The sequence below is a fragment of the Hippocampus guttulatus genome, chromosome 18, assembly GCF_054856545.1.
Source record: "Hippocampus guttulatus isolate MCC_2025c chromosome 18, RoL_Hgut_1.0, whole genome shotgun sequence".
NCBI lineage: Eukaryota > Metazoa > Chordata > Actinopteri > Syngnathiformes > Syngnathidae > Hippocampus > Hippocampus guttulatus.
The window spans coordinates 5,888,934-6,107,713 of NC_141278.1; the positions used below are offsets into that span (position 1 = coordinate 5,888,934).

Sequence of the window (218,780 nt, forward strand, 5' to 3'; positions counted from 1 at the left end):
GATCGTGCACATTTACAAGTCACGCCATCTGTAGAAATTGGCTCTCAATTTAAAAATTATGTTTGAGTTTTTAAGGCATATTCATTATTCTTGAGAAGGGGGGGGGGGCCGTCGTCCATTTTTAGTAGTTCACTGTTATTTTATATTGTTTCACATCTCAATTGATTGAATCTGTTGAATAACATTTTGAAAATGAATGAAGAAACTATGTGAATAAAATGATGAATTACTTCATAATTATCTTTGTTTCGATCTTGTTTTTATCTTTGTCAGTACCAATGCTTTAAACTGGCAATTTAAAACCAATGAAAGAAAAAAAATTATAGCTGCCCACTCCCACCCGCTCAGTGACTCAAAAGAAATTTGGGGACCACCACTCTTGTCTCGATGAAGTACTTCCGCGTTCCACAACTACATTTTAAAATGTATTTTTGTATAGTAATGTTTTCTACGTTAATGACGTCACAGTGACGTTTTTAAAAGTGAGATTAATCCGGGTTAATCCCCATTGAAGGCGCAACAGGTGCAACATGGCACATCACTTGTTTCTGAGCAAGTAAAACTTCCCCCATGCAAGGCTCGTTTGTTTCGGCATTCCTGCAGCAATACGTCCCTCTTGTGGAAAGTGAAATGATTGATTTATTTGTGAGCGGACAGTTCAAGTACTCCCCAGTAGAGGGCGGTCAATGCACGTCAAAAAGATCATGGGGGGGGGGGGTTGCTGTGCTGTAAATTGTTTTTGGGGTCCTTTTTGATTCTATATAACCTGCATCAGAAACATTTTGCATTTTTAAGATGCATGAAACATGACTGGTGTGGCCTGTATGCTATTTTCAGTTGACCGAATTGGCTTTTTTTCCCCCTCCATAGGCACTACTGTCACAGTTCATATCCAGATGAGGTGCCGACATGACATTCTAAAAATGCATCGATGCTCAATGACATCGTAAGTCTCTCTTTCGTTTACACCACAAAACTGATGAGACAAAATCATTGTCGCACTTGAATGTTGGTATGTTCTAAGCTATAAACACATTTCGATTATTCCTCCAGTAATATTTCTACATTTAGTACAAAGGTACATATCATGTTATTGACAGTGATAATGTGATGATCAATGCAGAGTTCTAATACACTCCAATTTTTACAGTGAGTGAGATTGTCAACATGCACAAAAATCTCAACAGATCAGTTAGTGACATCCTATAAAACAGCTGCTCTTGACATGGACGACGATTTTGCGTTTTGATCGTCAGTATCAATTTAACAATATGTTGATTGTTGTCTTTTGGTAGCTGGAAAATGCAAACTATTAGAAACCCAGATGCCGCGTTCCATATTGAAAATCGTTGTCCCTCTTGAATCTCATTACATTGTCCAGATGTACCTAATGTAGTGTCAGCCCCACCGTTCCGTCTTTGACTTGAGGGTGGGGATGGAGGAGGGGGTGGGTGCAGGTCAGGGTCAAACCTGTTAACCCCTCCATTGAGGAACATATCATCAGGGGGCTGGGGGCGGGGTGGGGTTCTCTACACCTTTAGTCACACAAACACGCATCCTGATCCCACAGGCAGAATGGAGCTGTCAACACATAGCAAACATTTGATCCGGCAAGGGGATCAGCCCGCTGATCCTCACCCCCATTAGCTCAATGTGTTTCAGCCCCTCGCTTGCATTTTCCTGTCTGGTACTCGGAATAGACACAAGGCGCCCGGTGGCAATTTGGAGACGTGATTTATACCCATTAAAGATGCCATACAAACAACTTCTGCTTCCACAAACGGATGCTAGTACGAAAGCACAACATTCGTAGTTTATAGGGTGTGATAGGATTTATAGGCCTGGAGAGAGAAGCCTTTCAGCTTCTGCTTGTCGACTGGGGGCCAACTTATTTGTTGTTAAAACGCCGCCCATGGTGTTAACCCATGACCCCGCTGCTTCCTAACCCTTCGGGAGGACAGCTCCGTCCACGCGTCAGGGAGAAGGCCTGTCACAGAGGAAACATCCAAGACACTGGCAGGGCTGCTGGGACCGGGCGGGGTGGCGGGGCAGACAATTAGTGGCCTAATGATCAAACAGACGGGCTGAGTCAAGAATGTCAGCCCACCGGATGCATCAAGTGTTTGGAGGAAAAGTGTGAATGGAGCCACAGACTAAAGAGACAAGGGCAGATGTCTGTGTGTGTGTGTGTGTGTGTGTGTGTGTGTGTTTGTGTTTGTGTGTGTGTGCGCGCGCAGCGAGGATGTTTCTGTTTCATCTATCGTAATTATAGCCGCAGAAAATGTGTTTCTGCGGTTCAGAGGATAGAAAGAAAACCCTTTGCTGAGTCAACAGTTTTCAACAAGCAACTGAGAAGTGATGAACCAAAATGACACAACATGATACCAGATGCAATATTTTATGCAGTTTGGATACCAGGCACTCTGGATTTTTTTTTCTTTTTTGCAATCAATGCTAATACCCTAGCAAGAAGATTCCAAATGAAATATAAAGCCGCGAAACATCAATGCTAGCTGTAAAAATACGTATGACAGATGGAAACCGTTTGCAGAGAAGCGAAACTTTGTTGCTGCTTTGGACTGAAATTCATTTTGCTGAATGCTTTATTTGTCTTTTTTATCATCTTATTTGGCCACAGTGAGGTTGTTGAGGTGCCAATGTGCTGTTCACCCGAAGTTCCAAAGTCCTTCAAGGCTGGGCCACGCTTTATTCTTAAAACGGGCAGCTGAGCCGTGTCGTTCATCGATGAGGGACACAACTACATCTATGTTATTTAAATTCTGATCAATTCACAAATGTTTCAGGATCGGAGAATGGGGAGTGAACCCCCGTATAGTGGCAGTTTGTCATTACTGAAGTCACCTGTGTGAGGTTCCCCCCCCCCCCCCCCCCCCTCAATTCCCAACTGGCCTCCTTGCTGTAAAACTCACCTATTTGCTGTTTTGTGCATCGTCTTGGTACTAAGGAACTGTTGAAGTGAGTTGAGGAGCTTTATTTAAACCAAAGAAGCCCTTTGTTGCCATCTTGTGGCCTCTGTAGGCAATTACAGTCCAGCATAATCCTCTTTTTGAGGGTGTCAATGACTATACAATAAATCGTAACCAATTTTAGACTATTACAACAAATATTAGAGGACTTTTGCCGATGTAAGTAATGCGAACATGACCTCATGCTGGTGTCTGTGGACAAAATGTGCTGATGAGTGTTCTTTTTTTTTCCCCCCATTTTTGGCATTTTCATGCCGTCAGGGGGGAATGTGGAAGTGGGGTGAGCACAAACAGCCGTCGCAAGCATAGCATCGAACAGGGGCACATTATCTTCAAAGCCAGTCGCTTCCAGCATGATATGACTCAGGCCATAGACGGGGAGGTTAAAAAAAAAAAAAAGACGTCGAGCATTCCTGAGCCCATTCCACAAAGTACAATAACTTCCTAGAATTCTTCGACCCTCGACAGCGGAGCCAGGGCACATCCTGTTGTCCACGCAGCACTTCCTGCGAATGCGGCTTGCTCAGTCTTCCTGGTCGCCATGGTCACCTGAACGCACCGCAACGTGCCGTGCGCCCAAACCGGTAATGCTGGCATGAGCGCCGAGACTTGGCAGGAGACCCAAAGAGAGATTATGGGGACACAAATTAGCTCATGTTTGTGTTTTTAGTGCAAAAACATCCCGCGCTAGCTGGAACGTACTGCTTTGCAGTCTAACGTCTTGTCACGCGTTTAGTCACATCCTGTTGTCTTCGAAAAGGAGAGAACTTTGGTCATTTTTTTTGTTTTTTTAACGTGCAAAGTGTGCTTCCTGACTTGGGTTTTAGTTGTTTGTCGCCAGCTTCCGTGGAATAATCCGGGCTTCCACTCTGCATTGTGAAAGCAGGTCGTCTTTTGTGCCAAATCTGAAGCGGAGCACTGGAGGCTACAAAGCGGGACAAATACAGAACTGAAGGAAAATCTGTTTCATGAAGTGTTGAGCAGGTTGTAGCATGTGCCCAAAGTGATGGAGGATTTGATTCATTTGCCAAGTTGTATGTTTTTGTTTGGTTGCTAGTAAGCAGAATGATGCAAAGATATTGAATATGATTTCCAGGAGAGATTGTTGAGCACAAAGTATAAGGGCCAGCCGAAAAAGAAAAACAAAATGCAATAAAATAATGAGATATACATTTGGGGTTTCACTCATTCCCGCACTACCCCAATACATTTTTCCCCCCTCAGAAGTCACATGGTCAAACAATTTGCATCATGGAGATCCTCTGCAGGCCAAGAGAAGAACAAAAATTATTTGGCAGGAAATCATGTTCCCCCGCAACTCCGATGAGGGCATGCGCTCCAGAAAATGGATGAACGGATGCACACCGAGGAGGGATGTTACAAAAGCTAATGGGACACGGATCAGCAACCCCTTAGAATTGACCAAGATGGACAAAAGAGAGAGTGCCTGGTGACATCACGCATCAGAAAGGTGATACTGCCTCACCCCCCCGTTGTGGTTCTCTCATTTGCCAAAAGTCGGAAACATGAAGGCTGGCAGGAATGTTCAGACCCTTATTTGGGGATGTGGCACCGTTCACCCAGGTGGGACATGAAAAGAATGAATAATTGACTCAATGCCGTTGCATCTCTGACCAAACATTCCTCGGAGGTGACTCAGCATTCCAAGATGTGCGGGTGTTTGTGACTGTCGGGTTTCTATATGACGAATCCCCTATTTGTGTCATTCCTGTTAGATTTCACAGCCGTCGGATATCAGATGGCACACCGGATGCCGATTACGATCCGTGTAGCCCCTATGCGACCGACCCCCAAACAAATGACAACAGCTTTTGACAGAGCTGCAACAGAAATGTCCTTCCATCCGTTTCCCAGACTGATTTTTTTCTCAGCCGGGTCGCGCGGGAGCCGAAGCTTCACTTCAATGCAAAAAGCAAAATGACGCGATTGAGAATAAACTGCTCGGGAATCAAATTTCATGGTACAGTGAAACTCCTACATGGGCGAAAATACCCCCTAGTGTGAAAAAATCTTCATGCATTAACACCATTCCCACTTTCTTGACCCCATACAACGAAAACCCCCCTGTTGTATTATACGAAATCTTTTTCTCTGCTCTTGCCTCACAATTCACTGCAACGAAGTCTAATCCAACAGCGACCTCTACTGCATGTACACATACGTTTGTGTGTTTGTGTTACATCTGAGATCAAATTTGCTGCAGTGAAAACCCCCCTGTTGTGAAAAATTTCTTGCTGCAAACATGATTTCGTTGTAGAGGAGTTTCACTGTACCAATATTTAGAACTTAGGTTATCAATGTGGGTCAGTACTTTGATCGTGTTCAGGCCAGCTGTGAAGGCCTTGCAAGCTCAGGCCGCCCTCCCACTGAGCTCTCAGATGTGTCGCGGCATGTTGGAACTGATGCCGCGTGTTTTTGTATTTTATTTATTTTTCTCTCTCAAATATCGTACGCCGCGCTATCGCGATCAACAGAACTCTCCTAAGGTTGTCTCGCTTCTCTCTTCGAGACTCTTCAAACGTCACTTAAATATGCTGTGATCTCTCAAGTTGCCTTCCGCTGCGGGGCACCTCGTACGGGAACGCCGCTTCATGTCAGCCGGCCGTCAGTGCGCCTTCAATCGCTCGGTTAGCCGTGCGAACGCATAAGATGTCACGGTGGCGGGAGCTGTCCCGTCGAAACATCTGCCGCTCGATGTAATTATTCCGTATTACTGAGTGCGCGCGACGCGGGGAACGCAGCCGTCCAATCAGATTCCCCACCCCACGCCCCCAGAGGTGTTTAATGAGGAATGCACATGTATTAATCCGGGCTTCTTATCCGTGTTGTTTATAACGTCACCCTCGCATGCTTGCAGGTGCACGTCTTGAGGTGAGACTTGCGGTCAGGCAAAACATTTTGCAACAAGCAGACGGGCCGGGAGAGCCTACAAGGTTGATTTATCCGAATTTCGACTTGAATATAATTCACACTGTGAATTTATTTCTCTGCAGGGCCTCGAGGTGCGTTTCGCAGACCGAGATGCTGAATGGCAAAAGCTCGGCATGACAGCGTCACATCCCAAACTGCGTGTCATGTCGTCCGACAAAGAAGGGAAAAAAACAGAGTGGAGCTGGTCGGAAGATGCAGATGCTGCAAAGGAGCAGGTAAGGCACGTTGCCTTGGTTGCCTGCCATGTTTACACAGACAAAATATAGATATTTTTTCCCAAATGACTTCTGAAATTGCCCTTCTTTTGAGAAGGGAACTTATCCAAAACAACTCAGCTACACCTGTACACTATTACGAGAACAATCACACTATTTTCAACTCGATACGCAAACTGAGTTCTTGTGTTGGCGATAATGCAGTGAATTTCCAACCGCCGCGTCGTGCGAGGTCATCAGAAGTGCCGCGCGAAACGATCCAATTTCGCGTCATTGTGCTCTTGGTCTTCAACAAAACGGTCCCGGAGTTCACTCGAAAGAAGTACAGGTGTGAGGAGGGAGTTGTACGCTTTCCATTGAACCCGACGGAGGAAGTGAGAAGAGTAGGAACAGGAAGTGAACTTCTGCTGTTTAACAACACCTTGGCGAGCGTGTTTTGGTTGTCCGTGGCAACTGTTTTTCAGCGCGCCTCTGCCGAGTCGCTTCACCACAAGCGTCAAACCCGACAAATATCTGTCCTCCGGTCGTAAGAATCTGTTGCTCTTCCGAAACGCTTTGATTGGAGACTCCTCCATAAAAGGAGACGGCGTGGCTGCTTGAAATTCAACCCTACCAACGGGAAAATACTTAAGATGGGGTTGTTTGCTTTGGAAGGATTTTCTGAGTCAGCGTGCTGCTTATACAGCGTTTGCATTTTTTCTTTTTCTTTTTCTTTTACATTCCGTGTTATTTTCGATCCGGAGACAGTTATACTTCCACGGAACAGGTTTGTTGTTGTGATTGCAGGGGAACTCCTTACAAGTCCTCGGGGCAACAAAGTTCAAATGACACGGCGGAGTGATTTTGATGAGGCTTAAGCATTTAAAAAGCTGTTTGCGCCGTGGGCTCGGGGTTGTCATGTGAGCGTTCTTTACAATACGGACTACCGCGCCTGTACTGAAGTCATTTCTTGATTTTAAAACGACAACACGGTCGCCGAATGCCATTTTGTTGGGATAAAGCATTTGGAATCTCCTTTTTTTTTTTTTTTGGAATGAGATGCGTTCAACATTAATGATTTGGTCTTAAAGGTTTGGCTTGCGCTGAAATAAAGGCAAATAAAGCACGAAGGAATATGGAAGACGTTGATTCATCCACCTTAGTTACAGTACGTAACTTCCGCTACTGTACGCTTTGACTTGCGATCTTTTAACTCATTCAGTGCCAACCAATTCTGGACCAAGTCTGAAAAGACGTTTAAAAACGTCTTTGGGAGTGAATGAGTTAAGCGCGCGCGATGGCACCTTCACAAAATTCGAGCCGGGCATCAGTCCGTCGTGAATCCGATCACAACGGTAACGCAAAGTCATCTGCGGCTTTCTCACTTCAACTTTGCACGGCGCACCGAAATAATATGGACGTCATGAATAAAAATATCGAAAACATCAACCAATATTCTGTCTTCCCCTTGCAACGATTCGAAAGAAGCAGTTAGCGAAACAATCCGTGTAAAGATTCATTTTGCTTTTTCCACAATCGCGCGGAGGCGCGCGGCGCCGTTAGACTGCGCCGGCACATACCAGCGTGCCTGATATATTGATATTACATGTGGGACAAGAGTTGTGTGTGGGGGGGGGGGAATTGAAGACTGTATTGAAGACTGAATTTTCCTTTACCTTCATGGGGCCTTTTCTCACGTGTGCGTGCGTGTGAGAGGGCGTTCACGGCAATAAAGGATTTAAACATGAGACGGCATTCCAAGAGCTGTTGTCATATGTTTTTTTCCGTGACATCAAAGCCGTGCGAAGCTTTTGGATGAAATATCACTGTCAGTTAGTGAGAGCGATGGGCGTGTTGTGGAGCTAAAGAGGTGAGCGTCTTCGGCCGGGCGGGCTCACCGACCTGACTTGAGTGATTTCATGTGAAGGGCCACCATTTTGACACACACTTCCGAAATAAGTTTGCTGTTAATCGTGTCATGACATGACGGTTTTATGGCATGCGCAAGACGTGTGGGCGCAAAAGGCGACATAACAAAATGCTACTTCCATGGCAATTACAGTACATGAAATATGATCCTGATTGGCAGTCCTGGAACAGAATGTTGTTGAGGTTAGAGGCTCGTTTGGATATTATTAGGTTTATTCATTCCCACTCCTTTTTTTATGAGGTGACTTGCGACCTTTTGCTTCCACATTGAGACGAGTTCTTATCTGCTTTGCTGCAGGGGCCGCTACGCGGTTCCTGTTTTTGCGGTCCCTCTGTGCTCGGGCTCATATGTGCGCCCGCGCCGGCTGCCACCTCACTCCAGTTCGGATTGTATAAGCGCCGATGGCAAAAAAAAAAGAAAAAAAAAAAGCTTGTTTGTTATTACAATGCCTTTACACGGCGGCTTGAGCGTGTGTTGTTTTGACTCGGAGAACAATCAGCTGTTGCAATAATGCAGTCTGCCTCCCTCCCGCTTGGCTCAACTGCCCCCCCACAGTTTATTTATCGCTAAGATTCCTGAAAAAATGGCAGGTTCACATTCTGGTTGGCATTCTTCGATTCACGGAGGACGCAATACCTTCCACAACGCCAATCTTGTATTGACATCATGGTGGTGGAAGCAAATCATCAATGTATACCTTTTTTTTTTTTTTTGCAATTATATTTAAAGTTATTGAGCGGCAAAAATGTCATTCTCAAACAAAAGGCGTCATCAAGGAAAATCTATATCTATATATATATATATCACGGCTATTTATTTTCGAGTCCAAGTTTTGGTTTTGCTGTACCAAAGGACCAAATTGGAGTTTTACGACAAAGATGAAAACAGGAGCGCACACCAGTTTTCGAATATATGAAAGAGTTGGACTATCATCCAGTACTTTTTTTATTTTATTTTTTTAATGCTGTGCTTTTTAAAGGACGAACGCTTCCATTCCCTTTTCAGCACCACTCGCTGTTTGGAAAGTTTTGGAGTGAACAACAGGAAAGCAATGCTTGCATGTTATTGGAATTTGGCGAAGTTGCTCATGAAAACAAGATAAGACACAAAAGCTGTGAGCATCTAATCTAAAATGGAAAGCGACTTCATGATTACCCGGGAATTCTCGGCTCCTTTCGACTTTCCGTTCGTCTTACCGAAAGAACGAGGGAAGGAGTTTGGTGGGGGGGGGGGGGGGAGAGGGGAGTCTCTTGTTTCAAAAATGGGCAAAACAGGAAAGCATCCCGGTGTTTTGGTTCGCGGGCGCTACAAGTGTTTGGAATTTTGAGGGGATGAATTCACGTGTTGATGCTCACGTCTGCGCTCAGGTCGGAGCATGCAGCGCACAAACGTTTCCTCGCGCGTCGCGTTCAATCGCACCCAAACGCGCGTGGAGAGAATGTCTGGCATGCCTTGATAAGCGGAGACGCGAAGCCCGAGAGCCCCCCCGTGGATGTTATGAGGAGCCGAGGCGGAATAGACTAAATAGCTGGCCACGCTTGCTTCACTGACCTTGTTTCAATCTGGACTCGCGTTCTGAAAGAACATGTTGATGCCTGGCTCTTCTTGAGTTTGCCTTCGAGGGTCGAAAAAGCATCATGACCTCCTTTCAAGTTGAAAGACTTGGCACGTCGGCGAGTGTATCACTTATGTTTGGGGAATTAAGTGAGATTTTTGGAATTCGCAAAGAGGCACTTCTTGGAAATACCTGGATGCCTACAAACAGATATTTTAAAAGATGGACAAAGTCTGGGAATGTGTACTGATGTCGTTTGTTTCTCTTGAGGAATACAGCTTCCCCGTGCCGATATGGGATTTGATTAATTTCCATACATTTGTGGTATAATATATATTAGTGCTGTCATGCAATTGAAATATCATCTTTCTATGAAGCTTGTAACAGATTTTTACTTATTATATAAGATCAACAAATACAAAGTGTGTGTGTGTGTAGCTACCTAGCTAGCTAGGTAGAGATATAGCTAGCTAGCCATCCAGCTAGCTAGCTATATCTCAGTTTTTCAGTGGCCTCAGAGGCACAAAAGTAAAAGGGAAGTCAATGGCAAAACATGAAGAATAATGACATGACAGGGCAAGGCAGTGTTATGTTTTCCTTTTGTTCCTTTTGAACCCAAACTTTTCTCTGATTACACTTTGTTGGCATACAGACGTTGTCAGTCGGGTCCAAAGGCGCTGACCTTTAACCTGTGGAGAAGTACTTCCAGGTGATGCCTCTCTGGTCTCGCCCGGAGACCAAGACGGGACGTCCTGCGGTATTGATCCTAAACAAGCGATGACCCGGCGGCTCAGAAATGTCTCACGCATGAGCTCCCTCAACATGGCCGCTCAGTCACCCGGGGGCTAACCCGTTGCCCGTGTGTGTTTTTTCACGCCAGGTTGACGAAAGCACGTTTGAAATAATTGCGTACTTCACATCTTGTGTTGCCATGCTGAAAAGTATGTTTATTTTTATCCTGCAATCTTGCTGCTTTCGGTGTGAGTGTCTTTTTGATATGAGGCGGGTTTCACAGCTAAACCACAGAATTCCACGAAATTACTTCACCTTGTTGTTATATATTTCCTCTGGGATTTATCAAGGTTTCACTTTTCCGTGTGCAGCAATCTCTCATGCTCTTCTTTCATTTTTATTTTTTTTTCACCATAACACGAAATCCTGCAATGGACAGACTGCAGTGTCAGTTTCTGAAGTTAATCGGCGCACCCATCGCAGTGCAGCTCTGTTTACCTTTTGGATATGCTGTCACTTAGGTGTCTCTGGAATTTTGCCCAGCATAGCTGCCAAAAAAGAAAAAAGTATGCAAATTAACTTTCACAGACTTCGACACCTTGAGAAATGGTTGCTTAGGTTCACATTTGATGGGTGAGCAAGCACTTAGGAGACCTGACTTTTTATATACAAGTCATTAAAAATGTCATTTTCCCAGCGGGCAACCAGTTCTGGGTGTGCCCCGCCTACTGCCCGAAGACCACTGGGATAGGCTCCAACATGCCCGCGACCCTCGTGAGGATAAAGCGGTTCAAATAATGGATGGATAATATGACTTCTTTTAATCCCCACGTGGCTGCCCCAAAGCTTTCAGCCACCACCATCAAAAAGATGCCACTGTGTCGCATCAGCGAAACTGCACAGAAACCATTGGACCGTAGTCCAGTCCTTAGGAATGTTGGCGTGTGAGCACAGCAAACATTAATCCGAGAAGTTGACTGTTTTACAATTCTTCGCAGGTGCCCTACGAGCATACTTACCGCACGAATAATCTTCCCAAAGGAGACTATGGCGGCCCAGATAGCACGCAAGTCTTCGTTATGTCATTTCTCGTCCGCGAAAACTTGCAGTCGGCAACGCGGTAACTTGTGCCAGCTGAACTATCCAATTGACGGAGATGGGCGCACAGTTCCACCCCGACCCGGAATAGTGGGAGGTCTGTCCCCTGCGCAGACGAGTGAACTGGAATACGACAGTATGAGGAGGGGAATTCTGTTGACTTGTTTGCTGCTGAATGAATGATGCCAGGTGTGCCTCCTTGCGCTGGACAGACCCCACAAGCTGCACGGGGCGTCCACTTCCATCCTGTTTACTCCTTCAGTTCTGTCCTCACATTCAACCTGTTTCTGTGACAGAAAAGGCATTACCGGGCAACATTCCTGCGCTCTATTGTGCGCTTTTTTTTTTTGTATGTGTGAGAAAAGCAAAACACAGAGCAGACATTGACAATTTTTTTTTTTCCGGGTTCCTTAAAAAAGTGATACTGATCTTCCCTGTGTACAGAACCAGTTGCAACATGATTTCGCTTCGCCTCTGCTTGGTGTTTCATGTTGATATTTGTCATTTTACGTAAGCCCGGCGAGAAAATGCAAATCCCACACAGGAGGGCCCGCAGCCGAAATCCACACTCTTCACTGCGAGGCAGAGCTGGCAAACTGTTTTTTTTTTCTTTTCCTTCCCTTGTGCAGCCACCTTATCTTCAAGGATCCTGAAATACCCGTATCCCAGTCCACATAGTTCACATCTACTGTATTGTAGTTTAAAAAAAAAAAAGTTAGATATCCACACATATAGACAAACAACTACTCCGACTTGGAGACAATTTAGAGTCTTCTTTAATGTGCATATTTTTGGACTGTGAGAAGAAGCATTGGTAGGACATGCAAACGCCACACAGGAAGGCCAGAATTCATATTCAAATGCAGAACCTCAGAAGCCATTTCTCTACACACGCGCTTATCCAGCCACGAAAACGATTAAACACGTCGCAACACAATTTTCGGCGCCGCCTCTGAGCGCGTCATAAAGTAGTCGCCCCGCAGACGATCAATCAAGACAGACAGCAGAGGAGACGGGCGTAGAATACGCCGTTGCGCAAACAAGCCTGCGAGAGGCAAAAAAATCACACACATGCACATATGCTCGCAATGTTCGTCGAGTACCAGGTGTCAAAGAAACGTCAACGTTATGTTGTGATTATCAACCGCGGCCCTTTGGATCAAAAGTTATGAGCCTTTTGATACACTGACATAAGACCAAAAAAAAAACAAAAAAAAAAACGTAATTATGACGCTGATGTGACTGCGGTTGTCTGCTTGCGGGAAAACAACGGTACCCCCGACTAGATGAAAACAGTATTTAAAAAAAAAAAGCAAAAAATACAAACAAAAAATAGCAACAACAACAAAAAAAAATGCTAGAAACAAATCCATTCCTTATTTTCTGTTCTTAATTTGTCTTTTATCTTAATTATTTTTCTTTTAACCTTCCTACGACAAAAAAAGAGAGCTTTGCGCATTGCCAGTTTGTTCGCTTTGATGGAGACAGCATTCATATGATATATTTTTCAAAATAGTTTGAAACAATTTCAGTTCCTTTCCATTTTGCGCGCAATAAAACGCATGCGCACATCTTCTCGGCTCATTTCGCGTCATCTGACTGTACCCGCACTGAGCTTCAGGATTACCACAGTAAAAAGTTGTCTGTCGACGCTTGCGGCACCGCACTAATGGAGCAGTTCAAGAGTGTTTTGAGGTGTGTGTGTGTGCGTGTGTTTGTTTGTATGTGCGCAGTCCCCATGGCTTTGGGATTAGTTGTTTCCTCATATTTGAGCTGAATGGATGACCTCATTGTCAGAGACGATGCAGTGCACAGCATTGCCCCCCCCCCCCCCCCCCCCCTGAAATTACCCGACATAAGGAGGTATTTCATAGTCCGTCTTAGAACGCGTATGAGTACTTCACGTGTTGCTTCGGAAGCGTCTTTGATGGAATTAATCAGACTACCGGTGGGGGGGGGGGGTGGGGGGGGGGCTGAACCCTATGACCTTTGTGTGAGTCTTTGATGTAAGAACGTGTTGCCCCTGGGGCGGGATTTGCGATGGACAATTAAGAGCGGTCGGGCACCTTCTGCCAACTGAAGTTTGACACCGACATGTCGATGTCAAACGAGAGCGGGAGACACCGGGGCGCTAACGCAGACATCAGGCCCAGATGAAGAATGTGGATTAGAGCGTTAGAAAACGCAAGATAGCAGATGCCCAGATCAAAATCGTAAATTCCGAGTCTTCCAGCACGTGCTCGCCGGGGGGAACCGCGTGTGATACGCAACATGGTGGCACTCTCACTGTTCTGGAGAAACATGAGAATAACACTTAGCCATTGTGTTTTTGTCAGACCAAAGTTCGATGAGCTGTATCACAAAACGAAAAATGCAGACAGGTGAGCATTTGTGTGCCTAAATGCCCATTCTCCTCGTTTATACGCTCCCCCTAACTTGGGATACCAGGGGCCCCCTATGCCGCCCCCCCCCCCCCATCCCTCATGCTGCACGGCACTGGATCTGAGCCCGCATACCGGTAAAAAGCGTTACAGGGAGACACTCTTCTTCTTGTTTCAGTGACCAACAAAAATCTGGTGAAAAGAAATTCCATCAATTCTCTTCTGATGTTCACAATCACCTCAGTCACATGAAGACGACGGCATTCCAGCAACTCTTTTAGTTCTGAAAATAAGTTTCCCTCACACAGTGTACGGTCACCTCATGTCTTGTTAAGAATAACAAACAAGCTGCCAAGATAAATCACACCGCGTTTTTTTCTTTTTTTTTTTTTTAAACCCGCTCCAGTTTTAAAGGCTGCCATTCAGTCAGGTCGCCGTCCGCCTCACGGCACAAGTTCCTCAGGAAGATAAAAGGGTCAACGAGACGAGGGACGCGCGGAAAGTGATGTGTCCTTTGACCCTCGCGCGCATGCACACACACACGTAGCCCCCCCCCCACACCCCCCACCCCAAAATCAGTGGCTGTGGCAAATGAGCACAAGGCGGATATTTACATTGATTTGCTGGGATGTCTGCAAGACAGCAAAGTGCACGTTGGTGTTTTTCTAAGCAGATAAAAGACCCTGACGTGATCCCCCGGAAAAATGTAAGGACATAACACCAGCAATCAGGAGCAATGGGCAGGATGCGCTGAGCTAAATAAATAGGAGCGACACTTTGATAAATGTGTCACGGGGCCAGGCACCCCCCTTTATTTTCTTGCAACCCTTTTCCATGCTTAAAGAACGTCGAAAGTAAACCTAACAAACTAAAGTCCACGTTGGATCGTAATACACTTGGGATATGTCACACAATGACTTTGATGGCCTTTGCTTGAAACGCTACAAATTCAACATTATCAGATCTCAAATATATGAAACGGAATCTGCAAAAGTCAGTCAAGTAAATGCAAGCTGAAAGCGTACTCTGAGCAGCGAGCATAGCAGTCAAACAAGTTACCTTCCATGAATGCGAATGACGGGCTGTGGATGTTAGGCGGAGGCAAAAATTGCATAAGCGCTCTTTGGAAATGCATACGATAATGGCCGTGAGTCTGCAGTGGTTTCAAGTAACTGCAACAACAACAACATAACATGACTGTTTTTTTTTAAATTCCTCAATGTAAGGTAGTATGTTCAAATATAGCTGGTAAATTCAACAGAGACAACCTCATCCTGACCAGATTTTTACCTTTACATGAAATTTGGAGGAGACTCATAACATAAACAGTCATTGGAATTTTGGGTTTTATTTGTCAAGGATAGTTAGTCCAAGTTCATGATTCTTTACTTTACATTATATATATATATATATTTTTTTTTACTGGGGGTTTATGTATGTGTTTGGGCTCACACATGGGCATGAACGATAAGGTTAGAATGCAATTTCGGCAAACGGAGATCTTCTTGCAGTTCTTTCTAAACGTAATTTGCACATATCGATTTCCCGCATGGGCTCCAGCGATGTAAACCATTGCGCCTCTCCTGTGTTGAGTTTAAAGGAAATGGGAGAAATCGCTTTCATTAGTCGGGAGGCAAGTTGGTTGTGTTCACGCCCACAGCGGCGCAAACGCCTGTTTCTACTCACACGTGTCTGCTAAAATACACAAATTCCCCCCATGCGTAGACTGAAACTGCGCTTAGTGCTCGACTTAACACGCCACTTTAGGAAGTCAGTTATTTTAGAAGCAAATTGAGATCATGTAGAAAATACCGTTGAATAAATCCACATGCTTTGTTAACTCACTGACGAAGTCCAGTTGGTTATAAAGGAAAAAAAAAACATTCGTGCGCAACCTCGAGAGCTCACTGTTAGACTGCTTAACTTCTTATAATATTCTCTTTTCAGCCAGCAGGATTTATCAATGGTGAAATGTTTACTATGAAAATGCGAAGTTTTTTTTCTCTCCGCAGATTACAGTATGTGATGATTTGTGTTTCCTAGAACCATAGAAACATTTTACTATTATGGAACATGCTGCTCAGTGTTTACAAACTGACGAGTAACAACAGTCTCATTTCATATCTCCGCCAAAGGGAATGATGTCGTTAAGAGCTAGTGCACGTAAAATATTTAATTTTCAAAATTACACCCAAACAAGCATGATGCTTATGTTTTTTTTTTTTTTGTAAATTCGAGACGACAACATAATGATAGCTTCTTCCAACTCCAATGTCAGCAGCCAGCTTTATGTCAAAGAGTTTGGCGTACTGGAGTGTTGGGGTCACACCTGCGAAGCGCTACTGTAACATCTGTGAGCTTGCAGGTGGTACAGTAGAAGCTTCTGCGTGATGCAGCTGTCAGATGCTGAGCTCAGCGTGCGTAGAGGATTGATGCCCACGTCACAGACTATGACAGATAACACCCGCAAAGGCCACCCTGCGACTTTTGGCATTTTCACTTGTTTAAAAAAAACCCCCCGCATCTGCTGACCTCGTGTGAACTTTCCCACTGGTTTGCTGCCATAATTTTCAGCGGTGTGCAAACTTTGGATAAATGGAGGTGTTTCAATTTGGTCTAAAGATAGGATAAGCAGTTTAGATAATGGATTGGATGAACTGAAAGTCATCAGTGGCTAAATGGCGTCCTGTGTAGCGCTTATGCTATAGCCTGATTGTTTTCTGTAAAACTGACATGTGAAAGAAAATGGAATGAAACTTATTTATTGGTTGAAACACCAAAATGTGCAACCAAACCACATAATCTGGCCTACAAAGGTTTGCTTACGTAAGATCTGAAACTCCCTAAATGGACAAACCTAGCATAAAAAAATAAATAGCATAGCATGTGCATGAGCTCCAACGTGAACTAATTTGTGCAACTCCAAGTTGCCATGTTTGTCAATATGAGCACTTTTTTAGATCAATAAGAGGGTTTTTGAAACTCGCGTGACGTAGTCAGATAATTGTAAAACATTTACATACTTAAATTACATATTTGTTGTCCAAACGATTTAGTGATGTAGCATCTCTCCTGATTGTGAGACCTTATATATAAAACCATTAAAAACAACAAATCAAAACCGTCGGCGACACCGCGGGAAATAAAAGATGTTATTACGAAGCAAAAATTCCCCCCGAAAAACAATTATAAGAATGTAAAAATAACTCCAATTTATTTTAATTGCACACAGCACGAAACCAATGTTGCATAACCGCCCAACTGTTATACTGTAAGAAATTGTCTTGCCACTTACTGTAAAACTAGTCGTCCATAGTTCACTATGGGCGACTCCTGTTTGGGTTAGACGTGTGTGACAGTGTGCTTATTGTCAGCTGAATCACTGGCTGTTGACAGAGTTGGACTTTTGTTTAGGGAAAGAAAAAAAAAAAAGAGTATGCTGCAGGTGCTCACAATCTTGTTTTGTTTGCCGGAGATAGCGGGCAAGCAGCGAGCGAGAGGCTACAGGGCGAAGCGACATTAGTTAGCGCGGTGGCAGAGATGCAACAATCACCGTCTCCAGCACAGCAAAATAGCTGAGTGATCGGATAAGATGGACTGATAACATAATGTGTAAACTTCTGTGTTCCGTGTGTGTGTGTGTGTGTCGAGGTGTGTGTGTGTCTGTGTTTCTGGTGATCTGGAAGTCGGTAGCCATTGCTTGTTGTGACACGCCACCTTGCAAGGTTTCTTGTGGGGTAACTTTCACCCTTGAGACACGCAAGTAAACGCTTTGAAACAAGTATGCGTTCACCGACTGCTCCAAATTTGCGTTTCAAAGTCAGAATGTAAAAATCTCCGTTTGAATTGAAGAGGCGTGGCCACTTTAGAGTGCCTTGTTGTTCGCCGCGAGTGTCAGCATGTCACAGAAAGGAAGGCGCTAAAGTGAGTTGGCAACATGGTTAAAAAAGGTGTATTATGGCTTGGGGCGGGTAACACAAGGACAAGGTTTTAAAGTCGGGGCAAGTGGTAATGTTCACCTTCGCTAAGACACACATGTGCCTGGTACCTTGATCTGGATTTTAAAAAGAAATTGCGTGGCTGGAGAAACTGTGCCGGATATAGCATGCGAGGGCCTTGTGTCACTTCTTCCATTAGTTATACCAAAGATTTGAATTGTAATTGACTTGCATTAAAGCCACTGAACTGAAAATTATTTAAAAGGACTTATTTGTAACGAATGAGTGTCACGTTTGTTCCGTGAAAGATATTCTGTCGATTCGTCTTCCATTGTAATTGTAACTCCAGAAAATGTGACAGTCCTCTTTTTTTTTTTTGTCTTCTCACCACACATAGAGGTGAATACTTAATGAGGCGACGGGACCACAGACGACAGTCGTCACTGTTCACATTTTCCACACGCTAATCAGCCTTGCGTGGGGGCGTGCGGGGGCCTCTGTGGCGACAGACGCCGGTCGATGGGAAATGGCACTGAATGGAAATATGTGTGGAATGTGTTGCAAAAAGACCACAAAAAATATAAATAAAAGAGCTAACGTTCCATCAACAGACCAAATGACAAATGACTATTGCCGCAATCTTATCAAGCGATGCAACTGGAAGCAGCGCTTTTGATGTGTCATTTACAATCTCATTTGTCAAGGTCCACGTTGACTTTTGACATCCGTTCGGATTATCCAGGAAGTGAAAGAAACACTTTTGCGTCTGGAGCCTTTTATTAGTGAAGAAAACCATATTCCGTAACTTGTCCCTGCATGCTGTGGCGTAGTGTCGGCTGGTGACGCCTGGATCAAATATTTCTGCCCTCCACCCAGCGGGCCTCAAGTGCTCCCTTGGTATTAAAGATCCTTGCCTGCATCCATGTGGTACCAGTCCGCACTTAACTTAATTTCCTCTCTCTTCTTTATGGGTGCTGAAGGGCTCTCTTCCCATTGTTATAAGAAATTATATCAATCCAAATGGTGAGAATAGCAAAGCATGCCAAGTTCCAGACCAAATCATCAACAATTGTGGTGGCATTTCGTAAACAATGACAGACTTGAGCCACAGAGGACCACGATTGCGTAGGAAAAGATTCGACACAATGAGTCCAACTCAAGTTTATCATTTGGCAGCCTTCCCATCAAAACAACACTTAGCCTACACACACACACACACACACCCACGATGCCTGGCTGCAGTGTGAGGATGAGTTGGCATCAGATGCGTTGCGGTGAACCATTACTGTGTGAGCCCATATGATTTATATCAGTGGTTTTTCAACCAGTTCAACCTAAAAAAAAAAAAAAAAAAAGTATAAACATCATGGCCAATAATAAAATAAAGTAGCATAGTAGACCCAAGTGTTCATCAAAAAATTAGGTCATGCTTTTACTCCTAAAATGTACATTTAACTTTATTGCAAGCCATTGTAACATTATGCAGCGTTTAGGCATCAAATAAAGGTTCACCTGAAATTTGGGTACTAATTGAATAATGATTCAATAAAAATGTATTGCTCATTAAATTCAAATAATAACTGCACCTGGATAAATGTTTCAAAAAAAAATGGTTCCTAAAAATGTAAGGCAAATGTATTCTTCATCTTTTTTTCGCGACATTTTCTGTGATTAGGAAATCCATTTAGTAATGCTTGTTATACAGTATGTGGCTCACTAATGCCTCTTGTGGAGAGCATTAGAATGACAAGCAAGTGTCACTTATCCAGGTGCTTCGGAAACATCGTCCCTTTTAACGCCATGCTGGTATGAAATATCATTTTCCATGGTGCTTTACATACACACACACACACACACACACACGCACACGCACACACACACCTGTGGTGTCCGTCAACATTTACCTTGTGCGTCCTTCACGAGGGATTTGCATCGTGTCTCGAACGAGGCCGTGTACATAAAAGAGAAGGACAGGAAAAAACGTCTCATTCTTGCAACGTAAACAAACGTCGTTGACAAAAGAGAGCCGAGCAAAAAGCATTTGAAAAGGCTCCCTGATACATAACGGTGCGTGCCACTCGAAAACAGCGCCGCCATTCATTTCGTCCCGACAACCCAAAAGCTTTGGACGCTTGTCTTAATATTTAGTCTGATAGTGTGAGAATACGCTCGATTTATGAGGTGCGAAAGCCCAAGCGGCTATTTCCCGTCACACGACTTTATTTTTGCAATGACATATTCCCAAACAATGTTCACATTTTTTAAATAACCCGACGGCAAAGGCAATAGCTGGAATACCAGGACGCTGCATAACGTACGTTTCTGATCCCCTTGAACTGAATTCAGAAATATTTGGCTCAACCAATCAGCCTATTAAGACACATATTATTATCGGCATCAGTGAATGGACGAACGTAAATGTAATTAAGTACTTTGTGCAACAGACAGTGGTTTTGAAAAGTCTACACACCCCAGTTCAAAAGGCATGATAGATAATTTCTCAATTTATTCCACCACTACTCTGACCTGTAATCCTTTACAACTCATTTATTTAAAAAAATAAAAATCTTACCCCCCATGTGTTCAAAATTCACGATTCATCGCATTGGAAACTCGTGTGAACAAAGTTCAGATGTTCTAGTGGGCTTTTCCTGACATCAGGATTTTTAGCAGAACAAATAACACAGTAACGCTAACTCTTTGACAAACAGTAGGTCACTTTCAGAGTGTATTGCATTGGTCACATACTAATGAATCCATAAAGCGCACAAAAAAAAAAAGCTGCCAACTCTACTGTCTAACTCCATTTGGAACAATTGGCACTGAATAACCGTCCTTGTAAACGCTGTCAGTGTACAACAAGGATGCATTCCGTTACGGAAGCTCTCTTGCAAATTTCACTAAAAATCAAACTATTCCTAAAGATGATGATTGAATGCAAATCGTTCCGAGGACAATGACACGGCTACAAAGCTGAGGAGTTTTGGGTTCCATAAAACTAAAAAGAAAGTTCACATTTCTCGATTAAGGGGGAGGGGGATGGAACAGCTTCATGTCCTCGCCAAATGTATAAACATGTTATGTAATGCCCCTCGAATGTTCACATGTAGGCCCTGTGGAGAATGTTTGTTGATCATTTCTGGCATCTGAACTCAATTTGGAGGGGAAAAAAAAAACTTGAACGCTGAACCACTTTTGTGAAATGAAGTGTACAATTCCAAGCATTCCCTACATTCCCTCGCCGTTCAGATGAGCAACAGGTGAAAGCCCCCCTCGCTCTTTTAAATAAAGCCGAGCTGCGCAAAGATGTGAAGCGTCGCATGTTCACGTCCGTCAGCGCGTCAAGTGTGCGAGGGGATATTCCTGTCATGTTTAGAATGCTGTCACGCACGATAGGTAGGGAGACACTTGGTTGGCACGCAGAATTACGAGCAGGCGCGGGTCCTGAGAGGTACCCATGCGCACATTCCCATCATTGGTTTGGAGAAGTGTGTCATTGGTCATAGCTCAACCTCAAGTCCACCGCAGTGCCTTTTAGGGTCAACCTGAAATTGACCCCAAAAGCTCAATATCGCTCCCTTTTTGCGAGCGGGCCGGCATGCGAGCGTGTCGAATGGAAAATTGGGTGTGTTGAGGTAGCCCAGGCCCCACGCGTCAGACATCGAGGCCCATCAGCCCCGCCCCGACGTTCCCTTTCTATTGTTGGTGACTGAGCTGCAGAATTCCTGCCGAGCGGTAGAGATTCCTCGCTGCGGAATGGGCTATTATGCTAGCTCGCACGCTATTCAATAGACTAATGACTTGTGTCAAAAGCTAGCGTCCCAGGGGAGTTACTTGCATTGAAGGGAATAGTTCAGAGGGAGACTGCCATTGTGTTGTGTCGCCGGGCCGGGCGTGCGTGTTAACCTCTTCGGAGTGCAAGTATATTATGCGAGGAGGGATGGCGGCGCCGCAAGCGCTCTCGTAGAACTGAAAGCTTTATTAGGACGAAACTGACTCATGAAGTAAAGGCCCTTTCATTGTGTTTAAAATGGAATGATGAAAATGTCAACCTGATAACCTTGGAAGTCACTTACTTTATTTGATTCCCGCAAAGTCAAATTGCACAGACCGTATTGCAGTTTCATGGTATAACAACTCAAGTGATTTTTTTTTTCCTTATATAACTTCTTGTCCGGATTGCCTCACTGTCAGACATGTCTACTGCTGTTTTGCAAACAAGAACTGGGTTGATCTGGATACTTTGGCATTTGTGAAGTGAATGTTTTTGGCCTCTCCACACAGGAGCATTTACCGCATTTATCGCTAGCCGCCTCAGGCAAACCAAGTCTAATTAGAATACATCTGCCACGAGGGCCTGAAAAGTTGAAAAGTTTTCCACCAATTTGCACCGGGGTTGCTGTCGGCTGCCAATTCAAACAATTTAGCAATGAGTGATGGGAGGGATTGGAGTCGCACCGCCCTTTGAAGTGAACCCAAGAACAACTTGTATGACATCCACCGCGCTGCACGTAAATACGAGCGAATCTGGAGGACGGACGCAACACCTGGTGTAGTCACGACTGCCAAAATATTTACAGCGGTAGAAAATAATTCAGGTCCATTTTTTTTGGACATCTTTTGCTACATTTTATCAGTGGTGGCAGATGACGACAATTAAAAAAAAAAAGACGTAAACAGAGAGTGGTTGTAAATTTTTGACACGGAGCAACTTGAACCAGGGCATTCATGATGCAACAGATTAAGAGAAGCAAGATATTCCCCATACATGGCCCGATGAAATAATTTTTTGACGTTGTCGACACAAAGGATGAATTGCGGTGACGGCATTGTGTCTTGTGCTATCCTACAAATCACAAACTTGCGGCGCTGAAAAAAAAAAAAAATCGTAATCTGAACCAACACGAGGTAAATGTCAAATTCCCAGGCTGAATTTGGGGCGTTTGTTCATAGCTTTACATTGTTTTGTGTTTTTTGTTATTGTAAAGTGTCCTTGGGTGTCTTGAAAGGCGCTTATAAATAAAATCTATTATTATTATTTAATGGCATTTGGTTAAATGTTATTCTAATACATAACATGAATACAATACCAAAAAAAAAAAAAGTGGCCTTTTCGAGTGCCACTACAAATACATACATATATATTATTATATTAAATTTAATACAAAATTGAACGTGTTGCACAGGAGCATTCTTTTGAGCTGTGGGACTGTATTGATAAAACAAACACCAGTTGACTCCATTTTAAATAAACATGTTCAGATTTATTCAAATATTTTGCCAGAAATTTGGCATGCTGATGTTGAAACATTTCATAGAAATGACACACCTATCGTATCACCAATGTGGTTGTCGAATAAAGTCAAAATATGCAAATAAATATGACAATATATAAGACCGAACACATTAAGGAACAAAATACTTTTTTTCAGGGAGAACCATTATATGATAATTCCCATGAGCTGGAGAACTGCATAACCGGACACACTGAATTTTTTTGTTTTTTTGTTGAATTTATTTACTTTTATTTTGGCAAGTGGCTACACAAATAAATTCATCTGGGTATGGAAACATTTTTTTCAGTAGATGTATAGTCTACATAATTTTTTTTTTATCTGGATCCGGATGATTTTTTTTCATGCAGCCACAAAATAAAATTCAGGAAATTCAACAAAAACTTTTTTTTTTTGTCTCAGTGTAGAGTCTTGACATAAACAGGAAGTGGTTCAGCTAAACTGGCTTGTTCATGACTTGGCATCCAAGTTTTTGGGAATTATAATAATCCATAGATGGCAGTGTGTGTTTGATGTTTAAAAAAAATATTTATATATATATTGAAATGATTCTTAAAGTTCTATTTGGAGTGCATACAGGTGATGATGTAGTTTGACTTAAAAAAAAAGTTCTTGTCTTCAGCTTATCTTTTGCGATCTCGGCTCCTTGTCTCTATGTCCCCGCTCTGCTTGGGATGCAATCAAGATGTAGGCGCTCACGTCGCCAACGTTAAGGTGGTCGTCGGCCTTGAAAGGGCTCCACATCGCGTCCCTGAGGTACTCCGCGCTATGGTGAAGGTTACGAAAGCTTTTCGGCTTCCTCTTGTGGCTTGAAAGTAGAACGGGTCATCTTTAGGCGGTCGTTCGCTCAGCCTGCCGCGTTCTCGCCCGGTGGCTCCTCGTCCACGTCTTCAGAAGCTGCTGCGTTTTGTTCGCGGCTCTGAGCCAAGGAGGCGTCACCCTTCTTTGAATGTTCATCCTGCAAACAAAGACGGAGACAGCAATTAGGCATTTGAGACATGAAGTCTTCTTTCAAGTTCTGGGAATTGTTATGTATACGGGAGGAGAGCTGAGCTGGTTAGTCACGCACTTCCTAAAGTACCAAATGTCAAAAATACAACGGGTAAATGGAAGAATCATTATTGGCCCATTGTGAGCAGACGGTTGAAAGCAAGAAGTGACAAATCGGACACAAACAGTCATCATGTTTATGAAACCTAAAAGCATAATTGCCACAGTCGTTTTGAATGCGCTGTCACAAAATAAGTAACAAACAACAATCCGCTCACTGAAAATTATATTTGTGTGTGGGGGGGGTGGGGGTGGGCTCTTAAGTTTTGCTGGGGAAATGATCACAGTTGACTTAATTGATCAGAAAATGATTCACCTCTGACAAATAATGCGTCTTTGTTCCTCGATATCTATGCCAGCAACTTATACTGACCGAACAAATAAATGATTTTCTGTTCGATGGCGGAACGTGTGCAATCGACATCGGTGTCCACTTTGCGGGACAATTTTGTTTGGCTGTGTGCTGTGAGATTTTCCAAATTTCAATCAAGTTGCATTTGGCTCGCTCATGAAAGGTTGGGAATGGCCGGCAATGACATTTTCTTGTTTGCCACAAACATTCAAAACAGACTTCGGAAATTATGCTAATAGGCTAATCCTGATGTGAATCTCTCTTATAAGTAACGGTGGGATGTAATAAAGGATGAATTTAGTGACTGAACTCGATTTTTCAGCCATGCGTACTTTGTATTTCATATTTGTGAAAATAGGCTTGATGACGAGGCAATTTTAAAAAAGTGCGATTGGCAGTAGAAATGTTTACATCAGTACATTAAGTAATGGGGTCCCCGTTTTTTATTTTTTTCTTGTGCTTACCTCTTCATCATGCTGCTGTCAGTCGCCAGTTCAGGGCTCTCAGCAGAGTGGATCTCAGTCTTTGCTGATGTCTCATCCCTGCAAGACATAATGACTTAAAATTATATCCCCTATATAAGAGCATTTAAGCAACCATGCACTCAAACACGCCGCGACATGAACAAAAGGGATTTTTTTTTTCCCCATGAATTTACTCCATGCTTACAGTAAATAAGACATTCTTGACAGGGTTCTGAATATACGTTAATGATCCTGGATCTGGGAACGTGTGATGCTCAAAAGCTGTGATATCGGACCCACGTAACCCACCTGAGGTTGGTGTTGTCCAGCCTCTGGCAGAAGTGAGCGCAGGTGAGGTCTCCCCGATGCAGGCACTGGCACCTGGAGCCACTGCTCTCGGTTGCCGGGGCGACCTGGACCGAACGTCTCTTCCTGGGGGCATTGCCCAAGCCATAAGAGACTATGCGCCTGGAAGGACAATGGAAAGTTTTGATCAAACTATAAACACAGGACAGTCATCACCTTGACTCCCTGTATCCGTATTGTAAAGAAATTTGGATAATGTTATAAACAGCTGCTTGCATGGTAATACGCAAAAATTTAATCGAGGCAACTGGATGGGCGTTTTGTGGAAGACATTTCACTTTTAATCCAAAAGTTTTCTTTCGGATTTAGAACTGAAGAAGTCATGAGGATTAAAGAGGCGAAATGTATTCAACAAGCAAAAGTCCAGTTGTCTTCATTAAACGTTTGTATAACCATGACCTGGATGACTGAGAATCTACATTGACATATATGACTTTTCTCAGCATTTTGCAACTGAATGCTCTAAATGGCAATACTTGTGCAGGTTGGAATTTGGAAATGAAACTAAAAATGTTCATTTTTACTCAGTTTATATTCCAATACCAATGGCAAAATCTGAGAAACTAAACTCAGACCCCCCCCCCCCCCAATCTACTATATTATTATCGTCGATACAAAACATTTTAATTGGGTCTTTTAGCCTCAGAGGAGACACTTACTCAGGAGTGTTGACCCATATGATGTCCAAATGGCAGAAATAGACGCACTCCTTGTCCATGAAAGTCGCGCACGAGCAGCGCTTCTTGCGCACATGGCGCGTTTGGCTGACGGTGGGTGACGCTTCAGCGGGCGCAGAGAACGCTGAAATGACAAATAAACACAACATTGAAACACGTATTTTTTTTTTACACCACTCTATCGCAATCTAGCCGGAATTTCAAAATAAACGTGACTTCGGGGTGTTTTCCTTACCTGTGCTTAAAATCCAGGAGTGCAAAACAGACAACACGGAAAGTAAAATGTAAATATCCATTCCACCGGTTGAAAGACGTTTAAAAAATAGGAATAATCCAAGAGTAAGAAAAGTTAGGAAACAAATATTAACGAGTGCCCGTCCTCTGCATCTAAGTGTCAGCGAGCGCCCTGAGAGGTGAGCAGTTTGTGTTGTTGCTCGTGAATGTGGCCTCACATGTTCACTCTCGGCTTTATACAAGCACTTCGGCTCCCTCCTCTTCTTCTTCTTCCTCCTCCTCCTCCTTCCTCCGTACAGTTGTGTCCTTTGGCTTCCACCCAGACAAATGTTGTCTGTGAGCTGATAAAGAAGGTTGGGGGGGGGGGGGGGGGGGGGGGGGACGACTGCGACTTGACATTCCTGCGAGACACCTCCACGCGTCGCTTACACTCATTTGCCACAAGGTGGCAGTAAAACGCCTCCACTCACTCGCTCACGAACTGGACCCCTTGACGAAATTGAGTCAATTCAACCAAATACCTTTTACGGCGTATATGTACTGCAGGTACCTCATGGGTCTTTTAAGTGTATCCCCCCCACGACGACCCCCCCCCCCCCCCAAGAAAGAATGTTGTGTGAGTGTCTTGCGTGCTGTAAATATAGTTGTGGTAATCACATCTGTGACGAGCTATTGACTCATCAGAGTAGCAGCAAATCTAACAAATGACCTCACTGGCGATTGTGCAACAAGAAGGCAGAAATAGAAGAGAGGGGTCATGAAATTTCCCAACCCTCACATGGAGAAAATATTTAAATGTAGGCGGTTTGAGTGGAAAATTGACCTTGCTGTGTACTATTCATCTGCATACGCTCAAAGTGGGAAAGTATCTTGACAGGGTGAAGATTTGGGAGCCCTAATCAGAGGTCGCCGCTCACTTTCCACTGGGTGGTGGAACAGTTTATGGCACATGGCAGAAGGCGCTGCTCTGTCATACAAAAGTATTGGAACCGTGAGGCCTATTCTATTATTTTTAGATTCATCTGACACGGTAGCACATAGACGCCAAAACGTGAGTGGACATAAAATCTAACGTACTCGTACTGGAACCAGCGCAGCCAAAAGACAGGCTAAGACTGTTTGGAATAAATTGAGACAATGTTACGGAATAAATCAGAGACTTTGGGTTGGAAATAGAGGTGAGTGTTTCTGACGGTAGTTGAGGTAGTTGGACATCACCTTCTCAATATGCAATTTGAAGCTTGAGCACAACCAGGTATTGACCTCTAGATGTCTCTGTTCGCTTTCCCTGCGCTTTTTCACTGTACTGAAAACAACTGGAGGTGGTGGTGGTGTAAAGAGAGGCTCTGCTGGAGTAGATGGATGAGTCACCTTGTGAATGAGCCGCAACACGTGCTATCCACTGCAAAGATGCTTGACACAAGCAATCCCGATTGCGATGTCTGCTCTCGGTCCTCAGAAAGTCCTCGACCATGACTCCAGCCCCGGTTAGTCAAATAAAACCAATTTAATATTCCACCGAGTGCCATTCATGGGATTAACAAATGGAGAGTCTAAATGAAGTGTGTTTTAATGGGAGGCTGAGAGGACCAGGAGGTTGTACAGTATTGTATAAATAGCGATGAATATAGCGATGAATATTACAGGAGTGGCAAATTAGGGAAATGCAGTTTGGTATAGTATAACATGGTGGTCATTGTGTTTCCTGGGCCAATTTTGCTGCTTGTCATAATAATTGCTTGAGTAGAATAACTTTATTCCTACCTTTATTGTGGGTAATTTATGACCTCATTTTCCGAAAGGGAGAATTATCCTGCAGAACAGAGCGTGCATGAGAACTACACACGAGTTACTGCAGTCGCTTGTTAAATTGGAACTCGAGGGACAATTCCACAAGCTTAAACAACATTTTTTTCCAGGAATAACAATATTCATTTCTCGTGCACGCCCGTCTCCAATTCACCTGCTGGCCTGACGTCACATCCGCCAACTCAAACCAATTTTTTTTGTTCACGATGACACATTTAACGTGGAAATTGTCCGCTCAATTCAAATGCCACAAAAATGAAAGTGAATCACATGCAGTAAAATACGCCGCCGATCATTACGCAACACTACATCGTCTTCAGGCGCCATTTTGTCGCCATCTCCTGGTCAGTATGAGAAATGCTTTCGGTGACCATGCATAGTCAGGTGTTATTTTTAATGACCATGTATAGTAAGGAGGTTTATCTCTTAATTTTGGATTTAAACGACAATGATTAGGACCACCAGTGAATAGGCGCCAGGATACCACTTGTGTTTATAAACAAATTTTTACTCGTACTGTTCAGAAGATTGATACATCAAAGTAAAGCTACCGTAATGCACATACCAATGGACCAAAAGTCAGAATGGGCACTAGATGGATTATAATAAATAGTTGAACACAACATTTGTACAGATAAACATTGCCCATAATCCATAGAAATGTACACATATCGGTATGACAATCATAATTCAATAAATTTACAAATGAAAGATGGTAAAAAAAAAAAGTGATATCCTCCATTGCTATACCACTTCTAACTTGGTGTGAGCGTGCGTGTGTGCGTGGGTGTCCGTGTGCGCCTGCGTGTGTGTGTGTGTGTGTGTGTGTGTTCATTAACACAAGCAACTACTTAATTTAGATGAAATTATGTACAGGTTCCTCAACAAGAAACTCCATAAAGGCACAATTATCTATACAACATGTACAAAAACATTGTCTGGAGCTGACAAAAATAGAAAATAAAATGATTGGTCGTCATTACAATTGCCATATGATTGCACGTACAATGTGAGTGTCAGCATCTGTGCTTTGAAAGGCGATTTGTACAGAAACAAACCCCTGAAGAAGTGTTCTCAGTCTTAAAGTGACTACAATTACGTACAAAATCAACAACGGGAAAGCCTTTCAGGTGGCGATGACCAGTCTGTCTTCATCATCACTGGAAACCTCGTTGTAGTCATCAATGACCTTCTGCCAGCTGGCCACCGGTGGCGCTCTCTTAGGCGCATCATCATCACCTTGCTTAGGGGAGGCCACACTATGTGCTGGACTTTGTGGGGCTGCATGCTGCCGTGAGGATTTCTCCCTTTGCGCCTTCTCCAAAGTCTGTGTCAGCTCCGCAACGGTGCCCGGTCCGCTGCCTGAATTCAGTTCTGGAGAAGTGCTGATTGGCAAGGACGCCGGCCGGGGAGTGGCCACGCGAGCTGAGGGACTTTCCGTTTGAGATGATTGTGCCCCCAGAGTGTCGGGGCTCCCTTGCCTGTCGGACGACCACGGTAGGGGACTACGGCATGGTAGCGGGCTGAGAGAGGGAATGATGGCAGGCAGGGCAATGTTCACGATCTGGAGCCCCGGCATGTGTGTCTGGGTGGTGGTGCTGGTTTGGGAGGTGGGGCTCGCAGCCAAAACCTGCAGGGCGACCCCTTGCTGAGGAAGCATTTGGCTGGATGCTAGCCCCGTGTTGGTCAGGCCCATTAGGCTGAGCGTCGGCTGCAAGGTCTGACCCTGAGATACTTGACGTATCGGGAAGCAGGGCACCACGTTGCTGATGGGTTCCTGGATCACAAGCGGCTGGGTCTGCACGCTATCCGGCCGGGGCGAAGAGTTGGGCGCCGTCGACGGGCTCGTGTTTCTGTGGATAACGCTCACGGCCGGGATGGTGAGCTGAACGGGGTGGTGAGCTTGAATTGGCACAAAGGTGGAATAAGCTGCCAGTCCGGCAGGCACCAGTTGGATGCCGCCAACGGGAACCATACTATAAGGCGAGCGGAAAGGTTGCTGGGAGTGCAGAGGCAGGTGACTGAACAAGTGGGTCTGTGTCTCCATTATTGGGGCTTGAGAGAGACCTTGCAGGGGCGCGCGCGTCGGACTTTGTGACGTTGATGTCTGTGTACTTCGATCAACTGGTATGCCAGACTCGTTTTTTACCCAAGGATGAGTGGCAGATGACGGTTCCTGTTGGAAAACCAAAAAAAAAAAAAAAAAAAAAAAAGAACATGAGTCCATTACAGTAAAAACCTGCTACAGCGGGGCGCATCCTTCTGGTCCCTGCTATAATTGCAATCTTTTTCATTTTTGAACCAATTTTTATAGTTTAATAGCCACGGTTCCCTCAAAAAGAGAAGATATGCCTATGAGCCTTGCTATTTGCTGCTTGAATGTGTCTGTGTGTGTTAAACAAGCAGCTGTTGAAAGGTTTACAATTACCATCACATCTATGCTAATTTAGTTAGGCCTGTTTGTGACCTTTTTGTAACCTTTTGCATTAAGCTCGTTAACTTGCATGAGAGGAACTTTGATGGTTTGGTTGAACATTTTGATGTTGTAATAGCCATCATTTAACCCACTTTAGTTGAATGTGTCATTATTACAGAAAACTTCAACCGGGAGTAGCAAATTGTTTGAAGCAAGCATACTTGGTATCTTTTTTGGAGAACTGTGGAAGCGAGACCCTTTATTAATTAATTTGAATCAATTAATTTTAATCGTCCCCCCCACCCCCCAAATGAAGTTATACAATCAACCTTGTTTTTTGACAGGAAGCAAATGATATTTTTTAAAAGTGTGTTTTAAAATGTTTAAGTGTGGTAATCAATGTAAATGTATATAAAGCATGTGGAGGGGGGGTATTGAAAAATATGTTTTTCCTCTGGTCTCTATTCCGAGATTTGTCCTATCGCAGTAGAGTCTGGAACGGACCGCTCCCAAAAAAACAGCATCATTTAAGGCCACCGTAGTTCCCTTGAAGGGATAGGCAGTGTGGAAAATGGAGGGATTATGATGGAAAGAAATGACTCAAAGCTGTTTGGGTTCGTGTCTGTTGACATGGCTGAGATTTCTATTGGCATTCCGCCTACACACCTTGTGGCAGAAACTGAAGTGTGATTCGGGTTTACCATTTCCAAACCACACAATGGAAAAATAAACCAAACTTGGAACTGCTCGGTGGAAATGAGGTGAAAGTATATTGGATTCAGAGTCAGCGCAGAACATTTTTCCGAAACTGAACGAAACTAAACGCTTTCTGCCACTTCTGAGTGGCAGAAAGCGAACGAATACTCGAGTGTCATAAATAGTTGTACAGACAACATGACAAGACTGACGAGTTACTAGTGTGGAGCTAACGTCACCCAGAAGGATGACATCATTGTGGGCCTCACCTTGCATGGTCTGAAGCCTGTCCCGGTCACCGGGGGACTCGGTGGAACCTCACAGTCAGGGTAGTCAATAGACATCTGCCTGCATGGCGATACCGGGCTCATCATGTGCACCGACTCCGTATCGGAGAAATTGGACTCGGTGGCGGCGGCGACAGGGGGCAGAGAGCTACAAAGGGGCGCCAAGCTCGGGCAGTAGCCGGAGATTGAGTACTGCTTACTCAGCGACAAAGGGTTCATGATGAGGACAGAGTCTGATGCGTGGGGTTCGGGAGCTTGCGGCTGCGCCAGGGAGCTGATCGACATCTGGGCCAGGAGGGCACTCGGAGGGACCTCGTTGTCTTTCGACGGAATATGCTGCGGGCTGGCGGACACGGAAGGGTTTGTGGACAGGCCAGACTCCACTTGGCTGTCCTCCTCTTCCTCATCGTTGTCCTCGTTCTCTTCCTCGTCAGGGCCGTCGGAGTCGTCGCCGTCTGAGTCTGGCCGGTCGGCGCTACTCACTTGACTGCGGTCTCCTGAAGATACAAAAGTACGTTTCTTGTATCGAATCGGGTACTAGAACAATGTTAGTCATTCGAAATAATTCCCTCGTCGATTTATTTGAGTGAAATGCACTCGTAAGGGAATAAGTCGGCGATGTCTTGCGCCTGCAGCGGTAGGGGAGTTTTCCCTTCAGACCGTCGTGCACCTCTCAGCTCCAGCACTTGCAGAGGTGGAAAAACAAATATGCTCTTAGAGACTGGGACCATAGAATGCTTTCAGGCAGCTTGGCTCCCTTTTTTTTTTCTTCTAAAATTAGATGCAGCAATTTCCTCTTTGTAAATGTTGTGCTTGCCGCCCACATGCACTTGGAGTTAACAGAGGATGAAGCTGCATTTAGAATGTCTAATTAGACCACAGCAAAGCCCCCTGACATAGCAACAGAGCACCAGTCCTGACGTTGGGGTTTTTTTTTTTTTTTTTTTTTTTTTTTTTTTTACATCTTATTCAATGAGGGACATGTTTATGACGTGAAATATTAAAAAAACTGTGAAATACGCAAAACGTTGAAATGCGCGTTTTAAGGTTCAGAATCGGACCTGAATCCTCCGCATCTTGATCGTCAGTGAGTCCAATGGACACCCCCATCTCCATGCATTTCTTACTGTGCGCTTTGGACTTCATGTGCTTGGTGAGATTTCCTGCAGGGAGCAGAAAAGGTGTCATGGGTGGGTAGCGGTCGAACTGTATCGCAGGATACACTTACGTAAGGCAAGAGTCCCCGGGCGAGCCGCACGTAAAGGGTGAGTAACAGATAAAGACATTTTTAAATGGACGTGGGTTGTTCTGACAAAGTGCTGTTCCGCAGCGTTGCGTGGGAAGTCGGCAAGTTTGATAACGAACGGAGAATCGCGCTTGATTCATTAAAGCGATGCTGAAACCTCATTTTTTTAATACCAATCAGAGGACTGGAACAACAGCAAAGTCAACTTTCAATTGCATTTATGCTCATGTAGATTCTTTGTATATGCCAAGTCGTTTCAAGGTCATACTTTTTGTGGCTTTGTGCCTAGAAATACAGTACCGGACAACACTGAAAGCTCTCACCTTTGGTCTTGAAGGAGAAGTTGCAGTGGGTGCAGTGGTACGGCCGAACGTCAGAGTGGGTACGAATATGTTTGCGTAACATGCTGGGCTTCTTACAGCGGATCCCGCATTCCTCACAGATGTATTTACCTCGCCCTCGCCCACGTACATAAACATAGTCTTCATTAGATTTGTATCTGTGGGGTTGCAACACATCGGGGAACATGAGATAAGAGACAAAGAACCATGTCGGACTTCAATAACACTCGAAAACCGTACCCGCCATCAAAGATTTTGATTCGTCTTGGCTCTGTTTTTGATGTCAGCTCCTTGTCTGACTCATTGCTGGAATGAGTTTCTGTTTGCGCTTTCGTTTTGGCTTCCGCTGATCTGGTCTTCTGGGTCACCGGCACCTATAACGGCATGCCTTTGTTTTACTCGTTTTATATATTCATGTGTTCCAACAAAACAATGCATTAAGAAACTACACAACAAAAAGAGGTTTGTTTGAAAAACGCGTTCTTACCTGTGGCATGACATCTTTCAGCTTGCCGGAGTAAGACAAGATATCCGATTTTCCAGACGTTTTTATCGCAGAGGTGTAGCGGATTTTCTTCGAGCTCTGTTTGGAGTCGAGGAGAGACATGACCACCTTGGTGGGCAAGCCCAGCGGGTTTGGATTGTTTGGGTTGACGGTCCAAGCTGCATATGCCGACGTTTTCAGGTCCGTTTGGAGAGTGTGAAGTTGTTTTCTCCTCATCAGGAAGCACCACGTGAAGGTGGTGGTCGTCTTCAGGCTGGGAAAAGACAGGCGATGACTGTCTTTTGTGTTAACCACAGAAACAGACGTGGGCAGTTTCACTTGACCGCCATGGAAACTCGATGGTCTTATGGGTGATTTTATGGGATTCCACCGATGTTCTTCCACTTTCTCTTGAGGCTTGAGGGAGTGACTGGCTGGCATAGAGGCACCCTGGCGATCAGGTGCAGCAGTATTTAGGACAGGGTGAGGATTTTCAGGAATAACTGTGCTTGCCCCTTTGTCCAGGCCGGTACTGTCAGGTGACATTGGCTTCACATCATCAAGATCCTTCTCTGAATCGGTTTTAACATGTGGCAAAGGAGGGGCCTCTGTCTCAATTGGACTGTCAACGGGTTCCGTTGTGCACACCTGCCTAACCAGCGTTAGCTTCCGCTGTCTGGTCACTTCCGACAAAGTGGAGTTCAAATAATTGACCGACCTGCCGTCGGTCAGGCAGGCCACACCGTTTTCATCCTTAGCCCGTTTCTGATGCTTTTCCATGTAGATATCCAAACTGTTGGCGGGTGACAGCATTCTTTTACTCGACGCAATGGGCTCCTGTTGCGGGCAAAGAGTGACTGACGCAAGTTTCTGAGTGCAGTGCAAAGAACCCAGGGATGACGGCCTTTCGGCTGTTTTATTGTGAAGGCTAACGATTTTAGTCCAATCCTTTGGTGAAGCATGAGTTTCAGCATCTACGATATGAGCGGGCCGAAGGGTACTTTTGTTTGAGACGGTGGGAGCAGTGTGCATCAGCGCATGCGTTATGAGAATCTGTGGCAACGGAACACCACCTGCCTGGGTCGGAACGTTTGAGTCTCTTTGCTGTTCGACAGCCAAAACATCAGATTTCGTCTCAACGTCTGAATAAGGACATGGCTGATTCGTACAGATGTTCTGGAGTACGTCTGATGATTGGGAAACACTCAAGATGGGATGGGCAGCGGGCATTTTTAAAACTGGTAAATTTAGCTGAGATTCCTGCGTGCCGGAGAATGAAAACGTTTGACCTGGCCTTTGTGTCGGACATTGCAGCTGGTATTTGGGCACAAGGCATTTATTGTCTTCCAAATCGGCTGGTTTGTTGAGGGTGTTCTCACTTCCGACTAAAATCTGGCTCATGGGTTTCTGTGCCTTTTGGCATACTTGAACTCGGGATGTTTGATGCCAAGGGTGAGGAAGGCCATGGACTTGGGGCTGCTGTGTAAGGCTCCCCAGATGTATACTTTGGACCATTTCCTCGTTTCTTTGCAAGGGTGATTCTCCAGAATGGACGATGAAAGGCTGGGCCACATTCAATCTGTTGACAATTTGAATTTGGGCTCTGTTTGGGTTTACAGAGTTTACATTTGTAATTAGAGCTTTGTCAAGATTTATGACGGCTTTCCGAATGGACTGCTGATTATCTGGGCATATCTTTAGAGACATTTGGCGAACTAACGGCCCCCGCCTCCTTTCGATCAGTGGAACCTGGGCACCTTGGGTGGTTGGTCCACTTTTAGGATGACCGACGGGTGATTGACCTCTTCTGGGAGAGACATTGCCACAGTCAAAAGACTTGCTGCGGTAGTCACATGAAATTTCTACCGAGGGTTGAGTACAAGTGATCTGTTCAGATGCTGCACGCCTCATCGCTGCCGGTACACCGAGTGTGCTGAAGACTTTTGGCTGATCTCGTGGCTCAGGAATTCTGCTGACGCAGTCGGCTCCTGAAGGACTCTCTGACCTCGACGGTTCTTCTCTGTCAAAAGAGGTTGAAATGCTGGAACAGTGCGAGAGAGTACTGTCTCTGCTCAGGCTTCGCGAGAGGCTCGACTCCAAGCTGGAGTCACCTGACGAGTGGTCCATTTGAGCAAGACGAATTCGTTTCTTTTTGGGTGGAAGTTTCTCTGCTGGCAGCTTTGACAAACTCTCACTTCTTTGTGGCCAGCTGAATTGATCTACGGGTTTTTCCGCCTGCTCGGAAGGCTGCGTTTCGTGTTCTCTGTCGGGCTCTTCGGTGACCAAAATTTCAGGGACCTGGATGTTGTTTTGACGAACTAGACGACACTGTTGGGCAGGAGTAGAGGTTTCTCCTGCGACTGCCACGGTACGATCAGTGCATTGATCCATTTTTTGAGGACCGGAATCAGTTTCTGTAGTTTTGTCCGGTAACTTTTCATGGTAGACTTCAGCTGCTCTTACATCTGCTTTGGAGTTCGGGGGGTCTTTTTCTCGACTATCCAGCGGAGAACTCCTATCTGTCGATTCGGTCTCAAATGAACTCGGCCTGCTGAGAGAGTTGGTGTGTCGAATGACTGAAGTACCGCAGCTTTGCCTCTGCATTTCTGCTTGAGCAGAGGTGCTAATCTGAGTCTCTCGGATTGGTGACAGTCTTGAATCTGAAGCACATGTACCGCGTGCGACGAGTTGAATTTGTGGTAGCTTGGGCTGGCTGGTTTTGGGTTGTATGTCGACCACAACGGTATGCTGGGGAGAAATTGGATTTCCAAAGCTTTTCAGTAACTGACAGGAATCAAAACTAACCGAGCAAGGGGGATTTGTGTCGGTTGGCGATTGATCATCCTCATCGCCTACGCTTTTCATTTTCCTTCTCTTTCTGAACGATGTCTGCTGTTCAACTAATCCTTGGCCGCCTGTTGACCTGGAAACTAAATTGGTTTGCATGTTGACATGAAAAACATCTTGATCTGTTTCTTTCACGACGAGGGGCTTGTTTTTTGGCCCATGAAGTTCTGAGCAGTAAAATTTCTTGTGCGTTTCAAAATTCTCTAACTTTCTGTACCGGTTTCGACAAGTTTCACATTCGTACATCGTGCCTTTATTTTGCTGAAGTTTTCTTTGTCTGTCCTGACTGTGATCGAAAGATCGACTTTTCTGCATAGGTTCCATGCTATTATTTGCACCGTGATATCCGTCATCCATCGAGCGAACGGTAGGAAGTCTCTGCCTGTCACCGGTAGAAAAATCCTCCACTGCGGCTTGTCTGACCAAGGTCCGAGAATGTATTGCCGGATTGGGGGTTGATGGCGCAGACGAAAATACATCATCATTGATTGAACTTTTCTCATCAAAGGAATGAGAAATTCGCAAAGGGTGTGGCAGGTGGGCAATATTGAGCGGAAGAGCGGAGTGCCCTGGCGTAGTCGGCATCGAGTTGCTCCTTGTGATCGGCAAACAATCCATTGAGTATTGAGAAGGTACAGAGAGAAGGAAAACTGGCTTCGATTTGTCTGTGGGAGTGAACGGAGACTTGGGGATGTCGGAACTTGAACTTGACCTCCTTCCAATTGGTTTCAGGTCAAACTGAAAGGAATCTTTAAATATGTAGGATTTTGGAGAGTCGATGCTTCCTCTCCTTGACAGAGATGTTCGCCTTGGTTTAACACTGTCCAGTTGCTTGTTGTCCACCACCGCCTCATTGTCTGATATCAGCTTTGAAATTCTTTCCTCAAGAGAAAGGGCTTTTGTTTCTAACGGGGGGCGCATCTGTCCCTCTTTTGCTTGTGACAAATGCTCCACTGCGACGTGCATTACCGTCGAAACAACAGGAGGGAGATGAGAACCATCCTTTTTGGAGACGTCCATTTCAGCTGGTGGTGTTATCTTTACAAATGGACTCGGTGGACTCATTGCCTGGTCAGCACTTTCGGAGCGAGAGAAGTAGCCAGAATCTGTACTCCCCAAACTGCGAGGACTAAGGAGACACTTGGCTTGTTGCTGCTGAGAAAAGTCTGTCGCTTGTTGCCTCTGGAGCTGAGCGTGCCCACTTAAGAGTGGAGACTTGCACTGTTGGTCTTCATCTTCGCTGACCGTATCTAGTGAGGGACTTGTACTCACTACCTCTTTCAGAGACGACAGGGCCGTGATGTTCGATCTCAGATTAACATTTGGAAACTCTCGTTGCCGTTGCGAAGCAGCTTGTTCGGGTGCGGCGCCGGTAACTCGAGGGCTGTCTGCCCTCAGAGGTGAAACGTTGACCGGATAGACAACAACTTTCGGGAGCACGGCTGTCACTTTGTGCTCATGACCTCTTTGGGCGAGAGCCGGTTTCACTGAGTCGAACACAGCCGTTGAGTCCATTTCTCCGTAGCTTGCTTGGTTTGTACCAGCGCTTTGGAGGCTGTTTTCTGACAAGGCCGCTGCACTACTTTGCGATGATTCCGGATCCAGATCGACGGTGCTTCCGTCGTCGTCGCTGTCCCCGCTCTCATCGACCTCTGAATGTGTTCCGAGGGCTTTGTCAGAATCGTGTGATTGCAGTGCCCCTCCCGATTCGGAGCGCGCAATGAGACCGAGTTTGATCGCATGAGCGTGTGATTTCTTGTGCTTGTACAAGTTGCTCTTGGTTTTGAAGGAAAAACCGCAAGTTACGCAGGGGTATGGTCTTTCGCCGGTGTGAGACCTGATATGTTTGAGCAGCACGCTGGGTTTCGCACACGCCCGGTTGCAGTATTCGCAAACATATTTTCCCGGTTTCTTCTGCTTTTGGTCCTTGGAAACCTGCTCCGACCCAAAGTTCATTAAAGTCGTAATCTGAACATGGTTGTTTCCGGGTGTAACTGGGACCTGAATGGTGCTGGGCACACTAGCTGAGAGCGACTGGCAGGTGTGCACAATTGGGGGTTGGCTTTTTGGCAAAGCATTTGAGCCCGAGGGAGCCGGCGCATGAGTGATCGTAGACAGTCCAGTATTAAAACTCATGTGAATTCTGGGCTTTTCCGGATTAGATACAACAGGAATGAAATGTTGATTTGCAAAAGATAACGACTGCAAAGGGTCACCCTGTGTTGATGCCTGTACACCTTCCTGCAATGGTGCTGCAATGCCAATGAAATTACCCTGTTTGTCGATATAATACGTCTGCAAAGGAGACGAGTGAGTATGGAGACCGATATTAACAGCCGTCATGCTGGACAATTCACTCGTGGCTTGAGATTGAAGGTTAGAAGTCGGTTCCGCGGCGGCCGCGACTCGGAAGGTCTGTTTCCTGTCAGTAAGTGTAAGCATGTCGGGCTCCATCGCCTTCAGTAGGACATCGAGCGGGGCACTGGTGTGGTAAGGATCCTTATCAAAGCTGCGGGCTTGGGTAGTACCGTCCTTGGGCGGAGCCGCTTTTAGAGAACCGTCGTCATCATTGGTTGGTCCGTGGGACGGCAGCATTGACTTGGCGTTCTCTTGCGTTAGCCTTTCATGGTCAGTGACAGAGTCCCCTTTGTCAGGGGATGCTTCAACAGGTTGAGCATCTTGTGATTCTCCTTCCTCGCTCAGTGATGTTGAGGGATGATGGGAGGGACTGCCGGAAGCAGGGGAGCAAGGTCTGTTCTCCTTGGGGGTTCCTCCTTCGACAGAATTTTCGGGAGTTTTCAGCTGCGGTGGTTTCTTCACCGGGGATTTTGGAATTTTCTTTTGCTTGTTCTCTGCCACAACCTTTTTCCTCTTCAAACCTTTGATGTTATCTTCAATTCGTCGATTGCTTTCAGATATGCCTGTGGACAAACCAGGAAAGAAACCGTCAGACAAACGTTTTCAATATCTGTGGTCCTTTTGGCAAAATAAAGCACCATTACCCACATGCGTTTTCAGTCACTGGCAGCTGGAATGTACCACAGCTGTCTTTAGGCAAACTAAAGACTAAACCAGGCGAGTGAATTACTCCACTCCAAAGGACACGCAATAAATAAATAAATGAAAGTGAGATAGTGTTTGCACACTTGCGATCACTTTATTTATTTTTTTCCATCTCCCATTTGAGAGCATTCCTGAATTAGGTACAACACAAGATATGAACTGTTCTGATGGGTAAACTGTTTTGCTCCAGTTAATCGAAACCAGGGCTGTCAACATGAATGTTTTTCTAAGACATGAAAGCAAATTCCCGGTCACATCATCGATGTGTCACATGGTCGTATATCACGTACGCGTATGCGTATATCACGTTACTTAACATTGCAACTTTACCGTTGTTTCTCAACGCGTACCGGTATTTTAAGTGGTTTGCACGTCCAAGCATTTTGCTCCATTGAGTTCATTCTTTTTAATTAACATTGTTAGTGTTCTCACTTGACAAGCAAACATGCCTTTCCTCCAAAACACAATAGCGTGTACGGGTAATTGTAATAACAAATAGATTTGCATAGGGCAAGTTAATTTGTCCATTCATCTGTTTGTAAGTGTACTCCAGGGTGTTTTGGAGAGGCAGCTGATTGTACAGTTAGCATAATTACCATTCGAAAGCTAACGGCCAGCATCCAAACTGGGAGTTGCCTTTTTAAATTAGCTATTAATTGTGCAGCTGATGTAAAATTAAATGGGAAACATCGTCATACGTTTTACATTCCATGCTTAAAAAGTCACAACGTCAAAAAGCTTGGAGCAGTCTTTTAAACTGTCACTTGTGTCAAGGACAAACAGAATTCCTGTGCAGATGGAGGTTTTTTTTTTGTTGTTGTTTTTAAACCCCACTTCATTGTATTCCAGTATTGAGCTTTCTTGTACAAATAATCACAAAAGGCACATGGGTACAAATCGGCACGCTGGGCTCTCGATCATCATTTTGTCGCCTTTGAAAAAGTGACTCAGCATATAGTTACATAAACCTCATCGTGACCTGTCACAGTTTACCGCATTTCAAAGGTATTTCGTTTCTCCCGGGTATTTGGCATAATTAGACCAGGGAACGCCCTGTCCTTGCTAATCCATTCTCCATGAAAAGCATACAGCATTACATAAAAAAAAAAAAAAGGTCAAAAGCCAAAATAAATGTTGATTTAATGACACATCCAATCCTCAGAGACTGGGTCTAATCAGGTTTTCGATTGTAAGAAGTCGGACGCGTCATGTACAAAAAGTGCATGTCACAGAAAAAGTGTCGTCACCGTTTGACTGGCACGCGTGGACACAAGAATACAAGTAGTTATTTATATCCACCTTATGTCCACTTAGCTTCTCCACACAAGCTGTTCCCAGTCTTGTTAAGAACGATAAGTCCATCAAAGCTCTCATGACCTGCAAGTGACTTGGATTTTTTTTTTCTTTTCCATGACTCAGAAGTTGGTCAGGTGACATTCACCAAAAAATAAACAAATTATAATCAGTACTGTCTTTGCATTAGCACACATTATATGTATTATGTAAATAATAATATATTGTCGGACTTATAAGATTATTGGATATTTTTTTTTACATTTGTTTGGCACTCTCGTAAACCACTTTACAAACGATTGTGAGGGTAGTCGACCGGTCACTTGTTGAAACCTTATTTGTCCTTGATATAACAACTTGAAAAAGAAATGTCTCTTACCTTTCCTTGAGCCCGTGGGTTCTTTCAGCTCTTTCTGGGCCTCCTCGATTTTATCTGCAACACAAGTAAAGGTGCATTTTCAGCATGCGGCAAGCGCCGGCACGTACATGCCCACGTACCGTACGCAACTGTGAACGGATGGCAGCATGCAAGTAATGTTACGAGGGATTCCTCCCACACGGCCCATGCGGGATGATGTCTGTTAAATGAAAAACAGATATTCTTCCATAGCCGGGAAGAGTGCACCGTTCCGCGATGGAAACTACGGTCATCATTGAGGCAGCGCGCTTGCGTAATGCGACCGTATAGCCACACGTTTTAAAAACAACGCGGATACGCGTTAGGTACAGGTTAGGATTTCAAACACGACGTTAAAAATGGCACGCCGGGACTCCAGATGCTGGACGATGCTCGAACAAGAATGCGCCAGAACTTGTCAGAGGATTTCTGGTGAACCGGTGTGTGCGCTTCTTTTCTCACAGGCAGCCGGCGGAGACAGGAGGTTGGCTACTAAAAGCCCGTCAGGTTTGAATTTAGAAACATGTTTCGATAAAATGTCCCTAGTGCATTTTTTCCCCTGCTACCGCAGCTTCCTCCCACACCCAAACACATGCATGTTAGTTTAATTGGAAAAAAAAAACAAAACACTGAAATGCCCCAAGGTGTGAATGCGAGTGTGAAAACTTTTTTGTCTATTACACCTTTTTTTTTTGTACCACCTATAAAAATACCAAGTCGTGCACAAACGATAATGATACAGTTACTGGTTTGGTCTGTAACATGATTCAACGCAAGGATAATAAGTCCAAGTTCATCAATCAGTATGTCTTACTGCTGAAATTCTGAACATTTGGACAGTTTTAGATGGAAAAAAAAAAGACCGTATTCCTATTCCACAGATCCAATATTAAACAGACTGCCGTGTTCAGAACATCCTACTTTGTCAAGACATTTTTTGAGTTGACTTATTAAAAATGTACTGCCGAAAATGTCACTGTGATATGAGGCAAAGTTCGACCATATAATTGAGTGACTGTTTTGCATACCATTGGAGGGGGGGAGGGTCGCAATGAGTCTCTGGTGTACCCCGTCTCTCGCCCAAAGCCAGCTGGCACACATGGTTCACCCACGATCCAAATGAGGACAGGCAACGTAAGGAAACTGCCGGATCGATGTTTTAACCCTTTCAGGCACAGCGGTTACTGCAGTGGACAGCTTATCATGCTATCAGGTTACAAGGGTGCATGAAATGGTTCAGATGAGGTAATAAGAAAGCTCCTCATATGAAATATTACTTCGTGGCTCTATGCGGGGGGTGGGAGAACATTTCAGATCATCCGGATTTTACCAAAGACTACGCTTCTTATTCATATATTAGGGGAAATGGTCACGGGAGCTTTCCTCCCATGACCATGAAACTGAATGGAAACATAAATCCATCATAGATTTTCTGCTTTATCGATGACATCATGATTCGAGACAAGTCCCAGAGGACCAATTGCAGCAATTTCATTTTCGACCGCCACAAATGTTATTGGAGGACCAAAAAAAAAAGAAAAAAGGATGTTCTTCCGTCGTTGCCAAATTCACAGTAATTCCATGCCGGGAATCCGCAGTGAGGAGGATATGAGCGGCTGGTGCAAGAGGTCAGTGGATTATGTCATTGTGTGTGTTACAAGTCACACCCCATCGCCGTCGCTCTCCTACCCCAAGCACACGCCACAGATTACATAATGTGTTCCCATCCCGAGCTGCTGCGGAGCAAAACAAAGGCGCCCTGCCAGCAGAAACACAGCAACAGAGGGCAGCGCATTTGTTTTCGTGCATCTGTCCGTCAAAGACAAGAACGTATTCAAATGCTCCACAGAGATTTGTGGATTCCCTTGCCCTCCGATGTACTCGGAGCCCCCGGCCGTGCTATTCCACAAAGCGGGGGACTCTCGAAGCTTCCCTCGGGTGAATTGCCAGCAGGCTGCAAGGCTTCCTCGATTCAACGATGATGGCCGGTGCAATTTTTGCTTGGATCGCGGCGAAGGTGATTTGGCTCTTCATTGTTTGAACAGCTCGCCTTATTACCGAACGTCTCGGGTGAGACCGCACCGTCGAACCGTGACATCGGTGATTACCGCCCCAACGTACGGCGTATTTGCGCCGGTGTAAGAATCCGATTGCTCTCTTTACATAACTAACCGCAAACAAGACGCCTCATGCTGAAAGGCATCCGATGAAGTCATGCTCAGAACGCAGGAAACAATGAGTCGAAAGGGACAAGGCAGCAGTCCCTTCATCCCTCACCCTTAATAAGGACAAAAGATTCCATCCACGCAGGCCAAGTTGTTAAGACAGAAGGGAATGATTATACGGTTCAAATTTCCCTCATTATCTGCGGAGTGGTCTCCACGATGGTCAAATATTTCACGACGGGGGCTTTGAGACATTCATCTTTGCCATCTGCAAAGCACGCAGCCGCAAGAAAACACGAAAAGGGAGAACGTCAATGTTGCGGCGTTGATGAAAAGCAGAGCAAGTCATGGAAGGCGTCCAGATTTTTAGGCAGGGTGAGAACAATCGACCAATCTCGATTACAATAGAACGGGAGACGGAGAATGCCGACCCTTTTGGTTAAGACACTAAAAGCTCAGTCAAAAGAGACGCATGGCATTGATCGTTTGTTTCTTTCCCCCCCCCCTCGTATCTCGTGGACAACAGAAAGCCTCGATTACAATCAAAGTCAAAGGCAACGGGACGGTGGAAGGTGTTGACGGGTTTTTGAATCGTGCATCATGAACGCTAGGCGATGATTTTGGCCGGGGCAGGCCAAGCGAGCGCGGCTGCCTCGATCCTTTTGGTTGCTGCCATGACAACCTCACATCTTGAATCCTTCGCGGAACACCTCCCGACATGACCGTGCTGTGCTGACTGGGATTGGGGGGGGGGGGGGGCAGAGTGTGTGAATTAGTAGCGCCTCAAAGGCCGGAGCGAGGTCCTCGTGCAGATGCGGGCTTGACTTCCAGTGTTCACTCGGTTTGACCTGCTACATGTGCTGTGGCTCGAGGGAGGCCGCACAGCAGAACGGGATGGCGATATGTACAAAGTTTAGAAACGTACCGATGTGACGTCTGGATGGCCGCACAGAAAGTCTCTTTCTTGGGCACCGTTTACCTCAGCCTGCGGGCCAACAACCCAACACCAGGCTCAACAAGCCTTCCCGCCTCGCGGCCCTCAAAATACACATTTTTACTCAACAATCTGCACCGTTCGGCCTCACCACGCCAAACGGACGCCATCGGCCGCATAGTGGCAGCTTCTCAAGGCTCCATATGCGCAATGTTTACTCGTCTCGGGCTGCTTTTTCTCCGTCAAGCTGCTGCTCCCCCTGCTAGCATCAAAGATACACGCTCTAGTTGTTTTGATATAACGGCAGCATCTGCGCGGTTGTGATATCATTAGTATGCACGACGCCACACCATATCTGTGTGCTCTTGAAACGGAGAGTGTGAGCAGATGGTCCATGTGCAAAAAAAAAAAAAGGACGAGTCAAAGGTGAACGGCATTTTTCTGTTTGGACTGACAGCGTGTGTGTGTGAGCGCATGCGTCTGCGACACACGACGCAACGGGGAGGCTGCGGTTTTAAAATCGGGATGGAAGGGATCTTGAGGGAGGATACACACTGCAGCATCCAAATTCAACAGAGAGGAAGAGACGAAGCGGGATGAAGATGACGAGATGGTAGCCGGCAGCTGCTCCCTTCTTCCTTGTCACAGCGCAGAGGAGGGATTATGTAACTCGAGCACCTTCACCGGAATTCTGACCACGCCGGAATTCTTTGTGCGAAATGCACACATGGTGGCACACATACCCTGGCGGAGGCTGCATTCTTTGAACAGTCAAGGGCATTTACAGACACAAGACGGTGTGCAGGTGCACCTCACACTTGGTTCCAAGCTTCAAGCGTCTTCAAAGTTTTGGTCCAGCTTCCCAGAATTGCGCCCGATACTATTCAGCGTCAGTCAAAACACCTTATAATCTGTTGCTTTTCTTTCGTTTCGTTGATTGCGTTGATTCTAAGTCCGAATATCTTTCCCGTCTTCCCTCTTCCGCCGCCAGATGTGCGAGCTATGCAAAATCCTTTGCCAACTTGAAAGGAAGTCTGCTGATCATATCTCAGCTTTCTTCCTGTCGCGTGTGGAGAAGACCCCAGCCAGTTTTGCAGCCCTCAGCTGCTGACCCACGCAATAAGTGGCCATAACGGTTTCCGTCAGCTCCAGTCAAATTCTTTATCTTTGCAGACATGCTTGAGAAAAAAAAAAAAAAAACAGAGAGAGACTCCCCATGCTCGGGAGGGTAATAAATCAATCTGAGAGTAGAGCTTAAGACTGATGAAGTCTTCTCTCTCTCCGTGACTGCGGTCAAACAATGATGGGGAGCGAAGGAAATCCCAACCCGGAGCAGGAGTGTCCCATTACGTTGTAGTCCATCATCATCATCATCATCAGTCGGTGTATCTTGGGATTTTTCATATTATCTCGGTTGGGTGGGAGCTGGAATGACTCACTGCTTAATCTACCGGACACAAAAAGGAGTGACGGAATGATTAAGGGATGAAAGACTGTGTGCGTCTGTTTGGCGTCTTTTTGGAGATGACTACATCAAGTTGTGGGTTGGCTTTTGACAAAACCACTCTAATCTCCGTTTTTAGACGTGACACAAAGATCATTTGTCATCAAACTTAAGAGATATGGAGCCGTATTTTCGTGCCGGGGGCAAGTCGAGCGTTGGGCGAAACGGGACATTTGTGCCTTTCTGCGCCATCGTTGGATGCAAGTAGTCCTTCCCCAGTCAGTCATTGCGGCATCCCTAAATTGCATCAATATCAGGCCAGTCAGAGGCGCAGTATGCCCAAGTAAGCCGTGCTTGAGATTGCCGGAACAGAAGTCGAGTCAATGGGTTACATCAGTGGTTCTGAACCTTGTTGGAGGTACCAACCGGTTACATGCATGATATTGGCAGGTAAACTGCAAGATCTTCCTTTGCGGATGATGTCGTTGGCCGTGCAGGTGACGCGGGGAATTTGAGAGCGACTTGCATCATGTGTCACAGTGTGATCAAAAGAGTGACGGAGGTGCTTTTAATTCATTCACTCCCAAAGACGTTTTTAAACGTCTTTTCAGACTTGGTCCAGAATTGGCTGGTAGTGAATGAGTTAAAATATATTTAACATGAAAATGACTTGATTTCAACCATGATTCCATCATTGTCTGACCAACGATGTAAATCTGCAATCATCGAGATAGCACCCAGTATTGATCTATAAATTAGCAAAAATGTCTGACGTAGAGAGCACTTTCTCAGTTTGGTTTCAGAGAAGAGACAGAAAAGGAAGACAACGTCTGCGCACAAAAACCCACTTCCTTCTTTTGCAACAGGTTAGAAAAAGGCCCTGAAACAAACTGTGCATCGAATCCCATCCGGTGAGAATTTCGAGTTCCCTCTAGGTTGTGCTCAGTGACACCAAAATAACAGACGACATTGGCGATTCCACTTCACTGAGATCAGCGAGTGACGGCCAGCGCGTCGCCAAGCGATGCGTTGACAGGAAGCATGTGTCAGTGTGCTTCAGCGCGAAAACAAATTGTGCACGTACAGTCAGCTTTGTACGTATGATCAGGAATGCGGTGGGGGGGGGGGGTGTTGCCACATCAGACCAGGTTGACAAAATGTCTCGCAGACATTTTTGGTGTTGTTTTTGGAATTATCCAAGTCAGTCAGCTTTTCTACTACACAAATGAACTGGGGTGGGGGGTGGAGGGGGGTGCTTACTGTTGCTTCAAGCACACCACAACATTTCAATCAATCAAGCAAATGCTACAATTCCTATCAAACCCAACACGAGATCTGAAGAGCAAAACAGAAAATGAAACTTTGAAAAGTACGCAGGACGCCTCACGTTTGACTGTTGAGCTCTGAACAATCGCGGCTGGCACAAATGTCACCGCAGTCGGTGTCATCTCAGTTTGAGTGAGCCCAGAAGTTCCTCGGTAAGGCAGCGATACCCGCGCTGCGCGTTCAGGACAAAAGCAAAGCTGAAATGCGACAACCTACAGTCAATCTGACCTTGCACAACACAAATCAGACGGCGTGCGCTTTACAAATAGGACAAAATGTTCGTTTCTTACCGCGCGCTTGGCTCACGTGTCATGGAAATAAACAATCGAGTGTGTCCTTTTGTTCGTGACCAAGAAAAGTCAGTCCATACATGCTTCTCTGTCAAAACAGTCACAGCTGTGTTTCCGCCCTATCAGCTGGAGCGCTGCAGTGGTTTTGGGGCGTTGCCAGCGGTTTCCTCAGAATAATGTGACGAGGAGGGGAATTCCTGTTAGGCCTCGGAAAAGAGGAGGTGGAGCGAGGAGGTGCATGAGGTGAAAGGGGGAGGGATTGGAATGAGGGAGGGATGGAGGAGGGGTTTGCTTGAACATAGCAGGCCAGGTGACGTCACTAAAACCGGCTTTGGCACCCTCCAGGGTATCCTTTCGCTTGGCCTCCCTCCCGCCTTGTTTGTCCTGACGAGGGCGGGACTTAATGTTCCCCGCCAAATGCCGGTTGCCCAACACTTTACTCAGTGGGTGAGAGGAGGCAGGCAAGTTTTCTCTTCCCTTTTTTTATTATGACTTGGTCGTTCTGGTACCCACTTTGTGACCTAAAAGGGGTTTCTTTGAAATATCCTCTCGCCGCTCGCTTAAAAAGCCCGTCTTAATCCCGGAGAACCCAAGACCCCTTTTCTTCTTTGGAAAATGATGAATTTTACATTAAATGACTGCTATATGTTCACTGAACACCAAAATATATGTTTTTTCAAATATTTCATGCTTTAATCCTAATTTAGTGCCAAATTTGACCCTTTGGGATTTAAGGGTAGGGTTTGAGTAGCAGAATTTATAGGGGCCAAATTTTCTCCAGGGTTAAAATTGACGCTCATTGGCCACTTCATTAGGTACACCTTCAGAGAGGTATCAAACAGTAGTCCGCCAGTGAGATGTTTCTCAAATATTTCGTTTAAATACTACAGTATTATACAAAACCATATTTTACATTTTTTTTCTTAACCCTATAAAACCGATAACATGATAAGCTGTCCACTGTAGTAACCGCTGTCCCTCAAAGGGTTAAATAGACTATATTAGGTGTATGACCACAGAGTTAAAAATATTTTAATTTGATATTTAAAAACATTTTTCTCTCTGGCCACCTTATCGTTGCTTGAAGAAAAAAGGAAAAGAAGAAAGCGCGGCCCAAAGTAGGGGGAGACGTCACACACCCGTCCGTCTCAGTGTGCGCTTTGGCCCAACGACAGATGAAGCGTGTCCTGAAAACAACTTGGCACAGCTTTCCGTGTCTAAACTGGTCATGGAAATGCAAAATGGTGTGGAAAGAGTTGACTCAGGGAAGACTGAAAATACAAACAGAAAAGCCCATTAGGTCACTTTTTGATGGCTGGCCATTAGCTTTTAAAGGTAAAGTACAAGGTCCGTATTTCAAACGCGGGGCGAAGTACTGTATGGTGCTCATGCGTTTCCCTTAATGGTTTGGAAATCTTTTGGGGTTTTTTTTTTTTTTGGGCTTTTGCTGCGTGTCAAATTGACCTTCCCGTTAAGCTGGAGTAGCCAATGACAAGGTTGGACTTGGAATGGTGTTGCAATATTGTTAGTCTGAGCCCAAGTCAGTCATTGACCTCTACAGTTGAACTCCCACAACTATGCTGAGTGTCTCCCAAAAAAAAAAAAAAAAAAAGAGGAAGAACCCTACGCTTTATTTTCAGATTAGTTATGTGAAATTGTGCGGCTTTCACAAGCAGCCCGCAAGAAGAGCTTCAGAAACATTTTCTCAGCCCAGCGTCAAAACAACATTGGTGTTTTGCCGTATCATTGCTAGGAAATCCATGTTCACGGGAAAAAGAAAAAAAATGTCAGGAGCAACATTTCGCTCTGTAATTATGTTGGTCCAAGCAAGAACATCAAGTTTTTGTTGGCAAACAGAAAGTACAAACAAATATGACTCAGAGTTTACAATAAATGGAATTTCTGCAGCCTTTCACAAGGAGCAGAAAAAGTGCAATGGGAACGTCTGCGTTCATTGTATGAGCACACTTGTTGGGGTCTTGCCAGGTACAAAAAAACAAAAACAAAAACAAAACCGGTCCCTGGTAGGACTTGCTTTTGCAAATCCGAAAGCCTCAACAGTGAGTGTGCGCAGCTTGACGTACTGTGTGAGTGGTGGCTTTCCAAAAATAAACTTGCCTAATAACACACATAAGAAAAGCACCAAGTGGCACGCAGACCAAACTCCTGCGGGGAACTGCTAACCTGAGCCAATGCAGGGGAAAGAATGCATTTAACTACTGGCTAGCCACCCGGTTAAAATGTCTGCTGAGACAACTCAGCGGAGAGCCGAACCAACCTCTGCCGGAGTCCCGTTAACTCATTCACTCCCAAAGACGTTTTTAAACATCTTTTCAGACTTGGTCTAGAATTCGCTGGTACTGAATGAGTTAACTGTTTTCGGAAAATGTGTCAGTGCCTGTCAGTGCCGTGTCCTGTTCAGGATGTTCGCTGAATGCTGCCGTTTTGATTTAAAAAAAAAAAAAAAGTTAAAAAATGTAATGAGTTCTACATTGGACCCTGCTTCAGGCCCTTTTTGCGGTCATGCAGCTTTTGCATCACCAACAAACGGACCATCAAAATCCAAATTTCTCTTGGGGGTCCTGGAATATTGCGCGGAGAATAGACAGAAACTATTCCGACAAGGAAATTGGAACATTTTTGTACACTTCCTGAAGAAGAAGAAAAAAAAACGCACCTCATTTGTCCGTTGGATCGGAGTCTGACTGTTCTCCAAAGTGAAATCTCAAAGCACACATTGAAACCTGGCAACCGCGGGCCAACAGTGGATGACGGTAAATTTGTCAGTGACGGATGCATAATTCCGAAGCGTTGACATCACGGCGTACGATCCGAGCGAGGCATTGTCGGTCAACGCCGAAGCGATTTCTCCGGTTGTCAGATCCGCCTCTGATCTCGGAATCTAATCGCGGTGCCATCTTCGCAATGGAAGAAAAGTACTATTTCAGCGACAGCGAGAGAACTCTTAATTAGATCGGGGGCTTATGAGGCTCAGCGGCGGTGAGAATAAGACAAGGTAATGAGGCTACACAGGAAATAAGGATCTAAATGTTGGGAGGTCATTGATCAAGTTACAAAGCCGACGTCAGATCCTGCTCAGGTTCAATCTCCGGCATCTTGGCCCCCAGCTTCTCCCCCAAACCGCCACCTCCGCTTCCTCCTCCCTCAGTGTTTGGATTACAAAATGAGACTCTCTCAACCATCAAACTTTTGTCCGTCGGCTGCCTCCCGCTACCCGCCGTCGGCGGGGGGGGGGGGGGGGGGGAGATGTTGATCAGAGGTGTTGTGTGCGGAAACGTGTGCGACACGTCAACAGCGCAAACCCCGCCTACGGTTTATCCATCCATCCATTTTCCGAACCGCTTGATCCTCACTAGGGTCGCGGGGGGTGCTGGAGCCTATCCCAGCCGTCTCCGGGCAGTAGGCGGGGGACACCCTGAATCGGTTGCCAGCCAATCGCAGGGCACACAGAAACGAACAACCATCCACGCCCACATTCACACCTAGGGACAATTTAGAGCGTCCAATCAGCCTGCCATGCATGTTTTTGGAATGTGGGAGGAAACCGGAGCACCCGGAGAAAACCCACGCAGGCCCGGGGAGAACATGCAAACTCCACACAGGGAGGCCGGAGCTGGAATCGAACCCGGTACCTCTGCACTGTGAAGCTGACGTGCTAACCACTGGACTACCGGGCCGCCCGCCTACGGTTTAATGTCCTTTTATTCCTTCTCCTTCCGTCGACTGAAAAAGACATTTGTTTGAAAACAAAAAAGTATGTCCTCATTTTATGACAGTAGTTAGATTTGACTGTCATGTTTACCGTGTGTCATTGAAAGTAGTATTGATTAGTATGGCTTGAATGGGCTGCAAGCGTTGTTTCCAAATCAATGGAAAGAACGGAGCAAGCTCATGTATAACGGGGAAAATCCGACGCTCTGAGTAACCAGAGCCATACTTCATCCCTCTGTTCTGCATTAACGCTCCCAGTTTGGAACATAGTTAATGTTACCGATAACAGCCTCAACCAACAACAACTCCGAAGACTATTTTGCAAGAGAGCAAAGGGGGCAAAACACAGGGACGCTTTGAAGTGACTTTGTTGCAATGCATGGTTAGCCCGTCCTATGTTTCATGACAGTGTTGCTGTCATCCTGTCTACAGACACCCGCAGGCGGCTCAACAGACCCCCCCGTCAGGTTTTCCCGGCACTGCTCGTAGGCTCCCATCGGTTTGTGTCTCCGGGGATGCCATCGCACAAGCTCCATCGGAGCTCTGACAAATGCTGAAGTGACAGCAGCCGAAGCCGTCAGGAAGGTAAGAGATTTTCTTTTTCTGGCTCATTGGCGTCGTGCTCACTCATTGTCGGGAGTCGGGGAGGAGTGAATGTATCGATGTGACTCAACAGTGAAACCCCGCATCGGCGCGTGTATTGCTTTAAGAAAGAATCACGTGACCAATACAGGAACTGAATCGTTTGAATGTGCTGCGCCAAAGTGTGTTCATAAGGTTTGTTGGCTGGAGTTTTGTGAAATGATGGATCGTTCTAAGAAGTTTTCCCCAGTGTGGAATAATTTTGATCTTGGTAACTCTTTTTCTCCCTTGAGCATTACTGTTATATACAATTTTTTTACGGTGGTGCATTGCACCCACTTTATCAGTTTATCAAGTGAATGACCTGTTATATATATGATAGTCAGTTAAAGAGCATTACGGTTGCCTTATTCATTTTATCTTATAAGTGCGAGATCCTCCATAATTGAAGTCCAACGCTGCAATACAATATTGGAAATGGAACCAGAAAACATATCCACATTTGCATCAACTTTCATTTAAAACTCTCTGCTCACTATCGTCATCTGAACCATGTGAAAGAGTAATTTCTGAGGCTAGGGAGCTGGTGTCTAAGAGGAGAAATCGCCTTGGAGCAAAGACACTCCAAAAACTTTTGTTCCTCAATAAAAATTCATAAACTAATCACTTTTTTTCCTTTTTATTTCACACGATTTAACAAAAATTTTCGACACAAGTTAAAAATCTGAATTGTAACTCAAATTTGATATATTTTACATACCAACTCAGTTTAGCATTTACACAAACAAGGAATTTCTTTACCTGCAATGATTTATAACTACTGCAGGGGTCACTATTGGGTGACCAACACAGTGTCAATACAGTGCTGAAACAGTTTGTGAAGTGGGTCAATACAGTCCTTGAGGTATCATCGTCTCATCACTACTGGCAGGATTTGTTTGACAGGTAACAAAATGACGTCATGAAATGAAGCAAATGCTCCATTTTTATATTGGAAAGTATGTGATATTATAAATAAATAAAAATGTTTTAAAATCGACTTCTTTTGTAAGCGAATGTAATTCGTCGGGGGGGGGGGCATCATTTCAAATCTCGCCGAGGGCGCCACATTGGTTCGGGTGAGCTTGGGTAAAGCGGGGTGGGGGGGGGGGGCGGCCCTTTGCTATGTACCTCTTGGGTACCTCATCTTCCTCAGTGATGATGTTCCCGCCCACCTCCGCGCCACTCTCTGCAGCTACTCTGCCGTTGCCAGTGGGCATGAGGTAACGTTACATAACGGTGTCATGGAGCCCAGAGAGAGACATGGCGTTCCCTCACCGTCTTCGTTTGCCTCCCACTCTTTTGCTCATTTTCATCACCCCTCATTTTCCACCTTGTTCCATTCCTCCCACCCCTCATTCATCCTGCCTCCTGCGCTGCGCTGACCGCTCTTCTCCTTGGGTCCCCTCACATCAGATGTGCTGATACAGTATCATGCCTTTGACAATACCCTGATGAGGACGCAAATTTATTCCGTTTGGGGGGGGATTGACAAGTGTCAGCCATGAGTCTTTTGTTTGACTTCATCTTACTTCCCTCAATCGTACAATTGAGGTCTATTCTGATATTAAGCCACTCAGCAGGGAGTTGCTAAGTCAGCCTCATGACCTCATGGAATATGGACAAAGTCAGAAGTGTCTAAATTCGGATCTGCTCTATCTCTGGATCGAGCTGTTGCATAATGCCGACAGCTCATCTCGAGCCGCTGCAGCGCGCGGGCTTATCCCGTCCTCCCCGCTCACGTCGTACGTCAGCCGCAGCTGCCCGGCCTGAGACGAGAGGAACGCGCCGCAGAGACCCCGACGGGTTAGCGAGCGGCCGTAGCCGTCAGCCCGCCGGCTGACATTATTGCTACATGGGGGGGGGGGGGGGGGGGGGGGGGTAGGGGATGAGGCAAGAGGAAGGACGCGCGAGGGGGGGTCATTTCCTGTCTGATGAATGTCATTGGTTTCTCAACAAGAGAAGACGCTTCATAAACGTTGACATTTCGTGATGTACTTTTGGGTTGCCCGTTTGACTCCAAATACTCGACGGCAAGAACCTAAATGTAGAGCCGAAGTGGAAAACAAATATCACAAATGTTGACGACGATTAAGTTTGGATTACTCATTAAAAAAAAAAAAACTACAATCTGCGGGTAAAATATTTATAAAAATAAATTCTAGCAATAACATTTTGTTTGTATAGCACTTTTGATAAAAATTGATAAAATTGATTTAAAAAAAAAGCAACTCTTTATAAAAATGAAAAATTGAAAACAACAGTGAGGACTTAACCACAACTAGTCCAAGAACTCGTAAAATCGCAAACTACTGCAAAAGATGAAGGGGGGGGGGGGGGGGGCGGAAAGACCAATCGCAGCATATTCATCAGCTAAATGGCTGCGATGCTGCACATCAAGCGGCTGACGCCAAACTGAGAGAAGAAATGGGAAGAAAGGAACGCTCACTGATGACGAGCCGCACAGAGAGAAGTTCCACACCATACCTGTTGTTCAGCAGCGCGCCAAAGTCGTCTGGCGGCTCCTCGACAGCGACTGACGGGCAAGCTGGCTGCCGTTCGCCTCGCAAAGTCAAACGTGCTCACACGGGGCGAACACCTGACATTCCTGACCATTTCCTGGTCCGATAATCTCTTGACATTCCCGGGGCCTGCTCTGTCTTCCGCCAAAAGAATGGATATCGTTTAAAAAAAAAAAAAAGAAAAGGAAAAACATTTGTAAATCAAGAAGAGGAGCTAAAATGCCACAAGAGAGCCGAGCGTCTGGATGCCGTCTGCCACAAGAGACAAACACTCACTAATACGCAGCCGTGCGTCTGAGCCGAGATTTCACTCCTCACTTCTGCCTACTGTCACCAGAGCAAAGCACACTTCTTTCTCCTCCCTGCCTGCCTGTCTGCCTTTGTGTTCCTCCTCAGCCCTCTCCTCTCCTTGACCCTTTTTTTTTTTAAATCACTTCCCAAAAATGAGGGAAAGCCCTGCCTGCCTGTTTGCAGACTTCCCCAAGCTGTGAAGCGATGATGCCTTCCTCTCTTTAAAAAAAAAAAAAAAAGGGTAGAGGGAAGCTGTAAAAAGAAAATCTAAATTTCTCAAATATGAATAACTCGCTCTTACCCACTGTCAACATCAGATTAGCCACTAACCTACTTGTTGCCCACAACCTCCCACGCCCTCGCGGCGGCTATAAATACTCATCTATCCCCGCGCATTGATCCCTCTCGTGTAAGGCAAGCAAGGAATGCTGGGGGTGGGGGGTGGGGGGGGGGTGGCCGCAATGAGCGCGCTGGGACTAATACAAGAAAGAATTAGAGGAAGAAATTGAAAGACAAATGATCTATAGAGTCAGACGAGAGTGTAGGAGGTGTAATGGACCGCCTCCACATCAACACAGGACAGCAGTTGACATGACTGTGAGGTTTCTCAGCATCGGGCGAGGCCTCCATTTTGACGACCTAAGCCAACAGGGGAGACGTAACGAAAATTGATGTCACATGTTCTAAACCTCCAGAACTTCCTTCAGTGTTGCCATCGGAAGAATCTGGGTCTCTTTTGGCTAATTCGGTCAATCACTGGTTGATCCCCCCCCCCCCCGACATTAGCGCAAGTGTCATTCACGACATCGCGGTAGCAAATGCCTGCACGAAGTAATAATGACACGAAACAGCGCCCCGCCCCCCCAGCGGAGACGACAACAAAACCGCGTGGTTCAAAATGACGCCTGGATTTCATTGAACTTCGCACTTGTGTACGAGTGCAACGATGCAACTTCCCTTTCCGTGTTTGCGTATCCTGTTTGTGATTTGGAGGAATCCCCTGTCACGGGCGATCATCTGAGCTGTGTTTCAAATCTTTTACCCCTTTACCGTTGCTTACGTGAACGGAAATAGAAATTAGATCCAAGTGTAATGCTGTGAGCACATATCTTGAGAGTTTAGCAATATGACTCGAGGACAATTGGGGGGGGGGGGGGGAGCATGCGCCTTACTACTACGATTGCGCCAAATGCTGTGACTGTTTTCACACACAAAATGCACTGACGCAAAATGCCAGGTCTGAGCTTGCAGCTTACGGCTCGCATAAAAGCTTGGGTTCAATTGTTGCGGTATGTCCGGGGAGTTCCCTTTTCCATAGCTATCAGCGCAATTAGCTTGATTGCTTAAATGAAGTGGTTAGCGAGAGGTGCGCGTGATCAAATGATGCAGTCCGGTCTTGGGCCCATTGTTTTCAAATGGAAAAAGCGTTGTTTACTATTTCCAAACAACCTTTCGGTGTGTGTGTGTGTGTGTGTGTGTGTGTGTGTGTGTGTGTGTGTGTGTGTGTGTGTGTGTGTGTGTGTGCGCGCGTGTGTGTGTGAGTCAGAATTTATTTCCCGGACAAACTGGCAACTTGAAATCCCCAAGAGCCTTCCCCTCGCATTTGTAGCAGCTGAAGGAAGAGATGACCAATGGTGTGCAACTTTTTTCTTTTTTTTAAATTAGCTTTTGTTCTTTTTTTTTTTTTGCATCACCCATAAACCTCCTACTGTAATTTCCCGTTCCTCAGATGATAGGTAGTATCCGTTTTCCGTTCAAAACAGCGTTTGCGCCTTTGTCTGACATCATTCGCCTATTTTGTGATACCCTTTGACGCTGCATCCCCCTCCGTCGCCACCTTCTACCCCCTTTTTTGTTCCCTCACATGCACTTGTTTACCTTGGCGGTTGACAGAGGCGGCGGGCAGTTGTCTTTATACATGGCTGCAGAAGCTCTGCGTTGCTCGCAAAGTGCCCTCTTTTGAGGTTTCCACTCTCAGCTGACACGCCAGAAATGCGACTTGGAATAAATCGGCTTCAGTAGGGTTATTCTGGTTTTGGAATTATCGTTATTTCGTTTTGTTTTTCAAATGTAGTTCGTTTGAATTCATCTTCAGGGTAACATTGTTAGTTTTGATTCGTTTCGTTTTGGGTGTTTTTAATTTTAGTGTTAGTTTTTCTTGTGTGCAAGATTAAAAAAAAATCACCATGGTGTTGTGGAGCACAAATTAACCCTTTGAGGGACAGCGGTCACTACAGTGGACAGCCTATCAGGTTATAGGGTGCATGAAAGGGTTCAAACAAATTTTACATTGATACATTTTAATAATACAGGGTACAGTTCAGCAGTCCACAGACTAAATTAGAATAAGCGTAGTGCATATTAACACTGCTTCTAAAATTAAAACGCATACCTCATTAACTCATTCAGTCCCAGCCAATTCTGGACCAAGTCTGAAAAGACGTTTAATAACGTCTTTGGGAGTGAATGAGTTAATTGAAGTGAGTTTGCCCTCCCTCCCCCCCCCTAAAATAAATCAAACTTGCTGGTGGAAAGTGTGTACTGGATCCTTGGGGGTGATCACTCGACCAGACAAGGGGGGAAAAGAGCACAAGTTTCCCATCGTAAAGCCATTGTCAGACAATACATCATGTTCGCCCACCTGACTGGCCAGCCTCACCGCTGTCGCCACTCCTGAGTGCCTAAGATGACGACTGCACCTCTTGACCCTGCTCTAAATGTGCCTGTGCTGACTGCGAGTATGTCCTTAAAATATTGACCCAACCTCTCTGACCCTACTCTGCAATCCTGGTTAACTTTTGTTCTCTCTTGGGGGGTTCCAGTGGTCCACTATCGACCTGCTCGATTCAGCTAGGTCTGGACAACCCCAGACCCTCCTCACCCCTCCAGTCGCTTTGCACTGATACTGACCCTCGGTGGCACACACACACACAGACATTCATTCCCTCCCACTCCTCCACCTCCTCGTTCAGTCAATAACACACCAATTGCACAGACGAAACAACAGATTTCCTTCTGATGGCAGCGAGCCTACACAAAGAGAGAGGAAATAATCACAACAAAGAGTTGGTGAATGGGCATGCGGGGGCCTTGTAATGCATTTTTGTTTTTTCAACGCATTATAAAGTTGTGCCTTGCGCAAGGGCACTTTGCTCTCGTCGGGAAAGTCATGGCAGAACGACAACAACTAGTTGCAAGTTATTATTATTTTTTGTCCGTGAGCCCGTCAAAAGATTTTTGCAGCATCGTGAAAGTCCCATTTTTCGAACATCTAGCTGCGCGTCATCAAAATAAAGTGGGTTGAACGTCAATAAAACAAATACTCCTGTCGCCTCGTAGTCCACAAACAAATGCAAAGAATTCTTTCACTGCTCTCCGCTCTTCTTCGTTGAAGTCATTGTCTGTCGGGCTGGTATGAGATCATTATTTACGTGGCTGGCAAAGCTGGGGCCACTCCACCTGCACGACTCGCGATGGATAAACTGTGCCACGGCAACGTAGACCGTAACACTCTTGTGTAAAATGCGCAGCCTGATGAATCAACGTATGATGCGTGCGAGGACAGAAAAAGGGGATTAACAGCCAGGCGCGTGTCTGAACCAACTGGGAATGTCTGAATGTACTTCTGGGCTTGTCACTCCCGCTGTGGTTGACGGGATAAAAGCGGGAATAAGATGGGTCCCCCCCCACCCCCCCCACCCATCTGAACTTGACATGGCCACATTCAGAAATTGTTCCAGAGCAGTCTCGGCCAAAGCCCAGACCTCAACTGCGCCGCTCTGGGCCAGCCTTTGTATCCTGAATTGACAATATTGTTGTTGCCTCCATGAGCGTTTCTTGGTCTCCTGCCGCAACACCAAACGCATCATCCGATGAGTCCGTGGAAATTTTCTGGCTTTGCACGCGCTCGTGCGTGCGCATCTCAAACAGTCACCACATTTTTAATGCGGTATAACAGTCCCAATATTGCCACCATTTGCCTATTTGTCATTTTCGCTCATTGCGCTTCTTCCCCCCCCCCCTCCCTCCATACCGCCTTCACTCATCTTTTAAACCGTCACTCTCGCCTCCCCGACTCGTAGGAGGTTCCAGCAGTAGGACACAAGGAACAGCACCTGCAGCCCGAGACTCATGCTGCTCTGTTTCCCTGGCAACCCCTTCATTGGGCTTTGCTTGTGCAAGCCATTAAGCAATGCCAGCTCTGTATACACACACATGCACCGACACACACGCACAAAAGCGCCCTCACACAATCACCCTTTTAAGGGGTTCTGGTGCTAGCTTTACTGCACTTTTTTTGGGGGGGGGGGGGATTTGAAACGTTTTTTTTTTTTAATCCTCTATCCAATTCGGCTCACATTTTCCCCTCAATCACACAAAAATGACCACCTGTATTTAAGCCGCATCAATCGAACAGACAAAGTTTCTCTCGGGGCATTACTCTGGACATGACATATAGTATGAGCGCGAGTGTGTATGAGCGCGAGTGTGTGTGAGCTCTGCACCCGCCTCAAATGTGTCATGCACACATCTCCGAATAACGCGACATCCAGTCCCCCGGCATGGCACCGCGGGGAGATTTTCTTCCACTACTCTCGGCCGCTTTGCTGACGTCAGCGCGGACAAATCCTGTTTGGCTCCGAACTCGATTTTCCCCTCATCATTCCAACTCCTACGCTCGCGCTCACCTTTCCCAGTTGCCAACATCAATGCGGCTCAACTGAGTTTCCAGGAAGTGGCTCTCCAGGCGGGAGCAGCTCACCTGGGGTGTGTGTGTGGGGGGGAGAAGGTGCATGCGTGTGCAAACTGAGGCATTCGAGACTAATAAGAATGAGAAGGTCACCGTTCGTTAGCTCCAATTTGACTCAGCTCACCCTGAGCCCTTCACTAATGCTTGACTTTGAAAAGTTTAAGCCTAATAATTTGACTGAATGGGCTGAAGTGCTTTGTTACTCACCCACGAGGAAGCCAAGGACACATATACACACACGCTGACCTGACAGGTCATCTCACTCCATTAAAGCCTGAGAGGACAAACTCGCTCTTTCTTGAATAATGCTTAAGAAAAAAAAGCCTCAGTTTTCAAACTCGGCAAACACACACGCAATACCTGGTATGCTCGAGCAGGAATGTGGTTTGGATTTGGTATTGGTCACCAGAGTTCGATAAATAAACAGTCGTTCAAGTTGCGCAGGAGCGGCAGGCGGAAGACAACGTCAATACGGTGGCCGAGATGGAATTCAATCAAGAGAAATTGTTGGTCGCGTAATGAAAAATAATTATCTGGACATTAGTGGTTTTATTTGAAGCATCATGTGGTGTTTGTTATTTTGCGGCACAATACAAGCCATGAACTGTTTAAAGCAGTATATAAAAAATAAATCTGGCTTTATTGAGGGACAGCGGTTACTACAGTGGACAGCTTATGATGTTATCAGGTGACGGGGTGCTTTAAAACAGTATTATTAGTGTTTTTCTTTGATTGAGCAGCTGTAAATTATTTTGTGGCCCGTGAGTGTAGCAGGTGTTTTGACTTCAATAATGTTCATGTGATCAGTTCAGTGATTTTCCCGGAATTCCGGATTTTCAAATTTTCATGAAAATTTCTCCAGAAAATTTGCCGAAAATTAATCCGGATATTAGTTGACAACATTGAACGAACACGCGTTTGAGTTCCTTGTTTTGCTTTCACGAGCGTAGCCATGTTGAGGCATTAACGCGAGTAACAGTAAAGAGATTTTCGTCTCTTTATAAACACACTTGCTAAACCCCAGTGGAACGAATAAAAGACGCCGTGGACAAGACAGTTGTTGTCGTAAAAATATATATTTGGACAAAAAGGGAAACACACAGATTGGCAGAAAAAACGTGTCCGTCCGACTTTGAGCGTCGCGTCGTCTCGGCTAGCTTAGCTTAGCTGCTGTCGTGTGTGACGTCCGTTGCGTCGGCGCTGATTGGACGAAACCAAAAGACGCGCGCGCGGTGTCGCTACAACAGTAACACCCTCGCCTCGCATTCTCATGGCCTCGCCGTATCTCGGGAGATTTCGAAATTTAGGCGAGAACGGAAGCCACGAAGGGTACACATGTGCACAGAAAAGGAAGATTAATCATTGAATGTCGAGTATTTGAATAGCGTTTTGTGAAAAACTAATTCATGCGTGATCGGCCAGGTATGTATATATTTTTTTTTCCCCCTCGGAATTTTCAGGAAAGTACACTTTCATCTCTGTTAGTTTAATGTACGGTTAAGTCGACACACACTCGCATACCTTTAAAACAATCCATCATGACCTTTGTCAAGAAAGTTTTCAATACAGTCGAATGTTGTGGCTGGCGGTGAGTCAGCCGAGCTCAAGTGAGCGCACACGAAGGAATGAAAACTTGCCCAGCTATTCAAAATATGTGCCAAGTGGAAAAGTGACAAATGAGTTTCCTCGAAACCAGATGTCACCAGGTGTTAGGGAGGTTCTCTCGCTCACCTGCGTCGGCAAGTTACCCTCGGGGCTGGTCCCATTTGCAAGTCTGAATTATTTGACAAAATAAATAAAATGGCGAGGGGTGGCTTTGAGCTAAAAGCCGTTCCACAACAATCATCATTTCATCAATCAGAAATGGACGTCCGTTCCGTGTATGAGGTCCATGAGCTGACGTGCCGTTTCAAGCTTGGCGCGCGGTGCAAAGTGGCTGCACAGTACTTTGCGAGAATGAGGGGGCACGAAACCCCATTTCAGAGCGGCAGCCTTCACATTTTTTTAATTTTTATTTTTTTCCACCGCGCTGAGTTTCATGTCCTCATAAGTACGGCCGTCTAAACTCCAGCCTCCCTGCCCTCGCCCTGCGCCTCAGTCAAAGTGAAAGCCTTTTGTGAGGGTCCTACCTCCGCTCAGCGCAGACTTCCCCCAAACTGGTTTCTGCCCGACTGTTGTAGTTACTGTTGCTAAAACGCAGGTTTATTCCTGCCTCTGGGAGAGAACTTCCCTTTTGTGTGAATCTCGCTGCGTTTCGCACGCTGTAATTTGAAGGGCCCGTACGGAAACACTGGTTTGGCTGCCTGAGCGTGACCCAACAAGCAAAAATCCATTCAAAGAAGCCAGGATGTTAACTCTTTCACTTCCCTAATGTTTGCTTACTTACTCAAATGACCTAACTTGTTGAGTTAAAAAGGAACCCCCCCCCCCCCCCCCCCCAAAAGAGCAGATTAAAGTTTGCCCCTTTACAATTGGATACTCAAAAACGGGCAGCCGTGGACTGAGCAGCAAACTGCCAGGCCATCACATGACAGCTCTGATGAATCGCGGTGGTTAAAATTCAGTTGAATGCCACAAAAGTTGTTCAATTTGGCAATTGAGCAAATTCATAAGTTCTAACTATGATCATGTGATATGTTAGCATGTTGCGCAGGTTCAACAAAAAAATTTGGGGCTCCTTTGTGGCATTTCAGGGACAATTATCATCCAATAAGGAACAGCATCAACAAGCTAATCCATAAGGACTTCCTGGCAATAAATGAAAAAAACGGTAGCTTGCTGGAGAGATCTTTGTCTGCGTTTCCTTAAACAAGGGGCAAACCCCCTCAAGCTTGAGTTTTCCAATGATAGGAAGATCATAATCAGCATAACAAATTTAAAAAAATACAATTAAAATCTGGTTTTATTGGGGGGTTTTGTGATTATTGTTTCGTGAACTTATTTTTACACTTGCGAATGTCATAAGATGTGACCAAAAAAAAATGTGCCTGCACCCATTGTAAAGGTTTTATGTTGATAATTTCACTCGATTTTTTTTTCTTTTTGAATAATAAAAGCATTTTTATCTAAAACAAATCCCATAATGGGCTACGGTTCAACTTCAGATGTTCCGCGGGAGTCGACGTAAATGCTGATTTAGCCACGGTCAGCAAAACGTTAATCATTAACAGCAGAAGTTGCTGAAAATTACTGAGCCAGAACCTTATCGGTCAAATCTGCCCTGTTTTCAAGATAGTTGCCACCATGGAAAGCATTCAAGATTCCACAGTAAAAGTAAATCATGGCTCTTCGCATTAAGCGTAATCAGATCCGTAAAGTTAAACGCAATTTGCCTCCATAAATACTTTTCGGCATCTGTGTGCGTTTGGCTCCACACGGTGAACATTTTTCCACCTTGTTTAAATACAGCCCCTTTCTCAACAGTTGTTGAGCATTCATCATGCAGCGTGCTCCCTTGCCAAAGCCGGGGGGGGGGGGGGGGGGGGGGGTCCGACCTGTCGGGCAAGAAGACCCTTTTGATACGCCGAGCGGAACGCACGTTCCATAAACAATTCAGGCCACTTGGGCTGTAGACAAAAAAACAAATATTGCACAGACACACGGCAAACACCGCAGAGTCGATGTTTTGAAGTTTCACGTGGCGTCAGCCGAGTCAAAGTTCTGCCTTCACTTGAAAATGCTTTCCAAAATGTGCGACTCAAACAAAATATTACATTTTCTATCCTTCATTCAGCTTGCAAAAAAAAAAAAAAATCAAAATCAAAAATCAAAATCACTGTCCACCTCCACCTGCCTCCCCAACTTTTGTGACGACAACCACCAGCCAGAGATGGTGTGGGTCCTAACTTCAGACTTTTTCCAGAATGAGAGGAGCATTCAAGACTGGGAAAACATAGACCACCCAAGATGACCTGAACCACATGTCCACCGGATTTGGGTCGCAGGCTCAAGTCAGAATGTGACCGGAGGTGTCTGCTTTTTTTTTTTAAGTATCACATCCCTAAAACGAACTTTGCATGAATCCTTTGTCTACTACTTAGTCTGCAGGCAGTTGTGAACCTATCAGTTAAAGCAACTATTTCATTTCATACACGCATGACTCTGCTCACTCGATAAAATGAAGGCATTGAATTTGTCGTGAAATCAGATACTGTAATCGGAAGGCCCGTTCAAAATCACACACAAAACCACAAAATCTACACTTTGCATGTCCAGAAGATCATTTCTTCTTTTGTGACAGCTGTCACCCCCCCCAAAAAATGTAAAAATTAATTAAAAAAAAAAAAGGGGGGGGGGGTTGGGCCGTCAACTCTGCTGTAAGAAATGCACACAATGGAAACGGCCCCTTTACAAATAGACAGCTGCATCGCAATAATGCTAATGCGACATGGCTACAATTGTGATTGGAGTTTGCAGTTGTGGAACAACTTCCCTGCATCCTACTGAGCGCTGCGATCTCAATGTGAGATGATTTTTAAAAATGTATTTATGTATTTATTTGTGCTGACCAACCTATTAAACCCGCCTCTCATTATGACGCTGCACAGCTGTAATCCACCGCAAACCACAATCGCAATAACAAAGACGTTTATAGACGTTTAAATTGTTGCCAGACAGGTCAACAAACTCGGGGCGCCGAGACGTGCGGCCCATACGTAATGCTAATGTTGTGCAGTCAAGAAATTTTCAAAATTTCCTCCCGCTAAACCACATAGAAATTAAAAACAAATAAAATGAATTTTTTAAAAAAAAAGCTTGCGGGCCAATTTGGTAGAGTTTGTCACTTTAAATAAACTGGAATTTCGTTGAAGGGTCTGAGTGATTGTTGTGCTTGTCTTTTTTTTGGGGGGGGAGGGGCACTTATTTCAGCCGCTTAATGTTTGCCTGCCAGCCATGAGCTAAGTGTCACTGCTAATGTCCAGAGAGAGAGAGAGAGAAAAGAAAGAAATTCTGTCCGAGGGGGGAAACCACTGGGTGTTTGGCTTGAGCTGCTTGGAGACCAGCTGTTTGACAAAAGTAAACACAAGAAAGGAGAGAAAGAGAGAGAGAGAGAGAGAGAGACGGGGGGGGGGGGGGCTGCAGGAGTTCCGAAAATTCGGCATTGTTACCCGCAAAGTACGTCATAGAGGAAAAGTACACACAGCAGGGAACATGGATCGTAACATGGAGCTGCTGTGAAAATGGAAGCTTTGTTACATCTGCTTATTGACTTGTGAAATTCTTTGAAAGACTCAAATGCAAAATGGGTCGGAAGTCATAAAAAAAAAAAATAATAATAATAAAAATAAATATATTTTTAAAATAAAATAAAAATTGTACTAGATTGTTTTCACTAAAATGAGTGTGAGAATGACTCACTTTAAAAACACTGCACAAAAAAAAAAATCCTTTTTTTGCCAAATGACTAACCATTTATTCCCGAATTTGAAAGTAGCATGTTGAAACATATCATTCTCATCAAAAATAAATGAATAGCAAAGAAACACAAAAGTACTATATCTGTCCGGCAAACAATAATACAACTACGATCCGTACTATTAATTGGCCGGTGCGATTTTGAAACCGCTCTAGTTGTTCACTTTGCATTGTTGAACTGCTCCGTGTATGACTCTCTCTCTCTCTCTCTCTCTCTCTCTCTCTCTCTCTCTCTCTCTCAACTTGCTAAGGATTCAAAATGAATCCTTTTGTTGACTGTGACGAGCATTTTCCTTCATTAGGAAAGCAAAAACGAAACATAAGAATGCACCGTCAAACTCGGCGGACAATTCCCTCCCTGGCTGGTGTTTACAGTGTGCGATGGCTTATTATGATTTGGTCAGAAATACAGCCAGGAACGCTCTTGCTAAAGTAACCACGGGATTCATCATAAACAACACACACAAACCTTCCATCCGATCTGCCAGTCGTGCACCGACCGGTCAGTAACTCAAAGTGCGCGAATCTTGCGCCAGGGCCAATGGCCTGCTACCTCGAGGTCAACCAAAGAATGAAAAATGCTTGTTTACAATTCAAAACAACACACACACACACACCAACTAGAAGTTATTGCCTAATGAAACGAAAAGAGCAGCTGTTGCATAACTTTCTCAGTGACGCCGATCTGCAGCAGATAGGTTCCAAGTAGGAAAGAGCTGTCATAAGACGATTTGTTTTTTTGTAGAAGGGCAACTTTTAATTTAGGTGGTCGGGTCGATGGTGTGACCCCTGTGGTTTACGAAACCACTTGCCAGCCCTCAGACCCAGCAGGACTTGTCCTCTAACTAGGAACTGGCATGCTCACTCAGTGGTGGAGCGACCATTGGTAGACTGGAAGTCGGGGCTGCTGAGATGTAGTGGGGGGTGGCGGCGATTTATACATACCCGGAAAAAGTGTGTGTGTGTGGGGGCAGGCAAGAGCTGCTGCAAACTCACAGCAACTCGGGTCACTTTTAGTTGTGTGCTGCATTTGCTGCTTTAAATTCCAAAATGAGTCAGGATGGGGTTTTTGGTTTTTTTTGTGCTTCCAGTAAAGAATCTCATGCCTCGACATGGATATTATAGAAATGGCTCATTATTCTAATTAGACATTCCCTTGCATTTATGTCTAATTTAAGAAAAATCCTGGCGGGATGAAGTGTCGAAAGTCACATTTCGGATGATTAATATATATACAGTATATATAAGTAATACACACACACACACACACACACACAGGTGGTTCTTTTCCACCAGTCCACCTTCTCCCTCCAAAATAGTGTTTTCAAAACATTTAAAGGATTGACTTTTTGTCTGTTCACCCCCCCTCCTCACAGAGTTCGTTTTTGGGTTGGTCAAAGTAAGGTCAGTTTGTTCTTCAAACATGGGGACAGAATCATGTGACGCCTATCGTGGGAGTTTGAGGAAGATTCTGAGCATGTCCAGGCAAAGACATTTTTCACAGATGAGTTTGTGCATGGGGCGGGGCCCTGTGGGCGACTTTGTTAGCACATCCGCCTCACAGTGCAGGGTTCGATTCCAGGCCCCTATGTGAGATTGCATGTTCTCCCCGTGCCTTTGTGGGTTTTCTCCGGGTAGTCCAGTTTCCTCCCACATTCTAAAAACATGTGTGGCAGGTTAATGGAACACAAAGTTATCCCTAGGTGTGAGTGTGAGCGCAGATGGTTGTTTGCCCTGCGATTGGCTGGGAATTGTCTCCCCTAAGTGTTAAATGGGGAGGAATTAAACATGGGTGTTCCCCGGGCATTGTTGGGTTTCCACCACACATATTCAGAGTTCCATTGTATTGACATTTCCGACTAAAGGGATAAAAGAATCAAACGTATCCTTGAGTTTCAGAGTCTGGAGGGGGTCCGTCTTGATCAAGTCACTGTCAAACAAACATCTTTCCGCGTCCAGATGAATCACCGCCAAATGCAAAAATGACAAGACACTCTGTCAGCTGTCGTGTCCCCGCCTCTTGCGTTCGAAAACACAGGACAAGCTGACATTAAAATAACATCAAGCGCAAGTTGGCCGCCCATTCCTTCTACATCATCATCGTTTCCATTGTTTTGACCAAGTGTCTGCGCGTAGGACAAATCAACAAGAGGGTGCTCCGAGGCATAGGGAAATTCGCCGCGCAGATCCGCTGTTGGGGAACGGCGACGGTGCATACTTTCACACCCAGCGTGTAAACGCTACAAATTCCCAGATCTGCGAACTGCAAACGTCTGTTGACACATGAATCTGTCAGTTCACAACATAGCACGCGAGGCCTTTCAGCCAATGGGGTGGCAAGCTGCTGACACTTCCATATGCTCCATCAGCCATATCTTTGGCATACGATACTGCCGCTGCTGCGGGCCCGTAAGCGTGGAATCATCAGATTTATACTCCCCATACGTTGTTACATAACGATAACAACCAGCAGGGTGTGGCCCCGAAGACGGTGACATCCCATTTAAATGGAGCACTAAAGTGCAGAGGAAGCAAGAAACGATGCCGAACCGGAGAGTCAAACAGCACATTAACCTGGCGACAAAGAAACGGGCCCAAATTAATTGAATGACTGTCAAGAAGTCGGTAGATTGTGTGACATCGATTTTGGATTCGACTCGGCGAAATAGCGCGACTTGGTTGCAACCATCCAGAGTGCTGTGAATGAAGTTTGATCGAGTTCTAATTCAGTCAAAGAGCAACCTAACATGATGTCATCGACGGGGAGTTAGCCTACTAGCAACGCTGAAAAAGATCGCCAGTGGACTACAAGACGAAAACTCAGTTGAGGGGGAGAACAATTTCGCAAAGGCCAATTCGAATTAAACCCCAAATCGCACAAGTTTAAAGCAGATGTGCAAAGTCTGCCATGCTGCCCCCCCCCAAAAACAGCAACAAGTGACGACAATGTCAAAAGTCCAACCCCCCCCCCCCCCAAATAACACTGTGGAAGTCATTCATGAAGTTATCAGATATTGCTAAGGTGATAGAAAAACATTTCCATCAGCTTTATTCCCTTTAACTCATTCGCTCCCAAAGACATTTTTAAACGTCTTTTCAGACTTGGTCCAGATTTGGCTGGTACTTAATGAGTTAATATTGAACCCAATAGTTACACAAATACAGTAGACTATTTTTAAAAAACAAAACTGTACATTTGACTAATTTCATGTGTACTGCTCCACAAGGCAGAGAGACATTTCCGAAATTCCCAATGGCTGCAAACTCACCTTTTAGATTTTTGGGGTTGTTCTGCTTGGTACGCGGCATCTTTCCTCCTCAGTTCACAAGAGCATCTTGGGAAAACTGGGCGCCACCGTCGGAGCTTGAGAGCAGTTGCGACCTGTGGCGGAGTCGTCTGCATACATCTGCAACAAAAAAAAAAAAAAAAAACACAAGTCCGAATGAGTTGAGCAGAAAGGCTACACTATGCTGGCCTTGTAGTCTGTCACTTGGCAGCTGTGTGCTGGTCTTAGGACAGAGCTGCTGATTGAGGTTCGTCCTCAAACAGGTGCCCAGCTTCTCAGTGGTCCTCTGTGGTAGCGTGCATTGTCGCTCGGGCCACTGTCACATCGAGGTGCGAGTCTACCACCTTGTATCTGCATCAGATGCAACCTGCCCTTCCAAGGTTGTTGTTGTTGTTTTTTTAAGGGGGGAGGCGGGGGCTGATTGACGTGTGTTGCTGCTCTGCAACTGATGAAAGATGCGGACAATAAAAGCTTTATGTGCTCTACAGGAACGAATGCTCAGAGGTGACTCAGAGGACAACCATCATCACGTGTGTGGCCCCGTTTAAGTTGCATACAACTTGAAAATATGAGAAAACGAAGGTACGTAAAAAGGGTAAAGTTTCATGCAAATTCAGATTTAGGGGGGGAAAAAACAATGGCTAGAAATGGCAGAAAAGAGAAATTTGAATGTTAAGCCCATAGAGCTGCAAAAATGGGATGCCACGCATGCCTGCGCAAGACGTATCGTGGCAAAAGAAATATGGGGATATCAAATTGTAAGAAAAATAATCATGATAAACGGCATGTGGCTGTTCTCTTTGCCTTGCTTCACCCCGATCAAGACATATCAACACCTGCACATTGCAGTGAGCGGCATTGCTTTTGGACCCATCCTTTGTTCGCCCTCCGCCGTTATTACATAACACTTACTACAAGTGGATGCCTTTTCCTCCATACACTTGCTACATGTGGCGCTAGAGCAGTGGTTCTCAATTATTTTCTGTCATGCCCCCCCCCCCTAGGAAGAGGAAAACATCTTGCACCCCCCCCCCCCGCACGACTATAAATAGTATCATTTGTCTATAAAATTGTAAAAGTACACCTTTGCATAACACTGTGTCCTTATTAACGTATAAGAGAATAAAAAAAGAAAGAAATACGGACCAACTTACAACAAAGAATAGCTTTAGTAATTGGAACAAAAGATTTAAAGTGCATCTGAAATTCAAAAAATACATTAAATCCTTAATTTAACGATAAATATTTTTTGGACTGACCATGTGAAACCATACGATACTGAAAAATAAAATTACATAAAATCAATAACTAATGATGCATTCAAACTAATCACCAACATTATCTCAGGAGCACAATATTAAAAAATAAAAAATAAAAACTTTAACCAGCAAAACAAAAACATAAAATGATTTGTGCTTTTTTTTTTTTTTAAATCAAAGATGATGTCTGGATTAATGGCTACAATGAGCACGTTTTGCAATGCACAGCTTTTCGAAGCGAGGTTTGAAGCAGGACACAGCAACTCTCGGGTCCTGCTCAATGTGTTGCCGGGACCTGTATTTTAGTTTACTGAAGTAGCAGTCACAAAGCGGCATGATTGTTGGCAATATTCGGCACGTTTTCGCTGAAAAAAAAAAAACTCTAGCAGCTTATCAGCATGATTGGGGTGTAATGTCTTTAAGTGACGCCTTAATTTATTTGGCTTCATGCTGTCCGCTACCAAAATTTTTAGACACAGTAAGCACATCGATCTTTCCTCGTCTGCCACCGTAGTCACAGTGAAGCCAAGTGCTACATATGCCTCGTCTTATTTTCTCCCTTAGAATGCTCCCTGCGCAAACTCTACCAATGAGAGCGTCACTGCCCCCTAACGTAGTGGAGCTGAAACTGCATGTTATTTTAGGACAGTAAAAAAAAAAAAAAGCATGTTCCCCGAGGTCAAATGCGCCCCCCTTGACGGAGCCTCGCGCCCCCCTGGGGGGGCGCGCCCCACTATTTGAGAAACGCTGCGCTCGAGCAATGACATCATCGGAGAAGAACAACACTGTTTACTGCATCATCTGTCTGCATGCGGCCACGTTTATTGAGAAGTGCCACCACCATGCATGCCACGCGACGAGCCTCTCACCTGGACGCACTCTTGGGATTCTCCACAGCAGGTTTGACGACGTTGGCGAGGCGGAGGAGAGAGACGTGCACGCCTGTCAGTCTTTCTGTCTGCAAGCCTGGCTTACCCCTCTCTCTCCCTCTCTCTCTCTCTCTCTCTCTCTCTCTCTCTCTCTCTCTCTCTCTCTCCCCTCCGGGCGTGTGTTTGAGGAAACACCCCGATGCTAACCCGAGAAAAACACCACCACTGCTGCAATGGCCGAACGCTCGTGTTTGGGAAAACACCTGACTAATGAGGCATTTCCACGCCTACCCGTGGTCCCATCGTATCCATTATATAAAATAAGGCCATGTGCAATTGTGCGCACTGCGATGGATGAGCGTGCGCGTCAATGTGGAGACGAATCTCGTTTCAAAGGAAGTTGTGGGGAATACAGTTTTTTTTCTTTTTCTGCTCAAATCCAGCATGGGGGTGAGGATGAGGCGAACCAGCGCGATGCATGAGCAAAACGCGCATTTTGTTGCAACACGTGAACGCCCTGCAAGAGAGGGAGGAGCCTGGGAAAACCCCTCGCCGTCGCTCTGCAACAGCGAAATGGAACACTTCCCTTCAGACAACAAAACCACCGTACGCATTGCACGCTGAGCACAACATCGGCATAGGCAGCCCCGCACATGCACGCTGATCGGGGGGAGAATAGCGAGGGGCTTGCCTACAATTGGGCAAAAAGGCAACCGAACACAATAAAGAGTGAAGTTACTGTAATGGTCAAGCGCGCACTAGTAAATTACATCCGCCGTGTCGTCCGGGACACCCTGAACAGCCTCGCTTCCACGAGAACTTTAATGTGGGTGACACGCATGATGAGATCACGAAGGAAAGTAGCTTTTAAGGAGTAAAGCGACTTGCAACGAGAGCGTTGAAACCCACTAGATCAGCGTCCCTCACGGGTGGGAGCGCAACACACGCAGGACAACAAAACAGGCTCACCCCGAGTTGGTTTCTTGATACTCGCGGGAGTTGTTTGGCTAATGGCCTTTGTAACGCACCTTTAAAGCGACGAAAGAGGTTGTTCAGCTCCGGATTTCTGCCTTCACCTTCTCCCCTCACTTTCTATTGCAGGAAACAGACAGGCCCACTGACGTCACCGGGGGTCCCTTCTCCGCCTCCCAGCCACGGGGTGTCCACCGGAGTCAGCGGGAGGTTCGTGATGGCCGCAGCGCCCGTGAGTTGGGCTCATTCGCCCCAAGCTAATGCTCAGTCATGTTTCTTTCTGTCTCAGATTAGGTGAAAGACACAAGAAATGTTACATATGAGCCATAGAAGCGCGTGTTTATCGTCCTAGTGTGGCAACACAGTGACATGTCGTTGTACGTACACCCCCTTGGCGGAACCTCGTCCTCTCTCTCTCTCTCTTCGGCGCATAGTTTAGGATTGACGGTTTTCCCGGAGGTTCCTTGTTGTCAGGTCACGTTGTGCCCCTCCGCCACCACCGCCCGGGCTTTCCCATGCACTAACCCGCAGCAGGGAACCGACGGCGGGCCTTTCTGCCTGGATTGTCCGGAGGGAAATACTTGCTCGCAAACAAGCACTCGCGTTTAATAATGGCGTTTGACTGGTGAAAGAAAACAAAATAGCAACGGCGCGCCTGAGTTGTCTAGGTGTGCTTCCGCCATAAGATTAAACTAGGGCATCTCGTATGGATTTTAAAGTCAATATTCAGTCCTTTTGTATCGTTTAGAACAGCGATGCCCAATACGTCGATCGCGATCGGCCGGTAGTGAGGTGCAGGGGGGGGGGGGGGGGGTGCGTGTTATTAACATGATATAATTTTGTGTTAGTGCACACGGCATGCTTAGCATCCTATCAGTCTCACAAAAAGTATCTACAAAGGTCGGCAGGGATTTGCTTTTCACAAACTCACAAACTTTTGTGTCTACTTTATATTTCTGGTTCGTTCATCCTCGGGGCTGTTATGGCTCAGTGCGTGCATATGCGCGCGTGTGTAGTAAATGAGTCGATCGCGGCAGGTTGGTTGATCGAAAAGTAGATCTTTGATCAAAAAATATTGGGCACCCCTGGTTTCGAGTTTTAAATGAACATGCTAATTTCGATAACCAGATAGAGAGAAAGAGTCCTCCATAATTACTCACACCCCTGATTAAAAGCCTGAAAAAAATATCAATCTTACTTGCAGAAGCATACTGTCCTCTCAAGCTCCTCCCATGGCCACCTCAGCCGTCAGACCTCAACCCCATTGAAAACGCGCAGAATGAGCAAAAAAGGCGACTGCATTATTTGAGAAGATTAGGTGCAGTTTTGTTGGAGGGGAAAAAGGGTTTGTAAGAAGCATTAACATCAGGGGTGCTATTAATTGCAGCACACGTGATTTGATGTGAAAGATTTAAACCTGTCGACTTCTCAAAAGCGAGGCGGGCGTGTATGAATCCAAACCCCTAAATAATAAAATTTTGTAACACAACAACGAATTGACCGAGCAAACTTTGGGAGGACATGTAAACGCTACCTCATCCACACATACCTCCCCAAACAGAAAGCGAGTCCAGGCCAGGACTGAACACTGGACTGCTGTGCCCCCCCCCACCCCCCCTTTTTTTTTTTTTGCATCATGACGTAATGTTTTTATTTTCATCTGCCCGTATTCCTTGCTTTATGCCCACCATGAGTTGGCCCCGCTATGACACATCACAGAATCGTAAAGGTCAGGCTATTTTTTGCTCACCAGTATGGGCTCTTGTGAAATGGCCGTTCATATCGTAACTATATTTCACCGAGGCACCATGCTGGCTTTCATTTAGCGGCAGGTTCTAATTTATGTGTTATAACACTTGATTCAGGTGAAGAGTTTGGGCTACATGAAACACGATGAGACAATCTTGTTCAAATGAAGATCATTTGAGACTTATTTATTGATTGATTTTGAATAGCATTGATTGTACCAAGTTGTGAAAAATACAAATGCAAAGCAAGGGTACTGCAGTAAGGCGTTACCGTTAATAAGTGATTGTGTGACAGCCACCCACTGTCGCATTACAGGCTTCCTGCAGACTGCAGAGTGGGACTTCTGGCTCACTTTGCACTTTATGACTCACCTGCTTCAGCTAGGACCACTTGAAAATAGCTCATTTGAATGGAGAAACTTTTTATTTTGATAATTTAGAGTGTGATTTTGAGTGTTCGAACAAGGCTGTCTTTGTACGCTGAGATCCACACATGGATGCTGATTTCTTTATGCAAGTCCTAACAAGGGACGTCAATGACTTTATGAGTGTGCCTCGGCCTATCTCAGATGCAATCAAATATAATTATCTAAACCGACAACGGTTGTTGCAGAGGTTTGTCACTGATGACAAATGTGTTTCTTTTTTCCTCCCCCACCCTCATGCTGTCTGCACGCCCACATCATACCGGCGATAGTTTTATCATTTACAGTGCGGGAAGAAAAAGCACCGCAAGGAGGGGGAGAGAAGAGTGCAACGTATAATGCGGAAAAAGACGAATTGAACCACAATTTTGTCATATTGGAACACATTTGGGTTGAGCGAATGCATTATTTTGTGAGGAGAAACTTTTAGCGTGATTAACGTAGCTTAGTCGGATGTCCAAGGTGACTATTTTTGAAAGCATTTTGACTGTATAGTATTTTTTGGTACACTCCAAAAATTGTTGTGGTTGCAGTGTTGCATAACTGCAGTTTCCAGCAGCTCCTAGATTTTGTTGTTCTACTTCTTCCTTTCATAACTTTGCTGCTGTGAATTGGGAATTTCTCCATTGCGAGACTAATAAAGGTTTTCTTATCTTCTTATCTTTATCTACTGTGAAGACAATCGGTCGACAAAAGCCTATTGTGATATTAACTATCTCACTGTCAGTGAGTTTATTGCATTTAGTTGCTTAGTTCTGAGCTCTTGGGCGAGATGCTGACGTTATGCAGGGCTGCGGTTTGAACTTGAGCGTTTTGGGTGAGATCAGAGCTTTGCTCGAACTTCTGTTAACAACAACAACAACAAAAGTATGATTTTGGAAATACAGTACTGCAAATCTGCTGGTTCACTTGCAGAGGAAAAGATGTCGGGCGGTTCACATATTTTCCTTTCTTCCCAGAGTCGAATCATGGAAAACATTCTCTTGACCCAAAAACTCCTGAACTTGAATAAGCCTGGTGTCAATGCAGTCACATCATCAGCGTGAAGTCATTTTTAAAGACAAGGGGGACTTTCTGCTGCATCACAATCAAGTGAATGACAGTCATGTTAATAATATCCCGAACAACGTAAGCGCAGCTGCCCAGCAGAACAAGCGGCCGCTTGTGCGGAGGGAAGGCACTTGTGATCATGTTCATGTATGCAGTCTTCATTAAGGTTCTGGCACTTTTTGTAAAAAAAAAAAAAAAAGACATGCTGTCCACTGTAGTAACTGTTGTCCCTCAACGGGTTAATCACCACTCAAAAACAGTATTCCAAACAGAATGCTTGTGTCCTGATTCTCTTGGCGCATATTTGGGCGTTTGGATAAAGTCTGACGCAAAGGCGGAGTTCTTTATATCCGTCCGTTTCCTCGAGAACGGCAGTAAACACCTGATGTAAAACAAAGCAAGAACAGCCGCAAGACACTGCAATTAAAAAAAAAAAAAAGTCCAATCAATGGGACTATTTCTGATGATTATCGTGGATTTGCGAGGCGACGTCGGCTGTTCTTATTCCAATCTGTCGTAATAAAAAAATGATTCTATGAGTAATGAGAGGAACAACACTGAAACTGATTGCAGGTTGAAACTGAACTGAAGCGTTACAGCCAATTGTTTTTTTTTGTTTTTTTTGTTTTGTTTTGTTTTGTTTCCGTCCACGCTGTGGGGAACACATTGCTGGATGCCTTGTTTCCACAACACCATATGATGTTACATAACTGAGGCTGTTGCCTTGGTAATGCTCAGACTCCTCCCCCCGGGTCAACCCCTCTCAAACACACACACACAGCCATATTGATGCTCAGGCATCAGTACATTTATAAAGAAGAAAGTGATATTGCAAAAATGATGGATTATGGCGGATGGATTTTTAGCATAGCTTGGATGGTTGCATCGTCACAGGATGCTAAATGGCGGATGGCGCGGTATGTAAGATGACTAGGAGGGCAGATGATGGAAAGATATTGTGTTGAAGCATATTCTCAATTAAAAAGCCGAGGTTGAAAACGTAGCTGCCATTGAGGCAGTCAAGCTTTAAATGGCTGAAAACGTCGCACCGATTTATGCAGTTGTTTTTCAATTGAGATAGCCTTGGCTGAACGGGTCTTTTGCAACACCTGATCTCGGTGTCTTTTAAAAGATTACAATTGTGTCAATCTCCGGTTTAGCATTGAAAGCTACCCGATCCGAATGCACGTTAAGAGAACCTTCAGTCGTCGTGCTCGAATGAGTCGAGCAGAAATGGAAGCGCTTTAGTGACGAGACCAAATGGAAGAATCAAATGCCCAACACAAAGAAAATCCCCCCCCCCCTCACCCAATGCCATACTTGATTCAGTATACTGTATCTGGAAAAAAATGGAGCTGAGGTCATTCCATTTTACTCAAGTGGTTCACGCCAGACATTCAAAATATGCTTTTAGGAAAAAATGTAGTGCCTTTATTTCAGCGTCCTCAGTTGACCCACATCCATCTATTCATGTTGTATGGCGCTTTGCCTCATTTGGGTGACAGGTGAGCTGGAGCTGAGCCAGGATACACCATTGGACTGGTTACCAGCCAACTGCGGAGCATGTATAAATAAACCAATCACACTCCGATTCACACGCAGGGACAATTTAGAGTCGAAAAGGAACCAAACATACATGTGCTTGAAGTGTGAGCTGAGTTTTCAACCAAGCACTGTTTTGTTTTGTTTTGCTTTTTAAGAGCAGCCCGATTCAGTGTCAACATTTCCAGTGATGTGACCACGGGGAGGAAAATTCCTGCTGTTGCAAAGGCCTGGCTTTGCTAATAAGGGAAAATGCTTATGTGACAAGAGCCTGTTGGCACGCCATTTTGAAATGCGGGGAAGGAGCAAAAAGGAAATCATTTGAGTCCAATTGGGGGGTGGGGGGGGGGGATCAAGTTGTATTTCATGTGCGCAGCGACGGTCTTGATGTTTTGGAGTTTTACCAAGCTGAGAGGTGCTTTTTTTTTTTTAAAGTGCATCTTGATAATATAACACAAAATTAGGGGTGCGCATCAATGAGGCTGCAATAAAAATATGCATACATATACAGTACAGTATATATATATATATATAGATAGATAGATATAGATACAGGTATATATAGATATATATAGATAGATATAGATATGTATAGATAGATATGTATATACATACACACACACTGTCACTCTTGCATTATTAGTTTCTAAGGGTGTTCCTAATGAAGCATCCAGCGAGTTTCAACACAGCCTATTAAGTCCGTTAATGTCAAGTCTTCATAATAAGCATCAACTCTATCTGCTTGTTTATACTTGAAATGCCTGGAAAACATTTGCAGGAATGGGGGGGGGGGGGGGGGGGACACACAAGGAAAAATCTCGTCAGCTGCATTGTTTCTACTTTTAAGACCTTCAACTGGAAAAAGAAAAAAGGAGGAGGGAAGCGAGAGGAAAAAGAAAAAAAATAAAACACTGCCTTTGTTGGAAAAATACCGTACTAGTCCGGGAGTAGAAGAGAGGAGGACTCGGAAGTCGCTCCCCTGTCGCTTCATCCATCAGCTGATTTATGAGTTACACATAGTACTTAATAACCTTCTCTTGTCCTTGTGTGCTCAGGCTCTGGGGAATATCATGGCGATGCACGGCCAGGGGCTGAGAGAAGACCCGAGGCCACGAGGCCATCTTAGAGAAAAAGCCTCCTGCAGCCACTGCATACCATGACATGTCTCGGTGTGCCATGCCTCATTGTTCTTGGGTGCTGCAAAAGAAAACACAAGTAAGTGAGTTGTAGAACATTATTCATGGTCTTTATGGGGTTGACCATCACATCTGCGTTGGTTATGTACATAATATGAATTTAAATTACAGCGTTGCAGAGCACCCCCCCCCCCCTCCTCCCTAGTTTGGCAGCATTGTCTTACCCACCCATGTGTTTTCTTTAGTGCTTCTCCTCAAAGGGTGACGGGTGAACCGGAGTCTTCCCCAGCTGACTTTGGGCAAGAGGTAAGGTTCACCCTGGACCGGTTGCAAACCAATCAAAGGGCACATTCACACCTACGAGTAATTTAAGAATAGAGTCATCACATAACTTAATATGCATGTTTCTGGAATGTGGGAGGAAGCTCGAGAAAACACAAGCATGGCGGAGCTTTGATGAACATGCTGACCACTCGTTCATCGTGCTTCCATCGATAAAAGAATGATGAAATCATTCTTTTTGGTCTTAAAACTAACCATTGAAACTGTTTACCCATAAAAAAAAATCCACATGACTACCGTTCTGCATTGCCTGTACATTTCACTATTTACATATCTACATGTCAAGATATCCCACATAAGAACATTATGGATATTGTTCAAAACACGTTTGCGCCCCCTGTGGACAGAAGGGGAACATACTTGACCACGCACCTGCTGCGGTATTGTTCTCTACCCGAGAATTGTCTTGCTAGCAGCAGAGAAAACTCATTACAATGCATTACTTTTACTTTGCTACCAAATATTTGCTGCCGACATCCATCCATGAATGCACCGAGCGCATGTTTGAAATCAATTGAAAGTTAGACATCTCAGTGCCGTCAAGTTTCTGGATGACCCGGAACCTCACGCTTCCCCACTACCCTCATAGATTGAACACTGCATAACGGCGATGAAAATCCCACCCCAAAATATGAAGTGATGACTTCAGGGGCTTGCTGTGGTACAAGACCTACCCCCTGAGTTCAGTCCCACGTCCATGAATTATACATGGCTCGCGTCACACCTCCCACGCAGCCTTATGTAATGTCATCCACGCGTGTGGAAGCGTATGCATGTGCGCGCGTCTACGTGGATTTATTTATAACCAGACTGGGATTGAGGGGAGGGTGACTCATTCTGTTTGCTCTTTATTTTTACCCCACTATCTTGCCACCCACACGCGCATCCTATCTCTGGGTAGAAAAAAAAAAAAGGACTTTCACCGATGTACAAAGTTGGTTTACAAATTGAGATGATGCCTGAATCTATAGATTTCATCCAGTATCAATCAATGATTCCGAGTGGGCCACCAATCACTCTTTGGCTGCCTAACAGGAAAACTGCAGTTCTCTTTGTCTTATTTGCTCTTTTACTTGCAGTGCAACATAGTAAACGACACAGATTTGCGCATTCCTGATTAACTCTTGACAATTGCAACACTTTTAATTCGCCAGCAGGTGCAATGACCTAAACCAATTGAATTGCTCAGGGTTTGTTTTCTTTCTGTTGCAAGGCAAATCTTGTGCTGTTTTAAGGAACATCAGGGGAAAGGTCTCCAAAGTGCCGCACAGCAGAAAGAGGCGGCGACGTTGTTTTTGTTGTGCTGCAACAATCATTAAGAAACTAATGATCGCTTTTGAAATGGACTGCTTCCCCATAAACGAGTTTAAGAAGGCCGCTTAGGACAGCCGGGTGTTTTTGCTCATTTGCTGGCACAGTTCCCCCAAATAAGGTCCAAGCGTGTTTGCTTCAAGCTGTCATTCGTCACTCCCAGTTGAAGTTGACTGTTTAAACTATCAGATTAAACAAAATGGAATTACACTTTGTCCATTCGATTTAAACACTCAAATCATATCATTTTGTCCGCCAAGTCCACTATCTTAACTCATTCACTCCCAAAGACGTTTTTGAACGTCTTTTCAGACTTGGTCTAGAATTGGCTGGTACTGAATGAGTTTTAATATTACCATAACGCCATTGAGTGGCTAACGGATATTAGAATGGATGTTACAGTAAATTACAAACCTTCAACTGCTATTTAACGCATATACTCACGGGCTGATACTGGACAGGATATTCTCTCTGTTTTGTCGTCACAACACGGGAAGTCACTTGAGGACCGTGTCTGTCTCTTCTTCTTACTACTTAACTCATTCACTCCCAAAGACGTTTTTAAACGTCTTTTCAGACTTGGTCTAGAATTGGCTGGTACTGAATGAGTTAATTGCGCTGCTTCTCTTCCAGTAGACCGCAGTGTTGCGGCACAATGTTACTACGCCTAATTTAATGGCTATTAGCGTGAATTATTCACTAATCAATGCATCAAAAAGAATAGCTTTTCAACCCGCGATATGGCTCCAGCACAAACGTTGAACGGCTTCTTTCGAATGCTAAAACGGTGTTATGTTTTATTACATAATCCTACACCTGCCTTCGGAGCTCTTTGCTCAGCGACCGGTAGACTCTGCCGGCCATCATTGTCACATTCTTGCTCACTAGAACTTAGCTAAGCGTTTGAGGAAAGGTCACCGTCGGCAGCGAGCAGAGTGAAAACAAACGGCTGAGATGAAAGTGCCCGCCGTATCCATCACCTGGTTCACCGAAAGCCGCGGGACGGCTGCCGCTGCTCAAATGAGCGGCGACGTCTCAGCGGTGGCTTGTTACCGCCACAGACCCCGGTGTACTCCATCAAAATGTCAGGGCACAGGCAGGGCAGGAACGCCGGGATCGGGGGCCGCCAGGTCTGCGGGGGGCCGAATACAGAGCTGTCATTGTCTCCCCCCGTTTTGAAAAAGGCCAGCGTGCCTTTCCGTCGCATTTAGCCTGACATCCAAGCATTATGTAACTGTTCTAGTGGAGTATGTCGACTTTTGACGTGTGCACTGTGAATCCATTATTGATGAACAAGAAGTTGTTGGGTTTTTTTTCCCTCAACATCACAACTCATCTGGATCAAGAAAGCCCTAGACGCCTCACAGTTAAAACTGACACAAACACATTACGTAAGAGCGCAGCAGAGTGCGCAAAGGAGGAAATCCTCTGGACCCGTAACTTTTAAAGTAGTCCACAACTCTCTGAAGGCGGCGTGATGCTATCTGAGCTCTGACATGAGGCCAGTCTTATCGTTCCAATGTTAAAATGTGTCTGCAGCACCCTCCGTGACTCAGATCGAAGATTCTTATCACAGAATCGTGGTACTTTCATCCCTCAAAAAGGGAAATGGGAAGCGTTTGACAGGGAGGGGAACAAAAGGAAAAGCAATTCATTCTCGAGACACAAAGGGCACTTCTACAGCATTTTTACCCAAGTCTGACAAGGAAGAGACTCAAAGTTAACGCACAAGCATTCAGGATTTATAGTATTTTGTTATCGACGGTAGTTAAGCATCATTATAGATTTTTATTTATTTATTGTGTTTTCATCACTGCATTGACAACCCGCGTGAAAGAGGTCTGGATTTTTTATTTTTTTACTTTTTTGTCATTGGCACGCCATCGGAAACACTGCTATTTTTAATTTTTATTATTATTATTTTTTAAGAAGGCATTGTTAATTTAGTGGTTCACATAGTTGACTTTCATGCCGCTGCCATGGGATCAGTTCTCACAGCACCCATCAGATAAATGTCTTGTGACCAAGTGGAAACCACCCTGGGTGTGTTGCAATCCCAACATAACCCTCAACACAAGTAAAGCATTTCAGAAAATGGATGGAATTATGCAAGGGTTCATCAGACTGCATAAAACAGCTCATTGTCCAAAGCATGGAGTTGGCTCTAAATTCTATTTAAAACAGCAGCAAGCCATCACTTTCATCTCGAGTTGATCTCGTTGGTGTCAGTGCTGTGCAGCTCCAGATGAGAACAGCCCACGACACCTTCCGTGCCTCAGGTGAATACATGTGACTAATGTCTCGATTTAGAAGACATCATCACCTGCTAACCGATATTGACTGTCAAAGTGAGTGATGGCGTCTCCGTCCGACAATTGCCGGAGGCTGAATTCGCCGCGGGGCTCCTCGCTTAGGGGCGCACAGCCAGCACCATCGGTGAAAGAGGAGATGCTGACCTCTAGTGGCTATTGTGGAGAACAACATTTTAAAACGCTTTTATCGTCTATCACCAACACAGCGACGCAATTGATGAAATACGAACGATTATCACCGCGCTTACTCTTATTTCTTACCACAATACAAAAATAAAATAAAAAAAATAGATCTGTGGCTAGTACCTGGGGCTTGGCGTGGACTTTAGCCAACTTAATTCGCCTCGTAACTTCATGACTATGCAGAAATTCAATTGCAGAAACGATCAATAACATTGGTCAACGGCAATTTCTAATCAGAGATGGTTTAATGTGTCCGCTGGGAATAATTTCATGGAACAAATTACAATTTAGGGAGTAAATGTAGGTCAGTGTATGTGATAATGTACATCACTGGGTTAATGCGGATTCCAAATGACCTTTCATCTCTCTGGTGAACAAGTGGTCAATAAATGTCTCCTTTTCGGTCTCATCCTGTAGACAGTGAGTATTTTTTTTTTTCAAATCATCACTTGATGATCTTGGTCTGACGGTCTCTTTGCATGCGATTGCAGCTCAAGACAAGAGTCCCTGGTCACTCGCTAGTCATCGATAAAGGAGGAACCCCGTTGACTGCCAGAACCTTCCATTGTATCAATCAGACCGAAACACCTACTCAATAGACCAACATTGTCCAATCTAAATTTGGAGCAAAGGAAAACAAGGCCGTGTTTGGCCTTCATTTGATCACTCCTCTCCGGCTTTACTCCGATTTCATTGTGTTGCTGTCACTGCGGGAAAATGTGTCGGACATTCCAGGCCGGGAGGGCCGGGATGGAGGTTTGCTCCCAAAGTAAACGCAGACACAGAGATCAGAGCGAGGTCCAGACAGCCGGCGCTGCTCTGACAGCGGGGCCGGGTCTCAGATGGAGCCCGGCCTCGTGGACTGTTTGTCTGTTGTCTGCTCTTTATATACTGTACATGTTGAGCGACTGGAATCAAACCACACAGCACAAAGGCAAAGTCAATAATGTGAAGTGATCTGCTGGGTCAAAAGACTTGGCCTGCTTCCAGTCATTGTTGACGGGGTGTTTTTGTACAAAGCAGGCATGCAGTCCCCTTGTCTGCACTCACGCTAAACTTTTGAGTATTTCCTGAGACGGAAATAATCAGACAATAGCAGCGAGTGGCCCAGCGGTCAGTAAGAGTGAGATCTGTCTGTGTGTGGGGGGGTCGGGGGGGGGGGCGATAGCATCAAGTCTAGCTCCTCTACTTTATAATTTGAATATGCAAAGCAGCAGAGTAGATCAGAATTATTATCAATGGAAGGATGCAAATGATCAATCCCAGATTATTGCTGATTATGAAACTACCGCCAGCATAGTTTGAGTGGAAGCCAGACGTCCAGTCGCACAGCTTAAAGACCCAAAAAAAAAAATTATTATTTATAAAGAGTCAATCCTCAGCTGTGCTAATTAAATTCAATCGCATTCATTTAAATCCTCGTCAGCTTCTCGGCGCTGTAATGTCATCACGTCGCATTGCGGTAGGGTTTGGATGCCCAAGAAAGAAAAGGGAAAGAAAAAAAATAAATCATATCCTGTCTGAGAAAGTTCACCCCACGGCTGGAATAGCAACAAAATGTCAAAAGTTACAAGACAAAACAATTGTGCGTGGTTAGCAATTGTGTTTCGTTCAGCCATGGAGTCTGGGGTACAATCAAAATGTTTAGGGAGGGGAGTGGGAGGCCCCATCCGCCTGTCATCACAATGTTGATCACGTATTGGGATTTTTTTTTTTTTGAGTCTCATGCCACCAAATAAAAACATCCAATTTCCTTTCGCCCGACGAAGACAAAGCACAACTTTTCTTTTTGTCTAAAAATGGTCTGCTTTGGAGGCAGGGTGGGCACGTAGAGCTAATTTAGGAGCCAAGAGGTCGGGGCCTGATGAAAATGGTTGGGTTCATGTCTGCACGTCAGCCTCAGAGTTGCCAACAAAAAGCTGCGTGCTTATAAGTCAACCCGATAGGTGCGGTATGATTGGCTGGCTACCGGGTCCAGCAGGCACCCTGCCTTTCACGCAGTGAACTACTATCGTTGAAAACAGACTTGGACGTGGCCGAAGAAAAATAATAGTATCATGTGCATATCAGTTTCCAGATGGAAATAAGATCAGAGAAATATGAATGAGATGCTGAGTAGGATGGATGGCCAAGAAAGGCCTTTGTTTTGACAGGGTGACAGCTGCTGGCCATTATTGAGCATGCGCACCCCCCCCTTACACACACACCTGACACTGACAGAACACAGCGGCTGTGTCCAAACTTGCAGGCTCCGTCCGGAAGTGACGAAAATGCGGCCTTTGGAGGACCCAGCCGGTGAATTCGGACACGGTCAACATGTTGCACTTCAGCCTTTTGGAAGAAAACAGCCTCATACTATGCTGTTGCCAAATTGTGTTTATTCGAGGAAAAGAATCACAATTGGACAAGGCGAAAGTTGTTTGCAAATTGTTGTCATTTATTTATTTATACGGAAAAAGAAACCATGTTTACATAGTGCGTGTCCTCCATGTGTTTTTGTGCGTTTGCTGTGTTGTGATTGACAGGCGGAGGGCGCGTGTCAGTGCAACGACCGGAAGAGTGAAAAACCTGCCGACCACGCCGCCGTGCAACGAGCAGCAGCCCATCGCCGGCAACCTGCGCCAACCCTGCCGAAGCTGCTCGCACGCTTTGGGTGTGTTGGCCGAACACAAATCCGTCTTTTTTATTTTTATTTATAGATCGATAGAGAGATAGATCGCGTGAGCCAACTGGAGCGTGTCCCCGAGGACGAGATCAACCGTCTGCTGTGTATGGTGTTGGACGTGGAGTACTTGGACACGTGCGTGCACCAGGAGGACGACGCGGACACCAACGAGGTCGTCTTCTCCCTCTTCAAAGTAAGCGTGTTAATTGTGACGTCACTAAAGCGCGACCGCTTTTGACAAGGGTTGTGGCATGTGCATGAAAAGTTGGGGTTTTTCACAAGCGAAACGGGTAGGAAAGGTCGGCTACAAGACCTTTCCCAAGAGGAAAAGTAGTATTTAGGTGAGAAAGACGAGCTACAGTCGATCCCCTTCTATTCGAGCTAAAGGAGACAGAAAGAAAGAAGACTGAAGCGTTGTAACAAATAATAGCACCAGTGGCCATTTGTTTTTATGTCCCTCCGATGTCGAGTTACATTTAAAAAATAAAGGCAAATATCAATTTAACTTAGTGGGTGGATTGTAGCATCAAGCTGAGAAACTATTTGTTCTAACGTGCTTTAGTTGCTCCTGCATATACTGTAATGCTGAGGTTGCGTTAATGGAATGCTTCAATCAAATTTGCTGAGTTAATCTACGTGTATTAGACATGTTAAAAGGTCCCTCCGCATATTTTCTCAATCATCGGACTAGAAGAGGTTTTATTGGAGGACAACCGAAGCTTCGATGTTCACATCGTACAGTGGTGCCCTAATCCGTTTAAGATTCACAAACCCCTCAAAATGTGTTCATAATGTGTTTTAACAATAAACACAGCACTCTGATATTGTACTAAAAAAAATTATGCTATTCGTTAGCCTGTCAACAGCATTTTGCATTCTTTGATAGCATTTGGTGAAATGGATTGTAATGAGGCAAAGATTTCCGGTTGTTATGAATACAGAATATGTAACTCTTTGGTTTTATGTTTAGCTTGACAGATAACTTCAACCTGGAGTGGCAATCAACAGCTTGAAGCCACTTTGAAAAATTGTTCACTATCTGACAAATTCTAAAAAAACAAACAAACGTGTACATCAAGTCACTTGTATCTCAAGGCACCACTGCACAAATAGCTTACTTGATTGTTCCACAAAAATAAAACACCACTCAACACAGGTTTGTATTCGAAAATGATTTTTATTTCAACTAAGAGTTGATATTTACAAGGAACAATTTGTCCAGAAATAAGCCATTGTTATAAATATCAGTTGCTTGGCTGGTACAAAACGTTGATTTAAAAAACAAAACAAAACCAAAAAACATTGTACATGATCTACAAGTGCCACTTTGGGTTTCGACCAACAATGTCTCTCGTTACGATTGTCCGGAGTCCATTCACACGTCGGCGCACGGCACATGCAATCGCGGCGGGTAAAGACAGAGCACTCGTCTCACGGAAACGGGCTAATGTGTCATCTGGGGGGCATTTTGTTGGCTGATGGGGGGGCGGGGGGATTAACAGAGGTGGGCATCGTGCAGCATTGCAACAGCATGGTTCAATACCTAGAAAGGATTTATTATTTCTGGGTGTCTCCTTACGATATTGCAGGAGAGACCAACACACAACTACGACTGTCTTTCAAAACTGCAGAAGGTTCACCAGGAAAATGACATTCACATTTGCCCCCAGCACAGTGCGAATGCATGTGTGTGCGCTCTCCGTCATAATACTATGGGGCAACATCGCCCCGCCGTACGTGCAGCTCAGGGTGAAAGCATTGGCTCGCACCTTTGCCACAAAAGCAAAATTTTATGCAACCCCACATGGCACCGAATCAATGTTTATTTATTTATTTATTTTTGGGGGGCCAGTGATTCCCAAACACTGTGCTCTGAGAGACCATCGGTTTGATTTGGTCAGGTTAATTGTTCCCGAAGTGACAGGCAGACAATGTAAATGGTCTTCTACTAGATGGCAGTAGGTAGACTTAACCTGCGCGTCCAACCCTGTTGCCATTCATAAAACAAAATAAGAGCTTTGCGTATCACAGCTCTCATGCCGAGACAAGATCATCCTTATTTTTGTAAATAGACTTGTTGTGGCACATTTGGATGGCGGTGTGCAGTGACATTCTTCCAACATAGTCAAATAAGTGCCTTGGCTCAATTAAGGTTGTGGAAACACTGCTAGAGGGCACCGTTTAAAACTGCTTTTTACCTCTTGGGATTCAAGCACAGCACAGAAATAAATAGAACCTTGTTGGTAGCAATCATGCGCACTGCAACAGCACCATTAAAAATCACCCATATATGAGGAAATTTGCACACGGAAAAAATGCAAATAAATAGATTAAAAATTCTGTGCCGACACAGCAGGTGTGTCACTCGCAACTCGACATTGGTCCTTGAAATAATTATGAAAAAAGACGTTGTCGATTCAAATGGCGGGTGTGATTAGGCTTTCCAATTATAGTTTCACAGTTCTGAATTCATGGCAAACAATGACAGAAAACGTCTCATTTGTCATCGCCGCACTTCAGTTCTTTCAATTCAGTGCGATGACGCCCTCTTGTGTCCTATACTGGTAGTGAAGGTGAGCCATGTCAGTTACATAACTCTTCCGAATGGGTGGTGTTTACGAAAGGCACGCCACAAAAAAAGTATCTAAAACACTGACTCATATCAGTCATGACATTTTGGTACCAATGTTGAAGCAGCAGTTCAAGAAAAAAAAATTACATCACTAAAATGAGACAAGAAATAAAGCTAGTAGATCAGTGATACTTTGGCATAAACACCCATCGACTTTATACTTTTGGGTTTGGTGCCATGTGCCTTTTTGAATTTTAGGCCAGCAGTAAATTAATTAGGAAACCAGTCAACCTTTTTTTTTTTTTTTTTAAATTCAATGACACGAACTGTTATTTCACCTACTTGAGCTAAAACAGTATCATTCAAGCATCATCTCAAGACTGGGGAAAAAAAGGATGCTATCACTCCCTAAAAGAAGGCAAGAGTAAATTCAGTGCAAAATGCAAAGTCAAAGAGTCCATTTGTAAACCCCACGAATAAGCCAGCGTCAATTCACCCGACCTTGAAACCACTTTTGTATGTTCAAGAACAAGCAGCAAGAGCGAGTGGCGTCAATTCAAATTTGAATTCGTTTCACTTCAGCTAAAGCTAAGGAAGTTAGCATCTTTCTTTGACAGTGCCGTGGGATCACGCTGCCCCCTTCGCGTCTGGGATGAAACGTGACGAGCTAGCTTGTTCGGGATTTGACAAATCAAACCTTTAGATCTTAATTAAGGGAAACGGGTTTTTGAAAAAGAAAAGTAAAAAACTAAAAAAAACGAGAGAGAACGACAGCAGAAGGCCTTAGGCTGAGGACTCTCAAACAAACTAGGCAGTTCATTTTTTTATTCAAAGGTATTTCGTTGTAAACGATAAAATGAATAAATAAAAAGCGCGCGAAACCCACCGTAATGTCTGCACTGTAAAAAGTGATGAGCAGACAGCTGTAGCGGTGCTCCCAAACTTTCCATTCCCAAGCAATTTTTGGCACTGACACTTGTTTTCGTGTTTGCCGAATTCATCCCTCACTTTCTTGCTCGTTGCAATTGGAAAATGCAGCATTAAGGTTATGTACGGAAGAGGAACGACAAGGAGAATCTGTGAACGGTGGCGTAAAAACCTTGGTGGGGATGAGGAATACTTTATAGCTGCTAACAGCTGTTTGGGTTATCAGCGCTCAACTTTTTGTTCAACAAGCAAGAGTCGAAAAAGGGGAAGCCACAGTAGTTTTGACGCTTTGACAATTTCCCATTCATCCCGAATAAGAGGACCCCCTCATGGGTCACTGTCCACTAAAGGCATGCGGGACATCCCAGAGAAGCCCGTTGGCACAAAGTTACCTCCGGAAACACCCCCAACATGGCTTTCAGTCCACAAGCTGAGGATGGCGGGTGGCGTGTTTGTCTTGCGCCGAATCGAGTTCCCTCTGAATTTTGCAAACAAAGTGCGCTCGCAGTTGTGCCAGTACGGTAACAAAACTGAGACTTTTGGAACCCAGTCCCAAACGGTCCAAAGGGCCAATTTAAAGTCTCCTGATTGGCTGCCGTTCATAAAGTCTGCGTCCTTCAAGATTTACCTTCGTTTCATAGTGTGGCCAGGATGCGTGAGAAGGAGATGATGACGGAGAGGCTGGTCTGGCCCACACCTAGAAGCAGAGCCTCCAGCGGCGCCATGTCCTTCCCCGCCACGCGGTACACACCCGCTATCGCCGCGCCTAGTGGCGAGAAAAGGCACCACGAGCAGGAACCAATTAAACGCAGTTGCAGACAAAGATGATCACATTTACATTCCGGCTCACGTTTACGATATGCATCTTCGTTCGGGATGTGGCTAACAACCGTCGTTGGGAATTCTGATCTGTCGATACGAGTGCAAGCAACAGCTTGACGTGACTTAAAAAGTGACGATAGAAAGTCTACACATCCGCGTTCAAATGCAGAAGTGGTCTGGAATTGGTTCTCTCGCCGACCTTAACACGGGCCTCCACCACGGAATTCCAGTTGGATCTAAATAAGACCATTTCCTTCACCTCTACTTTAGTTACCTTTTCCCATTTGACATTCTGCTGAGTGTATGTGCACATTAAGAGTTTGTGTAGGTGCAGACGGTCAATCGTCAGCACTTCCTTGTTGCTAAACATTAATAATATATTGTCTTGTCTATTTTAGGAGCCGAGCTTGGATCAGTGACGGCGAGTGAATCTTTCGGTGAACAACGACGCATTTTGATTCAGCCGTCAGAGACAATGCAGCGCGTCTGAAAAGGTAAACGGAGAGAGAGAGAGACTAAACAAAAATGATAGAGGATTTCAGTCGGGCTGCACGAGCCGCAAATTTTGGTACACCGCCGCGAGAACAGATGAATGCAATCATCTAAAATAGTAATGCTCATTTTTGATTATTACAAGACTACGACTACAAACGACAACCGTAATAGTAAACATGACTGAATTGAACCAACTCCGTGATTTTATCTTCTGAATTTTGAAGTCTCAGGTTGCTTTTTAAATCAGACGTAGAAAAATTGAAACGAATCCTTTGGTCTCTGGTGTGTCTACCCAACCATCGAGTGTGAAATTGAGCAACCACGTAAGTTTTACTACCCGCCTATTTTTCAAAGATGTGCTTGTGCAGGGTTGCTCTGAGTTTTGTGTATCGGGACGGCACAATTCCACAAACTGACATCAGAACCACCATGCCCCATTGACAGGAACAGGCATAGGCACAATCAAGTTGTCTGCTAAATGGTAAGCAGAGCTGCAAGGTTAGGGGCGCTAACAGTGTTACCGGCATTAGCTTCAGATAAACGGCACCTACTCGAATGTTCGACTTTTCGACATGATTAATCTCTTCACGCTCAGGTGAAATGAAGAATAAAACGTATTTTATGTTTTCATTAAGTCCTAACTTGTTTGGTGTGAACAAACCTCCCAAAAATGCTGAGGCCGTCTAAAAACCGAATGACTTATCACAAGCAGCTCCGCCTGTGCCCATGTCAGCTGCACCTGTGGCAAATACCATCAACTGTCATCCGTTAAACACTGCTGAGGTCCTGGTGGGCGGGGCGGGGCGGGGGGGGGGGGGTGAACAGAGCACAGAAAATAATGCTTACAACAACAACTTACTGGTGATAACGCCTCCGGAGAGCGAGGCCAGGAAACCCACGCTGACCAGCACGATGGTGATGAGACGGCCCCTCTTGTGGCGTTGCAGCATGACGAACATGAGCAGCCCCACCACCCCGTGGACGAAGAGTGAGGAGAAGAGGCACCACAGGAACACCCAGTACCACATTTCTGACAGGGGAGGGAACAAAATAATAAGCCATGATGATCGACGAGCCCTAAAACACGTGCAAGTGTCCATTTAAATTCAGATTAGCATTAATTAGCATTAGCAACGGTAATAATGAGGGTACCAGAGTTCTTTTTTTTTTTTTTTTTGCTTATCCGTTAAACCGAACCGTTCTATTTTCCCGAGCGACTACGTCTATCTATATTTATTGATCCAGCAATTGGCGGGTCGGGCCGAGCAGGGAGATGTGCGCTGTCCTGCATGGATGCACAAGTGACTCTTTGTCCCATGCGACAGCTCTACTCGACTCGGCCAGACAGGAGGCCAACGTCCGAGACGGGACGGAGAGAACAAGTACAAATCAGACGGCGCTTCCAAGATGTATAGCGAGAGGCATTCTGTCATGCTCCATCGGGATCCTTCATCTCGATCTGGTTGCACAGGCGTCCAACTGAGGCCGGATGGATTTTCGCAAAGCTCTTTATGAGAGTGCCGGGAACCACGGGAGGACCAGGACGACCACCATCGGCTCGACTGGCCTTGGCCTTTTAGCCATACCCTTTCAGAACCAAATGGCTGCAAAACCCGATTTTGTTTTAACATCGGCGCCACGACGACATCCACGAAAAGAGCTGTCCGAAGCTATCAACGCAGTTATTTAACTAAAGGCCTACAACTCCTGTCGCGGATCGCATTACAATGTGCAGGTGTAACGGTGAGTGTACATGGCTGACATTTCCCTGCACACACATTCTCGCTGTGACCCTATTTCAGGTCTCAGTAGGTCATTTTTCACCAGATTGGGTTGGTAAAGGGGGTGGGGTGGTTGGGGGGGGGGGCTGTCAGGTGGCAGTATTCTACCCCCCTGTGTTGTGCTTCTGCTTCCACGCAGCTCGACAAGCGCTCAAGCTTCCTGCCGACTCAGCATCCCCCCGACTACCTCTTTTTCGCTCATGCCCGACACATTGCGCAACGCGCAGGGTGCGACGCAAGCGCCTCGAAAGGTCGCAGTGCTGCAATCGGAAATTACCACATGTCCGGTTCTTTTAATATTCTGCAAGTTCAATGAAATATTTGTGTAAGAAAAATCCTCGTTTCCCGAATGCATAGAGGAATCTGGCATGCTGTAATTTTGGTGAAGGGCAAGTAAATATCTTAAAATGCTCTGTTGATTCACTAAAACAGATTTTAATTTATTAATTTTTTTTAATCAAATGCTCTTTCACGAGATAGTAATTAACATGTGTACCCACTTTTAGAACCACAGAGATCTTCGAATAACTCGTTAGTGGCATGTCGCAAAATTGTACACCAAGTCAGTTGGGACATTCTCCAGCTCAGGCGTCACCCTTGTGAGGACAAACGTTGTACAAGACGGATGGATGGATCTCTTTTCTTTTTTTTGTAGAGTACGTTTGTATTTATTAGACATGTCAGATGTGACCGCTTACCGAGACGTATCTCTAATTTATTAATTTTAGTGAAGCCAGTTTGTACAGGGAAAGTAAAAATACTCCGATTTCCCATTTCTTTTTTATTCTTTTTTATACTGGCAGTACAGACGACTGAGTCTTTTGTAACTTCACCGGACAGTTTCATAGCAAGCAACGACTGTCTTGGCTTGATCGTAAATTGCCAGAATATGAATTCATGCACAATAAAAGCAGTGAAAATGACAGTGAGAAAGGCATCGATTTTTTTTTCAAGCCTTCTCGCTCGTGGCAAGCTAGACAAAGGGGGGTGCACATCATTCAGTCCAAAGAAGGGTGCACCCACGTCACAAAAAAAAAAAAAAAAAATACAAATTGGCCAGAAATGACATTTCTCGTGGAGCCCGTTGCCTGACCAGGCGTCATTCGCTCCTCTGTGAGAGTAATGCGTGGTCGTGGGTCAGCATTTGAGCACAAATACCACCTTACGCCGCTTTAATCCGCTTTGAACGACACTCGCGCGTCCACGGCTGAATCACGGATGGCACCTCTCGTCCCGGCATGCATACCTGTGAAGTGCTGCAACGTCGTCCCTTGCACCCATAGACTCAGCACTTGCTGCACCGACAGATTAACGGAATAATCCCTATTTGTTGACATGTTTCACCCTCCTTTATCGAGTAGCCGTACTTGGCTTGAAGCGAAGGCATGGGGGGGAGACCGGGGTTGCATTGGCTGTGAGGCGGCTCTCCCCGGCGCGGCTCGCCTCTACCGGTGCCTCTGTTTCGGCTTCGCGTCCGTCTCCGCGTCAGGAAGGGAAGGGTCGCGGGCTGTTCGCTTCATCCTCGGTTGCGGCGGCGGTGGTGGTGTGGAGGCCATGATGAGGATGGCAGTCGGAGCTCAGGCAGGAAGGCGCACGGTCACTCGTCCTACATCGAGTTGCCCAGCGACATAACCCTTAAAGAGACAGGCGCCCCTTTTTTTCCCTTTTTTTTTTTTTTGGAAAGAGACGCAAATTACGTGGATATATTTCGTACTAAAGCACCATTCCTGAATAAGAGTCAGGGGTCAAAGGGTCCGTTTTTTTTTTTTTTTGTTTTTTGCTACCAACTGTTCCTCTTAAAATATTGTGAAGCAGTGTACAAAGGTGTGACTTGGTCTCGGTTTCAACCTCTGGAAAGTTGTTTTATCGATGCCGTTTGAAACTCCTGACACGGACCGCCCTCTGCCGGGACGCGACAGTTAAGATTACTGACATTTTTACCGACATTTTGCTCGGGTGGGACAGTTATGGTCATTTGCTCAGCACAGCACTTACAGCAAAACACAAATTGGCTGAATAAATGTGTTTTGCTCATGTGACGTGAGTGATATGTAACACCGTAACACCGAACAAGTAAATTCCAATGTGACATGCCACAATACAGTAATATTGAAACGTGGAAACGTCTCTCGATTTAAAAACCGCCAGTGACTAGAAATTTTATTTTCCGTGTCATTAATTTCACTGTACGGTAGCTTGCTTGCCATACTTTGCCTCTGTGTGTATATTATATTTTTCAAGATATTTACAAAATATATGTGAATGTGAATAAATGTGTTGAGGAAAAATACAATTTTAGTCCATCTTTTTCATTCCTCTGGATCTTTTTCTCTTGGGAGAGCGTGACGAATGAATGACGCTTTGAAATGACTTTTACACCAACGTTGACGCCTCTTATCCATTAGAACTGATAAAGATGGTACAAAGTGCACCTGCCGTTTTGTCACGTGAGGCTTAAAACGTGTTCTTTTGAGTGGGAAGAAATTTCATCTGTACTGTATGTTGCACATAATGCACATTTGGCAAAGTTGTACTTGAAGGCAAAGCGTTAGACACGGCGCATGCGCATAAATTACGTAGGGACCCGAAAATACCCACGTGACTGTAAATCATCAATTGAATTCACACATTTACAAATTACAAAGTATATCATAAGTCGGTACACACAATTGAAGAGATGTTCGTTTTTTTCTGCACAGGCTTTGCAATTAAACCGAATGTAGCCAGTTTCCCGCTATTTTGGTCAAATCCGCAATGAAAATGATATGCTTCGGATGAGGAGTCGTAGATGCGGGCTCAGTTGAAGTGTGGAAATAAGAGCACAAAATTAGACTGCGGTCAAGGGAGCCTCCACTCGCAAAATTGAAGTCAAGTCTGCCGCCACAGCGATTGTGAATAATGTGCGTTACGGTAATGTACCGCCAACGAGCGGCGTTGGCCACCTTCAAAATAAAAGCTTACCAAAGAAGGCATGCACGTCAGTGGTTTGGAATTGAAAAATTTTATAAAGTAATTTCTTGTCTGTCAGGTAACGATAGGTTCACCCAGGGAGAAAAGAAAAAAAACAGAACATCCCCAAGAAGCGTTCTCATGTTGAGATGGAAAATAAAGTCAATGGTAATTCGGCATCAAACTGACCTGATATTTCGAAAAAAATAGTTATCAGAAATCAGACCAGAATTAGGACATACTCTGGCGCCCCACGTACCCAACCATACGACTCTCATTCAGATCGGAAGCTCCCTTTCAAAATAAAACGCCCTTGAAATCTGACATGCTTGACCTTTTCAAGCCACTTCAAGCAAGAAAACTAAAACAGGCAATTTTTGAAAGTCAGTGCGATTGGAGGATTGGCCACCAGGTGGGAGTATCTGTCCACGTTGCATTGCTTGTTTCTCCAGCGACTGAACCGACTGCAGCGACCAGGACACTCGAAACTAAAGTTTACACATTGTCCCCAAGAAGCCACCATTTGAGTATGTACCTGCATTGTCAAACAGCTTTTTTTAGTTATTGTTGTCATTTGAGGCTTTGGCATGTATGTTGTCTGTCCACATTTGAAAAGTGAGGTCATTAGTGACTGTTCATTTTCATAAGAGGCATTGACTTTTTTCCCCCTTCAAATGGGGATCACGTCATTATATATTGGAAAGAACCATTGTGGGGCTTTTTCAAACTTTTGAATTTTTTTTTTTTTAATGTTGAGCCTATTTTATGTTGATGAAAAAATGACCATGTATAGTAGGGCGCTTAAGCTGAAAAAAAAAACGACAATGTATAGTAAGGTGTTTTTAACCAAAAGAAACGACAATGTATAGTAAGCCGTTTTTAGCCGAAAAAAACGACCATGTAGAGTAAGGCGTTTTTAGCCAAAAAAAACGACCATGTATAGTAAGGCGTTTTTTGCCGAAGAAAACCGACCATGTATAGAAGGCGTTTTTAGCAAAAAAAAACGACCATGTAAAGTAAGATGTTTTTCGCCCAAAAAACCCAACCATGTATAGTAAGACGTTTTTAGCCGGAAAAAACGGCCATGTATAGTAAGGCGTTTTTAGCTGAAACAAACGACAATGTATAGTAAGGCGTTTTTAGCCAAAAAAACCAACCATGTTATAGTAAGGTGTTTTTAGCAGAAAACCCCCCCACCATGTATAGTAAGGCGTTTTTACCGAAAAAAACCCGACCATGTATAGTAAGGCGTTTTCAGCCGAGAAAAACGACCATGTATAGTAAGGCGTTTTAGGCCCAAAAAAAAGACCATGTATAGTAAGGCGTTTTTTGCCAAAAAAAACGACCATGTATAGAAAGGCATTTTTTGCCGAAAAAAAACGACCATGTAAAGTAAGGCGTTTTTTGCCAAAAAAAACGACCATGTATAGTAAGGCGTTTTTACCCGAAACAAACCGACCATATATAGTAAGGCGTTTTTCGCCGAAAAAAACGACCATGTATAGTAAGGCGTTTTTAGCCCAAAAAAACGACCATGTATAGTAAGGCGTATTTAGCTGGAAAAAAACGACCATGTATAGTAAGGCATTTTTAGCTGAAAAAAACGACCATGTATAGTAAGGCGTTTTTTGCCGAAAAAAACGACCATGTATAATAAGGCGTTTTTAGCCCAAAAAAACGACCATGTATAGTAAGGCGTTTTTCGCCCCAAAAACGACCATGTATAGTCGGTCGTTTTTTTCGGGCGAAAAACGCCTTACTATACTATGTCGTTTTTTTTTGGGCTAAAAACGCCTTACTATACTATGTCGTTTTTTTCGGGCGAAAAACGCCTTACTATACTATGTCGTTTTTTTCGGGCTAAAAAACACCTTACTATACTATGTCGTTTTTTTTCGGGCTAAAAAACGCCTTACTATACTATGTCGTTTTTTCGGGCGAAAAACGCCTTACTATACTGTTGTTTTTTCGGGCTAAAAAACGCCTTACTATACTGTCGTTTTTTCGGGCGAAAAACGCCTTACTATACTATGTCGTTTTTTTCGGGCTAAAAAACGCCTTACTATACTATGTCGTTTTAGCGGTCGAAAAACGCCTTACTATATACTATGTCGTTTTTTTTCGGGCTAAAAACGTCTTACTATACTATGTCGTTTTTTTTGGGCTAAAAAACGCCTTACTATACTGTCGTTTTTTCGGGCTAAAAAGCGCCTTACTATACTATGTCGTTTTTTTCGGGCTAAAAAGCGCCTTACTATACTATGTCATTTTTTTCGGGCTAAAAAGCGCCTTACTATACTATGTCGTTTTTTTTGGGCGAAAAACGCCTTACTATACTGTCGTTTTTTTCGGGCTAAAAAGCGCCTTACTATACTATGTCATTTTTTTCGGGCTAAAAAGCGCCTTACTATACTATGTCGTTTTTTCGGGCGAAAAACGCCTTACTATACTATGTCGTTTTTTTCGGGCTAAAAAACGCCTTACTATACTATGTCGTTTTAGCGGTCGAAAAACGCCTTACTATATACTATGTCGTTTTTTTTCGGGCTAAAAACGTCTTACTATACTATGTCGTTTTTTTCGGGCTAAAAAGCGCCTTACTATACTATGTCATTTTTTTCGGGCTAAAAAGCGCCTTACTATACTATGTCGTTTTTTTTGGGCGAAAAACGCCTTACTATATACTATGTCGTTTTTTCGGGCGAAAAATGCCTTACTATACTATGTCGTTTTTTCAGCCGAAAAACCCCTTACTATATACTATGTCGTTTTTTTCGGGCTAAAAAACGCCTTACTATACTATGTCGTTTCTTCGGGCGAAAAACGCCTTACTATATGTCGTTTTTTTCGGGCTAAAAAACGCCTTACTATACTATGTCGTTTTTTCGGGCGAAAAACGCCTTACTATACTATGTCGGTTTTTTCGGGCTAAAAAACGCCTTACTATACTGTCGTTTTTTCGGGCGAAAAACGCCTTACTATACTATGTCGTTTTTTTTTGGGCTAAAAAACGCCTTACTATACTATGTCGTTTTTACGGGCGAAAAAACCCCTTACTATGCTGTAGTTTTTTCGGGCGAAAAACGCCTTACTATACTATGTCGTTTTTTTGAGGAGAAAAACGCCTTACTATACTATGTCGTTTTTTCGGGCGAAAAACGCCTTACTATACTATGTCGTTTTTTCGGGCAAAAACGCCTTACTATACTATGTCGTTTTTTCGGGCTAAAAAACGCCTTACTATACTATGTCGTTTTTTTCGGGGCGAAAAACGCCTTACTATACTATGTCGTTTTTTTCGGGCTAAAAAAACGCCTTACTATACTATGTCGTTTTTTCGGGCAAAAACGCCTTGCTATACTATGTCGTTTTTTTCAGGAGAAAAATGCCTTACTATACTATGTCGTTTTTACGGGCGAAAAAACCCCTTACTATGCTGTAGTTTTTTCGGGCGAAAAACGCCTTACTATACTATGTCGTTTTTTTCGGGCTAAAAAACGCCTTACTATATATACTATGTCGTTTTTTCGGGCGAAAAACGCCTTACTATACTATGTCGTTTTTTTCGGGCGAAAAACGCCTTACTATACTATGTCGTTTTTTTCGGGCTAAAAAAACGCCTTACTATACTATGTCGTTTTTTCGGGCAAAAACGCCTTACTATACTATGTCGTTTTTTCGGGCAAAAACGGCTTACTATACTATATCGTTTTTTCGGGCGAAAAACGCCTTACTATACTATGTCGTATTTTTCGAGCGAAAAACGCCTTACGATACTATGTCGTTTTTTTCGGGCTAAAAACGCATTACTATACATGGTCGTTTTTTTCGGCAAAAAACACCTTATACATGGTTGTTGTTTTTTTTTGGTTAAAAAACGCCTTACTATACTATGTCGTTTTTTTCGGGCTAAAAAATGCCTTACTATACTATGTCGTTTTTTCAGCCGAAAAACCCCTTACTATATACTATGTCGTTTCTTCGGGCGAAAAACGCCTTACTATATGTCGTTTTTTTCGGGCTAAAAAACGCCTTACTATACTATGTCGTTTTTTCGGGCGAAAAACGCCTTACTATACTATGTCGGTTTTTTCGGGCTAAAAAACGCCTTACTATACTATGTCGTTTTTTTCGGGCTAAAAAACGCCTTACTATACTGTCGTTTTTTCGGGCGAAAAACGCCTTACTATACTATGTCGTTTTTTTTGGGCTAAAAAACGCCTTACTATACTATGTCGTTTTTACGGGCGAAAAAACCCCTTACTATGCTGTAGTTTTTTCGGGCGAAAAACGCCTTACTATACTATGTCGTTTTTTTGAGGAGAAAAACGCCTTACTATACTATGTCGTTTTTTCGGGCGAAAAACGCCTTACTATACTATGTCGTTTTTTTTGGGCTAAAAAACGCCTTACTATACTATGTCGTTTTTACGGGCGAAAAAACCCCTTACTATGCTGTAGTTTTTTCGGGCAAAAACGCCTTACTATACTATGTCGTTTTTTCGGGCTAAAAAACGCCTTACTATACTATGTCGTTTTTTTCGGGCGAAAAACGCCTTACTATACTATGTCGTTTTTTTCGGGCTAAAAAAACGCCTTACTATACTATGTCGTTTTTTCGGGCAAAAACGCCTTACTATACTATGTCGTTTTTTTCAGGAGAAAAACGCCTTACTATACTATGTCGTTTTTACGGGCGAAAAAACCCCTTACTATGCTGTAGTTTTTTCGGGCGAAAAACGCCTTACTATACTATGTCGTTTTTTTCGGGCTAAAAAACGCCTTACTATATATACTATGTCGTTTTTTCGGGCGAAAAACGCCTTACTATACTATGTCGTTTTTTTCGGGCGAAAAACGCCTTACTATACTATGTCGTTTTTTTCGGGCTAAAAAAACGCCTTACTATACTATGTCGTTTTTTCGGGCAAAAACGCCTTACTATACTATGTCGTTTTTTCGGGCAAAAACGGCTTACTATACTATATCGTTTTTTTCGGGCTAAAAAACGCCTTACTATACTATGTCGTTTTTACGGGCGAAAAAACCCCTTACTATGCTGTAGTTTTTTCGGGCGAAAAACGCCTTACTATACTATGTCGTTTTTTTGAGGAGAAAAACGCCTTACTATACTATGTCGTTTTTTCGGGCGAAAAACGCCTTACTATACTATGTCGTTTTTTCGGGCAAAAACGCCTTACTATACTATGTCGTTTTTTCGGGCTAAAAAACGCCTTACTATACTATGTCGTTTTTTTCGGGCGAAAAACGCCTTACTATACTATGTCGTTTTTTTCGGGCTAAAAAAACGCCTTACTATACTATGTCGTTTTTTCGGGCAAAAACGCCTTACTATACTATGTCGTTTTTTTCAGGAGAAAAACGCCTTACTATACTATGTCGTTTTTACGGGCGAAAAAACCCCTTACTATGCTGTAGTTTTTTCGGGCGAAAAACGCCTTACTATACTATGTCGTTTTTTTCGGGCTAAAAAACGCCTTACTATATATACTATGTCGTTTTTTTCGGGCGAAAAACGCCTTACTATACTATGTCGTTTTTTTCGGGCTAAAAAAACGCCTTACTATACTATGTCGTTTTTTCGGGCAAAAACGCCTTACTATACTATGTCGTTTTTTCGGGCAAAAACGGCTTACTATACTATATCGTTTTTTTCGGGCTAAAAAACGCCTTACTGTACTATGTCGTTTTTTCGGGCGAAAAACGCCTTACTATACTATGTCGTATTTTTCGAGCGAAAAACGCCTTACGATACTATGTCGTTTTTTTCGGGCTAAAAACGCATTACTATACATGGTCGTTTTTTTCGGCAAAAAACACCTTCTTATACATGGTTGTTGTTTTTTTTTGGTTAAAAAACGCCTTACTATACTATGTCGTTTTTTTCGGGCTAAAAAATGCCTTACTATACTATGTCGTTTTTTCAGCCGAAAAACCCCTTACTATATACTATGTCGTTTCTTCGGGCGAAAAACGCCTTACTATATGTCGTTTTTTTCGGGCTAAAAAACGCCTTACTATACTATGTCGTTTTTTCGGGCGAAAAACGCCTTACTATACTATGTCGGTTTTTTCGGGCTAAAAAACGCCTTACTATACTATGTCGTTTTTTTCGGGCTAAAAAACGCCTTACTATACTATGTCGTTTTTTCGGGCTAAAAAACGCCTTACTATACTATGTCGTTTTTTTTTCGGGCTAAAAACGCCTTACTATACTATGTCGTTTTTTTCAGGAGAAAAACGCCTTACTATACTATGTCGTTTTTTTCGGGCTAAAAAAACGCCTTACTATACTATGTCGTTTTTTCGCCCGAAAAAACGCCTTACTATACTATGTCGTATTTTTCGAGCGAAAAACGCCTTACGATACTATGTCGTTTTTTTCGGGCTAAAAACGCATTACTATACATGTTCGTTTTTTTCGGCAAAAAACACCTTCTTATACATGGTTGTTGTTTTTTTTTGGTTAAAACACCTTTTCTGCATGGTCCACTGTCATTGGGGACATACTGGAGCCTATCCCAACTTTAGACTTTACATTTATGTTGTCACTGGACCGGTTTCGAACCGGCGCCGCGTGGACAGAAAGCCAGCGTTTATACCTCTACACTATCAGTGACTGTGACTTGCTCTGCACTACAGGCGTATTTGACATGCTCTCTGGAAGGTTTGCAGCAAAAAGTAACTGGTGTTGTACATTCACACATCACTGAGCGGGGTTTGAACCGGGGTTGCCTGGACGGAAAGCCGGCGTGCATACCTCTACACCACCAGTGACTGCAACCTGCTCTGCACTGAAAGCATATTTGACATGCATTCAGGAGGGTTTGCTGGAAAAAGTAATTGGTGTTGTATATTCACACATCACTGAGCTGGGTTTGAACCTGGGTTACCTGGACGGAAAGCCGGCGTGCATACCTCTACACCACCAGCGACTGCGACCAGCTCTGCACTGAAATCGTATTTGACATGCACTCTGGAGGGTTTGCAGGAAAACAACTGCTTGGTGTTGTATTTTCATACATCACCAAGTGGGGTTTGAACCCGGGGTGCCTGGACGGAAAGCCAGCATCTATACCTCTACACCACCAGTGACTGTGACTTGCTCTGCACTAAAGTCGTATTTGACAGGCATGGAGTGTTTGCAGGAGAAACTGCTTGGTGTTGTATTTTCACACATCACTGAGCGGGGTTTGAATCCGGGGTGCCTGGACGGAAAGCCGTCGTGTATACCTGCACGTTTTTTTTCGGCTAAAAACACCTTCCTGTACATGGTCGTTTTTTTCGGCTGAAAAACGCCTTACTATACTATGTCGTTTTTTTCGGGCTAAAAAAACGCTTTACTATACATGGTCTTTTTTTTCGGCTAAAAACGCCTTACTATACATGATCGTTTTTTTTTCGGCAAAAAAACGACTATACATGGTCGTTTTTTTCGGCTAAAAATGCCTTATTATACATGGTCGTTTTTTTCGGCTGAAAACGCCTTACTATAAATGGTCGAGGTTTTTTTCGGCTAAAAACGCCTTACTGTACATGGTTGTTTTTTTGGGCTAAAACGGCTAACTATATACATGGTCGTTTTTTTGGGCTGAAAACGCCTTACTATACATGGTCGTTTTTTTTTTTTCGGCCCAAAAACTCCTTACTATACATGGTTGTTTTTTTGGGCTCAAAACGCCTTTCTATACATGGTCGTTTTTTTCGGCTGAAAACGCCTTACTATATATAGTAAGGCGTTTTTTACCCCAAAAAACGATGAGGTATAGTAAGGCGTTTTTTTGCCGAAAAAAACGACCATGTATATATAGTATGGCGTTTTTTGTCCAAAAAAACAACCATGTATAGTAAGGCGTTTTTAGCCCAAAAAAAAACGACCATGTATAGTAACGCATTTTTGCCCCAAAAAAACGATGAGGTATAGTAAGGCATTCTTAGCCCAAAAAAAAACAACCATTTATAGTAAGCCGTTTTTTACCCAAAAAAACGACCATGTATAGCAGGGCACATTAGCTGAAAAAAAAAGACCATGTATAGTAAGGCGTTTTTCACCCCCAAAAAACGACCATGTATTGCAAGGCGTTTTTTGCCCCCAAAAACGACCATGTATAGCAGTGTTTCTCAAATAGTGGGGCACGCCCCCCCAGGGGGGTGCGAGGCTCTGTCAAGAGGGGGGCGTTTGACCTCGGCTTTTTTATTTTTATTTTTTTTACTGTCCTAGAATAAAGTGCAGTTGCACCTCAACTACATTCGGGGGTTAGTGGCGTTCTCATTGGCAGAGTGTGCGCAGGGAGCATTCGCTCGGTGTTTTGTTTCCACTGAGCAGGCGCGCTTTGCACACAGCACAGAGTATGAGTAGACACGAAGTCGACGGGTAGAGAGAGACTGAGGTAAGAGACAAATGCAAGTATCCCGAAAGCTCAGACGAAGCGTATGTAGCGCTTGGCTTCACTGTGACTACGATGGGAGAGGAAAGACCCGTGTCTAATTACTGTCTGAAAATGTTGGCAGCGGACAGCATGAAGCCAAATAAATTCAGGCGTCACTTAAAGACATTACACCCCAATCACGCTGATAAGACGCTTAAGCTTCTTTCAGCGAAAACGTGCCGAATATTGCCAACAATCATCCCGCTTTGTGACTGCTACTCGTAGCCATTAATCCAGACATCATCTTTGATTTTAAAAAATCAGCACAAATTATTTTATACATTTGTGTTTTGCTGGTTAAAGTTGTTTTATATTGTGCTCCTGACATAATGTTGGTGATTAGTTTGAATGCATTATTAGCTATTGATTTTATATGATTTTATTTTTCAGTATCGTATGGTTTGACATGGTCAATCAAAAAATATTTTGATGGGGAGGGGGGGCGAGATGTTTTCCTCTTCCTAGGGGGGGCATGACAGAAAATAATTGAGAACCACTGATGTAACGGAACCCGTAAGGTGAGATGCCTCCTCCTTGAACCTATTCATCTCCTGCTGTCTTTTTTTCCCTGCAAATCAGTCTTCCAGCGGGTTTTGTTGCGCCTCTCTACCACCCGTAGGCAGATGGCCTTGACCGAGGTGAGTCACCAGCGAAGAAGCCCCCTGATCTGTTTGACATCTTTGTCACAGTCAAGGGCACTTTAACAGGACCCAACCGGCTGAGCGGTGACTCAAGGTGCAAACAATTTAGCCCCAGACTGAGACGTGTAATCATACACCAGCGGCTCCGGTGTTTTTGTCTTTTTATCTATAGTTCTAACGCGCCCCATGAACACAAAGACTACAAAAGCGGAGGACTGCAGACCACAGCATACAACAGGATCTGAAGCTTGCTCGCCTTCTGACAATTTCATCAAAGTGTAAATGTCTCGGGTCATAAGAATCATGTAAATATGCAGAGCATCAAATAATCTTAGTCTCGAAACGATAAATGCTCTCCGCTGCAAATGACTGACTACCGGTAAATGACTTTGCAACTTTTGACACTTTTGCACGTTTCCCACCACATTGTTCCAAAATCAGCTTGGCACTGCACTTTTCTACTTTCAACCGCACATTAAGTTCGGAAAACTGGCGCAACTGCCAAACTGAAAAATACAAATTCAGAAGGACCTTGGGGAGGATTTAAAATGACGGGCACAAGCACTGTGATCACTGTGTTTTGATTGCCCTGTGGTGGACGCCAAGGTGACATGGAAAAATATGGATGCAAAATCAATAGCGACGCTTTCAAAACGCTTGTCAGGGTGAAGCGAAGTTCCCTCTTTAGCAATTTTGTCTCGACTGTGTGGGGCAGCGCCACCCTTGACCCCTGGAAGTTCCCGACAACAGCAGAATGAGCCGTACTGCTTTGAAAAAATGTGCAGCTCATCCGAGTGATTCGAATTGTTATTGGCCGATCACACTCACGGAGGATCGCATCAGGGTTGGCGGATCAACACACTGACCGGAACACCTTCAAGTGATCCCTCCAGTAGTCAACAGATGCCGATTCTAAATCTATTTCATGACAGAATGATGCTATGAGGGTGGGCCAGTGATTAGCACGTCGACCTCTTGTGAGGATAAAGCGGATCGGAAAATGGATGGATGAATGATGCGATGATGCTCTGTCACCCGAGGAAAAAAAAAATCCCTTTTCCTCCTTTCTTTTCAAATGGAGCTCACCGATGTGGGAATTCCCCCTTTGCAAGCACAAGAAGGTACTGTGTGTATCATTGCGCCTCGCCTACGCTGGCTCTCTCAAAGCAGGTGCTGACAATCAGAACGTGAACAATCAAATGCATGATAAGTGGAACACGCGACGTCAGGAGAACAAGAGAGGGTTTGATCTCGCACTTAGCTCCGCATGAAAAACAGACAGACGTCACAGGCTTGGCAATAACAACCTCGTGACGCAACCCGACCCTTCTACCACGTATTCATTGCACTCTAATTCCTGTTATTTACAGTCTATACCCCCCCCCCCCAAAAAAAAACCCAATGAAGTAATCGACCAGACAAGGTCAAAGTTGAACTGTTCAAAAGGTGAACCAGCGCGTTGAAAATTGTATTCGCTGTTAAATCTGCCTGCTCAGTGATGGCTAATGTCTTTTTTTTTTTTTTTTTTAAACTGTGGGGAAACCAGCATGAGCTCCGCACTGCTCGAGGCGATGTAATTCCAGTGAACGACAAGTCTTCTTTATTTCACTTTGAAATATTCAGTGGTGAATCACTACAAAGAGGACAAGTTGCTTCACGCCGTTGCCCGTGGGCGGGTTGGGCTCCTTTATTAAGGAAACGTCACCTCAGGGCTAAGATTTGTTCACGGCAAAAAAAAAAAAAAAATTTAAAGTGATTTGCAAGATTGCACTTTTCTTTGTAATTCACTTTTTATTTGATGACCCTTTTAGTTCACATGAATTTAAATCACACTTTGATATGCTCGTGCGCTGTTCAAATATCGCGAATGGTTTGGTTCTGATGAATCAATGTTAAGAAAACGAGGTCATCATGTGGCTCATGTCGCAAAATAATGACTTTCGATCACAGTTGAGGTTGTTTGACACCAGGATGTGCGACACAAGTGAACAGTTAATTCTAAGATAACATTGTTAAATGTCACATTTCCACGACACAAGTTCGCTGTGTTCACTCCCACAACGGCGCGAACGGCCCGTCTGCTTAAAATACCAAAAGAAAGAAAACATCACACAGTTGCACTGTGCTTTTGCGCTAAATGTGCACTCTTCCCCAAATTAGGGCCCTGAAATGTAAAGGTGGATGAATAAGGAAAAATAAAACGAGTACGACAAGTTCGGTTCGATACAAACACGTGGCCACTAAATTCATGCCGTGAAGCAGTCCAACAATCTGAAACTTCAATTACTCGAACTTGAGCCTCCTCTCGAGGCTTGCATCCCTCCCACAGCCGCCGTGACTCCTCTGGAACAGGCGCACTGAAAGCAAAGAAACAGATTCCGTCGCCATGAGGGTGATGCCGATAAAAGCTTAAAACCAGCAACCAAATTTTCCATGAGCAGAAATGTTGCCGCCGTGTTTGGAGGATTCCGGTAAGCAGCCCAAAGCATCCAGTCCCGGCAGGCCTGTCGGCGTCTGGGATCTGCGTCTGAAATTATCACATGCGCTCATCACTGTTGTTTGTTGATATTGATCGTTTTTCGCTGTGCTCACGCTGCACATCATACTGAGCGTCGTTGCTCATATTTTGTCCCTCATGGGAGTCCGGTGACTCAATTAACTCATTCAGTACCAGCCAATTCTGGACCAAGTCTGAAAAGACGTTTAAAAACGTCTTTGGGAGTGAATGAGTTAATGAAGGCAAATTACCCGATTCAAATCATGAGATACGTTTTTCAGGGCGTTAAGGCCAAGCTGGTGTTTATCGTGATTATGTGACAGATGACAGGCAGTGACGGGACGGGAGTCACTGACCTGATGCCGTCGTCGCCGATAAGCCCCATCGGGGAGGCTGGCCGTGAATGATTCCTTCGCAACAAAGTCTTGCGTGCGCTTTCTGGTGATTCGAGGGAACCTTGTGGTGTAAATGACACACAAAGGGTGAGTGTAGAAATGGGTGCCGTTTGTGTGATATTGGATTTGGGGGCAAATATTTGTTCTATAATGCAACAGGAACTTATCGCATGAGTCATGCTGCCAGTCAAGAGGAAACAAACAGAGGGCAGTGTGATGTCATTCCGGGGAGGGGGAGGGGGGCGAATGATTTGTCTCGATTTCCATGAAAACGATTATAAGTGTCAATCAAAAGCTGAAGCGCTGAAATTTGGGCTCATTGGATTTGAGGCTGGTTAATATCGCGGTTGATGATTGCATAGCGAGTTGTATTCCAACTCGGATCGTGCAATGGAAAGTGCGCAAAATGTGTTTCGGGGCTGCAAGTTGATGTGCAGGGCATCTTGATTTGTGGTGAAGGGAATTAAAAAAAAAAAAATCAACATTAACCCTTTTGGGGACAGCGGTTACTACAGTGGACAGCTTATGTGACAGGTTATCATTATTTGTGTAGGAAGTGCGGGGGGGGGGCGCTCGCTTTCATTTCAGGTGACATGCAATCTTGCTCAAGCAGGAAAGAAGCAGGAAGCGCCATTAATGATTAAAAACAGTTTGGGACAGCAGGGAAAGGGTGACCAAGCGAGCACTGCTTTCTTGTGAGTGTGTAACTGAAACGAGAAATCCTGCCAAATGGTCAAGACGACTGAAGAAAAAAAAAAAAAACCTCCCATTCGTGGTGGAATGGACGCATCTTAAGGAGATCTCAAGTAAAAGTTGGACCGTAACCTTGTTTGGTGAAAAAAGAAGATTAACGTCTGTGCGTTTGCTTTGAATCAGATGATCCCGTTTAATCCCGTGTTGACAAAACATTTGCAATCTGCTTCGCTGCGTTGTGCTGTGGCCCAAACCGCCCAATCACACGCCCCACCCACCCAAGTCAGTCAGAAATACATTTCTGGATATTGTGGGGGTCTGTTCCTTTCCTTTGCCCTGAATATTTTATAAGTGATTGGATGCACAGCAGATGCTCCGCTTCGCCCTTGATTTGGATGCAAGAGGTGGGGCGTGTCGCTTGGGTTTAAGGCCCCGGACGACTTGATGGGTCACAGTTCAGAGACGGGGCTTTAAATGAGGTGGAAGGGAGGCCTGGCGAGGCTGGGCTGCCTCTTGCAGCCATATTACCTGAATGCTGCTCTCGAACATGCCACTTTTGCCTCTTTTACCAGCCACTGGCACAACAAAGCAAGAATTCAAACACAATAGGATCTAACTCACAGGTGTCAAACTCAAGGCCTGTGGGCCAAATCCGGCCAGCTGGGTCATTTTACGTGGCCCGCGAAAGCAAACCATGTGTGTCAACTTGCTAAAATTTGTACCGAAATGTGCTGGAGCCTGTCTCAGCTGTCTTTGGGCAGTAGGCGGGGGACACCCTGAACCGGTTGCCAGCCAATCGCAGGGCACACAGAGACAAACAACCATCCACGCTCACACTCACACCGCGGGACAATTTTGAGTGTTCAATCAGCCTGCCATGCATGTTTTTGGAATGTGGGAGGAAACCGGAGTACCCGGAAAAAACCCACACAGGCCCGGGGAGAACATGCAAACTCCACACAGGGAGGCCGGAGCTGGAATTGAACCCGGTCCCTCTGCACTGCCCTCCCCCCAACCCCTGATTTAAATGATTAGTTAGATATAGAGATTAGTTATAAGATATGCAACTAAATCTGATGCGCAGTTTCTTCCTGCATGCATCGTGACTCGCAACCCCTGTCCGACATAAAATTTTAGTGCGAAAGGAAGCCAGGAAAAACACTGAAAAATGGATCATAATGAATAACAAACACCTCCGACCTGTCGAGGAAAGAATGAAAAAATGAAACCTGAGCGTTGCAGCCCTCGCGGTTGATATTAACGTCGGCGCTGTTAAGCTATCTGGCGGATGCCCGCATAATTACAGGCTTCCCATCATAAATGTCGTCCAAATGCACACGAGGATCCTTCCTCGTGGTTCACCGGCCAGGCAGCGCATTAGCTCCATGACACTCCGACTTCCTGAGCCGCAGCACTTCCACCAGTGAGGCCCAATGGGAAAAAAATAATAATAAAGTGAACACAGCAAGCGATTCCTGTCCCTCGTGGTCCCGGCAGGGGGAAAACTGATCAGATAAACACGCAGCAAAGCCTCCAACCGGGTCTTACGTCGCCTTCTTGCAAGGCTGCAGGTGGGCCGGCAACGAGGTGGCGCTCGCGTCCCCGGTCCATCTCCCCCCGTCTTGTTGATTCGAAACAGGCCTCGTTAGCCGTCCGTTCATTTCCGCGGGCGTGGAGCAGGTGACGCGCGTCATCTCCAAGCGGGCTGCACGCACGTCCATCATCGCGGCGCTATCCTGAGGCGGGCTCCAACTCGATTTCGTTTTGCAATTATTAGCGTGTCACTTCCCGTTTCCATCACCGGCGGCGCGTGGGCGCCTGCGTATGTGATCAAGCCGCTCGAGGTCTCGACAATCGCGGCAGGCACGATGTGGATTGTGGCTAAAAAATATATATAATGATAATAATAATAATAATAATGTTTTTCATACATTAATAAAAACATTAATATATTCATATGATGCCATTTGGGTTTTTCCAGTTGTATCATACTTGATACACAACAATGATAACCTCCTATGCAAGAGTATGATTGACAGGTCATTAATCAAAATACTTTTACAATGAATAACGTAACATGAACCTCAAAGCAAGTGAAACTTACCGTAGGTGGAAGAAGTCTCCACACCCCTGTTTAATCTTTCACGAGGGGAAGTAGAAGATGATCGACAATGATTATGGACCACAGTCAAACTCATCTTGACCTGGCGAGAGAGAGAGAGACAACACCAGACAACGCTTATAAGAAAATTAATATTAAAATATGGTTTCGTTTTAAGCACGAACAGTGTTACTCTGTACATCAACCCTGGCATACTCCAAAAATTATAGAAGCGTGGTTATCACAAATTTTTACCCCCCACAAAAATAAATAAATGACGTCAATTGGGCAGCATGTAGGTGCGATGGAATAATCAAATCCCAAAAAGATTCGCTTGCGACAGCCCAACATCATATTTGTAGAGTATTAATATCAAACATGATTGAAAATTCAGTCACGAGGGAGGGCGGCCATTTTTTATGAACAGCACTTGTCATCAACATTTGTTGAAAATCGTCGGTGAATCCAGAGGAAACTATTTTAATGAAATTCATATATTCATTCGTTTACTTGGGAAGTCTTCCCCACTCGCTCCATCTGTTTCACCAAAATAATTACGAGCAGAGAGAAAACACACACACACACACACACACACACGCACACTCAATATCTTCCTCTAGTGAGCTCATTTGCATGTTATAATCCTGCCATCTGTGAAACCAAAAAGCGAATTATTTGCACTGTGACCAGCAAAATGAACGGCGAATCGTAACAAAAATAGAGTCCGTGTTCAGCCAGGGTAAGGAGGGACGTTAGCAAATCTGGGAGCCTGAGATGAAAGTGCTCCTCTAGATTAGCGTGAAAATGAAGTGCAGGCACCAAAGCACAAACACGCTTCCTCAAACTACCGAGCAGAAGTCAATAAATTTGTCATATGCATTTTGAGAACTGGGTAAAACAGCGGGAGGGTTAATTATAATTATGAAATACTTCCTCATTGTTACTCTGTGGTGTGCCGTAGCAAAAAGATGCTAATTTTTATTCGACTCCCCAAGAGTGAGACACACAAACACTTGAGAATGGCTGCTATTACAACCACAGATATGTCCATGAAATGACTCATTTATTCTCCGGACAGATGTGCGATTCCTTTCAACAATCCGAAATAATGACAATATACCGAATGATATTTGTCTTGAAATTAGCAAGCTAGCATGTTTAACGTAGCTTTGAGTCCACCAAAATGCCTTGAAGATAGGATGGCATTTTTAATCACGACAGATCACGAGACGTACGTTTGCCGATGTTTGGACAGGCCTTGGGTCAGCTTTTGCTTTTTCAGGTGGAGCTACGGCTAGTCACACGGAGACACTCGGTCTCCTGGACTCGCCGCTTCCTGTCCTGCATGGTCCTCCAATCCCGCCGGAGTTTTTATCACTAGCAAGATCCAATCGTGTGTCGATTGACTTCACACTTCTCGCTAAATGACTTTGTTGTTCTCCTTTTGGCAGAAAGTCTTGCTCGTCTTCTTCACTTTTCACTCTAAATTCCATTAGCCAAGATGGTTCCTTTCCCCTCGATGGCCTCACGTGTTCACGGTTTTACTGCTCCAAAGAGATGAAAGTGGACGAGCACGAGAATGTCATTGGAACATACGAGCAGTTTCCTGAGAACTACATCAACTTTTTCCACTGAAAGAAAAAAAAAAACATTGAGAGCACAGACTGAATTCCCCCCCCCACAAAAAAATGAAACGGATTGACAGTATTCCCAAAGTCATCACAGGAATCACCACCAAGCCATACCCAATTTTAATAACTATTATTTGCCAACATGAACCCTTTCATGCACCCTATAACCTCATAACATGATGAACCGTCCACTTTAGTAACCGCTGTCCCTGAAAGGGTTACAATTTGCAAATATATGCAAACTGGATAAGAGTTAACCAATGAATACATTGAAACAGAAACTCGCCGCTACAAAAATCGCCTTCTGTGTAGTTATTTGTCTTTCTTCAGCGGGTGCGTGCGCGAGCGCGTTGGTGCGAGCTGGGATGATCCTCCCCCGGCCTGGTGATGACACAACCCCCGTGGGTGGTCTTAACGGTCAACAACTGCTCTGTCAACTCCGCTGCACCCAAGCACCGAAGAGGTGATGAGACTCAACAGGCGGCGTTAGTTCACACCGGGTGAAGATAAAGATGAGCTTCATCTTTTGCTCTGTGCTCCGACCGGGAATATTTTCTCTTTCTCTCCATGACACCGTCTTGTTGTTTAGCCTCAGCCTGCTTCCAAGCACCTCCTGCTCCGTGCCGAGCCCCCCCCCCCCCTTTCCCCATGACGAGCAAACGGAGCTAGACACATTAAATCATCTGTGAAATTCTGGCCGGTATTTGTCATGTGATTAACTGCACACGTGTCACGTCTACGGCAGAAAAGTGGCAGTCACACAAGCCGAGGTTGCAAGATGGAGGTGACTGCTCTCTCTCTCTCTCTCTCTCTCTCTCGCACAAAATACCGGCGAATCGTGTTGGGGATTTATATCTCCGGCATGGAACAAAAACTGAGCAGAGTTTCAAACTTCAGTCGTGTGGACAATTAAGAACCCAGCCAGGGGGGGGGGGGGGGGGGGGGGCACATTTGGCAGCCAACTCATCATCAACACCAACGCGCCAGATTTGAAGTGAGGGTGTCACTCAACTCACGTGTGGGTGACGACAAAGCTAAAGCGCCTGCTGATTCGTGTTCGCTAGCATTGATTGACAATACGTTTACTGATGTTGTTCTTCTCCCGGAGACGGGCCGGATCAATCAAATGTTGTCGGACCACGTTGTCGGGCGGAAGGATGGAATCAAAAAGCGGTTCGTCAGTCCATCACAGAGCGATTCGGCACAAAAGTGAACTGCTACAAATGCGATTGATGAGAAACGCACGGAGCCGTGTTGCTCGCAGTCTTCCCCATCCGTTAATTAACAGGTCATGTTGTCTACATGTCACGTCACTTATTGTATCCCAACACCAGTCCCTGAGGATTTTTTTTTTTAAACAGGGAGCAGAACTGATATCTGTTGTGCTTTAAGTGGAAACCTCTCGCGTTACATTCAACCGTGGGTGAGGTTCAGCATTTTGTTCCCCTGCTTTCCCACAGAGGCTCAAGACATTGGAGTATATTCTGTCAGGCATGAAACACTGTACGGGAATCGGACACCCCGGTCTCCTCAATCCAACCCCGAAGAGTTGAGAACGTGGAAGAAGCTTGTCTTTCAAATCCCACGTCTCAAACAGGGGGGCTTTGTATCATGTCAAGTAGTCCATATCTTGTAAGGCATAATTCTGTTCGAAGAGACCCGAAATATGTTGTCAAAAGTCGATCTGCATTGGTCATTTTACGATTATTTTTCAAAGCCAAAACCACTTTTTTTTTTTGGTGGGTAGGATAAAGAATTTTAGATGGTAGACCGCAGGATTTAGCGCGTTTAACGGTAGTTGAAAGTGGCCTAAGATTTGAATTTATAGGAAGTCACAGCATACTAAAGTGCGTGGATTGGAATACCTAATGACAACTTTCAACAACTTGCATAAAGATAGCATAAAATATAGGAGTTAGATTAAATACGATAAAAACAAAGAGTGAAAAATTCAACTGTAATCTGCTTCTTTCGCCAAACAGCTCACATCACAACAAGGCTATGACAGACCAGATGAACATCAAGGAGTAGTCTCCATAAATCACATGAAGTATAGTACAGCCAGTCCTTGGCTGACAATCGTCTTGTTCCTTTTACAATTTTTACAAATGTACCTCGTCAACCTACCCAGAACATTTTCTGGCTCTAAAAAAGCACAAAATGCATCATTTCGGCATACCTGAAATACCAAGTCACACTTGTTTATAGAGCGCTTAGTCTCAAACAGGGCTTCACGACACACTCTGACCTTAACCCCCAGGAGGGCAAGGAAAAAAAACAAGAAAAAACATCAAAAATGAGAAACCTTGAGAAGGGGCCGCAGATGGGACAATCCCCTTTCCAGGGTGACCAGGCTGCAATGGATGCCGAGCGGGCAACAATGTTGGTTACAATGATCCATTGAACAAGATGACAATGCTGTAGGGCACAGGTGTCAAACTCAAGGCCCGGGGGCCAGTTCTGGCCAGTCACATGATTTTATGTGGCCCGCGAAAACCAATCAAAGATGTCCACATTTATGATGCTTGCTAAAATCTCAAACAAAATTTTAAATTCTCATTTGGGATAAATACAAGTGATACTCGAAGCATTTTCTTGTTACCAACCCCCCTCATTACTGTAACTTAAACAATAAGTAAATAAACTGTTATTCTTGACTTCTTTACATGGTTTCGGTCATAACGGCCCTTCAAGGGAAACTGTAACTAAAATCCCCCCCTCCTATCACTTCAGTGAACTCTAGTAGGATTGTTGTATGAGACCGTCTCATTAGGTTTCACTCAGGTTACTGTCAATCAGTTACAGCGTGCACACAAGGAAGCAGGAAGTGCCTTTGTGCGCTTGAAAAGACATTAATTTCAAACCCGGTTCGAAAATGAAATATCCTTTTTCGGAATGAGGGTCCAAAAGTGTCATTGGAAAGCAATGGATCTCTGTAGAAGGAATACAAGAATCACTAAGTGGAAAGCCAGTCCAGACAAGTCAGAAAAACAAAGCATCATCTGTTTGGGTGTTTTGAAGAAATGAGACATAACAACTGCAAGGGGGGAGGTATAAATCCCTGTGGGGCTCCAAATGCTCAACCAGCTCTCCTCTGCTGAGGCTCCAACTAATATTTCTTTGATTTTTTTTTTTTGTCCTCGGCGCCGTGACAAGGTAGAGAACAGGTTTAGAAGAGATTGGAGCTCAGACATCAGAGGTCCGACTCAATTGTGGCAGGGGTGGAAAAGGTTTGAGGTTTTCATGCTGGTGGGGGGCGGAGGCGGGATGCAATCTGGCAAGCGTTTTGCTAACGGGGATCGTCTGGTTCGGAAGCAGCTGCCTTGACCCACTTCTCCTTTGCTTGGGACTCGGGATATTGATGCGCCGAGATGTGCCAAGCAGACGGGAAACAGCTCTTTTTTTTTTTCTTTTGCGGGGGACATCTTACATTTTTGGCTTCAACTCGCAGACAGGCGGTCGAATCAAATGACATCCGCCACTTCACATTTGGAATTTTGTAATTTGCCTTTCAAATGTCATTTAACAATGCGCCTGCTGTATGTATGTATGTACGTATTGCACTGGTGATTTAGAGTGGACTCGAATTGTGTGACGACGATTTGGAACATTTTACCCATCTAGTGAAGCGAAATGAAGAAACCCAAATCTTGATTTAAAAAAATAACAAGAATATGCAGAAGTGAAACGCCCTCACCGTTTCGTATAACTAGATGAGAATGATCCTTCGTCTAATTAGCATCACATGAAATAAATCTTGCAGATTTTTTTTTTGAGGATACAATCTCGTAATAGATCTCATTGATTATGCACATTAGTGATCCGAAATCGTCTCTTTTTATGTGGAGCTAGTCTTTTTTTTTTTTTTTTTTTTTTTGCATGGCAGTTTGTTTTGATAGGGACTGTCATAACCTCAAGTCATTTTTGGGATGGCCTGAAAGGAAAGACGTTTTTTTTTTCCCCTCCCAGTTGACGTCAAACAAAGAAATGGATTACCGAAATACCCGTCGTTTGCCTTAAAACATCCATCCATCTATTTTCCGATCCGCTTTATCCTCACAAGGGTCGTGGGGGGGTGCCGGAGCCTATCCCAGTCGTCTTTGGGCAGTCGGTGGGGGACACCCTGAACTGGTTGCCAGCCAATCGCAGGGCACACGTAGACGAACAACCATCCGTGCTCACACTCACAACTCGGGACAATTTCGAGTGTTCAATCAGCCTGCCATGCATGTTTTTGGAATGTGGGAGGAAACCGGAGTACCTGGAGAAAACCCACCCAGGCCCGGGGAGAACATGCAAACTCCACACCTGGACGCCGGAGCTGGAATTGAACTCTCTGCACTGTGAGGTCGACGCGCTCACCACTGGACCGCCAAAGCAACAATCAACAGGCGCTCACAAAATCACGGCGCATTTATGAGGAGACTGTCTGTCGCAGCGCTTGGTATTTTTGTGCTTGGCTAATTTGTGCTCATCTTCTTGAGCAATTCTAACCACTCAAAGACATGGCACGTTTCGACTCGACCGACTGACGTAATTTAAGAGCGGAAACAGCCATGATGTCAATGGCTTTAAGCGGAATGATGTCAGTGAACACAATCAGCAAAATCGTCAACAAACTGCGGTGCTGTGAAAAAGTTTGTGCCCCCTTCCGGATTTCGGTGTTCTTGATTCAACAAATGTGGTGCTAGCGTGTTGCCGGATTTAGAACGCACATGACAGTTGCCTGAAACTTTGCCTAAACTGTTGTTCGTTACAATTACATTGTGATTTGACAAGGGGGGGCGGGGGGGGGATTACGTTTTTACAATGGAACAGGTCGTTTGGGATTTTTTTATTTTTATGAGCCCTAAAAAATTAAATTGGCATTTAGTATTTCCTTGGGTTGTCTCTCTGTGATATTAACCCTTTCGTACACCCCTGTAGCCCGATAACATGATAAGCTGTCCACTGCAGTAACCGCTGTCCCCCAAAAGGGTTCAAATTGGTTTGACGAACTGAAAACTTTGTGTGCAATGAATATGCAAAGAACACAGAAATCGGGTAAGCGGGCAAATACTTTTTTCCATCGCACTGCACAACACCAAAACAAACAAAGCACTTTTGGAGACCTTTAGAACGGAAGCCTCATTATAATCATTCAATTGTAAACTGAAGTTTGGTGTCTAATCTTACCCAGGACTGTATCTCATATTTCTTCTGCAAAACAGTACTTTGTGTTTTCCACCCACCCCCCCCAAAAAAATCCAATGGTTTCCCCTTTATGAATTTCCTCAACATTGAGCCATTGATACAAAAATAAAAGAGCTCAAGTTGCCTGTGTGTTCATTCACGAGCTATAAAGTGATGCAAACAAACGTGGAGAGTGAAAAGGTTAAGCCCATTGTTTGGAATCAACATCCTGAATGGAATAATCCCTGAAAAGAAGTGTGTATCGTATGTGTGTGCGCTGATAGTACTGTAGCGCGCATCCAACAAAAAAAATAAATCGGACACAGGCGCTCCAGATGGTCTCACGGCAGTCTAATGCGGTGAAATAAACAGCAAAACATTTTAGTGTTGTCGTCATGATTTACACCATTTTGTCTATCATGAAGAATGAACTTTCTATGGAGCGTTCGCATTTTAAAGGTCACAAACAAACATCTTTTGTCCTGCTCAGAGTCTACACCTTTCCCCGGGCTTTCCACGCTGGAGGTTTGTTTAGAACGAGATGCAGTGAGGTCTGAGGACGTGGGTGTTGATGGATGCGGGTAGGATGAGTAGAAGTCGAGAAAGAGAAGGGCGAGGAGGGGAGGGGGGGGGGGACTCGGGAGATGCTTTATGCAGGCAGGCAGGTTATATCAGGTTAGAAGTAGAGCTGGATAGCCTGCAGCAGCAAGGAGGTGGTAACGTGACCTTTTTTTTTTTTTTCTTGGAGTCCTGCCTTCTGTTCAAGAACCAGCTCCCATGAAAGTACTTTCGCCCCAAGGTTGACAAAGAGGAAAATAAATTGGGAAAAAAATACGGGCAGTATCAGTGGAGCAAAGGCACAGTGTAGCAGTTGTGTGGTTCTATGCCAAAGTAGCCTACTATATATATTTATTATATTTGTCGTCATAAATTGTTTTTCGTGGTCCCAAAACCAGTCGCTGTTTTGTCGATTTGTTTTTGTTCTCAATTAAAGGCAAATGAAGCTTATTTAAGGTTTGAATGATCTGTCAGTTAGCTTAACTGTGACGTTAGCATAGCATGGCCTTGTGGCGTTGATCCCAACGTTAGACGTCATGGTTGTTGTGTCTTTCATTTGCTAAACTTGCATGTTGATAGTTGCTTCTTTTCCTGTTTTATATGTGGAAAAAAATATGCTCGAATGCAATAATGTAATAATCTTGGCTGCTCCCTTCGTTTCGCATCATGGCGAGCTAGCGCGCGGCCATGTTCACGTGCATCGCGCAAACTCAAACGGCACACCGTCTCCCTCGCACAAAGCATTTATTTTTCCCCTAAATGGCAACTGGCGAGACTTGCTGAGTCGCGCAGCTCATATTTCACCAACCAAATCCCAAATCCTAAAAATTGTCACGTGACCCGAATTCCGTTTAATAAATTCAAAATATTTGATCACACTGGTTATTATGTATTGTATTATTTTAACTATTCCCGCGACTGTATTGATCTTGCCTGACTGTTTACAGTACAACGGTATATCTTGGACTCCATTGTTCGTAAATTGCACATCGACTGTGTTCATACAAAAGATTTGGCAATACGGCTTCGCTCATTACCCGGCGCTAAACTTACAGTCGATGCATCGGGTTTCATTGTTTTTTCTATTCTCTTGCGCACAGAGTCGATCCGTGTACCGTGTGTGTCGCTAAGTCCCGAACGCAAGCGATCAGGACATGACTCCGTGCCGTGTCAAACTCGTTTCGTCTAACCGCTTGAAATCCAAGATTTACGGCAAGAGGCAAACGCCGCGTCAAGCCAGCGAACTAATGTAAACACGACACCGAACATTCCTTTCTGCAGACGAGTTCTGCAGACAGAAACAAACGGTAGTCGGAGGAAGGCGCATTCTTTCGACGACGGGACGTTCATCTGCCCGTCTTCTCTTTTGCCGCTTCGAACGTATACTCGCCGGAAACGTTTGCCTCGGCTGGCCAATGCTGCGAAAATCAGGTGAGCGTTTATGTTTGAGAAAAGCAATGCCATTATTTTATTGGAAATGGTTTAGAAATCAATTGAAATGTCGAGTGGTGGCAAAATATGGAGTCAGTGTGACCGTGTTGACCTGTCGGTATTTTGCCCGCGTGACAGAACAAACGCAATAAAAATACGAGGCCGTGGTTCATATTCTGGAAAAGGAAATAACATGTTGCCGAAGTTAATATTTAATGAACCGTGGAGGAACCACGGCTGAAACTTTGACTTGCATTAATGTGGGCAACTCAAGATAACGAGTGCAATTAAAATAATAGTGCTGTGACTCAGTGCAAATTTCTGTAACGTTATTCGTTATTCACGTTGTGGCGTGATTTTTTTATTTTTTATTTTTTTTGCTGAGGAAACAAATGAAAAAGCACAATCATCCATTTGACTCAGTGAAAAGCACAGCTGCTATTGGAGCAGCCCTGCACAGAAATCCCAACAGCTGCCGCTAACATCTGCATAGGCAGCAAGCGTTGGCGAGCAGAAAGTGCTGACCACAAGTTGGCAGCTTTGATGCATACGTGTGTCCTAGCTTTTTTTTTTTCTTTTTTTTTTAAATAAATGTAATTTTTTTTTAAACTATTTCCACTTTTCATCATCCTTGATCATTTTTTTCCTCTCTGTGGCTTCTTGTAATGTCCTTTAGTTAATTTAACTATTAACGGCACTAATAACCGATGACGTACACCTCCGAGCGCCGACCGAGTGCCGCTGAAAGGAAACCTCGCAGCTCTCAAAAAGAAAGCCTGTCCCTTCCCTCACCGTGTCTCATGCCGTCCTCTCCACCCGCATCCATCCCCCAAATCCAGATGCGAGCCCTGTGCTCCTTTTCGTTTTTCAGCCACAGAAACCTGGCGGAGCCTCGTGTTCTGACAACAACAACAACCGGAGAGCAATCAGAGCGCTGCAAGTGGGCCGCAATTGGATTTTTTACGCTGATCGATGCGCCAGGCAAAACTCCCACCCTGCTACGAGTGCATGAAGAAACCGCTTGGGCCGTCCCGCGTGCATCTCAGCCGTGTAAAGGAGGCGGGGGGGGGGGGGGGCAGAAAGCTATTTCAGTGGACTAACAAGCACGCAAAGAACCAAGCGAGGGGTGCGTTTTGGAAGTGCCGCTCACGTTCCCTTCATGGTCTTGCACGAGCTTCCAAAAGAATCAAAAGGCAGCGATTCGTTTATAAAATCTCAGCTTTCAAAGCGACCTTGCCCAAACTTTTGAACGAGTCATGCCATGTGACCGATCCAGCAAATCTCTCCCAGTAAAGAATACAAGTGAAGAAATGATCTGATTGGCTCATTCTGGTCACATGGTCACAATACAGGTAGCTGCGTTAGCAGGCTGTTACAAAAGGTACAAGAAATTGACAGCCGGACCGCATGAGAACTGGACTTGATCCCGATTCAGACCAGGGTCTCTCTTCCGAACATGCATTGTGAGCCAGACCGTCTCTCTTTCTGATGCCTCAATTCAAGATTCAATTTCAATTCAAATAATCAAGGTTATAAGGGAAACTATAAAGGAAACCGTTACCGCCAGTGTTCTATTTAATTTTATTTTTTTTAATCCATGTTGCGCATTTGCTCTCTGAGCAGATTTTGCCTTTTACCGTCTTTTGATAATCCGGAGATGTGCAGGTATCATCACCACAAGGGGGTAAAAACCAGCGTGAGCCTGAAAAATGATTGATAGACGCAAGGGGGAGGCAGGGGGGTGTTTTGAAGACGCGAAAAGTAGGCCACTGGCAGACCGTGCACCATCTATTTATTTATTTTATTGGGCTTGTTTTCTTTTAGTTTTTTTTTTTTTGGGGGGGGGGGGGGGGGTTGCAGATTTAAGCTCTGTGCAAAGGCCCGGCCAGTGCTCACCGAACATTTGAGGCACATTGCGGCGTTATTTATAACGCTCCCTTCCAAGAATTCCCTCCCGCGTCGTCACTGCCCACAGAGCACAAAAGGATGGATGGATACTCACCATAAATAAGCAGCAGAGCAAAGCCAAAAACCGCAATGTTTTCTCTCTGTGCTTTGTTTCGGTGCCTTGGACACCTCGAGCAGAAACGAGCGGTCCAAATGTGCTGGATGCGTCGCGCAGTGCAGAACCGGTCTTTTGGCACGCGATCGACTACACGGAGGGGAACCGAGGACGCGGCGATGGAGCTGTGCCGACGACGTCGATTTTAAAAACAGAAACGATAAACTGGTGTTTCTATGTCAATCTCAACATAAAAAAAAAAAGTAGGCCGTTGATCGAGCGGTCTCATTTCCACAGTCGCAAACGGGACAAATTTACTGCTCATCTGTTTTCGATCCGAGTTTGCGGTCAGAAAATGTAATTGCTAAGCATTTCATAGAATCCATTATTTATAGCAATATGACAACATTGAATTGTAACTACCTCCAAATCTGGACTGGTTTTACTTTGAAGCATTTGTCACAAATTACATGCCTTGGGAAAATATTTGCATTCTGGGGATTTTGTGACCAAAGCTTTTCATTTGGCGAAATGATGTCAACTTCAGACGATCTACAACGAATACGGGGAAGACGTCCGTGCGAAATACGATGCTCCTGCACATACAACCTAGTCAGCCCCATCGCCCTTCCAGATCTGTTTTTGTGTTTCTCAAAGAGATCCTTCGACAAATATCACCTGATTTAAATTTTTTTTTAAAAATACTCAAGCTAAACGGCAGATTTTTGGGTGGCCCACAAAAAAAGATTCTCATCATCACATTCATCACCTTAAATGGGGCTTAAAGGATCTCATTTCTGGCTGCTTTAGCGCACCCAGGAGATCAGTGGCCTGATTAAATCTGCAAACACACAATAAACACACACAATCACGCGCGCGCACACATAAGGAGAGTGGATGAGCTTAATATGCTTAGTCTGACACTTCACCAAACTGCAGAGATGTTGCATGCTGTTATCCTTGCAGAGAACATCTTTGCTGCAGAAATGAGAGTGTCAACACATAATCAAGCCTCATGTCACACCTCGGGCTGTCTGTTCTCGGCACATTGTCACAGGGCTCATGTCCGGAACAGGGGGGCGGGGGGGGGGGGCACAAGTGGCTGATGGGATCAATTTGAGAGAGGAGGACGAGGCTTATTGCTCAGTGAAGAAGATGATTGCAAGGAAGAGCCAAATTCAAGCGGCGCCGATATCGCGTGTCGGATCTGCGCACAGTAAATACAAAAAGTGGGATTTTCAGCCCGTCTTGTCGCCGTCAATAACGCTCGGCTGTAAGCGGGGTGGGGGGAATCAGCAGATCATGAATTTTAAAAACTTCTCTTGACGCTGAAACATTATCCTGCAGTGGCTGCTGACAGAATGATGAACAGTTTGCTCCGCCGCAATCCAAGAGCAACGCGCAGGCAAATTACTCACTTGGGGGGTGGGAGAAGGTGTGCCTGCGCTGCGTACAATGAATGAACAAGTGTGAGCCATTAAAAATAAATAAATAAAATACAAAAATACAGAGTTAACAGCAGAATTCGTGCGCACAGTCCGCATTTGCGCCGCGTGCATGCGGCAATGCGATCCAAGTGCAATACTGTGTATTTATGGCCTTGGGTTTTTTTCAGCCTTCACCTCTATCATTGCCAAGCTGACGGCCGGATAAAAAGATGCCGTCGAGACTTGTACAAGGAGCTATTCAGGTCACTGAAATACGACTGTGAAAATTACATTTAAATGAAACCCGCCATGTCAGTCAGGTTTGTTCAAAAGGGGCCTTGGAGAGGCTCCTCTCGGCCTCAATGCTCCACTGATGTGACTGTTTTCATTTTTGCTAATGGTACGGAATGTTTAAGGGGAAAAAAAAAAAAGGAATTTAGCAATTTGCCTTGACTTCATGCTGTTCAGTGCAGTTTTTGAGGTAGTGAATATGGCTGTGCTAGGCCAAGTATTCCGACAGGGTAAAGTCAGTGTGGTACAGTGGCAGGTGTTGTGATGGCTGGTGCTACGGTCAAACCAATGACGTTCTCTTTAGCACGCGGTCATTGTCGGCAAGTTACTGAACATAAAATTGTAGACGGAGCTAAACTTTGCGCCACTGCAGTTGTACTGACGGCGATCACACTAGCCAAAGCTAGCGATGCGAGGCGACCCGCTTCAATCATCCACAACCGGGGCAAAAAGGGCTAGCATATTTCGTACCCTTTTTCCTGTCAAGACTGTCGCCTTATCGGCTGGACATTTAGGTATCCTCTTTTTACAACTGATCTCAAGATGGGGGAGACGCTGCTGCTTCTTCCTGTGACCACCTCCCGCGGTCAGAGTCCAAAATGCTGCACTGTTAGCATCACAGCTAACAAATCCCGACTTGGCAGAAGTGCTGTTAGCAAACTAAGCAGGTTTAAACACGCCAAAAACTGTCTCATGCCGCTCCCAGGCCAACGGCTTTATGGAGAGATTCAACCAAACTATTATAAACAGATTAAGAACACGCGTGACAGGCAGCCTTCCCTTTCGTCGTTGCGTCACAGAGCGATGCCACACTCTAGCCACTCTAGCGAGCCATTCTCGTGCTAGAAAATGTCAAAACTATTATCAGCACGGAGAGATCTTGTTACCAGGCAAAAGCTAAAAGGTTTTTCATGGTTGTGGGGTGTAAATCAGCACTCCTCGAGAGTGAGGCGACCTTTGGCAACAAAACAACATTGTGTCAAGAGTTACTCGTCTTCCCCTTTCTTGTGTGTTCTGCGCATTCCTCCACGCCGCTGCCAGGCCTTGAGGTCACAGGGCACAAAGACGGAGAACGCTAGCTGAGGCCTGCTCTGTTTAAATCCACGCAGAAGAGCTAGGCAACTACGGGTAAACGCGGAGGGAAGAGGCGGGGGCTGCCAGGCGAGGGGGGGGGGGGGGGGTGATCCCGTAAATGTGTCCGAACAGGTTCGCGAGAGAGTTTGAGGAACAGTCTTTCACAGTGAGCGGCGAGGGGCCACCTCCGCGCACAGAAGAGCCGTTGTCCTCCCGCCTCCGTCCATTAAAACTTCGTTCGCCGCTTCGGTGGCGCGGCTCGCACGGCCCTGTGATCTCCGCGTACGACCGCTCGCACCCACTGTTGAACCCGGGGTCGGGTTCTGCGGGGGCACTTATGCAACCCGCACAGTGCCGACACCTGGCGAGATGAAAGGCGGGCGGGCTCATCTTTCACTGGCGCTATATCCGTTCTCAAAATATGCCATCATAACACCCGCGGACGATTGCACTCGCCGACTTGCAGCTCATGTAATCTGCTCGGGGTGAGGTTTAAAAGATAGCGCTGCCACGGCGGCTGTTGTCAGGGAGACGGGGGCCCAAAACCAGCCGCTGATTGTTTGACTTTGTCGAGCTTCAAAAGGAGGATTTTGAGAGCGTAATTCAATCTGGCGGGAGACCGCGCAGCCGCTGGATCTGAAAATTTCCCACTGCCAGCAAACTGATAATGTATGTCAAGCATGAGTTGAACAAGCTGAAAATGGCATGCCGCTGGAGAGCCAGCCCCGAAGGACCGATTCCATCCTGTCAGATGGTGATGGAAACGGGATGAACAACATTTCGCGTCTGTTTGAGTCACAGCGCCGATACAAACAAATCGAAAAACGTCTGATGCTTGCTTGTCATAGGAAACAGGTGCTGAAATGCACTTAAACACATCGCATAGGCCGAGAAGAATAGGGGCCGTGCCCGCTTGAATGGGCTGCAGCTGCACAGCGCATGCTGCATAAACAAGTTGGCGAGTACGTCGCACGACACATTCATGTGAGGATATGACTGTTCGGCACGGACAATGAGAGCCACTTGGAGCCCGCGACTGTGATAAATGAGCCAACATACATCAGAGAGTTGTGGAAGTACAGGTTATTTCTCCTCCTCAAACATTGTTATCGCAAACAAGCAGCATAGTCGCAATGGCCTAGTGGTGGCATTTGATTTTCGATTTTATTTTTGCTCGCTTGTTTCTAATCGGGTCGATATGTTCATCTTCATAAACGCTCTACTAAATGCAATGCATTAAAGAGCTGAGCTGTGTGAAGGCGAGGAAAAGGTCATTTACTTTAAACATGAAACATTTGCACAACTGAAAATGTTGTTTGCAAAAGCCATTGTGATGATTAATATTATCTCATGTCTGTATAGTGGAGATAGGGAACAGGATTCTGATGAATAGTTATTATTACTAATACTATTATTATTATTATTATTTTATTTAAACTATATTTATAGAACTACCATGACTATTCCTCAAATTAAAATAATATCAAAATGGCACAAAAAGTAAAATAAGACAAATAAATCTTGGCTGGTCCTGCTGTGTGTGCAGTGGCCTCTTACTGGCAGTGTGGTGCCGTGCCTGCATGGAGTCCACAATTTATATTAAAATAATTGTAGAAGAAGAAAATTGGGATTTGGTTTTAGTATAACTCGTTTTTCACAGGTTAGGAAGAATCTATGACTTCAAGTACGTGTGTTCATTTTGGTTATTTGAAGTAATAGCCATTCTGGAAGTATTTTGTAGATACTGTATGTAAAATGGCAATTTTGTCATCTGGTTAAGGAGTGTGTGGCTTCCTGTGTCACCTGTCACAATTGTATTGACAAGAACAAATATTAGACAAAATGTCAAAACTTAGACATTTATAGGTCAAACAGCGCATATCAAGAAGGTATGTTCATTTTATTTTCATTATTGACAAAATATGTATGAACGTCTGTTCATATGTTAGGTCTCGTTCTGATAGTGACGTCACTTCTGCGGGAAGAGCAGGGGAGAGAGGGAGGGCAAGGGCGGGGCAAAGTCTGTGTTCGGACCAATCAGTGACTCGTATGCAAATGAGAGCATTTCGTCAGCGCGCAGCGGAGCCGACAGCGGTGGACTTACCCAGAAAAAGGCTCAGTCCAAATCTTGCAGCGCAACAGCCGGCGAGCGACTCCGTCTTCACGGCTGCGGATGGCTGCTTAGCCGCAAGAGAAGTCCCTCTTCTTTCTCATTGATGCGACACAAGCGGATATTTCTCATCTATTTTGGAATCTTCTAGAGGAGCTGCAAAATGAAATATAAAGTAAGTGACTGTTCACGGTGGCTCGGGTGTCATAAAGTAGGTTGCAGTTCTGCGATGAATCAAGTTTTAGACCGGCCTTGAACTATGTCTGAAAACGGATCGAATGTTCTCAAATCCTCTGTGGTTCTAAGATGAAAAACGAACTGTCACTTTTGCTTCGTGGACGCTTGCTTGATTCGTGATCACCCGTTTTGTGCACGCATGGACTCTTTTTTCTTCTTCTTCTTTCTAATCTGTCGCCCCTATTTCAACAGTCATTTGAACGGCAGGGGCGTAAATAGGGCGAAAATGTTACTTGGTTCACCACGCTGCGCACCCGAGGAAGACAATGACATCCGATCACTGTTTTCCTATTCATTTGATAATTACTTCCTACATAACGTTATATTATGCTTATTATAAAATGTAATAACCTGTAAAATTGGACAGGAATGCAACATAAATCTAGACGTCCAATTTTAAGATATCCTTTAGCATGGGACAAATAAATGATATCTTAAAATTGGACAGGAAGGCAACATAAATCTAGACGTACAGTTCAGTTACACATCGAATGCTTTTGAAATTCCAGGTATGCTCTACAGCCCAATACACATAACATAACCCTTTGAAGATGGTTTGTCATACCAGTACTTCAATATCTTGTCCTCTGTCTCGATTTATTAAAAGCCGTGTTTAATTTAATCCGCCGAATGGACTACGCCCAATGGCCAACACCAGAAAAATGATTCACCTTAGCTTTCATATTCATTTGTATTCAACAAAGAGTCACTTTCTTATTACACCTCCGATATCATCAATGTTTTGCAAGATCACACTTGGGCCGAAGCTCAAAGCTCAGAGGCACACCTTCTCCGATCACCGCTAATGCTTGATTCCCACACTAAAGTCATTGCTTTATACTGCTATAAAATAACCACAGGTTGCGGTTTAAGTACCATAAAGTGATCATGTGCACGAGGCCCACATATGGACATCCGTAATTAGACTCACTTGACACAACAGCAACAAGAAAATGCCTCTCGATATTTTTTCAAGCTTCAAATTCTTCACATAAAACGGCTTCCGCTGTGCTACTTCCACTAGCGGCGTAAGCGCGCCGTTAAATACGTTGTGACGCAAGACCTAACTCGAGATTATCAGCCGCACGAGTGAACAGAATGTCCAGATCACCGAGCGCCCGTCGTTTCCGTGCGGTCGCACGCAGCGCTGGTCTTCATTAGATGAGCTCACAGGCTCACCGCACTTTCGCAGGAATCTATCCCGAGATGTCGGCCGTGATTCAGAGGCTTTCAAGGACGGACAGGGGGTTTGGGGGGGGGGGGGGCTGCAGTTTTTGTGGCTTGTTTTCTCAAGTTGCTGTTTGTCAAGCTTCCCCTGTTGCTCAGCGGCAGCCAGGTCTGTCTTTTTTTTTTTAGGGGGCGGGGATGAAGGAGACCAGTGGGCGTGCACATGGCCTGACTCACGGTCTGTTAAATATACACTTTAGAGCAGGGCTCGTGGTTTCAGCCTGTGATCTTTGCGAGGGGGGGGGGGGGGAGTTTGGGGTATTTATGAATCAGATCGAGAAGAAGCATTTCAAGACTGAGCTGCGTGCAGGAAGGAAGCTGACACAGTGTGCGACGTCACGAACGCAGAATGGCGTCTAGGCGTCTTTGTTTTGTCTTTTTTCCTCCTGCCTTTCGAGATAGCGGGGCAGCCGGCGCTCTTGACTTACGATGCCGTATTTCCGCAAATAGTGGCCGAGGGCGTTTCGTTACTGTACTGCAAACAGCACCGGGCGGATGATTTGAAGCGGGCATCTATTTAAGAGGAGGCCTTTGTTTGTACAAGAACGCTTTCTTCCAACAAGGGCAACACAAATCTGTGCGGAATGCTCTTCTGTCTATCATTTGCTTACATCTAGGCCATAAATATTAAAACTCATTCAGTACCACCCAATTCTAGACCAAGTCTGAAAAGACGTTTAAAAACGACTTTGGGAGTGAATGAGTTAAACAATAAAATGAAAAACCACAAAGTGAGCGCCGCATGACGACAGATTCTCACACCGCTACGTCAACTCAACCGAAATTCATCTTGACGTCGATTCGGTTTCAACAAGATGACGAGGACGAATACGTCATGAGCTTTGCAAGTTGCGTTACATTCACAAAAACCTCCACTGCTCCTGCGTGCGTTAAATCTACTCGATATGACAACAAAACGGGAGTTCAGAACATTCACTGCTTTGGCGTCAAGGGATTCTGTTGAACTTAGTTGAGGAGTTTCATGGAGACACGAGTCGGTCACAATCAGCCATGACTGGTCAGGCTTCACTGTATACGAAGCATTATGTAACAGGGGGGTGGGGGGGCAAATGAGGGTGGCACGGAATGGGAAGGAATGTGCCACTGCTTGGGTGACGCATTGTGCGCTCGCCCCCGCCCCCCCTGCTGCATTGATCAGATTTTTTTGCAGGTCAGCTGCCTTGTTTCAAAGGGCTACCATGATTTACGATTAAGCAGGGGGGTGGGGGGGGTGGGGGTCAACTGGAGTGGAACTCGGCGCTGCTCGGTCACCTGTCGTCTGTCATAGAGGCTTTCCGAACAGGTGCTCAGGTGCGAGCGGAAGGCTCGTCTCCCATCGGTTGCCTTAATGCGTCGAAATCCCTTCAAGCGGGGCCGTGCCGCGCGCCCCCTCTGATCTACCGCCGCATCAGCGAGGTCCGTGGCTTTTAACCGTGCGTGGCACCTGTGGTCCTTTCGAGTGTTCAGACTGTTCTGGTGGAAAAAAAATTCCACCGATGCATCCACGGGCTTTTGCGGCTGATGTCACTGTGGCCGAAATAGCTTCACAACCCGCAGTGATGAGGTGGCCAAAATGTGATTTCCTCAATGCTTATTTTTTTTTTTTTTAAATGGGTTCAACTTCCAGGCACCGGTCCAAGGGTAAAGGGAGCTGGAGGAGGGCGAAGCGGACATTGTTCTGAGTGGGAGGAGAATCCCCGATGCTGAAAAGGGGCTGTGGCAAGTGAAAAGCAGAGGAAGTTGTGGGGGGCGACGAAAGGGCAAAGTTAGACGTGTTTGGCGACGTGGGGGAGGGGAAGGGAAGACAGAGGTTGAGGAGCTCCCTGTGAGAATGAGAACATTCCAGGACGTTGTGCTTGGAAATGTCGTCCAGAAGATGCACAGGATTTTTTTTTTCTTTCTTTCTCAAAGTGGCCCTTTGCGTTGTTAATAAGGCAAGAGGGCGCGCATAATTGGGCCCACAGTGGCATTGTGTTGCGAGGAAACAATTCATTGAAGAATGCGTCCACAGACAAAACTTTGCCTACAGGTCCCCTTAAACTCGATTGAAATTTCCTTTTTAGTTCCCAATCAGTTTTGTTCTTTTTTTTTTTTTTTTTTGCCATGCATCATTTAAGTGAACGCGAAGAGCTGCTCCCCCAATGAGAATTAATGGTGCCCCCCGCCCCCCTTCCACCATCCCCCTCCGCCACCACTCATCTCGCTGCGCCTTCGCACCGTCAGCCAACTTTCAACATTACGAGCCAGATCGAATTGTGAGAATGCACAACATCAGCAATTCGAATCATTTCCACATTTGACCTTTTGGGCGGAAATAATTATTAGGTAACCCCCCCCCCCCCCACCCCCACCCCCGAGGAATGCCAACTATTTTGCAGGGTCATCTCTCGAGATGGTGAGCCCCTTGTCGGAACGGTTCCACCGGGGGGGGGGGGGGTTGACCTTCATGGTGGGAAGTCGGAAGCTGGACAGCTGAGAAAAGTTATTAATACCAGCGCAGAAGTTAGTTTAGGCGACAGCGCTTGTACTTTGAAATACACCAACTGCGATTCTATTTTTGTTCTAAAATTGTTTTGATTTTATTTTGGACTGAGAGCAACAATATGTTGGATTGATTTGACTTTGAATGACCAAGATTGAAATCCTTTTTTTTTTTTGGCTAAGGTGGCTCTTCTTTTCTATAAAAGGACAAAAGGACTGCCTGACTTCTTTTCGGAGGGGGGAGGGGAAGACAGGCACGGTTTGGTTTTGTTTTTGCAAGATCTTCGCTTAGCGTGAAATCTTCGGGACAGTGCAATGAATTTCCATCTCATTGGCAATTCCTACATGCAAAAACCATCCAATGTGGCCCTGCAGTGACACCATGAAGATAATTTCGGATCTTGGCTCATAGCCCCCCCGCCCCACACCCCCACGGAGGGATTAGTTTGTGTCTCCAGGGCCTACCAAGACGCACCCACGGTAGCATTTGGCCTTGGCATCAGGCTTGGAAATAATACGCCTCTTCTCTTTTGCCAATACTCTTGCTAGACGCTCTGCATTATCACCAAATCCGGATTGTGTTGTTTTGCAACATTTTTATTTTTTAATATCAACTCCCTTTTCTGGGGGCAGAGTTCTGTGCTTGGAACCAAACAAAACCCATCAAGTTGGCAGAGGCCCAGTGTGACATCCTTGGCACTTCAATGTGAGAGACAACTTCACCCCCTGCTGCTTCCCGGTCGGTATTCCGAGAGTCCAAGAACGTTTTGGCTTAAGACACGAAGCGACATTGCTTCAACATGCTCACGCAGCACTCACTCAGATTGAAGGTAATAGACGCGCTTAATTGTAGCTCGTGCTTAAAAACCGCCATAAAGCGGCACAAGACGGGAAACGATACAGGCCAGCAGGCCGTAAGTCGCCTGGTTCGCTTTAAGTTCGGCGAGAGAAGGGAAGTGCTGCGGGCTAAGGAGTGGAGACGGGCACCTATAACGCCGGGGGTTGCGTCAAGCTAGCTAGCAATTTACGTGGCAGTTGCTGGCTAGCTTGACGCGCGGAAAATGACTTGGACCAATGGAAAAGGGTGAAGAAGAGTCGGGGGAGTACTCACTCCTAACTGAGACATGTCACAATCACTTCCTGTGACTGAATAAAACCCCAAAGTGTTGCACTCGAGTTGTATTCATCATCATTTCGCTTTAAGGCCTGAAGTGGCTTCCGTTTGTAATCCAATGACGTCAGCCCAGAGTGGTAGAGATTATAGCGTCGCTGTTTTGAAACGTGTGCTTAGGCACGGCATCCAACATTTTCCACCCCCCCAAAAAAAACACCCCCAGATTTTCATATCACCTGGTATTTCATTTCCTGAGCTAGCATGTCGCTACGCTGCGGCTCGCGTTTTATTAAGTCCCACTTCGCCATCTGGACTGTACCGCTGGACTGTTGGTTAGGGATGTCATTCTGAATACACCAAAAATCTTTCCTGAAATATCATGGAGAGGTGTTGATGGTCAGTCAATGGCAGTGATCACAAGGCTAGAATGAGCTATTGATTTTTATAGACCGTTTCAAAGCACCGTAGCTATTCGCACACTTGGTACATAAAAGGTCGCTGTCTACGTCATGTGGGAAGGTTAAATGATGTTTAATTCCATGCGCAAAGACTGCAATGGACAGCCATGTTGTGTTTTCCGTCCCTTTTTTTTTTTGTCCGCAGTTAAACTGAGCCTGCTGTATAATTATGCTCCTACACAGCCACTGGCAGAGGTTCCAAAGAGGCTATAATCAGGGGGTTAAACCTTCCTGAAAAATGCCCCAAATGAAGAAATTACCATGTAGTCCGGGCACTGAACCACTTCCCATGAGTCTTTCCTCCCCAGAACCCTTCACACGGCCCATTTATTTGAACTGGCTCTCACCCGCAGCAGCCCTTTCACTCTGAGGAACGACTGGTAGAAGTCGTCAGGTCCTCATTATCGTCATTATCATAATTATTTTCTATATATAACCGCATAGAACGAGGCCACATGAGTGTGCTGCTCCCCCCCCCCCCCCCCCCCCCCCCTGTTCGACAAACTTACAGTGGTGGATTCTCACAGCTGGAGTGGAGCACTTTTTTTTTTTTTTTTTTAGGGAGGAGGGTTGTTTGTCCTCTTTCATGCAGTGAGGACACGTTTTGCGCAACAGCAGATGGGTATTTTGAGCATTTATGAGCTTCTTTAGTCAAAGTCCTTTTCAACTGTCTACCCGAAAGCACCCCAACCTCACAGAGAGCTCCGACTGGCAGCAAAGGTACCGCCCCCATTTTCAAAAGGCAAGCGCGGTTACGTAAGGGCGATTTTATTTTTGGATTGGTCAGCGGCGGCGAGCGAGAGGAGGTTTACACAGTCTGCGTTGAGGCCAGACACCGATGGAAAAAACCTGCGTGAGTCATCGCTGTCTGTGTACGTAGAAAGGGGATCGGGGGGGCGGGGGGGGGGGGGGGGTTGCAAGGCGGAGAGGGTCAGACAGCTGGATCTTTAGGTTGTGTTCAGTGATCCAGGTGCATAGCCAGACAGTTCCGCTCTGCACTGTTGCATGCTTTCGACTGATGAAAACACGCAAGGCCTTAACCAGATGTTGTTGTGGGGGGGGGGGGGGGCTGGCAAAGGAAATAACACATTTTTGCTTTATGCCCGACTTGATCTTGGCACGCAGATTGATCTGAGAGACGAGAGATCCAGATTCCATCTTTCAAGACTGGGCCAAGGGAGACTGTTCATTTGTTGTAATATTGCAACTTTCTATCATCGCAGAACTCGAAGCATATGTTGCGTTTGTAACCAGGATTCAAATCACGGATCTTCCAAGGACAACGTTGTGGAACACTAACTGGCCAATGAAAATGGCTCCCATGTGTAGCGACAGTTAGACGTGAAACTGGTTCAGGCCCAACATTTTTTTTTTTTGTGGCACGGCAGGAGACTTCTGGCAGCCCAGAAAAAGGATCACGGCAGCAAAGCAGAGACTGGGGAGCACTACTGTAGCATTTCGAACCAAGGCACGGGAACAAGCTAGCATTAGCATGCGTTTGTTTGGTTTTCATGACGAGCTCTCTACCCCCACAAAAGTTTGACTGACACAACATTAGATTGCATTCGAATTTTTCTTTTAAATGATCCATTTTTCCTTTTCTTGTCGAGGATATCGTTTCCTGTTGTATTTTTAATCAGGTTACAGATTCAGCCAGCCTTATCTGCGCAACTTTGCCAAGCGTCGTGATGTCGAAGAAGCGTGTCAGAGTCTCTCCTCCCTGCTCCCCCTCACCCCCCCCCCCCCCTCGCCAATTTGTTTTTTTATTTATTCATTTTTAGGTCATCGCAGCCACAAACGCATCATAGTTTTCTTGAGGGAGCGGTAGCACGACAACGCCCTATCGTTGACCTCTACGTGATATCTTCCTCGGCTCAGACTCATGGGTGGGATTCGCAGAAGATGGCCCGCCCTTTCCTTTCCCTCCCCGCCCGCCGGCCCGCACCCAAATGGCAAACACGTGTGTTTACAGCAGCGTCAATGGCAAAGCAGCGTCACGGTGTTGTGACTCATCCGTGTTTATGTCAGCGGCGCAACGCCTGGTTAATAGTCAAGTTTTATCGGCCCAAATTACAGCGGCGTCCACACGAGTCGAGGCGACAAACACGGCGGTGAGAGCCGAGTGCGTTCCCGCTTTGCGTCACAACGGACACGCGGAACGCTTATTTTTCACAAACAACCTATTGATGCAAATCTTGATGGCTCTTTTATTGCATTTTCCCCATGCTGGCCATTCAAATTTGCATTCATGCTTTTATATCGGGCTTTAAATCTAATCGAAGCCACGGGTGATGAATATTTCCTGGGTGAAGGGGCCGTTTGAAAGCGATCATTATTCCTTCAAAGGAAGTCCGTGAGGAGATTTACCACGACGGATTATGACACGTGTTTGTTTCTCTTCTCTCGTCGGACGGATTCAATCACAAGGTTTACTGCCAACATGGGTTGATAGCAGCACGGCGTGATCATTTTACGGCGTTAATCCTGACCTAAATTGCAATCGTGGCAACCGTGAATATTTTATCACAGTGGTTCTCAAACTTTTTATTCCAAGTATTACCTTAAAAAAAAGTTAAATACAGTAAGCCTAAATGTTTTTCTTAATAAAAATATGTATTTAATAATATTGGATGGAAGCTACTGTAAATTTAGATGTGAACATTGACAGTCCGCTTAGATATAGGAAAATAAAAACTGCTTCAATTGAAATATTTCATGAAATATCACCCATTAAAGCTGAATAAAAATTGTAACTAAAAACATTTTTGAAAAGTATTAGATTCTTTTCAATACAACTCACACTGTGACATTATACAGTTTGAGTATTTAATTCAGTGATTCTTCCATGCACCACCAGAGGGCGCAAGCAAACTATTAGTGTCACATTGACCCCACTTTGAGAACCGTTTGTTTTAATATTGGTTGATGTATCGAGCTATTGCGAGTGTCAACCCTGACGTTCTGACCCGGTTCAGCGTTCTATGCAGTCTGTAATATTCCACTTCACAACTGTAGGGGGAGCCCCGGAGTAAAATCTATGCATTTGGCGAAAAGAAAATGGAGCGCGACCTAAATTTTCATTCCGGAGCTTCACTACATACATATATACAGTATATACTGTATATATTGGGTTGGGGTTTTTTTTTGGTCAGTTGCATTTCTTATAAAGAAGACAGGAATTGTACGACATCTTATGGCGCTTTCAGACCTCAAACAGAAGTACCGGAATAAGCATTTTCTATTAAAGCCATCTTGTGAAAAGCATGAGGATTATATTAAGTGCCATTTTGAGCTATTTAAAATAAATAAAGGGCCCTGTGGCTGAAGTAAACAAACAGGCAACTCGATGTATGCATTAATCTGCTCTGGGGCTTGTGATGTGATTAGCCTTGCATAAATGTATTGCAGACGTGTACGCCGCTTTCCAAAGCCCAGAGTCACGTGGGACAGGCTCAAGCTTTCCAATGACCCCGAAAAGGAGAAAGAGAACAGAATATGGGAAGCAGAGATGGTCTCGCAAGAGCCGCTCGCCTCTTCAGAAAGGATTTTTAAAAAATCATCAATGCGACGTCTCCGGGAAAATGTCTTGTCTACGGCTGGAGATTGTTTAACATTTTCTTTTGATGAGTCTGAGTGCGCGCTGTGGCTCGCGTGGGAGCTTAAGACAAGAGTTCCGCATTTCCAGAACAATCACTGTAATTAACGAGAGACAAAAGGAGCAGACAAAGGAGTCTGGCGCTCATCGTTCTTGTGTCTGCATCAGTCAGCTACATGCTAGTGAAACGCTAGCCACAGCAGGCTGACGACGACATCGAAAGCAGCTTGAAGCATCGCCCCCCCCCCCCTCCCTCCCCTCCCCGAGCACAAATAAGAGTTGCCGCAGTCGGGAGCACAGAAAAAAGCTTTTGCCTTTCCTCATGGATGACTCTGCCAGGCGACATCAAATGATCAGAACGGGCAAACGGTCACTTCCTGCTCCTATTGGATGACGGCGACCTCAAAGGTCGCGATCGAACACGCCGCAGGTCCAGCTAGTGGGTCGCCGGGTGGGGGGTACACGGGGGTGTGTCGGGTGTTGCCGGCTAATGGTGCTGACAGCGCACTTAAGACAATGGCTGAAGCGGGCCAGAAGCACACCGAGAGATGGCGGCGTTCACGAGACGCGAACGTTTCACGTGGGAACCGTTTGATTCAGGCCAAGAGGAAGGCCAAGGAGGGTGAAACATCAAATTAGAACAGAGAGAACCTCAAAGCCAACTTCCTGCTTCTCACACCACGCTGCCGTACAACGAAAAGGCTTGATAACAAGCAAGGAAATCGTTTATCTGATTCAACACATGAGACTCGGCGGCCAATAAAAGCAAAGACGCGTAAACGGTGTCAATCAGTCAACAAGTTTAGTGAATTTCATTCTACTCGAGGAGACGGCCATGAAAGGACCTCATTCAAGTTCCTTTTTTTTTTTTTTTTTTTAATGGTTTTATTTTTTAATCGGCGCTATAATACAGCACACGGTTGGCTATTTCTGTGTGCATTTCTCAAGCACGTGTAAATCCAGAGGGAGAGAAAATATTCCCAAAGGAAGACAACCTTGATGCAGTCACCGTTTAAAAAAAAAAAAAAGGGGGGGGGGGGAGAACCATTAGTGATGGTTTCATGGGATGAAGACAATCTAACACACTTTCAAAGACAAAAAGCTTTGAGACAAGCCTCTTAATCAATTATTGAATCAATAAGTGGATTGGCAGGACCTCTTAGTTCCCCCTCAATTAGTTTGTCATCGACATTTTGGACAATTCCATTTGGTTGAACCGTTTTAGGAGGCCCCTTTTGCAAGATCCAAAAGGTCCTGCTTGGAGTTTGCTGTGGATGACCTGACAGCATCAAACAACTTTTGACATGCTTGACAAACGCTCTACAAATGGTCACAAACTGTCCAGTTTTGTTTAAAATAAACAAATAAATACGGCTTCCCGGAACACTGGAAGCTGTAAAAATGAAAAAGGTATCCAATACGGACTATGTTGTCATAACTTGTTTGTGTGCTGAGCGTGCCACCTAATACAGTATTTGTTCACGTGTCAGTATAAAGCCCCATTCATGCCAAGTTGATTCTTTCCAGGCATAACGACCCCCAAAAAGGATAACGGTGCATTTAATGTGGCAATTAGCAGCAAATGCCTCCGTAAAACACTGCAACTGCGCGCTCCGGGGGCATCTGCTATCGCCAAAATCTGCCTGTTAGACTCATTATACCTCAAGCCCTCCCGCTGGCCGGAATACGGAAAACAGGCCCCGAAGCCGGGCGCAAGCTGAGAAAATCCCGTCAAGTTCAGATGTGTTTGAAAGACATCTGGCGGAGAGTTGCGGGCGAATACCATCTGCATGCTCATTTGAAGCGGGCTTCAAGTTCACTGGCACGATAGCGTAAATGTTAACACCGAGCAATGCGAGGCTCTCGCTAAACAAGCATTAAAAAATGGTCTTTGTCTTCAGAACCAAAACCAGAAATGTCTTTTTTTTGTTGTTGTTGTTTCCGTAGAACCTAATGGCCAAAGCGTTGTACGACAACATGCCCGAGTCCCCGGAGGAGCTGGCCTTCCGGAAAGGGGACATCCTGACCGTGATTGAACAGAACACCGGTGGCCTGGAGGGCTGGTGGCTCTGCTCCCTCCACGGCCGCCAAGGCATCGCCCCCGGCAACCGCCTCAAGCTGCTCATTGGGCCAAAGTTTGAGGCCCAATCGGCGGCAGCGGCCGCCGCTGCGGCCCAGTCGCCGCTCCCGAGCTCAAGCTTCCAGCAGAAGGCCGGCTCGGGGGCTCAGGGGCTGTACCAGGTTCCTCCTTCCCTGCAGAGTCCACAGCAGCAGAGCATCTACCAGGTGCCCTCTGGACAAGATGTCTATCAAGTGCCACCGAGGAGCGCACTCGCTGCTGATAACACACCGAGCAAGGTGAGATACGATGATATTTGAAGTTGATTCTTAACTCCAGCACAGGCGCACGGCTTGAGTGACTGGTTGTTCGGACACTGGCCAGGGATGGGGCAACTTAAATGATGGGGGAGGCGGCACTATTGAGGGAAGGCACATAGCACGGCACTCTTCCCAACATGACAAAAATGTCATTTCTTAACACTTGGATAAAAGATGCAGCCTTCAATATCAAAGGGTTTGAACAATCAAAAATAAACAAATAACCACATACTGCCTCTCACGTATAAAAAAAATTACCATTCAAGGACGACACAAAACTCCTAAACAGCAAACCAACATGAAGTCCAAGAACTCATTCTGCGTATCCCCCCCCCCCCACCCCAACACAATTTTTTATTTTTATACTTTTCAGGTCCTATGTTTGTCCTGCGTGTTACTCAAAATCTGCCAAAAATTAGTCCGACTCAGGTTGCAGTATAGGGCAAGTGCAACCATGCCGTGTGTGCCATCAAGTGGTGAATGGTGATATTACAACAAACCCTTACAGTGGAACACCACTATATTTTGGGACTGGACTGCCCTGCGAAGAACAAAAAAAAAATCTAATTTAACTCATTCAGTACCAGCCAATTCTAGACCAAGTCTGAAAAGACGTTTAAAAACGTCTTTGGGAGTGAATGAGTTTAATTGATGGCCATTAAAAAATAAACAAATAAAACACATTCAGTTAGTTAGTTAGTTAGTTAGTGAATCAAAAGGCCGCTCAGAGTTTGGTTGCGCATGAGGTTTGCCACTTCCCCATCCGTGGTTTATCATTTTACTACCATTGCCCCAAATATGATGGAACAAACTATTTCCGCTATATGTTGAGCCCATGTTTTGGTGTACTTATCAAACATTCACACTAGAGACCTCAAAAATTTCATTTTTTTTAATTCCTTCTGGACTGTCCTTTTGAGCCCAACAGTACAGTTTGGTACGGTCATTATGTTGTGCTGCTATGATGTTACACTGTTTACAACCATTACTATCCCATCTGGAAACCGAAGTTGGATCCAGCTTTATCGTTCCAAAACATACCCGAGCAAAACAGCGTAGCGCCGAATGGAAATATGGTTTGAAAATTAACATTGCACTGAAAAAAAAATAATAAGAAAGAACTCTAGAGGAGCAGCAGAGAAGCCAAGTAAAGAATCACGCGTTAAGAATGCCGCAAAACTGTGCCAAACCCGCTTTGATTGATCCCAGGAGGCTTTTCTGTGGGATCGGTGCAGATTTACAAAAAAAAAAAAAAAAAAAAAAAACTCAAATGGTGGGTGTGGCCTCCATTCGCAAGGGTGGGCATATAGACGCAATAGGACATGACATGTGCACCATTGTGCTCGACTCCCATCATTGAACAAGTGGAAGAGCCGACATGTCGGGAGAGATTGCGGGTCTGCCATGACAAATGTGGACAGGGTGTGCCGAGCCTGGTGTTTACCGCAGAGCAGGGTAGTGTTTTTGTGCAAGGACTCCCGTTTGACTGGAGCTGTGCAAGGGCGCATTGTGTGTAGCAGAGCCAGTTAAAGCCACAGAGGCCGAGGGAATCAGTTCAGTGATGGGAAAAGAAAAACTGCACAAAGGCATTTTTCTTTTTTTAAGGGGAGGGGGTGGAGCCCAGCTGTCTTTAAAATAGATTTTTTCTTTTTTAAATTGTTGGGTTACGGCTCACTAGCAAACACATAGCACTTAGCTTGGTCACTGACGCTATAGCCGCGATAGTTAGTCATCGCTATGGTTGTTTTATTGCTGGATCGTATTTTTTTTTTTAACTTGCACAGCATATAATTTTTCTTGGGTTGCTCTAAAATATAGCGCATACATAAAAAGTGGGAAATGAATCACTGCAATCGAAAATGCTAACTATTACAATATAGTTGCAAAAATAGTGTCGTTGATGCCTGACTTTCCATCATCATCAGCAGCAGCAGCACGCCTGGGAAGAGTTTGTTCACGTCAAGGCGACAAAAGCGACTGGAAACGCTGCGAGAAGCCCGCCAGGCCAGAACCGTTGTTGGCAAAAAGTATTTGGGTGGGTTCAAAAATTTGGTTGTCCTATCAAACAAATACATGGTGAACAGTCGGGTCACAAGCGCATTTCATGACGCAGCGGGAATTGTCACAATACGCGCCGTCGTTCCATTCGCTTGTTTCATATCGAGTCGGGCAAACTTGTGGTCAACCATTAATCGCACGCGTTTGCCAATGAGCATTTCAAATGAGCCGCCTTCTCTTATTTATCGAGCTCGCTCCAGCACTTCAGGAGACGTACGAATCATACGTTGAACGAGCTTTTTGGTGCCCTGAGGCTGTTTTCCTGTGATGAGTAAATTCACTTTGGTTATCATTTGAATGAGTCCAGGTGAGCGCCAAAGTGGGTTAACACCACAGGCCGCACAATGCGATAAAAAGGGCCCGACGAGGGGACCCGTCAGTCAACCAAAGCGCACACAGACATGCAAAAAAAAAAAAAAAAAATCTTCTCTCCATTTTCCATTGCGAGGTTTAACACGCCCGCCGTCTAAAAGGCTTTGATAGTCGCATGGAAAATTAAACGTGCTTCCAACGACGGCGTTTTCTTTTACGCCTTTATTATGTTATGAGAGAGATTATATGAAGCTTCGATGAGTATTTTTTTTCTTTGGATGCGTGCTCATCAGGGAGCGCAATTTCAGCGTAATGGAATTTGATTTTAGGTGGCGATAAGTGCGGCACATGCAAATGAATTTTCTCCTCGGGGTTCGTTTGTGCATTGTTGGGAACCCAGACAAGGCTCTGTTGTTTTGCAATGACGTCGTCACGATTTGGGCGCGAGCAGCAACAGGCCAGTTTTGGAAACGCGTTTGGAAACGGTGCAAGCTGATGGCCGTCATGGTTCAAGAATTCTTTTTTTTTTTCTTTTTTTTGCTAGGTCTGCTGTTGATGCAGTCAGAGTTATTTTCCAAATGTATGAATGGGTCCTGTGGTTCCCTTTCATGTAATGGAAGATGAGAAATGATAACATTCTTCATGTTGGCGAAGCTTTAACCTCCAAATCACCTTCATTTCTCTGCTGTTTTTTTTGGGGGGGGGGGGGGGAGAGGGTTTGGCAGTCACTTTCAGAGTCTGGCCTGAATTGGGACGTCTAAAAGCATGGCAAGGAAAACAATAAAGACTAAGCGTAATGAATTATGATATACTTTTTTTGTCTTCCACAAGAGACCAACAGCAATATCAAGCATGGCTTTATATATATATTTTTTTTTTTAATTCTGGAGGTTTTATTGGAATCACAAGGGAATTCATAAAAAAAAAAAAGATCTATTTCTAATGGTTATTGGAGTAAAACCCAAAACCTGACCGTTGCTTTCCAACTCCAAACTGCTGTCTGGCGGGACAGGAGAATCTAAGCTTTTCTTTTTTTTTTCTTTTTTTGTCAAGTGTTGGTCGTCAAATAATTTGGAGTGAAATTCCACCCCCCCTCCGTGAACACACACACACACGTCTTTCTTTGCATGCGTGTCAATAAGTAGCTCCCTCCAAGTGTTGAAACGGCACACTCTTGCTCAAGCATTTTGACCGAGGAAGATATCGAGTTCTAAGCTTCCACTGCAAAAAGGGGAGCTACTTTTTTTTTTTTAAGCAAAAAAAGCGGATTGGATCGTTATAGTAACCGAACCGAGCAACAGGAGTGCAGCCAGGACAGCTGAATTCGATTCAAAGTGCGCCAACCCCATCCCCCCCCCCCCTTTCACAACATGCTGGTTTGTAAACTCCAAAGCTCGAGTTGAAGATTGGATCGCTGTGATTTGTATGCAAAACAAAAATCCCGACAGATCCCCGTCCATGTTTTTTTACGAGATTGTTGTTGTTGCGACTACTCGCTGCACATCCACCCACATGAGACGGACGAAATGAGCACGTGAAGCGCCACCTAATTGAGTACTACAGATGATCCCCTTTTCATCTGCCACTAAAATAAGCCGACTTCAAATTGTGAGTCCAATTTTTGCTCTCTGAACTGACCCGCCACGCTTTATTATTTCCTCCCAAATTTGTCCTCTGGTTTGCACGACGCAGATCCAGATTGGCAAGCGCCTATTTTCTCTTCATGTGGCGTGAGGCTTTTGGTGGAGAAATGCGCGCTGGGGTTTTGGCGCGGCCGTCTCCCTCCTGGTTTGATGTTGAGCCTTGTCCTTGACTGACCCTCATCAAGGCCTCGCAGCGGGGAGCCACGTGAGCCTTGAGACTCGGCGGGGATTGGAGCGGGGGGGGTGACCCAAAGAGGAGAAGCCATTGTGCTTACTTCTCAAGTTTCCTCTTTCTCTGCTTGGGTCGTGAAAGGTGCGTCTTGTTTCACTCCACGCTGCCTCCGAGTCCCTTGTGCTACCCCTCCCGCTCTGAGTCAGGCTCTGAGGTCACGGGTGTTTCAAAGATGGGTTGGGTTCAGAGTTCAAAGACCTCGGCCAAGCGTCTTATCTACGCCTACCAGACGGCCTATTCATTCCTCACTTCCTGCCCCCAAGAGCTCGGCTCCATGTATGGGCATTTCCTCAATCCCACCCCCCGCGAGTCATACCCGCAGATCCGATGTCTTCCCGAGTGCCGTAAAGATATACGGGACCAACGGACTCCCACCCAAATCTCGAGGAAGCGTACCGAGAATTGTTTACGGCCGACGAGGGCGTGTCGCTCACCTCGATGGAGCGGCGCTTGGAAAAGTGACCGTGCGGGGTGTCCCCCGAACGGCTCGTTTGTTTTTGCCGCTTCCTGGAGCACGGCCGGTTTCTTCGAACGCTCGAACCATTGTTGCCGCCGTGATGGATCGCTGGCCCGCGAGAAGCGACCGAGGGGGGAAAGCTCATAAATCAGTTGTAGCAACAAAAAAAAAATCTGTGGCCCGGTTTGCATACCAAGAGGACTTTGCCCCTTGAAGCTTTAGAGCAGCGCTCCTCGTAAATGAGTCATAAAGCAAAGTGAGGCTGGATGACAGGAAATGCTCTGCTGGAATTTTTATTTTTGCAAGCGAAACAATGATTTGACCTATTGGGTGTCTTGTCTGTGGGATTGCCTGATGGTCGATGTGTGGGGGTTTTTTTGGTTTTTTTACGCCACAATTATAGCCTTTAACTCATTCACTCCCAAAGACGTTTTTAAACGTCTTTTCAGACTTGGTCCAGAATTGGCTGGCACTGAATGAGTTAAACAGCTTTTCATGGTTGTACGCGTTGAAGGATCATTAACGTGTCGCTCCACAATATCCCCTTTTTCTCCCGGGAATGACGACGCGCGGCAACGTTTTCCCGAGAAACAAAACGGCGCGTCATTTATTTCAACATTCCTCGGGATTTAAACGTCACTTCTGATCCAAGTGGATGAAAGATGATCCTCCTCATTAGTCGCCTAGTTCGTTTGGGCATTTTGGGGCTAGCTATCAGCGATGCAGCGCCGGATTAAATACTTCATTACATTGGGATAATTGGCTTTTCACATTTCGGAGGCGACGCCAAGCGGTCGTGGGGGAGATGTTTTTTTTTTGTGCAGTGATTCATTCAAAGCGGAGACACTCCCTGCTCCCATAAAAGCTGTACTCTTAACAGAACTGATGTCATTGCGTGGCGCGTCTTCGAAGCTTTGTCAAACCTCCAGATAAGGAAGAGGAGAGATCGGGATTAAGGAGGAGTTGCCGAATAGGACCGGAAGTGTCGTTGCCACCATCTTTTGGTGAGCTGTCTCATTAGGCTTGTGGATTTATGTCAGTAAGCCATTACGGAGAAGGAAGGCCGTCTCCATACCCAATGACCGAGTGTGATTTGATGTCTTCCTGTTCATTTGAGCCACGCACACACGGAGCTTCTTTTATCACAAGAGATCTTTCATTATATTGATTTATAGCGTGAATCATTGTGTAAGCAGAGAGAGATGCACACTATAGTGTGATCCAATGCAAGACCTGCATTTTTTTTTTCAATCATTTGACTAAATGTTGCAAACGACTCTCAGGATTATGCACTGCGGTTATACAACCATAACAAGAAACATATTGTTAATGTTTGACTCTCAGGTTCGTTCCGTGCTTTTATCTCCAGTAGACTTGATGACTGTAATGGTCTTCTGACTGGACACCCTCAGATCCGAACATGTTACTCGCGTCCTGAAGGATTTAGACTGGCTCCCAATCAGCTGTCGAATAGATTTTAAAATTATGCCACGATCAATCACTAAATGGCTCGGGGATGACATACATGACAGAAATGCTCGTGGTATGAACCCAGTCGTGTTTTGAGGTCAGCAGACCCGGATAAATGACTGGAGTTCAAAGCAAACACGGTGCATCGGCATTTCACTGTTATGCTGTACACAAATAAGCTGCCAACTGAACCGTTTTCTTTTTTATGTCTTAAATGTAACTTCTCTCCCATCACGGTTGTTATTTTTGTCGTTACTTTCGCATATTTCTCGATCACCACGCCGTTTGAGATGCAGTCTGTAAAATCCAAAAAGGTTTAGAGCAAGCTCATTAAGCAGTTGTTGAAGTTAGGACGACACCGCTCGAATGACTCTCGAAATGTCCGACCTGCCAAAAACCCGAGCGTGCCAACGTGCTAAGCCAACAGCAGGAGAGCCGTGACTCACTCAGCGCCACGCAAGCGGAGCATTAGCGGCGCGTTGGTTTAGCTCCTCTGGGCACCGGTGTAAACCTGATCCCGCTTGAGTCACACAGTTTGCGCTGCCTCCCCCATGAAGGAATCCTTGCAGCCTATCACCTTAGTGGGAGCAAATGTTTGTTCGGTCGCTCGGGGAGGCCAGCCATGATGTCATCGCCTCGCCTGTGTTTTTTGCACTGACAAAAAAAAAAGGGTGCCATCAGCGCCTTAAAAAGCACCAACCTCATTGGAGCTGGTAAATATTTACAAAGCACCAATTATAACAGTGGCCGACCCGCCCTCTGAGCAACAGCGCGCTGGGTAAACAAGAGGGAGGAGTGCGCCCGCACTCTGAGGCGATGACGCGTACCTGCGGAAAAAGGTCACAGAGGGCCTTTCGCGGACACCTTGCTGCCATCTGCATGTGGCAGCTGAGTCCAGATATCCTCTTATCGCCAACGCACAGATTCAACCCGCGGGGCTGGAGGCGACCTTTAACAGGTTCTCTGTCTCGAGGCTTTTACTTTAGCTTCCATTCCGCCGAGCAGTTTTAGTTTTACTGTCTCAACAGTGCAGTCGGGAATGGTAAAGTATTTACCATTCTAGAGGAGATGACAAAATAAACCCATCCGTCCATTTTGTCATCGCTGTGATTGATATCATAGCAGTTATGCTACGTACGCATCTGCAAGCTCAAGGTCGAGAATGATGTTCACTCGGGCCCAACTAATTAGCTACATGAAGGTGCTACCAAAAGTCATCACGACAGAAAGGAAAAAGGAAGACAGCAAAATCTGGTGTTGGACTTTTTAGAAAGATAGAAACATAAGGCGAAAGGAACGTGCCTGGAGTGCGGATCCCAAAGGACGGCAAAGTCAGGCTTTCTCCATCTTTGGAGCGTTTTCAAGATGTTGGAATCAAGATGCTTCACTTTTAAATAAGTTCAAGCGGCAGCCTCGGCTTCCCCGCGCCATGCTAGCTGTCCATTAACTTCTCAACTCAACTGTATTTATCGAGCACTTTCAAACAGCCATCGCTGCAAACAAAGTGCTGTACATGGAGCAACGAACATATACAACAGTAAAGCAACAAATCGGTAACAACTTCCTTTGAAATAACATTGAGCAAACACGGTCGCGGATGCTACGTCTGTTAGCCTGCCGTCGTGCGGTTCCATACGGCGGGAGATTTGGGGAGTCTATGGCCGGCGGTGCGTGACAAGAGCGAGAAGCAGCCCGTGTATTTATTCCTCGGCTGGTTTATTTCGGCCTCGGTGTACATTTCACTAGTGAGCCGCTCGCCGCCGCCTGCGTGGGCAGGTATGCTAGCAATGAACACCTTAAATCACCTCAAGCTTGTTCAACTCGGACTGATTGGAACCATATGAACTTGGCTCTGGACTCCCAACGTTGAATGGCATACCTTTCCATACTCAGCAACATACTCCGAGTTTCCATTCCTCACTGTTCCCTCACCCCCACTTTTTTTTTTTGTTTTCATAAATCTCTTTAACAGACCAGTCACCCCCTCCGCCCCCTCAACCCGCTTCTCCTTTCCCATTAAGCCCGTTCCGTGCTAGCTGAACTTTTCTTCCTTATCGCTGATGCTATTTAGCTCGTAAGCCAGCTCGATGTTGACTCAAGAAGAGTGAATTCAGTGAGTCAAGTCTCATAACCCTCAACGTGGAGACCTTTCCCCACTGCTAGCATTCGTACCGATTCCTATTTTCGAAAACCCAGTCATGAACCTTGCTCGTTCCGGCGAGGCGACGGTAGCAAGTGGGGGTGGAAAAAGCAGTTCTGGGCCCAGAGAAGGACATTCCCAGAATTCCTCTGTCTGTCTGACGCAGCGAGGAGGTCTGCAACTCTGCTTTTAGGGGATACGAGAAAGCAGTGTGCCGGGTGGAGGAGGAGGAGGGGGCGGGGGTGGAAAAAGTGGGATTAGGAGGTGTGGAAGGACTGATCAGCACTGACGGGAAAGGGCAATAGATGTCGGATTTAAAGGAAAGAAAAAAATGTCACTGGTCCAAAAGAAGCCAGCAAGATGGTTTGCTTTCCAGGCAGTAATCATGTTATTATGCTCAAAGCCTGTCTGCAGCACAGCGTTAAATTCTTATTTGGGTTGCTTCATCCGTTGTAACAGATATTTGAAAGTATGTGGCGTGATCCGTCATAAAACCACAACCGAAATCACTGCAAAACATAAAAAAATATATTTAAAAAAAGATGGTTTTGCAGGATCAGGTTTTTGCAGCTTTCATATTCTCTACACTCTCCGGAGTTCACTTAAACCCGTCACTGTGTTTTTACCTGCAACCAGAGTCATCTCCTCGTGACCTTGAACAATATGAACCGTATAGAAAATGGCTGCCGTTACGCTAACTTCAACGCATAATGCCATAGCCGAAAAATGTTCTCTAATGACTTACTCATGTTGATTTTTTTTTTAACCTTTTCACCCAACCATGTTCAGCACAGAACCGACAACTGACAGAGAGAGAGAGATGCTAACGAGGGCTGACAGCTAGCACACGGTCGGCGTCCTAAACCTCCCGGTTAGCACGACACCTAATTGATGTCCTCACGGCGACTGACTCGCACCAATTTCCGTGACGCCGTCAGAACCTTTTAGGACTTCAGTTTTCAGTCTCGGGTTCCTTTGCATACAACTCCCATGTTTTCGACAAACCAGACGTTTTGACTCTTGAGTGGCGGGAGGGCGTGTTTGCAAATGGGCAGCATTTGTCTTGGGCTCCGCCGTAAACGAGGTGTCATTTTTAGACAGCCGCTCTCATTGTTTGCTCTTCTCCCTGCTGTGATTGGACAGGTGGTGACCCCCACCAGAGTGGGACAGTCGTACACCTACAGCCCAGGCCAGCACAACCAGCAAGACCTCTACGATGTCCCACCCAGTCGATCACAAGGGGTAAGTGTCCCTTTCTTTTCGCACACAGAGTTAAATCTTCTCTACGAACATCATCATGTGTGGAGAAAAAAAATTGATAATGGCGAAGGTTGTTTTGGTTGCTTAGAGGCTAATGATGATCCATTTACTGGATTGGTCTGCAACACTCCAGAAAATAGGCAAAGCTGTGGATCACCTTCCAAAGTCAAAGAAAATGTTTGGGGGGTTTGCGTGAACGACAAAGATAATCAGTCCGTGATCATGGATGTCAACAGAAAGACACACACACACACACACACAGGGCGCTTTGGTTTTCACCAATCAATGCTAACACAACAAACACAAAAAGTGAAGAACTCCTGACCTTGATTCCTGTGTTTGGCTTGCACACCAAAAGTAGTTCATTCCATGCCATTCCGGAAATGTCGTTGGTCGAGGTTGTCACAAACTGAAGACTTTCTGTAAAAGTTTGAAAATGTTAAAATGAAACTTTTGGGCAATAATGCTCAAATTGGACTGATATGAATTATGTGTCAAGTTTGAAAGTTGGCATTGCGGAGTTGTGGAGGAGAGGGACAAAGCTGGAGTGCAGGATAGACTCTAAAAGTATTTACTCACAAAAAAATGCAAATGAGGCATGGGGTAGTATCAAAACCCTCAATTTAAGTTAAAAAAAAAATGTAAAAAGGGAAGCGTCAATTTAATATAGAAACAAGAAAGCAAGGGACCGAACAATGAGGCACACCTGGACAAGACTGGAGCGGCTGGAAGGAGATGATCGGTTGGCACGAGGAACAGGGCTGTCGAGAACAGGTGGAGACTAAAACCAAATGAGCGCAAAACATGATCAGTGGAAAACCTTTGACCAAACATGAAACAAAACTAAACCTAAACCAAAATGAAGCCAAGAAGAACATACATCATGACAGTCCTGAAATTCAATGCACCGATTGACATCAAAAGTGATTCCTCTTGCAGGAATCACAGAGTACATAGCTGTGATGAATTCAATCAAGATGAACGGATTTAACCAGCCTTACCGAAGATTAAACTACCGTATTTTCCGCAATATAAGGCGCCTCGGAGTCTAAGGTGCACCTTCAATGAATGGCCTATTTCAAAGCTGTTTTCATATATCGGGCGCACCGCATTATAAGGCGCATAGAATAGAAGCCACAATTGTGGCTGCAGTTGCGTGATGCATCCAGTAGATGGAGCTACTCTTAAGGAATACAATGCAATACCATACAGTAATTATAGAGCTTTAACAACCGCTGCAGCTGTAACAAAGCGCTTGTCAGTACATTTCAAATACTACGCCCAAGAAATCAGAATATTGATCCTTATATGTATAAGGCGCATCGGATTATGAGGCGCACCGTCGGCTTTTGAGAAAACGGAATGCTTTTAGGTGCACCTTGTAGTGCGGAAAATATGGAAAAAGCCAGAGAATGTAACGTTTGTTGTTTGTGTTCCTTTTTCAGGTTTATGACGTTCCACCCGGTCAAATGTTAGGCTCACCATACCCTGGACAGCATGGAGCTGCACGCAACCAGGATATCTACGACGTACCCCCGTCTCAAGCCGACCTCAGGACACAAGGACAAGACGTTTACGACGTCCCTCCTTCTTTGCAAGCGGTAATAAAACACTCCGACAGAGGGGCGACCTCACGCGATTTGCTTTTCGGGAGGAAGGAACAGCCCTTGAAGCGACGATTTTCAAGTTGTTAATACGGTTCCTGCTGTTTGTCACATTTGGCACGGATAAATTAATAACACGCTAAACGTCACATTTATGACATTCTTGCGGTGGCGCTGAAAATAAGCTTTGCTTGCCAGAAGCGTTGAACCAAAGCTCCGTGAGTATGGTTTATTCTGTCTCAAGCCTCCATGGGAAAATCCAAAACAAAACCCTTGACTTTCCACAGCTTCTACGTTTTTTTTTTTTCAGGCAGGCGTCCAGCAGCTTGCTTCTTCGAAGCAGAAATACGGCGGGTGTCGTAGCTAATTAAAGTTGAGAAGTGCATTTCTATGATGGTGGGGATTATTTTTCTTCCCCCCCCCCCATTTTCTGTGAAAGGTCGAACAACGCTGTAGAATCCAAAGCGAAATTTGTGTGGTTTCAAGTAGAGGTTACATATGGCGCTCCGTGAACTAGCACATGAACGCTTTGCTATAAATTCAACGATGTTGCAATTTTTATCGCAATCATGAGAGCGATTGTTCATGCCCAAATGTAAACATCGCGCCTGTCCTTGACCTTCAGGTCTACTCGGTACCACCCTGCAGAGCCAACCCCGCCCAGCAGGAGGGCACCTACGATTTCCCGCAGCCTCTCAAACAGATGCAAGAGGGCATCTATGACGTCCCCCCGCCCACCCTCGCCAAAACCACACAGAACCCTCAGTCCGTTTACGACTTCCCCGCCAGCGCGGAGCCCGCCGGCCATCACCAGCAGCAGAACAGCAACGAGGGCATCTACGACGTACCTCCGACGGCCCTCCTGTCCGTCGGGGCGGTCTCGCCCAGCGACGTCTACGACATCCCGAGGGGCATGCAGCTCTCCCAGCACAGAAGCTTGCCCGCCGACCGGGACAAGGGAGTGTACGACGTCCCCGCGCAGGAATCGCGAGCCGTCGCGGACGTGTCCGACGGCGTCAACCGCCTGTCGTTCTCCAGCACGGGCAGCACGCGAAGCAGCATGTCCACGTCGTCGTCCTCCACGGGAACCGGTTCCGAGGGCCGCCTGGCTCTGGACGTGGACACGGCGGTCCAGAGGTTGTACCGTCTGCAGCAGGCTGTGGAGGTCTCGGCGGGGGCTTTGCATTCGATGGCGGCATCCCCGCACTGGAGGACCTTTCCTTTCATGGAGCGCCACGCCAACGAGGTCCGCACGGTGCTGGACAGGGTCCGAGCAGGTCTGGGGGACTTTATCGTATTCGGGAAAGGGGCTGCGGCCAACGCTACGGCCCTTTCCGACTCCGCCCTTCACAGCAAGCTGAGGAGGCAGCTGGGACGCTTGGAGGACTCTCAGCAGATACTCCTGCAGATCTACCAGGTCTTGGAGAATAGCAGCTGGGCGCTAAACGCGTTGGTCTCCTCCGCCGCCGGCAAGCATCACAACAAGAGCGACGAGCTGGACCGCTTCGTCATGGTCTCCAGAACCGTGCCGGACGACGCCAAGCAGCTGGCCTCCACGATAGGGAACAGCGCCGAGCTGCTGTTCAGACGGACGCACATGGAGGGCTCCTTCTCGAGCGGGAGCACGCCCGACGACAACATGAGCCACCCGCTCACGTCGCCCTCATCGGACAGCGACACCTACGGGGGCCAGACCAAGCCCTTCCCGGTGCCCTCCAGCCAGGACAAGGACAACATGAACCACAGCGAGAAGTGTGTTAAAAGCTGGATGGAAGACTACGACTACGTACACCTGCAGGTAGATTGCACAGCTACACCGGCACAACTGTGACAGTGGGGATAACCCTGACCTTTTGGGGATTTGAATGCCCCGCATGCGGGGAAGGAGAGCCCGATGGGCTTCCCAGCCATTTATTGAATGCCGTAATCAATGTAAACACAACAGGCATACACACACGGAAGCAGTTGTCGACCACAGCTTACATAGCCACAGATTTCTCAAACCGCCCCACCAGGCCCCCCGACTCTTAAATGCACACACATGTACACAGATGCTACAATAATGTATTAGATGTATTTGAGGGTCTGCAAAATCTGCAAAAATTGGCTGATGTATTTTTTTTTTTAGTGGGCGTGGGGGGCGAAATGTAATTATCTTGGTCTTCTGGTGTAGTGTGTTAATGTGTTGAGAAAAAAAAAATCGGCCAATTTCTGGCTGGTGTGGTATTTTGTACACGTTGTATGCTTGAGTAACAAAAATATTTCATATTTGAGGCTTTTCTCACATAACTGTCCTCCACTTGCAGGGCAAAGAAGACTTTGAGCGTCAACAAAAGGAGCTGTTGGAGAAAGAAAACATCATCAAGCAGAATCAAGCTCAGTTGGGCCAGGAGCAGGTGAGCTTGAGCAAGCGAACCCAAAACATTGGATGCTGTGGATAATTTTGATGAACACAACTTTAAAAGCCAAACCAAAGTACACTAGCTTGATGATAACAATGTGAAAATTGATGGGAATGTGAAACACGGAGCAGCAACATACTTCAACAGAGGCATAGAATTTGTCATGATTGCAGAAAAGCCCACTCACGGTTCAGCATCTGCAGATTTGCGGATTTTAATTTTTTTTATGTTAGTTTTTTTTCGTGAAAAACGTAAATGGAAACTTTTAGCTTTTTGAAAATAATTATATTGCTTCAATTTTTTTTTTAATATTGTAAAAGGAAATTGGAGAGTTATGTAGGCTTGTTTGGTTTTTTTGCAGAGGGCAAGGGGGGGGGTTTAAAAAATTATAATTTAAGGGGATACGTTAACCCTTTCATAATTTTTACTTTTGTACTTTGCATGCAAATGTTTAAAATGTTTATTTTTGTCTTTTATTCTTTCGCCATTAAATGTTGCATTTTGCCTTTAAATGTTTGCAACACTGTCAAGCACATTGAATTATCTTGTGTACGTAATATGCTATATAAATAAAGCTGCCTTGCCGCTGTTGACCTCCCGGGTGCAGAAGACCGACAATTAATATCAGTCTTGTGATTTATTTATTGATTTATTTTTGTCCAGATCAACCAATTCAAGAAGCTGGAGCAGGAGGTGATCAAACCCGTGGAGAACGACATCTCACAGTGGATGCCTCACCAACACTCGGGCAGGACCGCCACCCCCCAAACGGAGACGAAAACGTCCCAGTCCGCCTCCACGCGCACATGCGCGAGAGATCGCCAGCTGCTGGGTTTCTACTCGGAGCAGTGCGAGCAGCACTTTGTCACGCTGCTTAGCGCCGTGGACGCTTTTTTCAGCTGCGTGAGCGCCGGGCAGCCGCCGCGCATCTTCGTGGCGCACAGCAAGTTTGTCATTCTCAGCGCGCACAAACTGGTTTTCATCGGAGACACGCTGTCCCGGCAGGCCGCCGCCCCCGAGGTGGCCAACAGGGTGATGAACTCTAGTAACGTGCTGTGTGACTTGTTAAAAACGGTGGTGGCCGCCACCAAGACGGCGGCGCTCAACTACCCCAACACGCCCGCCATCCAGGAGATGGTGGACAGAGTCACTGATCTCTCACATCACGCACAACAGTTCAAAGAACAGTTGCTTCAAATGGCCAAATGGTGACTCTCTTTCCTCCACCTGGTGTAAAAACGTTGTGTTGTGTAAATATTTGCTCTATTTTTTTTTTTTGGTCTAGATTGTTTTATGTGGACTTTTTTTTTTCATAACATTCCAGTCATATATTATGAAGCACCTTATGTTCGTTTCACCCATTGTCGTTGGCGTGTCGTACTGCTGGATGTGTGACAGTAGATCCAAAACGATGTTAATGTTTATAGCTGTGTGTGTGTGTGTGTGTGTGTGCGTGTGTGTCTGTGTGTGTGTCTGTGTGTGTGTCTGTGTGTGTGTGTTCACGTGGGAAATGGGGTGGTTCTCCGCAGATAAAGACTTGTTCATAACCTTGACACTGTGTTTTCTTCAGTTCTTTACACACCTCAAAATGAGCTTCGTAGAGTACTTCATATCAAATATATATTTGAACTTTTTAACGCTGACGTAATATGCCGTCAACAGGAGTGTCATCGATATCAAATGCTATCAACTGTTTGTTTGGGGGGGTTTTTTTTGGTTTTTTTTGTTTTAATGGGAATGGGCAGAGAGAAGTTAACATCAACTATGGCCAGTAGGTAGCAGCCTTGGCCTCTTTTGGAAGAGATTTTTTTTTTCAACCTGGTAAGGCAACTGAGAACAATTTCTCATTTACGTTGCGGACCTGAAGCCAACATCTTGCCCAAGGGCACTTCGACAGCCAACACTTTTGGCCGGGATTTCAACTCGCAACCCTTCGCACACCGGACGAGCCGTACTACCAACTGAACCACGGCCGACCATTTGAAGAAATATGCAGCCAATGTGGAAACTTTCTAATAGATGAGGAAACAAGGGTATATTTTCATTTTTCTTCCCTGTCAAACTGTCATCACGACCAGACACACAAATAGTTATTCATAGCTTCTATTCTAAAAATAGCTAGTTATTTTTAACGCTGCTGGCCTGACTTCTCACTAAACAGGGTGTACTGCGCTGGAAGCTAGCAGACGCTGGATAATTCCACAGCGTTCTTGTAGAACATTGGATGTGACAGAGGCAAATGAGGACATGATGTGTTTTGTACGCGTTCTCTGAGCCATGAGAGACTTTTTTTTTCCCCCAAAAAATGCCAACACACATTTTGTCCGGCTCGAAGGCCCTCTTCACATTGGGAGTTGTTTTTGCTAGCTACGCGTCATAGCTACCTGAAACATTCTTTTCCTCCACTACATCTTTACTAAACCCAACTATGTTGGTTTATTTTCACCTCGATAAAATAGAGTGTCTCCCCAAAGAGGGGCTGCTCTTGATAGATGGGCCTACGCGAAGAATAGACACCCATAATCACAGCGAGGTCCCTCACACCCCCCGTCAGCTCCCTATCAGAAAATCTCATTAAACCTCTTTTCAGCTCACAGAGGCGGGCACTGTGTGCCAAGCAATTTGTTGTTGTTGTTTTTTTTATTATCTACCGCATTCCTGCTTGCGCTCTCCGGAGAGACGAGGAGGAAAAGGAATTTGCAAATGCAATCACTTTTTATAATGCTTCTCCATATGACTAAATAGTAATGGAAGATGTCAGCTCAATTCGGCTTGAGCAAAGTCTTACTCGGCGCTAATCTGATTTGCCAGGGTGAAGAACAGCAGTTTTATTGAGCTAATTGCAGGGAAATAAAAATTGGCGCCTGCCTAGCTAGCAGTCATATGTAAAAATAGTCGAATATCGATCCAAGCTTCACTTTCATTCTCCAATATTTACTTATTAGGATGACTCAGGGTGCTGGGCTAGCTAACTCGTGTGTTCATAAAAATATACAACAACAATTTTCCAGAGGTTAAGCGATACATCATAAATCAGATGATTAATTTGGTTGTAAATATGTCATGTGGGAAGAGACAACACAGAAAAACATCAAGTCCGCCCTCCTGTCCCTTATGACGGCATTGACTGTATCTGCTGCCATTTAAATTTAAGGCCAAACCACAACAGGAAAATGTCCAAAACTAGCTAAACATAACCTACAACAACATGCTGAGACAAACTGGACAAAAGCAGTAATACAAAACTAAATACACTTAAAACAAACCCCAAACGCTCGTGTATGTTAAGACAAAAATGAAAATGAATATTTTAATTGTCATTTCAATTGGCTTTAGTTAGGTTTGTAACCATAAGATGTAGTTTTCTGAAGCATTTTTTGTTATGTTGGTTTTTTTTAATTGTCGTTTTAGTTATGTCATTGTTTTTCATCGACTCAAATTACCTTACAGAATATGAAACAAAGCTAACAACAAAGAGAACATAAAACAGTAAAAGATTTTGACTGTCAAGGCAGAGGTGCTAAGGACTACTCCAATGTCCTAAAAAAAACCTAAGTTTTTTTTTGTTTTTTGGATAGCTTGAAAAATACAACAAATGAACACATCTTACGAGTGAGCTAAATAATTAAAACGTGTTATTTTGCATTCAGTGGAAGAGTTATTGACGACAGAAAACACCAGGTCATGTCAGTGAATCAATGGAGTTATTTTTGTCCTGGCTGCTTCGAGTTAATCGACGCCAGCTTCCGTCCTTCAACGAGTGTTTATATGTCACCCTACAGACCAAACACTACAGACCTGTTTCTTTCTCTCTCTGTTGTGCCGCAGTTACACAACTCGGCAAAGTGCTGCGGAAAAAAACCTGTCTGGGGCTGCATTTTGCTTGATCGCAATTGTCGGCAGTCTCTCGACACGCTGCAAAGGGTCAACGAACAGGTGTTGGGCTGTTGAGATTGAACACTAGCAGCGAGGGAGTGAACAAATGAGTGAAACGTCAGCTCACCTTGTCTACAAGGAGAAGCCGTGTCGCTGAGCATGTAGCATTAGCAGAACGTGCACAGACAAGAGGCAGAGAAAAGCACTGGGGAGGGGATGTCATTTCCGTGGTTTACCACAATCATTTCCTGTAAAGTATTTGCAGAATCTGAAATTACAGCTTCTCAAAGAGAGAGAGAGGGAGAGAGTAAGAAGGGCCCAGCTGCAGGTTCAAGCCCAAATCTGAAGGAGAGGAAGAGAGACTTCATGCAGAGAATAGAACTGCAAGTGGATGTTGTCTCGCAGGATGCACACGAATATCCAGGAAACGTGGTTGAACGAATTTGCACGATGATGAAAAAATTGCATACATGCACATTTGGCTGGTATGAATGTAACATGCTAAGGCACATATTTTGCATGCAGAAAAAAGCGCATCTACCATCAAACAAAAAAAAGTAACAACGTGGACGCAGGTTAATTTACCTTCTGCCATCTAGTGGAAGAGTATATAATTGTTCTGTCTGTCACTGTACATCGCTGACATGTACATGGGTGGTGAAACGAACAGCATACAGACATAGTTAACAAGTGTGTCCCCTTTTTATGACATTTAATTGAATGTAAAATATGCGTCTGGGCTCAATGAAGGTTGGCAAACTGCACTTGAGTGGGTCAAACCTGGACGTACAACAAAGCAGTATAAACCGAGGATTTTAGGTACAATGCTGTTGTTTAGCGGTCACTCTGGGAAATGCAGCTGAAAGGACCTCAACTAAAAAATAAAATATAGTACCAAAAATCTGAGATGGCTTTGTGTCCCAAAACACCTTTTTGATGGCGATTTAAAAACATCACTTTTTTTCCCCACCCCATCATTTTTTCAGATAATTCAATTTTTTTTTCCTTTTTAAATTGACCGATAAAAGCTTGGGCAGTATGAATTTTACCCTGAGTTTTAATGCGCTTTATCCATCACAAGTAAGGCTTTTCGAGTCGGGGGCATTTCCACATTTATTTCAGGATTGCATATTTTTTTAAATATATAATGTTCTATTCCAGGACATATTCTTTAAATACTTTCGTATTACTTTTTGTTCTAAAAAGCTTTTGGTGCTGTCGTAATTAAAAACTACTGCGACAAATTGGTATTATAGTGAAAGTAACTTGTAGTGTTTTCTTTGTTTTGACCTGATGAATGAAAAATGGGTATTTACACAAGAAACACTTTTTTTACTTTAAAGCTGGAAAGAGAAGAAACAAATTCAATGAGGACTTTAATATTTTAAAAAAAAGACATTTGAGCAGAAAACAGGACTGAGCTCTAAGTGTTTGGTTTGAAGCGGCTACGCCACAGAAATGATCATCATCATTTAAAAGGTGTAAGTTGTATTTTCTACAGTTAACCTGTAAATAAAGAGGATGACAAATAACAGCAATGCATTTGGCCCGGTTGTAGACGGAATATAAAAAGGGGCTGATGTGATTGGGAAAAAAAAATAAAAATACCCACGGACGCCATCGAGACTTGACGCTGGGCTGTTTGAAAGTGCTCTATGAATACAGTTGAGTTGAGAGATGGGGTTGGACGCCACGGGGGTGGCTTGTCTGCAGCAAGGGAGCATCCGTTTGGAGCTCCGGGATGTCAGCTTGTGTCGTTTGTAGCAGTATCAAAAACAAAAACCACGCAACCGTCCTTGTAAACTGCTCTTCAAGTGTACATTGTGTTTTTTAGGATCTTAGTAGCAGCTGTTTTACCCAAATAAGTCTATCGCAGGGTTGACAACTTTAAGTTCATTGCAATTTATGTCAACTTAAAATCAGACACTCCATGGCCACTAATAATGAAGGGCTGACATCGTAATGGATGGCGCTGCAAATGGCTTTCAGGTCCTGTCACCAACTGAGTGTCAGTTGGGAAAGGTCCTCATTTAGTGTAAGGTGCGTAGTCAGTGGCGATTTACATGGTGCTCTCCGGGAAGGCAACTCTTTGCCGTGCAGTCCTGGGACGATTGCGCACGGAGGGGGTGACGGCACGTTCGCGCTCGCTTTCGGACGGCTTTGCCTGCGCCGGCGGAGAGGCCGCGTCCCCAACGAGTTCGCGCAGGAACTTGAACTTGGACAAGAAGAGCTGCCAGACCACATACCAACCTGTGATGGAGGTAACCAATATTGCGATGTTAAAGCCAGGCCATCATGTGCACTCTTGTCATTATCAGTTTGATAGTTTCGGACATACTGCTTACCCAGTGGAGCGCTTTTGAATCAGGAGAGACGGCCAAAACATACATTTATGTTTGTTTACATACAAACATACAAACATGTATGTATGTATGTTACACGTACAGTACATTTGACAAAGTTTTATCCAAACCAATCCAATTTACAAATACAAAAATACTCTGATGTACAGTAAACTAAATGTGATTTTTTTTACACTAGTGATGAAAATGCATTTCGTATGTTAGAATATGACTCGCATCTCTTATTTGTGTATTCCTTTAAAATAGTGCCCCCAAGTGTTCAGATTGAGAACGCGTAACTAAAATGACTTGTCTTACAGGCCAACTAAATTTGAGTGAAATGTCCAGCAAAGCTCTTTAAAAAAACGTGCGGTTGGAGGTTACCATATCCGCAAAGACAAGCTGCGACGAAATATTTGTATTTGTACTTTTACGCGGACTCAACAACAATGGTATCGAAATACTATTTCTCTATTCGCCATTTCACTACCTTTTTGCTTGTGTGTTACCTACATCCTCTCAATGTTTAGACACTTATATAACAATAATTTTGTACTGTACAACTGTTGCCATGTGATCCATAATGTGGATGATAAACAATGAAAAGGTTTAAATGGGATTCCTGACATGGTTGATGGCAGTATCGCATTAGTCTCAGTAGTCACTGACATGCCAGCAAAAGATAAATATAGTCTTGGGCGTCATCGAAACTTGTAAAAGACTATTAATCCTCGTTTCAATTGGACACAATCGTCTAAATGTTCACTGATAATGACGCACATTGGCCTTAAATGTAAGACACTGTGTTATGTAAATTAAACATGTAGACAGTCGTCCTTCCAAACTTACCGCATAACATGAAGATAAGAACACAAAGCAACGTGGCCACAATGACCAGCAATGTGAGCCCGACACTTTGCCACATCTTAGCTGAACACTTGGCTTTGCGACGAGATCGCAGTTTATTTGCCAAGGTCCACCATCGAAAATACAGAAAGAAAGGTGCAGCAGCAGATTAGCTCCCTCGCGCCGCTGGCCGAGACGAGAGACAGACAATAACAAAACTGCGGCGCATCGCAAACTCACTCTAGCCTGTTAGCATGTGGCTACCGCAACTAGCTTAAGCTTAAACTATAGCCACTTTCAAACCCGCAAAGGCTATTTTACGGTAACCGGGCCCAGCATATTAGGGAGCGCCGGATTTGTGCTACCTAACTGCAGAATGCCTTTGTTTTGCTAGCTCTTTAATGAATAATTGTGTTGACAGGAGACTGACACTGCGGCTGCGCCATGACGAATTGACTTCTGGGTAATGAAGTTATTCATCCATTCAGGGTCCAGTTGCGGGAGCCTATCCCAGCTGACTTTGGGCGGAAGGCAGACAACACCGCAATGTGTGTGTGTATGCGTGTGCGGACGGAAAACCAAGAATTGTGTCTTAAATTGATTACAATAAAGTCGGTAACAAATGCATTTATTTATTGACACGAACTATTTCTACACCTCTGCCTTCTACGCAACTGCTGGGCCGTGGGGCGTTGCATGTTGTTCCTCAACCGTCCAGCAGGCGGAGACATTAACAAATTCTTCAGATCGTCTAATTCAAGATCTAACAAACAGTAAAGTACAGCATTTTTTTTCTCACGTAACAAGCCACCATCCCGAAGTAACCATGAGAATACAATTGTGGGAATGCAACTGCAAAATTGTGTCTGTCTCTCTGGGATCAGCAAACACCATAACGATTTGTATAAACCCATTTAGCCATCAAAACTGGAGGGTAATAAATTGTCTTGAAATTATCTTCCACTAGATTTGTAATTCCTATAAACTTATCAACCTATCATACGAAAACAAGAATCGAAACACTTCAACACATATGCCTTGGAAATCAGTCTGTCTGACATGAGGACCATTCACGTGCGCACATGCAGGCCCAAATATCCTCCTTCCGTGCACTATTATTCACAGATTTTCAAACAAAGCATTCAAGGTGCATCATCGTCCAAAAGGTACACAAGCTTGTGTTGATGACAATCTTCTCGCCAAACCCTTCCTTATCTCATCTTATTTTGGCTCTTCATCATGATGATCTTCGCCGCCAACATCTGAGGGTCCACCATAGACGGAAACATGTTCATGGCCGCGTCCACCAAGTCTGCGCTGAAGATAGCGAGGAGCTTGGTCCGGGTGACTTTTCTCTCATCCCTGTAAGTCGCGCGCCGGCGTGACTCCCCGAGCGTCATGTCAGCACTGTGCCGATATACTGGCTCGAGGCTGTGAGAGAGCTGCTGCTTTGCGAAACTTTGCGAAAAGGCAAAGTAATGGATATAACAGCGGCATGGCGCACTCCAAAGATGGCAAGTCGGCATAGGGTGGGATTTACCAGATGGCGGTTCATACTGCGCATGACAGTTAGCCTGTTGAGCCTCCACTGATTTATTCTCCATCGACCCTATGCCGGAGTCCAGCTGCTTAGGAGAGCCATGCTCAGAAGAGTCCAAACTGTTCTTCCCCTTTCTACACGAGACCTGCTGCTTCGAGTGGTGAATCACTTTGTCTTTCTTCAAGGAGCTTTTCTCAAGGCCCAGGGTCAATGTCCTTGCCACATCTTCAGCTAATGAGAGGCTTTGGCTGGGGACGGGACTCCTGACAGACGGGACCTTTGCATTTTCTCGAAGTTCATCGGCAAGCAAGCAATTGGACTGCTTGACTCGCTCCGGGTGGAGATATTTGCATTTGAGTCCAAAGGTACATTTCTTTCCTGTGAAATGAACATAAAAGAGTGTCGGTTTAGAAACATGCGCTAACGTACCTGAATGGATTGTTATCACATAAACCATTGTGCCGGAGCTATTTTGATACCGTTTTATTGCCTCTAACTTTGCGAGCTCAATTTTTGGACAGTCTGCACAGTTTAAAGATGGTAGATACTGTACAGTGAGGCAAGTCAACGCAACGTTATTGATATAGCACATTACATACACAAGACAACTCAATGTGCTTCACAGGAGCAAAGACACCTAACAGCACTTTCAAACACAGCAGCTCATTACATTCAGAGGCAAAGCAGAGAAAGCAAATCTTACCAAAATAGCATACACTTACGACACTTAAACACATTAACAGAAGATTAGAAGCCCCGATAAGTACGGTCAAGTCGAGTGAAAAACAATAAAAGTAGCTTCTAAAATTATGAGAAGACCACGCTGTCAAACTGATTTCAAAATGTTGAAAAGATCTTAAAGGTACGTATAACGAGAAAGCTTTTAATCTGGATTTACGTTTACACTCGGGGTGGACTCACTTATTCCATTTGCGTGCAGCATAACAGTTAAATGCCGCTTCACCGTGTTTGCTTTGAGGCATTCAAATCAGTAAAATGTCAACTTTACTCACTGTAGGGACATGGAGGTTTTTTCTGTGTCTTCGGGGACCACCGCAGGAAGTTCTCCAGGTTTGGACCGTCTCGGCCAAGTGGATCATCGGGAACCATGAACCTGCATTTGAGAAACACTGCATGTCAGGAATACCAACGAGAACACGTTTAGTGCTTTTCAAGATCCTCCAGTTTACCAGAGACAGTCAAATAACACAACAGAGAATAAAGTGTCATTTTTCCAAAGACGAAATAAATCCCAACAATTAAAGTGAAACGATAATAAAAGTACTGGTCTGATTAACTAAGGTATAAACCAGATGGCGGTTGCTAGATTGCATGTTCGCGCTAACAGCTCGCCTGGTGCTGATAGTGGGTGTGTTCCCCGCAATTTTCCAAGATTGTGACCTTTGTGGAAAGCGGTCGGAGGTTGGAGTTCACACACACACACACACACACACACACATAGAAAGAAAAACATGCAAATCCTGAAGCTCGAAGTGTACCTAATGAAATATATGTGGAGTGTTTTGTTTCTTCCCCCCCCCACTGACTTGAATGATACGAAGAACTCACTTGTCATAAACAAAGGAGTACATGAGCAGCCTCTCCTCGATGCAACTGTTCCACTCGGGCTTGCTGACTTGCAGGTCGTGGTAGACGTCGTTGGACACGATGATGCCGCCCGTGTCGAAGGCCAGCTGGACGATGAACTTGTCGTCGTTGCAGATCACCCGCTTTTGCCTCACGCGGCGCGACGGCGTGAACGTCAGGTACTTCTTCCTCTCCAGATCGACAAGGATTTGCTGATCTGCAAAGCAAACGTTGCGCGAGTTCAACATTAACTTTTAACCCATGACCTTCTCCGGTGGCGTAACTTTCACAATATTCCGGGGGAGGGGTGGGTTTTTTTTCCTCATCGAATTTTTATTTGACGGTATATTTTAATTTCACACCTTCAGAAAACCAAGAGTCAGTTACGGGCGAAGCAACAATGTTGTTCCAATTAAACAACAGCTGCAGAACAATGCATCTCATGTTTTGTAACATGTACGCGTGTGCCAACAATAATTTGACAACAGGGCACAACTAACAATTATCACGCGTTCGCAATGAAACACCCTGCCAAGGTTCTGATTCTCTTCACTCCTTTATAAATCACGAGAAAAAAAAAAGAAAGAAAATCAGGGAGAACTAATAAACATGCATTTGGATTAATATCGAAATGTAAACGACAACTGCATTTAAGGGCCACTTTTTTTACTGCTTGACATTTGCTTCAAAGATATATTTCTTCATAATGGACGATTCAATATGCACCTCGATACAGCTGCCCGCATAGGAGAGGTGGTTTGTTCCACTGTGATGAAATCTTGGGTTTACTCCAAACAAGGTTAAAAAGTAAGCAGCAATAAATCCAAACGATCTCCCATCGTCTTACCTGAAATTGGAACATCGGGTCTTGGGTGCTCTTTCCTCCAGGAGGGGACAAACACGGTGACGGCTGTGTGGCCTCGCTCCAAGAAAAAATCGACTGCCAACTGGATCCCCATACAGGAGAACACTTTATTGTTCCCATGGCTGATTAGAAAAAAACACAACAACAACAACAATTCAGTTTGTTCAGAATTAAGGTCAGGCCTGCCACACCTTCATAAAAATTGCAGCGCGCAACCCATTTCAGATTTTTGTGCTTGAAATTTCACATAGGAAGAGATTAAAATGACACACACACACACACACGGATATTTCGGAGGCTACCGGTTGCAGTCATTGGGTGTGCTGCCTTTCTGTGACAGAGACTCCCCACGATTTGCTCTTTCATATACAGGTACAAAAGAAATTCTAAACGTAGTTAGGTAGAATAAAGGCCCCCTCTATCGAGGGTGACGGGTTTATTTCGCAGTTTGGGATATTCCAGTTTTATTACTATTTCGGTCTGACGCTTGTTTGTATCAGATGTAATTGCACTTTCCACCACTAGATGGGGGCACACCACAGGTGTAAATGTGAAATAAGAAGAACGCAACAGGAAGCACTATTCCAACACAGCCTAATTTTTCCATCCATTTTCCGATCCACTTATCCTCACAATGGTCGCGGGAGGTGCTGGGGCCTATCCCAACTGTCTTCGGGCTTTTAGGCGGGGAACACCCTGAACCGGTTACCGGCCAATTGCAGGGCACACAGAGACGAACAATCATCCACGCTCACACTCACACTGCGGGACAATTTAGAGTGTTCAATCAGCCTGCCGTGCATGTTTTTGGAATGTAGGAGGAAACCGAAATACCCGGAGAAAATCCACGCAGGCCCGGGGAGAACATGCAAACTCCACACAGGGAGGCCCAAGCTGGAATTGAACCCGGTACCGGAACCTCTGCACTGTGAGGTCGACGTGCTAACCACTGGATCACCGGTAGCATTTTTTATTTTTTTTGGTCATGTCCTGTAATCCTACTTTTTACACCTACAAAAAGCAGCGGTTGTAGGTTCATTGGGCATAATTATTGACGCATAATGTGAGATTACAAATTCAATTTGTTAGCTTGGGGGAGGGCGGCCCGGTAGTCCAGTGGTTAGCACGTCGGCTTCACAGTGCAGGGGTACCGGGTTCGATTCCAGCTCCGGCCTCCCTGTGTGGAGTTTGCATGTTCTCCCCGGGCCTGCGTGGGTTTTCTCCGGGTGCTCCGGTTTCCTCCCACATTCCAAAAACATGCATGTCAGGCTGATTGAGCAGTCGAAATTGTCCCTAGGTGTGAGTGTGGGCGTGGATGGTTGTTCGTCTCTGTGTGTCCTGCGATTGGCTGGCAACTGATTCAGGGTGTCCCCCGCCTACTGCCCGGAGATGGCTGGGATAGGCTCCAGCACCCCCCGCGACCCTAGTGAGGATCAAGCGGTTCGGAAAATGGATGGATGGATGGATAGGTTGGGGGGAAAAAAAATTGGGATTTGTTGACTGTTGAGATGCTTTGAGATCCATTTGCACTGAGTCTCAACCATGGTAAGGGAACTATTTAAAGTAGTATCTCAAGGCACCAACGTATTTGGGTTGTGCCCAAGATCATTTCAGATGTCTGGCATGATAACTACAGGTAACTGAGTCCTGATCACACTTTTTTTTTTTTTTTTTTTGAAAATGTCAGCACAAAAGCAAGCCAAGTACTTATTTGGCCAGACAATAGAATGCAGTCCAGCTGGTTACTGAGAAATCTCTGCTCTGATTTGCATATTCAAGCTTCGACTCTCTTACCTGCGCAGACATGCCTGACACACACCCATGCATGGAAAGCCACTTAATGGGTAAAATAAAGGGCAAGCGTGTACTCGGTCGTCATTCCTGAGGCGCTGTATATGCAAAACATTGGAAAGCTTTTAATGACTTTATCAAAGTCAAGACTCCGGCTTTCAAGATTGCGAAAGGCGAGAGATGACAGCGTTGTGTAACCGCTCATCACGGCATTCTTTTATGATCACGAGTTAGCACGGTACACATGGTGAGATGAACTCACCTCTTCGTTACCACCCTTACAAGCACGAGGAGTCTATCTTTTTCCATGGTGGAGGATTAAAAAGATTTTATAAACCCTTTCAGGGGCAGCGGTCACTACAGTGGACAGCTTATCGTGTTATCAGGTTACAGGGTGCAGGAAAGCGTTAATGCAATTAGCCAAAGGGTTATCGTTTCGGCGCTTTTTTTTTTTTTTTGGTTAGGAAACAGTAGAATGCAATTTTTCAATAAATGGAGAAAAAAATGAATTTGAATTCACCAGTGAGTCTTTTAGAATCGATCAGTGTTTTGTTTGCAATTCTACTCTACAACACAGAACGACTGGCGTCGGTTACACACACAAACACACACACGACCACAAAGTGAGTGAGTGTGCGTGAGTGTGAGTGAGCGCATGTAAAAAACACAATTCATTGTCGCTTTCAAATCAGGCAAGAAAACACCTTTTCCATTTTGTTGTCTTCTTCACAACAAAAGACAATCATTCAGAATTGGATTCAAGTGCACGGAAAGCCTTTTTTGTTTGTTGTTTTTTTTTGCTTGAACTCCATACTTGCTTGCCGATGAAATTTGAGTTAAGGACGTTTGCGTGAATGAGTGTGAAAAGAGTCAACAGGAGGTTTCGTAGGGAAGTCGGAGAAGTGTCTGAGGGAGCCGTATCACCTCCACCAATGAGAAACATTGCATTGTGAAGTGGAAACTCGTTTCTTTCCTCAGTGTGGATGTGGCATAAGTCGTTTCATTTTTCAATGTTTTCGTAAGCCAATTTCTCCAAGTGGTAACAATAGCCAATGAACCATATAAATGGAATTGCAAAGCACTAAAGTGCCACTTGACAGAAGCTAAAGGAACCCTTTCACGCACCCTGTAACCTGATAACACGATAAGTTGTCCACTGTAGTAACCGCTGTCCCTCAAAGGGTTAAGATCATATCTGCTTTATTTCACATTTCGGAATCACGCTTGACAATATGCCAATAACAATTAAGTTTTCACCTCATGGCTACGTTACTCCCATCGATGACAATGGGCCTGAGAGCGTCTTTATCATCGCCGCCGTCCTTTCTGGTTGGAGAACCAGGCAGCAACGTCCCGGTGGACTCCGTGGACGGGATGGTATCTTGGGTCACCGGTACCGACAAGGTGGTGAGGGGCGGCGACGTCCCAGTGGACTCCGTGGACGGGATGGTATGTTGGGTCTCCGGTACCGACAAGGTGGTGAGGGGCTCCTGACAGACACTCAGGTCAGCTTTCATCCGAACCAGCTCTCCAAGAACTTGATTTCTGTCTGTTTCAGGGCCGCACTGCTTCAGCACAACTTCGATTTGCGCCGTGGAGTAGCCAAGCTTGTGGAAGAAGTCCAGCTGGTCCTCGAGGTGCTGATGAGTCAGAGAGGGGTCAGACTCGTCTGGAGAAAGCGTACACCCAGTGGGCTCCATCGTGTCACAGGCAAGGACGAGACGAGAGGATCTATCAGGTTGAATTGCTTCCTGACAATTGAGGAGTGGAGTCCACTGATGCGTAATTTAAACGATCAGCCTCGTTTCACGGGTGCAGCCTGTTCATTCCCAATGGTTGGGGGAAAAAACACAGCAGAACATTTATTTGCAATACATGAATATTTATCTTAGTTATGAAAAAAAAACATTACAGAAATCTAGTAACAAACATAGATCATGAATAGCTGATCATAACATGTTCAAAAAGAAGACGGAAGATGTCTAATCTTATGTTCGCCTTCCACCTTATTTCTGTATTCCATTATTAATTCACATACTTCTATCAAGACAATCACAGAATATTTTAATATTCAGTAAATTTTCTGACCCGTAGCTACAGTATGGTCCCAATAAGTGGTTAGCCATAATATACACTAGCTTTTGCAATAAGCTATTCAAATAATAGTTAATACGCATGATTACATGATGTCTACCAAACCGTTGCTTCAGTTCTAGTATTGGAAATATGCAATATTAGGAACGATTTTCTGTCCGTTTTTGCTATGCCACATTAGCGTTTGGGCTATCTATATTACACGTACACGTTGACAAATAATAACTACTTAAAAACCTCATCTGCTTAAAAAAAAAAACAGACAGCCTAACCTTTTGAGACGAGCCCTGGAAAGTGCACACGAGATCTGTGAAATTATTTTTCCTCGTCAAACTCCAAGAAGCCTTTCCCCGAAGACGAAAGTGATCCAATTGATTTGCTTTCTGCTGTAAGGACACATTTTGTTTCCCCAATCTTGCACTCAAACCGCAATGGAATGATCTTACCTGGGGCTTGCCCGCCCTCTATCGACAAGAACGAGAACTGCAGGATCGCACACGTAAAAAACAAAACAAAAAACATGCCAACTAACGTGATCTGTTTGGGATATTACAGTTTTAGTACTACGATCTGGTCAGTTAATATGTATTTTTAGACAGTGGGGTTAACTAAATATGGATTCCAGTCGACAAAAGGCACTGGTAAATAAACAATGTTAAACTTAACTGATAAGACAATACCAGCCATCCACATTTCCCCCCCAATCAAAATTTCAACCTAATTGCATCGCATTAGGCCATAGCCAGGATATGTGGTCATTGCACACCGGCCAATGAGGATGAGCGAGGCTGTGGCTGATCCTCATCCTGACCACCTGTTCCATCTTAAAGGTTTTCTGCAGAGGCATGCTTAGAGAAGAGCGCGGAGGAAAAAAAAGCAGCAACCTGCTACAGAAAACATGTCCTTAAAAAGAGATCTGACGTTCAAGTAGTGGAATTGTCTGGAGCCAGGCTGATTTTGCAGGATGTCAATGAGAACTCTCCCCCTGGTTTTTATTAACCTTGGTGGGGAGATGCTTTACATACTGGACCAGCGCCTGAACGCTCACAGCGCTTCTGAGGACAAGTCTGAGAAAAGTAGGTTGAAAACTTCTGCCAGTGTTTCACTCTTGGCGCCGTCATAATGTATGAGAGATGTTTTTAGCATTTTGGGGGGGGGGGGGTTTGTATAATTGCTTTCCTTTTGTCTTTTTCTTTGGAAAGCTGCAGGAGTGTGGTCTGAAAATGACAGAAAAAGAGGTACAGGCAATACGCTAAAGCAGGAGTTCACTAGCTTTAGCTTAGGAGTCCGTAAAATGGTGTCGTATGAGTGCATTCCGTCACACTGCCTTCAATATAGCAAAGTATGCCATGTTCAGTTTTGCCATCACCGAGCGATGATCAACTTCTTGTGTTTCCAAACCTTCCCATTGACAGTGATGAACGACATCGTCGGGACCATGTTCAGTCAAGCCTTCATGGATGAAATTCTTAAACCTCAGCTGCTGTATTCACACAGGACTATGAAAGTCGTCCTGACTCGCTTGGCGCACGTCTCGATCATGAAGTTGAACGCGGTCAGCATGGAGAAGGTAACGGAACACCAAGGCAAGATGATCATGAACACGTTCTTCAAAGGAATGTATCTTTGACAGGGCTAATGAAAACTGACCATGAACACAAATGAACAATAACAAGTAGAAATGGGAAAACAAATACACACTTCCCAGGATAAACATATGTTTGGTCTATTTTCAAACAGCTCTACGAGCTGATGCTCATGGCCTTCAAGTATCAAGTCTTCCTCTGTCCACGCCCGAAGGACTTGCTGCTCATTTCGTACAATCACATCGACACCATCAGGGGATTTGTGAAAGACACCCCGGCGGTTCTCAACAAAGTGGACGAGACTCACAGAAAGATCATCGAGGTAGACCTGATCCAGTCAGTCCAGAAAATACTCGAGACCCATTTGCTGCCGGCTGGAATAGTTGAAAATCTGCGACGGAGAGGACAAAACACATTTAAACTTATCAAAACACTTTCAGACTGATTAAAACACAATTTTGAAGGTTTTCACTTGAACTTTTCGAAAAAGAGGTGAAGTGTGCTTGCTTCAAGCTCCCCGTTAACATTTACTGTGAAAGTGACACATTAAACTTGGAGGAATCAAACGTAAACAGCCAAACGTTCGACCAACCCATTTCATTTTGGGTAACGGAAGACCACTAGCTTAATGCTAATATATATAATTTGAAAGATTGCCTCAGGAAATTTAGCATAGATGTTACGATAGCTGTAAACTTTCAAATAATGGCTATTTGAACACATGGAAATATAGTCTACAATATAGTCTTGTAAGTCTCATTTCCAGAAAATGTCGAGCTTTGCCACCATTTTGTGACATCGAGTTTGTACAGTAAGTGCCACGGAACTGCTATATGCAGAAGTGAGTTGAGGAGCCTTGCTTAAAAAAAACAAAAGTTGGCATTTGCATCTTGTGGCATCTATAAGCAATTCTAAACCTTTTGGGTGGCGTCAATTACTCACGGATTTCCCCTATAGTGTACTATGATTGCGTCCGTGGCTGTCGGTTGACAGTATGTAACATTCACGAGATTTCTTTCCGATCTAGATCTACTGGTCTATGACTGCGGGTGAATTCCAGCTTCTCCGTCAAACTCTGCTCACGTTCTTACAAGACACGCACATCCGCGTGAGTGCCTCGCTATCTAAATCATTGCTGTAAAGAAATGAGATTAAAACACTGTGTCTTTCACAAACTGTCTCTGCGCATTCAGGTATCCATTTTCCTCAAAAACAAAATCCAGAATCCCAATGGGCGTTTCGCCCTGTCAACCTCGGGCCCAGTACCACACGGAATGGACATTCCCGGGGTCATTAGGTGAGAACGTATTATTTGTACTGCAGAATTTCTTTGCGTTCCTTTGGACCGTTTAATCCAAAAACGCTTGGCCTCCATCATGTCTATGTAGGATATTTGACAGGAAGGGACGAGAAATGCGACAGAGGCGCTTCGCATCGGGGGGGAGTTACAACCACCCGACAAAAGATGCATCATTTGGCCTACATGGGGACCGAGTCATCAAATTGGGCGTGAACATGTTGTGCACCTCTGGCCATGTTTGATAGTCTTTTTTTAAAAATTAATATGTGTCTAACACTTCTTTTTTTTTTCTTTTTTTTTTGCTGTGTTTTATTAACTAAAGGTACAGGGTAAATCTCGGAGGGGAATCATCCAAAGTTCCCTCAGTGAAGGTATTGTAACAGTAAAACTTTACTCGGAATATGTCATTCTACATTACATTACATTCATAGAATCCTGCATGTGCCGCCCTTGATCAATATCGTATGGATACTTCTGAAAAGAAGTCAACACACTCGAGTTTGATACCCGTGCTCAATATTAGCATTTTTTTGACCCGTCTTTCTGCGATGAATGTCTTTCTTAATTTCATGATGCCACAGATGGATGCCTCTCCCAACCCATTGGCGAAAGAAGAGCTCAATTTGCTGGCTTGTCTGATGGGCACCGTTGAGATTGAGAACGCGTCCGGTTGTGAAACTGGCTTTCAGATCAACCTGCTTGCCTCAGCCCAAGAAGAGGAGGAAGGGTATGCATTTTATTTCTGTCATTTATCCATCCATCCATTTTCTAATCCGCTTATCCTCGCGAGGGTACCGGGTGTGCCGGAGCCTATCCCAGCTGTATTCAGGGAGTTGGCGGGGTACACCCGGAACTGGTTGCCAGCCAATCACACGGCATACATGCTCACAACCACACCCAGGGACAATTTTGAGCATTCTATTTGCCTGCCATGCATATTTTTTGGAATGTGGGAGGAAACCGGAGTACCCGGAGAAAACCCACGCAGGCACAGGGAGAACATGCAAACCCCACAGAGGTAGCGTCATTTATCCATCATGTTTTTAATTTATATTTTATTTTGTTGAATAGGGGAGCTTCAGGTGGAGCCAACGAGTCATTTGAAGTGATAAATATACAAGCCCTAATGGTAAATGTGGATATTCTTCATGGGTTTCTCGAACTGCCACATGATTGATTTTTTTTTTTTTTTTAATTTCAGGATGAACATTCCACAACTCAGCTGGCTCAAATCGCCAAGCTTTTTGTTGAAGAAGAGGAGACATCAAATAATGTGAATAACAATAAGGGAGATGACCTGCTGGCTATGATGGATGACCTTGGACCCTTGTAACATGTTAATTGTGGCATCAAACCACACTTCACTTGAGTGTATCCCAGCTAAACACGTGATTACATAAATTATTGAAAGAAAGTTCTAATTTATTGCAGTCCACACTATTCTTTTTAAAGAATAAAATATTGATTGTGGATTATTGTTTTGTTTTTTATTACTTCCTTTGGAAAATTAATAAATCAGCAATACTGTATTGTTCATTTTAAACACTGATCCACTGAGATTCTGCCAGTAGCCTGAAGGGGGCAGTGTTGTCTCGTCTGAACAGAAGTATCAAACGTCATCACGTTACGTCTTCTGTATCCGGAAGTGTTTTGCATTCTCCCGCGAAGGCGTTGGTATTTTTCAAATGGATTAAAACGCAAGGTAAATGTTTCGTATTCAACATACATTGATCGATCAATAGTGGGGGGGTTGTAGTTGTCCTTTTCGCTGCATGATTTAAATCACCGAAAAACCGTGCAGAAAAACGTTTTTTAAGCGGCGTCTCTCGAACTTTTTAAACCAAGTAACAACTAAAAATCTACGAAGATTTCCATTACAGCCATCATATGATCAACAATAAAATACAATAGCGCAGAAGGCCAAAAAAACGCGATCGAGATTTTCGTCCTAAAAAGTGTATTTATTGGAAGTCACTGTGACATTATGTCCAGTTTGAACATTAACATTTCGTTTAAATATAGGAAAAATATTTTTTATAATGTATATAAATACATCAGTTAAAACTGTACGGCACATAAATATTTATTTACTGCCCAGTGTACTGAATACATTAATTCCCTTGACCTCACCTAAATTTTGAATCCACATGCTCAACTTTTAAACGTCTCGGTACTTTTTGCAGAACTTGCTGTTCTCGAACAATGAGCTGAACGGCAAATCCCTAACAGGTGTTTAAGCTAGCCAACAGTAGAATTTAGGATCGAAATGAGATGAGAGCTTCTGTCAGTGTAAAGCCCAGTAGTGGATGCCCGACAGCTAATCACTGTCTAGGGAAGTTGATCTGGCTATTCTCATGCTGTTTGGTTCAAGAAGTGTTTACGCGTCCCGCTGGTGCTAAATCATAGAACTTAGATAACCTCGAAGCTTCTTGCAGGCGGTCATGGAGTCGGAGAGCACTGAGGGCCCGCTGTTAAGCCAAGCGGAGAGTTTCAGCTCCATCCGGGAGCGCACCATCGCGGAGAACAGCATGGTGGTGCTCCTGCAGGGCCTGCGGGGGGAGGTGACCACAGTGGACCTGAGGAACGAGAGCACAGCACGGGGCCGGCTGATCAACGTGGATGCGTTCATGAACGTACGCTTGGAGGAGGTGCTCTATCGTGACCCCAAGGGGCGCCTCACGAAGCTGCAGGATCTCTTCATCACCGGTAGAAACATCCGCTATGTTCACATCCCCGACCACATGGACATCATGAAGACTATACAGGGCCAGTTGGCGAAGATCCACCGTGTCCGCAATTTTGCCAAAGAAGGAGGCGGCAGGAAGGAGTACGCCAAGAATACAAATTAATTGAACTCCGTCCCAACGACATGGAGCTGTTGTAGGTTTTTTTTTCTGATGTTGTGGCTGTACTTATCATGATTGAAAATAAACCCTTACTGATCCTGAATGATGGATTATTTTTTTAATTAGCTCTTTACGGTTTGACAAATGTGCTTCAATGGGTATGTCAGTTAATAATCGGATGTTTAACCCTCCCGTTAGATTGTGTGGTCAAATTGACCCATTTCGGCTGAGTTTAAAACTCTCGTAAAAATATTTCAAAATAATACTCCTTGAAATTATTTTTAATATATGTGGTACACCCGATATGAAGTCTACCCCTGCCAGATTTTTGTAACATGTGACCGATTACCTGTACAAGTCAATTGAAAAAAGAAAACATTTGGAAGGGGAAAGTTAAAAATCAACAACTGTGACGATGTGGTTGCACATGTGTGCACACCCTTTAATAACTGGAATGTGGTCATGTTTCGAACTGGCCAATCACATTCCAACTGATGTTCAAAGGGAGCCAGCACACATCTGCCAACATTTTAAGTGCCTAACTAAAGTTCGGATGTTCTGGTAGGCTCTTCCTGAAGAACACCAGACCTACAGTGAAGCATAGTGGTGAATATGCGCTACGGAGGAAGTGGAAGGAATTACGAACAGTCCATTGTTAATACAAAACTTCCCTTAGAAAGCCTACTAGAACATCTGAACATTTTGGAGGGTTAATCAGAGACACTTAAAAGACTGTGTAGACTTTTTATATCCATTTTATGTTGTTGTTTTTAATAATTAATCATCCAGACCCATGAATAGTTTGAATGTACCATATGGTTAAAATGTAAATGATGTAGGAACGTTTTTCCTGTGACGCCACAAAAGCCCTTTGTGAATCCAAAGTGGAAATGTATTACAATGAGGAGCGAGGACGGGTGTGTCCACCATTTTGCTCTCGCTCACGGACATTAGGCGTTTGCCGGCGTGCGCCACAGAGCCCGTCTGTCCGTGAAATCGTTTGGCAAGCGCCCGTACACCAAGGAAAACATTCGTCACGGTGGTTGCCACTCTGGTGCGCGACAAAAAAACCCAAAACAAACAAGTAGTTGGGTTTCTCCAGCTTGGAATTTTCACTGGCATTCCAGCCGAGTGCATAGTTGACTTGTCAGTCACTCCAGCTGCATCCAATTCGCGAGATGGGCCCCGTGGAAAAGGAGCGGTAGCAGCCCGGTGAAAGGAAGAGAGTGTTTCCCTTGGAAACTGCTGGTCGCAGCGTTCTCCCAATACCCAAGTATGAATGGGAATTTGAGGAATTTGCAAGAAGGGCGATGTTATTCCTGCCGGGTGTCAGGAAGAGGGCAGGCCCTGACAAAACACAGATGCAGCTGGGACACATCAACCCCCGGCTCGAAAGATGTCATTTCAAAACTTAAATCGAGGGCATTATGCCTGCAAAAAATGTGTGTGCTTCTATTTACATATATCCCTCCGCCCCCCTTCCTTCTGGCTGTTTACTTTCAAACTAACCTTGAGATTGTGCAAATGACAAAAAGGCCACATAATGAAAGCTTACGGTTGATGCCGAACCACATCAACCGTGTTGCTAAACTCAGAATAGAACTTGACACAGGCTCAATCACGTAAACAATCCCTGAATCTCCTCATACTCTTCCACAAAAATACTCACCGCAAAAACAAAACAAAAAGTCCCTGATGGGGGCCGATTGCCCAGGAAGAGGAGGATGAGCCCTCTGACACAGGAGCTGCTGTAGACCACGGCTCACAGCCAGACACTCCCACACCGAATGTTTGAATCAAAAAAGTGCAAAGCAGAATAAAGTAGAAAACGATTCCATTTCGGGGCTGCAATTAGGATGGATCCCTTCTGGAGTACATGTTCTAAATCATCTCCCACATTTAATCAACAAACACCACCTGCTCGTCTGAGCTACTCCAGGCTTGGATAATACATCCTGGGACAGCACAGCTTTTTTTCTCTCCCTTCCTCGATTAAAATACAAAGAGCTCAATTAATCCACGATTTCTCCCCCGCCGCCCCCCGGCAAGCGTCAGCAGCAGGGCCCGGTGCCCAAAACAGTCGACAAGCTATTTCCTGTTCCACCCTCCTGGCTCTCCAGTGAACAGACGGGTGGTGTGTTTTGCAACGAGCGGCGAGCGGACACATCACCTCATTCTGATCAGCAACAGGCCAGCAACTTGGAAGCAAGCGGAGTGGCTTTGTGTGTGTTCATACCTGCAGGGAACTACGCGAGGGCTTATTTTTAAGGAGAAGGAAGGACTTGAGTTTCATCAGGAGTGGAATTGACTAGGTGTCCTCCCACTGAAGATGAGTGGGAGTGGATGTTAGGACTCTTGGAGCAGCGATATCATCTCTTTTGTGGCGGCTGGAGTCATCTCACTGCTTTCCTGCAGGGGGAACAATGACATGTCACTCTTTGCACATGCGGACTTGTACATCTGCAGTCGACATTTAATCGCAGAGCACCGATGCGTATCAGGGACTACGGTGAGTGGTCTGCTGAAGCTTTTTAAAGGTGATTTGCAGGGGCGGCAAACAAACTCTGGATTTAAGCCGAACTACCGATTCAACTATTGTAACTGAAGTAAAAGTCACACTGCCTAAATTTATGGGGGGGGGGGGGTGTATATAAAGAAAAAGAATGATCCGTGTAGTCAATTTCTGTAGTGCTTGTCCACATATTTTGACTGAATTTTTTCATTAGCATTTGCGGGGCTTGGGGTCTTTTATTACAGTTCCTGAGGTTTTATTTGGTTTTTAAATTGCCTGGAGGACTGGATCAAATAAGAGACCCTGTTTTAGGAAATTAACAACCAACAGGTTCCTCGCAAAGTAGTCTTACGGTTCCTCATTGGTTGCTTGTAAAGGCAACTTGAAACCAAACGAGCTCAACATTCAAGTAATTTCCCACGTGTGTTTTTATTAATACTGCTGCCCCTCTAGTCTGTTGTTGAAAACAAAAAGATGGACTGCTTTCATCTTAAATGGGATTATCCGGGCAGGAAATGTGGGAGGGTTGCGCCGGAGTCGGTTTTATGGGGTCACATAAACAGCTACAGCTGCCCTTTCTCGGTGCGCAGAGGTTAACATGACGCTAGTGGGCTAGCCTGGAAACGCTGGCTGTTTCATTTGTCTGCCCAACATTGTGTAAAAATGGACATTTGTCTCCGTTTGGTATTTGTGTCAAGCGCTTCCTGCTCGGGCAACCGCTAACTGCCTGTTTGTGCCACTCGGCATAAAAATACACTTGTTGAGGGAACAACAAAAATGTGTTTTACAATTGGGGGCTTTATATTTGACATGCAGCAACCTGTAATTATTTTAAAAGCAAGTTGAAAAAGCTCAGAGTTGGATATTTTGGGGTGGGGTGGGGGGACAACAGAACATGAGACAGGATGCTAGCTTAGCCTTGCCCATCTTTAAAGTTATCTAAAAAAACACTTTGTAACCATGAATTAGGGTATTGGGTAAAATGAAGGTTTCAAGAACGTTGTTGACCAACAATTATTGTGCTAATGCCAGAAAACTATAATTAGGGAAAGGTTTTGTGGCAGTCTGCCAAGAATCATGAGGATAAAGATCAGGGTGGGTGAGTGAGTCAAGCTAGCTGATGGCAGCAACTGGAACAAGGGTTGAATTTTGTTCTCCCCAGCGAGAAAGCTCAAGAGGGAAAACTTTTTGGCTTCCATGTACTCTGTTTTTTTAATGATGTGGGCATTGTGAGGGGGCTGGGAAACCAGCCGTACTGTTTACATTAAACTTAACTGGAACCGTGGGACCGTTGAGTGATGGTGCTATTTACATAATTTCCCCCCCATTTGGGGCAAAAAGTGGTCGCTGGGAAAAAGTCTCATACAGCGGCTAAAATCCCGAACAACTGTTGTTGAATATATATATATATATATATATATATAAAACATTGGGGTAGGCGTCACCATTTCTGTGTGAAACAAGAGCCAAAGCGTAGTTGTTTGACACCGGAAAATGGAAATGAGTCCCCCGGGGCGGTGATGTCAAAAATATAAACATCCCTCATTAGTTAAGCCCCATGTCGCTGCTCGAGGCTGAAGATAAACACAATGTTTTTGCTTCCCAGTGCTGGCCAGAATGTCTACGCCCCCGGTTTAAAAGTTGCTCAAAGAGAATGAGCGTCTAACTCTTTGCATGTGATTTTATCCGACAGGAGCACAGGGTCCCGGAGTTCAGCGCCTAATAAAAAGCAAAGATCGTGGAGATGCTAGAAACTTCAAGCAGATGTTAAATGAGAATGGAGCCTATTAGGAAAGACATGGAGCTGCTCAGCAACAGCATGGCAACATATGCACACATAAAAGGTAACGTCAAATAATGTTCGACACGGATTCCCACGATGCAGTCTACGGCACGCGTCGCCAGCCTTTTTGAAACCAAAAGCTACTCTATTCACGACTGTACTCTAGCCTGTGAAAGAAATAAATCCAGCAATGACTGTGAAAGTTTCAGCATGACCTGAGATGGTGTCCTGGCTGAGGGTTTTCGTATGAAAACTCTGGAGGATCCAAGGGCAGGGAAGCAGGGAGTCAAAAAAAAAGTAGGGGCGGGGGGGGCCTACAAGGAACGTTGTCATTAAAAATAACTGATACGTTCTAATCAAACAAAAAGTAAACCAAAACACCACTACAGGAACAATGACGTGACAACGGTGACATGACCAGCGACACCAACATGGAGAAACGACAAACCGACACAGACTGACAGAAAACAAGCCGCACCTGGAAAAGTGACTGAGCCGGCTGATTGGTAGACACACGAGACCGGGCTGATGAGAACAGGTGGAAATTATGAGGAAAAACCTCATGAGTATGACAGCACATAAACACGGAACACAAGACAACAACAAAAAAAACAACCAAAACATTTTAGAAACCATCAATAGCGATACTAAAGAAAATCCATTTTGTCGTCAAACAGCTCAATCGAGCTGATTCTGAAGGCCTGTGGCTGATTCGGTTGACTCCGGCAACACACAGATGCTGAAAAAAAATAAAAGATGGTTATTCATTATGTTTGTCCATCCAGCCAACCCGGAGAGCTTCGCCCTCTATTTCATGATGGGCGTTTGTTTCGGCCTCCTCATGGCGCTTTGCCTCCTGGTGACCGGCATCACCTGCAGGTCACGCCGCCGCGTCGGCAGGCCTGCTCCGTCCCCCGAGAGGAGGCAGCTTAAGGAGTCCAGTGAGGAAGAGGAGGAGGCGGAGGAGGATGAGAGCGTAGCGGAGGAAGAGGAAGTGGAAGTGGAAGGGAGCCACAAAATGACTCTTGTCCCGATGGATGACCGAAGCACGCGGTCCGACGGCACGCTGAAGAGCGTCGACGTCTTCGCCTCGGTCGAGGAGCTGGAGAAGGCCCGACGTCTGGAGGAGAGGGAGCGCATTGTCAGGGAGATATGGAGGAACGGACAGCCCGACATCCTCGTCACTGGGACCGGTACTATCGGACGGGTCCATTACCACTAAGGTCCCAAACGGCTTTATCATGTATTTTCAAAAGGGGCATAATAGGCATTTTTTTTCTTTCAATTTCAAACAGGTTCTAAAACATCTGTCAGCTACTCTCAAAACACCCCGAAAATCAAAAATTGTAGTACATTCATAAACTACGCTGTGTGTACGTGACACACGGCCATATCACCGAACACAATCTTCCTCAACACACACGAACAACCCACACTTATCTGACGCAAATCTGCGCATCCTTCAAACTTAGCGCAGCTCCGCTTACCTTTTGGCTCGAGTTTAATGAGCAGCGATGTCGCACCTGTGGAAGATGTCCATATTCCTGCAATCAAAGGTATCTCCAGTGTCGTCATTTGAAAGTGGATTTGTATCTTCGCCAAGTTTATCTACCACATCATGGGCGGGAATACTCCGCCATGGGTTGGATTATGTAAATTAGCCCCATTGTCACATGAAAGACAGTCATGGAAGTGTTTTGTCGATGTTTCTCCATACAAAGGAATGTCTGTCTTGACTGAATAAAATTATTAGAACGTGTGTAAAAAGGAAGTCTCTTGACAGTTTTATATACACGCGTTGCGACGTTTCTTTTTTTTTTTTTTTTGCTATGCACTTTCGTTCCGTAAGGAAGGACGATAATTTCGTTTTAAAATAAACGCTTTCGCGGTTTTATTAACCACGGGCCATTGTGCGAATCCTCACTCGGGTCGCGGGGGGTGCTGGAGCCTATCCCAGCTGTCTTCGGGCAGTAGGCGGGGGACAACCTGAACCGGTTGCCAGCCAATCGCAGGGCACACAGAGACGAACAACCATGCACACTCACCTAGGGACAATTTTAGTGTGTTCAGCCTTCCATGCATGTTTTTGGAACGTGGGAGGAAACCAGAGTACCCGGAGAAAACCCACGCAGGGCCGGGGAGAACACGCAAACTCCACACAGGGAGGCCGGAGCTGGAATTGAACCCGGTGCCTCTGCACTGTGAAGTCGACGTGCTAACCACTGGACCACCGGGCCGCCCGCGACATAAATCATTGTCGCAAAATAAGAAAGCAATGTTTTGTTTGTACGTTTATTGACGTCCTTCCTTATCAGGTCGGATTTCTGTTTCGTCGTTGTTGGGCCATTTGGCACATTTTGGGGGTGCTTATCCTTGCTACGTAGTTTAAATTGGTTTGTGATTTTCGCTTCTGTTCTGCTAAAGACACACACGCTAAACTTTGAAATGGACATTCACATCCGCGGTTTGAAATACATTTAGCTTGGCATCGAAAACGGAAATGGATCCTAAAATACCTTTTTTTTTAAACTGCAAATCAAGGATTAGATAGATAGATCGATAGATAGATAGAACAATAATCTGTGGCCTTCTGACCACCGGGCAAAATAAATTCAACAGTCACCACCACAAGAAAATCAACTTTTGGAATCTGCTTTCAGTCCACTCTTATAATTCATTAGTTTTGAGAAGTCCTCCGGAGCTCATCATAAAAGAAAATAAAGGATAAAAGTGGGAGTGGGGGGGGGGGGCAATACACACTTCGTTAAGACCACAACTTTTCCAAAAGAGGCACTTTCTGGTTATGTTTCTCACAGCAGAAACTTCCTGCCATGTTTTCCCAGCGTTCCCACCGACTGGTGTCACTGACACTCTTGTGTTTCTCTTTCCACACAATTCCCAGCAGCCTCCCAACAACGTGGCTCTCTAGTAAAGGCACGTCTGTTTAGCGCTATGAAAGGGCCATTTAGTTTAGTCATACTGTCCATGTGTTGAGCTTCCCAGAGTGGATCCGAGCAAAGTCTGGAGAGGGGAGTCGATTTTCTGTTGGTTCCCTCCAAGCACCTCGCCATAAAAAGGTTCATTATGCAAGTAAGTGGAGCGCCTGGTTGTCATGTTTTGAGTGCCAGAGGCTGAAGCAGGGATTGTCGTCTGGACAGAAAACACCTCCGCAAAAAATGTAGCACTCGTGGTGGTTTCTGACAATTGATTGGTTAATGTGTTTTGTGTGACTGAGCGCTGAGTTAAGGGGAAATGATGATGAAACATATTTTAAGAGAATGGATTCAATGTTTCTCCGCAAATTTGATTTGGGCATTTGGTGGACAAAGTTTGACTTTGTAACATATGTTGTGTATATTTTTGCCCATTTTTAATATCCATCTTCCATATAGGATGTGATTAAACACTTGACCCAACGTGAGCTGAATATTTCCTTTTTCTAAGCTTGTCCCAAACACATAACTCTTACAACTCGTTTCCTAAATCAAAGAAAAGGACATTTATTGAAAATTAAAAGACAAAACATGACAGCGCTTCAAACAATATAAAAGTTGTCAGCTTCCTACTACTCAGAAAAAAAAAAGAAAAAAAACGCAATCACACCGTTGCGTCGTCTAACATGCAATATGGACTATCAGCTCGAAAGTAGTTCTTAAAACATCTCGCCTCTTCTTTTTCACGTCCGCTTTTAGGACGAGTTGAAACTGACACTTAAAACGATCGATCATCTTGCTGACCGCAAAAAGTTCACAACAATTTCGAGTTTGTAACTGGGTACACAGTAACGCAACTTTGGTTGCCAATCAAAACTACAAATCAGAAAAACGGATCCACTTCGTTCAAACGACCAGAGACACGTGTAAACCTACATAGCTAGTATACATTTTTTTTTCTGAAAGCAAAAGCAAGTTATTTCCCGGTGGACCTTTTACATGAAAACACGTATGTTGCTGATAATCACAGATGAACTGGTGCTAATTTTTTTGGGGGGTGAGGGGTAAAAAAAAAAAAAAAATCCAAATGGTGGCAAGGATTAATTATCGATTGGTCCCGTGGGGAGAAGCATTAACCTGTTCATGCAATTTTAACATCAATACGTCATCGGGCCAAAAAAATATTTTTTAATTAAAAAAAATGTACGAGAAAATGGGCAAGTCTTCCTCCGCTTCAAAAAACACTTCTACATGGAACTGTATTTTTTTTTTTAATCATCTAAGGCACAAATATTTTTATATATATTTTTTCTCGTGTTTATTGAACATAATGATGCCTCAGTATGATTTAACAATCAACCATGTATTAATCGGACAGATGACATAAAAACCTTTAAACCAGCTTCCTCACTCGAGCTATCGTGAGATTTAAATGAGGTGCGAGGATAGATACAGGAGGAGGGGAAGAAGAAGAAAAAAAAAAAATTTTTACAAGCGTGCCAACTCGTGGACCCACCGAGCGGCCGTTTATGGTTTCAAGCCTTCGTCGGCATTCTTCCCGTCTTTATGCTCCGCATCGACGTTGTCGTCTCCCATCTCGGGCTGCTCGGCGTTCTGGAACATGTCGTGGGTCCATTTGGGGCTGCTGCCTCCCTTGCGGTACACGAAGCGTCCCCGGCGGGGCATGAAGGACCCCCGGCCCCGCCCGCGGTTATCCACCCAGGTTTTCTCGCCGTCGCGGTCGTCATGCTAGAAATGGGACAAAATGAAACTTGATCATTCTGGGGGGCAGGGGGAGGGGTCTTGGGCGGGAAGCGCAATTGGAATTTGGTCACGTGACAGAAAAATCTGAGACACCAACGAGGGCTGGGCGAAAACAGAAAAAAAGAATTACATTTATTTTGACTGGTCATCACGATGAATAAAAACGATTATTCCTCGATTTCAAAACCATTCATCCCTGCACGTGGAACACTTCACTCTTGAAATCTGTGAAATTCAAGCCTCCTGCATTTCAACTCCTATATCTCATTATCATATTACAATTTTTAATTTTACAAGTCTTTCCAAGCTAACCTGGGACCTCAGCTATCGTATTTCTTGCCATAACATATGAAAATGCTTTAAAACAACCAGAAAAATAAATGAGTTCAGTCAAATAAGAACGTACTAAACTAAAAGCAATCATGAAGAATAAATCAAATATAAATACCGGCTGTTCCTGCTGTGCGCGCGTTGGCCTCTGAGGGGCAGAGTGGTGCCGTGCATGCAGAGAGTATACACAGTAAGAAGAGTAGAAGAAGAAAGTTGTGATTGATCCCTCGATATAACTTGGGTTTTTTTTCAGAAATTAGGAACGTGTGCCTTTGAGTATCGTGATATTATGTGTCTGTCGGCGTTCCCAAATCGAGGAAAAGTTTTTTGAACGAGCATCACACGTGGACGTTAAATGCTAATGAACCGTTAGCATGTCAAAGGGATTTCACATTGACTTTAGCATTCGCAAAAATCACATTTGAATTTTGAGGAATTGCCCAGCCCTGTGATGCCAAGAAGCCACGACAGGTCAACGTGACTCACCAAGTAATACTTCCTGCTCTTGGGCGTGTACTCGGGATCCCACTCTTCCTCTGGGGGGCGCCCTTGAGGATTCATGTTGGCGGGGTTGCCGTTGCTGCTGTTGTTGCCGGGGTAATTGCCCCTGTTCCATCCTCGCCCTCTTATTCTGGGGAACTGAAATGGGAAGAAGCAGGTTGGACCGCCATCCGCTGGAATTGCTTTTGTTCCGCTCGAGAGAAAAAGCGGACGCGAGCGGCTGAGCTATCCGTCACACAGAACAGCAATCAGACGAAGGCCACGTCAGAGAGAGGCCGCAGATTTGCACTACGTTACCTTGGTCAAAACCATGAGGGGCAAGGACTACGTAGGATGGAGAGTCAAGCGTTATCATCCGCATAATGTTCCTGAGCATTTTACCAAGTAGGACTAGAGCAGAGTTGCGCAGTCGACCGCGACTCCTTTCGGATCGAAAATTCAAGCTGAGACGTCAGTACCTGAGCGGGGGGGGGATAAAAAAAAAAAACGGGCCGAGAACACGCAATCACTTACGAATCCGCGGCCTCTGCCTCTCTGGCCCTCCATGTGCTGGCCCTCAAAATCCCGGGGGTGCCCGCGGTCCCCGTGGCCGCCGTAGTCGCGCGGTGGGTAGCGCGTGTGAGAGAAGCCCTCCTCAAAATGATCGGGCCCGTCTCCCATATACTCCTTGCCCCGGAAAGGCGGCGGGGCCGAGGGGAAAGGAGTTGGCGTCGGCGAGGGCGAGGAGGAGGACGAAGACGAGGACGGCGAGCGATCTCGCTTCTTCTTTCCTTTCCTGCGAGAGCACGAGAGAGACTTTTTGGAGTGTCCGTTTTTACAAAAGAGGACGTAGAACCCGCGCAGGCATCGGGGTGATGATTTTTTTTTGTGAATTCGCCACTCACTTGGACTTCTTGTGGTGCTTGCCAGATTTCTCAGAGGACCTTTCTTGGGAGCCTCCGGGGCTCCGGCCCGCCTCGCGCCTGTACTCCTTCCCGGCAAACCTCTTACGCCTTTCAATGTCCAGGCGAAGGTCCATCGTGTCGCCTTTGAACTTTTTGCTTGAATCCTGCGGCGAAAACGCATTCGGCCGTCAGTCAAGCAGCGGCGGTCGAGACCCGGAGGTCGTTATGAAACATGACTCAAGCCCCCGGGGGTGCCGGTGATACATTTGTGAGGTGAACTCCAATCGGCTCACGTTGATTTGGTGTCGTGTCTCCCCCTAGTGGCCGAGACCAAGCACTGTATGTGTACTGGCTGTGAAATGCTTACAAGCTCCAACACGTCAGTTTATATCAACCAGCAGCATGCATGCATGTATGTATAAAGCTGAATCATTCAACGTGACAGCGGTTTTGTAGCTTCATTTGTTTCTTTTCAGTGAAAGATACTTACAAGGTTAAGGTATTGATAAGCGTCCCATGAGAGGCTTGGACTCAGGATCATAACTCCCTTCCTTTTTAGCCTTTGCTTGGGAGGGGGGTTGGTACATACCCAATCAATAACCATATCTCATAGGCCGCAGGCTTGCTTGGCACTTACAAAACACAATTGGGCTCTTTTGATTTAGAAAAATGCATCCTTTGAAAGAAAAGCACAAAGCTGAGCACTGCCGGTTTTGGGTCGTGGAAAAATTCGGCGGTGGAAAAAAAACGGGTCATGTGTCTAAACAACAGGTCACCTTGAAACTCGCCTCGTCCACATCCTCAAACAGATGAGAGTGCCTCTTAAAGGCACTGGGGGAAACATCAATTCTCCTACGAGACAAGAGAGCAGCTCACTTTATTCGAAAGGAAAAACGAAAAGGAAAAAAAAAAAAGAAAGGAGCGGCATCGCGTTCCACGGCGTCGGGAGTTCGATACGTCGCACTAACCTGTGGATTTCGGGGCTCTTCCTTGGCTTCATTTCTACCTCGGCAGCTTTTCTTTGGTACATGGCGAAGCGCTCGCTTAAAGACATGTTTGAGGAAGTGAAGTGCTGAGCTGCAAGCAAAAAGAACGAGACGGAGAGAGCCGTGAGCGCACCTCCGGGCGCGGCGGGGCGAGCGGCGCCGTACCTTTGATGTAATGCACGATGGACACGACGTGTTGCGCGAACAGCTCAGTGGGGCTGCTGCGAAGCTGGGCGGACTGAATATTCTGGAAGATTGAACGGAACTCCGGGTCTTTCTTCGAGGGATTCGCCAGATCTCTGGCCGTGAATCGATTCTTAGACACGGAGGAGCTGAGAGGGCGACGAGGAAGGCAGAAAGGTTCTCACTAAAGCAGTCGACGCTACTTTTTTTTAACCACACGGGAGCGGATCGGGTGGGCCTACCTGGGCATGTCGTCCAAAGACGACACTCTCAGTTCAAAGTCCTCTCTGGATGACGCCAGACGGACGGGGGAATCCTCGCAAGGGAAGGCCCCGGGGAAGAGCGGCCTGTCCTTGCCTTTGGAGGTCACGGCCGGGGAGGGGCTGCGTTTGCTCTTCTCCTTCTCCTTCTCTTTCTTCTCCTTCTTCTTGGCCTTCTCCTCCTTCTTGCTGTGCTTGCGGCTCTGGTACATCTCCTCCACCATTTTATCCAGGGCCTCCGCGTCCTCGTCTCGGCGGCTTTTCTCCTTGGGCAGCGGGTAGGAGGTGGAATAGGTGGTCTCGTCGCCCCACTTGCCGAATATATCGCGAGAGGTCGGGTTGGATTTGCCCGCACCGTCCTCGTCGGCGTCCCTGTCTTTCAAGCCGTGCGACTTGAGGAACTCCTCCTCCTCCTCGTCGAAGAACGGCATGGTCTTGTCGTCCTTGGAGTCGCCAAAAGGAACGGAGAGGCTGAAGATGTCGCCCGACTTGATGCCCTTCTCTTGCTCTCTCTCGGCGCTGCTCTTCTCGCTATCGTTACCGTCCTCCTTTTCGGCGGCCTGCTTTTTGCTTTTGTTTTCCGCCAGGAACCTAACAAAAGACGAGCCGCCATTATAAAACGGAGAACGTTCGACCGGCAAGGTAATCCCCGCCGGGGAGAAAATGATTCCGTGTCGTTGGGTTTACGTTGCCCGAAAGTCAAACCAAATCGTCCGCGAGGGGTTTTGACGCACCGTTACAAAGCACAACAGAAGTGACTATGCGGGGTTTTGGAAACAAGCAAAGGAAGGCGACGTAGCGAGATCGCAGCAAAAGAGACATTGTATGTGTTGGGGGGGGGGGGGGGGGTGTAAGGGGAGACAGAAGACCTTCCCCGCCGCAGATAGTACAGACAGTGAGACAGCATTGATACTCACGTAATGCGCTTCTTTCTAAGTACGTGGGGATTTCAATAAAGTTCCTCTCAGTGCGCACCCAAAGGACAATTGTCATACTTAAAATCAGGAGTCCTATTTCCATTTTAAACTGATGACTCATCCCAATGATCTTTGGAAAAAGGCTAAAATATTTGAAAGAAAAATGACACGTTTGCACAATTTGCTGTTGCAAAAAAAGAAGGAAAGAGCAGGCATCCCATTGAGCTGGGAGCAAAGATGAAACGGGACATACTTTTTGAAGGCAGCCGAGATCACCGTCTTTTCTCCGGATTTGGCATCCTCCTTGGAGAAGAAGCCGAAGCCGCCGAAGGAGGCCGTTTGTCCCGACTTGGGCGCGGCATCGCCGACCGCCGCTTCGTCCTTCTGAGCCGTCTCCGAGCCGACTCGGCCCGTGTCGTAGTCGATCCATTTGCCTCCGGAGGCCTTCTCGATCACGCTGCCTTCCCCCGCCGGCTTCTCCGCTTGGCCCTCCCCTTGCTTCTCCTTGGTAATCTTGGAGCTGGGTTTGCCCTTGTTGCGGGGGCACGGCGTGGAGGAGCGCGACCGGGAGGAGCTGGAGGCCCTGGAACGGTGAGACTGCTCGGACGACGAGCGGTCCGAGTGACGGGAGTGCGAGCGGCTGGCCGATCGCTTGTTTGGCGTGTGGGAGCGGGAACGCCCCCTGCGGGGGCTGTGCGAGCGGTTGTCCTGGTCACGCTTGCGGTCGTGCCAGCCGCCGCCTCCGCCGCCGCCGCCGCCTTGCCAGTTAGACTTGTAGCCATAGCCGCCTCCCCTGTTCTGATAGTGACCGCGAGGGTAGTAGCCTCGATTTCTTCCACGGAAGTGGAAGGGCCTCCGATAGCCGCGGTTGTAGCCGCGGTTGTAGCCCCGGTTGTTCTGATAGTCTCGGGAGGGATAGTTTCGGTAGGACATGGGAGTGCGGGAGCGAGAGCGGGATCGGGACCTAGAGCTGCATTCGAACAAGGGGGAGAAGATGAGGTCAATGATTATGCATGGGCGGTGAGGCAAAAGGCTGGATTTGTCCAAGGCCTCTCTCCCGGGTCAGCCAAGTCTGCGGCTGTATAACCTCATTACACGGCGCGGTTTGAATTTCAATTGTCAAAAGCAGTCGGGGAGATGAGTCAAGGCAGCCGCCAGGCCGCCAGGAAGCTGGCCAGGAACAACTTCAAAGTAAAAGCACACCGAGGGATTGACACCCATTAACTCATTCAGTACCAGCCAATTCTGGACCAAGTCTGAAAAGACGTTTAAATACGTCTTTGGGAGTGAATGAGTTAAAAGGGATTATTTTGAAGTTGGACTTGGTGAGCGATCTTAAGTGAGCGAATGCGAATGACTTCACGCTACCCTTCGTGCCGCTTTGAATCGCGACGCAAAATCGACAGCGAACCTTCATTTGGTTGCAAGCGGCCACGGCATTGGTAATAGTTGGCTATCACTTTCAATCGCAAAATGACACCAACGGGGACGCTGCTGTCTCAGAAACTGAAATTTTGTTATTGAAATTCATGATTTCGGAAAAACGAAACACTGAAAGAAAAAAAAAAAGCCAGATGCAAATACCCCAAAAAGTGAAAGCCGCATATCCGCGTGAGCAAATGATCTGAACTGTAGCACCTCCGCCACAATTTTGAAACAGAAACACTAAAATAATATAAAGATATAACATATAATTCAAACAAATAATATGGGAAGAGAGATTCATTTCTAGAGCTGACAACTTGAACCAAATATGACAAAAAGAGCGGATTTTTGCCATATTTAGTAAGAGATCAAAAAGACGAGCTACATTCAAGTGTGACTGGATTTACCTGTAGCGACGTTTTCTGGATCTTGAGCGCGAGCGGCTTCTCGACTGGGATCTCGATAAAGATCGAGACCTGGATTTAGACCTGGAGTTGGAGCGGGAGGGAGAATACGGAGCCATAGTAGCCCTTTATTTCAGATTAAATTGCCCTGGGAAGAAAAAAAAAAAAGAACAAAAACAGATCAAATGTGTAAGCTGCTGCGCCACAGTGACTATTTGCCTGGCAAATGTGCGCCCGGGGAGGCAAACACTCAAGCCAGTGCGAAGGTTAAATTGTTGAGCAACAAAAGGGACTCCAAACAACAGATCCAGAAGTGACCCATTTTTTTCAAAGCGGGCCTGCGCGGCTCCACTTTTGCCGAGCTGCTGACAAAAACAACAAAAAAAAAAACAGCTTTCGCATTCAATTTTGATCACAAAGCACACACTTGGTCTTGATCCGTCAAGAAAACCTGAAATCATAAAGGTCAACGGCCTGGACGGAGAAATACTGCAGCAGCTGGAGCAACATGCAAACATATGGACATTCGCCTTGAGCATGAGATTGAGCGGCGCTTCTGTGCACGCAAATGTGCGCGCAGAGCGCAGCACACAAGTGGTAATATCGCTGGCAGGCTGCGCTTCAAACGATACTGGATACAATTTCCAGCTTCGAATTTCATTTGGAGTCTCTCATCAATCTAACGACCACAAAGCTTGTCCTGTCGATTATCACGACTTTGTCGTATCGGTGCAAAAAACATGGATCCTCTCAATTCAAATATAAACATATGTTCAGATACTTGGTCACAAAAACGGCAACGTCACACATGCACCGTATCACGAATGTCGAGTAAATCACATTTGTGTCTCGTTGCAGAGTCCCTTAGACAGACCTGTGACAAAATGGCCTTTGCACTCGATGCGGCGGAATGTCCACAACAAACCTGCACACCAGTTGCCATGACGCTCAGCCCATTTCTATCTACAAGAGAGCCCATCGAATAAGTTTTAAAATACCCCTTACGTTTACCCAATGCTGGCTTTTAGCAGGCATCGCTGCATAGTTGATGAAACAGTTGAGAGGCCATTTTAGGCAGAGGGCAATAAGCGCATTTATTATTTATACACACACACACACACACGGTTGCAATTGTGGTCTCACTCCCTCCAAGCTCTTCAGATCGCTCGTATGTTCTTAAATAGGATGATTAAGGTGAGACTTACACACACTTTTAAGAGATGCAACCAAATAGCAACACGCCAATATAAGACAGTGTGTGAATTGTCTTATCTGAATACACAACCCCCCCCCGCCCCCCACGAGGGTCTTAAAACAGCCGCGCAGCCGCTTCAATAACTCGATGTCCGTTTACCAGCCTACAAGCGTCATCCGACGCTAAGTAAACAACAAATCCAAATGAGAAACTGATCGCGGTGCATATAACAAAAAGGCGTCTCGATGTACGTGTCACACGTATAGCATCAATTGAGCACTGCTATATTTGTCATAATGGGAACACGTGCTCCAAAGCCTACAAGAAAAGAACAGTTGACCCTTGATGCTCAATGTATATACAAGAAGGCAGTTAAAATCGGGACGAAATAATGTACAGTTCAACATACACGTTGACACAAATGCGATTTGTTTTAATTCAATCACCGAAACGGCTCCCGACTGCAACGTTACGCGCTGCCATTAAAGACGAACGTCGTCACAATAAATGTTAATCATATTTTGGACCTCTTAACTTAGCTCATGTATTTGGAACGTTACCGACACGACAAGATAAATGGAAACTGTGCAATTACCTGCGTAGATTTTTGAGAATAATCAACGTAGTCTGTTCGTAGAGCGAAACCTTTTTAGGCCGCGCTTCGTCCGAGCACTGCTTCCTGTATTTTTCCGAAAGGGTTTTTTAGCAAAGAAGCTAACTCGCTCGACGCTTAGCAGCAGCTACGGAACAAAACCCGCAAATGGGGCGATTCCTCCACGTCCTAAATAGAAGATGGGATTGTCGAACAAATTTAAGTTATGTATATGTGAAGTAAAAGCATGTTTTTCCGATCCGATTGCAGTTCGTGTATGGCGTCGATGATTCGAGCGTTCTCAGCAGCTACCGTCTCCAGACGAGCTGGTCGACCCTAACGATCGAAATATCGCGAGATTTCTCTGACGAAGCAACGCCCACTTGACCAAGTTGTGAAACAAAAAGTTGATTTTGTTTTAATAAGAAGATAAAGATTCAGTCTCATTTTTAATTGTAGTCTTTATAACCAGTATAATTTGGATTATTTGGGCAATTATTTATTTTCATTTTTAGCTCTTTTTTTAATTTCATCATAAATGAAGAGCTATTTCAGTGACTGAAATAATATAATTATTTGAATATTTATAATGCATAACATTATTAACACAATTTTAAAAATCTTAACTGCAGATGGACAATTATTTATTTTACTCATATTGTTTTTAAACTTCTTTTTTTTTTTTTTTAAATTTACAACCTTGCTTCACAACTGGGTCTTGCCACCGTAATTCACGTCCACCTGACAGTGGAGTTGTTTGTTTCGCAGTGAAGTTGCAGATGAGATCTGTGGACTATTTTTACCAGCTTATTCCACATAACACCTGTGGCGATTGAGACAACTCACTCTGATCATCACTCGGTCTTCACTGCCCAGAAGCAATGAGTCTCATTTTACTTTGTTGATGCCACAAACCGTAAAGTAGCCTCATACTATTTTTTTTTTGAAATTATTACTATTAAATGGGGCAATTTTAACTGCACAGGGGTTTAAGTGGTTCAGCCTTGCTGGAGGTCTGCTCTCTCCTGAGTTATTTGCTTGGATGTTTATCTTGCCCAGTTGTTGTATTCACCGCCTAAAGGGAAAGATGGGCAACCTTTCCAAGGGTGGAATAGAAAATATCAACTTTGCCACACACATTTCAAAGGACTCTGCCTTGTTAATAATAAGTTACTCTGTCTTTGCTATCATATCAGAGTCATTTAAAATGACAGCACACCACTGCCACGACATGTCTCTGATAAACTCCAAATAAATTTCAGCTGTTCAAGTACAGCGAGAGGCTGCCTATGATGCTTCTGTGGACGAAAAGCAATAACTCGTAATAGAAATGGAAGATGGACTCGCCACTGGCTCACATATAATAATAATAATAAATAACACAAAAAAGGGTATATGACATTTTTCTCCTTTTCACTCAGTATGCCATCGGCACCGTTGTGTCAACAGAAGTCGAGTGTGTCCAAAAGACTTGACAAGTCAATGGGGCATGCAGTGATGGAGTCGCTCTTGTTGACCTCCAACCAGGAGAAGCAAGCAGTTCTTATGAACGCTCATTTTCCTTCACGGCGCAGGTGTTTGACACTTGAACACACCGCGGGTATTATTAACAGTGATAAGCTCTCTTTTGGCTCCATTGTCAGACCACTTATGTCTCCTTGTCTGTCACTCACCATTACGGTCTGTTTACGGCCTCACTCGGAGGTGTGGATACCGACTTTGACCGAGGAGGTCAGGTCAAGTCAGTTCATATAAAAGGAGGACTAAATGCCACTCCCAGCGTTGTCAAAGTTCAATCGAGTAAAACAGCGCAATATTGTTTCGGAGAAGGTGAGAAACAAATGTTTTCATGTTCAGCACATACCGGTAATTTAACTTCGAGTGCAAAACAGGTTGCTGGAATGCCGTGGTGGGAAATAACATGTTTTTGTAATGACGTTGATTTAAATGACACTGGTTGTATAATAACATGTTTTTGTAATGACGTTGATTTAAATGACACTAGTTGTCTATAATTGACAGTAAAAATAAGGTATGGGGGAGGGAGGGCTCACAAGGCCTTCTTTTCAGGTATCGTATACTCGTGGAGGCTGCTAATACCAGCCACCGATACTTATGGGGGGGGGGGGGGATCAAATATCAAAAGTATAAGAGGTATAGTTGCATACACAAAGAGTGGAGTGATAAAACAATCTGCATTTACAAGGAAAAGAAGGTCCACTGAAAGGAGTTGGGACTGGACAACGAAGCTGAGTGACCAACCCCTTGGTGAAAACACTTCTAAATTATAAATAGTCCACCAGGCCAGTAAAGCTGTCTGCATCGGGAGCAACAAATCCATGAGATGAGTATGTAAAGATATCATCATCCCTTTTGTGATGTTTTTTATGTGCTCCGGCACAAGCGTCGTTACCCAGATCAAAGACTGAGCATCTATCTGGCATTACACTCTTTGTTTTTTTTCTTTTTGGAATAGATGCTGCAGTAGTTGCCTAGCGCACTTTATGTACAGTATACAGCATTGGCATACTCTACTCATGGTGGCTGCAGAGCACTAGTTCTGTCCAAATGATGCTTAATTTATTGTTTCTTGCACTAACTGGCCACTAGATGGCGCCAAATCAACACCTTAATTGCTTTGGTCCGAGCTCAAAAACAGAAAAGGAATAGAGAGGAGAGGCTTTGCATGCAAGACCGCCTTTAGATGGCAATGTACTTTTTGAGTGGTCACCGAAAGCAGAGCAAACGCATCGAGATTCAGAACACATTCATTGCTCATTGCCAGGTGGAATGCATGGTCAGCGTGAAATCGGGCCCAGTGTAGGTTTTTTTTTGTTATTTGGCATGCTGTGCGGTAGATGTACCGTATTTAGAGACCACGGGGTTATAAATTTCATGGGGATACCTTTGACGTGCGGGTAAGCTGCTTTTAGCACTCTGCGATTTATAGCTACAGCCCGACCGAGAAAAAAAGGACTTGTCGGACATAACATTAGGTACACAATGTCACGAGAGTGAAATGAGCTGGAAAAAAAAAAAAAGATCCGTCACATGTCGTATGGCATTGCACAAAATATTTGAGATATCTTATGGGTCTTAAAAATATCTCTCAGTATGGCAGCACGGTGAACCCACCGGCGAGGACATCTGCCTCACAGTTCCAAGGTTCTGGGTTTGAATCTCAACTCCAGCCTTCCTGATAAACAAAAATACAGACCAGTAATTTACAATTACCTTGCTGTTGGGAACCTGACTCCACGTTTGGGCAGTGCTTCCATCTACTGGGATCTAAACATATGACACTATTATTAAAAAAAAAAAAAAAAAAAAAAAAAGCTGTACGGTACTGAAATGTTCGATCCTCAGCTCCACGACTCCTGTTTCTCAATATATGACGCCGAATCTGCCGCTGAGTTTACTTGGCCAAAAGAAAAAAAAAATGTAGAGGCATTGCTTCCCTTTCATAAAGCTTTATTTCACAGATCCCCTGCGACAGGAGGCCTATAGGCAGCCAGGCTCATTAAACATTTACATACACTGTCTGCTCCTCATGTTAAATAACTCAACATTTCAAGACAAAAAAAAAAAAAAAAAAAAAAGAAGACCCCAACAACAACAAACACACATTGTTCAACTTAACATCAGAATGGGCGTATCAATAACAACCATTGTCCAACAGGATATCTGTTTTTTTTTTCCTGCCCCTGGGGTCTTACACTGGATTTTCCCAAAAATTCAGTCATCTTTAAGGTGCACCGTAAAACTTGCATGTAACATTTCAAAACAAACTTGCACCAGACCACATGTTGAAGACAGAGAATACTGAATGATTCCCCCCCCACTCATTTTTGGGATGTTTCTCTCCTCTTTTGTCCTCCTGTATCAGATCCTACAAATTGTCGTGGAGTCAGCACGGGGGTGTCATTTGTTTGGCACACTATTTTTTTTTTAAACTTTCTAAGCTGTTGTGGTGTGGCATGAATTTCTATGCTGAAGCGGAGACATAAGGCGCATGTCCACGAATGGATTGATGGAGGACTCACAGGACCTCTACAAGAGAAGAGACGTTAATGTCATTAAAACCGACTTCATTAAACTCATGACAACACATTAAAAAAAATATGATAAATGCATTTGAGGACAAAACAAATATAAGTTTGCAATGTTTTTGTCCCTATCACTGTGGATTTGCGTACCTGCTACGTGCTGAGGTTTCATGGGGCCCGTTTTCATCAGGAAGGGCTCCCCTCCCGTCACCAGTCCACTCTGGGGAGCAGCCGGGTTAGCGCTGCTGTTCAGCTGCATGATCTGATCAAACTCGCCGGTGGCCGACACGCCGTTCTGGTGACCGTCAGACTGCACGCCGTTCGCGACAGGACCGGATGCGCTCGCAGCGGGACTCACCAAGTTTTTGTCTGTCACCAAAAAAAAAAAGAGAGAGGATTGTGAAACAAACTCAGACATTTAAAAAAAAATCACGAAAGCTATCCACTATTTAGTTTAGTTTTGTTAGTTTGCCATTTCCTAGTGCTGTTAACGGCAGGCCAAAAAATAATGTGTCCAAACTATTATCCATTTCAATGAGAAGTGAACGATGAAGTCCACTGGACATAAGTGCCAATATAATAATTACGGATTGGAGACTGGCTGCAACGTTCCAAATGCATCCAAGATGTCAGTTACCTTTATTGAGTTCTGTGTCCTTTCCATTCACCTGCGGAGATGCCTTCACATCCTTCTGTACAGAACCCAAATGTGGATGTTATTGTGGCAAGATAAAATGACAACAAATTTTATTTGGGGGGTGGGGTGGGGAGTTTTTTTAAATCACAAACTTTTTCTCCAGCATCACTCTTGCGAGTCCTTTTCATGATCTCCTCGAGGCGCTACACACACAGGGGAAAAAAAAAAAAACTTAGCTGTGGTTTCCTCAAGATGAAAGGACGAGGATGGACTTTTAAGGAAATGCTTCTGCGCACCTTCTTTCTCTCCAGTCGCTCCTGCTCTTCTTTTTGGAAGTGTTTTTCCCTCTCGACGCGCTGCTGCTCGGCTTCTTCGCGTGCTTTGGCCTCGGCCTCCTCCCTCTGCAATCGGTCAATACAAAACACACGGCTCGTAAAACAACACAACGGAATGTTTGCTTTGCGTCATAATTATTGTTCTATTTTTGTGCATTATTATCCATCCTTCCGTTTTCGGGAGTCGTGGCTGGGCTGGAGCCTCTCCCACCAGACTTTAAATTCACACCTATTTCTAGCCAGAGCTCAACACACCGCTGAGGATAAATCAAGATTCCAGCCCGTCTCGATCACTGTCGCGTCGAACAATGGATCCAGTGAAGGAGAAAAGGGAAGTCGAAACTTGCCGCGAGCTCGGACCTCGGCGCACACCGACGCCGCTTGTCTGCCCGGCGCAGTCGCTCGGTGAAGGAGACACGAGCAACACAGGCCTGTCACTATCTCCTGCATCACAATGGCTCCCTCAGCTGCCACTCATCGCTCTTATGGAGGTCACCAGCTGGCATGTGCCCGGGCAGACAAGTGGGCCTCTTCTGACTATTAGTGCTCACGCGCGACACATATAATCCGTGACAGCGGCGCACATATCAACCCACCCCCCCACCCCAGGTTTAATCTGCCCAGATGCCAGACAGCGCAGTAGGCTCGGCTATGCTCCTATGCATTAAGCAGCCCAGATGGTAAATGGCTTCTCACCATGGAAGGGGGTGACTGCTAGTTTCCATGAGCCTTAATGGAAATTTGAAGGCTTTACAATACCAACAGTATTTATATTTTAGAATATGAGGGAATAGCTAAAAGCCGGTGGAGGTGAGGCTGCGTACCAAGATGAATATGTGAATGATAAGGTGCTAGACCAGGGGTGGGCAAACTTTTTGGCTCGGGGGCCGCATTGACTTTTAAAATTTGACAGAAGGGCCAGGTCAGCCTGTGTTCTGCAACTTCAAGTCAATGCGCCACCTGGCGGCGAAATGCCTGTCATTACAAGTCCAAATGAAATGAATGCAATCATTCACATCGAACCTTAATTGTCGACCAACCTTCAGCGGGCCGGATTAAAAAGGCCAACGGGCCGGATCTGGCCCGCGGGCCGTAGTTTGCCCACCCCTGTGCTAGACGGTATAAAAAGTGAGTGTAAGAAGTTATTAAGACAACAAATCATTTTCTGTTTTCTGTACTTGTCATAGATTTTACCCGGACACATTTAGGACTCGACTCAGGGAAGATTGTCTTTGCAGTCGACGGAAGCACGATTCCCCAGAGCAACCCACGGCGATTACTCCGCAAATCGCGCTCCCAAATTCCCATCCTTCCTGTCGAACTTTTATCGATTACATATGCAAATTACAAGGAAACAACACTGCCCCCTATATTTGCATATCACGCCCCTAGTCCGGCCCTTCGGACGGAGATTTGATGAACTTTTGTCCAGCTTCGAACCACTCCGACACCTTCATGTCTGGCCTCCCACGAACAAAGAAGTCGCAGACATTGCAGATGACAAATGTTTGCCTGGGCCGCAACGCTTATTACCAGTTCCCAAACCGTCTTGATATTCTAAAACACTTCCTTCGTAAAGCGTTTACTCCCACTCACAAGCCGAGTCTAGCATCCTTCCATGTGTTCGCATCCAGCTCAACAGCTCTTCACACTTTTGCGGTAAGGCAACTCCATGCGGACTTCAAAGAGGCCTCCGCCCGAGACGGCCCGACACCCTTGCGCACGGACATTTGGGGGCGCTGAATACACGTCAAACGTCTAGACAGGCCCGAAATTTAATGAAACTTTAAAGTTGATATCATCGTGTTCGTTGATTTTGCTATCAATGCTGGACAAAATTGAATAATGAGCTGTATTCAGTATATCGTGCGCCTAGCTTAAGATTCTTCTTATTCCACTTAGGACATGCTAAATTAGTATGATTTTTGCTTTGTTTTATTTATTTCAGTATCGTTTGACTGCTGCACGTTGATTTGTTGGTTTCCTATCGTCACCTGTTCCACGTTCAAAATGCATCAAGCTGTCATTCAAAGCACTGACCTGCTTCTGCAGCCTGTCGTTCTCCTCCTGCTCAGCTCTGGCCCGCTCCTTGGCCTCCTTCTCCTCTTCAGCTTGCTGGGCTTCGTCCCTCAGACGCTGCTGCTCGGCCATGAAACGAGCCTCCTCCTCTCTGCGCTTCCGCTCTTCTGCATCCCGCGCCATCGCCTCCTCCCGGAGGATCCTGGAAGGACGCGGGCATGTGACACACGGCGTTCACGTATGCGCGTGATGGTGGGAAGTAACAGCTGGGAGAAACCATTGTCATTGTACACATTTTTTTTTTTTTTTTTTTTTAGGAATCTGTCAATTTGAATTTTCTCCTAATTTTTTTTCATTTTACTCTCTGAATACAGATATTTGTTCTTTCTTTCAATAGATCACATAGTAAATGACTCAAGCCGACCTGTTCCTGTGCTCTTGCTCTTGACGCTCCTGCTCCTCTCGCTCCCGCTGCTCCCGCGCTTGTCTGCGTTTTTCGGCCAGGACGCGGGCGGCCTCCTCTGGGTCGTTGGTACCAGCTGACGGCCTGCCGGCCGCCGCGGCGGTGGAGGCGGCAGGGGTAGCGGGATTACTTGCGGGGGAGGCAGCTGGTGTGGTGAGCTCTTCTTTAGGCGCGGCACCAGAGGAGGCTTCAACAAGCGGCGGGCTGGGGGAGGGAGATGTGTCGGCTGCTGCCCCAGCCGCCGACACATTACCGGAGTCTACAAGAGAAGAAACAAACATATGATGAAGGACTCAAGCTGTGCAACAGTGCCGGCGGGCTGAAAAAGCAACATGCGCCAAATAATTAGGTACATCTGCACATCCTAATAAACACAGGAACCTTCGGCACGTAACAAAGCTCCGTTTTGATTGACGCTGTCACAAAGCTAGGAGTTGAACAATACATACCACCTCGCACTGTATTTTATAAAATGCAATCAGACCTAATTTTGCTCTTGTAACCTGTAAGGACCTTGCATATTTGTGCCCAAAAAAAAAAAAAAACCCTCAAAATGTTCACATAACAGACATGTGTACCATGGAAGGCAGCCAAAACGTGAAGTCATCTCGAAGGATGGCTATCATCACCGTGGTTAGCAAACTCACCATTTTTCTCCTCGGGAGGGTCAGACTCCTTGGGTTCTTGGCCGGTTGCCACGGCGACCGCGGTAACCGTCTGGAGCTGCACCCTGGCGGGTGTCTGAGCCCGTTTGGGTCGGGTCTTGGTGCCGCGAGGGGGTGTCTTCTTCCCCGTGGGCGTCTGGGAACCCGCCGCCAGTACCAAAGGCGACAAGGGCCGACTTTTGGGAGGAGCGGGTGATGGAGGTCTTGGCCTGGGGGTGCTGAGACAGGACACAAGCATGCAAAGGAAAGACTGAGCTCAAAAGGAAACGAGACCGTCAGGACAAGTACTTGTATATAAAACAAAACTGGGTCAAGGGGAAGCGCGTGTGAGATGAGACTCCACTTTGTGTTGTTGACACCAGTTTCTGACTCGAGGGAGGTGAAAGACGAAAGCGTCAGTTGATAAAACCCAGTTCTGCCCGACAACTCCTCACTCTCATTCCAACAGACGTGCTCCAGAGCCGTGTCCAGCAGAACTTCTCTCAGTACTCAGATGAGAGCATTTCGAGAACCATCTGCTCCAAACTACTCGGCTCCGAGAATATATAACTTTCCTCGATGATGGATTGACGGTTTCATAGCGCGAAAAAGGGGAACATTTTTTGGTTTTTCTTGCTGTCATGGGGATACTTTGGTGTCTCTAGGCCAGGGGTCGGCAACCCAAAATGTTGAAAGAGACATATAGGACAAAACAAACAAACAAACAAACAAAAAACAAATATAAGTGTAATCAGAATAGTTTAGTTGGAAATGAATATTTTGTTTCAACTACAAGGCAAAGAGGACATTTTTTGTTTGTTTTATGCACATTATGTAGTCACGTTGTGAAATATTTATTTTGTAAAATTAAGTTTCGTTATTTCGATGTTATCGTTATTATTGCGAGACTTGCGCTGTGGTCAGGTGGTTTGTGCCCAGACACGTGCAGACAAGACATATGAAGAGCAGCAGCTACAAGGACTGTTCGCTATTTATTTGGTTGTGTATATGAAACTCAATGTAAGATCTGACTGTAATCCTTATATTTGTGATGTAGATATCAAAAGTGTATTTTTTGTTACCCAAGACCTCCGAAAGTGGCAGGCGGCCACGAGATTTAGCTTTAGCCCACATTTTGGATTAGCTTCGTATATTGTTTCTGTATTATCAATTGCTGAATGTATTTTATTTTACCGACAGTTTTCACGGTGTTGGTGTACAAAGACAACCCCAAAGACACTATTAACTCATTCACTCCCAAAGACGTTTTTAAACGTCTTTTCAGACTTGGTCCAGAATTGGTACTGAATGAGTTAAACACCCGTCATTTGGAAACCGTGTCCTGGTTTTGTTACTTTGGAGCTACAGTGAAAACTCACCAAACCCAGCGCCGGTGGGAGGAAGCCATTTTTTGACTACGGCCGTGCAGTGAGACCGAGACGGTACCGTGGTGATACAGCAGAGGGCGCTATTACCATGGCCATCGCTCACAAGCTCAACAAGCATCATTGGTTATGTTATTCATTCCTTTGTTGTGTTTTCACAAACACCCCCATAGAATTTATTTTGTAATTTCCTCACTTGATTTTTGTTTTTTGGTGCATTATTTTCGCTTTTCTTAGAGTCAGTGAAGTGATCATTAATTTCTGTTTTTCTGAGTTTGCCTTTGAACGCCTCTCGAGTCGAACGAGAAGAGAGAAGGCACGGAGTCGGACGCAGACGTGTCTGTTTGTCGAGACTGTTAAAAGCATAAATAAAGTGTACGTTTTAAAAAAACCAACACCACAGCTCTCCTTTTTTGGAGCTGCAACATGTATCTATATCTTTTTGAGCTATATTAGCCTACTATCAAAATATTTTTTCCATTTTCAAACATTTTTTATAAAGCTCCAGGGAGCCACTAGATGTCGCAAAAGAGCCGCATGCGGCTCTGGAGCCGCGTGTTGCCGACCCCTGCTCTAAGCAATACCTGGACTCTGTCTGGGATCTCCTTGTGAGCGTGGTCGGTGATGGAGTCTGTCTCTTCTTCTGTACTCTCTCTTTTGTCAGTGCGCTCTTCTCTTTCTCATTCTCTCTCTCTTTGTCTTTCTTCTCCTTCTTCTTTTGGTCAACCTTGAAAAGGACAACAACAACAACAACAACAACAAAGGGAGGATTCAGCACACACCTTGATGTGAGCATCCATTGGTTACCTCGGAACAGATGCTGCCGCAGATTCTATTCAGAACCGCTTTGAAATAGGTTTCAGCCACTGTTATTCATATCATGTTCCTATTAGCTCCCTCTCAGACTAGAGCATAAACTCGCATTCAAGCTTGCATCTTTTTACACTCAAATGCACTCCTCCCTGAGTTCATTTGGCGGTTTGTGAGAAGACGCGGCGAGCAGCCAAATGTATTTTTACCAGGCCGCAGTGAAAAGTCATCAATATTCAACAAGATAGTCCCGCGAATTTGAACCACGTAGCGCTTAAATCAGAAATATTAATGAACCTAGCAGCGGTCATTTGAGGATCCGGGATGGAGACTTTTGCCGGAGGGATGTTAGTTTTGCTGGGCAGTCTACAAATACTCCTGAACTCAACTAACAATGTCAGGCACGGTATACAGTCTATTGACTGGACACGTTATCACACGGCCTACCGGTGTGGATATCCGTTGGCGTTGGCGCTGGGTGATGTCGGGCGTGCTGGCAGAGGAGTACCTCCAGCGCTCGGCGGAGTTCCGGTGCTGGTGGTGTGAGTAGGCGTTGAGCGGACTGGCCGAAGCTGAACGGGAGCAGTGATGAGAGTCTGAGTAGTGCGGCAGACATGCAGAGACAAGGGCGGGGTGGGGGAGGTCACACACAAATATACACACCATGCAGGCTCATACTAAACATTCAGGGTCACACAGTGCACGACAGTAACTGCCCAACCAAATTGAGAATTGAGACTTCAATGTCCCTCTATGGCAGGGGTGTCAAACTCATTTCACATTGTGGGCCACATACGGCCTCGGTAGATGTCAAGTGGGTCGGACCATTAAGATTTTCCATACTCTGCTATTAATAACCAAAGTAACACATCTTTCCTTTGTTTTGGTCTAAAGAAGCTCAAGAATATTTGGAAAATGTTGAAATTTAATGAACATATTTTTTTACAAAACATTTCACGAAGCACCTTAGATTTCCTTAGAGAAATGTGCAATTTACTTTTATCATTCACATATATGCATTGCAACTGATCCCACTAATTGTACTGAGGCACAAAACTTTAACAAGTAATATGGTATTGAAAAATATAGTAATGCATTTTAAGAATAAAGATTTATAAAGAAAGCAATTTTTAAATCATTTACACATGTGCATATAAAATCTAAATTTAATCCCTGCCTACACTTTAGAAACTAAGGAGATTGCTATTAAATGTGTAAAGAATAAAGCATTCACATGTCCTTGACAGCGTCTGCTGTGTTGGGTCTGTCTCAGTGACAGACTGATACGGCTGTTGTCTTCTACTCTGATCAAAACAGTGCGTCTCCTAGCGGATACCCCATGAATTGCACCTTATTAAAAATATTCATTCCGTGTCTATGCATTTTTTCACTTTTAAATGATCCTGCGGGCCTAATCGAACCTCCTGACGGGCCGGTTCCAGCCCGCGGGCCGTATGTTTGACACCGCCGCTGTATGGTGACATTCACTGATTTGTGTGATGCTTTTCGTTAGCATGTTTTCCTTCATAGCTTTCTTTATCTTTGTTAGAATCACACAGAAAATCTGCAGGAATTAACAACGGCAAACAAAAGATACATGCAAACACAAATACATTGAGGAAAAAAATTGGATGTTTATGCTTCAACGTTAGCGCTGAAAAAAATAAAAATAAAAAATACACGCCGGCGATGGGTTGTGACACTCACAAGAGTCACTGTTGTTGAGGAGGGTGGCGGCGCTGCGACTGCGAGCCAGGAAGGAAAGCGTAGGCGTCATGAGCCGCTCCACGATCCTGCTCTCCCACGGGCTCAGGCGCAGGCTGCGGGCTGACACAAGAGGGTGCCGTCAGTAACGGGTCATTGTCCAATCCTCGGCCTGTTGCGACACGTCTCTTGCTCTTAGCATTTGTCCTTACTTTGCCGGTTCCGTATTCTTAACATGAGTGTGAAGGTGTCAATGTTGCAGCGGTGACATTTGAACCCTTCCATGCGCCGGTCCTGATCACCTGTCACCTGATAGCATGCGTGGCTGTCCACTGTAGTGACCGCCCGTCCCTGAAAGGGTTAATTTCCCTCCCGGCATGTGTAAAGTGTCTCCACTGGACATCTATCCAACGCATCGCACACGAGTCAGAGCATCTGCTTGTTGGACAACACTTAAGCGCAACACAATCCGCTGTTTCGGTGACGTGTTGTGACTCAGCTCTTCCTGCAACACTGCTCAGCATTAAGCGTGTCCACGCCTACTGAGTACCATGTGATTGACATTCATCACAGTGTCATACATACAGAAATGATGTCAGGGAGAAAAAAACAAAAACAATCATGCATCATCACCAATTTCAAGCACGGAAAGCAAATCTTCCTGTCAGAGAATCACGATGCTTTGACACATTTCATAAACTGTCTGACGATGATGCGCGGAAACCGTGGACCGCTACTCAATTACTATTCGCAACAAACTTTTAAACAGGAATTTGAAAACTTTAATAGTTTGCAGAATATCTCTCTGCTGGTAAAAAAAAAAAGGTCATAATGCTTGACAATATTTTTTCAGGTGCAAGGACGTAAATAATTAAACATGCATACAGTATAGGGCTGAATTTCTCTCTTTTTAATGCCGAGTTGACATCGACAAAGGCATGCGCAGCGATAACACGCCCATACGCTGTCGTGTACATGCTCGGAGAGCGCAATCACGTTCGGCGGCTCACGAGGGTAAGGTAATATGACTTTTTGGATCATAAAGTACATTCGTTATATAAGAGCGCAGGCTGTCACCTTCACCGTGTTTTTTTTTTTTTTTTTTTGGACAAACCGATAAACTGACTCCCTCCTGTTGCTAAGCAACCACGGCGGACTGCCACCTCCTCTCCTTTTCCTCCGATGCGGTAAGAAGGAGGCGGCTGTGCTGCTGCCCATCGACTACTCTGTGTGGGTTGCGTCTATGTTTGAATGTCAGCGCATTCTCTCGACCAAAGACACTGGGCTCTGCAACTTTGCAGAGACGCAATATGTTTCGGGTGCCAGCTGCCCTCTTTTTGTGTGCACGGTATTAGAACGATGTCGACGTGACAATCAAGTGTCAAATCAGAATCGGAATCTCCATCGCGCTGGTGTGTAAATTGCTAATCACGTACGCAAGATATAAACGGTCCGTAATGGTACGTGCGGCTTTGCATGTGTGAAATGGCTGCGACGTGAAATATAAACAACTGTCGTCTGAAACTGTGGCTCTGGGAAAAAAAAACAAAAAACAACAAGAAATGCATCTCAGCATCCACGATACGGAAAACACGGCCTCACAGAGGCGCCATTCTTGTTGATTTCTTACAACGATAAGCCACTTAAGGACATTAGTCGGGTTCAATCTCTTTCGACAATCCCGAACGATGTATGCGGTTATGCAAGGCAAAAGTTCTGTTGAGTAATACAAGAAAGCCAAAGTGACGTCGTGACACAATTCAAGACGTTACCGATGACATCATGAACAGAAAAGCACATTTCTGCGCTTTCTGTTACTGAGATGTGCTCACGAGAAGACCGTTTCAAATGCGCCACCGATACCACCACCACCACCACCACCACCACCAGCACCAGGAAGCCGAGGGCAGACACCACATGAAAATGCCATGAAGACACGTAGAAGATGATGAAACACACTCCCGCCAAGCATGGTGCTATGACTTCCACGGTGAGAGGACGTTGATCCAAAATGCACAGACAACCAAACCAAAATGAAGTCAAATCCAGGGGAGAAAAAAACAAAAAAAAAAAACACGATGCATACGAGACCGTGAGAGTGTTGGGGGGGGGGGGGGGGGGGCGAATGACCGGTCACCAAGCACAGGCAGGCAGGCAAGTCACCAGACACGATCATAATAACAATAATTTAAAGAAAAAACAAATTAGGGTAAGAGGAGGGGGGGGGGGTGGCGGGGGGGTGGTGTGGGATGAGGAGGGTGGGAAGCCTGGCGGACATTGACGTTGGCTCGTCCTTACTTCTGTTGGGGGAGTTCCAGAGCGTGGCAGAGGACTTGGACAGCCTGTTGTTAATGACAGGGTCCACCTGTCTTGGCAAGTTGACCGTGGAGGCCGAGCATCTGCCTGCACCGGAGAAAACGCAACACACAACATCGGTTCACACGAGCACCGGGGCGGTGGGGTGGGGTGGGGGGGCTGCCCGCTGCCTTACGCGGGCGGGGATCATCCCGGGAGTAACGCACCGGTCCCAGGAGTAAGATTGGCAATTCGTCCGCCACAAGGAGGATCAATGTGAATGCCCACTTGGTGGAGGAGGGGGGTGGGGGTGGGGGGGATTTTGAGGAGAAGTAGGGGGAAGGTTGAGGTTGTTAGGAATCAAATATTTGGTTTGGAGCCGCAAAACAGAAAAAAAAAAAAAAAAAAAAAAAAAAGAGTTGTCTCATGTTTGCGCCTGTACGCGGCCTCGGGCAGAGTTCAGTCCAGAACGGCTAAATGACATCACAACTAGTCACACAAGTCATCTAAAAAAAATGTAAAAAAAGACGACGACAACACCTCTGCCCCTCTGGCAGCTTTAAAACGGAGAAAGGAGGTGGTGAAAGCCATATCGCAGGACAATTCAGAGCAATGACATGTACATCGGGACCTCTGGTTCTGCGCCCTCGCAAGCGCCTTCTGAAGACAATTTCCTCGAATTGCGTCAGCTGGATGACCGGCCTCAGACGAGGGTGTGTGTGTGTGTGTGTGTGTGTGTGTGTGTGTGTGTGCAACGCTTTGTGCGGGTGTGCTCCATTTGTTTTGTCACCAAAAACTCACTTTCCCTGCGGGAAGTCTGGTTGAGTCCACCCGCCCAAGACCATCTCTGCTGGCGGATCTCGGCCCACGTCTTTTTCGTCGACCTCTTGATGGCCGACTCGTAACGCTCCTGCGCCACAAAGACCGCCAAAGCTATCAAGCTTGAATCTTTTTTTCTTTTCCCGAGAGTTCCAAACAAAGAATGCTTTCAGACTAGCCTCTTTTGGTCCATTTGAACTCATTCAGTACCAGCCAATTCTGGACCAAGTCTGAAAAGACGTTTAAAAACGTCATTGGGAGTGAATGAGTTAATGGAAAGGGGGGGTTGGCTTTTCCCCTTTCATGTAGTTTTTCTGTGCAGTTGTGAACGCAGACTTAAGACTCTGATCCGTTCAAAATGCACCGTGATCCAACAATGGATTTTGACCAGAGGAAGCAAATTCTAGGCGTGAAATCGAAACCAAAATGTATCCGTACCTTGTTCTTCTCCAGTTTCTGCCGCTGTTTCTCCTCCAGAAGGGCTCTGCGCTTTTCAGTCTTCAGTCGCTGTTCCTCAAGCTTCTTCCTGCGGTCCTCCAGCTGAGTCTCTCTCAGACGCCGGGCCTTCTCCTCCTTCTCCAGCCACTGAGCTTTCTTCGCCGCTGAAGGGGGTGACCACACGCACGTGTCGCAAACGTTTCAGAGTCAAGCGGTTGTTCTTTCACGCCGAAATCCTTTGCGACGGTAAATATCGACGTTTCCCGCGGCGCTTCGGCGTCTGCTGAAGCAGATGCCGGTCTTGACATCACCGCCGCTCGTTTCTTCGGGGGAGCGATTAAACGGCAATCAGCCCTCTTTCAAAGTAAACTTCTGTCATGCTGGATCGCAGCTGCGTCTTTGCTTTTGAACGCAGAGCCGCGTTTCTAACAACCGTATTGTGGTGAGGGTACAGAACGCTGAACTAATCGGCAGTTTCTTGAGTTGCTTTTTTTTTTAAACAGTATTACAAATACTTTATGGACTTAGTCCTGAGGAATTTAGCAGCGTCACGCCAAGAAATGAGAGGATTTTTCTCCCATTCAGTGTTCAACAGCTCTTCTTTGCAAGGCAATGACAAACTCTTCTCGTAATCCAATTGCTGAGGAGCGGAAAAAAAAAAAAATCTCATTATGACTGCAGGATTACTGCAGAATTGCGGAAAATACGGCGAGTTAAAGCTTGTGTTTGTGCTTATAGGCTTCAGGGTAAATCACCGCTCCCCGGTAGACACTCCTTCGTTCGGAGTGTTCGTCATGGGCCCCGAAATCTGCCGAAGGTGTCCAAATCGGAACGCGTTACTCATATCGAGATTGGAAGATTGCGCAAGAGGACAGAGGTCAGCGTTTCGGATTGATTTGCGGCAAGCGTTGCCGAGACATGAGGCGAACGCATCTTTACGGCCTATTTAACAAACGACGGTGGACATGCAAAATAGACTGCAGCAAATTAGGAGCCACTGCAGCAGAATCAACCTGATACAATACAACCTTAGTACAGTATCTCCCTCTTCTGGGAACGTGACGGGCATAATTTCTCTGTTCGGTCATTTAAAAGAGCGTTTAAAAGGTCACCGAATATGGAGGACCCACATCTTTGTTATCTGAGGTAAAGCCCCGCTTGAAAAGGAAAAAACCCCTTCCTTAAAACTGTCCCCTCGCAAAATGGAAGCACAGTTTAATCCAAATCTCCGGATGGAATAATGAATCGATGAAGTGGTGTATCCCAAGAATGCTGGCCCACATTATTTATTGTCATCGTCCAGCTAAATGATGGTGTTAAAATTGGAAACATGCATTTGAGGCGGGAATGAAAATGAAAGGAAAAGCAAGGTCACACTTATTAAAGATTAAAAAAAAAAAAAAAGAATCACAGTGTCATGCACCAGAAAAAGAATCACCCCCCCCCCCCCAAAATTATTTCAAGTTCTCTTTGGAATGATACAATCGCAGGTACGTTGACGGGTTTTAGTAAAGCGCCTTACCTTGCAACTGTGTTTGTTGTTCTGAAAGCCATGCAAGGAGACAACAATAAAAAATGTCAATACCCATCAGCAAAGAGCCAGAGGAGGGACGGACCGACGGGGATAAGAAGTTAGTATAAAGTCGCTCAGGCAGAATATAAGACATGCGCCGACTTGGTTAAGTGCACAAACCAGTTCCCCGGTAACGACATGAATCGAGCTTCTTACTTACCGATATATCGGGCCCTTTCCTCCCTCCTTTGCTTGGCGAGCTTTTGCCGCTGCTCCGAGTTCATGGCATCTGCGGCAGAGCCAAACGGCCGTTTCCAGTCAGCACCACAAATGATTGACATTACATTTTAGAAGAGCACATTGAATTTTTAAACATCACATAGCGATTGACAAGCAGGCGCGTCAACTTTTCGGCTGCTTCGACGGATCGATTTGAAACGCTAACTATCTGTCCACTTTTCAATTGGTTGAGGAAAAAAAAAAGTTTGGTTTTTTTCACGCCACGTGTTTTAATAATTCGTCAAGGTCGAAGCGATCGTGTCGATGAAAGCTCAGCTCTGAATGGATTGCGTGCAACGCTTTCAGCGCCGTCACCATGGCAACCAAATTTCCCTCCCTCCCACCATGGGTCTGTTATATGGATGTAAAGTATACGCCGGTCTCGCAGAGACGCTGTTTAACTCATTCACTCCCAAAGACGTATTTAAACGTCTTTTCAGACTTGGTCCAGAATTGGCTGGTACTGAATGAGTTAATGTGCCCCGGCCTTCCCCCGACCTGCCACGACACAAGTCGACGCGGTGCAAATGATTTCATTTGGCTTTTGTCCACAGCCATCTGTCTGGTGGGAATCAATTGATTGGCACCAAAGTACAAAATTATGTAATCGTCTCACACGTATTGATTGCATTGTGTGCATCATGGTGTTGTTGTTGTTTTTTTTTTTAAATGCTCTCATCAAAAAGTGACAAAGACTGCTTTTCACCCATTTGAAGGTGATTCTAATAGATCATTTTAAGATTGTGCTGTCGTGCAGGATGATGAGCAAGCAGTTGGTGATGCCCCAACAGAGGAAGATGCTTATTCATCATTTGATGCTGAAAGATATAAAACAGGACAGGAAAAAAAAGACAATTCATGAGGGAAGGCCTTGTTCTCTCTCTTTTGTTTTTTTACAGTATATGAGCAATTCCGAATTGCGGTGAGGTCTTCAAAGGCTGTCCTTAAAACGCAGATCCAAATCCACAATTTCGATTCATTCAACTGACCTAAATCCATTCGAGGACGTTGACCGCACACGAGAAGCAACATGTATGCGCCTACGTGCAAACGAGCAGTTCATAGCTCACCTTTCTTGGGCTGGGGGCTCCCGTCGGTGCCGGGGGCTGACCTGTCCGTCTTGCAGGAAGCATCCGTCGTCTCTGTGGGGGTTTCTGCTTTGGTGCAGGACTCAGTCTTGGGAGAAAGGTCTGTGATGGCGGAATCGTCCGGCGTCAGAAATACGCTCCCCGTACACTTGTCCCCATTGGGGGTGGACTGAGAGTCACCTTGCAAGGGCGGAGCTGCGGAAAGGGGGAAAATGAACTCAATTTTTGAAGGATGGCAACATGCAACTAGCTCAGTGTCAAATCTAATTATGTTAACTTGTCCACTTTCCCCCTTCATCGCTGACACACTTTCAGTGTCAAACCCGAGGAGCTCACAGCAGCTTCATTATCGCCAACGCTCCAAACCTCATTAGAAATCATTAACTAACACTTTCGCACGTCATTCACACGCACGTCAGCACATCGGCGGCAAGACTGCTCTGCCCCTCCTTTTCCTTTTTCAGCCCGGCACAAAATAACCCCCGTCAGCATTGTTTTTTAACACGCCAGCAGGCGTAAAACTAACAACCCGAAGTTCATGACATTCACCGAGACTGAAACAATGGAGCGGCTCAAATTCAAATGGAATTTTTATGTTTAAAAATAAATAAATAAAAAAGACAAGTGAACGTTCCCTTAAAATAAATTGTACAAAACCCTAAAAAAAAACAATCCAGTGAAAAAATGGTGATGATGGCATTGCATATTCTAGCCTCTTTGCAAATTATGGGGTCAGCATTGTCTGGCGCTACTCCCAAAAACTTGTCATCTACAGTATAAATGAAGCTAATGTACATTCACCGCCATCATTCTGTTTGAACCCCTGTTCTGACTTTTGGTTTCATTGAGCCTCTAGAGACCCGCCGATGACCTCACTGTGTGACCCCGCCCGTGGTTGTCTTTCTCGAGGATACGAGTGACAAACTGAGCGGTGTCTCACTGTGACAGGAAATAGAAGTGGAAGGCGATAGAGCCACTGAGGCATGAGAACATTGCAGTAGATATTTGCTGAGAGAGAAAGACGGGTTGGGGGCAGGGGAGGGGGGGGGGCAATGAAAGTGGAAAACAAAGAAAGCAGTGGGCATTTTTACATGAGCAGACTGTTGGATTTAAAAAAAAAAAAAAAGAAGAAAAAAAAACGATGAGAGAGAAGATAGAGATGGAGGCCGAAGGCCAACTCGCCTCTCGGTTTGCCAACAATGTGCAGATGGAGAGTGACGCTCTCGTTGGGCCCGACCAAACACTCACCCAACCGCATAAATTACAGATTAACACTGGGCTACTTTCCAAGGCACCCCACTGTACGGCACTAATGAGGAATCGTGGGATGGAAAGTTGGATGCTATTTGTTACAACGGGACAGGAACAAGAAGGAAAAAAAAAAAAAGCTACTCGTGGCAACAACTTGTTTGGACAATTTTGTTCTTAGAAAGATTCTTAGGGGGAAAAAAAAAAATCCCGAGCGGGATGCGTTTCTGCGATTGTCTGGCACACCACTCAAGGGTCGCCCAAAGCCATGTGGCGATAAACTCAACGGAACCCACAACCCTAATGAAGACAAGCATTATAAAAAAAATAATAATAATAAATGAATGGAAGGACAGATGCATGCATAATCTGTGGTTGACGCCACCGCATTCAGTGGGGAATTGCAGCTACGCTAAAGTCATCTATGTGAACCACTACACGACCAATGTTTACCATAATCAACAATCAATGGTTTTGATAAAACCATCCTGGATTCCCTGATAGCATCTTCCTGTTTTGTTTTGTTTTGTTTTTTGCTTGCTTCGACCATGCCATGGGGTCAAAGTGGAACTCGGTGTCATTTTTTGAAGTTCTGCTGGAAACATTACAATGCCATAAAGAACAGCAGGCGTCCCGGTGATAAGACACATTCAAGTAAGAGAACAAAGGCTGACTGTGGGGCGAGAAGATCGTCCATCACATGACAGGGCGAGGCTGCAACAGACTTGGCCGGTTGCGAGCAGCGCGGCACAGGCGCGTTTTTTGTTGTCTGTAAGCACTGCAGGAGCGATACGCCCATTGTTGAACAAATAAGACATTGTTCTCTTTCAAAAGACTTCGTTCGTCGCCGTGGGAGCTAACGTTCACCAAACGTTACAACGTGAGAACAAATTATTTATTTCACCTAAAAAAGTACAATTGCTGACATCACGACCGTCTGGCAAATACATTCATCTGAGGTTTATAGTATTTGCAATTAAGTATCATGTATGTAAAAAAAACAACAAAGAAAATGTATAAAAACACATTTTGGGTTAGCCTCATAGCATGCTAACGTTCACCAAATGTTACAACGTGAGAACAAATTATTTATTTCACCTAAAAAAGTACAATTGCTGACATCACGACCGTCCGACAAATACATTCATCTGAGATTTATAGTATTTGCAATAAAGTATCATGTATGTTAAAACAAAAAATATATAAAAACACATTTTGTGTTAGCCTAAAAGCATGCTGTAACTTATTGTCGCACCTTCAACAAAACATAACGAAAAATTTGGTTGCGTCTTTACGTCCGTGTGGATTCTCAGTCACAACGGGCGTAAAAGGACAGAGCATGACAAGAACGCCAACAAGCCCTCGTGACAGGATCACAACTTCAACTCCCCCGCCTCCTCCCCCGCCGCCTCCTCGCCCTCACTGCTATCTCCGGTTTCTGTGCCACTGTGACAGACTTGGCGGTTTATAAATAGCAACGGGCACCATACTGAGAATGTCGGCCTTAAAAGGGGCGGGCGTCTGCCGAGGCACCTTGGGAGACGCTACGGCAAGTTATCCAAAAGGCAAAACTCCACAGAGGAGGCCAAGCGCAACATGGTCGCATTTCCTGCAAGTTTGTTGGAGCCTGGCCTGTAGAATACGGCGGGCGACTGCAAGTGCCAGATTAAAACAGAGCATGGAAATAAGGGCTGGGTATCCGCATTCAACTGAAGCCACAGATGACGAGAATCAAAGCCAGGCCAGACTGCTCGTGTTACTGGAAGACTCGCACTCTAATTCTTTCCCGGAGTTCTTTTTTGAAAATACTCGACGAGACAGACGGTTCATCAGTCATATTTTGAGGGGACTTCTATTTTAATAAAAGAGGAGCAAACGGGATTTATAATTCCTTGCAAACTAAAAGACATTTAATCAGCGCAGTGAACCAGTGAAATCCCCAACCCAAGGAGTCAACCCCCCCCCCAAAAAAAACCCAGACTGCAGGTCAGCTTTTATCGGGTCTCTAATCGAGTAAAAATATTAACTTGATTGATTCTAAATCTGGTGTAACGGTTCACTCCCCTGACTTAAGTTCCGTTTCCGACTCCAGGACGGTGTCAATGCGAGTGTGAGGTAGAGATTTGTGATTGACAGGCAACCAGACCAAGGCGCAGTCTTGTTTTTCCTCCCCCATGTCAGCTGGGATCGGAGACCGCCCCCTCAAATGAATGGAAGGAACTGTTGTTTCTCGGGTGATGTGTTCTTGAAAAGATGAGTGTGTTCGACCAAATTTTCATTCATAAAACCGAATGGTCCATTGAATGAGCAGGTGGGGTACTGAACAAGCCCCGCCCCCGTCCCCCCTTTGTACTGTGTCAAGCAGGTCAGACTCCATGTAGATAGGAGTTACGGGCATGAGCGTGTCGTTGTTATGAGTGGAGTGTGTTGTTAGATATGGGTCAGGCCAGCTCAGGAATCTCAGGCACCCGCAACTCTACTTCCACACATATACAAGGGGGGGGGGGGGGGGCTATGTCTGGTGGATGCGTCCGCCTAGCACTCACCACCTAGTTGAAAATCAGGACTTCCATATATTTAATGTCATATGCGGTACATTTCGACTTCACTGGATGTGTGTGAGCGCGACGCCAAGTTTCTGTGCTCCGACAGCACTTCCTGCGTGTGTTCAAAACACGGAAACGCTCACGAGCGACAAGAGACCGCGCCCAGAGGGAAGAAAAAGAGGAAGAACATTCCTGAGTTGTTAAGAGGAACAACAATGAGGACACGGGGCGGCTGAGTGCGTGACATTCCCTGCATAGTCGGCCTTCAATCAATGAGTTAAGTTTTCCCCGATAACGCCGCTCGCGACGAGTAACACAAAGTAGAACGAAATCGACGATCGGTGAGTTTTGAGATGAAGCGCGCCCTGCGGGATAAAACAAACAAATAAAATGGCGGCACCGTTTGGAGGCCACAGTCGGAGATGCAACGTTGAACCTTTCAACCCGTCGATCGTCTGGTGGCCGAGCGAGCGTTTACCGGACCAACAGCTGTTTTTGGAAAAGGCAGCACATGTGAGAGTCAAAACAAACCCCTGCGAAGAGGAAGAGGAAGACAGGATGCGACTCCTTTGAGAGGACGGGTCTCCAGATGCTTTTAAACAAAGACGTGGGCTACTCAGTCGCAGAGCTGTAACGCATGCACAGCACTCATTATTGGTGACGCATTCATTATTCAGATTTTCCTGGTTGACTCTTCTCCGCTTGGGGATACGGACGGGGTAGATACTAAAAGAAGGCCAGAAGTGGTGCCAGAAGATCAACAAGAAGCCTTTTTTTTTGTTGCATCTCGCTTGTAGAACAGCGGAACAAAAGTTTTAAAAGGCGGAGAAAATAGCCCAGAAGTAACGTTTCCTTCGGCCGTGACCTCATCATGAGCTCATAGGCACACTGTTGCTATGGTGAGCAAGAACACGGCGTAAATAAGGGCAGATGTTCACGATAGGCTCCGCTTGAAGATAAAAACGGGACAGCCGAAACATGGAACAAGAACATGTACTGTATGAACGAGAAAGGGGGAAAAAAAACGGTTTCATGCTGTGAAAGCACCATGACACCCGACTACAATGCGGTTCATCTTTTCACGTCCTTCGGTGTAATCGGGCTTGAGTTCAACTCGCCGGCTCCATAGCTGCGAGATGTTTCGAGGTGGCTTTACTGCATCTGAGGTCCATGGGGGAGGTCACGCAGCATCACCAAAGGGGGGCTGGCGAGGTCATCCGATTTTTCCGGCGCAAGCAGGAGAATTTGCGGTTTGACTGGTTTCAAGTTGTGCTCAAAGCATCCATGAAGGAAAGCAGAAAAGCATGAAATTGATCCGAAGTGCAAATACGACATGTAGACAGCGATTGAGAACGAGCACATGCGCGTCTTTTTCGATGTCTGTGGTCGACTCGAATTCTAATATGAGAATCTGAAGGATCCGGTGACAGAATTGATGTCTTGCTGGATGACGTGCGAGTGATTGTCAAGTGGACAACCAGGGTTGCAAACAGGCACTCAAGGCAGAAAGCAGAGTGGTGCCGCATCTGTTTGCGACCCCCCCCCCCCCCGGCCCCCGAGGTTAGAGCGGTGCGTCAACACAAACAACCGAGCACAGTTACTGCAAAGCGCAGTCAGAGAAGAAGCACGGACGCCGGCTGACAAGATGTAGCGGAGCCTCTGTGGGTCGGAAAACCAATTACAGTCAAACCTCGGTTTTCGAACGTCTCTGTTCTCAACCAAATCAGTTTTCGACCAAAAATTTCGAGGTTTTTATGCCTCGGATTACGACCGAAAATCGGTTCTCGACCAAAATGAGCGCACTTGAATGCGCCACTTGACTGCTCTCGCCTTCCTTACACGTGGAAGTGACGCTTCCTCGGGTAGACGAGGAAGTGACGCTTCCTCATGTAGCGTTCCATTGTGAGCAGACATGTTCAATAAAGATTTTTTTTTTTTTTTAAAGAGCGTCGTTTCAGTTTTCAAACAGCCTTCTGGAACGGATTATGGTCGAAAACCGAAGTATGATTGTACTTTGAGGTCAAGGTGAACTTCAAAAAAATGCTCTCGCAAAACTGGAGGTGAGATAAAACACATTTCTACCAGTCCACCAACTAGATTAAAAATAAAAACGTTCTAATAAAATGTGACTTGATTAGCTAGGACTCGCATCGAAAAATCTCCATTCGTGTTTAAAAAAATAAATAAAATATATATCTGTGAAATAATCATTTAGTTCTCAGCACTAAACTGTATGCCCCCCTTGCCACAAGAGCTAATCCCTCCAATTTGACGTGACGGGTCTATTTGGACCTAAATGCTACCTCACACGGGAAATAATCCCCCGCAAACAGGATTAACAACATCAATGGCAATTCATTTTTAATTTTTTTTTTTGAAACGACCAAATAGGAATGAGAAGGGGAAACATGAGTAATCGGAACATAAACTCTCAGGAAGCCCTTTCATTCTGCCATCCTTCGACTCTGCAGCAGAATTCCTTCCTCTCCTTTTCCTGTGCAGGCGTCGGGGTGAGATTTAGAACATCTGCTCTCGGCTTCGCTGACGCTGACGTGGACCGTGCACAGAGAAGAGTGCTGGTCTCTTCCTTTTCTACCCCCCCCCCCCCCCCCCACACACACCCGCACCCCAAAACACCAACTCGATAGTTTACAGTTTCTCAATCATTCTAGCCCACCCATTCCACGCCCCCCGCCCCCAAAAATGTTTTGCCCGCCAATTCAAATACTTTTAAGAAATCTACACCCACTTGGCAAAATTGTGCGTTCCATCTTGTCAGCAGTTGGTTGCATCATCCAAAATGTTACGCCCAGAAGAGACAATGCTGAGTGAGATCATTTCAGTGTCACGTCAAATAACATTTGCACGAAGACAAAACCGGCCCCAAAAGGGAGCTCGTCACCTAAATAACTAACATTTTTTTTCTCCGCGACTGATAGCAAGCCCGTGAAACCAATTTGAGCGTGACAGGGTGAAAATACCTAAGTCGCATCCATGGTTCTTGAAGCTCAAACGATTTCATAATGGCAAAAGAGGAGGTCGCGTGGTTAAAAAAAAAAAATCCTCATTGGTTGATGATCACGAAAAGCGGCTAACGAGTTAGCTAGTTATGACTTTACGTGCATATTTACGGTTTGGTCAAATCTCAAATGTGAGGCGGTTCGTGCAAATCTGTGACAGAGCACGACATTGCTAAGTAACGCGAGTGTGACTAGTTCTTCAGCGACCCCGGTGAAACCATCAGCTAGCATTGAACGAGTGTAACGTGTCTTCTGTGGAAAATCCACAGTGGGAATAAATCGCCCGAGTCTTGCCCACAGCAAATTGGTCATTGCCGTGAACAACAATGAACTTCCGGTTACGGTGTTCACTATAAAACTTATATACAGGCAGTGCATTTTTATAAAAAGCTATTTATTTAAATCTCAACCTGAGAACAAATGCCTGCATTTAAAAATATGGTTAATATATTAAATCTAAAATGACTTGTTGGAGTATTCATTGGTTGATGATCACGAAAAGCGGCTAACGAGTTAGCTAGTTATGACTTTACGTGCATATTTACGGTTTGGTCAAATCTCAAATGTGAGGCGGTTCGTGCAAATCTGTGACAGAGCACGACATTGCTAAGTAACGCGAGTGTGACTAGTTCTTCAGCGACCCCGGTGAAACCATCAGCTAGCGTTGCAAGTGTTTTGAGGCTGCTTTTCCAGACCGGCAGTGAGCTTGACAGCGAGCCAACAACATGACGTCAACATAGCTCGGGAGCAATCTGGACAAAAGGGAGTGAGTCGACGTCTCGTGATTATTTTCACAATGACGTGTTCGACTGAAAACCGAGATTCCGACTGCGGGGCAACATCACAGAAGAGGACACAAAGTTTTTTTTTATCCGCACCACTCACACACCCCCACCCTAAAAACATGGGCTTGGGGAGTGAAATGATATCCCTCCAAATAACAGTCCAAAGTTCTTCGGTCATACTTTGCTCAATATCAGGAATTGAACAAACCAGCCTCACAGCAGGCCGAGACTGAGATGCCGGTGTTCCAGATAAGAAAACGTACTGCAAGAAAGCGCAATTGATTTATTTGACAAAAGGTCACAACCATTGTTGTGATTATATCAGGGGAAAGGATAAAGTCTTCTCTTCAAGCATTTGGGGGAGGATTATACCCTTTTTTTCAGAGCTCGGCATGTACACTAACCAAGCTGTAAAAAATAAACAGCCCTTGGCTGGGATCCTCTTCTTTTGTCTTCCCTTTTGCTATTTTTATAAAACCGAGACTCAGAGAGAGGACACACACACACACGCACACACAAAGAATGTTTGTTTATCTTGCGTGCCCGGCTCTTTCAGGTGTCACATTCCTGATAACGTCACATGCTGGAGCTCTCGGTGGAAGGGCCGGAAACCAAACGATGCCTTTCACGGTCACGTAATTAGGGAGCATGTTCAATACTAGACGGCAACGGCATTACAGTGAGTGAGCGGTAAACGCCAGATTAGGTTTCTAGATTTGAATCAGGATCAATTTGGGGCTTTGTTGCACCGTCCAAAAAGCATACGGTGAGTTAACCGAAGGGGCTTTCAGGGGTGGCCGTCAAATGAGTACAAGCGAGAATATGCAAAAGACTACCGGTACACAAACAAAAATAAAGGAGCATGAGGGTCTCCTCTGTTCACATGTCATGGACAGGGTATGAGGATTATTTGACAAGTGAATGAGAGCGGATAGAAAATTGACCACTGGAGCAAATACTGTCGACATTGCTCTGCTCACCAATAATCTTCCATCTGCGTCAGTTAAATTGACTTCTCAAGGCTACTGTGTGGTCGTCACGGGATTTTTTGGACCCATCAACGTCTTGGCAGTTTGGCCTGTATGAGCAATTGGTCGATTGATTTTTTTTTTTTTAAGTAGAAGACAAAACAAAGGAGTCGATGAGCGCCACGTCAAATAACGACGTTATACCGTTTGATTCGAATTTGAAGGTGGTTATTGGCCATGATTTCCGATCTGTAATATCACACAAAAACATTTCACATCAAAGGCCATTTTTTTGCCCCTGACACGAAAAACTCAATTTATTGGAACCCATTGCCTCGTTTTTTTCAAATTCTTGGTGCGTTGGACTCAGGTCAGAATGGCCATTAAAGCCAGACTCAGAACTTTGACAGACTGTCAGTTGTTGTCACATCGCTCTTGCCAATGGAAAGGCTTTAATGCTGAGTAACTTTCTTTACAAGAAGACACTCCATGGGAATGAGGTACAGATCGCGTATGTCCTGGTTTCATGGTACAGTAATCAGTGCAAGGTGTACCCCGCCCCTCCCTAAGTAAGCTTGGATGTCCTCCAGCCCCCACTTGCTGTGACCCTATCCGGCATAATGGTATAGAAAATAATTGGATGGGTGCATTTTTAAGCGACCACACCCATAAACAATTCACTAAAATACTTGATATGAAATTCTCGAGCCTCAAATGTTCCTCTGAACATCCCCCCATTGGCACCCCCGCACACCCCCAAACATACAACATGGCAATTGGCAACATTGATCAAGGTAATGCACGTCTGCTGGAAATGGGGGTGGGGGGTGAGGGGGGGGGGCGGATGACATCTTCCATCAAGATGTTGAGGTCAAGGGAAGATGAAGGGTAGACGTTTGTCTCCAGATTTATGACCTAAGCTTCGCCATTAAAATGAGGCGGTGGAGACTGAGAAGGGTTTGGGGAGAAGCATCTTTATCGACTCTTCATATATGAGCGTGATGTTTCTATCTACACATGTTTTGCAGAGATGTGCAACGTGTCTGCATGCCTAATGAAGACCAGTGCAGTATTTCCACTAGTCTACTTCCAAGCTGCCTGGTTGAGAGGTTGGGGAATGACACGGGCATGCCAACATTTGTATATATACTCCACGTCGGAATTTCCAATTTCGATCGAGATGGAATAAGAGTGGTTTTAAAAATATTGTTTCATAATGGCACTATCCCAGCTCTTTTATTTTACAACCAACCATGACCTATTTTGATGCAGTGTTGTGTACTCACATTTCTCTGTCAGTGTCAACTTCTCCTCGAAATGATGTCCAAGATCTTTATAATCCATTGCGTCCATTCAGGCGGATTGCAGTGAATTTCCAGTTGCTGTCATTCCTCACCAGTGTCCCAAGTACAGGAGCTGCTAACTCCCGGTCCAGATTCAGCCAAACACGCCCTTTCGAAAATCCAACCGGAATAGAAGAAAAGCGACGCAAAAACAGGACAAGTAGCTCAATGCCAACTGAATACGACGGTGAACATTCGAGATTGTAAACTATGCGAGGTGACGCGATTGTTTTGCGCATATATGACTAGCTGGCATCGAACGAGTGTAACGTGTCTTCTATGGAAAATCCACAGTGGGAATAAATCGCCCGAGTCTTGCCCACAGCAAATTGGTCATTGCCGTGAACAACAATGAACTTCCGGTTACGGTGTTCACTATAAAACTTATATACAGGCAGTGCATTTTTCTAAAAAGCTATTTACTTAAATCTCAACCTGAGAACAAATGCCTGCATTGAAAAATATGGTTAATATATTAAATCTAAAATGACTTATTGGAGTATTTATTTCGGTGTACATTCAGTGGAGCGAATGGTGAATTTGCTAAGGATTTTATTTTGAAGAAGATTTTGGCCTTTCAGTCATTGTCCTTGCACGCTATAATTACCTTGACGTCGTTTCTCGACGAGAAAACCGCATGTCGGAAAAACTGGACTTTACCATGTGCTGGAATGACAAGCGAAATTGTTATTCTATACATTCAAATCGGTACGAAATGTATATTTTAATATTACTGCAACATTTCATTGACTGCGTGTTGTATTTAGTTCGTAGCTTCATGGAAGGGCCGTTTTCCTCTCTTAAGTCGGGGAATGGTTTGACCCATCAGATGATTTCGAGCAGCTGAAAACAGGGTGACTTGTGAGGTCTGCGTTATTTCAACACAAGAGTCCAAGTTAACTGTTCCCAAAAGCAGAATTGTGTAACTCACCGACAACATTTCAACTTATACTCAAAAGTAAACGAAAGATGGAATACAACCAAAAATAAACCACAGAACATTAACCGCTGTGATTCTATGGACACTAATTGAATGCTACGTATTGGTAAAACAATTAGCAGTAAAACGACACTTTTACCAATCCCAACCCAGTCTGAGGGGAAATCGTTGCTTTCAAATACAAATTTACAAGAAGATACAATTAAAAAAATAAATACAATGAAACATGTAGATTTAAATTGTCTTTTCCAATTGAAAAGCAGCACATAAAGTCCTGTGCGTGCCTGCTTTTATAAATAGACCCACTAGCCTCACGACCACTACGGCTCTTTGGCCATCAGTGAGATCAATTATGGATGAGGTGATGCGCACATGCATCGCCTTTTCATCAAACTGAAGGATGTACACAACTTAATGACACGTGGTATGAATAATTGCACGATTCATGCTAAGAATAATAATATAAAAGCCTTCACTTTAAGCCTTTCTTCACTTGAGTGCAGGGAGGCTGAAAACACTAATCAGCCCACTGGTCACATCAAAGCAGCTTCCCTTGGGACTAATGGGGGCAATCTTATCTGCTGGTTTCAATGACTAAGGTTGCCGGGAAGAAAAATGCACAGGCAATGTATAAATATATATATTGATATATATTCGGAGCTGTTCGCCCTGTCCTCTGCGCTGAGCTTGTCGTGCGATGCGGGGGATGGCTCAATGCAGGCTGTCTTGCCAAGTGCCATGCCGCGCCGCGCCCTTCATCACAAAAGAGTCTCGTCCGCAGCTGACGAATATTAACGACACACCCTGATCTTAACCCCACAGGAGGGCAAGGGAAAAACTCATAAAACCCCCATCTGGGGAAAAATAAGAAACCTTGAGAAGGGGTCGCAGATGGGGGAAATCCCCATCCAGGATGAACAGGCTAATGGATGCTGAGTGGGAAACATTTAACACAATATGGTGCTATACAATTGTAGAATAATGTGAGAGTCCATTTAGTAAGATGAAGCGTGGCTGTTTTTTAAAAATTCCCAAGTGCCCTTTACGACAGACAGACGAGACCCCTTGAGTAAGTCTTGCAACAAGATTAGATGGATTGCGTCTAATCTCTTCCTGAAATGTACACCACAGTGTGTACAAAAAACAGTGTTTCGACTGTAGATTTCTCTTTCAAGGGGGGGGGGGGGGGGTTACATGTCCGCACTTGTCTGCAGCAGACTGAAACGCAGGGCGGATCAGAGAGACTCCCATCATTCCACAGAGCCATGTATAATTGCACCTTGTCCACACAAAAGCAACAACAAAAAAAAAGAGGTTAACTCAACTTTGCCTGCAGTTCTGCTCGTCGACATCCTCCTTTGACTACAGGAAGGGTGCGTTTTGCACATTGGCCAAAAACCACCACTCACTGTAAAAAATCCCCCAAAGCTCACACGAGCGGAGGTTACACATATTTGGAGAACGCACGGCTGAGGTCACAATCTGAATATAACTACAGCTGCTGCTGTGTGGGAGTCAAGCAGTTGTTCTGATGAGGGCGAAAAATCTCACGAGCAGGTGACAGCGTGGTTTCAACGACATGGCATCTTTGCCGAGAGAAAATTAAAAGGTATCGATAACGTATCGCTGCCATTTATGCATTACTAGTCGACTTTAAGCTATACCCAATGGGAGCCATCCCGTGTCTAAACAAATTCGGGCAAATGTAACTATGGTGTTAATAATAGTAGTGTTGAACTAGTGGCAGGTTACTTCAGCCTCATTTCTTTGATGAACACGTAGGCCTACTACACCACTCAATTTTACTGTTGCTCAGGTTAGTGATACTTCGAGAGGTATTTTTTTGGGGTGTAAAAAAGTTTTGAGAACCAAAGGACTGACACATAAACAGCCTCCTACCATCCATCGCCTTATTTCGACCCGTCGACTAATAAAGGGAGCAACTGATGCGTCCGTTTCTCCCTGGGGGCGTAGCGCCATCCCGGCCTCATGTCCACGCTGTCACATTGCACACATAGAGAGTCACACTCTGTGCCCGCCTGCCCTTGAGCAGTTGGCAATCTGGTGACATCACAACCTCTCAGCTGTTCCAGTGGCGGACCGCTGACTGGACACGCAGCAGCTGGGATTGCAGCAACTCCCGCCCACATATCAGAAGGTGCACAGGAGAGCATCAGAATATTATCGAGACGATCAAAAATAGATGGCTTAGAACATTTTCTTATCACGCCTTGGTTGAGGGTTTATTTGGGGAAAGATTAAAAACAAGCTCCTATTTTGAATTTATTCAATGATACTTGCTGAGCCAGTTGTGTGAGTTTTGTGCAATTTAAGAGGCAAAATGTTCCTAATATTATCGACAATTGACCTCAGGCTCCATCCGTTTAACAAGCATATTTAAACAGGTAATCACATCGTGTTTCCTTCTTTCCAAAACAAATGATTGCGGAATGCAAACAATGTGAGCACAGTCAGATGTTCAGTCTTTTAAGTGTTTTTAAACTACCTGTTATTATTATTGGTGATTTGCTAGAAATGCATGCTTCCCTTTTGTATCTTCTTTAACATTCTAGTTTGCTGATCTCTTATATGATGGTCTTTCAGCTGCTCAACTTAAACAAAATGATTGCGATTTTAGCTGGGATGTATTTATTTATCTCAAAAGCACCATAGCCTTGCATACAAACAAATGACACAGGGATACACCCTTGCCCTTAAAAAGGTGAGTGAGATGGTCAAACTAAATGTGATGCTAAAATTTAATGCTAGGTGTTATTATGGATGAAAAGGCTGTCATTCAAAATTAATGTGCACACATTTTCCGTGTAACTTAAGTCAGCAGTTTATATATCTTAAGGCTCCAGGTGGGAACTGTTGCGCAATAGCATCCCATCTTACACCATTGTAGGCACTGTCGTTAAAATTGCATTACCTGTGTATAAATAAAGGATATCTTAATATGTTTCACAGAAATAGCTTGTGAGTCTTGCATCATCCTCCTGGTTTTAGATGCAAATGCAGCAGGATTGTGTGACATGCCAATGGGGCCTCGCAACCCTGAGGTTACGGGGACCAAGGCCTGGCAATGGTACGGCTGAATGTCTCCACCTTGAGGCACAAAAAAACAACGTATATATTTTAAGGATGATGACAAAAATAAACAGGGAACACACAATTATGCTGGGTTTAGTCAAAGCACTGTGATTTGCTTCGCAAAGGCCTCATTTGGATTGTGTACTCCTAGAAACTGGTGGTTCAGCAGCGGTGAGATTTTCTGCATTTAAGTTTTGGTGCAGCCTACGGTGAGGGTGTCCTTGACATTTTACCGAGTTTGAATTCTCTGTAAGCAAC

The 218,780-nt window shown here is 45.1% G+C and overlaps 11 protein-coding genes and 4 long non-coding RNA genes across 45 annotated transcripts; 6 read left to right on the plus strand and 9 right to left on the minus strand.

The window, feature by feature from the left end:
* The first annotated feature begins 871 nt into the window (after window positions 1-871).
* LOC147190835 (uncharacterized) lies at window positions 872-91,194 on the plus strand. 16 transcript variants are annotated; one of them, XR_015103809.1, is made up of 11 exons: window positions 872-946; window positions 6,002-6,154; window positions 51,407-51,559; window positions 68,349-68,442; window positions 70,432-70,594; window positions 71,090-71,192; window positions 76,781-76,940; window positions 77,107-77,167; window positions 83,535-83,867; window positions 88,394-88,489; window positions 89,816-91,194. It is a non-coding gene; the product is annotated as an uncharacterized LOC147190835 (long non-coding RNA). The 16 variants fall into 16 exon arrangements; XR_015103810.1 differs by lacking the exon at window positions 872-946 and adding an exon at window positions 4,444-4,458; XR_015103820.1 differs by lacking the exons at window positions 872-946; window positions 6,002-6,154 and adding an exon at window positions 42,954-43,100 and having other exon boundaries at window positions 89,816-90,233; window positions 90,411-91,194.
* LOC147190836 (uncharacterized) lies at window positions 10,477-11,582 on the minus strand. The gene is made up of 3 exons (XR_015103837.1): window positions 11,370-11,582; window positions 10,849-10,898; window positions 10,477-10,776 (listed from the first exon to the last, which is right to left on the minus strand). It is a non-coding gene; the product is annotated as an uncharacterized LOC147190836 (long non-coding RNA).
* edn1 (endothelin 1) lies at window positions 23,010-26,456 on the minus strand. Its single transcript, XM_086137651.1, has 5 exons — window positions 26,206-26,456; window positions 25,953-26,094; window positions 25,237-25,395; window positions 24,928-25,005; window positions 23,010-24,019 (listed from the first exon to the last, which is right to left on the minus strand). Exons 1-5 carry the CDS (start codon window positions 26,264-26,266, stop codon window positions 23,893-23,895), a joined length of 567 nt encoding a protein of 188 aa, XP_085993777.1. The 5' UTR covers window positions 26,267-26,456; the 3' UTR covers window positions 23,010-23,892.
* hivep1 (HIVEP zinc finger 1) lies at window positions 28,501-71,103 on the minus strand. 4 transcript variants are annotated; one of them, XM_086137444.1, is made up of 9 exons: window positions 71,017-71,103; window positions 67,843-67,980; window positions 41,066-41,119; window positions 33,487-39,251; window positions 33,240-33,373; window positions 32,982-33,157; window positions 32,474-32,575; window positions 31,395-31,909; window positions 28,501-30,189 (listed from the first exon to the last, which is right to left on the minus strand). In XM_086137444.1, exons 2-9 carry the CDS (start codon window positions 67,880-67,882, stop codon window positions 29,140-29,142), a joined length of 7,836 nt encoding a protein of 2,611 aa, XP_085993570.1. In that variant the 5' UTR covers window positions 67,883-67,980; window positions 71,017-71,103; the 3' UTR covers window positions 28,501-29,139. The 4 variants fall into 4 exon arrangements, with proteins under 4 accessions (XP_085993570.1, XP_085993571.1, XP_085993572.1 ...); XM_086137445.1 differs by having other exon boundaries at window positions 70,958-71,061; XM_086137446.1 differs by lacking the exon at window positions 71,017-71,103 and adding an exon at window positions 69,989-70,352.
* Window positions 84,832-92,037, minus strand: tmem170b (transmembrane protein 170B). The gene is made up of 3 exons (XM_086137447.1): window positions 91,518-92,037; window positions 89,350-89,520; window positions 84,832-87,939 (listed from the first exon to the last, which is right to left on the minus strand). Exons 1-3 carry the CDS (start codon window positions 91,606-91,608, stop codon window positions 87,809-87,811), a joined length of 393 nt encoding a protein of 130 aa, XP_085993573.1. The 5' UTR covers window positions 91,609-92,037; the 3' UTR covers window positions 84,832-87,808.
* A 12,045-nt stretch (window positions 92,038-104,082) lies between these two features.
* On the minus strand, window positions 104,083-152,921 carry LOC147190840 (uncharacterized). 2 transcript variants are annotated; one of them, XR_015103665.1, is made up of 9 exons: window positions 152,766-152,921; window positions 152,561-152,677; window positions 147,209-148,699; window positions 145,463-145,537; window positions 145,082-145,176; window positions 123,688-123,849; window positions 108,001-108,100; window positions 105,165-107,777; window positions 104,083-104,838 (listed from the first exon to the last, which is right to left on the minus strand). It is a non-coding gene; the product is annotated as an uncharacterized LOC147190840 (long non-coding RNA). The 2 variants fall into 2 exon arrangements; XR_015103666.1 differs by lacking the exon at window positions 152,561-152,677 and having other exon boundaries at window positions 152,766-152,834.
* On the plus strand, window positions 123,719-150,315 carry nedd9 (neural precursor cell expressed, developmentally down-regulated 9). 2 transcript variants are annotated; one of them, XM_086136319.1, is made up of 7 exons: window positions 123,719-123,868; window positions 134,753-135,163; window positions 144,640-144,738; window positions 146,202-146,357; window positions 146,986-148,158; window positions 148,667-148,756; window positions 149,426-150,315. In XM_086136319.1, exons 1-7 carry the CDS (start codon window positions 123,857-123,859, stop codon window positions 149,972-149,974), a joined length of 2,490 nt encoding a protein of 829 aa, XP_085992445.1. In that variant the 5' UTR covers window positions 123,719-123,856; the 3' UTR covers window positions 149,975-150,315. The 2 variants fall into 2 exon arrangements, with proteins under 2 accessions (XP_085992445.1, XP_085992444.1); XM_086136318.1 differs by lacking the exon at window positions 123,719-123,868 and adding an exon at window positions 129,792-130,063.
* A 1,080-nt stretch (window positions 152,922-154,001) lies between the features above and the next one.
* smim13 (small integral membrane protein 13) lies at window positions 154,002-156,244 on the minus strand. Its single transcript, XM_086136703.1, has 2 exons — window positions 155,830-156,244; window positions 154,002-154,888 (listed from the first exon to the last, which is right to left on the minus strand). The coding sequence occupies exons 1-2, from the start codon at window positions 155,903-155,905 to the stop codon at window positions 154,698-154,700; spliced, it is 267 nt and encodes an 88-aa protein (XP_085992829.1). The 5' UTR covers window positions 155,906-156,244; the 3' UTR covers window positions 154,002-154,697.
* Window positions 155,322-156,453, plus strand: LOC147190843 (uncharacterized). Its single transcript, XR_015103711.1, has 2 exons — window positions 155,322-155,432; window positions 156,248-156,453. It is a non-coding gene; the product is annotated as an uncharacterized LOC147190843 (long non-coding RNA).
* zc3h12ab (zinc finger CCCH-type containing 12Ab) lies at window positions 156,439-169,131 on the minus strand. Its single transcript, XM_086136695.1, has 7 exons — window positions 169,008-169,131; window positions 165,597-165,680; window positions 162,867-163,428; window positions 159,801-159,940; window positions 158,936-159,170; window positions 158,380-158,480; window positions 156,439-157,744 (listed from the first exon to the last, which is right to left on the minus strand). Exons 3-7 carry the CDS (start codon window positions 163,307-163,309, stop codon window positions 157,038-157,040), a joined length of 1,626 nt encoding a protein of 541 aa, XP_085992821.1. The 5' UTR covers window positions 163,310-163,428; window positions 165,597-165,680; window positions 169,008-169,131; the 3' UTR covers window positions 156,439-157,037.
* On the plus strand, window positions 164,518-168,059 carry oscp1a (organic solute carrier partner 1a). 4 transcript variants are annotated; one of them, XM_086136696.1, is made up of 11 exons: window positions 164,518-164,779; window positions 164,906-164,941; window positions 165,119-165,273; window positions 165,444-165,611; window positions 166,317-166,397; window positions 166,483-166,586; window positions 166,678-166,806; window positions 166,912-166,960; window positions 167,171-167,316; window positions 167,661-167,718; window positions 167,791-168,059. In XM_086136696.1, exons 1-11 carry the CDS (start codon window positions 164,668-164,670, stop codon window positions 167,920-167,922), a joined length of 1,170 nt encoding a protein of 389 aa, XP_085992822.1. In that variant the 5' UTR covers window positions 164,518-164,667; the 3' UTR covers window positions 167,923-168,059. The 4 variants fall into 4 exon arrangements, with proteins under 4 accessions (XP_085992822.1, XP_085992825.1, XP_085992824.1 ...); XM_086136699.1 differs by having other exon boundaries at window positions 166,918-166,960; XM_086136698.1 differs by having other exon boundaries at window positions 164,912-164,941.
* Window positions 169,031-169,538, plus strand: lsm10 (LSM10, U7 small nuclear RNA associated). The gene has a single exon (XM_086136702.1). It carries the CDS (start codon window positions 169,031-169,033, stop codon window positions 169,436-169,438), a length of 408 nt encoding a protein of 135 aa, XP_085992828.1. The 3' UTR covers window positions 169,439-169,538.
* Window positions 169,539-171,796: 2,258 nt separating this feature from the next.
* Window positions 171,797-174,952, plus strand: eva1bb (eva-1 homolog Bb (C. elegans)). The gene is made up of 3 exons (XM_086136701.1): window positions 171,797-171,944; window positions 173,641-173,791; window positions 174,516-174,952. Exons 2-3 carry the CDS (start codon window positions 173,719-173,721, stop codon window positions 174,950-174,952), a joined length of 510 nt encoding a protein of 169 aa, XP_085992827.1. The 5' UTR covers window positions 171,797-171,944; window positions 173,641-173,718.
* Window positions 174,953-177,205: 2,253 nt separating this feature from the next.
* thrap3b (thyroid hormone receptor associated protein 3b) lies at window positions 177,206-186,435 on the minus strand. 3 transcript variants are annotated; one of them, XM_086136685.1, is made up of 12 exons: window positions 186,108-186,435; window positions 184,321-184,465; window positions 182,742-183,458; window positions 181,554-182,162; window positions 181,294-181,460; window positions 181,111-181,219; window positions 180,919-180,994; window positions 180,143-180,306; window positions 179,772-180,033; window positions 179,244-179,396; window positions 178,876-178,905; window positions 177,206-178,412 (listed from the first exon to the last, which is right to left on the minus strand). In XM_086136685.1, exons 2-12 carry the CDS (start codon window positions 184,434-184,436, stop codon window positions 178,191-178,193), a joined length of 2,625 nt encoding a protein of 874 aa, XP_085992811.1. In that variant the 5' UTR covers window positions 184,437-184,465; window positions 186,108-186,435; the 3' UTR covers window positions 177,206-178,190. The 3 variants fall into 3 exon arrangements, with proteins under 3 accessions (XP_085992811.1, XP_085992813.1, XP_085992812.1); XM_086136687.1 differs by lacking the exon at window positions 178,876-178,905; XM_086136686.1 differs by lacking the exon at window positions 186,108-186,435 and having other exon boundaries at window positions 184,321-186,074.
* Window positions 186,436-189,558: 3,123 nt separating this feature from the next.
* LOC147190849 (uncharacterized) lies at window positions 189,559-214,790 on the minus strand. Of its 6 annotated transcripts, none has more exons than XM_086136691.1 (18): window positions 214,433-214,790; window positions 204,562-204,774; window positions 203,433-203,501; window positions 203,222-203,242; window positions 201,700-201,863; window positions 201,244-201,352; window positions 200,446-200,550; window positions 198,151-198,270; window positions 196,891-197,015; window positions 196,218-196,360; window positions 194,252-194,487; window positions 193,566-193,863; window positions 193,163-193,343; window positions 191,084-191,188; window positions 190,940-190,990; window positions 190,788-190,842; window positions 190,301-190,519; window positions 189,559-190,154 (listed from the first exon to the last, which is right to left on the minus strand). In XM_086136691.1, exons 1-18 carry the CDS (start codon window positions 214,497-214,499, stop codon window positions 190,144-190,146), a joined length of 2,292 nt encoding a protein of 763 aa, XP_085992817.1. In that variant the 5' UTR covers window positions 214,500-214,790; the 3' UTR covers window positions 189,559-190,143. The 6 variants fall into 6 exon arrangements, with proteins under 6 accessions (XP_085992817.1, XP_085992815.1, XP_085992816.1 ...); XM_086136689.1 differs by having other exon boundaries at window positions 196,891-197,039; XM_086136690.1 differs by lacking the exon at window positions 203,222-203,242 and having other exon boundaries at window positions 196,891-197,039.
* Between the last annotated feature and the right edge of the window lie 3,990 nt (window positions 214,791-218,780).

Excerpts from the sequence above, each read along its gene's own strand:
- zc3h12ab (XM_086136695.1), bottom strand. The coding sequence starts at position 163,309 with ATGGAGCCCACTGGGTGTACGCTTTCTCCAGACGAGTCTGACCCCTCT. Across the intron at positions 159,941-162,866 it reads GGGAGTAACGTAGCCATGAG|CCATGGGAACAATAAAGTGT; the intron begins GTGAAAACTTAA and ends TTTTCTAATCAG. Across the intron at positions 158,481-158,935 it reads TACTCCTTTGTTTATGACAA|GTTCATGGTTCCCGATGATC; the intron begins GTGAGTTCTTCG and ends TCTCAAATGCAG.
- hivep1 (XM_086137443.1), bottom strand. The coding sequence starts at position 42,184 with ATGTGTGCCAGCTGGCTTTGGGCGAGAGACGGGGTACACCAGAGACTC. Across the intron at positions 31,910-32,473 it reads TCAAGATGCGGAGGATTCAG|GAGACCGCAGTCAAGTGAGT; the intron begins GTCCGATTCTGA and ends TTGTATCTTCAG. Across the intron at positions 30,190-31,394 it reads CAGGCTTCAGACCATGCAAG|GAACCGTCATCTGCCACTCA; the intron begins GTGAGGCCCACA and ends GTTTTCCAACAG.
- nedd9 (XM_086136318.1), top strand. Across the intron at positions 144,739-146,201 it reads CACCCAGTCGATCACAAGGG|GTTTATGACGTTCCACCCGG; the intron begins GTAAGTGTCCCT and ends TTCCTTTTTCAG. Across the intron at positions 148,159-148,666 it reads ACGACTACGTACACCTGCAG|GGCAAAGAAGACTTTGAGCG; the intron begins GTAGATTGCACA and ends CTCCACTTGCAG.
- LOC147190849 (XM_086136689.1), bottom strand. The coding sequence starts at position 214,499 with ATGGACGCAATGGATTATAAAGATCTTGGACATCATTTCGAGGAGAAG. Across the intron at positions 193,344-193,565 it reads GAGCAAGAGCACAGGAACAG|GATCCTCCGGGAGGAGGCGA; the intron begins GTCGGCTTGAGT and ends GCGTCCTTCCAG. Across the intron at positions 190,843-190,939 it reads AGAGTGATGCTGGAGAAAAA|AAGGATGTGAAGGCATCTCC; the intron begins GTTTGTGATTTA and ends GGTTCTGTACAG.
- edn1 (XM_086137651.1), bottom strand. The coding sequence starts at position 26,266 with ATGGATATTTACATTTTACTTTCCGTGTTGTCTGTTTTGCACTCCTGG. Across the intron at positions 26,095-26,205 it reads CTCCTGGATTTTAAGCACAG|CGTTCTCTGCGCCCGCTGAA; the intron begins GTAAGGAAAACA and ends TTGTCATTTCAG. Across the intron at positions 25,006-25,236 it reads CTGGACAACACCAACCTCAG|GGATGAGACATCAGCAAAGA; the intron begins GTGGGTTACGTG and ends TATGTCTTGCAG.
- lsm10 (XM_086136702.1), top strand. The coding sequence starts at position 169,031 with ATGGAGTCGGAGAGCACTGAGGGCCCGCTGTTAAGCCAAGCGGAGAGT.
- tmem170b (XM_086137447.1), bottom strand. The coding sequence starts at position 91,608 with ATGTCAACAAATAGGGATTATTCCGTTAATCTGTCGGTGCAGCAAGTG. Across the intron at positions 89,521-91,517 it reads GACGTTGCAGCACTTCACAG|AAATGTGGTACTGGGTGTTC; the intron begins GTATGCATGCCG and ends CTCCCCTGTCAG. Across the intron at positions 87,940-89,349 it reads CTCCGGAGGCGTTATCACCA|GCGCGGCGATAGCGGGTGTG; the intron begins GTAAGTTGTTGT and ends TCTCGCCACTAG.
- thrap3b (XM_086136685.1), bottom strand. The coding sequence starts at position 184,436 with ATGGCTCCGTATTCTCCCTCCCGCTCCAACTCCAGGTCTAAATCCAGG. Across the intron at positions 180,307-180,918 it reads TGGACGAGGCGAGTTTCAAG|GATTCAAGCAAAAAGTTCAA; the intron begins GTGACCTGTTGT and ends TTTTCGCCGCAG. Across the intron at positions 179,397-179,771 it reads GAGGCAGAGGCCGCGGATTC|TTCCCCAGAATAAGAGGGCG; the intron begins GTAAGTGATTGC and ends TTCCCATTTCAG.
- eva1bb (XM_086136701.1), top strand. The coding sequence starts at position 173,719 with ATGAGAATGGAGCCTATTAGGAAAGACATGGAGCTGCTCAGCAACAGC. Across the intron at positions 173,792-174,515 it reads AACATATGCACACATAAAAG|CCAACCCGGAGAGCTTCGCC; the intron begins GTAACGTCAAAT and ends TTGTCCATCCAG.
- smim13 (XM_086136703.1), bottom strand. The coding sequence starts at position 155,905 with ATGTGGCAAAGTGTCGGGCTCACATTGCTGGTCATTGTGGCCACGTTG. Across the intron at positions 154,889-155,829 it reads TCTTATCTTCATGTTATGCG|GTTGGTATGTGGTCTGGCAG; the intron begins GTAAGTTTGGAA and ends CCTCCATCACAG.
- oscp1a (XM_086136696.1), top strand. The coding sequence starts at position 164,668 with ATGTCAATGAGAACTCTCCCCCTGGTTTTTATTAACCTTGGTGGGGAG. Across the intron at positions 166,961-167,170 it reads CCAAAGTTCCCTCAGTGAAG|ATGGATGCCTCTCCCAACCC; the intron begins GTATTGTAACAG and ends ATGATGCCACAG. Across the intron at positions 167,317-167,660 it reads GCCCAAGAAGAGGAGGAAGG|GGGAGCTTCAGGTGGAGCCA; the intron begins GTATGCATTTTA and ends TTTGTTGAATAG.